This window comes from Microcaecilia unicolor, chromosome 7, assembly GCF_901765095.1.
Source record: "Microcaecilia unicolor chromosome 7, aMicUni1.1, whole genome shotgun sequence".
Lineage (NCBI taxonomy): Eukaryota > Metazoa > Chordata > Amphibia > Gymnophiona > Siphonopidae > Microcaecilia > Microcaecilia unicolor.
In genome coordinates, this window is record NC_044037.1 from 101,187,393 (window position 1) to 101,422,331 (window position 234,939).

A 234,939-nucleotide genomic window follows, 5' to 3' on the forward strand; every position below is an offset into this window, starting at 1 on the left:
CATAAGGTGGCCCTTTGAACTAGCCCTATCCTTTATCCCTTTAAGGTATATACGTTAATTGATATTTTATGTTTTGAGCAATGTTTGTACCATAAATGTTCCTTTCATTTTTTAGAGTTAGTACATGGAGGAAACGTGATTTGAATTTCATAGAGTTCTCCTTTGTTTATAATTCTGTTTTACGTGTGTACTCTGTGGTAAGTTTCATTTCCTTCACATGAGATAACTATAAAAATGTTCCACTGGTTAAACCAGCTTATTGATATGGTTTCCCATAATCCACTGATATTTGATTTCTTATATTTTATTTTGTTTGTTTTAAAAGTATGATATATAATTTCAATATGTCTGCTGATGAATACAAAAATAATACGTGGTCTGATTCCGTGTTGTTTTTTAAAATTTGGTCTTATTTGAAATATATATGTTTAAATTGGGTTTTTTAAAATTTGTTTTTAGAATTCTCTATTTTAAATGTATAATATTCATGTATATATTTTTAGAACATCCTTTGTGACCCCTGAGGCAGACACCTTTGTGCATCGAAACACAGACCGTGTCGGGTCCTTTGAATATTCAATAAAGTGTTTTTATCAACATCATCTCCTGAGTTGGTTTAGTCTATGGTCAGCCTCTACTCCCTTTGCACTGTGCGGATTCGTCATAGAGGTTTTTCCTGTTTTGCTGTTCCTGAGGAAAAATGGGCAGGTCATGGGCATTGCCAAAAGACGCTAGCTGTATTATAGAATTTGGCAGAAGCATGCCTAAATTAGATGCAACAAGTTACACTTGCTGAAACCTGGTGTAAATTGTGTCTAACAATAGAACACGAATCTCGGCACTAGGCGCTGTTCTGTATGTGGCGCCTATGACTTCATGTCCACTGTTGAACAAGATACCTTACTTGTTGTTGCAGGTTCTGATATATTTCCTCTTGTGCAAGACATGCCTTTCACTTGGTCATAACAATCAAACTCAGACATTTGTCTTCTAGAAGTTTTGTTTTATGCAAACAGTCTTTCTGTGCTCTGTGGACTTTATTTCAGAATCTAGCCAGTGGAACCAACTCTTTTTCCTGATTATAGTCAGGCTCAATGAGATTTCTCTCTCCTAACCTTTTAAACACAATCAGCAACTAGCCACATATAACAAAAGAGCCCCAGAGGTCTCACAAGCACATTTGCAGAGCATGTTATATATAGTAAAAATGTACCATCCACGTTACTTCACATTTTGTAAAGAAATACTCTTGCTCTTTATTTCTCTTTTACCAGGAGAGACTACAATTCCCTCTCTCCTTCCCCACTCATTAGACACATTATCAATGTGTGTGTGTGTGGGGGGGGGGGGGGGGGGGGGGGTTATCCATTTTTTCTTCTCCCACCAGGTTTGAACAGGACACCCAGATAACTTCAATGGTAGCAGCCTGTTCAAAACACATTCTTATTCCACTCCCAGCATGAGTCAGGACACCCAGGTACTGTAAGGGTGGCAGCCTGCTCAGCCTTGAATGATTACACCACCTTCCATAACATGTCAGTATATTCAAACATTTTTCCCATATCCCCAACATTTTCCTAACCAATTGAGAACACTTTATTTCAACAATCAATAAACTTATTTAACACACTATGTTCCTGAACATATTACCTCTTATGTCCTCCCATTCATAATAACTAACCTGTAGCAATCGATTCGATTAGCAATCTCATCTGCTTCAGTGCCTGCGCCTCAGCCTTCCCTACCAGGGCTCCCATCATTTGATGCATCATGCAACTTCCTGTTCCGCAAAAGCGGGAACGCAAGGGTGTGACCCATCACGTCACCGTCAGTAGGGAAGGCTGGCTAAGAGTGGCTGTAATACTTTCCCAGACCTACTAAATTCAGAAGGAAATTGTGGCACGCCGCACATACGTTGGATTTCAGGAGGAGAGGTGCTGACTCTGAGGCAGGTTTAGTTTTATATTATAAGTCAAAATAAAAAATAAATATTTTGTTTCATGCAGATCTCCTTTGTTTAAACATAACTAAATGGACTATAAGCTCCTAATGCAGTCAATTGGTTTTCTTATATTTTGTTTCTGATGACTTATACTGGATTGGAAATGAAACTTCTTAGCTTCCCTTATTTCAGAATTATCGCCTTATGATATTTCCTGTAAATAATCCTGTCAACCACAAGGAATAATTCATGCCATTTTCTTTCTAATCATCTTCCTGATTGCTTCATCTCATAAAAATATTGAGAGGAAATTTTTATCTTCTCCAAAGCATTTTATTTGAAAGGGATATATAAAGTCTAAAATTAGGGATAATTCCTTATCCCAGTTATCTACCTGCTGGCCCACACTGCCCTCCAACTTGGGGATAGGGTAAACTAGCAATGCCTGTGAAATTTCAGAAGACGTTCAAATCTTTTATTTTTGTCTACAGAACCTTATTTTGACCAACAAATATTTGAATTCTGCTTAAGGGAAAAGATGATGGCATGATGAAATCAGTGCAATTGATTTAGCCCTGGCTTGTGCAACCTACGACCCATGGGCCAGAACCCAGCCCATCAAGTGCTTTTCTCTGGTCCTCAGAAGCTTCTTGTGCTACAACTCAGCTCTTTGTAAGCATATACATATATGGTAACTAGAGTTCCGCATGCAAATCAGGATGCATAGCCAGTTTGTGCATGGAACCTAATTGGGTAACAAGCCAATCAGTGCCGATAATTGGATGCTAACAAGCAATCATCAGTACTAGTTAGCACTAATTAGGATTTACGCGCATAACTTGTTAAGCGCATTCTATAAAGCAATGCACATAAATCAGAGTGCATGGATATGAAAAGGAGGTGTGGCTATGGAAAAGGCATGGGCAGGTCATGAGTGTTCCTAAAATTTACGTGCAGTGTTATAGAATATGCCCGATCTGCGCCTAAATTAGTTGTGCGCTTTTACAACAGGTTTTAGTTGGCGTAAATGGCCATACATTTTAATGGAGTGTGCGAACATGTCTTCTGCATGAATTAACTTTCACGTGCTCAACCCTGTTCTGCATTCAAGACTAGATTCTATATATGGCACCTAAAAAATCGGTGCAGAAAAAAATTGCATATGCATAGCACCCGTTCCTGTACTAAATTTAGTCTTGAATGCAGAACAGGGTTGAGCACGTGAAAGTTAATTCGTGCAGAAGACATGTTTGCACACTCCATTAAAATGTATGGTAATGAATGCACTAAGTATTCCATGCAATGCTGAAAAGGAAATAGTGGCATCTGAGGCATACAATGCAAGAAACTTATCGCTAAGTTCAGGGTAGTGTAGAAGGGTTAGTGTAGAGGATTTAATGCCAGTTTTTGAGAATTAACTGAGAATTAATGAGAAGAAAGCATCTGCAAGTTTCAAAGGCAGACAGGAAGAAACAGACATGTGCGCATATTCGTGCAAAGCTGAAAGTGAAAGCACAAATCAGTGCCTGCATTTCTGCACCTAAATATGCGCCTCACAAAAATTTCCTGCCCATAAATTTTTTCGAGGCTCATATTTATACTCAGAAAACAGACACAGATTCTACTGCTCACATTTTGTTTTGTTCGCATATGTCCACGAAAGCTGCACTTAGTGTGAAACCTTTGTGCAAATGCAGAGCCGCAGAGAACGGAGGTGTGTGTGTGTGTGTGTGTGTGTGTGTGGGGGGGGGGGGTAAATTCTCCAGGCCTGGCCTCCAAGGTGGGACCGGCACCAGAAAGTTCTGCTCCCTTGGTCTGTCACTCTCCTACTCCTGTGTGCCGGGACCTGGGTTTTTGCTTTAATGTGATAACCAGGGTGTCAGCACACAGGAGGAAGAGAGTGACAGACTGAGGAAGGAGCAGATGCAGAAAGGTAAGGGGATGGGGGGCGACAGTGGCCTCAAGTGGCGGGGCGGTAGTGATGGGCCAAGTAGGGGGGGAACTGCGGCAGCCTTGCCCAGGGCCTGGCTCTGACACTCGGGGGCCCTGTGCAAATGTGTCTGGCGCACGCCCCCTACCACTAGCTGCAAGTTTTTCATGCATAAAATCTGCATATTTTTAGCCTTCTGCCTGCAACAACATTTCACTTGCAGTAGAAGCCACATGCTCAGACATTCACACATGATTCTATTGTGAGCCTTTCTGCATTGGCTTCTGGGTGTTATCGCATTTAGATACCAATTTATAGAATAGTGTGTAGCTGGAATATTAGGATTTTTACCTGTTTGTCCACACATATATGTTTATATGCCAGTATTCTGGCTACTTGTATTCTTGGCACTTAAATGCTGACATCCTGTTTACTGTCATGACCCTGGGCTAGTCTGGTGCGATGGCGTGGGTGGGTTCCAGCATAGTGGCATGGGCAGCCGCCGCAGCGCTAGGATAGCTCCTTCCCAGCTGTCTTCTGGGGTTGGCTTGGTGGCACAGGCAGCCGCTCCGGCGCTTGTGCGACTTTCCTGGCTTCTCCCCTTTTTGAAGCCTCTCAGGTGGAGGCATTGCCTCACTGACGTTAGACACCTTCACCTTCTTAGGAGAGAGCCAGATGGTGTTCCTGGGCCTCAGCTACTTTTTTCTAAGTGACACTGGCACATTTTTTCTCAACCTTCTGACCGCTGCCTGCCTGCCCTGTAAGCCAGGACCTGACAAGCCTTCAGACCACTGCCTGCTTGACCTGTAAACCTGAACCTGCCAAACCTTTGGACCGCTGCCTGCTTGACCTGTAAGCCTGAATCTGAGAAAGCCTTTGGACCGCTGCCTGCTTGACCTGTAAGCCTGAATCTGAGAAAGCCTTTGGACCTCTGCCTGTCTGACCTGTAAGCCTATACTTGACTCTGCTTGCCAGTTGCCTGAACTCGTGAATCTGAATCTAACTCTGTTTTCTGCTAGCCATCTGCCTGGACCTGTTAGCGTGGACCTGACTCCGCTTGCTGTCTGCCTTTACCGGTTTCTGCCTTCTGGCCGAGATCTCTGCCCTACTTCACTCATCTGCTGTGGAGTTCCTGTTATCCTTTCGGGTAGTCGGTCCTGCCCTGACTGTCCTCAAGTCTCGGCCTCCAGCACCCAGGGGCTCAACCGCTCGGGAACGGCGGTCATCACAGGTGAAGCACTGGGCTTTCCAACTGCTGGAACAGAATTCATGTCTTCTGGACAGAAACCTCTGGTCTGGGAACAGCACAAAGGCTCACAGACCAGTGACTGTCACCATGACAGACCTTGACACACCATGACAGACCATGACATTTACAGAATTATCCCATTAGGGGGGTAGTTACTTAGGGTCAGATTCAATAAATGGTTCCCAAATTTGGGTGCCAAAAAATGCACACAGTGCTATTCTATAAATGGTGCTCTGAATTGGGTGCCCCCAACTTATGGGCACAAGGATTTATTTTTTTGTTACATTTGTTCCCTGCGCTTTCCCACTCATGGCAGGCTCAATGCGGCTTACATAGTATATACAGGTACTTATTTGTACCTGGGGCAATGGAGGGTTAAGTGACTTGCCCAGAGTCACAAGGAGCTGCCTGTGCCTGAAGTGGGAATTGAACTCAGTTCCTCAGGACCAAAGTCCACCACCGTAACCACTAGGCCACTCCTCCACTCCAACTGAAACCTGGTGTAAATCCTCATGTGTAAATTAGGCACAGATCCCACAAATTCTATATTACTGAGTGCATCTTTAGTGAACCCCCTTGACCCACCCCTTTTTCAGTTATACGCTAAAAGATTTGTGTGTGCATCTTTATAGAATAGTGGTTAGCAAGATCAAAGTGGAAACACAAATTGTTGCAAATTATCATCAAGCAGTTAAGAAAACTAGCGGCCATAAGGAAGAAATGATGGGTAACATTTAGCAATGGCTACTGAAGAAGCAATAAGTGAAATGGAAACGCTCTATTGGGCACAGGCCAAATTTAAGCTAAGTTACCTTTTAGGCATAAGATATATTGGGAATAATAGTAAAAATTAGAAAATTGCATAAAATAAATATATATCGAGGAGTTTTTTTTCTGACTGAGGAAGCAGCTTGGCAGTTGGACAAAAAAATCTACCACAAGGTTGGATTGCTGAGTTTCTGAAGTCTTTTCCTCCCACTATTAACTCAATATGAATTTAATATTAATTTAATGTGACGTTGACACTTGAATAATTTCATGGTCAGATTGAAGCTTGAATTTATTATTGTGATATAAAAAACAAACATGAAACTGTACATTGAGTGAGTAAAAATATGACCACGGGGGACTCAAATGTAAGAAGCAGGTAGATGAAGGATTAAGTAGACTCTCACAGGGGACATTCTTAACACATGTGAATAAGCTTCTTTTGCAGAATATTAAAGGAAAAGTCTGTAGTCAATCTCTAGATTTAGCCTGCTTGGAGTGACAGTTTGTAAATTAAATATAAATTTTTGTTCATAGGTTAAGAGCATATCCAGGTCACCCCTCCTCCTGTTTTTCCGAAAGGCCCTGAATACAAAGAATTTTAAATCATCTATTGAGTGCCCCAGTGTATTCCAATGTTCAACTAAAGGTGCAAATTCAATATTTCTGCTGATACAACTGTAATGCTCAATGATACAGGCTTTTACCATTCTTTTTGTTTTGCCAATGTAGAGGAGAGAGCATGGGCACATAATGTAAATGACCTGTGTGGTGTTGCAGTCAGATGTGTGACGTGGTGGCAGGATTTTGTTGGTCCTGAGGTGTGTAAATATCTAATTCCTATGCATGTCTACACATACCACATCAACCACATTTCTTAGGTCCTGAAGGGGGAGTTTGATCAGAGCAGTGAGACAATTCGGGCAAAGCTGAGGGAACCAAACTTTCCCTGAGGTTCTTTTCTCTGGATTAGGCCCTGACTAAACACTTGTTCTTGATGGATTTGTGTGTTTCTAAGATGGTGACTTATTGTATGTGGATTGCCAAATGAGAAAATTCAAAGTGCAGAGGTTGTCTAGAGTACTTTTGTTTTTCTGTGCTGTAGGTAATTATTCTCTTTCTCACTGTCTAGCTTCATTTTAACCCAACATGACATGTTTAGCTGGGTATCCACTGTTGAAGAATCTGCGGGCCATACAAGATGCTTGTTTCTTAAACTCATCAAAATTTGAACAGCCTCCTTAGGTGTAGAAACTGACACATGGGCAGATTTTTCTTCAGGTTCTAGTGTAATGTAAAAAAAGCATTTTGTCAATAGATTTTTTGTATATTGTGGTGATGAATTGGTATTCTTCTTTGATAATCAAAAGAGCTACAAAACTTAATACCTGGGTACTGTACTGTATTTTAAAATATAAATTTGAGTTTCTAGTGTTCAACCACAGGAAACAAACCTGGAGGGTGTCCAAATCCCCTTTCCACAACGAAAGATATCATCTATATATCTTTTGTAAAAGCATATATGTTCTTTAAAGGGGTGGTCCACTAGGAAATTCTTCTCAACACAGGCTACATATAAGTTTGCTAGATCTGGAGCCATGGATGCCCCCATGGCTGTCCCTTTGACTTGCTGATAGAAACATTTTTGAAGCAGAAATATTTCTTTGTGACAGCGATGGATGCCAGTGTTGTGATCAGGTGATTTAGGACAGATTTGTGATGGTTCCAGCCCTTGAGTGTTTCTTCAACAATAAGGAGAGCCTCTAGTTTTTGGATGTTAGTGTAAAGAACATCTATATCCAGAGTGACCAAGATGATATCAGTAAGGTTACCATCAAATTCTTGTATCAGATTGATCATGTGTGTAGAATCTCTGATGTATGAGGGAATTAGTGGCTCCAAAAAAAGGGAAAAAAAATCTTCCACAAGGAGAACAGCAACACCACAAGAGTGGAAGATGCCACAAACCCAATGCAAACTGGAGCAAGACAGGAAGAAGGCAGTACGGAAAAGCTGCGGAGCCTGACCACCGGACGGAAAGCTTCAAAGTTGCAAAATATTTCCACAGAATTTGAAGTTTTAGTGCTGATTGTTCAGGATCCCCAATGAAGGCAGGATAGCCAAAACACAGCCTGTGTTGGTCAAGCTATCAGCTTCTGTGTATTCATTTGTGGAATAAACTTTTAATTTGTTTAAGTCAAGTTGCCAACAGTCTTGCTGTCTGAAGAATTTTTTTGTCTTGCTCCAGTTTGCATTGAGTTTGTGACATCTTCCACTCTTGTGGTGTTGGTGAGGGAATCAGTGGGACATAGGGTTGAAGGAAAAAGTCAACAAAAATGGAAAGGGGTTCCAGTATGAAAAAATTGCCTGATACAGTAGGTCTACCTGGTGGGTTGGTGACTGATTTGTGGATGACTCTGGGCAAGTCACTTAACCCTCCATTGCCCCATGTAAGCCGCATTGAGCCTGCCATGAGTGGGAAAGCGCGGGGTACAAATGTAACAAAAATAAAATAAAAATAAAATTTTCAGTGGGAATGACCTTTGGGGTTAAGTAACCAGCTTTAGAGGCAAATTTAACTACCTCTGAGATTTCTTGCTGGAGTTCTGCAATAGGGTTCGACTGAAGGGGAATATAGTAGTGTCAATCGATAAGTTGCCTGTTAGTTTCACCTATATAATTGGGTCTGTTGAGAATGACAATGATCCCCTTGTCTACTGGTTTGGTGACAATTTGATGGTTATGTGCAAGGGAATTGACCGTAGATATCTCACTTTTACTGAGATTGTAAAAGTGTCCTATTTTTCTGTTCAATTTCTTTAATGTTTCTTTCAACACATTGTTTGAATGCTTGTATTAATGGATCTACTGGTTCAGGAGGCATTCACAAGGAGGGTTTTTTTTTTAAACAACAGATGTATTGACATAGTTGGTAATGTTTTTGGCAAAACACTGAATAAACTGTATTTTCCAGATTAATTTGAAAAGGTCAGCTCAAGTTTGAATGTCATTATATTTAGCAGTAGGGAGAAAAGAAAGGCCCTTCTGTAACACTTGTGTTTCTCTGTGTGTGAGAGTGACGTCTGACAGACCGAACAGAGGAATATTTATTTCCAGCTCTCTTGTCAGTGGTGTTTCCTGCCTATGTACTGGTTGGATCTCATCATGTATCTGCCTCTGCCCCTGCCTCAGGGAAAGAAATCTACCTCTCATGAGATATTGGAAGAGTGATTGTGTTTCTGGGGCGTCTCTCTGCCATATTTTGTCTAAACAAGCATATGATGGGCCTGCAGGAGGGGGACTCATCCGAGTCACTTTCTACTCTGTTCTACAGATGCTGTGCATTCTTTGTTTTTGGATATAACCTACTCAGACCTAAAGGGCATACTCTGCTTTCTCTCTTTCTATTAGGATAAGGTATGGATTTGGCAAAAGGGTAGATAGATCCCCTTTTATAATTTACTTCATCTCTTTTGAATTTACTCATCTTAATCTCTTTTATTTTGCTTCTAAACTTATCAAGTCTTTTACTAATATCAGAAAAAATCACATCAAATGCTGATCTTCATTCTTTAGTGAATGTAATTTTTCTTCACACATAGGTTGCAACAGTTCACTATTATGTTTGGATGTTTCTGCTAGTAATATCATGAGGTCCAGGGAACATTTGTTAAGGATAGAGCACCACTTATCTACAAAACATTGATTGTCTAAAAACATCATTGGTGCCTTATTGATTCAAAGACCCCTAGGAATCCTTTTACAGTAGTTAATTATATCAGTAAAATGTGATTCATTGTGGATGATACTTTTTTTAAGGTCTATAACATCTGACCATTTATCTGTGAAAGATTCTGGTCCGATGTCTTCATTTCCTTCTTCCATATTTGATGTTTCTTGAAGTAGTCAATGTAACCGATCTTCAGGGTTGGAAGGTCATGGTGATATTCCAGAGAAATCAGCAAAAGAGAAACCACCAAGGTGGAGGAGCAAACACACCACTACGGTGCCACGATAGCAAAGAAAAGGAGTAAGGTTGTAGAAGATCTTCCAACACAAGATGTTCACGCAGGAACGTAGATTCAAATGTTTATTAGAGCAACAACTAGAAGCCAAACAGCTAGGACATGACATAGGACTGTGTTTCAGCATAGTTGTCTGCCTCAGGGGTTGTTAGGGTTCTGGTGTGAGTGTCCCAATAGTAAGCCCTTGGGCAATCATTAGCTCCAAACCCTGGAGGTAGGTGAACTCCAAGGATGGCAGACAGTCAACCTCAGACCAGATTGGATACTGGGTATCCGACAGAAGAACCACAGAGATGAAGGCTGGAAATCAGGAGACAAGAACTCAGGAACAGCCAAGACTGAAACTCAGGAACAAAGCTGCGGACTGGAACTCAGAAACAGAGCTGTGCACTGGAACTCAGGAACAGAGCTGCAGACTGGAGCTCAGGAACAGTGCTGCGGACTGGATCTCGGAAATCAAGCCGTGTACTGGAGCTCAGGAACAGGGTTGCAGACTGGAGCTCAGGAACAGGGGTGCGAACTGGAGCTCAGGAACAGGGCTGCGGACTGGAGCTCAGGAGCAGAGCAATAGACTGGAATTCAGGAACAGAGCTGCGCACTGGAACTCAGGAACAGCGTTGGGGCCAAGTAACACAGCAGAAGAGCAAACCCATTGTACCCACATCTAGGTTTTGGGGGGCTCAGCACACAAGGTAAGGGAACTATGTTCTTGGGAGCACTTTATGAAGTCCACTGCAGTGCCCCATAGGGTGCCCAGTTGGTGTCCTGGCATGTCAGGGGGAACAGTGCACTACAAATGCTGGCTCCTCCCATGACCAAATGGCTTGCATTTGGTCGTTTCTGACATGGACGTCTTTGGTTTCGAAAATTGCTTAAAATCAGAAATGTCCATGTCTAGGGACGTCCATCTCTAAGGATGACCAAATTTAAGGATTTGGACGTCCCTGGCGGTATTTTCAAAACGAAAGATGGACGTCCATCTTGTTTCAAAAATACAGGGTTCCCCGCCCCTGGATCAAGACGTTTTGCAAGGACATCCAAATCAAAACTTGGACGTCCCTTTCGAAAATGCCCCTTTTTGTATACTGCTAACACAACAAGGTTGGTTAAAGCAGTTTACCTCAGTGGCGTAGCCAGACCTGACATTTTGGGTGGGTCCAGAGCTAATTTGAGTGGGCACTATGTATATAGGTTTGAGTAGTATTTCTTGGGTTAATATTAAATAATAACCTCCCTCTAGCCCAGCATCAGCCCTGCCCTTCCTTCCACCCTCCATCTCTCCCTCTAGACCAGCAACAGCCCTTCCTTACCTCCACATCCTTCCCTCTAGCCCGGGATCAGCTCTGCCCATTCCTAACCGCCACATTCCTCCTTTTAGCTTGGCATCAGCCTTGCCCTTCACAATCCCCCATCCCTACCCAGGTGCCCAACAAAAAGGGGGGGGGGGTTGTCTGAGCACTGCAAAGCCCACCCCCACCCAGAAGCCCATTACCATTTTATAATACATATAGTTTTACCTGGGCACTGCAGAGAAAGTTTTGCAAATACATTCTAAAAACGAATGGCATTACTCAGGGTTCTGTAAGTGTAAATTTCAGCATTTAGACGTATAAGCAGGGCTTTTTTTGAGGGGGTACTTGGGGGTACTGAGTACCGGCACCTTTTCCATTGTCTGCTAAAATTGACTCATGGACCCTAAGTTTTAATGAAAGAGCTCAGGCTCTACACACCAATTCTGCCTTGTCATAGATTCTGTGACTGGTTGCAAGGGGCCTGGTTATTATGGGGGTGGGTCCCTCAGTGATCACCTCACCCTTGAAGGGTGGCCTGGCATTTGAGTACCGGCACCTTTTTAGCTAGAAAAAACACACTGCGTGTAAGTAACAGATTTTTACAAAGCTGCACTTCCAAGCAGAGCCACATAAGGAGCCAAACTCCAAAACTCCATTTTTTTGATTTCTGAGGTGGTTTTAAATGCAAAAGAAGCACCCCCCCCCCCCAAGTCCTTCCTCCAAATCCAAAGTCTAAAAAAGCAGTGCTCAGTAGCAGATACAAGTGCTGATGGGGAATTTTTTTTTTAGATATACACAAATGTCTGTTGAAAAGTATTTCCTTTTTTACAGAGAGTGGTGGATACGTGGAATGGCCTCCCGGTAAAGGTGGTGGAGACATAGATTGCATCTGAATTCAAAAAGATATGGGACAGGCACCTGGGATCTCTTAAGGAGAGGAGGAGATAGCGGATGGGATGACTGGATGGGTCATTTGGCCTTTGTCTGCCATCATGTTTCTCTGTTTCTATGAAAAATAGGAAATAGATAACTGTGCATGTTGTGGGTAAACATGTAAGTAGCAGAGATGCCAGGTCTCATTCATCAGGAGTGTGTCACCTTCATTTGAAGACTCACCCTAATACTTTTGAGTCTCTTTTCTCACTCGTTACAGCTTCAGTATCTGATCACTGCTATCATGAGAGTCAAAACCTGAGAAGAAAAAACCAACTGGCCCAACTAGAAGAGAGAAATCTGAGTGCACTTCTTCAATACTTTGCCTCCACCACCTCATCTCTTAACCCCGCGTCTTTAAGAACACCTGCAGTGAAACCTATATACATAAGTGAGGGGTCCTTTTACCAAACTGCAATAAAAAGGGCCCTGCACTAGCAGCGGGGGCTATTTTTGCCGCACACTGTGGCCCTTTTTACTGCAGTGGGTAAAAAAGGCTGAAAATAGCCATGTGGTAAGATTGCTCTTATTGCATGGCCTTGCGAGGGAGAGTACCTACCACCACTGGTAAGGACTCCCACACTAACCCGGCAGTAACCAGATAGCATGCTGCCCAATTACCACTGGGTTAGCGCCGCACTAAAATACAGCTTTATTTTCCTCAGTGCAGGAAATGGTGCATGCTAGGGGTGGAACTACCGCTGGCGCCCACGTTGGGCTGGTGGTGGCTCCAGATTAGCATGTGGTAAGCCTGCGTTGGGCTTGCCACCTTGTAAGAAGGCCCCTGAATGAGGAGCAATTTTCAGGCCAGAAAATTTACCCATGTTCCCCTATATTCTATATAGGTCGTCCAAATTTGGGTGTGGATCCCAGATCTGCGAGCAAACTAATTAGTTAATGTGCTGTTAATCAATAATTTGTGTTAATTGGCACACATTTGGGTTTACGTGTGGATCTGCCCTTTGTCCTATTTTGTAACTTTATAGCACGCAACTCAAAAGGGGTGTGGTCATGGGAAGCGCATGGACCTCCAATATAGGATTTATGCTGATGCTATGCTGTTCCTCTTTAAATAAGAATCTGCCATGTCAGAGACTATTGGCTGTTTGTGTCTATATTTGAAGTCAATCAACCAATGGTTGAAAGTGAATCGGCTGAAGTTAAACACGGCAAAAACTCAAGTTTTGTTTCTCTTTAGTTATCCAGTATTGGGAGTTCCAAAAAGTTTTGAAGTTGATGGTCAAAAAATTGGAATTCGAGAAACGATATGAACTTTAGGTGTGTTTTCAGACTCCTCCCTTACAATGAAAGGTCAGGTATGAAAGATGGTAGGCACTATCTTTTACAAATTAAGTAGTTACACATCTAAGAGATTTCTTATGAGTCGACAATTTTAAAATGGTAGTGTAAATTACTATAATACCTCATTTTGATTATTGTAATAGTTTGTTACCTTTGGGGCTTTACAGTTAGCACAGAATGCAACTGCCAGGCTTTTGTGAAGTCCATCTAAATATGACCACTGACTGGCTGGAGAGTTCCCAGCTAAAAAACTACCTAACACGGACGTGTTTTGGCACAAAAGGCCTGCCTCAGGGGTCTAGGTGAATCTCTGATGACAGGAGTGCTAAACTGCAAGATTGTCGTGAAGGTTCTGAATGTAAAATCCTTGTAGTATCCTCAATAGGATAGAAGCGATTTCAGAACCTTCACAACAATCTTGCAGTTTAGCACTCCTGTCATCAGAAATTCACCTAGACCCCTGAGGCAGGCCTTTTGTGTCGAAACATGGCCATGTCGGGTCATTTTTTAGCTGTTTTCGAATAAAAACCTTTTGATATCCTCCTTGGATTTACCTCACTGTTTTGTTTTGTTGCTCACGTTTACGTGAGGTCTGCTCCTCCTTTTTCGCTTGTCTTGGAGAGTTCCCAGGACAGGTTTGGGAATCACTGGCCTAGTGACTTTTTATGTAAGGAGAGTTGTAAGTTAAACAAATTAAATTGAACTGATTAACTATTGGTACACACTTGGAAGGTTAAAATATTCATATAGTTTGCACCACCACAGGTGCATTCATTATTTCTAAATAGGCATCTTGAAGAATTGCGTTCATGTGCGAGGACTGCAGCAGTAGGTTTGCAGGGACAGATAAGCAGCCAATGAAATGCATGTATACTAAATGTGCTTGCCACAGAAGATTGTAGGAGAAGAGTTGCAGGAGAGGATAAGCAGTTTGGGAACACTATAAACCTAAGTGACAATGCAAAATGAACAGGATGCTGCAGAGTTAAACTAGCAGAACATGTACTGTCAACAAAAGACTGGAAATAACTTTGTTACAATGCTAATGCAAAAGGAAGAAGACTGGGCAGATTACATGGACTTCAGGGTCGTTTTTTGACCATCATATCTGTTTCTACATCTCTGTCCTCAGCAGTTACAAGATCACCTACACACAAATTTCTTACATAGTTTTGCTGTTTATTGACAGTCCAAATAATTTCTTGACAAAATGGTTTTCATGGAAATAACAGGTATTTTAAATACTATCGATACAAATTTAAAAGGTATGTTGCATACCATAAATACTTAAATACATACAATAAAATAAATAGTTTGTTCTTTTAAATAAAAGAAATACCTGTAACATTACACTAGTGCTGCATCCTACTGACAACTTCAAAACTGGACAATCAAGAGACAGTCCAATAACGGAACATATACCCAATACATCTAGTAACAGTATAAAAATAATTGTAATAACAGTTAGATCCATGAGGGATAATGGGAAATTTATGGCAGTAGGAGCAAGGCACTAAAGGGTTCTTTTACTAAGGTGCGGAAAGTGCTAGTGCTCACTTACCGCAGCTTAAAAGCACTTACCACTGGATGCGCTCAATTCCCAATCAGCGTGTGCTACTTGTGCACTAAAAAATATGTATTTTTTGTGCTGAAGGGGCATGTCTGAGGCTGGAGAGTGGGTGTTCCTGTGCTAATCAGTGTGTCCACGTTACTCAATGTTACTGCTAACTGATTAGCACTGGATTATCATGTGAGCCGTTGGTAAGTCATCCCATGGTAATTATTTTTAATGGCTGCATGCTAATGGCAACATTAGCACATGGTCATTAATTTCAAAAATAGAAAATAGGCCATTTTACTGCTGTGGTATAAATGGCCTTAGCGTGTGTAAAAAACCCACGTAAGGGCACGCTATGACTAACTTTTACTGCAGCTTAATAAAAGGACCCCTAACAACACTGATCATGGCAGAGCTGCTGTTAGATATTGCTGGGGCCCAATGGGAGGGGACCCAAAAGCCCACTAGCAAGCTCTGCCTTCTTTAGCTTCAGTCAGGCTTGGGACCTGGGACCCTCTCTGGCCTGGAGGCCCAGAGCAATTGAACTAGTTGCAAATCTGTAACTCCAACTTTGAATGGGGGGGGGGGGGGAGGCGCTGGGGAGGGTCACTAAACATGTGCCTGGACTCTAAGCATCTCTTGTGTTCACAAGGAGGGACTGAGAGCTCTAAACCCCTTCCCCCAACTATTTCAAGGATGGGATATTCAGGAGTTGGTTCAGGCTACTGCTGATTATTGTTTGTGAGTGTTAATTAAAAAAAAATAGCGTCAGTTTCTTGTAAAATATTCAACAGTTTAGGAGAGAGAAGAGGAAAAACATCACGGGAGAGAAAAAGATAGAAAGAGACTAGGAAGCAGAGACAGACTATAAAAGTGGCAGAAACTATAAGAGACAAAGAATGAGAAAGACAAATAAGTAGTGATGGGGAAATTGAGAATGACAGGGAGAGTGGAACTGGAAACAATACTGCTGGAGGACAGGAGAACCAGAGGAGGAAAGAGAGCAAAATACATGGGACCAGGAGAGGGACAAATAGATGAGTGAGGGAGAGAGAGGGTGGATGAACAATGGGTGAAGGAGAGAAGGGAAAGGCTATAGAGGGGATGAGTAGAGAGGATGGGTTTTCTATGTGCAGTCTTAACCAATAAAAGCCTTTTAGTGCTTTTGTGTGGTCAATATCATGTTTTGTGCAAATGGTGTTATTTTTAGTATTCTTTATTCAATGCTGCTATCCTTCTAGGCCTCAGTGTAATCCCGCATTCCTCTTTGCTGAACTATGCAGGATGGTGTAATCACGCACCACACGCTGTACGAACTGCTCAAGGCCCTTCAGGATCACAAACACCTTCTCGTGGTTCCTCCAGGTACTTTGTTGCTTCAAGATATTTCCAAGGACCCTTGACTGCCCAACTCTGTGGGCATTCACACCAAGTGCTGACATCTGCAGGAATACAAGGGCAAAGTGCAATAAATGTTCACAGGTAAACCATATCTTAAGCCCAAAATAAAGCTGGGGAGGCCTACCCATAGCCTTAAAGGAGTCACCAATGCCAAAAATCCACCTACAGCCCCAAAGAGTTCAGCAATGCCAGGAATCCCATCCTTAGACCTGGAAGAGTCACTAAGAGGTCCTTTTACTAAGCTGCGGTAAGCACTAACACATGCTTACAGCAGAAAAAGTGGCCTTACCATGGGGTGCTCAAGTGTCACGCAGTAATTTTGTGATTGCTGTAAACTTCCCACACTCTAAAAAATAGATTTTGTGGTCAATATTTAGCTGTGAGGCAGTGAGCATTTTTGCTTGCTGCCAATGGCATTATTTTCAGATATTCAAAGCCAAGACCTGTGTGGGCTTTGGTTTTAAATATCTGGTTATTTTTAAGCTGGTTAAGACATAGCCACTTAAGTCAATATTCATCACTTAAGCAGCCATGGGTTACCCCATAAAAATAGGACAGACTTTTATATAGTGTTTAGTATAGAGATGTCTGGTTTTGCAGAGATCAGCCAGTTTTGTTTATGTAACTTATTCCCTTATCTATGATCTAGCAGGTCAAACAGCTAGCCTGTGTCTTCTTGGCCTTTTCAGGGACAAGTTAACAGGCAGGCTTAGCCCAAGTAATGAGCTATAAAATTTAACAAGTGTCTGCTTGTATTCAAACAGGATCTGGATGTAATGCAGAGAAACTCTTTCAGTAAGGACAAATATGAGTGGTAAATATTCAGGGAGATTTGAGGTTACAAAGGGCAAATGATGAATAATGGAAAAAATACCAAAGAAGCAGAGGTATGTTATGGTGACCTTAGAGGTCAGGGTTGAAGAATACCAGATAAGAAAGAGAAAAAATATAAAAGGCATTAAGAGATTAGACAAAGAGAAGTTTCAGAATCTGACCAAGCACGTCTTGTAGCAGTCAGATCTGTTAGCTTTCAGGGAAACACAGAGAGACCAGAGAGACATTTTATTTTGCCTTTGCTAAAATTTAGATTTATATAAATAAGGATTCAATTTTCTGTAACACTGGGAAAAATGAATTTTATTGCAATCATTTATTTACTCTAATAAATTTCAGCATTATTATAAAAGAGAAAAGATATACTCTGGAGTGTGTTTCCTTTGCCGGAAGGGCTTTCTGACCTCTCCGAAGTGTTTAGCTCCCCTCAGAGGCAAGGGGGTGATTTACAATAGTAAACCTGGCTGCTTAAGGGCTGAATATGAGCACTAAAGCGGACAAGTTGACTCCACCCCCAGAACACCCTCAACATAGCCAGCTTTGAGTTTAGCACTAAGCATAAGTGCACTGCCATACTGGGAAAAGATCAAGGGTCCATCAAGCCCAGCATCCTGTCTCCGACAGCGGCCAATCCAGGCTCCAAGAACCCATCAACCCCCCCCCCCCCAAAAAAAAAAAAAATTATAATGTTCAATGGACTTTTCCCTCAGGAATCTGTCCAAACCCCCTTTAAATTCCGTAAGGCCAGCTGCTGTCACTACATTCTCTGGCAACGAGTTCCAGAGTCTAACTACAGTTAAATGCCACTGATTATTTGCGGCTAGCCACGACCAAGTGATTTAAGCGGTCAGCGGCCAGCTCAATCACTTTGAATATTGGGTCCTTTACTTTTTAGGCAGGTTGGGGTGGAGAGTAGGTGTGTTCTATGCTAATCTGTTAGTGCAGCTACATTGTTGCATGCAAACTGATTAGCGTGTGAGCCCTTAATAGGAAAATAAGTGTGTGGCCCTTAATTGAAAAAATAGAAAAAAACAGAGGAAGTGACATCAAGGTGCTGAATAGCTGCCTAACTCCTTAGCTCTCTCACTGACTCCATAGCAAAAGCATTTATCCCCTTCCTTTCTTCCGTTGCTAATTCTCATCAGGATTAGTTGCTGAAGTGCCCAACATTTCAAAGATCATGAGCCAAGCACATTCTTCGGCTAAGAAGCATGGTGAAAGACATTCGAGTTGCCAGACTGGTAAGGGAGCATCTCACCATGCTTTCTCTTTCTGACCTTGACTCTGCTTTGTCACTGCCAGATGTACTCTCTGCATCGCTTAAGCGGGGAGTTCCTAAACAGTTTAAGCAATACTTATCTCAAATTCGAGAGAAATAAAAGCTTCTAAAGACGTCATATTAGAGCACATTGATATTGTGTGTACAGATCTTTGAAAACTGGGTGGCCGCATGGACGAACTTAAGACCAGGATGGACGAGCATACAGAGAAATTTACTTCATCTGACACACAGCTCAGCCAACTGTCTACTCAATATTATGACTTGCTTTATAAACTAGTTGATTTGGAAAACCGAGGCAGCAGGAAAAATCTTAATTTTCAGGGTGTCCCAGAAGGAGGAGCAGCGAAGGATGTGACTGATATTGTTCGTTCCCTATGTGCTAAACTCTTAGACATGGACACTGACTTTCCACAGGCAGACTTGGAACGTGTACATAAGTATTGCTATACTGGGACAGACCAAAGGTCCATCAAGCCCAGCATCCAGTTTCTAACAGTGGCCAATCCAGGTCACTAGTATCAAAAAGTACAATACATTTTATGCTGCTTATCCTAGAAATAAGCAGTGGATTTTCCCCAAGTCCATTTTAATAATGGTCTATGGACTTTTCCTTTAGGAAGCCATCCATTAAGCTAACTGCTTTTACTACATTCTCTGGCAACAAATTCTAGAGTTTAATTACATGTTGAGTGAAGAAATTTTTCTCTGATTTGTTTTAAATTTACTACTTTGTAGCTTCACCGTGTGCCCCCTAGTCCTAGTAAAAAGAGTAAACAAGCAATTCACGTCTACCCATTATTCCACTTCACTTATTGTTTTATAGACCTCTATCATATCTCCTCTCAGCCATCTTTTCTCCAAGCTGAAGAACCCTAGCAATTTTAGCCTTTCCTCATAGGGAAATCTTCCCATGCCCTTTATCATTTTTGTTGCCCTTCTCTGTACCTTTTCTAATTCCACTATATCTTTATTGAGATGCGGCGACCAGAATTGAACACAGTATTCGAGGTGTGGTTGCACCATGGAGTGATACAAAGGCATTATAATGTCCTCATTTTTGTTTTCCATTCCTTTTCTAATAATACCTAACATTCTATTTGCTTTCTTAGCTGCCGTGCACACTAAGCAGAGGGTTTCAACGTATCATCAACGATGACGCCTAGATTCCTTTCCTGGTCGATGACTCCTAACGTGGAACCTTGCATTACGTAGCTATAAATCAGGTTCCTCTTTCCCACATGCATCACTTTGCACGTGCTCACATTAAACACCATCTGCCATTTAGATGCCCAGTCTCCCAGTCTCGTAAGGTCCTCTTATAATTTTTCACAATCCTCTCGCGATTTAACAACTTTGAATAACTTTGTGTCGTCAGCAAATTGAATTACCTCACTAGTTACTCCCATCTCTAGATCATTTATAAATATGTTAAAAAGCAGTGATCCTAGCACAGACCCCTGGGGAACCACAGTATTTTCCATTGTGAATACTGACCATTTAACCCTACTCTAGTCACTGATCTCAGAAACACCACCCTCATCCCTAGAGTTGGAACCTGTGCCAGGAATTCACTCACCGTCCCAGAGGCTGGGAATCACAGCCGTAACTTTGGAGAAATCACCAATGCTAGGATCTGCGCCCACAATTACTGAGAGTCTTGTCCATAGCATAAGGGAGATAACCAGCCCTGGGAATCCCATCCACAGGCCTGTAAGAGTCATCCAGAGATTCCAAACGTGGTCTATCCCAAAAAGTGGAATGTATCGCTCCAATGAGTAAGATTGAAGGTCTGTGAAATTTTTCTCATGATGTGTTTGGAGAATAAATTTGGAAAGATCTGCCTGTTATATTGTTTTGCAAGCATCTCTCTTTCTTCTTTCTACCCAGCACCTACCTGTCCTCACCAGTGATCCAACACCTCCTTGTCTCTCATCTCCTTCCCCCATGGAGACTACTACTACTAATAGCATTTATATAGCGCTACCAGACGCACGCAGCGCTGAACATTTGACATAGAGAGACAGTCCCTGCTCAAAGAGCTTACAATCTAGGTAAAACAGACAGACAAGACATTACGGGCAAGGGAATTACAGGGTAAAGAGGAATAGGGGAGGAGGAGGGCAAATGAGTAGCGGCTAGGAGCCAAAGGCAGCAGTGAAAAGGTGAGCCTTCAGCATAGATTTAAAAACAGGTAGATATGGAGCTAGACATATGGGATTGGGAAGACGGTTCCAGGCATAAGGTGCAGCAAGATAAAAGGAACGAAGTCTGGAGTTAGCGGTGGAGGAGAAGGGGGACGACAAGAGAGACTTGCTCAGAGAGCGGAGTTCACAGGGAGGAATGTAGGGAGAAATGAGAGAGGAGAGGTAACGAAGGGTCATAGAGTGGATGCATTTAAAGGTCAGTAAGAGAAGTTTGAACTGTATACTGTATACGGAAATGGACAGGGAGACCAACCTTTCCGCCCCTCTCTCCCACTATATTCCAGAAATCCCCTATACCCTCAGTAGTCCTGCATCTCCCTTCTCCTCTCTTTTTCTTCTTCCCTCCCCCTCCCTTATTACTGCCATAGTCTAACATTTCCCTGCCCCCTTCTTCCCCATACCATTATCCAGCACCTTCTCTTTTTCCTTCCCCTACCTTGCAACTGCATTTGGAGAGTCAGAAATTATCGCAGATGGAGTTAAGATGGCAAGAAAGTGCAGGACCTTTAAGCCTAGGTTGTGTTAGAGGCCTGCCTTGTCTCTCTCCACTCTGATGCAGACTTCCTGTTAGGGAGTGGCTGGGACCTGACAAGCCTCCAGCGTGATCTAGGCTGAAAGGTCCTATGCTTCCTTTCTGACTTAGCTACCCCTGCTGCTGCCGAGCTTTCATATATGCAGTTTCTGCAGGAGACAGGGACCACCTGCAAGAGGTGATGGGGAGAGAAGGGACCCCCTCTCGGCCTAATCGGCACTGACGAGTAGCAAGTGATCTCATTCTCTCCCTGAGGCCCTAGTCACCTGACTGCTGCAGTGCTACAGTGGCAACTCAGAATGTGTGAGATGGGGGCCCTTCGGTGTTTGAATGTGAGAACTGGGCCAAATGCATGTGTCACACACCTAATGCACGTGACTTGGTTATCAGTACTGGAAATCTCACTAGTAGTATCTGATCACAAAATATACCTGCAGATGGATGTGATGGAGAAGATCTCGTAGGTCAAGACTTGCAATATCGATACTCTCACTGAGTGCAGAGTCACCATTATCACGTTCATATGCATAAACCTGATCCAAGAGATTTTTATAATCCTTGCAGCTCTCAGCCAGAAATCTTAACCGCTGTGCATCCTGGGGAGAAACAAGCACATAAATATTAGCTGTCATGCACCTTCTGAAACCTTTTTCTTACTACTTCAGCCCTATCTAAAGCACAAACCTACATCATGTTCTTTCTGTGCACCATGCACTTCTATCCCCTGAACCCAACCCAGCTCCAAGCATAACACACGCCTAATCCCAGACCCCACACCCCATGTATCACGTAATCTTTCTAACCCTTATATTTATTTATTTATTTATTTATGTCTTCCTATTTATAGCCTGCATTATCTAAAAACCTATTCAAAATCTGGTAGAAGAGAAGCTTACAATACACAACTACACAAAATCTCTTCAAGCATACAATACATGTACATCCCCTTAAAATTGAGGTTCAACTGTGTTCAGTAAAGATTGTACATCGATATAAAATATAATGTAAGAGGAAATGAAGTCCTCAGTGACAGACACGGTCAGCACCCTAAGACCGGTGCTTGGCATATAAGCAATAGGGGTCCAGATGTCAGCCCACCTGCTGTAAAGCCTACGAAACCGCTGTTACGCTATTGTGCTGTAACATCCCCGGACTTCAAAGCCTCAAAAATAACCCATATAGTGTAGGAAGTATCAAAACTGTAAAAACTCGAAAGCCCATTCTAATCCTTATCAGGTTCATTATCAAATACACAACTTGAACATATCACAGTTCATAAAATAGCACTAAAGAGCACTTATCTGATATATCTAGGCAATTCAAATCTCCTCAGCTCAACAAGGTGTCCTATTTCACATCTTCTTCAGGAGCCAATTCTTGATAATGTCTGCCACAAATCGTATATCCTCTGGGCTCCTGGTCGGTTAAATGGCATTTAACTGGCTATCCGGCAATATTCAGTAGGAGATAGCCAGTTAGCGCTTAGCAGATAACCAGTTATATCGATATAACTGTTATCCGCTAATATTCAGCACATGACCAGCTAAGTTTGGAAGCCAAATTAGGCTGCCAAAATGGCAGGAATATCTGTGGGTGGGTAAATTTAAACTTGCCAAAAAACACCCAGATATTCAATGTCGGTCACCAGAAATGGCCCGGCATTGAATATCCTGGCTGACCGCCAACTGCAGGAGTTACTAGGCTCCCTACTGTGGTCTGAATATTGGGCTCTTATCCCCTGGATTCTATATAGCACACAAATTCAGGTGTATTCTATAACAATGTGCGTAACTTAACAGGCTTAACAAACTAATCAGCACTAATAACAGCACTTAACAAGCAATAATTAGCACTAATTTGAAATAATTAGAATTTACTTGCACAACTCGCTAAGTGTATTCTGTAATGCACTGTGCCTATATTCTAATGTGCACAGGTAAAAAGGGGCGTGATTATAGGTGGGAAAATATAGGTCTTTCATGGGCTTTCCAAAATTTACGTGCATTGTTATAGAATAAGGCCCTCTGTGCATAAATCTATGTGCTGGGATTTATGCCACATTTTCATTGGTGTAAATGGAAGTGTGTAATTTTAGGCGCTGGGATATCAACTAAGCGTATTCTATATACCGTGGCTAAATCTAGGTGCTGCTTATAGAATACACTTAGGTGGAAATGTTCACTGTGTGGATCTTTTAGGTGCCTTATATAGAATCTGGCCGTATATGAATAAGAGGGGCATAATCGAACGCGAATGCCCATCTCCATGGGCGTCTATCTCCGAGAACGGGTACGTGAAGGGGCGGGACAGACCGTATTTTCAAAAAAAATGGGTGTCCATCTTTTTTTTCGATAATACGGTTTGTACCGGGCAAATACATTGGATTTGTGCGGATTTGAGCTGGGCGGTTTCGTTTTTCAGCGATAATGGAAACCAAAGGCGCCCAGCTCAAAAACGAACAAATCCAAGGCATTTGGTTGTGGGAGGGGCCAGGATTCATAGTGCACTGGTCCCCCTTACATGCCAGGACACCAACCGGGCACCCTAGGGGGCACTTGTAACAAGTAAGAAAAAAAGTTAAATACCTCCCAAGTCCATAGCTCCCTTCCCTTGGGTGCTGAGCCCCCCAAAACCCACTGCCCACAACTCTACACCATTACCATAGCACTTATGGCTGAAGGGGGCACCTAGATGTGGGTACAGTGGGTTTTGGGGGCGGTTTGGAGCACTCCCATTTACCACCACAAGTGTAACAGGTGGGGGGGGGATGGGCCTGGGTCCATCTGGGAGAAGTCCACTGCACCCACTAACAACTGCTCCAGGGACCTGCATACTGCTGTGATGGAGCTGGGTATGACATTTGAGGCTGGCATACAGGCTGGAAAAAAAGTTGTTAAAGGTGGGGGTTTTTTGGTGGGAGGGGGTTAGTGACCACTGGGGGAGTCAGGGGTGGTGATCCCCGATTCCCTCCGGTGGTCATCTGGTCAATTAGGGCACTTTGTGGGACTTGTTCGTGAAAAAAAAAGGTCCAAAAAAAGTGACCCAAATTTGCGGTAAAAACGTCTTTCTTTTTTCGATTATCGGCCAAGGGCGCCCATCTCTCCTCGGCCGATAAACACGCCCCAGTCCCGCCTTCACCACGCCTCCGACACGCCCCCATCAACTTTGTTCATTCCCACGATGGAGTGCAGTTGTAGATGCCCAAAATCGGCTTTCGATTATACCGATTTGGGCGCCTTTGCGAGATGGGCACCCATCTCCCGATTTGGGTCGAAATATGGGCCCCATCACTTTTGAAAATAAGGCCGTAAGTGTCCTTATAAATTACTAGCATAAGCTAGCATCAGTGCGCCTAAATGTAGGCGTGCACATTTACACCAGGTCTAAGGCTAGCATAAATGGAGGGATCTAAATGTGACTTTTGTGCCCTCAAATTATAGTATTCTGTAAGTTGCACATATAAATGTCAGCCCTGACTATGCCCTGCCCGTGCTTCTCCCACGTGAACACCCCTCAAGCAATTACGCATTAAGCCATTCTAGCACAAAGCGCTATATTATAGAGCCTAACATCAGTGCACTAGAAAAATCAAGATGCAAAATCACTAATGTTTGCTCCACAGTGCAAAAATGTTCTTCATTCAAAGAAGGCTTAAGTCGACATGGCAGATGCAGTTTAATATATGTCTTTTTTAAAACCATAAGAAAACGCTAATTTTGCTGCAGACAGTAACGGAGGAGGAAATACACTCTATTAATCAAGTTAATTAACAAATGAAACCTCAACTGCCTAGGAATGCCTACAGAGATGGCCTTCCAACATAGGCTCTTTAGGTTTCTCATAGTGTCCTGCAAAAAGCTACAACAGAAAACAGTTCCCATCCCGGAAGACAAAACTGTTGTAACAAAAAAAACAAAAACAAAAACGGGGCATCCAGCAATAAAATATAATAGTTGCAGCAAAATTCCTCTCAATTAATGTCTATCAAGAAGCTGAAATAACTTGAATAAGACTGTGTACAGTAATAAAGTCACTTAGCTGTTGTTGTAGACATCCAGGAACTTCAAATATAGATTTCATTCATTCAATTGAGCCATGAAACTCCAAAATTGTGCTATAGTATTTTGGAGTTTCATGGTTGGATTGAATGAATGAATGGAATCTATATGTGAAGTTACTGGATGTATACAGCGACAGCTAAGTGACTATTGGGCTCATTTTCGAAAGAGAAGGGCGCCCATCTTTCGACACAAATCGGTACATGGGTATCCTTCTCCCAGGGTCGCCCAAATCAGCATAATTGAAAGCTGATTTGGGGCACCCTCAACTGCTTTCTGTTGCGGGGACAACCAAAGTTCCCGGGGCGTGTCAGAAGCATAGCGAAGGCGGGACTGGGGCGTGTTTAACACATGGGTGTCCACGACCGATAATGGAAAAAAGGGCGTCCCTGACAAACACTTGGTCGACTTTACTTGGTCCATTTTTTTCTTGCGACCAAGCTTCAAAAAGGTGCCCGAAATGACCAGATGACCACCGGAGGAAATCGGGGATGACCTTCCCTTACTCCCCCAGTGGTCATTAACCCCCTCTCATCCTAAAAAATAAACTTTAAAAATATTTTTTGCCAGCCTCTATGCCAGCCTCAAATGTCATACCCAGCTCCATGACAGCAGTATGCAGGTCCCTGGAGCAGTTTTAGTGGGTGCAGTGCACTTCAGGCAGGTGGACCCATGCCCATCCTCCCCCCTACCTGTTACACTTGTGGTGGTAAATGTGAGCCCTTCAAAACCCACCACAAACCCACTGTACCCACATGTAGGTGCCCCCCTTCACCTCTTAGGGCTATGGTAGTGTTGTACAGTTGTGGGGAGTGGGTTTTGGGGGGGCTTTGGGGGGCTCAGCACCAAAGGTAAGGGAGCTATGCACCTGGGAGCAATTTGTGAAGTCCACTGCAGTGCCCCCTAGGGTGCCCGGTTGGTTTCCTGGCAGTGCACTACGAATGCTGGCTCCTCCCACAACCAAATGGCTTGGATTTGGTCGTTTCTGAGATGGGCGTCCTCGGTTTCCATTATCGCTGAAAACTGGGGATGACCATCTCTAAGGACGACCATCTCTAAGGTCGACCTAAATGTTGAGATTTGGGCGTCTCCGACCGTATTATTGAAACGAAAGATGGTGGCCCATCTTGTTTCGATAATACGGGTTTCCCCGCCCCTTCGCCGGGACGTCCTGCGAGGACGTCCTCAGGAAAATTTGGGCGCCCCGTTCGATTATGCCCCTCTTTATTACTGTACACAGTCTTATTCACGTTTTTCGGCTTCTTGATAGACATTAATTGAGAGGAGATTTGCTGCTAATATTATATTTTATGGTTGGATGCCCCGTTTGTTTGTTATAGCAGTTTTTTCTTCCTGGATGGGAGGTTGTTTTCTGTTGTAGCTTTTTTCAGGGCACTATGAGAAACCTATGATAAGAGCCTATGATGGAAGGCCATCTCTGTAGGCATTCCTAGGCAGTTGAGGTTTCATTTGTTAATTAACTTGATTAATAGAGCGCATTTCCTCCTCCATTACCGTCTGGCACAAAATTAGCATTTTCTTATATCTGTTCATTTTGCTTTCCAAATTTTTGGGTTTCTTATTTTTTTATAACCACCTGTGATTGCAGGTTCAGTGGTAATGAGGGGTCAATCAAAACACCAATGTAGGCTCTCATCAATTTTAGGATTGGCTATTAAACAAAGATTTAATACACTAAAGTATCCTGTCTTATTCCAATCCCATGTCACCTGCTGAACTACTTATCTTAACTGAAGAAAAACTATGAATAAAGGCTTTTACTTTTTTTTTTTTTTTTAAATCATCATGTCCACAAATTTCTGAAGATTTAATAAACATGTACTGGTGGAAGAGGGATTCACATTAGCTATTTTCTTTTCACAGTAACTATTTTCTTTACAATGTAGAACAAGGCTTTGGTATTTCCAATATTCTATCTAGGCTCACCTAGAACACTTGCCTATGGTTGAAATCCAGCCCAGTCATGCCCATAGCACCTTCTTAAACCCACCAGGAGAAGGGAGAACCATGTTAACAGGAGAGCTGCAAATGCAAGAATGAAGACAGATGCTCCTCTTACCGAGATATGTACCCACTCCTGAAACTTAAGCTCCACTTTGGGTAACATCCTTCTGTCATGGAATAAAGGTATGTATGCTCCTGGTAACCTCTCCTGCTTCTGTATCAGACAGAAAAACATATAACGTTATTGTGGATCTAAGAGAAAAGGTTCCTTTCTCCCCTGCCTTTGGCCTTCCCTCTCCAGCTTGTGACCTGCTCTGTTCTCAACACTGCCATGTCTTTAATATTAAGCAAGTGCTTCAAATGATGCTATTTCCAGCATCACTAAAAGAGGGTTAGTGAAATACAGGATCATCTGAGTAAGTCTGATTTGTGAGCCAGAAGAACACAGAATCTGAATATAAGAACATAAAAATTGCCATACAGGGTCTGACCAAAGGTCCATTATCCTTTTTCCAACAGTAGCCAGTCCAGGTCACAAGTACCTGGCAGGATCCCAAAAAGTAGCTCAGTTCCATGCTGCTTATCCCCAGGGATTTTCCTAAGTCTGCCTTAATAACGGTTTATGGACTTTTCCTCCAGGAACGTGTCCAAATGTTTTCTAAACCCATCTATGCTAACTGCTTTTACCACATCCACTGGCAATGAATTCCAGAGCTTAATTATGCATTGAGTGAAAAAAATTGTTGCTCCAATTTGTTTTAGATATATTACTTATTAACTTCAATGCCATTTGCCCCTGTGGTGCTGCTCTCCACTCAAGTGTCCTTACTAATTTTGTAGTCCTTAATGCATTCCCTGTTCACTGCTCCTGCTGATACCCTCATGTGAATGTTGCTGTTAATGCATCCACCCTGCCCTGTGATACTGCCTGTGGCTTTTGTGGTTAATATATTCCGGGCATTCATCAATAAACTCTGTGGATCTTGCTATTTCATTTCATTGAACTTATTTGATTTTTTTTCTCACTTCTACGGACAAGTGATCAGAGCAAGAAACTTGAAAACATACACACAAAAACATAAATCATGTGAAATCATACAAAATTAACATAAACAAAATACAGCACATAATAATAATACCTTACAAAACGTAACTAATAGACTTATAACACACAACAGCAACTCAACAAAACTACTCATTACAATAGAGGTCAAACCAATTCCTGCCAAATCTAACATCTTCATATACATCACAGCTGTCAACTTCGCTGACCAAAACGAACTAAAGACCTCTCAAAATAAGGAGGTCTTTACTAATTTCCTAAAAAAATAAAATAATAATAATAATAATCAGAGTTGATAATGGAAGTTCATTCCAAAAGACAGGATTGGCTGTTCTCAACATCCATCTAGTACATATTAGGTGAACCTCCTTCAAGGATAGTTCTATCAGGAGAATTGCTCAGGAAGCCTATGATTGCTGACATAGACAGTACCGATTAAGGAATGACCTAACATAATAAAGTCTACTGAGCTTCAAAGACTTAAAGGTTAGGCAAAAACCTCAAAATAGGTCTGATATTCCAATGGAAATTTGGCCAAGATGAGTATCATTCAATCCCAGTCAACACAATTGGTCTTTTAAAAGGGGAAGTTACCAATGTGGGCTACCATTAAGATGAGTTATTTTACCACAAGTCGAGCTATTTTACTGCAGGGACCCATTTTATACAATGACACCTTGTGATAAAATAACCCATCTAAAGGGTAACCAATGTTGATAACTTCCCCCCTAAATGTGAGTCAATTGTAGTCCATGAATATATTATTTTCGAAAAGCCAATCAGCAGTCCTTTACAGTAGTGAGCTCTGCTCACCACATAATTCACCAACAACTTCCAGGTTCCTAACCTGTTCCTTACCCTGTACTTGGGTCCCATCATACAAATCGTAATAATTCCTTAGGTCAATCACCAAAAAAGCCCACATGCAGGGGTTTGGTCTTGGTCTCATTCAGTTTCAGGCAATTCCTACCCATTCAAACTTTCACAGCCTCACATAGCTGCTCTTAACCAAAGGGATTACAAGCCTCGTTCCCATCAGTGCTCTCAGCAGATACTGCTTTTAGTTTTAGTTCATCCTCTATCCTGATTGATACCCTCTATGGATTTTTTTGTCAATGCATGTACTCAATGAAGTCTTTTCTACTGCCGGCAGCTATAATGCATCCCATTAACACCTATTGCAGATTTCTCTGCACCCATCAATTTCAATTGCTAGCAGGGACTCATCTCAGCAGTTCATGAACTCTTTAATACTTCCAAATATTAAAGACTTTCTGCATCTACCCTCAGGTCTAAACCTAACTTCTGATTATCAGGGACAAATTAAGTTAGACCTGGCATTACTCCCACTGTATCCATGAATTTTTAATTCTAATTACCCCCCAAAAAAGGAACATCAATGGAGGCAAGAGCCAGAATGGCTCAGCCTGTCTCTGATTATCTTGATTGGTAACGTGATATAAAAAATTGTATAAACAGATTAATAAATAAATGACCCAGAGTTGGAGTAACTTAAAGAGCTCACGGAAGCTCCCTAGGCTTTAAGTGGCACAGGCTTTTTAACTTTCTTAGTCCTCTATCCAATCACTATGTGGCCCTTTTACAAAGGGGCGGGAGGGCTAGTGCTTGGGTAGCATACACCAAATCAGCACTACCACTGGGCTAGTGTATGCGTCTGGTGGCTATTCTGAGTTTGGCGCGCAGGGGCGTAGCCAGACTTCAACGGTAGGGGGGTCCAGAGCCGAGGTGAGGGGGCACATTTAACCCCCCCGGCGCTGCCGACCCCCCCATTGCCGACACCTCCAACAACTTTGACCCCCCCCCACCGATGACCCTCTTGACCCAACGCCTGCCGTCACCTACCTTTGCTGGCGGGGGACCCCAATCCCCGCCAGCCGAAGTCTTCTTCCTTCGTTTGGTTTCTTCTGACTGAGTCTGACGTCCTGCACGCAGTCAGAAGAAACCAAACGAAGGAAGAAGACTTCGGCTGGCAGGGGTTGGGTCCCCCACCAGCAAAGGTAGCAGGCGGCTAGTTGGCGGTGGGGGGGGGGGGGTTGAGAGGGTCGCCGGCAGGGGGGTCTAGGCCCCCGTGGCCCCATAGCAGCTACGCCCCTGTTGGCGCGTGCCAAATCCTGCGGTAGAAAATAATTTTCTACTGGGGGGGGGGGGGGGGGTGTTCCCAGCAGTAACCAGCAGTTGGCGTGCACTGCACAGTTACCATACGGGTAGCGCATGAACCTTACCGCTAGGTTAATGGGTGGCAGTAAGGGCTCAGGCCGTAAATAGGCGCATGCTAGTTTTAATTTTGCCACATGCCCATTTCTCGGTCCATTAAAAAAAACAAACTTTTTCCAGATGAGGTAAAGAAATGGCCCAGTGCACACCAAAACACACACCCACACTACCACAGACCACTTTTTACCGTGCCTTTGTAAAAGGGTCCCCACGTATGCTAACATGATCCTATCATTAACTTTTGTTATTATTAATCCTATCATACTGGGAACACTTATTCTATCCTCTTGCAGGGATATTTTTTTCTTACAGGAGATGTTACGTACAAAAGTGTGGCTCAGTGACTGCATCCGAGTCAGAAGTTTCCGTGCCAGTTTTAAGCTAGACTTGAATTCTCTTTGAAGGTCAATTGTCTCTTCTGCTGCTGCTTCAGAGCTTGCGCTGATGTCCATCCCAGGATGTGTTGTAGGAATGTGAGGAAAGCCACAAGCACTCAAAAGCCAGGTACTCAGGCAGAGGAGACTCAGCAGAGAGAATCCTGGAGGGAAAAAATGCATGAAAGAGAGATAGACAGAGAGATAAAGAGAGAGGGAGAATGATAGAAAAAATATATATATATTTATGATTGCTTTCAGGGGTAAATCTCTAGTTAGTTTTAGGTGGCAGGAATGCACACATATGGAGAAACTCTAGTCATTTATAATGCAAGTGACCACTTAACAGGGGTAAATGACCTCATATAGAATACTGACTAGGAAAGATACATGTCATGTTTTGATGGCATTTACACACCCAACAGCTGATTTTAGGTGTCAGCAGAAAACACAGAGAGGGTCAAAGTATTGCACTTTAGATTGACCCCTGACGCAGATACAGTGATGCCGAAACATGGAGCAAGATTTTGAATTGAATACAATATTCGATGGGTAACCTCCTCTCTGCTACATCCTGCTCTTGCGGAAGCAGGAAGTGATATCAAAAGGGGGCAGGACACAGCAGTGAGAAGGTTCTGGGCTCGGCAGCTGACGGGATATGAAAATTGTCTGACGCTCTCTACTGAAATGTGGATGCATATTAAGGTACGGAGCAAAGAGGTGTTCCAAGACAGAAGGACAGACGTGCCAGAGATGCGGGGCCCTAGAAGCGTGGGGCCCTGTGTGACCGCCCCTGTTGCCCCTGCCTAAGACCGCCCCTGCCCAGCATGCAACAGTGCAAAAATTAAAGGTTTATAGTAGTCAACATGAAATGAGGGAAAAGAATTACATTTTAAAATGATATTGTATTCTTTTACGTTTGTTCATGGGATGCTGCCTTGGCATTGGAGGAATTGTCTTTATCAGAATCTCTGTGTTTTGCATACCATCTTCAAAGGGACTAGTAGGAGAATCTTTCCCAATGTGGTCTCTGTCTCCTCACAAAGGATATTCAGGAAAGACTGGATTCTGTATATGGCGACTAAAGTGTGTGCAAATCAGCGTGCTTAGCCAGTTTGCATGTACAATTTAATTGCTTAACAAGCCAATCAATGCCAATAACTGGCTGCTAACAAACAATTATTAGCCTTAATTGGCCTTAATTAGGATTTACATGCAGATCGTATTCTAAAACGATCTGTGCATAAATCTTAACACGTGTAAATTTAAGAGACGTGGCTATGGGTTCTAGGATGTTCCAAACTTTTATGCGCATTAATACAGAATTCATCCAAACTGGGCCAGGTTCTATATATGGCGCCTAAAAAATCCATGTGGAAGACATTTTTGACTGTGTATTCTATACGATTTAGGCGCGGTTTATAGAATATGCTTAGTTGATATTGTAGCGTCTAGATCTAGGTGTGCCCATTTATGCCAACAAAAACCTAGCCCGTATTCTATAACTACGCGCAGAAATTTTAGAACGCCCATGAAACGCCCACAAACACACCCCTTTTGCACTGTGCACTTTTATTTTGAACTGCATGCTTCACAATTTAGGTGCGGTTCTTTATAGAATACGCTTAGCAATTTATGCATGTAAATTGTGATAATTGCCAATTAACATATAGTAACATAGAGGGGAATAATCGAACGGTGGAGCCAAGCGTATTTTTGCCAGGTTAGAATAGGATCGCTGAAGGATTGCTGGGTTTAGATGAGATGGCCGGGTCCAATTTTCAGACATAATGGACATGGACCCGGCCATCTCAAACCCGGCGAAATGCACGGCATTTGGCATTGAGAGGAGCCAGCATTTGTAGTGCACTGGCCCCCCTGACATGCCAGGACACCAATCGGGCACCCTAGGGGGCACTTAAAAAATCTTAAAAAACAAAACAAAATTAGCTTCCAGGTGCATAGCACCCTTCCCTTGTGTGCTGAGCCCCCCAAATCCCCCCCACCTGCCTGAAGTGCACTGCACCCACTAAAAACTGCTCCAGGGACCTGCATACTGCTGTCAGGGAGCTGGGGATAACATTTGAGGCTGGCATACAGGCTGGCAAAAAATGTTTTAATTTTTTTTTTTTGTGTGTGGGAGGGGGTTGGTGACCACTTGGGGAGTAAGGGGAGGTGATCCCCGCTTCCCTCCGGTGGTCATCTGGTCAGTTGGGGCTCTTTTTTGGGACTTGGTCCTAAAAATACATGGACCATGTCCGCCCGGCGAAATACTTGTTCGAGCCGGCGGGTTTTTTTTCATAATAAGGTGAAGCCGGCCATCTCGTAACCCCGCCTCGCTCCGCCCCCTTCTCGCCTTTGCTACCCTACCAACATGCCCCCGTGAAGGTTGGCCGGCGCCGCAACGAAAAAGCAATTGGGGCCGGCCAAAATCGGCTTTCGATAATACTGATTTGGCCGGAATTGAGAGATTGCTGGCGATCTCCCGATTTGTGTCGGAAGATCGCCGGCGATCCCTTTTGAAAATAAGCCTGATAGTAACATAGTAAATGATGACAGATAAAGACCTGTATGGTCCATCCAATCTGCCCAACATTGCTTTTTAAGGGCAATTAAAAACACTGATTGGCTTGTTACGCCAATTAATATATGCGCATTCTTATAGAGTGCATGCGGATATCCGTGCGGAAATCTAGGTGCCATATATACAATCCGGCAGTCTGCGCCTAATTTAGGTGCCGGCATTTAGATCTGCTTTTAGCAGGAGTAATTGCTGGCGCCTAAAGTTAGGTGCAGTTTATGCCCTAAGAGGCAGATTCTATATATGGTGCCTGAAAAATCTACGTGGTATACATATACACCTAGGCATATTCTATAAAGTACATCTAAATTTTATAGAATAGGCTTAACTTTCCACACGGTATGTAGAATACGTCGAACACCTTTCCATCTGACCAAATTGAATCACGTCCATCTAGGCCACGTTTTATGTGGTGTAAATGCCGCCATGTAGATTTAGGAGCAGAGGGGCATATTCTATAACAATGCGTGTAAATTTTGGAATTCCCATGAAATGCCCATTTCCCCACCCATAACCACGCCCCCTTTTGGCTCCATGCTTTACAATATATGCGCTCTGCGTTACAGAATGCGCATAGCGAGTTATTCATGCAAATTCTAATTATTGCCAATTAGTGCTCATTATTGCTTGTTAAATGCTGTTAAAAAAGATGATTGGCGTGTTAAGCCGATTAAGTTACGGGCTTTTTTTTATAGAATACGCTTGGATTTCATCACGGAATGCTAGGCACAATATATAGAATCCAGGGGTAAGCACACTTCTATAAAGGATGCATATCCTTTATAGAATAGTGCTCAGTGTATAAAATTTTTGGTGCTCATTTTTAAGTGCCACTTGTAGAATTTACCCTGAAGTGGATAATCATTTCTATTTTAGGCAGCTTATGACAATTTTTATTTTTATTTCTGCCTTCTGGTAGATTTTGTTTATTTAAAAGTGTTTTAGTACGTACTGCCTTTTGCAATTGCATCACAGAAATTTATAGAAGTGAGAGAAAGTAACAGAACAGTCACAGCTAGTCATTCTGTTACAAATGTACCAAGGATAACGTCAAACAAAACTTATAGTTAAACAAACATTGCAGGGGTGTAGCCAGGCAGTCAAATTTGGGTGGGACTGAGGCCAAGATGGGTGGACAAGTAATTTGTGCCTCTGTCCCTAGCCCCTTTCTATGCTGCTCTACTTCGCTTTCTGTCCCTCCCTCCACCTGTGAACCCAAAATATTAAATATCTGAGCTGGTGGGGATCCCCAAACCCAGCCAGCTGAAGATTTCCTCCTCCTCAGGCAGCCAGTACTGTTCCAAACTGCAACCCTTTCTTCAAGCTAATGCCGCAGTTGGCAGGCCATGCATGCTAAGGTCCCTGCGCATGCGTGGAAACTGAGCATGTGCAGAGAGGCCATTGTTGGTGTCAGCTCAAGGCAAGTGCTACAGTGCCACAATATGGGGTGGACCTGAGTCCAAATTGGGTGGGCCTCAGCCCACCCAGGCCCACCCGTGGCTATGCCACTGAAACATAGGGGAGGTAGGGAAGGGAAAGGAGGGGATGAATATCCAGAGGATTATCCCTCAGATTTGATAAATGGCACCTAAAGATAGACATACAAATGTGTGTCCAGTAATAGAACAGAGTCAGTTACACGTGTAGCATAATTAGCTAATTGGCACTTAATTGGAGATAAGTAGCAATAGTTGGTGTTAACAAACACTAATTTGCACTAAGTAGCAGTTGTGTACATAACTGACTTATTCTGTAAAATCTGGACCAAATTCTATATATGGTGCCAAAAAATGAGCATTAAGTACTATTCTATAAACAGCACTCCGAGCTGGGATCCATGCCTAACTTTTAGGCGTGAGGATTTATACCAACTGAAATCTGGGGATCTGCCATATTTGATAACACTGCAAGCATATTCTTGGAATGCCCATGGCTCACCCACGGCTACACCCCTTTTTCAGATCCACACACAAGAATTTACACGCACATCTTTATAGAATGGCGCCTTTCAAGATGCATGCGTAAATTCTAATTATTTCCAATTAGCACTGATAATTGATTATTAGAGCCTAATTATTGACACCTATTGGTTCATTATTCAATTAAACTGTGCATGCGATTTGAGTGCATGCCCAAATTTGCATGCACAATTTTGTGCACCATATATAGAATCTGGGGTTATGTGTTTAACTTCTAGCATGTGAAACTGCAAAGAGTGCATTAATGTGTGTGTGTGGGGGGGGGGGGGGGGGGGGGCATGGGCATGCCATGGGTGTTCCAACTATTTCAGTGCACTCTTTAGAGAATATAGAATAGTTGATTTACACACCAAACTGCTGTGTTTTGGCATCAGCATTTATGCCAGCCATAGACATGGAGTAAGTGGTCATGCCTAAAGTTTAGAAAATGCTTAGTGGTTGAAATTCTCTCCATCCCTCTGAATCAGACCCATCATAGCCTTACCGTAAGAGGCATGAGCTGACTAAGACTTGTAAAATGTAAAAAGGGAGCTTGAAAGTGAATCCAAAAGGAGAGGAAAAAGAAACTAGTCAGTCATTGTTACTATTTTTAAAGAATTTACATAAGTTTACTCAGGGGTTTCCACAGCCTAAACTTTTTTTGCTGATCAAATGAGAATTTCTCGTCAAGTTTGGAACTTTGTGTAAATAAGTGAACACGTTGTCTCTGAGACTTTCCCTAGATATGTGTCACATTAACCCTCACCCACGCACTCCCCCCCCCGGGCCTGGGTGGGCCAGGGCCCACCCACTTAGGGTTCAGGCTCACCCAACAGTAGCACATGTTTAGTGGTAGCTGGTAGGGATCCCAAGCTCTGCCAGCTGAAGACTTCTCCCTGATGGTAATGAAAATGCTACTCTCCAAGATACCGGCACCTGCGCACGCTCAGTTTTCAGCCCATGCCTGCTGCAGACTACCAAGGTGGAGAGAAGCATTTTCCCACCAGCTGAGATATTTTTTTGGCATGGGGGGGGGAAAAGAGAACATTTGGTGTCCACCCACTTCTTGCCTAGGCCCACCCAAAATCTGCTGTCTGGCACGCCCTTGCCCCCCACACATATATCTAACACACATCCACAAACACAACCACAATTCTCTGTCAATGCACCTCAATCTTGCCTTCTGTTCCAGACAGTGCTAAAACCTTCACAGGAGCACACACAAACATAGCTCTGCCAACACACCTCAGTCCTGCCACGCAACAGCCCTTTGTTATGGCTTTGTCCTATCCATCTTGTCTGTCTATATATCTGAATTCACTGCCCCCTCCGCTGCCTGTTAAGATGTTTCATTGTTATTTGAATGTTCTAATGTGTTGCCTGTTAAGGTGTTTCATTATATTTTCCTGGCATGTTTTATGAAAGTTATACCATGCCACGTATTATGGTGTATTATTTCTAATCTGATGACATTTATCATATTTCTGTTATATGAATATTTTACTGTGCTGTTTTAATCTATGTATTTCTGAAATTGTATCATGCCATTGTTATTATTAGGATTTGATTTGCCTATCTCCAGGTTTACCTTATTGATTGTATTTTATGCTTATTACTATTGTTATGCAATTAACAAAATTGTAAGTTTTATGTCAACCTGTACACCACCTTAGGCAAATCTCTTCATAAAGATGGTTAGTAAATCCTAATAAATAAATAAATATTCTAGTGTGGAAACGGACTCAAGTCTAGACAGTTTTGTCAATATTCATCTTGCCTTGAATTATCCTCTGCCCTTGTAGCGTGGAAACGCTTCAGACCTGCCATGAAATCCCCGCTGCTATTCCAGTACTGAGAGCCGCACACAGATCACACCCCTCCTTATAGCAAAAGAAAAACTGAAACTCTGTCAGCGTATTGCAACATTAAGTTTAAAAAAAGCATAGCAGAAAGACCCATAAAGGATTTCATTTCCTTCCTAAGCACATCCTTTGCTGCAAGAAAACTATAGACATACTATTTCTGAGCAGTGAAGGAAGATGAGTAGTTTCCACATTTCTTGGTTTATTGATTGATTGATATACTGCCAATTGGAATTACCATCTTAATGGTTTACAATAAAATCAAATAGATAGCCATAATAAGTACTGATCACTCAAGATACCTATCATTACTGTCCTATTGTATTCCTACATAAGGTAGGGTGACCATATTTTTAAGGAAAACAGGGACACCCCCATAGATCTCCTTAACTTCTGTTATTTACACCATTCCTTGTGGCCTCTATCCCATCTCCCCTCCCCCACCTTCATGCTCTCTCCCCTCAACTGTGATTCTAAGCTTCCACTTGCTTTCCACCTTTCTCCTTCATGAACCTTTGTTCTTACTCTCTCTCCTCTCCCTTCCCTCTGAACCTGCAAGCACTTTCATTCCTATTCCTATATCTTCCACTCCCGCTCCCCTCCCAGAGTTCTTTTCTTTCTCCCCCCCCCCCACCACCATAAGAACCTGCAGTTCCAATCTCCTCCCTCTCTCCCTCCTAGAATCTCCACTCCAACTTCTCCCCCTTCCTACCCCACCATCTTCACTCCCAATCTCCTCTTTCTGAGTACTACTTGCCTCTCATCCTCCCCCCAAATCTCCACTGCTGCTCTCCTCCTAACAATAGCCCTGTCCCTACCACATACATTTCCTTTCTAATAAGAAGCCCATAAATAATGAGGGGGCGGAAGACACTGATTCTTGGTGCTCACTGAATTGTTACTCTTCTGGCTAGTGCCTTCACTAACCTCTGTTGAGTGGGAAGGGGGTTTACAAAGAGTAGAAGGATTGGAGTTCTAGTCAAGGAGAAGAGGAAGAACTTGTGAAGGAAATGGAGCTCTACAATTATTTGTTACTGCCATTGTGCATAGGTGCTGACTCTGTGGGTGCTTGAGCACCCCCAATATTGAGAAAATTCCTTGTATGTGTCCAGGGAGAGGTTATTTCCACTGGGCTTAGCACCCCCAATAATTTTGAAAAGTTGGCTCCTATGCCATTGTGTAGTAATAGATAATGTTACCAGCTGATTCTGCTTGTCTCCAGGGGCAGTTTATTTCTAACATGCCCTGTTTTTTTTTCTTTTGTTTTCTTCCTTCTAATCTGTGTAGAGTTCCCCTTCATTTCATTTGATTGTGGTCTAGATTGTATATGGAATTCTGACTTTCTTCACTTTAAATTACATACCTTTCATGTTACCAAACCAAGTCACTTTCTCTATGGGTGTGGATTGGTTGGTTTATGAAACATAATTTTATACATTAAAAAGTAACAATCGGCTCTGTTGCTAGTAATGTACATTATAGGCCTCACTACAGCTATTAATGCACACTATTATTGTTTATTATGCACATAGATGGTGTGTTATTGTTATTATTGCTCACTCGACGATCCATGTACTAAATATTTTTCCCATAGACATAACATTAAAAACCCCTTTAGTACATCTGGTCCAGAGTCTGTGGTATATGATTATTGTGTGCTGTGTGGTGTGCTGCTGCTGCTATTACTACTTGCTCTAGGCCCTGTTTGCTAAAATGTGTTGTGGTTTAGGTGGGAATTAGTATGCACTAATGGCATGGAGGTTTGACAGTCGTGTGCTAATTCCTATGTATACTCTTTCCTGCAGAATGGGGCGCAGAATGGGCTGGGACTGTGCTTTACATTAGCACATTCTATCATTTATTGTGCATTGTTAATGTGGCAGAGGATGTGGAGCAGTTATGATACCTCATTAAGTGAGGTTAACTGTGTAATATTATCTGCAATACAGTTAAAGCACAGAGAGTGTGTGTGTGTGTGTGGGGGGGGGGGGGGGAATGGCACTCAGAAATCAGCACTAAGTATGATTCTATTATTATTTATTAGGATTTTGCTCACACCTTTTTCAGTAGCAGCTCAAGGTGAGTTACATTCAGGTACACGGGGTATTTCCCTATCCCTGGAGGACTGATAATCTAAGTTTGTACCTGAGGCAATGGAGAGTTAAGTGACTGTGCCCAAGATCACAAGGAGCAGCAGTGGGATTTGGACTGGCAACCTCTGGATGTCAAGAGTGCTCTAACCACTAGGCTACTCCTCCTTCTATAAAGGGTAGTTTCCACCCCCAGTGTGCACTATTTCTAGTGCTACAAAAAAATCTTTTATTTTTGTAGTGCCGGTGTACGCTGCTTGGTTACCACTGGGTTAGCATGGGAGCTCTTACTGCCACCTCAATGGGTGGTGGTAAGTGCTCCCTCCTGAAATGGCCGCGTGGCAAGTGCTTCACTTGCCACATGACCATTTCTTTAAAAAACAAACAGCCTTTTACCCACTGCGGTAAAAGGGGGCCTCAGTGTGCATCAAAATACACGCTGACGCCAGCGTAGGCCCCCTTTTGCCGCAGATCAATAAAAGGACCCCTAAGTTTATTTTCAAGTTTTAAGTTTACTTAGTATTTGCTATTCTGCCCATTAAATATATGTCTAGGCAGCTTACAGACTAGACAGATACATTAGAAGAAGAGATAGAGGGAAATAATACAACATAAGTATGAAATAACAGGACATGGCTAGAAGGGGAGAGGGGTGGAACTACAATATTGATAGGATAGGAGGAAGGGGAGAAGGGGAGGGGAGTGCTTTAAAAAAAAACATCCTATCTATGTTAGTTAATGTTCTACTGCATGTTTATTAGGTGTATTATTAGTATTATGCTAACATTGTATTATATCTCTGGTATTTGAATTCCAGTGCTGTTAAATGTGTATATTTTTATACTGTTTCATGATAATTCTATTATTAGGTTTCAATTTACTGTTTTCAAGTTTACCTCATTTATTGTTTTTATGTTTATTCTTGGTTATTTTACTACTGTTATGCTGTTAACAAAATTGTAAGTTTTATGTTAAACTGTACCTGCTGTACATCGCCTTGGGCGAACCTCTTCATAAAGGCAGTTAATAAATCCCAATAAATAAATAAATAAATAAATAAATAAATAAATACAGTTAATGCATATTGCATTATTGGGAATTACTGCATTTAGAGTTTGATTTTATAAGCCTATTTTATAAAGGCAACAGAGCTGCTTATCTGCCTTTATAATAAAGACTTCTAGATCCCACCCAATACTGTACAAATGCTGATGCACAAATTTACACCTGCTCTGAAGTAGAGGAGTGTGGTCCACACCCATCCTGTTAGAATATCAATGATATGCTTTGATGTCCCCATGCATACCTCCTACCCACCCCCATCCTCCCACCCTGTCAGACTGTCATAGTAATGATTGAATGTTTTCACTTATATACACTGTCAGCTAGCACATTTGCTTATTTCCGATCTGACGAAGAAGGGTAACCTTCGAAAGCTAATCAAGAAATGTATTAAGTTATGTCCAATAAAAAAGGTATCATCTTATTTTCTTTTCCATGTTTTATTTTGTTTGATTTCTATTGATCACCTGCTCTGAAAAAGGCATAAAATATGCATGTACTCTATCTGTATACATGCCTATTTAGTAAAATATGCACGCATATTGAAACTCACAACTACACCCCCAGCAATGTCTACATGCAGTCTGTGCACACTTTTCCTGTGTGCAGTTATGTCATTTCATTAAATGCCTTTTCTATGTACAAAGCAGGCTTTATAAAAACCTTTATAAAATAACCCTCTCAATGTGTACTATCGGTTGCACTATCTCTATCAGTGTGTACACTACAGTGTGCTATTGCTATCCATACACACATTCATAAGGTCCAATCACTATGATACATTTTATTGTATGGCAGTGCAGTCTTTAGTGTATTGTGCAGTCTTTCTGAATGTGCAGTCTCTAGTGTGTTATCACTAATAATGCACGCTCTAAAGTGCACATGCTATTAATAAGCAGTCTCTGGTGTGTTATTGCTAGTAGCAGTGCGTTTTCTCTAGCAAAAAAGGTGCCGGTACTCAAATGCCAAGCCACTCTTCAGGGGTGAGGTGATCACTGAGGGACCCACCCCACAATAGCCAGGCCCCCCTGCAACCAGTCACAGAATCTATGACAAGGTAGAATTGGTGTGTGGAGCCTGAGCTCTTTCATTAAAACATGGGGACAATGGGTCAATTTTAGCAGACAATAGAAAAGGTGCCAGTACTCAGTACCCCCAAGTACCCCCTCAAAAAAAGCCCTGACTAGTAGTGTACCTTATATGCTGTCATTATTGTTACTTGCTCTGTAGTCTGATGCTACTACTTCTACTTATTGCATGGTGCACTATCACTGTTAATGCACTTTCCATGGTGTTGCAGTGGTATTAATGCAAATACTATTGCTATTATTACAGACCCTGGAGTGTGCTGTTTTGTTACTGAACAGTTTACTATATTCTAGTGCTACTAATACTCAATTTATGGGTCCCTATCATTATTAATGTATTATTATTATAGTCTTATTGCATTATTACACACTGTAGGAAACTATCATACTCACAATGTGAGAGTTTATGTTTTTTATTTTAATTGTTATTGTGTATTTTTTTTTCTGAAATTCACCTCCAGCCTATTTGGTGGATGGAGAAGTGTCTGAAAAACAAAAACAAAAACAAAAAACAACCCCCCTCCCCTAAACTACTCCATAGATCACAATTGCTGTTAATGTGTATTCTAGGATAGTTCTATGGTTACTGAAGCATAATCTATAGTTTATTAGTTGTTATTAATGTTGCTAGGGTATGCTATCACCATTAATGCACACTCTAAATTCTATATACAGGACTAGATTCTACATATGACACCTGGAAATTCCGTGCAGAAAAAATATACCTAGGCTTATTCTGTAAAGTATGCCTATAATTTATAGAATAGGCTTAAATTTCCACGCAGTATATAGAATAATGCTGAGCGCCTTTCCATGCAACCAAATGTAGTCGTAGCATTTATGCCATGTTTTACTTGGCATAAATCCCGGTGCCTAAATTAGATGCAGAGCGGGTGTATTCTATACCAACATGCAAAGGTTTTAGAAACACCCGTGCCCCGCCCATTGCCACACCCCCTTTTCAACTATGAAACTTTAGAATTTAGACACACCATGTTACAGAATATGCTTAGTGAGTTATGCGCATAAATCTTAATTAATGCCAATTAGTGCTGATAATTGCTTACTAACATCCAATTAACAGTGCTGATTAGCTAGTTAACCAATTAAGTTCCGCACATTGTTATAGAGTATGCTTCGATTTCCATGTGGAAATTAAGGCACCTTATATAGAATCCCAGGGATAGTGCCTTAAAAATCAGCACCATGAAAAATTCTATTCTATAAACAGCACTTAAAGGGAGTCATTTTACTAAGCAGCGGTAAAAACTGGCCTGCAGTAGTTTGGACATGTGAAATTGGCATGTTCTGGGCCATTTTTTACCACAGCTGGGTAAAAGGGCTTTTTTAAAAATAGGGACAATAAATGGCCATGCGCTACAATTAAAAGTAGAACATGGCTATTTACTGCCTGAGCCCTTACCACCACCCACTGACCTAGCAGTAAGGGCTCAAGCTCTACTCATGTGGTAATCAGGCAGTGAGCACCAATGTGACCCCCACCCTGTGGTAGAAAATAGACAAATGTTTTCTACCATGGGAAACAGTGCATGCCAACTTCGAAACTATTGCAGGGCACCCATGCTACCCTTGAGGTAGGGTCACTTTGGCATGTGCTACCCACACGTTAGCCCTACCGCTGCTTAGTAAAAGGGCCCCAAATGTAGGCATGGTTTATAGAATAGCACTTAAGCCCAGGGATCGTACTGTACATAAGTACATAAGTGTTGCCATACTGGGACAGACTGAAGGTCCATCAAGCCCAGTATCCTGTTTCCAACAGTGGCCAATCCAGGTCACAAGTACCTGGCAAGATCCCAAAACAGTATTTTATGCTGCTTATCCCAGAAATAAGCAGTGGATTTTCCCAATTCCATTTTAATAATGGCTTATGGACTTTTCTTTGACAACGAATTCCAGAGTTTCATTACACATTGATTGAAGAAATATTTTCGCCAATTTGTTTTAAATTTACTACTTTCTAGCTTCATTGCGTGCCCCCTAGTCTTAGTATTTTTGGAAAGAGTAAACAAGCGATTCACATCTACCCATTCCACTCCACTCAGTATTTTATAGACCTCTATCATATCTCCCCTCAGCCGTCTTTTCTCTAAACTGAAGAGCCCAAGCCATTTCAGTCTTTCCTCATAGGGAAGTCGTCCCATACCCTTTATCATTTTCATCGCCCTTCTTAGTACCTTTTCTAATTCCACTATATCTTTTTTGAGATGCGGTAACCAGAATTGCACACAGTATTCAAGGTGCGGTTGCACCATGGAGCGAAACAAAGACATTATAACATTCTATTTGCTTTCTTTCCTGCCGCAGCTCACTGAGCAGATGGTTTCAAAGTATCGTCAACTTACATTTAGGTATTGCCATTTGCACTAACAAAAACATGGTGCAAATGCTCACACCTATATGTAGGCACGGATCCCCCTTATTTTATAACTAAAAGTTCACGCCCCTGATCTGCCCCGATCTGTCCATGACCCTCCCATTTCCTTGCCCCTTTTTCTGTCTCGCACGTTAAATTTAGGCAAGGACCCCGCACCTAAATGTATGCACATACATGTTAATTGAATCTAATTAGTGCCAGAGAATTTGTTCCAAATGTTCCTTTTTTTTTTTCAAGCTGAAACCTGTGATAATACTGGGACTCCATTAAGATTAGTAAATGTGCTGTATATTTGCATCCTGGAGCTTTGAGGTTTGCTTTTTTTAAATGCTGTTAAATATTGTGATGCAGGAGTCATTAGCAATCAGCTGTAAGAAAATATTAGATCTATATTTTTTTGATTGGTTTAGTCAGTATTTACTATCAAGTTGACATTGTTTTTTTTTATTAAAATTAGCGATTTTACTTCATCTTCTGTGATCCACTCTTTTTTTCTACTGACTGTGGAATCCACTTGCCTCACTTGTTCTACTATTTTGTTCCCTTGTAGGTGCATAAGCTACAAAATCAGCTGTCACTAGAGACTAGAATCGGATACTTTTGAAATCGCATGAGTTCTTAAAAACATGTTCTAGGGAAGCCTTTCGCTGATTGTAGATGACTCAGAGTCTGAATAATGATTTCAATATTTTTACAGGGAGTATATGGTACATAAAGCTGTATGGGTTTTACGTGGAATATATTTATAATTGTTCATCTCTTTTGACTATGAATTGCCTACTAGAATCTGCTTAGAATACTAATAAGACAGGCATAATATACAGTAAATACAATAAATAAAAATATTTATGAGCACAAAAGAAACATCTTAGCAGCTAGTCATCATCTGGACAGCAGAGCAACAACTAAACAAGACAGAGTGACAAGAAGGGAAAGAGTCTTCTTACCTTTGATCTCAAGTCTCATGTTTCTAGCTGTCTTAGAGGTTCCTGGAAACGTTCTCACAGATGCGCAGCAAGCTGACAAATGTGTTGCTTCTTTTTCTGTAGGCCGGTTTTATAACCAGCGCCAGTTTCATTTTTTGGTTTGCTAGCAAGTTATGCAATACAGTTACCTATTCTCTTCCTCTTTTAAATGAGAGTGTCATATAGGGTTTCGAAGAAACTTGGGCTTCCCTTTAGAATGAAATAAACTAAACTATACTAAAATCCATTATCACACCTTAGTAAAAGGACCCTTAAAGACTTATCTGTTCAAAAAAATGTTTATGTTAGTGCTTTTTGGCTGTGTGTATTTTATTGTATGTTCAGCCATGTATAGCTTCTATAAATTCTAGAAAAGGCACCTTAAGTTGTGCATGCCAATTTGGCCACTTGGCCAAATAACGCACACAACTGAATTGATTAACAAACCAATCAGTGCTGATAATTGGTACTTAACCAATTAGCAGCACTAATTGGATTTAATTAGAATTTACACACACAACTTTCTAGGTGTATTCTATAATGTGGTGTGAGTAAATTCTAAAGCATGCAGTCGAAAAGGAGGCATGGATATGGGTTGGAATGGGTAGGTTGTGGGTGTTTCAAAAAACTATGGGGTCCTTTTACCAAGCTGTGAGAGAAAGGGTCCTATGCTAGCGGTAGGGGCCATTTTTCCCACTCATCAGGGCCCTTTTTACTGCAATGGGTAAAAAGCCCCCAGACACACATGGCCATGCGGTAAGAAAACTCTTACCGCATGGCCATGTGACGGGAAGCCCTTACCGCCACCCATTGAGGTGGCGATAAGGGCTCCCACACTAATCTGGCGGTAACCAGGCAATGCATGGTGATGCCCAATTACCACTGGGTTACCACCACACAAACCATTTCTGGGGGGGATTTCTTTTTCCGATACACACTCCAAACAATTATGCAGTAACCAGTGTCAGTAACAGAGTAAACTAATACAAGACAAAAAGTGACACTGTAAAAAATGGCTCAACGGCTATGAAATTTTTTTTTTATAAATGAAGAGAATCCCTCAGAAACCTGTTGGACTTCTCGTCCCAGGTTATCAACAACGGAAGTATAGTCTAACCGTTGACCTGTTTCTATCATCGGGATTTTTACACTCTTCTTTTTAATTTTATTAGTGCTTTTCAGTGCTTAACGTGAAGTTTTAAATCTAGCAATTCTGACTGCTATCATTTTAAATGTGGGAAAGCGCCAAAACTATAGAATGCATGAAGAAAGCAGAACTCTTGAAAGTGGAACCATAAGCAGGTGCAGCACCAGTCCCTGAAGAAGCCACGAAACGGTGAAACGGTGGCACCGTAGGACTTAAGCTAAGTGTTGCATTCTATAGTTTTGGCGCTTTCCCACATTTAAAATTGATAGCAGTCAGAATTGCTAGATTTAAAACTTCACGTTAAGCACTGAAAAGCACTAATAAAATTAAAAAGAAGAGTGTAAAAATCCCGATGATAGAGACAGGTCAACGGTTAGACTATACTTCCGTTGTTGATAACCTGGGACGAGAAGTCCGACAGGTTTCTGAGGGATTCTCTTCATTTATAAAATATTTTTTTCATAGCCGTTGAGCCATTTTTTACAGTGTCACTTTTTGTCTGGGATTTCTTTTTCCCCCAGAAATGGCACATGCTCAGGTGGGACTACCGCTGGTGGACGCGTTGGGCCGGTGGTAGTCCCGGAAGAACCAGCGGGTGTTGGGCTTGCCTATGTGCACTATTATGGAATATACTCAATCTGTGTCTAATTTAGGTGCAGGTATTTAGGCCTGGTTTTAAGTGGGTGCGCCTAAATCTCAAGAACGTTGCGTGTGTATATTCTATAAACTGCGCCTAACTTTCGGTTTATTTTATAGAATCATGCTAAGTGGTTTCTCGGCACCAATTCTTAAGGCAACATTTATAGAATTTGGCCCTAAGTGCCATCCACCGGGCTGCACTTAGGGACCCTTTTACAAAGGTGCACAAGGGCCTATGCACACCCAGTGCACACCAAATCAGCATTACCGCCTGGCTAGCGTATGAGCTGGGTGGTAATTCTGAATTCGGTGCACACCAAATCCCGCAGTAGAAAATAATTTTTTATTTTCTACCATACGGCACTTACTCAGCATGCTTACTGTACAGCTAGCATGTGAGACCTTACCACCAGGTCAATGGGTGGCGGTAAGGTCTCAGGCCAAAAATGGATGTGCACTGGTTTCAATTTTAACGCACGTACATTTTCCATCCCCTTAAAAAAGGCCCTTTTTCCTAGATGCAGTAAAAAATGACCTGGTGCATGCCCAAATTACTTGCTCGCACTACCACAGGCCACCTTTTACTGCGGTTTAGTAAAAGGGCCCCTTAGCCCTTAATTCTAGAAAAGTCACCAAAAATTACATGTACAAATTTGGGCACATGCTCAATTGGTGTATGCAATTTAATTAAAAAAACAAGCTAATTAGTGCCAATAATTGGCTTTTTAACAAGCAATTTTTGGCACTAATTAAATTGAGTAGAACTTTATGCACATAAATTTAGGCACGGGATCCGCGCCTAAATTTTACGTACAGTTTGAAAAGGGGGGCATGAAAATGGGAGGGTCATAGACGGAATGGGGGGTGTTCCTAAAATTAATGTGCGTTATTATAGAATTACGGGGCTATGCGCCTAATATCGGTGTGTACATTTGCACCATGTTTCAGTTGGTGCAGCCTTGCCTAAATTTAGGCACGATTCCCAGGCATAAGAGATATTCTATAAACAACATCTAACTTGAAGTGCGGCTTATAGAATCGCGCTTTTTTGGCACCGATTTATTTGGCGCCATATACAGAATCTAGCCAAAAGGGTCCTCATTGCTGCTTCAATTGCTTGGAAATGAAGCCTCTACACGGAGAGAAAGTGGCAGTCCATTTCACAGTGTCTGTGCCATAGCTTGATTACAAGAATGTTGAGTAGCTTCCAGGTGAATCTGTCTATAGGAGAGAACCTATAAACCGAAAATTTTGTATATCTCTTATCTTAAACCATATTCAATATAAAGTTCAAATTACTCTGAATATCATCACTAATGGAGGAAGAAGACCTCAAATGTCCCATCTTGGCAGCAGATAGAATATCTTAGTGCCAGCTATTACTGGACTCCAGTCTTCTCATCAGTCTAAAAAACCTCCAAATAATATTTTTTTATTTTATATAATTGAATCGCAACGTTGGAAGACACTTGGAGATGTTAGAGTGCCCTATATCTATATCTATCTATCTATAAAATAAAAAGGAGTTATTTGGAGGTTTTTAATTCCAAACCACCAAGGCATTGGAAATCTTGTCAACAGCAGGAGGATCTGGTGCCCTGTTGAGAGAAGATGGCCTGGAAAGCCCCATTTTGGAGACTGCAAACCCAGGAGTGGTAGGCACTACTGATATAAGACAATCTATCTCAAATCTCTCAGGAGTATTCATAACTAGACCAGCTGAGGTTTCTCTAGACGTTATTTGGCTCACAATTGTTGATGTAGGAAAGACTCTGCGACCAGCTGTGAATGATGTAAGACATCAAATCATTGGATTGGAAACTAGAGTAAAGAAACTTCTTTACTTTACTTTTCAGTTCTTATAGCCCACAGCTACCTTTACAGCTCAAAGCAGGTAATACACAAGAAACTGGGGACAACCCAGGAAATACAGAATTCTGATATTGTATCACATTTACTATTAAAATAATTAGCAGACCTTGCAGTATCCCCTAAGTGAAAAAGTTTTGACTGCTCATCTAAATGAAAAATAGTCAGTTAAAACTGTAGGAAGAGAATTTCAGATTGAAACCATATAGTACAACGGTGAGGAAGACCTTAGGAAACTGAAAGACTGAGCATCCAAACTGCAGATGAAATTTAATGTGGACAAATGCAAGGTAATTGACATTGAGAATAATAATCCGAATCATAGTTACCTGATGCTGGGGTCCCCCTTAGGAGTCAACACTCAAGAAAAAGTTCTAGGTGTCATTGTAGGCAATACGCAGAAATCTTTTGCCCAGTGTGTGGCGGCAGCTAAAAACCAAACAAACAGGATGCTAACAGATCATCTCGTAATTATCTTCATTATCCCAGTTGCATTGGTCTTAAATACAAAACCACCTACGCGTCTAATTTTTCCTACTTAGGAACGCAGATGTGGAATGCATTACCAAACTGTGTGAAAACGCTGCATGATCATCAAGACTTTAGGCACTCTTTAAAGACCTATCTGTTTTGTAAGGCCTACCCTACTAATGCTACTCAATAGACTCTGCATTATATTGACTCAAAGGACCATTTTATTCTTTATTATTTTGTACCTTATTTCACACATGTACCCCTCATTTACCTGACCCTATTTCTTATTGACTTGTATGCCACATTGAGCCTGCTTGTGTGTGGGAAAATGTGGGATACAAATACTGCAAATAAATAAATAAACAATTATTAGGAAAGGGATGCAAAACAAGACCAAGAATATTATAATGCCTCTGTATTACTCCATGGTGCAACCTCACCTTGAGTATTGCATTCAATTCTGGTTGCCATATCTTAAAAAAGATATAGTGAAATTAGAAAAGGTTCAAAGACGAGTGATCAAAATGAAAGGGGATGGAACTCCTCCCATATGATAAAAGGCTAAAGAGGTTAGGCCTCTTCAGCTTGGAAAAGAGGTAGCTGAGGGGGGATATGATTGAGGTCTACAAAATCCTGAGTGGAGTAGAATGGGTAAAAGTGAATCGATTTTTCACACTTTCAAAAAGTACAAATTCCAGGGGACACTCAATAAAATTACATGGAAATACTTTTAAAACAAATAGGAGGAAATATTTTTTCACTCAAGGAATAGTTAAGCTCTGGAACTAGTTGCCAGAGGATGTGGTAACAGCAGTTAGTGTATCTGGGTTTAAAAAAGGTTTGGACAAGTTCCTGGAGGAAAAGACCATAGTCTGTTATTGAGATGGACATGGGGGAAGCCACTGCTTGCTCCGGGATTGAAGTGGTAGCATGGAATGTTGCTACTATTTGAGTTTCTGCCAGGTACTTGTGACCTGGATTGACCACTGCTGGAAGCAGGATACTGGGTTAGATGGATCATTGGTCTGATCCAGTATGGATATACTTATCTTCGCGGATTTAATACCATTTACAGTAGGAAAATTTAGTTGCATCCAATTTCCAAAACAATAATGCAAATTACTATGTGATAGTGAAATAAAAGCAACCAAATTTGAGGGCCATGACATAAAGTATTTTAAAAAGAATCTTATAAACTTTGAATTTTACTTGGGCCTTAATCAGAAGCCAGTACAGGAAAAAAGAGACACCCTATCAAATTTTTTGGCAGCAAAGATGAGCCTGACTGCCATGTTTTGAATAGTTTGTAACTTCTTATACATTGTCTTAGAACAGTCCACATAAACACTATTTCTATAATCTAATTGAGATAGCAACAGGGCCTGCACTATTAAAACAAACCTGGATAAATCAAAGTACTTCCTAATGGAGCATAATTTCTTCATTAGAAGAAAGGATCTTTTTGCTAGTATATTAATCTAATGTTCCATAAGACTATCAACTTGAAACCCCAAATACAGGTTGTTGATTCTAATCGATAATAATCTTTGTCTAACTGGAAAGTTTGATATGTCTAAGGGGGGGGGGGGGGGTAATAGGAGCAACTGACAGGCATTTCATCTTTTCCCTATTTAATTTAAGTTTATGATCAATAATCCACTCATCAATGGTGTCAATACATTTCATTTGTTTCAGGGTCTCATCTCAACCTCATGTAATCATCTGCATATATTAAGGATCTAAAACCTAATTTATCCAGTTGAAAGCCAAGCAAGTACAATAAAACATTAAAGACAATGGCAGAAAGGGGGGAGACCCCTGTGGAACCCCACAATCAGGTGCTCGTCTATTGGATAATACGGTCCTCTCAGTTTCATTTTCTCTGCTTGAAGACAGGCTGCGCCTTTTTCAGTGTTTCTTCAAACGTTTATTTTTTTTAGTGCCTTCAGCCTTTTTTCTTACCTCTTTAACCTTGTTTCTTTCAAAAACAAAACAAAAGAAGTCCCTTTATTTTTATTAGGTTTTTTTTTGCCTGCATTTAAGTTTTCTTTATTTTTCAACATGGGCTGCCTTTAGGCCCTGATTCTGGTCGGGAACTCCCTTTTTTTGTGCCTTTGCCCCTTTTTCAGGCACCATCGAGCTGTTTGATTTAGCTGGCGAAGTCTTCCCATCCATGTCCGTGAAGACTCCCATTGGCTTCAAGCATTGTACCCGGTGCAACCTGACCATCTCGGGGAAAAAAAACACGCATTCTTGGTGTCTGCAGTCACAGTGTCTTGGGCCCGACCACAGCCCTGCTAACTGTGTTCTTTGTCTTTGTATGAAGGAGAGGATCTAGGTTTCCTGGAAGTCTCAACATGAAAAGATTTTTGGAGCCAGGTTCGGTTCTTTGGCATCGGCATTGAGGTCTAGTGTCACACCTGGGAGTATCGGTAAGCTTGGCGCTTTGAGACCTCAAGACACTGGAAGCAGTGAGGCATCGAGTGGGTCTCCACCTGTCTCGAGGCCTCCTGTGTGCAGGCCCATCAGGACCAAGTTGGTCCCTACCCTGAAGCGATGTGAGGATTCCACGTCATCCTTGTTGTCACCGAGGAGCATGGGTGACATGCTTCGGGAGAAGGCCAAGAAGCACATCACCGGTCACCCACGATACACGGTGCCGGGAGCTCCGGGGCGCTCAGGAACATGGCACCTGAGAAGCGTTGGCACCAGGAGGACTGCTCTCCCTTCATTCAGGAGATGCCGATGCGATTGTTTCCAAGCAGCCGAGATCCTGCTCCTGTTTTGGCCCCTGCGGTTCTGCAACCTGTGCCTCAGCCAACACCCCAGTTTTTCACGATATTGGCCCTCGATGAGCACATCCAGCCTCGCTCCCTGAGTTGCTGGATGGTGTCATGCAGTGATGTACTCAATGTGTAATTAAACTCTGGAATTCGTTGCCAGAGAATGTGGTAAAGGTGGTTAGCTTAGCGGAGTTTTAAAAAGGTTTGGACGGCTTCTTAAAGAAAAAGTCCATAGACCATTTTTAAATGGACTTGGGGAAAAATCCACTATTTTTGGGATAAGCAGTATAGAATGTTTTGTACTTTTTTGGGATCTTGCCAGATATTTGTGACCTGGATTGGCCACTGTTGGCAACAGGATGCTGGGCTTGATGGACCTTTGGTCTTTCCCAGTATGGCAATACTTATGTACTTATGTCCTTCATTTTAACTTGATAAGATCTTCTTATTCAAAACCCATGAAACCAGGATAAAGCAGTACCTGTCACACCAATTTCGCTAAGGATGTCTAATAATACATTGTGATCCACCAGATTGAAGGCACTTGAGAGATCAAATTGAAGAATTATCAGTTATTTCCCAAAGGCCACAAGAAATCAGAGAACTGTTTTTGTGCTATGTTCTTTGCGAAAACCCAACTGAGCTGTATGCAAAATGTTAAATTTATTCAAATGTTAATCTGTGGGCCTTTTACAAAGGCTTGCTAGCGTTTTTAGCGTGCGCTAAAATAAGCATGTACTAAATGCTAAAGATAACTATATATTCCTATGGGCATCTCTAGCATTTAGCGTGCGCTAAAAATGCTACTTTGTTTTTGTAAAAGACCCCCTGAATTGCTACCCAACTCTCTAGAATCTTAACTAGAGAGATTTACAGTAATGGGGGGATTAAGGAGGAGATTCTATATATTGCACCTAGAAATTCAGCGCTGAAATCAGTGCTGACTAAGCATATTCTATAATCGGTGCCTAGATTTAGGTGCTGATTATAGAATACGCTTAGTTCATATTTCAGCGTCTATATCTACATTCCTCCCCGGGAACTCCGTTCACTGGGTAAATCTCTCTTATCTGCTCCCTTCTCCTCCACTGCTAACTCCAGACTCCGTTCCTTTTATCTTGCTGCACCATATGCCTGGAATAGACTTCCTGAGCCGGTACGTCAAGCTCCATCTCTGGCCGTCTTCAAATCTAAGCTAAAAGCTCACCTTTTTGATGCTGCTTTTAACTCCTAACCCTTATTCACTTGTTCAGAACCCTTATTTTATCATCCTCAGTTTAATATTCCCTTATCTTTTGTTTGTCCTGTTTGTCTGTCCTAATTAGATTGTAAGCTCTGTCAAGCAGGGACTGTCTCTTCATGTTCAAGTGTACAGCGCTGCGTACGTCTAGTAGCGCTTTAGAAATGATAAGTAGTAGTAGTAGTAGTAGTATATCTACGTGCATCTATTTACACCAACAATTGCCTGTGGGCATGTGCACATGGACATAAGAACATAAGAATAGCCATACTGGGTCAGACCAATGGTCCATAAAGCCCAGTATCCCGCTTCCAACAGTGGCCAATCCAGGTCACAAGTACCTGGTAGAAACTCAATTAGTAGCAACTTTTCATGCTACCAATCCCAGGGCAAGCAATGACTTCTCTCATGTCCATTTCAATAACAGACTATGGACTTTTCCTCTAGGAACTTGTCCAAACCTTTTAAAAACTCAGATATGGTAACTGCCATTTATATTTCGTCGAGTCTGTTTTAATAAACCCAGTGTTTTGAAATAACATTGGTCGTTCCCCTTCTTTTTCTTTTTTGATAGCAAGGATATACATGTATGTGAACTGCTGTATATGAGTACTCGGGGGCATAGTTTGGTCAAAGCTAGGGCAAAGTTGGATGTACCCTTGTATGTTATAAAATAGGCATGCACACAGATAGAATACCAGCAGACATTTACATCATCTTTAGAGTAGGTGTAAATTTATGCATGAAGATTTGTATGCTATTAGTGTTCGATCTAGATGCCTATTTTCTAAAGATAGTTCTGGTTCTGCCGTAATTTTACAAAATAGGCTTAAAATAGGTACTTTTCTCCAACTTTGTCATAGGCATCATGAGGGCAGTTTTCAAAACTGGGGGCAAATGCAAAGTCCGCAGGTACAGTTCCATATGGATTCTGTACCACTTCTTAAAGGGAAAGCATCCATGTGTATTCTCTTTAAAATCTGCCCAGGAAACAGTACTCATAGAAATGTGCAGCTGCTTTTCCTCAAGACACATTTTCCTCAAAAATAATGCATACAATTTTGAAAATGCAAAGCTAGGTTTGCTCCTTTTTTCCTGTGGCTGTTAATAGGCATGTTGCTGATCCTCATGTACACTTTTACCTGTGGAAATGGCGATAAGTTGTCAGGCAGTCTATTTACCATTGGAACAGAGTCCCAGACCCCTGTTCTTCCTGAAGCTACAGAGAAATGTATTATTTGATTGGGTCTTGAAGGGTGGGGAAAATAGTTACTCTTCAAGGCCCTATATGAAATATTAGTTCACCACTGTAATGTTTTCCCTCCAGATACTTGTTAACTACACCTGATGAGTTAATTAAAAAAAATCTTTTTTGGGTAATCAAATCATTCATACATTTCATCTATTACTCAACAGTTTCTACAGAAAACATTAGCTGAAAACAGAAAAAAGGAAGCATTTGTGATGCATGAGGTTTTGATGATATTCTTAGGAGGTGATCTCCCAAAGAATTCTTCTCTATTTCATTGGTTTCTCCTTGGCCTGAGCCTGGATCTCTCCTCCTCCTCCTCTCTGAAGCTCGTAGAATGGCTATAGTACTTCTCCGTCACACTCTCTTATATACTCATGAGTATGCTAGGGTCCTTCCCCCCCCCCCCCCCCCCACCTCTCTCTGATAGTGATTTATTCACTTCACGGTATGCAAACACCCATTTGGAGAATATTGTCCCACCCTTAGAATTTATTTAATAGCATTTATTTACTGCCTTTTTGAAGGAATTTACTCAAGGCAGTGTACCGTAACAATAAATCAAACATAAGCAATAGATAATTACAGCAGTAAAAATATTCAGATAACAATACAAGGTATGGCATAGTAAAATACTTACAGTGTCAACACAATACATAATAAAACATTTTAAAAGACAGTGTAGGGTATAAGCAAAGATGGAGCATATAGATAGGTAAGAGAATAAGTATATAAGTTCATAAGTAATGCCACACTGGGAAAAGACCAAGGGTCCATCGAGCCCAGCATCCTGTCCACGACAGCGGCCAATCCAGGCCAAGGGCACCTGGCGAGCTTCCAAAATGTACAAACATTCTATACTTGTTATTCCTGGAATTGTGGATTTTTCCCAAGTCCATTTAGTAGTGGTTTATGGACTTGTCCTTTAGGAAACCGTCTAATCCCTTTTTAAACTCTGCTAAGCTAACCGCCTTCACCACGTTCTCCAGCAACGAATTCTAGAGTTTAATTTTGCGTTGGGTGAAGAAATATTTTCTCCTATTTGTTTTAAACGTACTACACTGTAGTTTCATCGCATGCCCCCTAGTCCTAGTATTTTTGGAAAGCGTGAACAGACGCTTCACATCCACCTGTTCCACTCCACTCATTATTTTATATACCTCTATCATGTCTCCCCTCAGCCGTCTCTTCTCCAAGCTGAAAAGCCCTACCCTCCTTAGTCTTTCTTCATAGGGAAGTTGTCCCATCCCCGCTATCATTTTAGTCGCCCTTCGCTGCACCTTTTCCAATTCTACTATATCTTTCTTGAGATGCGGCGACCAGAATTGAACACAATACTCAAGGTGCGGTCGCACCATGGAGCGATACAACGGCATTATAACATCCTCACACCTGTTTTCCATACCTTTCCTAATAATACCCAACATTCTATTCGCTTTCCTAGCCGCAGCAGCACACTGAGTAGAAGGTTTCAGTGTATTATCGACGACGACACCCAGATCCCTTTCTTGGTCCGTAACTCCTAACGTGGAGCCTTGCATGACATAGCTATAATTCGGGTTCTTTTTTCCCACATGCATCACCTTGCACTTGCTCACATTAAACGTCATCTGCCATTTAGCCGCCCAGTCTCCCAGTCTCGTAAGGTCCTTCTGTAATTAGACGAGATAGAAAATAAGGGGAATAATTTAAAGAAAGTTGCACATGAGGTCAGAGAGGTGATTAAATACCTCAGCTAGGGTAGGTGTGGATAAAAATGTCCTGTTGCAGTATGTGCAGCCTGAGTCACTCCTTGTGTGTTTGAGTGAGACTAACAAGTTAGTTACTTCTTCCATTAAAGGCATGGTTGAAGAGCCAAGCTATCACCTGCTTCCTGAAGTAGAGATAGTCTTGTGTTAGGCGGAGCTTTTCAGGGAGTGCATTCCAGAGTGTGGGGGCAACTCAGGAGAAGGCTTGCTTGCGGATATCACATCATGTAATGTCTTTTGGAGGGGGTGTGGTTAGGATACTACTTGGGAAGACTTTAGTGTCCTTGAAGGTGTGTAGAGGGTGATCCTGTTCTTCATGTACTCGGGCCTTGAAGATCAGACATAGAATTTTAAATCTAGCCCTGTATTGTACTGGTAGCCAGTGAATGCAACTTGCAACTCTTGCAGGCTTTCACTTATAGTTTCATTTACAACCCAGTTTCAGGACAGTATCTTCTCTGGCAGGGTCTCCTAACAGATGGTGTAGGGTATCCTCAGTCTCCTCCTTGAAGGATTTTTTTTTCTTTATCAACACTTTTCTCCTTTCTCCTTAGGTCTCTAGGCTCTTTACTCCACTGCAACCTCTCTACTTGCGTCAGGGGCTACCACCTTTCCTTGGCCATTTGTACCAAGAACAATACCTGTCTCACAGGTTACCAGGTCTCTTGATAGTTTGCACCTTTCTCACAATGATGAAAACATGGGGATTTCAACAGACCTCTTATGTGTGATATTTCATTGCAGACAGTGGACTTTGGATGACAGTATGGTTTTATCAGTGAATGTGCTTTCTTTGGAGGGATTCAAAAAGCAGTGATAGGGCCTTAACGTGTGCTATTTATTTATTTATTTAATACATTTATATCCCACATTTTCCCAACAATTGCAGGCTCAATGTGGCTTACACATATCTGTAGAAAAGGCTACAGTGCATGAAGTACAATTATACAGTTTAAAAGTAAGATAGTAAACAACATTTGCAATGACAATATGTAAAAGGTAAAAAGATAATTAGTGTCCTTGAATCTTTGTTAGACTAGAAATTAATTTGAATTATGTTGAGCCTGGAGAATAAGCCTTTTTGAACAGTACAGTCTTCAATAATTTTCTGAATTTTAAGTAGATCCAGGTACATTTGACTAATTTGGGTAAAGCATTCTACAATTGTGTGCCTATAAATGTGAAGTTGGAGGCATAAATAGATTTGTACTTAAGGTCATGATCTAAAGGGCCCTAACGCTGCGGGTTAGGCAATAATGAGATGCAAAATACACAAATGCATTACTATGCAAACACTCTAACATGATTTGCGGTAGCAAGCTGTGTTAGTGCCCAAAAACCACAGTAAAATGATCCCTAGCTTTTTGCCAGGGTTATTTTACTGTTCGGGAGCATTGGGTCACAAAGCTGTGGCCCAGTGTTTCCAGGCCGCCATTGCAGAGTCTGCTCAGGTATCTGGCCCCCAAACTTAAACCCCCAACTTAACCCCACCACCTCTGGACCATCAGTGAGATAAAGATAGCCCTTTGGAGTGTGTGTGTGTGTGGGAGGCTTGTTCTGGTGGGGGTGGGCGGGCCTTGTGACATGGGGTGGGGTTAAGTTGGGGGTTTAAGTTTAGGAACCCCACCTAGATTATAGAATTTCCTTTAAGGGCCAGATTCTATAAATGGTGCTCAAAATTAGGCACTGGAAAAAATCAGCACCAAGCGCTATTCCATAAATGGTGCTTACAATGTATAGAATCATACTTAGTGCTGATTTTCACACCCATCTCTGGGCACAGACTTACGCCTGATGAAACCTGGTGTAAATCCTGGTGCCCGAGTTGGGTTGCAATGACTCATTATTCTATAACACTGCGTGCAAATGTTAGATATATCCCTGACTCACCCATGCTCCTCCAATGGCCATGCCCATTTTTGGTTTTAGACAACCACCATTATAAAGTTGTGTGCAGCCAGGTGCGCACACAAATCCAAATTAATGCCAATTAACATCAATAATTGGTTGCTAGCAGGGGCGGCCCAACGCAATCTGTTACCTGAGATGAGGGCTGAGATGGCGTGCCCCTCCCGGGATCATTGTCTAGCATCTCCCCCTTCTTTTTTCAACCCCTTTCCCCAAGCCTACCTTTGTTTTCCAAAAGACGATGGCGGCAGAAATTCTCACAGGCTGCCCTGCCACTGGAACCGGCCTCTTCTCTCTACTGTGACCCACATCTGAGGAAACAGGAAGTTATGTCAGAGGTGGGTTGCACTAGACAGAAGAGGCCAGTGTTGGCAGCAGGGCAGCCAATGGGAATCCTTGCCGCTACCATCGTTTAATAAACAAAGGTAGGCTCAGGGAAAGAGATTGAAGAAGGAAGAGGGGTGAAGCCAGACCGCTGCCGGTGTGGGGGGATATGCTGCTCCCAGAAGACTGTCATCTGAAGCCCCTGCCTCTGGTGGCCTAATAGTAGGGCTGCCACTGGTTGTTAACATCCAGTTATTGATGTTAATTGGCTTGTTGACCAGTTAAGCTGCACACACATCTCAGGACTTTGGTGGTTACCTTTGCTGTTGAACCAGATCGCAATGCTGTATTGAAACTTTCCTTTAGATACTTTGATAAGTTGTTTATGGGATCTAAAATTCACGTTTTCCCTGATTTAGCTAGAGTTACACAGATGAGACGCAAGGTTTTCCAGGCTTATAGGCCTAGGGTTCAAGCCTTGAGTGCCAACTTCGTATTGTGTTTTCCTTGTGTATGCTTAATTGTATTTCAAGGTAATCAGTTTCATTTTTTTGATCCTAAACAACTAGGTGATTTTCTAAAATCTAAAGAGGAGGTTAATGTAACTGTGTAACTCATATGCTCACTGCTTAGGGAGGGCTGAGAAGCAATTTTGGTTAGTACTTCTTTTGGATGGGTTTTCTTTAGTTTCTTTAGTTATTTTCCATTAATCTTGGATCATATTTCCTAGGTTGTGCACGGAAAATGGTGTAATCATTTCTAGTATTTAATATATTTTTTTCCTTTTTCCTTTTCTGATTTTATTTGTATCACAATATTTTGGTGTTACTCGTATTTTAAATATGTAAAGTTATAAATAAATTTAAAAAAGGAAATTTACAGTAACCTTGATGCAATCCAGTAACAGAGAAACCCTTTCAACTAGCTTTTCCAAACTTGAAGCTGATATAGTGGTTAAATGAAAAGTAATACCTCCACCTCCATAATTCATCAATAGATGACAACACTGATGCACTACATGTGTTCATTTGTTCTTTGAAATCTCTGCCTTCACCTCAGTTGGGGAGACATGTCTTGTGAAGAGACTGTTTAGCTATTTCTTGGGAAATGGAAACATGCAGTGAGCACTTGTCAGTGAGATTTAATCAACATTTTGTGATGGAATTTCTGACTCTTGAAGGAGTCCCTCCAATTGAAATTCACCGCCGCATGCAGGTTGCTTATGGTGATGACTGTGTTGATGTGAGTACTGTGTTGTTGGACCAAAAAATTCAAAGATTGTGGACTGGGAAGGGCTAATTTGTGTGATCAAAAATGAAGTGGATAAACTGTGACAGCAATGGACGAGTCTCACATGAGAAAGGTTGATGAAATGTTGATGAGAAAGGACAGTCAGAGGATCACGAAAAGTGTTACATCGCAATCCTGAAAACTTTGGAAAAATGAGAAGAGTTTGGAAGCACAAGAAGGAAATTGTGTTGCAACATGACAAAACTAGGCCTCACATAGCATGAAATACCTCAGAGGCAATTGCGAAGATGAGTCTTACAGTCTTACCCCATCTGCCATAAAGCCCAGATTTAGCACCATCTTTTTCCAAAATTGAAGGAATACATTTAGGGGGAAATGGTTGACTTGAATGAAGGGATGGAAAGAACTGTGAGGAACTGGTTGAAGAGAAAAGACATGCAGTTCTTTTGCGGTGGCTTTCAAAAACTTGTCCATCGATAGCTGAAATATGTGGTGAATAGTGGTGACTATGTAGAAAAGTAAACACATGCAATAAAAGTTTCAAGCATTATTTTCATTTTTTATTTATTACAATATCTTAATTTAAACAAAAGTTATGAAGGTGGAGGCATTACTTTTCATTTAACCTTTCTAATATCTCTCTGTCTAACGGTTCCTGTGAACAGTTAAAAACATGCTTCATTGACCCACTTTGAATGTATAATGCTAGTCAGCTAAGTCTGCAAACGGATGTAATGTTAAAAGAGGAAGAGAGCTCTAAGAGACAGAGCTTATTCTCTGTTACTAAGGAGGTAATCCTGCTTATTTTCGAAGGAGAAGGGCGCCCATCTTCCGACACAAATTGGGAGATGGGCGCCCTTCTCCTAAGGGCGGCCAAATCAGCATAATCGAAAGCCGATTTTGGCCGCCCTCAACTGCAGTCCGTCGCAGGAGTGGCGAAAGTTTAAGGGGGCTGTTGGAGGCGTAGCGAAGGCGGGACGGGGGTGTGGTTAACACATGGGCACCCTCGGCCGATAATGGAAAAAAGAAGGGCGGCCCTGATGAGCATTTGGCCAACTTTACTTGGTCCATTTATTTTCAGGACCAAGCATCAAAAAGGTGCCCAAACTGACCAGATGACCACTGGAGGGAATCAGGGATGGCCTCCCCGTACTCCCCCATTGGTCACCAACTCCCTCCCACCCTAAAAAAAAAAAAAATTAAAAACATTTTTTTGCCACCCTCTATGCCAGCCTGAAATGTCATACCCAGCTCCATGACAGCAGTATGCAGGTCCCTGGAGCAGTTTTAGTGGGTGCAGTGCACTTCAGGTAGGTGGACCCAGGCCCATCCCCCCCCACACCTGTTACACTTGTGTTGGTAAATGTGAACCCTCCAAAGCCCAACCGAAACCCACTGTACCCACATGTAGGTGCCCCCCTTCACCCATAAGGGCTATGGTAGTGGTGTACAGTTGTGAGGAGTGAGATTTGGGGGGGGGGGGGGAATTTGGGGGACTCAGCACCCAAGGGACGGGAGCTATGTACCTGGGAGCAATTAATGAAGTCCACTGCAGTGCCCCCTTTTGTGCCCGGTTGGTGTCCTGACATGTCAGGGGGACCAGTGCACTACAAATGCTGGCTCCTCCCATGACCAAATGGCTTGGATTTGGCTGGTTTTGAGATGGCTGGCCTCGGTTTCCATTATCGGCGAAAACCGAGGTCGGCGATCTCAACATTTAGGTTGACCATCTCTAAGGTTGACCTAAATGTTGAGATTTGGCCGGCTCCGACCATATTATCGAAACGAAAGATGGACGCCCACCTTGTTCGATAATACAGTTGGCTCCGCCCCTTCCTGGGGCTGGCCCCAGAGATGGGCGCCCTTATAGATGGGTGCCCCCATTCGATTATGCCTCTGCACGTGAACTTCCTCAAACATGCAGCAAGATTGATAAATAAAGCATAGTTGTCTCTTTGTGTCATATGTTCAGTGCTGCGTGCGTCTGGTAGCGCTATACAAATGCTAATAATAATAATAATAGTTGGAAATTCATCAAAAAGGTGCAAAACTTTCACATTCTGGTTGCTACAGTGGTGAGCAACATACAATGGACAGGGTCAATGAACACAGCACAAGCAGTACAGAAAAAACACACAAAGGGCTCTCAAGAATAGAACAAGTGTACTTTATTAGTGACCCAATACGAAGGCTTAGTGAAGTATTCTCTCATCCACGCCAGGGGCGTAGCCAGACTTCGGTGGGAGGGGGCTCCAGAGCCCGAGGTGAGGGGGCACATTTTAGCCCCCATGGCTCTGCTGACCCCCCGCCACTTTTGACCCTCCCTAGCGCTGCCGCCCCTCCCCCGTCCCTTTCAACCTCCCCTGTCCCTTTCAACTCCCCTTCCACTGCCGCCACCAACCCTTCCATGCCACCACCAGGTACCTTTTCTGGTGGGGGTTGGAGACCCCTGCCAGCTGAAGTCCCCTTCAGCGCCAGTCTCCGAGTCTGGTGCGTTCGCTGATCTGGATTCTGTTTCCATGAGTCCTCCTGACATCCTGCAACGCGCCGGACTTGGAGACCAGTGCTGAAGAGGACTTCAGCTGGCAGGGGTTGGGGACCCCATGCCAGCAAAGGTACCTGATGGTGACGAGGGAGGGTTGGCGGCGGGGGGAGGAGGGGTCGAATGTGGCGGGGGAGGGGCGGCGGTGGTGGCAGGGGGTTAAAATCAGGGAGGCCAGGGCTAAATCTGAAGGGGCCCATGCCCCCATGGCCCCACCTAGCTATGCCCCTGATCCACGCCTGTTGCCTCTTTTTGTCTCTCTGTTTGAGGATCACTGTTTTCCCACAAGAGCGGACTACTATTATTGTGTTGTGCTACCACATATATATTCTGAGCTACAACTTATGCACTCTGAGGCAGGTGTATGTTATGCCAAAACACAGGGCTGCCGAGAGGGGGGGGCAAGATTCCCCCAGGCCCGGCCTCTGAGGAGGGCCCGACACCAGGGTCTGTCTCTCTCTTGCTCCTGACAGGACCCGGATGATCGCGTCCTAACGGGAGCAGGAGAGAGAAAGGTCTGGTGCTCTGGAGGAGCAGTTACAAGGCTTCGGGGCCTCTGGTTTGGCTGGCGGGGGTCCCCAAGCCCCGCCAGCAGAAGTTTCCTCCAGCACTGTTCTCCATCGCATTGCATGCCCTGCGACTGCTTTTCCCCTTCACATCATGCATGATGTGAGGGGAAAAGCAACCGCAGGGCAGGCAATGCGGTGGAGAACAAAGCTGGAGGAAGGCTTCTGTTGGCGGAACTTGGGGAGCTCCGCCAGTCAAGGTATGTCGAGTTGTGGTGGGTTCAGAGGGGGGGGGGGCAAAATATGCCCCCCCCCACACTTTGGGCCCCACCCCCCCAATTTTTGTAGTCTGGCTATGTGGCAGTCTTGGGGGGGGGGCAGCAGCGGTGGTCCTGGGGGGGCCCCAGCTCAGTCTCTTGGTGGTCCTGCGTGTCGAGTCACTAATAAAGCACACTTGTTTCATTCTTGAGAGCCCTTTGTGCTTTTTTTTTCTGGAATGCTACAGTGGTGACCCACAGGGGCCTGTGGGATACAGGAACTCCCTTAATAATGGCTTTACACTGGATCTCGAGGGACTTTAGGATTAGAAAGTAAGATCTCAAAATTTCTGCGGCAGAACAAACCCCCTAGAATTGCTCTCCAGAAACTTAAAATGCAGAAAACTCAGGGTGGTATTAACTTCCCAGACTTTAAATCATATCACCTTGTACTTAGATTGTCACAGGCAATTTATTGGTTTCACACCGGTAGTTCTCAAAACTCTCCCAGACGGTTCCAATTTGAGCACTGTTTACTATCCTCTTTCCCCTCTCCATCTACTCCCCTCCATGGACAAGTTCCCATACTCTCCTGGTCAACGATTACTTAATTCCACTGCTGCCACAATCATCACTTTTAAATAAAACTTCTTCAAATAAATGTTCTCTCTCCATCTGAAATTAGTCTCTGGTTTAACTTCTTACTTGGTCTTGCTCTGCACCAAATGGATCCTTAAAGCATCTTTTACTTGAATGCACATTTGTTCATGAATATTGGTCTCAGGTCTGGAAAAAGATGAACGTCATCTTCTCCATCTGTCCTCCTCATCACCTCTCATATGACTTAATAATTCTCAGATCATCCATTCCTAATCTCCTGATTAAAGATCAGTATCACAGACTCTTCGAGATCATGATGGCTCTGGCCACCCATATTATTGTCCTCCATTGGAAAAACAGTTTATTTATTATTACATTTATATCCCACATTTTCCCACTGATCACAGGCTCAAAGTAGCTTACAAGGTCTGTAGTGCAAGCTACAGAACAAGAAAAACAATTATACAAATTGAGAATAAGATATAAAATAACAATTAAACATCAAAAGGCAGGTGATAATGACAGGTAATTATTGTCCTTGGATCTGAATTTATAGTAATAGTTAATTCAAGTTAAGTTAAACCTGGGGAATAAGCCTTCTTAAACAAAACTGATTTCAATAATTTTCGGAAATTTAGGTAGTTCTGGGTAGATTTTACTTGTTTGAGTAGAGCATTCCATAATTGAGTGCCTATATATGTAAAGTTGGTGGCGTAAATTGATTTGTACTTAAGGCCGCTACAGTTCACAACTTAGCATTCATGAATGGTGGAGCCACCTATGTACCATCAAAAAGTATGAAGAAACTGCTGCCTTTAAATCCCATCAACTATCTAGCTTCAAAAAAATGTGGACACCATTTGAAGAATACAGAACAGCTGACCTATCTTCTCTTATAAATGCATCTGCTTTGTAACACTTATTTTTACGTAATGTGATACATTTGGTACTATCTTTGTACATACGTTTTGGTTTACTTTCATATGATGCTGTTGATTTCTATTTGAAAAAAATCAGTAAACATGATTTGGAAAAAAAATACGTTGGCATGTTGGGCCTATCATAACAAGACAAAATTTAGAAATATGAGCTACATGGCATTCTTCCCTCTAGTCTGCTACATAATATGATAATTTGTGGAGATAGTGGAAACTTTTTCAGATACAAACCCTGGATACTGGAACAACTTTCTACATGAGTTAAAAAAACACAGTAATTAAGGAATGAGAGGCAGGGTGTGAAGAATAAAAGATGGGTCAGGAAGTTGAAGACTGTTTCTTTTCTTACTTACGTCTTGTTGTCAGTGCATTTTTTCTAGCAAAAAAGGTGCTGGTACTCAAATGCCATCCTTCAGGGGTGGGGTAATCACTGAGGAACCCACCCCACAATAGCTAGGTCCCCTGCAACCAGTCACAGAATCTATGACAAGGTAGAATTGGTGGGTAGAGCCATTTCCGTATTCTATTCAAACTTCTCCTATTGACCTATAAGTGCATTCACTCTGCCGTTCCCCAGTACCTCTCCACTCTCGTCTCCCCCTACATTCCCCCTCGAGTACTCCATTCTGTAGATAAATCTACATAGTAACATAGTAAATGATGGCAGAAAAAGACCTGCATGGTCCATCCAGTCTGCCCAACAAGACAAACTCATATGTGCTACTTTTTGTGTATACCCTACTTTGATTTGTACCTGTCCTCTTCAGGGCACAGACCGTATAAGTCTGCCCAGCACTATCCTCGCCTCCCACCACCGGCTGGCTCTGCCACCCAATCTCGGCTAAGCTCCTTAGGATCCATCTCTCTTATCCATCCCTTTCTCCTCTACTGCTAATTCAAGACTCTGTTCCTTTTGTCTCGCTGCACCTCATGCCTGGAAAAGACTTCCCGAGTCTGTACGTCTAGCCCCGTCTTTAGACGTTTTCAAGTCCAAACTCAAATCCCACCTCTTTACCACTGCTTTTGACTCCTAACTCACTTACCCTGTCCTTTTTCCTCACCTCTTTATTCCCTTACCCTTAATTGTTCTGTCCGTTTACCTGTCTTATCTAGATTGTAAGCTCTTTGAGCAGGGACTGTCTTTTGTGTATGGTGTACAGCGCTGCGTATGCCTTGTAGCACTATAGAAATTATAAGTAGTAGTAGTAGCTCTTTCATTAAAACTTTGGGTCAATTTTAGCAGACAATGGAAAAGGTGCTGGTACTCAGTACCCCCCCCTCAAAAAAAAGCCCTGTATCTAATGACTTCCTTATAAAAATCAGAAGAGAAAAAGTCAGCAGAGAGGCTTCATGATGGCCTTCTGATGAGAACCAGCTGCAAAGGCATGAGGAGGGAGGCTTCTCTGATGCCAAAGTAATATAAAGGGTGGATAAAAATAGGCTAGGATCCTGAAGAGACCCAGACAGACAATAAGGCTTATGGCTACTTCTGCAGACTTCAGCATTTGAGGCAGAGATGCCAAGTTGCCCAGTTCCAAGCTGGAGACTTTGTGGCCAGTCCTGGTTTTGAACTTACATCCCAAAGCAATGTGGGATTTGTACTGCCTGATCCTGCCTGTTGAAGTCACGGCTGCAAGTCCCATAATGCATTAGGATGGGGTGGTCAGAAATCTAGGAACTGGAACTGGGTAATTTGGTATCTCTGTATCGAGCAACGTCACCTAACTGCTGAGTGTGTGGTGCCAGTGAAACCATGGGGGAAATGCTCTCTTCTGCTGCATCAGAAAACCATGACTTAGAGAAAACTGAGGAAATCCCTTAGTGACTCCAATCCTTTCCACCCCCTCTCTACCCCAAAAACAGCAACGAGAGTTAGACTCTCTTCCTTGCACTCTATTCTCCATCTCTCTCAAAGCCAGTCCCAGGAAAAATAGAAACTGAGATAAACCAGGAGAAAGACTGACAGCTATGATTGAGATCATACCCAAAATACCCTGAAGTTGGTTCCAGTCATAGCATGTGCTTTGTAAACACATGTAGAAACAGAGTGGGACAAGGACATCACCACATAAAGGAGCTCCATTCCCTGGTGTAAAACCTCCCCTATTTCTCCACTCAGCCACTTCCTCTTTTGGGCTTATTTTTAGATCTTTTTCTTTCCTGTCTTAAAATGTTTTATTTCCTACGTTTCATCCCTCCTTCTCCTAATGAACAATTGATGCACACTTTTATTATGATCTATATATTTTAAAAATCTATCTCAAAATCCCACTTGTAGTTAAATTATCTGTGCTGTATTTATTGTCAGGCCAAGCGTAACCATTAGGCAACACTAGGCAGTCATCTAGGGCTACAGTTTCTTGGGGACAACAAAAAGCAACTGAAGTCAAAGCAAAACTATAGAACAAACTATATACATAATACTAAAAAAAAATACTGACCATCATTAATGAAGCTACCACAAAATGGACACCCTTTAATCTGTTTTGGTGGGGTAGGCTAGATACAATCATAATGGTACTAACACCACAGATTAATTATATTAAAACGGTTTTTATTGATGATCAAATATTAATAAACAATGTTGTAGAAAACAAACAGAGTAAAGTCATAACAGTATATCATATATATTTAAACATCTCGTACTTGTTTCATCAGTGACCATCAATTTTATATAACGATAACTCCCCTTCCACCATGTCCCTCTCCCTCCCTCCCCCCTCCCCCCCCTTCATAGCCTCTGCTCTGAGTACCTTACTTCATGGAGTCCTCTTTCAACATCCAGCGTCAATCTGCGCCTAATCATGCAAGGAGTACATTTCGACCAAGTGTTCTCAAATTAGGGTTTACCTAAATTATTTAGCACTGCACTTCTTGCTTTATGAGAAATATTTTGTAAATATGGGTTCCATATAGTTATAAAATGCTTCCTTCTCTTTGGGCTGTTTAATGCCGATCTGGCCTCCCAAAGCATTAGCTCATGTAATCTATTCCTCCAGAGCCACACTGAGGGTGGCTCCGCCTGAGTCCAGTGCCTGAGTATACATTTCTTTCCCACTGCGTATGCCTTACAGAAGAGTAACTCCAAATTTTTATTTGAAATTCCATATGCATTATTTTTATTCAAAAGTACCCCTCTCCAGGAGGGGAACATCCTTTGCCCCAATATTTTTTCAAGATAATTTTGTATTGCTTTCCAATAGGATTTAATTTTATTACATCTCCAAAATGTGTGTATAAAAGTGCTCTTCTCTTTACTACACTTCGGACATTGGGCATCGGATATCCATCCGGCCTTTGCTGCTTGTGATTGCGTTATGTAACCTCGAAGTATAATCCTATATTGACTCTCCTGCAGCTCCGCCCCACTCACATGCTTGGGTATGTCCTTAATCAGTTTATCAAAATGTATGCCTTTCAGCTCATATCCCAGATCTTTGCTCCATAAGTCTTTAAGCTTGTCATATACTCGAGGTGGATTGAGCCTCATTAAAGCTCTATGCATACTTGATATTGAAACCTGTCCATTTGTGTCTCCCCTCATAAACTCACGCAGTCTTTGTCCCACCCTCATATCCAAGGCTGCTGGGTCCAAACTAAACCAATAATGGTGTAATTGTCTATATGTATAGTAATCTTTATTAGTAAGTGAAAACCTCTGCTGCATGTCCTGGAATCCATACAATCCCCCTTCCTCATTCCTCAAATGCTCAAGCAATGTGATTCCTGATGCCTGCCATCTTTCAAATGACCCTTTCTCTAATCCCGGGGGGAAATCCCTGTTCCCTTTTAACGGAAGTTGATCACTTATATTGGGGTCTTGTTTCCAGGATCGCATGAGATGTTGCCAAATACGTCGCAATGGTTGCAGTAATACACTTTTCCTGCACTCAGGTGGCAAACTCTTTGTCTTCGCCTGAAGAAGGAAATTCAAGTGCCAAGGCTTAAATAGTGTGCATTCCCAACTAAGTGGCGTATGTTGATTCATATTAAGTACCCAATCCCTGAAGTGTCTTAAAAGACACGCCTGGTTATATCTTCTTATACAAGGGAATCCTAATCCTCCCTGCTCCCATCCATCATACAGATGTTCAAATCGTAATTTAGACTTCCTTCCCCCCCACAGAAATTTCCGACACATCCTGTTTAGCTTGTTTAAATCTTTCCCAAGGATATATATTGGCAGCACCTGTAAAATATAAAGCCATCTCGGGAATATAACCATTTTAAATAAATTTATTCTTCCCATTAACGAGATGGGCAGATGGTTCCATTTCTCAAGAGAACCTCTGGTATCCTGTAATAATTTGTCTATATTAAGTTTATAAAGCGTATCAGTGTCCATCGCTAGTTGTATTCCTAGATATCTGAAGGATTCCTCCGCCCATTTCAGTGGCGTTTGTTCAAGCCATTCTCCTAGTTGGACTCCCTCCCTCTGTAACACTTCAGACTTCTCCAAATTAAGCTTAAAGCCAGAGAAATCCCCATATTCTGTCATACATTCTAAGAGAGCCTTCATTGATGTTTCAGGGTGGATGACGTGTGCCAGTAAGTCATCCGCAAAAGCTGCTATTTTAAACGTTTCTGTTCCAATCCGTACCCCCTGTACGTCCGGTGTCTGTTGGATATCTCTAATCAGTGGGTCTAATGTTAATACAAACAGTAGAGGTGACAAAGGACATCCCTGCCTCGTTCCCCTGTGTATAGCAAAGGGAGGTGACAGGATTCCATTTACCCATACTTGGGCTTGTGGGAGATAGTACAATGCCCCAATCGCTTCCTGAAAGAACCCCCGTATACCGTAAGCATCTAGAGTTTTGAATAAAAAATCCCAAACCACTCTGTCGAATGCCTTTTCGGCGTCAAAACTAACTAATATCGATGGAGTGGCCTGCTTAGACACCGCCTCCAAGGTGACCAATATCTTCCTCATGTTTTTAGTGATCGTCCTACCCTGTACAAATCCCACCTGTGATTCCTCAATGATATCTGGAAGTATTAGAGAAAGGCGGTTTGCTAACACTTTAGCGAATAGTTTGGCTTCATAATTTAATAGTGATATCGGTCTATAAGATTCAGGCTTCTGTGTATCCCGTCCTGGCTTGGGGAGTACTATTATCTGCGCTGTTCGTAGTGAGAGAGGCAATTGCCTCTCCTGCCCTATGACATTAAACATTGAAGTCAGGGGAAGTACGACTTCATCTTTCAATATTTTGTAAAATTCCCCTCTATAGCCATCCGGCCCTGGGGCCTTCCCCAATGGTCCTTGCTGTATAGCCCATGATACCTCATCTGTCGTTATGGGTGCGTTCAACATTTCCAGATTGTTTGTACCTATCTGCGGAAGCTCTTGCCCCGCCAAATAGATCTCACTATCCATCGGGGGTGGGTCTGGAGGAGCGTACAACTTCTGATAATATTCCTGCATGATTTTATTAATAAGAACATCTTTATTTTCTAAAGTTCCTTTTGAGGAATACAAGGTGTTTATTTTATAATTGCCTTGTCTAGGATTTGCTAACCTGGCCAACATCCTTCCGCTTCTATTTGCATATTTGTATAAATGATATCTAAAGTACATTTGGTTTCGTTGGGCCTGATTGTGGAGCCTTTCATTTAATGTTTGCTGCAATTCTAGAAGTTTAGCTTTTAGTGTAATGTCATGTTGGCGTCCGTACTCCCGTCTTGTCCTTGTTATTTCCTTTTCTAACCTAAACAGTTCCTTCTCCCGTGTCCGCTTCTGATAACTTGTATACGCAATGATCTCACCTCTCAGTACAGCCTTAGCTGTATCCCAGTATAGTATTGGGTTTACCATGTGTTCCTGATTAGTGTCTTGAAACTGCTTGTATTTAGTTAATATAAATTCCCGAAATCCCTGATCTTTATAAAGCCTAATAGGGAATTTCCATTGAAACTGACCCGGGCTTCCATCTAATATATCCCATTTGACTTTTACCATTGCATGATCTGAAATTGTTATGGGTCCTATTTCTGCTTCCCTGATTTTTGTGAATAATGTGCGAGAAATAAAAATATAATCAATCCGTGACATAGTGGCATGTGCACGAGATAAATGAGTGTAGTCTCGCTCTAAGGGATGCAGAGTGCGCCACACATCCACCAATTCTAGGACTTCACTCAACATACTTATTCCTCTAGATTCCGCGCTTAATCTTTTTTTACCCCCTTGAGATCTATCCAGTGTCGGGTCTCCGACTTCATTGAAATCCCCTCCTATCAGCATGGGAATTCCCTCAAAACTCGTTAAGTGATGTAAAAGTTTTTTGTAAAATGCCTTATTGTATGTATTGGGAGCATATACATTGCATATAACTACTGGTTGTCTCTCTATTGTTAAGTGTGCCAATACATATCTGCCTTCCTTGTCCGCTATAGTCTTATGTGTAATGACTTGGACCCCCCTTCTTAATTAATATTATGACCCCTGCTTTTTTCCCTTGCGCTGGGGATCCATAGTATGAGCCCACCCACCAGCGACAAAGTTTTTCATGCTCCTTGGCTGTTAAGTGTGTTTCCTGAAGCAATGCAATTGATGTCTGTTGCTTATGAAGTGCTTGAAGCACTTTCTGCCTTTTAATCGGCGAGGAGATACCCCCCACATTCCACGTTACTACTTTAAAACCCATTACGTATTATCAAACATCACAAAAGCTTTGATAATGATATCTTCTCTGAGCAGGTTTGGGGGGCATCCCAGCCTATACCCCCCCACCTATGATTAAACCTAATTCCCTTGCCATACATTCCTCGTGTGACTCCTATTATCTTGCCTATGTTGTCGTGCTCCTTTTTAACCATGAAGTTCCTGTTTCCCCCTATTCCCTTCTCTCCCTCTCCCCCCCCTCCCCCTCCCTTCCCCCTTCTACCCATTCTCCCCATCTCTTAACGGCACCTAGAGTGCCTCACTTCAGTGTCTCTGACCAGGGATCCCACACTCTCTAACAGTTATTAGTTCTCTTTTCCAACATACAATCAACATTGACAGTAAACAACATTTCAAAACTATCAAACATATCCACTTATATTCACAAGTCTTCCGGTTCCTTCCTGTTTCTGCTTCAGTCGCGCTGTTGTCACTCTTGGATCTGTTTCATGTTTTCCTTGATGCTCTTGGGTTGTCCCTCTCTAGTCCCTCCATCCAGGCCTGCGCAGCTTCTACAGTGTCATAAAATCTTGTCGTTCCATTATGCTGGATTCTGAGTTTTGCTGGATACAACAAACTAAATCTTATCTGCATTTTATGAAGTCGCCCACATGTTTGCGAAAATTGCTTACGCTGGAGGGATACTTTAGTGGAATAGTCTTGAAAACATAGTATCTTGTGCCCATCTACCTCCAGTGTTCCTCCTTTTCGGAGCGCTGCTAATATATCCATCTTATGTTGGTAGTTGAGCAATCGCAAAATAACCACCCTAGGGCGGGTGTTTGTCTCCTTTCTCGGTCCCAAGCGATGCGCTCTTTCTATCTTCAGCGGTTCTGCCGCGCTCTGATTAGGTAAAATCTTAGCAAGCCAAGGCTCCAAGAAGCCTCTCAGTTCCGCTTCCTGAATGGATTCTGGTATTCCTACCAATCGAAGATTATTTCTACGAGAGCGATTCTCCAAATCATCTACTTTATCTTCTAGTGTTGATACCGTTTTTTGGAGGTGCTCTATAGATTTTGAAGCTTCTTGTGAAGAGTTTTCCACATCTCCTATTCGTTGCTGGACTTCCTGGAGCTCTGTAGTAAAAGTGGTGAACCTTTGATCCATGTCATCTAGCTTATCAATGATTTGCTGTAACTTGTGGTTCATAGTGTCTTCCACTGCCATTTTCACCTCTGCCACAATTTCTGAGGCCCAGGCTGAGCTCACTGATGGTGACGGTGGCGAGTTTTTCCCCGCCATTTTTGTTCCCCCGCTCTTGTTTTTATCTAGCTCTTTTTTGGAGCTTCTGGTCGCCATACAAAAGTTCTGGGGGCAGTTATTTTTTTGTCTGCCTGTTAGGATTAGTGGTCTGCTCCTGCTATACACACTGCTTACTGTTTGAATACTATTCCACTCCGCTTCTGGGCGATTTCCAAGTCTCAATTCACTCTCCACATATTTCCTCAAGCTCTTGTTTTTGATAAATCCCTGCACGGTTTCATAGTACTCTTCTTTATATTAAAGGATTCTTCTTCCTTGTTAAGCAGTTTGATAGTTTGCTAAAAGCAGATAAATGCGGTTCAGCTCCTCCTCTGGGAGGCTACCGGGTTTCACACTGCTCTCCTATTTCCAATGGTTCTTCAGTTTGATAATCCCCTGCTCAGCTTCATAATGCTCTTTCTATGTGGCAGGATGCTTTTTCCTGTTTAATCGTTTTAATGTGAAACCAAAACCAAAAGCACAACAAACCAAGAGCAGCAACTGAAGGTGTTGTTTGTCTGCCCTTTTTCAGTAACCTCGTGGCCTTCTTCAGGCCTTTGGGTCGGACTTAATCAGTTCTTTGCCCCCTGCCCCGCGCCTCCCGTTCTCATTCTTCCGCTTTCCCACACCCTTCGTCTTTTTAGATCGCCGATCTAGTCACCCGCCATTTCCACTGCCAGCCTATGTCTTTTCCCCGGCTTACTTTGGATCTGCTGTTGGTTCCAGCCTTGTGACTCTCTTCTTCTTGTTCTGATCGCGGTTTTTCCATGAGGGCGGTTACTCGCGGGTACGCTTAATTGCTCCGTACCACCTGCTCGTTTTAGGCTTCGCGGTGCATTTTCGGAGTCAGGAGCCTTTCCGCGACAGGGGGCATTTGCAGTTTTGTTTTTTGAAGGAAAAAGTTGCATTTTCTAGCGAGATCCCTGATCGTCGACTGCAGGAGCTTACTGTGCAGCGGCCATCTTGGCCGGCAGCTCCACCGGAAGTCCACACCACAGATTAATTATATATTGATAATGCTACCTGAACACTGCTCTAAAGAATTTTACAAACAAATTAATTCAAAATTGTCTAAATTCCTTTCGAAAAACAAACCTCCAAGGATAACCACTTAAAGCTACTAAGGGTAAGGGTGGTATTAATTTTCCTGACTTCTATTCTTATCACATTGCTTCTCTGCTTCGATATGGTATCTATTGGTTAACATCGGATGCATCACAAGAACAAGAATTTCTGTGGTTGCAACTTGAATGGGAAATGATGTTTCCACTTACTTTACATTTACTCCCAACTTAATTAATACTTCCCAAGGTCATAGATTGTAAACTATTAGTAGACACTCATAAAGCCTTACTATTATTACACAAATGTCTAATAATTGGCTGTTGGAACTCCCTTAATATGTCACTTTGGTATAATCCGAAATTTAAAACTGATCACTCAGTCATGTTTTGGCCCCTTTGGCATTCTCATCATTTTTAGTCTTTGAAACAACTTTGCTTTAACTATATTTTTTACTCTTTCGAAGAACTTTCGCAAAAATATATCTTACTTAAAAATCAATACTTTGACTACACCTTGTACAAACAATAAAACAGAGCTCTATAAATTTTGAAAACTTACAAGTAACTTCTATTTATGATCTAAGTAAAAAATTATTAGTGGAAGGCAAGTTTGTCTCACCCATCTACAAAATTTTTAATAATTTCTCTTTTCATGCACATCTTGGACTTACAAAAGTCTGGGAACAAGATCTGGAAATTACTGATTAAATTGTAAACTGGGAATACTTTTGGTATAAGGTCAACAGACCTTACACAATCAGATAGCCTATCCCAATTTCAATATTTTCTAGCTCATATGGCAATATAGACTCTGGTTAGAAAATGGAGGGTGAACATTGCCAATACCAAATTTTGCTGGCATTGAAACAAAATGATGGCACCTTAGCACATATGATCTTTGACTGCTCATGTATTAGTACTTTCTGTTAAATTTTTTAAGATCTTGCGAGCCGGTTGTTCTGCACGGTGAGCCGGCTCCAGTAAACGAGGTAAGCATGGCAGGAGGGTGCCACAAGAAATGCTTACCCCGCTTACTTCACCTCCCACAGCCCTCGTATCCACCTGCCCGCGCTCTTCTCCCCCCAACATCCCCCTTTTTCTTCCTGCCACATTGCCACCCTGCGTGTTTTAAATCTTTTTTATTACTTCCATTGAAGCGGCCGTGTCATTGAAAGCCCTGCCCGTCTCTAGCCTTTCCTTTGTGAGTTCGTTCCCTCAGAGTTCCGCCTTCTGATGTCATATCCTTTTTCTACAAGGGCGGGACTCTGAGGGAATGAACTCATGAAGGGAAGGCTAGAGATGGGCAGGGCTTTCAATGACGCGGCCGCTTCAATGGAAGTAATAAAAAAAGATTTAAAACACGCAGGGTGGCACTGTGGCAGGAAGAAAAAGGGGGATGTTGGGGGGAGAAGAGGGCGGGCAGGTGGATATGAATGGGAGGGGAGGATGGGGGTGAAGGAGAATCACTGGACATGGATGGGAGCGGGAGGGGAGGGCAGGGGAGAGAGGAGAATCGCTGGGTATGGATGGATGGAGGGGGGCAGGGGAGAGAAGAGAATTGCTGGGTATGGATGGATGGATGGAGGGGGGCAGGGGAGAGAAGAGAATTGCTGGGTATGGTTGGATGGATGGGGCAGGGGAGAGAAGAGAATTACTGGACATGGATGGATGGATGGAGGGAGGGCAGGGGAGAGGAGAGTTGCTGGACATGGGTGGATGGAGGGGAGGGCAGGAGGGGGAGAGTTGCTGGACATAGGTGGATGGAGGGGAGGGGAGAGGAGAGTTGCTGGACATGGGTGGATGGAGGAGAGGGCAGGGGAGAGAGGAGAATTGTTGGACATGGATGGAGGGGAGGGAAGGGAAGACAGGAAGGAGATGCACATGAATGGAGGGGATAGAGAAGAAATTCTGGACAAGGATGGAGGGGAGGGAAGACAGAGGAAGGAGATGCACATGGATGGAGGGGAAGGGAGAGAGAAGAAATGCTGGACATGGATGGAGGAGAGGGAAGAGAGAGGAAGTGAGATGAACCTGAATGGAGGGGAGGGAGGAGAAATGCTGGACATGGATGGAGGGGGGAGAGGAAAAATGCTGGACATGGATGGAGGAGAGGGAAGGGAGAGAGAAGAAATGCTGGACATGGATGGAGAATGTGGGCAGCTGCTGCAGAGCATGCAGCAGGAGAGCTGGGAGGCAGCCCAGAATATCTGGCAGCAGCTTCTGAGGATCCAGAGGGATCTCCAAGAAATACACTGCAGCCTTGTCAGGCACACTACTGACACTGCAAGCACCTGAGCCTCTCCACCTGAAACCAGTGAGGTCACCAGTCCTGCACCAACACCTTTTTCAGACACTTCACTCCGTCCACTTCTGTGGCCGCTAAAAGTATATCCTGCAATTTGAACCAGAAAACAATGACATTTGCTTTCTCTTTGTGGAAATGTCATTCCATTACATGATAAGATTCCTGAGGCAGGTGCTTAGGTGGAGTCATTTGGTGCTTTACAATAAAGACCTTAATTGTACACACATCTCCTTTGTTGTTTGGAAAGAGCCAGCCTACCCTACTCCTCTTTTGCTTTTCCAACACCTTCCACATCAGCTGCAAGTACCATCAGTGGCCACACAGCTCAGCCAAGTTTCACTGTACCTGCCTCAGCTGCCAAATTGCAACCAAACTCGAAAAATCTATGGATGTCACCCACAGCACCCCAGACCAGTGAGACAACCGAGATGCTGGGTCCCTCGGGGGCAGCACACACTCCCTTGGTGGATGCTGGGCCTGGCACCAGATCTGACACCTGACCAATCAGGTGGCCTGATTTTCAGGGTTCAGCAGAGGCAGCAGGATGATGACTGTGAGGATAATGGGAGCACCAGAGGGGAGGACTCTGACAGCTTTCTGCTCCTGTAATGCCCGGGTCATCGCTAGCAGCTTGGGGACAGGGTGGGAGAGGTGGACCCCACAGGGAGAAGGGAAGGGGGGAGCAAGGCTGTAAGCCACTAATTGTCATGTTGTGGTGGTATGTGTATGCAGGGGAGGGGGTGGATATGTGTGTGTATGTGCAAGGGGAGGGGGTTGTGTTCTGGGAGAGGTTGGGGTGTGTGTGTGCAGGGGGCGGGGTGATGAGGGGAATGTTAGAGGTGTTGCAAACAAATAAATTGTACACTTACCGTTACTGAACATTTGTCTGAATAAGTCTTTGTCTGGTGTGGAGGGGGAGGGGGTTTCCTCTGGGTCTGGTGGCTGCTGCTGTAATTGATGTTCCTCCTCTGACAAGGCCTATCTTTTTCAGAGAGCCAGGTTGTACAGCATGCAGCAGGCCATGAATATTTTGGCCACCTTTTTGAGGGCTGTAGAGGAGCTCTCCTTTGGAATGGTCCAGACATATGATACGATTCTTGAGGTGGTCAAAGGTGTGTTCTATGATGATGTGGGTGCTCTAATGCCTCTTGTTGTACTTCTCCTTTGCCTCATTTTGGGGGTGGCCTATGGGAGTCATAAGCCAGGTTCGCTGGGGGTAGCCTCTGTCACCTGTGGGGGGAAGCAGAATCACAGACATGGGTGTGTATTGACTGATATGGTGACCCTGTGGAGATGGGTTAATGCTTGCGGGTTGCATGGGCATCTAGAGTGAGGAAGTGTGTTGAAGGTTATGCAGGGGCGTAGCCAGACAAGAGGTTTTGGGTGGGCCTAGGCAAGAAGTGGGTGGGCACCAAGTGTTCTCCACACCACCACCACCAAAAAAATATCTAAGCAGGCAGGAAAACACTGCTTTCCACCTTGGCAGTCTGCAGAAGGCATGCGCTGAAAACTGAGCATGCGCAGGTTCCGGTATCGTTGAGAGTAGCGTTTTTGTTACCATTAGGTGGAAGTCTTCAGCTGACGGAGCTTTGGATCCCCACCAGCTACCGCTAAATGTGTGCTACTGTTGGGTGGGCCTGAGTTATGTAGTTTGGGAATCCCTGTAGTGTAGTGATTGAGCCTGCCATGAGTGGGAAAGCGCGGGGTACAAATGTAACAAAATAAAAAAGGAGCCAGTTGCCAGTGATCTCCACTTGGTTAATCCTGTAGTAGATTCCTGAATGCTGAAGGATGTAGGCATCATAGGTGGAGCCTTGGTAACGGGCACACATATCCATAATCTCCCCCTGGGCATTACACACGACCTGCATGTTCAAGGAGTGAAATGATTTTCTATTTCTATAGGTCTCCTCATGTGCCTCGGGGTGGGGGGTTGTGTCTGAGTGCGATGTGTGTGTAGTCAATGATGCCTATAACTGAGGGGAAAGTGTTATGAAGTGCCTGCGTGGTAGTGGGGAACGTAATATAGTGTGAGGTGTGGGTGAGGAAGACATTGAGGAACTTGGCAAGGCAGTTGAAGATGGTGGGCTGAGTGAGGCTGCATTGACTGCTAGCACTGACTGAAAGGTGCCTGTGGCCAGAAAGATGAGGGAGGTAGTGACCTTCAGGTGGACTGGCATAAGATTATTCCTGCATGTTCTGAGCTGAAGGAGGGGTTGTAGCTGGTCACAGTGGTGCCGTATGGCAGCCCTGTTGAAATGGAACTTAGTCTGGCATTCCTAATCGGTGAGGTCCAGGAAGTAGGTGCAGGGCCTGAAGACTCTCTGATAGGGATATCTCATCTGGGGCCTTCCCTTCAAACTCTCATCCACCTCCAGCAAGGCGTGAACCACAAAAGCATGCAGAGCATCCATGATTGGCGTGTAGGTGTCCCACCACCACAGGTGCAACCCACTGAACCCAGAAACACAACTGTGCACACCTCCACCTACTGCACCTTGTGAGACCCATCACCAGCACACAGTCATGAGACACACACCAGTTGCCCAAAAGACTCATTCTCCCACCACCAGCAAACATTCCATATACACACAGCTGCAGCACAAAGACTCACTCTTCCACTACCAGCAAACAGTGGTCACACACACAGCTGCAGCACAGTGACGTAGCCACAGGTGGGCCTGGGTGGGCCAGGGCCCACCCACTTAGGGTGTAGCATTTAGCGGTAGCTGGTGGGGATCCCAAGCTCTGCCAGCTGAAGACATCCCCCTGATAGTAATTAAAACGCTGCTCTCCACGATACTGGCACTTGTGCATGCTCAGTTTTCAGCGCATGCCTACTGCAGACTGCCAAGGTGGAAAGAAGCATTTTCCCACCAGCTCAGATATTTTTCTGGCGGCGGTTGGGAAGAACACTTGGTGCCCACCCATTTCTTGCCTATGCCCACCCAAAATCTGTTGGCTGGCTACGCATCTGGCACAGAGCACAGTGACAAATTGGGAGTGGACAAAGAGAGGAACAATGAGAGACAGAAGACAAACAGGTAGGGAGGTAGAATGTGAAGTATGGGGGTTGGGGACAGAAAGGGTTTGGATGAGGGAAGGATTTGAGGAGGTGAGACACAGAGGAGGCAGTCAGGAAATAAAGCACTCAGTAACTCTCCACCATTTCTCACAAAGGACCACTTCCGCTTCTCCAATCTCTAACTCAGCAAAATCACAAATGGGTCTAAAGACAGGTCGGGCCTTAGCCTAGATGCTTTTAAAGCAGGTCTAATTCCTGACATTTTTCTTTCCGCTATCCTTTTTGCTATACTTTACGGGTAGAAAACGTTCATCACGTCACTCCCCAGCTGGGAATGTTTTCTTTTAAGCATCTAGCAGACTTGAACAAATTTTTTTGTTTGATTATACGCTTTAGATGTTTTTCTTTGAGAAGAACGTATATCTGCCTGTTATGCCATTTTTGGACGTTTTTCTGTTTAAAAAATAAGCCCCTAAATATACTATCTCATCAATGGGTATAATGATTGTTTTTCTGCTAATTATAAAATGATTATAATTGTAGTATTTTTCCTTTCTGACAATGACACTGACATAATTATGTTTTATTTATATTATATGTTTTATACAATTCTCCTTAGTTGTATTTTGTTTGTTATAAAAATTCAATAAAATGTTTGAACTCACTCTAACCCCCCCCCCCCCCAAAACAAACAAACAAAAAACTATAGGCCCTGACAGCCATACAGTGCTTACTTTTGCCTGCTGGAAGGATAAGGAGCCCATTTACCCAGGTAAATGACTTTTGGAAATCGCCTTCATTGTGTATCTATTTATATACATGTATACACACAAAACGAAACTTGTCTAATTATGTGTTGTTGTTTTTACAGGATTGTTCTGGGACAATCATGATTGTGCTGTTTAATTACCAAATTCTTCCTGAGGTGGGCTAGAAGCCTGGAATGTTAATTGAGGAAGGTGTAAGGCTGCAGGATACCCTAGGGCACCCAAGACCCTTGCACTGGTCCTGTCCATCCTTGCCTTGTATCTATGAAATGCCTATATGGGAGTCTAATGAAGATCCTCTTTTTAGCTGCTTGGTCTTGTTGGGATTCTCCCAGGTACTTGGCACCTGGATTGGCCATTCTTGGAAGCAGGATCCTGGACTAGATGGTCCTTTGGTCTGACCCAATATGGCAATGCTTCTGTTCTTATGTCTATAATATTCATGAATTCCATGTATTCCTACAGTGTCTGAATGGGGGAGGAGGAGTGTTAGGGTGATGACACAGTCAACAAACACAGTGGCATTTTTAAATTTCTCAGAATCACAGTAGTGTAGCTGGCAGGAGTTTTTAGCAATCTATCCTCAGGTACAAGATAAAAATCAAAATGAAATGGGGATGTCTTTAGTAAGAGTGCCAACACAGATTCACAGGACAGGGTTGATCCAGCCCTGGGTTTACCACAGTGCATGCTGGGGCTTGTAATTTTGCTTTCTTATGGACTGTAGTGGGAAATCAGACCTACAAGTCCCTGTATGAAATGGGGTAAACCCAAGACTGGATCAACCCTGTCCTGCAAATCTGGATCCAGTTGGCAGCCTTAATCTTTAGTATCAGATCCATTTGAAGTAAGGACCTGTGTGGATTTTAAAACTTAACATTCTCTTCAGGATGTTTTCAATATAAGGTATGAACTGTGAGTCAAGCAGCAGCTGCTCATTGACAGTACTCAAAAGAGAAATGAGTCTTTCTAGTTTTTTACCATCTCTCAGCTCCAAATGTGGTGAATAGATAGTGACTATGCTCCAGATCAGAAGAACACATTCAGAGCTTCTAAATACAGAAACAAGCGTGTGTGAGCTGTAAACTGAACAGACTGGGCTAGGTAGTTACAGAACAGGACAGAGCTTGTTCAGGTGAGATTTTCCTCACCTGTCTCTTCCTAATCCCAGCTGCTGTTTAATGTTCAAACAAAACCTTGTTTTCCATCTGCTGACAGGGATGAGGAAGAGGAAGACATCCAGGTCACAGCCAGGCAGGGGACTTCTAAAGAAGGAACCAGTGGGGAGAGATTCTGAGGCCACTAAGGGCAACGAAACCTCAACAGCTGGGAAAGGAAGGTAGGAACAATATCCTTTCTCCTACACCCATTCTCTATGAATCCAGTGAGGTTCAGACCCTGCTTCAGAGCAACATAGACCCAATGGTACTAAGAAGATTCAGCAAAAGTGTAGGGGATCATAAATGACTGAGTTTTAGGCAGTGAATAATTTCAGTCACGCAAATAAATGGTGGTATTATAGGAGAGCTCTAGCCTTCTTATAGTGAAGTGAACTGAGACCTCTGGGATGCCTGTGTTACTTGAGTTCTGGTTTAGAGAGAGTTTCCTTAGGTTCTGATTGTCCCACATACACAAGTATCACCCAAAAGTTATCATTTGGAGCTTTGTAAAATGATTATTATGTTGTACACAACACATCCAGTGCTTTGCATGCCACTGTCACTTTGCAGCATCTAAGGGCTTGATATAAGAAAGCATGGATAACTTTATGAGGAGCTTAGCACCAGCTTCTGCACATATTTATCTGCTTAGAGCATACTGACGGATACAGGAAGGAGTTTAGTGCAGAAAACGTTTGCATGTAAAAAGCTGTACAGACATTAGCTCATAATTCTTTAAAATGCTATGGTAATGAAAGCATTAGTTATTACCCCAAAGAGAAGAAAAGACTTAATGCATGGTTTTATAAAGCTGAGAATTTAACTCTGCTCTGAGGTGAAGTAAAGTGCAACCATTAGTGTTGGTTGCTGTGTCAGCATGATTTACCTGTGATTCTTCTTGCTCACCTACTGCTCCCAGATGACGTAGGTAGGTAAGAAGCAGACCTTTTTCTTGACCCCCAATATATTAGACAAATATAGTGACTGTGTGGATCCCCCACCAAACCCCAATGTGTTAATATATACAGAGTGATCTAATGTCCTTCTCCGATCATAGTTATTGAAATCAGAACAGTGAAGAAATGCCCATGGGAAGCCCCACGTCCATTTTTTATCTCAAAAACTCTCTTGCAATTATGGTGTACCTCTAATCAAGACAACTGAACTTCCAAGCAATAAATCCGCTGCAAATCCTGAAGACTCTGAAGAAGAACCACTGATCGTTGGAAGAAGTATAGGATATCAAACATCAACTCCATCAACCTATACTTTAAAAATTCTCTGGTCCCATGTATCTTTTTTGGTCCCAACACTGACTTCATCAGGAGACCTTATTTGATAAGTAATGAACAGTATTACAATTTTCCCCTTATTTCCATATTAAAACCATATAAACAGTTAAATACAATTCACATACCTTATACAACCTCTAATCTCTGCAAGAGAGTTTTTGAGATAAATAATGGACGTGGGACTTCCCATGGACATTTCGTCACTGTTATGATTTCAATAACTATGATCGGAGAAGGACATTAGAGCACTGTGTATCTTAAAATGTGGAGAGGGTAGGCTGTTATGAGAACATCAAATAGAGTGTTTTACTAACTGTTAGAATATGAGTTTGTAATAAAGATTGTAATTTTAAATATATGTAGGGATGGGTTTGGAATGTTTGTTTTGTGTTGAATTTGGTAAAGAAACATTGTATTAGCCAAGTGATGTTGGAATTATGCATATTCATTGTGGATATCTTGAAAACCCGACTGGCTAGGTGTATCCCGCGGACTAGGTTGAGAACCCTTGAGTTACAGTCAGCAGTTAACATTTGCAGAGAAGTCAAGTTACCCAGTTCCAGGCTGGAGATTTTGGGATAGTCCTGGATTTTTGACCACTGCATCCTCTCACCTTATAGGACTTGCAGCATTGATTTCAATGGTCAGGATCAGGCATGACAAATCCCACACTGCTTTGGCATAAGTTCAAAATCAGGACTGGCCACGAAGTCTCCAGCTTGTAACTGGGTAACTTAGAATCTCTGTGTTTGTCTGTTCACTGCACCTCAGCGATGATTGGTCCCTTGTCACTGAAGGAACCACCCCAGTCAGTTTTCAGTACTGAATGGTGATTGTTCTTTTGTCAGTGGAAGGACCAGGGCTTTTTTGAGGGTGTACTTGGGGGTACTGAGTACAGGCACCTTTTCTATTGTCTGCTAAAATTGACCCATGGACCCCAAGTTTTAATGAAAGCGCTCAGGCTCTACACATCCATTCTGCCAACTGGATCCCGATTTGCAGGATAGGGTTGATCCAGTCCTGGGTTTACCCCAGTGTATACCCGGACTTGTAGTCTTGATTTTTTTAGGGAAATCAGAACTACAAGTCTCAGCATGCAATGAGGTAAACCCAGGACTTGATCAACCCTGACCTGCGAATCGGGACCCAGTTGGCAGCCTTTGGGTAAGGAGAGATGAGATGCAGGGTATTTTTTTTTTTTGGGGGGGGGGGGAGAAAGGATGGATGACAGGCAAGATGTGTATGTGTGTGTGTGTGTGTGGGGGGGGGGGGGGGGTTGGAGGGATGGGATGCAGGATTATGGGGGGGGGGGGGGGGAGGAGGGAGTAAGGACATGGATGATTTGCTGAAGATAGAGCTGCCAAGTTACCCAGTTCCAGGAGGGAGACTTTTTGGCCAGTCCTACTTTTTTATTTATATCCCATATGAGTATGGTATTTGTAGTCCCTTTGAAATCAGTACTATGAGTCCCATAATGCATCAGGAAAGGGTTGTGTGAAATCCAGGGCTGACCTAAAATCTTCCTCTTGGAACTGGGTAACAGCATGGGGGATGGAGATATTAAATGCTGGGGGGGGGGGGGGGGAGGAGTAGGGTCTTGACCCATAATCAAAAAAAAACAAGGACGTCCCTGACAAACACTTGGACGTTTTCACCCGGGCCTGTTTTTCTTACGACTAAGGCACAAAAAGGTGCCTGAAATGACCAGATGACCACTGGAGGGAATCAGGGATGACCTCTCCTTACTCCCCCTGTGGTCACCAACCCCCTCTCACCCTCAAAAAACATCTTTAAAAATATTTTGTGCCGGCCTCAGATGTCATGCTCAGGTCCATGACAGCAGTATGCAGGTCCCTGGAGCAGGTTTAGTGGGTGCAGTGCACTTCAGGCAGGTGGACCCAGCCCCACCCCCCTACCTGTTAGGTTTGTGGAGGAAACAGCAAACCCTCCAAAACCCACCACAAACCCACTGTACCCACATCTAGGTGCCCCCTTCACCCATAAGGGCTATGGTAGTGGTGTACTGTTGGGGGTAGTGGGTTTTTTTTTGGGGGGGGGGGGTTCTGGGGAGCTCAGCCCACAAGGTAAGGGAGCTGTGTTCCTTGGAGCAATTTATGAAGTCCACTGCAGTGCCCCCCTAGGGTGCCTGGTTGGTGTCCTGGCATGCCAGGGGAACCAGGGCACTACAAATGCTAGCTTCTACCATGACCAAATGGCTTGCATTTGGTCATTTTTGACATGGACATCTTTGGTTTCGAAAATCGCCGAAAATCAGAAATGTCCATTTCTAGGGATGTCCAAATCTAGGGATGGCGAAATTTAAGGATTTGGACATGTCTGATGGTATTTTCGAAATGAAAGGTTTCCCCACCCCTGGATTTGGACGTTTTGCAAGGACGTCCAAATCGCAACTAGGACGTCCCTTTCGAAAATGCCCCTCCACATGTGTAAAAGCACTAAAGTGAACACATGTGAGCAAGGATTCACAAAGCAGTGGCAAGCAAACAATACCATAAGCAAAGCTATCTATATACAGGAACTAATCATAAGCAGAGGTCAGAACGATGGATACAAAAGTTGCCATGACTGGAAACAGAGTTTCATTTTCTACTGAGTGTCATTTCCAATAAAGATGATCAGAAAAAGTTTGCAAGCCACTGTAAGGAGGGAGAAACTGCTAGTACAGAAACTCAGGGATACAATATGCTGTAGAGCAGTTCCTAATTTTTTTTGTCCACACACTAATTCTAGATTTCAATCACAAGATGTCCACAAAGGGGCAGCCCCTAACCACAAACACAACCACTGCTCCCTGCAGGCATCCAGCCACGAGACCAATTGCAAACAGCTCTGTTCCCTTACCCCAAATTATATCTAACAGAAGGTACTGGGGTTTTCGCCCACTGCCAGTATGTCTGCACCATTCCTGCTGGGAAAGTCAGGGATTGCAGGAGTTACAAACTCCCTCTCAACCAGCACTCCAGCAATAGCCCCTCGGGCACCTTCTGCTGTCACCATTTTTTGCTGCCAACATGAATTTCTTTTTTCTGTCAGGTGGCAACTATGGCATCCAGCAACGTCTGTCAGCCTGGTCTCGCTCCCTGCCGCCGATGGTGGCTTATCAGCACTGCTCTCACAGAGACCCTTCTCTTCTCTGGGGTGTTGTTGGGTTGGAATTCCCTTCTGCCGATACTCAAGTCCCAGGGGATCTACTCACACTTATGTGACATCTCAGGTGAGTGAGATTCTCTGTCTTTCTCTTTTCTCCACTGTTTCTTCCTTTTCCCAGATTTCACGTTTTCCTGCTTCTTTTCTTACCTTTCTCCTTTCAGACCTGCCCTCAGCAAACCATTATTTTACTACTACTACTACTTAACATTTCTAGAGCGCTACTAGGGTTACGCAGCGCTGTACAAATTAACAATTAAGGACGGTCCCTGCTCGGAAGAGCTTAAAATCTAAAGGACGAAATGTCAAGTTGGGGTAGTTAAGTTTTCCTGAGAAGAGGTGTAGTGATTAGGTGCCGAAGGCGACATTGAAGAGGTGGGCTTTGAGCATTGATTTGAAGATGGGTAGGGAGGGGGCACGGCGTATGGGCTCAGGGAGTTTGTTCCAGGCATGGGGTGAGGCGAGACAGAAGGGGCGGAGCCTGGAGTTGGAGGTGGTGGAGAAGGGTACTGAAAGGAGGGATTGGTCTTGAGAGCGGAGGTTACGGGTAGGGACGTAATGGGAGATGAGGGTAGAGAGGCACGGAGGGGCCGCAGATCGAGTGCATTTCTAGGTGAGTAAGAGAAGCTTGAACTGTATGCAGTATCTGATTGGGAGCCAGTGGAGTGACTTGAGGAGAGGGGTGATATGAGTATATCGGTTAAGGCGGAAGATAAGACGTGCGGCAGAGTTCTGGATGGACTGAAGGGGGGATAGATGGCTACGTGGGAGGCTGGTCAGGAGTAGGTTGCAGTAGTCAAGGCGAGAGGTAATGAGAGAGTGGATGAGAGTTCGGGTGGTGTGCTCGGAGAGGAAGGGGCGAATTTTGCTAATGTTATAGAGGAAGAAGCGACAGGTCTTGGCTATCTGCTGGATATGCGCAGAAAAGGAGAGGGAGGAGTCGAAGATGACACCGAGGTTGCGGGCAGATGAGACGGGGACGATGAGGGTGTTATTAACTGAGATAGAGAGTGAAGGGAGAGGGGAAGTGGGTTTGGGTGGGAAAACAATAAGTTCAGTCTTACACACAGGACAGGGTGGGAGCTGCAGACCCAGGCCTGGTTTAGGTAAACTGTGCCTTAGAAGTGTGTTCTGTGCATCACTTGGCAATGTTTTTAAACACGTGTTCCAACAAAACTAATGGCATGCAGTTTACAGTGGTGCTAATAAATGTACACTGATGGAAAAAATAGCGCAAGTCACAAATCAGCTGTTTGCTGCATGAGGAGTAAAATGTCTACCTTCATGTCAACGCATGAGTGGGGGTTGGATCACAGACTGACTCCCACCCACAGTAACTCCTTTACCCCCCCCCCCCCCCCCCATGATCCCTCCAGAAATATCACAGCACCCGTGGTCTGGGCACTTCTGAGTGGGAGTAGCAACTGGGCCTATTTAGGCCTCAAGTCCTCTGAGGTGAAGGAATGCTCTGCACCTCAGACGACCCTGCTGCTCCTACATAGGATATGGAATTAAGAATTATTTATTTATTTGGATTTTGCTCACACCTTCTTCAGTAGTAGCTCAAGAAGGTGAGTTACATTCAGGTACACTAGGTATTTCCCTGTCCCCAGAGGGTTCACAATCAAAGCTTGGAAGGTTACGCGATTTGCCCAAATTTACAAGGAACAGCAGCACTGAGCTGACGTAAAAAGCTGGCACCAATGGAAAAGTAGAAATCTGTGCAAAAATTCGGTGTGTTTTTTTAACACCAGGAGTACAGGTCTGCAGGCAATTTGCATACCAATTGTGCTACCCAAGACCTATCCGCCGCTTTTGACACTGTCAATCACAACTTACTTCTTGCCACACTGTCCTCACTTGGGTTCCAGGGCTCTGTCCTCTCCTGGTTCTCCTCTTATCTCTCCCACCGTACCTTCAGAGTACATTCTCAGGATTCCTCCTCCACCCCCGTCCCGCACTCTGTTGGAGTTCCTCAGGGATCTGTTCTTGGACCCCTTCTTTTCTTAATCTACACCTCCTCCCTGGGTTCCCTAATCTCCTCCCATGGGTTCCAATATCATCTTTATGCTGACGACACCCAGCTTTATCTCTCCACACCAGACATCACTGCAGAAACCCAGGCTAAAGTTTCGGCCTGCTTAGCCGACATTGCGACCTGGATGTCCAACCGCCACTTGAAACTGAACATGGCCAAGACCGAGCTCATTGTCTTCCCTCCCAAACCCACTTCTCCTCTCCCTCCACTCTCTAGCTCTGTTGATAACACCCTCATCGTCCCCGTTTCATCTGCCCGCAACCTCGGGGTCATCTTTGACTCCTCCCTCTCCTTCTCTGCGCATATCCAGCAGATAGCCAAGACCTGTCGCTTCTTCCTCTATAACATCAGCAAAATTCGCCCCTTCCTGTCTGAGCACACCACCCGAACTCTCATCCACTCTCTCATTACCTCTCGCCTTGACTACTGCAACCTACTCCTCCCTGGCCTCCCACTTTGCCATCTATCCCCCCTTCAGTCCGTTCAAAACTCTGCTGCATGTCTTATCTTCCGCCTGAACCGGTACACTCATATCACCTCTCTCCTCAAGTCACTTCACTGGCTTCCGATCAGGTACCGCATGCAGTTTAAGCTTCTCCTTTTAACCTACAAATGCACTCGATCTACAGCCCCTCCCTACCTCTCTACCCTCATCTCCCCTTACAATCCTACCCGTAACCTCCGTTCTCAAGACAAATCCCTCCTGTCAGTACCCTTCTCCACCACCGCCAACTCCAGGCTCCGCCCTTTCTGCCTTGCCTCACCCCATGCCTGGAATAAACTCCCTGAGCCCATACACCAGGCCCCCTCCCTACCCATCTTCAAAGCTTTGCTCAAAGCCCACCTCTTCAATGTCGCCTTCGGCACCTAACCATCAGGAAATCTTGACTGCCCCTACTTGACATTTCGCCCATTAGATTGTAAGTTCCTTGGAGCAGGGACTGTCCTTTATGTTAATCTGTTTAGCACTGCGTAACCCTAGTAGAGCTCTAGAAATGTTAAGTAGTAGTAGTAGTAGTAGTAGTGAAGGTTTTATTGAAGGTTTCTCTGTGCTTAAACCCTTACTGCTCCTTACTGCATTAGTAGGAAAGTTAGTATGGAAAAATCAAAAGGTAAAGGGTAACCTGAAGTGTTAAAATGCTCTCTCTCAAAGTTTATACTGGAGAGGGCCCAAACCTCACACTCCATCTTTATTTCTCCTCTATGATTTTAGGGGCGCTTGAAGGAGATTGTCAATTGATGTGTGCTTTTTAATTTTTTTTTTCTTTTTGGCTCAGGAGTTCTATTTTGCTCCTTTGGTCTTCCAGTTCACTGGCAAGCCAGTATTCTGTTCTGGTGGCCAGTGAGCTTTTAAAAAATGTCAGCCACGATATTAAGAAAAATCCAAACCTATATCCAATGCTACTATCCATATAGTCAGTGGTATATATCATAGACTGCAGTCAATTCTATGAACAATAATGACATTCAGCCACTATCTGCATAGCTGAGCAGTTTAATTTCGGACAGCCTTTTTGTGGGCCTAATTAAAACTGAGTGAATATTATCGCTATCCATACTGTTAGGATAAACACCTTGTCTCCCATAACACTACCCTGACACTATCCCCTGGATTCTATAAAAGTTGCCTAGATCTACATGCAAACTAATTAGTGAGCCATTAACAATTATTGATGTTAATTGGCATTAATTAAGACTCACATAGAACATAGAAACATGATGGCAGATAAGAGCCAAATGGCCTATCCAGTCTGCCCATCCTCAGTAACCACTATCTCCTCCTTTCCCTTCGAGGTCCCACGTGCTTGTCCCACGCTTTCTTAAATTCAGACACAGTCCTTGTCTCCACCACCTCCATTGGGAGGCGATTCCAAGCGTCCACCACCCTGTCTGTGAAAAAGTATTTTCTTAGATTACTCCTGAGTTTATAATCTTTTAACTTCATCCCATGCCCTCTCATTCCAGAGTTTTCCTTCATTTGAAAGAGGCTCACCTTCTGTACATTAATGCCACAGAGTATACATATTGAGAGCCTTAAGTCTATCCTCACACATTTTATGAAAGAGACCACACTGACCAATTTAGTAGCAGCCCTCTGGATCGACTCCATCCTGTTTGTATCTTTCTGTTGGTGCGGTCTCCAGAATTACATGCAGTAGTCTAAATGGGGCCTCACCAGAGACTTATACAAGGGCACTATCACCTCTTTTTTTCCAGGTCGCCATTCCTCTCTCTATGCTCCCGAGCATCCTTCTGGCTTTGACCATCATCTGTTTGGCCACCTTAAGATCATCAGACACAATCACCCCCAAGTTTTGCTCTTTTTTTCTACACAGTACTTCATCCCCTATACTATACCTTTCTCATGGATTTTTGCAACCTAAGTGTATGACCCTGCATTTTTTAGCAAGCTTCACCAGATCCCTTTGCATGCTATCCACACCCATGCAGATCTATCTATGCGCTATTCTGTAACACTGGACATTTAAATTGTGCATAGCTCAAAATGGCATGGCCAGAGGAGAGGCATAGGTGAGTCAGGGACCCTGTTCCCTCTAAGCTGAGCAGGAGTCCTCCAACTGCATTGTTCCCAGTGGGGGGCACTGCTTCAATATTGTGTTTTTAATCTGTAGCGATAGGAAGATTCCCTGGAGTCCTGCACAGCTTACCTGTCCATTGCTATTGAAAATGTGATTGTGAAACAGCACCACCCACTGGTAGGATTGTAGGTGGAGGACTCCAACTCAGCTTGGAGGAAACAGTGGTCAGAGGCATTCCCCAAATTTAGACACAGTGATATAGAATGGAGTCATCTATGCGCCCAACTGCCATTAGTTGCTTGTCGGCATTTACAACAGGTTTCAGCATGTGTAAGTCCTTGTGCCCAGAGTTGGGCATGGGAATCTGCATGAAGCGCTATTCTATAAAGGTTGCCTAACGCTAACTGACCTTTATAGAATTGGTGCTTAGCTCAGGTTGTAACGATTGGTGGCCATTTACTGAATTTGGCCTTATATGGATAGTACTGGAATGTTCAGAGGGATTTTTGGTTGCATTCCCTACATAGAGCCAGTGAAAATCCACAAATAGGAAATTAATATGTTTAATGACTGCTGCTAAACATATAAATCACTTCAAATATTGAGCCCTTGGAACTTAGCCTTTGTTGGCAGGGCTGTACCAATCATTAGGTATGACTAGGCAGTTGCCTAGGGCAGGAGTTTTGATGGGGGACACCAACATGCAAATGCAGTCAAAGCAAAAGAACAGTGCTGCCAGACACACAAATTCAAAAGAGCCATCAGTCTTTTAAGCAAAGGGAGAATGGGAATTTCAAAATAGCCCATTTGCTTGGAAATTGTCCTCATTAGGTGTACACCAACCCCCTGATTCTATAAAGGTTGCTGAACATTACATGTGCAAATTTAGGCATGGTCCCAAGTTGCATATTCAATTTAATAAGATAATGAGCCAATTAGTGCCAATAATTGGCTTCTTAACAAGCAATTATTGACACTAATTAGATTTAATTGGGTGTTATGAGCATAAAGTTAGGTACGGGATCTGCACCTAAACTTTATGTGCAGCCTGAAAAAGAGGGTGCAGAAAGGGGATGGTCATGAGCATTTTGGGGTGGAACAGGAGGTGTGGGTTTGAGTTACGCATGTAATTACAGAATAACAGTGTTCCATGTGTAAATTTGGATGCAGGCATTTGTACCACATTTCCATTGGTGAAAATGGTCATGCCTAAATCTGGATGCAACCATTGTGCTTAAGTATCTACTATAATAAAACGCACCCTCAACGTTCTGAGGACACTGACGTCACTGCAGGCACTCACACACCAGTTCGTAAGTTCATGGTGGTGAAGCCACAACACTCACCATGTCTTCATGCCCCGCCCTCGCGTCACATGTGATGACGTCGAGGGCGGAACAAGAAAACAAGGCAAATGAACGCACGGGGAGCAGTAGGGAAACACGCTCCACATGTTTCCCTACTCCTCCCCTTCCAAGAAATCCCAGCCGCCGACGACTTGCCCATCACCCCGGCCTCTTTCGCCTCATTGCCCCGCCCCTTTCAAGGTACCGCCCCGCACCGGTAGCACACTCTTCCCCTCATCACCTTCCCTCCCCCCTGTCACTTCCCCTACCCTTACGCCACTATCCCTGGTGGTCTAGCGGTACCTGTTCGATCGGGCAGGAATGAAGGAACCCCCGCTTTCCTGCCCGAAGTGGTGCTGCTAGCTGCCCGGCTGCATTGTGTCTGAGTCCGGCTCTCGGCGATTCAAAATGGCCACCGAGAGTTGAAGCTGCCTCGTGAGACTTCAACTCTCGGCAGCCATTTTGAAACGCCGAGAGCCGGACTCCCACACGATGCAGCAAGGCAGCTAGCAGCACCGCTACGGGCAGGAAAGAGGGGGCTCTTTCATTCCTGCCCCGACCGAACAGGTACCTCTAGACCACCAGGGAGACTAGCGAAAGGGGAGGGGAAGGGACTCCCGTGCCCAATAGTGCCCGTTTCATCACAGGCAGAAACGGACCTTTTTTACTAGTTATTCTATAAACTGCGCTGAACTTTAGGCACACCTTATAGAATAACACACAGGTTTTTTCAGCACTAATTTTTTAAGGCTCCATTTACTGAATCTACCCTTAAATAAAATTTAATATTTAAATGTAGGATGACTAATGATGCCCTTTTTAGGACTGGTCTGGGAGGCTTAGCATTGAGGTGATCATGATTGTTGAGTTTATCAAAATCTCAGGTGGGGTCTAGGGGTCCTGAAATTAATTGAGGGAGACACAAGGCTGAGCATTCACCTAGGGCACCTAATACCCTTGCACCAGCCCTGTCTAGTTTTCTTCTTTTTAAATTTCATTTCTTACATATTGCTTGCAAGCTACCCAATTGTGTATATTCAGGGACAGTAGGTATTTTCCTGTCCCTGGAGGGCTCACAATCTGAGATTGTACCTGAAGCAATGAAGGATTAAGTGACTTGTTCAAAATCACAAAGAGCTGCAGTGGGATCTAAACTCCAGATTCCATGATTCTCAGTATGTTGCTCTAGCCATTAGGTTACTCCTTGGGCTATAGCACTATGAACCTTCAATCCATAACTACCTGAGGTTTTTCAGCTCCCCCCCCCCCCCTCAAATCCACCCATAGTCCTCCACAGCATCCTCAGCACACAGAATGTTGAGTAGTATTAGGAAAGGGATGGAAAACAAACACGAGGATGTTATAATGCCGTTGTATCGCTCCATGGTGCGACCACACCTCGAGTATTGTGTCCAATTCTGGTCGCCGCATCTCAAAAAAGATATAAAGGAATTAGAAAAGGTGCAGAGAAGGGCGACAAAAATAATAAAGGGAATGGAACGACTTCCCTATGAGGAAAGGCTGAGAAGGTTAGGGGTCTTCAGCTTGGAGAAAAGGCGTCTGAGGGGTGATATGATAGAAGTCTACAAGATAATGAGCTGAGTAGAGTGGACAGATGTGAAGCGATTGTTTACACTTTCAAACAACAACAAAACCAGGGGACACAAGATGAAGCTAGAATATGGTAGATTTAAAACAAATAGGAGAAAGTTTTTCTTTACTCAGCGTGTAGTTAGACTCTGGAACTCATTGCCGGAGAATGTAGTGACAGCAGCTGGCCTTACGGAATTTAAAGGGGGCTTGGACAAATTCCTGAGGGAAAAGTCCATTGAACATTATTCATTTTTTTTTTTTTGGGGGGGGGGGGGGGGGTTACCGGGTTCTTGAAGCCTGGATTGGCTGCTGTCGGAGACAGGATGCTGGGCTTGATGGGCCCTTGGTCTTTTCCCAGAATGGCAGTGCTTATGTACTTATGCTTATGTACTTATGTCCTGCAATCAATTTGTATCTTCCTCATGGCAATGCACAGCATTGCCTCTGGGTTGGCATCATTCAAGGCACTATCTTAAGAACTACTATACTCAAATTAGGCTGTTGTATGCCATTAGACAAACCCATACTTTAGCTTTCTGTTGGCATGTAGGACATATGCAAAGGGCTATTGTTTCCAATAGAACATTGATTATGTTAGAGTCAGAACATTGGAGGTTACTAGGGCCTGAGCTCCTAGATCCACAGTGGGAAGAGCTGCATTTTTGAAGAATCGTTATCCTTTGTATTCAGCAGATGTCCTAAATGGAGTAGAGAGAAGGACAGACTGACTCCCCCCTAGCCTTGAGGAGGACATGAGGCCCTCAAAGGCAGACAGGTAATCCAGACACATACTCAAATGAACCTAGTCATTAATATTTTTTTCTGTCTGTCTCTCACAGCTTCCAATTTCAGCATGGTAGAGCGAGGACTGGACCTCTCGCCACATCTGCAGGCACTTAACTCGGGCATGTGGGAAGAAGATGAAGATGGTATGTGACTGAAGTACAGGACGTGGGGTCAATGTTAGACATGGGGCCCAGGGCAGAAATTGGGGGGGGGGGGGTGCTCTAAAGCCCACTGGCAGGCTGTGGCTCCTTCAGCTTCACATAGGCTTGGGGCCCCCTATGGCATGAGGCCTAGAGCAGCCATAAGTGGTGGTGCCAGGGCTGAATCTTTTCCAGACAGTAGAATAATGCAATTCTGGGTCATCATCTTGTCTCTCCCGAGATCTGACCTCAGGTCTTCTCCTGGTTTCTCTACATCTCCAGCCTTTCTTGTAAGGTATTAAACCATCTGAAGTCTGTGAGTGTGGGAGCGGAAGACTGTGCCACCTTTCTGCCACAGTAGTCATTCATTCTACTGTCTCTGTGTGTGTTCTCTGATTTTCCCAGTTGTTCACATCCAGCTCATGCTGAGTATTCCCACCACTGCAGCTCATACACCAGAGCCAAAGGGAAAGAGAGTCCAGGAGCACCATGGAGCTGCATGCAAGCAGCAGGAAGACATCCTGAATCTGGCCTTCACCCTTGGTTCCTTCTTCCTGGGCTTCACCTTGCTTCCACTGCAGGTGCTCCTGGAGACCATCCATTTGAGGCAACTTCGGCAGATCGGCAGGTGAGACATTGAGGGTCGTTCCCACCCTGAGAGGCAGTGAACAAGTAGCAGAGGAGATGTGGATGTCCTGCACCAGCTAAAAGGAACTTCAACAGGGACTGCAAATCACGTTACAGGGTTTTGTGGTAGTTTTCTTGTTTCTACATATTATATCGTGTGTTACCACATTTTTTCAGATTTTTCCCTTTGGGGGCAAGGCATGGACGGAGAGGGTTGTGGAAGTGTTAGCCAGCTAGTTACACTTACAGCATGCTAACTGGATAATACAGAGTTAATGAAGGATCACTTACTGGAGGCAGTAAGTAGTCCTGTGTGAACTTTCAGCAGATAGCGTGCATTAATGGGACACATGACCTGCAATAACAGTAGTGGGAATGCTCCCAAAAGGTCCTTTGTGAAATTTGCAGCTACCGTGCAGTAAAATCCTACATTAAGACACAATCCCCCCCAATATTCAAAAATATTTAACCGACATGGAAAGACTGTTGGCTGGTTAAATAGGCTTTAACTGCTGAGATTCTATATATCATGCCTAGCGTTCTGCGCTTAAATGTAAGCGTATTCCATAACAATGCGTGTAACTTAATTGGCTGAACAAGCCAATCAGTTTTGTTAACAGCACTTAAGCAATAATGTGCACTAATTGGCAATAATTAGAATTTACGTGCACAACTCGCTAAGCATATGCTGTAATGAACTGCGCCTAAATTCTAAAGTGCACAGTTCAAAAGGGGTGTGGTTATGGGCATAGAAATGGGCGTGGAAATGGACGTTCACAATTTTAGGTGCATTGTTATAGAATATGGTCCAGTCCGCGTAAATCTACACGCAGGGATTTACACCACATTTTCATTGGTGTAAATGGATGCGCATAGTTTTAGGCGCTGGGATATCAACTAAGCGTATTATATATACCGCACCTAAATCTTATAGAATACGCCTAGATGAAAATGATTTCCTCGTGGATTTTCCAGGTGCCATAAATAGAATCTCCCCTTAAGTGCCTAATCGTGGATATTCAGTAGGAGATAACCGGTTGTCTCTTGAATATCCCAGTTAGTGGCTAGCTGCTAGCTGGCTATATCGCATGACACAGCCTGTTAGGTGTGGATATTCAGCACCTAACTGGCTATGTTGAGCGGTCAAAATAGGCCACTTAAATAGCAGGCCTATCTTTGACTGCTGAAAAGTTAATTAGTTAGCACTGAATATCAGTATAGCCTGTTAACTTTTTAGCGGCCAAACACCCCCCCCCCCCCCCCGGATATTCATTGCTGGTCACCGGAAATGATCCAGTATTTAATAACCAGGGGTCAGCAGTGATCATGGCACTTGTGTGAGCTATCTCCTGTGCAGTGGTGTACCGAGGGCGGGATAGTGGGGGCGGTCCGCCCCGGATGCACGCTGCAGGAGGGGTGCAGGGAGTAGCCACGTGGCTCCGCCAGTTCCCTGCTCCCTCTGATGTTACTTCCTGTTCCGGGGCAGAGGACACAGGGAACTGGCAGAGCCGAAAGCCGTGCGGCTGCTCCCAGCACCCCAGGAAGTAGCAACAATGCACCTGGGGTGGGGGGGGGGGGGGGTGGGGGTGGCAGCTGACCCTACTGCTCCTGTGGACTGAATATCGGGCCCAATAACTACAAATTTTAGCTCATTTTAGTATAGCAGCTCCTGTATGGAGTGGAGGAGTGGCCTAGTGGTTAGAGCACCAGTTTTGCAATCCAGAGGTAGCTGGTTCAAATCCCACTGCTGCTCCTTGTGATCTTGGCCAAGTCACTTAACCCTCCATTGCCTCAGGTACAAACTTAGATTGTGAGCCCTCCTGGGACAGAGAAATATCCAGTGTACATGAATGTAACTCACCTTGAGCTACTACTGAAAAAGGTGTGAGCAAAAATCTAAATAAATAAATATATTAATAATGTTTCTCTCTTTCTCTTCTATAGTGCCTCCTTCTCCCTCTCTTGTCTGCTCCTCGCCTATGTCTGCAGTAACTCTACACGTAAGTAAGTCAGCCAGAACAACCTCCTTTCCTGCTAGGACAGAGTGGCAGGCCTGGTGGATATTATTGAAACTCATTCATGTGATGTTATTATAAACAAAGAAAGCAGGTTAGACGAATGCATAAGAGGTTGAAAAAACACACATACAACAGAATAGTTACCTGTGTCTCAGAGCTACTGACGAAGGTGCATTAAAGGTAGGGGAAGTGGGAGAGTGGGATAGGGAAGGAGTTAACAGAATTTGCTCCTGGATCTGGTACTATTCTGGATTTTACTTTATTCTGGATTTTACTTATCAATTTGGATAGGAAATGGGCAGGCTACCCTATCACAGTCACACTGAAGGAAAGTCTCAGGAGGTTCAGGATTTACAATTGAAAGTAAAATCCACATTTTGTAGAACAGGTAGTATTGTAAATAAGCACTAGGTCTTACAATTTGTTGTTCTTATTATTTCTTCTGTATCTAGAAGGTACTACAGACCCAGGAAGAAAAACATACTTCTTTGTGTTATAGCCAGCTCTATCTTTTTATCATTCTAGATGACATCTTGAGATTCCAGCCAATCCTTTTTCTCTGGTTCTAGATCAGTTCTTAAAATCCTAGTCAATCTTCTCTCTTTGTGGTTCTAGATCACCTCTTGAGATCCTTGCCAATCCTCTCTCTAGTTCTAGATGACCTATCAAGATCCCTTTCTAGATGCTGTCTTGATGCCCCTGCAAGCCCCATTGTTCTTTCTATGCATTCTCCTTGTCCACATAATAACTTTGCTGTGTTTTCAGGCCTTTCATTTTTCCTGATGTTTGCAATGATGCTGAGTGGTATAGGTGGAGCCTGCATTCTGTTTACCACGCTAACAGTAAGTACACTGTTTGGAGCTCTGCTTTTTCCTCTACTCACTCCAACACACACCTCCACCTGCAAACATACCCTCCCACTGCTGCATGCCGGATAAGTAAGACAAAAGACAATTTGCAACTACTGACAGCAGGTATATATGAGAAGATGCTCACACTAAACGGAGTAAGACAGATCTCCTCTTCCCTTTGAAGACCCACCTTCACACTGATCTCCACAAATTTCTCTCAAATTCTGTAAATTCTCAATGATATGTTAGGCAAGATAAGACTCCTCTCTTCCATTCCTTAAGCCAAAAGCTTCATGCAGGACAGTTACCCTCTCTGGAGTGATGCAATATAGTGTGCTCAGGCTTTGTGCAGGGTTAGATCAGCTTTAACATACAATTTTAAGCTTAGCACCAGCTCAAAATCTGCTTAGATCATACTGACCGATGAAGGAAGAAATTTTGGGCACAAGCCAACCCTGTGCAAAGCTTTGCCTTAGTGGTTGTGGATATCCTGAAAACTTGACTGGCTGGGTGTGCCCTGAGGACTGGATTGAGAAACATTCCTTTGCTGCATTTTGAAAACCATGGTAATGCGGACAATTAACTATTTCACACTGAGGCAGAGAAGTGTGCAGGAAATTTAAGGCTCAGCATAATGCAAAGTCTGAGGAGGCATAGGAGGGTTAGCTCATACTTCTGCAATACTGTCTGTGAGAATTTAATGACTGCTCTTTTTCCTGTGAGCATACGGGTCCCACCAATCTTTTTCATGGCCTCCATTTATAGAAAAAAAAACAGAATGGGAGAGATGATGGTTCTGTGCAAAGGATAGCTACAGCTACGCACAGGTTTGAGCAGAAAAAATTGTATTGGCACCACACATTTTTTTCGCATGCACAAATTACGTTGTATTCATAAATATTTTCAGGACCATCAATTTCGGCTGCTGGTCCAGGCTCTGTTGCTGAGTTCATTAGGAGCCCCTTTTACAAAGCTGTGGTAAGCCCAACACGGGCTTACCACTCACTAAAAAGGAAGTACCACCAGGCTACTGCAGCAGCCCAGCAGTACTTCCCACCCCCAGTGCGCCATCATATCCGGCGCTACAAAAATTTATTTATTTTTGTAGTTCTGGCGTGTACCCGGTGGTAACCGGGCAGTGCCGTGTGCTGCCCTGGTTACCGCTGGGTTAACGTGGGAGCCCTTAACGCCACCTCAATTGGTGGCGGTAAGGGCTCCCTACCAAAATGGCCACGCGGCAAGTGCTTCACTTGCCTCATGACCACTTCTTTAAAAAAAGAAAGGTCTACCTTTTACTCACTGCAGTAAAAGGGGGCCTTGGCACACATCAAAAACACACACTGATACCTGCGCAGGCCCCCTTTTGCCACAGTTTGGTAAAAGGGGCTCTAGATTATTGTGATATCATCTATTTAGGTTGCTCTCAAGTACTCCTGTGAAAGCTACAGACAATTCACAATACTGCGCTGAGATTGATTTTGTTCTTTAAAACGTTCTGATCATCTGTCAGTCTACTATTCCAAAGTTCATTGGTTGCCAGTAGCGTCAAGGGTCGTATTTAATGGACAAGGTTTGTTATGGTTTAGCCCCTTTTTAACTTAAGATGTTTCGCTTTGTCAAATATAGTGCGAGTTTCTCAGTCATTAAACTTGTTTTCTTTTCCATCGATGAAGGGTAAAATAAGAAACAAACGTAAGATTCTTTACTTTGCCAAATTAGGCAAAGACGTTTCCTCTCTGATAGTCCAGGCACCGAGTTGTGCACATTTTAGATGTTCGCTTAAGACATATCTGTTTCAGAATTATGGAAGGAAGTGAATGTATTACTTATTAATTAATTATCATGTTTATTACTATATTTCCTGGTTTGCCCAGCTTCTTTGTATGTAACCCGCATTGAACTGCAAAGTATTGCAGGCTATGAAAACAAGGGGCCCTGTTTACTAAGGTGCACTAGTGTTTTTAGTGCACACTAAAAATGAGGAAGCGCTAACTCTAGAGACACCCATATATTTCTCTCTGGGTGTCTCTAGCATTAGCGTATGCTAAAAATGCTAGCGTACCTATAATGCGGCTTAGAAATATTCATGACCTTATCAACTTTCGGAAATCACTAAAGACCTTCCTTTTTAATAAGACGTACCACACTAATCAACAATAGGAACTCTAACATATCAATACTTACCTGACAATCTGTTTATTTTCTTATTTATTGAACTGATTATATCCATTATGTTATACCTGTTCTTTTTGTAACTAATTATCTATCTACTCTTGAATGGCACTTGACATGATGAAATATTGTAAGCCACATTGAGTCTGCAAATAGGTGGAAAAATGTGGGATACAAATACAACAAATAAATAAACAAATAAACAGGGCCCTTAGTGTTACGTTACCCATCTGTGCATATGTTGAACTGCTATTCTCACATAAATATCAGCATTGCAAAAATGTTCTGCACAGAATACCATTTCGGCACAGGTGTAGATGTGGGCCACTATGTTGTTTCTGCTCAGATATGCGCACAGCACTAGCTTCTCTTACCACAGAACTTTGTGGACATACATCCAGTGCACTGTCCCCGGTCAGAGCACAAATCCTATTGACATATTATTTGTTTACTGCATCGGTGAGCAAAAACCAGGGCTTGCGTTATGCTTGCTTTAAGAAACTGTGCGCTAAGCCCTCAGTGCACGTCTCTAATGCATTGCTCTCTGGGACAGATATCTTCTAAGCTTATCAGGGCATACCAGAGTAACAGCTTTACAAAATTCACAACTTGTGCTCCACAACTTCTTCTATTTCTTCCTACAGTTGCCAGTGCTCCTGGGAAGTCCAGGGCCCCTTTATACTGCCTTGGTATTGGGCTGTTTCTGTGCCTCAGCCACCGTATTTACCCTTATGAGGGTAAGTATAATGGAGGCGGGAGGCGGGGGGGGGGGGGGCATTCCTGAGGGCAGATAAGCAGAAGAATCATGTGTGGACACTAATGGTCACAGTCTTCTCAGTGCAGTCCATGATCCCCAGTTGTGTTCAAATACACAACATCCAGCACCCTTAAAACGCACCTTCAGACTCCCCTGCTTTCTTACCTCTCTCCTCCTAAATAATCTTTGTTGTCACTCCTTCTTTCCTATGTCTTATGTCTCAGTTTTGTACTTTTCTAAATCTTTCAGTTAGTAGAGGGAGGGGGATGACATTTTGCTCCCATCTTCCTGGACACCAAACTCACTAGAGGGTTTCTCAGAAAAGTCGTGGGGAAAATTTGCCAGCTACTACACTGCCAGGAACTGAGTGCTGGGTGGAGGGGAGTTTTCTCCTGAGACGTGTCCCAAAACTCAGGGAGATTCCTGCTGACCAACAACTTCGATTTCTGAGTCTGGATGGTGGGGGTGGAGAACGGGGAAGCAAGGAAAAGGTGGGGAGGGCAGTGAAATCTATTTAAAGTCTTTCTTTGTGTCTCTCTGTGTTCCATGCACCTGTTAGGCCTAAAGTCCCAAGGTGCCCAGTTTAAATTTTTCATGCTGTTGGATACTGTACTATACCCTGATGCACTAAGGTAATATGCAGGCGACAATAGGGTTTAAAGACCCAGTGTGACAATGCATAGATGTGTAGATTGTCATCATCAGATGATTTTACGGTATCCAGCAGTCAGCAAAATTAGATCTAGAAAATTATTAATGTAATCCTTTCCATACCAAGCGGCAATGGTGTGGGATGGTTTGTCATCTTCAATTAGAATGCAGAGAAATTATTGTATTTTTAAGAAGGCAGTGAAAACTTTTCAGTTTCAAAAATATGTGTTGTTGTAGGAATTTTAGCCAATTTAACAGGGGGATGATCAGAAGCAAACGCCGGCACTAGAGGCTGTTAGCGCCATACTAGCGCCGGCGTTTGCTACCGCCCCCATGATCAGAGCCCTCGAGCGTGTGATACAACACGCTTGAGGGCTCTGAACGCAACTAGCATGCAAATTCTAGCATGCTAAACATATTCATCCCCAGTGATCAGCGGCCAGTGCGCCAAAGATTGGGTCACTGGCCGCAGCAAACCCTACGCCAGCTCCGAGCTCCAGCCCCCCTGTTGCTGGGGGGGGGGGGGGGGGTTGGTTGGTCGCCCACTAGGCCACCAGGGACTGTTTGTTGAGGGGAATTAGGGGGGGCTGGAGACCAACTGGATCTCCAGCCCCTGTTGCTCTGGGCAGGGGTAGTTGGGGCCTGGTGGTCCCATGGACCTCCAGCCCCTGTGTTTGACAGGTTTGGGCTTTTGATAGGCCAGACCTGTCAAACAAGTGTGGGAGGATTGTGCTGAGCACATGCTTAGGCACAATTCTCCCGCACTTCTACCCCATGATCAAATTTAAGCACGCAATTATCTCTGATCATCGGTGCGGTAAAGCCCCGCGCTCTTCCAGTGCTATTTTAGAGCGCTGTTTGGAACACCGCAGGGCTTTTGATCATCTGCTTGTAAGGGCAGTGTAACTAAATCATTATTGATTTATCTATTGTAATTGAATGGGACTGTCCAAGTTTTCTTGTCTGTTACCTGCATAGAACCTGTATAGGAATTGTGGTTTACAAGTAAGTTAATATAATATGTCCCCATTTTATATGTAGCGTTGATTCCATTCACTACCCCTACCCTTATTCAATTGTTCAGAACCCTTTTTTATCATCCTCACTTTAATATTCCCTTATCTCTTGTTTGTCCTGTTTGTCTGTCCTAATTAGATTGTAAGCTCTGTTGAGCAGGGATTGTCTCTTCATGTTCAAGTGTACAGCGCTGCGTACGTCTAGTAGCGCTTTAGAAATGATAAGTAGTAGTAGTAGTACCCAGACGTGCTCCCATTCTTTACACAGGTGCATACACCATGAGGTGTGAACTCTAGATATTTGCACATACAGATAAGGAGGGGGGGGGGTGCTGTCTTTGTTGGTAAATTATTTATTATTGCTTCTTTGACTTTGTATTTCCTTCTTTATGCTGTACGCTGCTGAGGGTTTCTATGAAAATTAAATATAAATGTAACTCCTGTACATACGTGAACCTTGGTGGCTTTGATGGAACGAGGTTCATCATTGTTCGCATTTGTTCACTGACCTGTTTCTCTGTTCAGGTGATGTACTCTGCAGGGGTCTCGTTTCTTAGCATCATCTTGGCTTATGGGGGTCTTTCCTGCCTAATGTTCATCAACTGCTTTTTTTGCTGGTCCATACAGCCATGTAATGCAGGCACAGAGGGAAGCTACAGGTAAGGAGATGCTTCTGTATTATACAGCCTACCCTATCCCCCTCCCCTCAAAATAAGGGCCTGATATTTAATGCTCTTAACTTTAAGAGTTATGCTTTTAAAGTTATAACTTGAAAGAGCATAACTTAGAGTTATGCCTGTAAAATTTCACTAGAGCTGAATTGCCTAAATTTAGACTCAAAATTTTACTAAACTCCTAAATTTAGCAGCATAAAAAGTAGGTGGCAACAGGGACAGATTTAGGGTAGGAAAAAAATTGAGCTTAACACTGATTTTCAGTACTAGGCTCAATTCTAGGCAAATGAATGACAGGCCTAAATTTATAAACATAACTTTTAAGCTCCTAGCTTAAGATGAATTCTCAGATGAAAATTTAGGCTCCTGGAAATAGGACACAAAATTAGATGCTTATATTTAGGATCTCATTTTTTTTGAATATCAGGCCCACAGGGTTTACCCATAAAACCACAGATCTCATCTGTATGCAAGCACAGAGGGAAACTGGGGGTGAGAAGGTATATGCACCCCCAACCTGTAGATCCCGGCCCTCATCAAACATTGTAATCCAAGCTCCATTAACTCACTCCATATACACTTTTGCTTATATGCTTATTTAATTTGATTAACTGCCTTTCATTAAAAACACAACAAAGTGGTTTACAGCATAATTAAGATGGCAAAATAAAAAAAGGCAGCAACAAAAGAAGGGAAATGGGAAAAGGAAAAAGAAACACAATACAACATGTAAAAACTGACAAAAGAAGTAGAAATAAATAAAAATCACATCACTTGAACCCCACCTTCCCATCGTGATTCTGCCAGTCACTTTGTTTGCACCTCTTCTGTTATTGGCAGCAGGTAAGAGCGATATCTTTCCAACATCTCTCACATCCATTTGTGTTCAGACTAACCCTACAGCTGGAATCTGTCCTCCATCAGAGCTGTACTTATAAATTAGAGCATCTGTGGTTACCCTTTGGGAGGACAGAGAAAATGTGATCCTACAGCACCACCACATGGTAGGAAGAGAAAACATACAGAAAGAAAGCGACAAATAGAGACTATCCTGCTTATAATCGAAAGAGAAAAACGCCTATATTGCGACCCAAATCGGGAGATAGACGTTTATCTCCCCCAAACGAATAAATCGGTATAATCGAAAGCCGATTTTGGACGTTTTCAACTGCACTCCGTCGCGGATGCGGACAAAGTTGATGGGGGTGTGTCAGAGGTGTGGCGAAGGTGGAACTGGGGCGTGGTTATCGGCCGAACAGAGATGGGCGCATTTCACCGATAATGGAAAAAAAGTATGTGTTTTTAGCTAGAATTTAGGACACTTTTCCTGGACCCTGTTTTTTCACGAATAAGGCCCCAAAAAGTGCCCTAAATGACCAGATGACCACCGGAAGGAATCGGGGATGACCTCCCCGGACTCCCCCAGTGGTCACTAACCCCCTCCCACCACAAAAAATGAAGTTTCACAACTTTTTATTTTCATCCTCAAATGTCATACCCAGCTCCCTGACAGCAGTATGCAGGTCACTGGAGCAGTTGTTAGGGGGTGCAGTGGACTTCAGGCAGGTAGACCCAGGCCCATCCCCCCTACCTGTTACACTTGTGCTGCTTAATGCTGAGTCCTCCAACCCCCCCCCCCAAAACCCACTGTACCCACATGTAGGTGACCCCCTTCACCCCTTAGGGCTATGGTAATAGTGTAGACTTGTGGGCAGTGGGTTTTGGGGGGATTTGGGGGGCTCAACACACAAGGGAAGGGTGCTATGCACCTGGGAGCTCTTTTACTTTTTTTTTTTTTTTTTGTAAAAGTGCCCCCTAGGGTGCCCGGTTGGTGTCCTGGCATGTGAGGGGGACCAGTGCACTACGAATCCTGGCCTCTCCCACAAGCAAATGCCTTGGATTTGGTCATTTTTGATCTGGGCCGCTTCGGTTTCGATTATCGCTAAAAAACGAAAATGTCCAGCTCAAAAAAACGACCAAATCCAATGCATTTGCCTGGCACAATCCGTATTTTCGCAAAAAAAGATAGACGTCCTTTTTTTTTGAAAATACGGTTCGGCCCGCCCCTTCACGGACCCGTTCTCGGAGATGGAAGTTCTTACACATAGGCGTTCGCATTCGATTATGCCCCTCCACGTTTTTACACCCACGGTGTGTCCCCTATCTTTTTTTTTCTGTTACTAAAACACAAGGGGAAAGGGGGATTCCAGTACAGTGCATTAAAACTTTATATAGTTTCAACCTGCAAAACAGTTCTGATGGAATGTATATAAAATTGTTCTCCCCTGCACCTTTTCCTTTCTTTCCCCTTACTGTTCCCACCTCCCATGTATTCTAATCCCTCTCTTCTCTATTTTAACCCTCCTCACCTTTACATTTCTTTCCCTCACCCCTACATCCTTCAGATCACCCAGCTCTCGGTTACTTCATATGCAAATACTTATTGCAGGTTTCTCAGTCCTTCACTGGATTTGTTATATGTGTTCACATTGTTAAAGGCTTGCATTTAGCAGGGCTAGGTTATCTCTTGGACATAGATCTTACTTCTTGTCAGACTACCCACTAGTCTGTTGCCTTGAGAAATTGTGACACATCCATCCTGTTGTTGCTTTGTATTTATTTCATGACATTGTCAATAAAATGACTCTTCTCAAGTCATTTGCTCCAAATCTCTTCTGCTTGTGTGAAAAGCATTTCACAGTCTGGAGTGTCAGCTATGAGCTGCCTTTGATGTAGTACTGGACGGAACAGGAAATAAACTATACCTTTGAGCCTTTCTTGTATGTGACATGCAAAGTACACTTCTGTGGTCTTATCATGCATCACAATATTAGGGGCACTAAAGAGGGTGTTTTCTTTTTTTAATATAGTCTAATAACTTGTGATCAGATTCAACATGGATTCTATTTTTGCTGTTTAAGTATGGGTCGAACCTCTCTCACACACTATCTCTTGACAGATTTTGAGACACAAAAGAAACTCATTGGCCTTTTGTAAATAAAGTTTCTCCTAGAGCCTTTTCACTTACATTAGATCGCACAGTGACCTCTTCACCGCTTCAAAACTGGATGTCTTTTTAGTGTTTTGATCCAGTCAATAGCATGACTGTGGTATGCTTGCTGTACCCAGGACATAGGTGACCAACATAGGGAACTGCCAAAAGTCTCAGTCTCGGTTTTCTCTTATTTAGTTTTCAGTTGAGCTCCTTTGCGCTCTACAAAAATCTAGTCAGATTGTCATCATGGTCTTCTATGGATTCTGCCTTTGTCTCTCTGCATCCATGCACAAGAATACCACCTGTGCTAACTTCCACTTCAGGCGCTGTCCACTGCTTCATGTTGTCTGTGCTGCTACTTCCCTGGGGCTATGGTGATCTCAGATGCTATCCAAAGCCACTGGCACCATCCACATGGTGTGGATCCTGGAAGAAAAATCCTCTGTGATAATGCTGTGAAATAGAGACCTGTACAGGAATGGGGTTTACGGGAATCCCCTCTGGGGCTGCGGGGTTCCCACTGGGATGGAAGCAGCTCTTCGGGGTTCCTGCGGGGACAGATGTAGTTCCTGTGGGATTCCCATGGGAATGGAAGCAGCTCCTGCGGGGTTCCCATGGAAGTGTAAGTTGCACCTGTGCCAGCCTCTCGCCTACCAAGTGCCAAGTTCTTTGAGTGCCACCTCCTTCTCTTTGCTTTAACAGCACAGATGAGAAAGTCTTCCATTAACCCTCTGTGCTCCTGGGCTGATGAACAGGCCTCAGCTCTAACACAGGCATGAGCATTGGAGGTCACCTGACCTATTGATGTGTGCATGTGGTGACCTCTTAGCAAACAGTGCCAGTGAATCAGAGATGAGCCTTACATGTGCTCACCAGAGTGTTCCATCTTCCAAATTCGATTTCTTCCTTGCCTGCAGTGCTGTGGCTCGAACCCAGAGATAGAGAGAGATGACTGGATATTTTTTTTTTTTAGGTACCATTAAATTCTTGTGGGGATGGGTAAGATTCCAGTGGGGACAGATAGGGATGGGTTAGATTTCTGTCCCCATGCAACTCTCTTCTGTGAAACAAGGAATGAGTCTAGCAAGTCAGCTATGCAATTTTATTCGCTCTTTAGTACAGTGATATTGTCTAGAAAATGAACAAATCTCAGACATAGAGAATCTTTCTCTAACTCCAATTCCATTCAAAATACAATTAGCAAAGGTCCTCTTTTTATACACACAATATTGGCTGGCTAACTGGCTTATTAAGATGATAAATGGCTTTAAGAAAAAGACAAAACTAGGAAAAACAGGATACAGATATTCTGCTCATACCAAGATGTTGAACCTTTAAAGATATGTGATTGGCATTATAACCTTAAAGATATATAATTGGCATCACAAAGCACAAAGAAAATACACAGTCAGCAAATTCTCCACATACAGTGAATGTTCAAAAATCTACTCTAAATAAAATAGCATCTGGCTATTGCTAATCATCATATGTAGAACTATAGGCCCTTTGAAAATACTGTCAAGTTACAATGATGGAGAACCTTCAGAAATAGCAACTTAAAAAAAGGGACAGGATATAGATGTCCCTATAATGAGATATTAGGGACATCACAACAGGCGGGGATTATTTGATTGTTTCTGGGAAGGAAGCTTCATTTCAAAGAATACTATTTTCCTAACAATGCATATGATTTTTAACTCTGTTATCTCCACAGATTCCTCTTTTACTTTCCCAAACCTTCTTTTACTTCCACAATAGAATCTAGAAAGTTCTAAGAGAACTGCTTTCCATACGTAGTTTTGCTTGCCCAAAAGTCTTTGGCATGTAAGAATGGGAATGGGCTTGGCAGGATCTTTTCTGAGGTGGGCACTTTAGTGCTCTATCCCACCGGTTCTATAAACTAGCATGGACAATTTCTTCGCATCCAAAGTTATGCACCTAAGTTAAGGAATAGTGCCAGTTACACATATAACTTAATTTAATAATTAGCTGCTAACTGGCATTAACAAGCAACTATTGGCTATAATTGGTGTTATTTGGCTCTAACTGGTATCTCCCTTGCTGTCCAAGTTGCATTGGTTGCCTGTTCAGTCAAGGATCTTTTTTTGAAGTGATTTACTGGGTTTTTAAAGGCTTTGAAGACTCACCTGTTTTATTGAAGATGTTTGTTGAAGCTGTTATGTTGTTTTTATCTTTTAAATTAAGTTGTTTTTGTTAATTCCTGAAGATTGTTGAGTGCTTTTTTCAAATTCATTACCTCGCCTTGAATCCCTTGTTAGCAGGTTGTAAACACTTGATAGCATAACATAATTTGATAACAAGAGACTAAATCGGTAAAACTAGAGGACATGAATTGAAGTTTCAAGGTAGTAGACTTAGGAGTACTGTCAGGAAATACTTTTTCACAGAGGGTGGTTGATGCCTAGAATGCCCTCCTGGGGGAGGTGGAGGAGACAAAAACAGTGATGGAAATCAAAAAGGCATGGGATGAAGACAAAGGATTCCTAGTTAGAAAGAGGCTGTAATAAAAACAAAAAAATGACTACATGTATGTTGATGGGTTGAGTGGTGCTTAGACGGTGACTCTGGCTGTGAGGAACTAAGGCCAATGATGGGAATACTTCTATGGTCTGTGTCCCGTGTATGGCAAGACAGCTTAGGATGTGCTGGAGAGAGCTTTGACGGCAACTCCAGTAGTTACTTGTAACGTAAGAATAATGCCGGGCGGACTTCTACATTCTATGTCCTGTAGATGGCAAGGCAGATCAGGATCAGCTGGAGTGGACTTTGATGGCAAATCCATTAGTTGGGAGATAAGTGTTGGGCAGACTTCTACAGTCTCTATTCTGAAAATGGCAAAGAAAGATCATGGTTTTAATCATATATTGATAATGAGTGTGACTATTGGGTAGACTGGATGGACCATGTAGGTCTTTATCTGCCATCATCTACTATGTTACTCTGTTCTATTTTTTTATTATTTATAAGATTTTTTAAATAGTTTTGTATGATTTATGATTTATTAAATTGTATTTTAGTTATTTTTCTGATCTCCTGGTTCGAGCTGTATATAAATGAAATATTCCTCTTCTTAAAACTCCTTACTCCCTTTTGGTGCCTCTGTCCTCTTTTATGCTGGCCGGAAGTCTCCATCTCATTTAACAGTACAGTAATCTCTCTGGGCAGGGCTTAAGCTTAATATTTCCCTTCATTTTCTCGTAGTGGCTAATGCAGAAAGCCGTACGTTAAAGCTGTGCACTGATGGCTGAGTGCATGGCTTCTCTTTATTTTTCAAATTTATATCCTGCTCAAACAATGAAACATCCATAATTATAAAACAAACATAAATGCATTCACAAAAAGAAACAAAATTTAAAAATGATCTATAATAAAATTAGTAACCACATTTCCCTCTATATTCAGCAGCACTATTTATCCAGCCAGAAATGACTCCTGGCCAGTTATAAGGTGCTTAACTGGCTAAGTGCAAATATTCAACAGGAGATAGCTGGTTATCTCCTGCTGAATGTTCACAGTCAGCGCTGCAGCTAACCAGTTAATTCCTGCAATGTAACTGGCTATCCATTAACATTTAGCACATCGCTGGCTAAGTTTGGCAGCCAAATTGGGCCACTGAAAAAGCAGGCCTATTTTTGGCCGGTTTAAATTTAACCAGCCAAGTTCTTGTTAGATAAGGAAGGGGTATTTAGAGGTCGACCAAGGGGTAATGTCATGCTACTTCTTAAGATGTATTTGGTGGTGCTAAAATGCATTTTACAAAATTGGACATCCTCTGAACCCCTAAATTTCTGGCATTGGAGGAATCAACTCCATTTATTAGTTACTTGGGAGGCTAGAGATGCAAGGGGCTCTTCCAAGTGAAAAAAACAAAACACTTTTTGATGATTTGGGAGCCTTATTTGCAGACTCTCTACCTGAAGGGTCATGGCTTTATTGTTAATAGCCTATAATTCTATGCCCTGTCCTGCACTGGATGGCACACGTAGTTTCCAATTTTCTTTGTATCATTACGAGGGGGGGAAGAGTCGGGAGCTCTTATCTTTTTTTTCAGTTTCCGTCTTGGAGAATTATAAGAGTACAGACCCTCTGAGGATGTTGGATGGTAAATACAGTAGACTGTAAGGACTTGAAGGATAGGTGGTGGGTAGGGAGGAGGGATGGATGTGGGAGTTGATGGGGTTATATATGAAAAATGATCAGATTCTGTTGTTTCGTTCTGTGATATACAATTGAATTTTTTTCCACTGCTATGTTGCTATTGTTCATTCAATAAAATTGTTTAAACATAAACTTAACCAGCCAGCTCTGAATATTGGCTTGGCCAGTTAAGTTAAAACAGTCAAAGATAAACCAGATATTCAATGCCAGTCCCGCCGATCGTGGGAGTTAACCGGGCTGTCTCCAGTGGTCTGAATATTGGCCCCATTAAAAATTATCACACGCAAAACTGTTCTCCTTTCACAACCAACAGTTACTTCATCGAGCTGAGCATCATTCCACCATACCAACCTTCAGTAACAGGAGCTAGACTCCACCCAGGGTCTTATCAACCTTCCTGTCCTAAAAGGAAGATCAGCACAAGGGAACATAGAGCCAGAAGGAACTGATAACTCAAACATAATGCTGAAGTTTGGCTCGTTGATGCAGTAAGCTAATCATATACAAATTTGAAACATGTGTGCTAATCAGGATGCATGTGAACTAGGTTCTACGTGTGGCCAGCTAGTACTGTGCCCAAGTCTAAGCAAAACCAAAGTGTCAGCACACTTCTACGCATGGGCTGGAATGCTATTCTGCAGATAAGATATTAGCATCACAAAAATTTATTGTTCATAAAATGTTTGCAGTGCTAATATTTATGCACAAAACAATATTTAATTTAATTCTGGCATTCATAATCCACTTAACCATCAAGTTCAAAGCACATTCCAGCACATGTACAAATTTTTTTTCTGCTCAGATATGAGCACAGACCTGCCACGTCCTGTCTGTCTTAGAAGTTGCACGTATTATTATGCTTGCAGTAAAAAGAAGAAACTGGTGCTCTCCTTTTTGGAGCTAAATTTGATAATGTCACGAAATGCCTAGCACCCGCCTGGGGTTAACCCTGCGGCCATGGAGCACTGCTCAGGTCCGCCTGCACCTGAGCACGTGCTCTATACTAGCACCCTTCTCCCACTGATTGGGTCCCACTTGCCTCTGGGCTAGTGTCCCAGTCTTAGGTTATTTCCCAGTAATTTCTAGGACACTGGGGCCACACTCCAAGGGGTCCCACAGTTCCTAGAAAGCACCCTCAGACCCCCAAAAAACACAAATCAGGATTCTTAGTCAGTCCAGGACATCAGAACTAATAAACTATAGGTTTATTATCACAGAACTTGAACAGGGAACAGAAAAAGGTGAAATCAGCAAACAATAACAGGCAACTGAATATCAAATATAAAACTATCTAAACATTTGTTGCTACCTGGGTAGCACCCGGGGAGTTCAGGAACTTAACTGTTCACAAGCCTTGAACAGGATCTCAGGACAGAAGTGTTTCTCCTCTGTACCCCCACACTGAGATTAAAGAAAGATCCAGTATCTCCAGGCTAGACTTGAAGTCCAGAACAAATCAAAGCCCAGAGAACCAACCTATGAAAGTATCTGACCCTTTTCTCAAGGCTAAATTGGAAAACAGAAAGTGTTTCCTGCAACAGTTTTAAAACTGAAAACAAGTGCCATCTGCTGGTCAATTAGAAGAAATACATTTTCATGAAGTTACTTATTTACAGTTTACAGGCCTGAAAACTCACTGTTTTGTCACACAGATAGCTGTTACTTCTTTTTGAAATAAGTGAACATTATAGAAACATAGAAACATGACAGCAGGTAAGGGCTGTATGACCCATCTAGTCTGCCCATCCTCAGTAACCACTAACTTCTTTTCCTAAGAGATCCCACGTGTCTGTCCCATGCCTTCTTAAACTCTGACACAGTCTTTGTCTCCACGACCTCCACCAGGAGGCCATTCCATGCATCCACCACCCTTTCCGTGAAAGAGTATTTCCTCAGATTCGTCCTAAGCCTATTTTCTATTAACTTCATCTTATGTCCTCTTGTTACAGAGGTTTCCATCATTTGAAAAATGATACCACTGAGGTATTTACACATCTCTATCATATCCCCTCTCTCCTGCCTCTCTTCCAGCATATACATGTTGAGGTTCATGTGCCTGCCACTATATGTTTTAAGACCAAGACCGCAATTTTATAGCTGCCCCCTGGACTGACTCTATCCTGTTTATATCTTTCCGTAAGTGCGGTCTCCAGCATTGTACACAGCAGTGGCGTAGCCAGAAGTCAATTTTTGGGTGGGCCAACAGGTTGGATGGGTGGGCACTAGACAGTGGTGTGCTGGTAAATGTCTCTCTGGTACCCTCCCCCCCCCCCCCCCCCCCCCCCCGTCCACCTGTGCATCCCAGATTCCAATCTAATTCATGTTTAATGTGGGATAAAATGCCATAAATAAGTAAATAAAACTAAACTTTTAATATTGAGCACCTGATTCTCAAAGTGGACATATTCCAAACACTATAATGAAAATAAAATGATTTTTTCTACCCTTGTTGTCTGGTGACTTTGTTTTTCTGATCATGCTGGTCCAGTATCTGATTCTGCTGCTATCTGTCCTCTTAACTCCGTTTCCAGGGCTTCCTTTCCATTTATTTCTTTACTTTCTTCTTCATTTCTTGTCCTACATCCGTAAGTAAAAGCTGGGTCCTCCGCAGATTTGACTGTCCAGTGGATCCAGCTTCTGCCTATTTTCTTCATCCATGTGCAGGTTTTCTCCTCTCTTCCTTTTCCCTCATCTCCTTCCTCACTCTTCCATCCCCTCCATCCATGTACAGCATTTCTTCTCGCTCCCTTCCCTCTCCTCCAAACATCATGTCCAGCAATCCTCCACTCCCCGGCTCCCTATGCCCAAAGGAGTAGCGCTGTAAGCACCCCGCTTCATCCTTTCAGCTCACGCCGCTCCAGCCACCATGCAGCGAAGTGGAGGAAGAACAGCTACCACGTGGCTGCGCGGCGCCCCACAGCCTACTACTACTATAAATCACTTCTAACAACCTCCGGTTGCTGGTCCCGCTGTGAAGGAAGAACACGCAGCCTCCATTCGGCTGCCCTTGCTGCACGTTGCCTCACAACCTCGCTTTTCACCTCTCATCCCTCGCTACTCCGCTTAACATGCAGCGGAGTGAAGGAAGAACACGCGGCCTCCGAGGTGTACAGCCTCATGGTCCCGCACCATCGTTGCTTCGCCACCCGCCTCGCCTAACTCCCCACGCCGTATCGCCTCCGTTCAGTTGCCCTTGCTACACGTTGCCTCACAACCTCTCCATGTCTCCTCTGCCGCGTCCTGCCCCGCCCCAGCAGAAACAGGAAGTTCTGATAATGGGGGCGGGACGCGGCAAAGGAGACACTTCCGGGTTAGAAGGAGGCAGCGTAAATCGCTACCGCTGCTACTGAGACGGAGGGAGGTAGGTCGTGCGATGTGGCGGCGGTAGGCAGCGTCTGGGAAGCGTGTGAGAGAGAGGGAGGGAGGCAAATGCCTGCTCCCTCCGCTCCGCTGCCTCCACTGCTGGGTGGGCCTGAATCCAAACTGGGTGGGCCTAGGCCCACCCAGGCCCACCCGTGGCTACGCCCCTGATACACAGTATTCTAAATGGGGCTTCACCAGAGACATGTACAAGGGCACTAACACCTCTTTTTTCCTGCTGGTTATTCCTCTCCTTATGCTTCTGAGCATCCTTCTGGCTTTGAGCATCACCTTTTCTCCCTGTTTGGCCACCTTAAGGTCATCACCCCCAAGTCCCACTCTTCTTTCATACACAGAAGCTCTTCACCCCCTATACTGTACCATTCCTCGGGTTTTTGTGACCCAAGTGCATGACCCTACATTTCTTAGCATTAATCTTAGTTGCCAATTTTCGGACCATTCTTCAAGCTTCACCAGATCTTTCCTCATGCTATCTACACCCTCCAGGGTGTCCAGCCTATTACAGAGTTTGGTATCATCCACAAAGAGACAAGCTTTACCAGACCGCCCTTCTGTAATATCACTCACAAAGATATTAAAAAGAGCTGGCCCCAGAGTCGACCCCTACGGTACACCACTTGTAACATCCTTTTCCTCAGAGCAAACTCCATTTACTACTACCCTTTGTCTCCTTCCATTTAACCAGTGTTTAACCCAGTCAGTCACTTTAGGTCCCATACCAGTCTTCTATGTGGAACCATGTCAAAGGCTTTGCTAAAATCTAAGTACACCACATCTAGCGCCCCTCCTACGTCCAACTGTTTGGTCACCCAGTCAAAGAAGTCAATCAGATTCATCTGACAAGATCTGCCTCTAGTGAAACTATGCTGCCTCAGGTCCTGCAGCCTGTTTGATTCGAGAAACCTAACAATCCTCCGCTTTAGAAGTGTTTCTATTAGTTTACTCACCATTGAGGTCAGACTGACCAGTTTATAATTCACAACCTCCTCTTTGCTTCCATTCTTGTGCAGAGGGATCACATCTGCCCTTCTCCAGTCCTCTGAGACCACTCCAGATTATAGGGAAGCATTGAACAGGACAGACAGCAGAGCTGCCACAACTTCTCCAAGTTTCTTGAGTACTCTCGGATGTATCCCATCAGGCCTCATTGCTTTGTCTACTTTTAGTTTAGCCAGCTCCTCACAAACACAGTCTTTCGAGAATCATACCTGGTCTACCATACATCCATCCTCATTAGTATTTGTCTTCTGCAGTCCCACTCCGGCCTTTCATCCCTGAACACTGAACAGAAATATTTGTTTATTTATCTTTATCAGTTTCTACATATTCCTCCCCCTTAGCTTTGAGCATCATAATGATATTATGGCACTTCCTCCTGTCGCTTACATATCTAAAAAGTGGCTTGTCCTCTAATTTTACCATATCGGCTATCTTTTCCTCCATTTGCCTCTTCACTTTCCTGACAGCTTTTCTAGCTTCTCTGAGATTTTCGAGGTATTTTTGCCTGTCTTCCTCTTTCTGAATCATCTTGTAATGTATAAAGGCTAACCTTTTTTCCTTTACCTTTTCAGCTACTACGTTCGAGAACAAGAGCGGCCTTCTTTTCCTCTTATTATTATGTAGTTTTCTAACATAAAAGTTTGTCGCCTTTAAAATGTCTCCTTTCAGTTTCACCCATTGCTGTTCTATTTCCTTCAGCTGTTCCCATCCAGCTAACTCTTTACTGAGAAATTCCCCCATCTCAGCAAAGTTAATTCTTTTGAAAAATAGGACTTTCAATCTCGAATAAGCTCTCTCCTCCTCTATCTTAATATTGAACCACACCATCCAATGATCATTAGATGCCAAATGATCTCCCACTGTAACATCAGAAACATTCTCCCCGTTTATAAGCACCAGGTCTAGAATCGCTCCATCCCGGGTCAGTTCCATCACCCACTGCTGAACAATTCTTCCTGTAAAGAATCTAAGATTCCTTTGCTTCTAGATGACCACGTAGCAGGGAGACCCCAATCAATGCCCAGCATATTAAAGTCACCTATTAGTAGTACTTCCCCTTTCTTAGCTATCTTGTGAATGTCTTCAATTAAGTCTCTGTCAATTTCTTCTGACTGTGAGGGTGACCTGTATATTACACTAATGTAAATACATTTTCTTCTCCCTCTTACCAGTTTAACCCACAGTGCTTCTTCTTTACTCCGTATGTCCTACAATTCTGTCACTTTATTATTCTTAACATACAATGCCACTCCTCCACCCTGTCCTTCCTGAGTAGATTATAGCCAGGTATAACTATGTCCCAGTCATGGTTCTCCATGAACCATGTCCCCATGACCTCCACTAAATCCAAGTCAGCTTCTATCATGCAGCCTCTAGGTCTAGAAATTTGTTCCCCATTCTTCGGGCATTGGTATACAAAACTTTCTAGATGTTACCTTTTTTCCCCTTTTCTATAATGGTATTTGATGTCTTACTTCCCTGGGGGTTATTAATTATTTGGGGGCTTTTCTCACCCATACCCAACAGATTTAGTTTAAAGCTCTCTTTAGTACTTTAGTGTCATGTCCCCTACCTCAATGCAAGCGGTGTCCTCAGGCTGCGCGGGGTCCCATCGACACGCACACTTGACTGGCACTGCCTGAGCCATGTTTGTAGTCCTCTCTAGGTTTGTTCAGAGAGCGGTGGTTGCCGGCTCCTTGATTGCTTTGCTTCCATCCACCTGGGTCTGCTCTTCCTCTGCCTGGCTTCCCTTGCTTCTCTCCTATTGGTCTTCCGATTCCTCCTTCCCCTGCTTTTGTCCTATGGCTGTGTCCCTTCTCCCTGCTGATGTCAGACACCAGTACTTTATCAGCTGAGCTCTCCCTGGACTCCATGCTTCTGCTTCTACTTTGGTAGGTGTTTCTAACTCTGTAGTCTGCTTCTTATCTACTGGTCCCTCGTTGCTGACTTTGCTTGTACCTGGAATACCCTTCTGCCTGCCGCCTGCCTACTGACTTTCACCTGTACTTGTATTACTCAGTTGCTTGCCGCCTGCCTACTGACTTTCGCCTGTACTTGGATTACTCTCTTACCTACTGACTTGCCTGTACCTGGATTACTCTCTTGCCTGCCGCCTGCCTACTGACTTTTGTCTGTACCTGGATTACTCTCTTGCCTGCCATCTGCCTACTGACTTGTCTGTACCTGGATTACTCTCTTGCCTGCTGCCTGCCTACTGACTTTTGCCTGCATCTGGATTACTCTCTTGCCTGACACCTGCCTACTGACTTGCCTGTACCTGGATTACTCTCTTGCCTGATGCCTGCCTACTGACTGCTGCTTGTACCTGGATTACTCTCTTGACCTGCTGCCTGCCTGGCTGATACATTTATCACCCCGCTTCCAGCTCCGTCCCATAAGTCCTGCAGGCCGCCTGCACCTAGGGGCTCAACCTCTGGGGAACGGCAGTCAGCGCAGGTGAAACCCGGGGTTGTCCAGCTGCCAAGCAGAACCTGGTCTGAGTACCGGGCTCAGCAGCGCTCTACTTGATACAAGAACTCACAAGTCTGACATTTAGCCAGTCTGTTACCGAAGACACTTCATCCCTTCCTTGATAGATGGGCATCATCACTGCTCAGTAGCTCTTGGAAAATCATCCCATGGTCAAGGAAGCTGAAGCGCTCATGTTGGCACCATCCACACAGCCACACATTCAGCTCCAGGATGTGAGCTTTCCTCATTCAGCCTTTACCTTCAACAGGAAGGATTGATAAGAACACCACCTCTGTGCCTAGGTGCTTCACCCTCTGATCTAGAGCCAGGAAATCCCACAGTAGGATACCTAGCAGTATCATTTATGCCAACATGGATAAGCAGCGTAAGATAGTGGTCAGTAGGCTTGATGAGTCTCAGTAAACTTTCTGTTACATCTCGAATCTTGGCACCAGGCAGATAACACACCTCCCTAGACATCATGTCTGGTTGGCAGATGGGCGCTTCTGTACCCCTCAGAAGAGAATCACTAACCACCACTACCTTTCATTTCTTATTGGCCACCGATCCAGTGGCTTTGGGATTTTTGATTGTTGTTTCTACCTGTTCTTCAGATGTTTTCATCTCTTCTACATTCAGGGATGTGACCCAGTTCTTCAACAGAAGATGGAGTTGGGGGGTTGATTTTGCAGGATCTGGTAACATGTGTCCAGCCGTCCTCGTTCTCCATTAGCTCGCCTCTCCTTTTGCTGAAGATCACCAATGTTTATAGAGCAGCAAAGAGAGGGAGCAAAGTACATGCACAAGTCCAAACAGCAAAAGAAAGCACCAAGAGCCTTCAAAATAGGGACAAAGTTTCTTTAATCATACTCCATTGTATGATATATATGTATGTCTATATACGAACCAGACAGAATTGGCATTATTCATTCAATTCATACCGATATATTAGGCGAGCTGCATCGCATTTCGCATAGCATACTCTTTGTTTGACATGAATCTAATTGTGGTAATACATATTTTAAACGTATTTAAAAAATCATATATGAACACACAAATATGTATTATTATTTATGTAGTTTATTGTCATTTTATTTTAACAGTTGTATTATATAACATCATTTTTTTCACACAATTTTACATTTTTTATGCTTATATATAACTTTCAACTTTTCAAGGTTTGAGGGAGTTTTGTGAGTGATATACATCATTATACATCAGTGGAGGAGTGGCCTAGTGGTTAGGGTGGTGGACTTTGGAACTGAGGAACTGAGTTCAATTCCCACTTCAGGCACAGGCAGCTCCTTGTGACTGTGGGCAAGTCACTTAACCCTCCATTGCCCCATGTAAGCCGCATTGAGCCTGCCATGAGTGGGAAAGTGCGGGGTACAAATGTAAACAACAACAACAAAAAAATGATATGTAGGATGTTCCTACCTCATCCCTTCTTGAACTCATACATATTTAATAGGATACGTCACCATTCACGTTTCAATCACTATAGTTGCTTACTTATTCATAGTCATTTAGTACATATTTTATTTTTCATTATAATATCAACATGATACATTTATTAATATAAAATATATATATCTTCATGATAATATTTTATATAGTCTTTGATTTTATGAATATATTTTATGTGCTATATATTGTCTATATATTTTTATATATTTTTAAATTTTTTTTTATTCATTGCTGGTTCCTACAATAATACATTTTGATTGTTAAGATATTATTTTTATTGTTGTGTATGTTTGATGCAGACCCCTGATGCAGGTGCTGTGTGTCGAAACACAGTCATGTTGGGTCATCTTTGAAGATTGCTCTCCAAAGGAGTATGATTAAAGAAACCTTGTCCCTATTTTGAAGGCTGTTGCTGCTTTCTTTTGCTGTTTGATCACCAATGTTTAAACATGCATCTCTGGAATGAATTTCTGGTTGACACAGGTGCTTCTAAGTCTTGCCATCTCCTCTCTTAGTTCGTGTACTTCTTTGAAGAGGGTTTCAATGTGCATACATTTATCACAGGAAATCAAATCCTTGCCTTGGACTAAGCATTCAGTCTGGACAGAGGCAGAAGCTGGGCACCCCAACATAATAGCCTGGTAACAAAATAGCCCTTGACAAATCAGCCTCTAACAAAATAGTCCCTGACAAAATGGCCCCTCCCACAAAATAACCCTTGACAAAATAGCCCCTAGACAAAATATCCCCCTAGAAAAAAATGCAGTGCCATATTCTGGGCAGCCTGATCAGGCCCTTTTGTTAGGGGGCTAATTTGTCAAGGGCTATATTGTGGGCAGGCCATTTTGACAGTGGCTGTTATGTCATGGGCTGTTATGTTGGGAATTTCTTTTTGTTTGGAACCCTTTTGTCGGGGCTATTTTGACCGGGTTCCCAGAAGCTGTAATGAGAACAGTAGCTTTAGGGGTGTGAAGTTTCTTTGCCATACTTCAAGTATAGGAGGTTTTTGTATCAGTAGATAAAGAACAAAGAAAAAAAAGAGGCCTACTAAAGCCCCAACCCTATATTTGCCTTCACCTGTTCTGTAAGTTACAGGAAGCAGGTGGTTTTACTGTGAGATCTAAAAGCCTGTTCAGATTTACTTTGTGGGTGTAGTTCATTGTACTTCCTTGCCTGTTACTGGGATATACAGTGATTTGGTGTTTTCTTTTAGGCTTTAGAAATCCCCCCCCCCCCTTATTTATTTATTTTTACTATATGATGTGTATTTTATTGTGTTTGGTTGTAGGCATAATTCAAGGGATCAGTCTTGCAAAGCAGAGACCCAGAACTAAAACTGGTCTTACTTAATAGGTAATAGCTATGTAACAATAATTCCTTTGGTTAACCTTCCAACAATACTGCTACTACCAACAGTGCTAGCAGGATCAGATCTCTACAGAGAGTAACTTCTTTTCCCCCTTTTGAAAATGGGGAAAATGAAAAGCTTATAGTAAGTTGATGAATAACACATATTAAAGGACATCAATTGGACTTAATAGCCTCTTCTAAATCTGACGTTGATTCAGACATATCTTTTCCAGAGAGTGACTGGTTGGAAGTTTCATGTTCTAACCAGTTTTTATATCAATTTAGTATAGATTGGAGACATTCAATAAAATAGCTCAAAAAGTGTCATATTTTTTAGAGAAGTGCAATAGATCAGGTAGCATTTTGATCCCATTTTGATGAGAGAAGTGTACCATCAGAGCCTTTAAATTTTGTTAAAGACTGATATCAATTGAGTAAAGAGATTCTAGATGATCTAGCTACATATCAACTTAGAACAAAAATAACCAGGCCATCGGATAAACAGTTTGATTCTGAGCTGGTTGAGTTAAAACGGAAATGTAGAATTTTAGAAAGATTATGGCATAAACATCCATCTACTGAGAATAAAATAAATTGGAGGACAGTGAACAAGGAATATAAGATCTCATTGAAAGCAAAGAAGAAGGCTTATTCAAAATAGTTAATGGTAACTCATTAAACACAAACCCTGGATTCTATATAGGGCGCCTAGAGATCGGCGCCAAAATCAGCATGGATTCTATAACAATGCGTTTAACTTAGAAGGTTAACAAGCTAATGAGCGCTGATAACAGCACTTAACAAGCAATAATGAACACTAATTGGCACTGATTAGAATTTATATGCACAACTCGCTAAGTGTATTCTGTAACAAACTGCGCCAAACTTATAGTGCGTGCAGGCAAAAAGGGGCATGGATATAGGTTGGGAAATGGGCATTTTGTAGGCATTCTGAAATTTGCCTGAATCTACCTTCTGGGATTTACACCACATTCTTGTTGGTATAAATGGATATGCATAGTTTTAGGCACTGAGATATCAACTAAGCTTATTGAATAATCAGCACCTAGATTATAGAATATGCTTAGTCAGTACTGTTTTCAGCACCAATTTTTTAGACGCCATATATAGAATCTCCCCCAAAGTGGCTTTTTAAAATACTGACCTTACCAATACAGAGTCGTGTATTAATTTAGCAAATAGCAAAAAAACCTTCTGCTTCTCAATTGGCTGAATATTTTAGTTCTAAAATTTGTATCCATTAGGGAATCATTCAAGAATGACAACTTAGACTGGGAACCCCTACTGCTATTTCTGTCTCAATCCCAACTGATAAAATATGGAGGGAATTTTCCTCTATTTCCTGGACATCGGTGGATGCTTTATATTGAAAGTATACTGCCTCTTATTGTATTTTGGACACCTGCCCTCCATATATTATGAAATCAGCTTCTAGTAATTTTAAAATTATACTATTAAATTGGTTACAGTCTCTCTTGGATTTAAGGAACTTTCCTTCCTACTTGGGAGAAATTCTTGTTATCCCAGTATGAAGAATAATAAGAAGCCTTGAGGGGCATTTTCGATATGATGTCTAAGTCCGATCACTGAGGCTGTTACTGTGTCATCTATTGATAACATTCGTATATTTCTTTGTGAAGGTAAGAAGACCTTGGTGCTACAGTTTGACATCTCTAGTGCTTTCAATTTAGTAGATCATGAGATTCTTCTTCAAATACTGGGAGATCTTGAAGGGTCTATATTTGGTTTTCTGGATTCTTGAAAAGTCGAGCTTACAGAGTAAAATTTGATGGTAAATTATCAGAGAGGTGGAGTAACTCTACTGGTGTCCCTCAGGGTCTTGTTCACTTCTACATATATTGGAGGATATTCAGGTAGGAGGAAAAGGTCTCATAAATCACAGGGATATGTCACTGTATAGTGAATTCGGTATCAGCAAATCCCTCTTGTAACTGAATTAATCATAGACCAAAAAAACCCTCCTTCCTCAATGTGAAAAACAACTCTATGTGAAAAAAGGTTTTTTGTTTATATATGACAATAATGAAACCAAAATGACCAACAGTTTAGCAAGAACAAGTATCATCCCACTTATCTGAAAGCTCAATTGGTCACGACAGGCACCCGTTTCGCTGCCACTTTATCAAGGGACTTGAGCTGGGGAACGCTACTGGTTGTCTTGCTGCTTTCTTCTGTTGGCACTGCAGCAAAGCAGCAAGACAACCAGTAACATTCCCCAACTCCTACCTGAATATCCTCCAATATATGTAGAAGTGAACATTGAAATCTACTTTTTTTGATGTATTGTATGCACTATTAGGCCATGCATTAGAGAAGTTAGGAATCTATTTTTATAATTATGTTGATGACGTAACGGTGTTGGTTCCAATTATCTCTCAAGTTTCATCTTACTCAGCCCTACTTCAAAACATCCTTAACACCTTGGAGATATGGATGAAAATGCATAAGCTTAAGTTGAATTCAGAAAAAAACAACATTCTTACTGATCAGTCACTCTGCAGGTGAAGAGGAAGACAGTGTGAGAATTAATCAGGGTCCTCTATAAGAGTGCTGGGTGTCATCTTGAATGCCAGGTTATCTTTAGAATCACAGGTTAATTTGCTTACTCAAATGTCATTCTTTATTATGCACAATCTTAAGGGTACGTAAATATTTTGATCAGGACCACTTTCATCTTATAGTCCAATCATTGATCGTAAATTTGTTGGACTATTGTAACTTTTATTTGAGATCTTCAAATCCATTCAAAACACTGTGCATCATTTAATATACTCCCTGAAGAGGTATGACAGGGTATCACTATACTTGAGAAAAAGTCACTTGCTTCCAGTGTACGCCAGAGTTTGTTCAAATTTTTCTGCCTTATTTATAAGGTTTTTTTATAGACTAGTTCCACAGTATTTGATAGGTCAATTTGTTTTCTTACAAAAATCCAGGACTACCAGAACAATGGTTCTGTTTACTTTTCCCTCTTTAAAGACTCTGAAAAGACTGAGGTTATTAGATAATCTGTTTTCATTTCAAGCTGCCCGCCTTGATAAAGATATTCAAACTTCTCAAATCTTTGCTACAAGCTATACTTTATTTTGAAAAACAAGTCAAAACCTATTTATGTAGGAAATATGTTTTGAATTTTAATGATTAATTTACCCCCCCCCCCCCCCCCCCGTTAGTGGCTATTGTGCGCTAATGCTGCAAGGCAGCCGCTACCATGGCTTAGTAAACAGGGGTTTAGTGTCTAATATAGTCTTCAGTTTAATAATATAACTGTATATGAATGTGTGGATTGAATACTGTATTTCTGGATATGTTCAATTTCTTTACAATGTGATCCACATTGAACTGCAAGGTATATGGTGGAATACAAGTAGTGCTGTTAATGGTAATAGTTAATGCTCAGAAAATATATATCAATTAATTAAAGGAAGGAAAAAGCCTCAAAGAGCTCAAAAATCATAACGATTTACAGAGCTAAATAGATCAAAAGATCTTCTCTTCATCATCTGCAAAAAACCTTCTGTAAATCGCTATAATTTTTTAGCTCTGAGGCTTTTTCCTTCCTTTAATTAATTACATAGTAACATAGTAAATGATGGCAGATAAAGACCTGTACGGTCCATCCAGTCTGCCCAACAAGATAAACTCATTTTACATGGTATGTGATATACTTTATATGTATACCCGAGTTTGATTTGTCCTTGCCTTTCTCAGGGCACAGACTATAGAAGTCTGCCCAGTACTGTTCTTGTACTAAGTTCTGAAGCTAACATCGAAGCCCCTTAAATTTACACTCCAGCCCATCCCTTATCTATTCAGTCACGATCAGGGTGTAGACTGTAGAAGTCTGCCCAGCTCCTGTTTTGCTTCCAATTATCGGCGTCGCCACCCAATCTCCGCTAAGTATCCACAGAACCATTTCTTCTAAACAGGATTCCTTTATGTTTATCCCACGCATGTTTGAATTCCATTACCGTTTTCATCTCCACCACCTCCCGCGGAAGGGCATTCCACATATCCACCACCCTCTCCGTAAAAAAAATACTTCCTTACATTAGTCCTGAGTCTGTCCCCCTTCAACCTCAATTCATGTCCTCTAGTTCTACAGCCTTCCCGTCTCCAGAAAAGGTTTGTTTGCGATTAATACCTTTCAAATATTTGAACATCTATATCATATCACCCCTGTTTCTCCTTTCCTCCAAGGTACACATGTTCAGGTCAGCAAGTCTCTTCTCGTACGGTTTGCAACACAAATCCCATACCATTTTCGTAGCTTTGCTTTGCACCGCTTCCAGTCTTTTTACATCTTTAGCAAGATATGGCCTCCAAAACTGAACACAATACTCTAAGGGGGGCCTCACCAACGACTTGTAGAGGGGCATCAACACCTCCTTTCTTCAGCTGGTTATGCTCCTCTCCATGCAGCCTAGCATCCTTCTGGCCACAGCTGTCACCTTATCACATTGTTTCTTCACCTTGAGATCCTCCGACACCAACACCCTAAGGTGGCAGTTCAGAGTTTGGTTATGAGTGACCTGGATTGCTGCAGAATGCCTTATATCTCGGTTTATCTAGGGCATTGTAGATTGTTCAGAATACAGTGGAATGACTTATTTCTGGCCACTTGCATTTTCAGCATATTACTCCGATGTTGAAGGATTTTTGTTGGCTGACTGTGAAGGAAAGAATCCATTTTAAAAATTTGCTTTTAGTTCATAAAGCTTTGAAACAAAATTCTGATTTTTTACTTGGGGACAGTTCTTAAGATCTAACAGCTTAATAAGACCCTGAGGTCTGCAGGCACCTGTCAGTTAAGTATTCCAGCTTTGAGAAAGATTCATTTTGAAGATACCAGGCAAAGGACTTTTTCTATAGCAGGCCCAATTTGGTGGAATAATTTACCTGTGCAAAGTAGGACAATGAATGATATAACTCAATTAAAAAAACTGCTGAAGACACATTAATTTTGCCAATCATTTTACATTTGATCTTTGTAAAGTCTTTTCAGGTTATTGAACAGATGAGCGCCAAATGACAGATCTGTTAAGAAATGGTGCATATTATGTGTAGGATGAATGGTTTTTCTTTTATTGTTTTTAGCTGTATAGTATGTGATTTATGTATCTGATTTTTGTCATCCGCATAGTAATTTATACAGAATATAAATTCATAAGCTAAACTCTCTCTCACCCACAACTGGAGGAACTAGATAGGGATCTGATCGCGGATATTCAAAAGTTAGGAAAGAAGAGAGAGGTGCTGTTGCTGGGAGATTTCAATCTGCCGGATGTAGATTGGAAGGTTCCGTCGGCGGAATCTGAGAGAAGTAGAGAGATCGTGGATGCTTTCCAAAGTGTTTTGCTCAGACAAATGGTGATGGAAGGAACCCACAAGGGAGGGAGCGATGCTGGATCTGGTGCTCACAAATGGGGATAGCCTGTCAAATGTCTGAGTGGGTGCCCACCTGGGCAACAGTGACCATCAAACGGTTTGGTTTGATATGACGGCTGTAGTGGAGGGCGGCCACTCAAAACTCAAAGTCCTGGATTTCAAGTGTGCTGACTTTACTAAAATGGGGGAATACCTGAGGAAGGAGATGATGGGCTGGGAGGAAGTACAAGAAGTGGAAGGACAGTGGTCAAGGCTGAAAGAAGCTATAAATAAGGCCACGAACCTTTATGTAAGGAAAGTAAATAAAAGCAAGAGAAAAAGGAAACCGATATGATTCTCCAAACAAGTGGCTGAGAAAATAAAGGCTAAAGAGTTGACGTTCCAGAAATACACAAAAACTCAAGAACAGGAACACGGGGAGGAATACCGGATGAAACTGAAAGAAGCCAAGAGAGAGATACGTCTGGCAAAAGCGCAAGCGGAAGAACAAATGGCTAGAAATGTAAGGAGGGGTGACAAAAATTTCTTCAGGTATATTAATGAAAGGAGAATGACTAAAAAGGGAATTGTGAGAATAAAAGATACTGCGAACCGCTATGTAGATAGTGATGAAGAAAAAGCAAATTTGCTAAATAGATACTTTTGTTGTGTTTTCACAGAAGAAAATCCTGGAGCAGGACCGCAATGGACTGGAAAAAGTACAAATGAAAATGGAGTGGATACAGCATCATTTACAGAAGAGAGTGTGTATGAACAACTTGTAAAGCTAAAGGTAGACAAAGCCATGGGACCGGACGGGATCCACCCCAGGATATTGAGGGAGCTCAGAGAGGTTCTAGCGGGTCCTCTTAAAGATTTGTTTAATAAATCCTTGGAGACGGGAGAGGTTTTGAGGGATTGGAGAACGGTGGAGGTGGTCCCTCTTCACAAAAGTGGTGATAGGGAAGAAGCTGGAAACTACAGGCCGGTAAGCCTCACTTCGGTTATTGGAAAAGTAATGGAAGCGATGCTGAAAGAAAGGATAGTGAATTTCCTGGAAGCCAATAAGTTGCAAGATCCGAGACAACATGGTTTTACGAAAGGGAAATCGTGCCAAATGAATCTCATTGAGTTCTTTGATTGGGTGACAGGAGAATTGAATCAGGGACGAGCTATAGACGTAATCTACTTAGATTTCAGCAAAGCTTTTGACACGGTTCCACACAGAAGGCTTTTCAATAAAGTGGATGAGCTGCAGATAGGACCCAAAGTGGTGAACTGGATTAGGAACTGGTTGACAGACAGACGCCAGAGGGTGGTGGTAAATGGAGTTCGCTCAGAGGAGGGAAAGGTGAGTAGTGGAGTGCCTCAAGGATTGGTGCTGGGGCCAATTCTGTTCAATATATTTGTGACTGACCTTGCCGAAGGGTTAGAAGGTAAAGTTTGCCTATTTGCAGATGATACTAAGATCTGTAACAAAGTGGACACCCCGGAGGGAGTGGAAAACATGAAAAAGGATCTGAAGAAGCTAGAAGAATGGTCTAAGGTTTGGCAATTAAAATTCAATGCCAAGAAATGCAAAGTGATGCACTTAGGGAATAGAAATCCACGGGAGACGTGTGTGTTAGGCGGCGAGAGTCTGATAGGTACGAACGGGGAGAGGGATCTTGAGGTGATAGTATCTCAGGATTTGAAGGCGACGAAACAGTGTGACAAGGCGGTGGCTGTATCTAGAAGGTTGTTGGGCTGTATAGAGAGAGGTGTGACCAGCAGAAGAAAGGGAGTGTTGATGCCCCTGTATAAGTCGTTGGTGAGGCCCCATCTGGAGTATTGTGTTCAGTTTTGGAGGCCGTATCTTGCTAAGGATGTAAAAGGAATCGAAGCGGTGCAAAGAAAAGCTACAAGAATGGTATGGGATTTGCGTTACAAGATGTTTGAGGAGAGACTTGCTGACCTGAACATGTATACCCTGGAGGAAAGGAGAAACAGGGGTGATATGATACAGACGTTCAAATATTTGAAAGGTATTAATCCTCAAACGAACCTTTTCCGGAGATACGAAGGCAGTAGAACGAGAGGACATGAAATGAGATTGAAGGGGGGCAGACTCAAGAAAAATGTCAGGAAGTATTTTTTCACGGAGAGAGTGGTGGATGCTTGGAATGCCCTCCCGCGGGAGGTGGTGGAGATGAAAACGGTAACGGAATTCAAACATGCGTGGGATAAACATAAAGGAATCCTGTTCAGAAGAAATGGATCCTCAGGAGCTTAGCCGAGATTGGATAACAGAGCCGGTAGTGCGAGGCGGGGATGGTGGTTGGGAGGCGGGGATAGTGCTGGGCAGACTTATACGGTCTGTGCCAGAGCCGATGGTGGGAGGCGGTGATAGTGCTGGGCAGACTTGTACTGTCTGTGCCCTGAAAAAGACAGGTACAAATCAAGGTAAGGTATACAAAAAAAGTGGCACATTTCTTGGGCAGACTGGATGGACCGTGCAGGTCTTTTTCTGCCGTCATCTACTATGTTACTATCCAGCTTATAATCGAAAGTGATTGCTGGCTATCTTCCAACACAAATCGGGAGATGGCCGGCGATTTCTTAAAAGTGGCGAAATCGGTATAATCGAAAGCGACATTTTAGACAGCATCACCGCTTTCCCGTCGCTTCGCCGGCGAAAGTTCAAGGGGGCATGTCAGTAGATTAGCGAAGGCGGGACATGGGCGGGCATGGGTGTGGCTACCAGATGGCCGGCTTTCGCCGATAATGGAAAAAATAAAGCGGCGTTAAGCAGTATTTCGCCGGGTTTACTTGGTCCTTTTATTTTCATGACCAAGCCTCAAAAAGGTGCCCCAACTGACCATATGACCACTGGAGGGAATGGGGGATGACCTCCCCATACTCCCCCAGTGGTCACCAACTCCCTTCCATATTAAAAAAATAAAACTAAAAACCTTTTTTGCTAGCCTGTATGCCAGCCTCAAATGCCGTACCCACCTCCATGACAGCAGAATGTGTGCTATCCTCCGACAGCCTTTCCATGGTTGCGATGTGGCTCTCGAGTGAGTGTGACACCTTTTCTGTTAAGAAGGGTTCCAGAGGAGATCCGGGAAATTATAGACTGGTGAGTCTGACGTCGGTGCCGGGCAAGATGGTGGAGGCTATTATTAAGAATAAAATTGCAGAGCATATACAAAAACATGGACTGATGAGACAAAGTCAGCACGGATTTAGTGAAGGGAAGTCTTGCCTCACCAATCTAATGCATTTTTTTGAGGGGGTAAGCAAACATGTGGACAATGGGGAGCCGGTTGATATTGTATATCTGGATTTTCAGAAGGCGTTTGACAAAGTGCCGCACGAAAGACTCCTGAAGAAATTGCAGAGTCATGGAATCGGAGGTAGGGTATTATTATGGATTAAGAACTGGTTGAAAGATAGGAAGCAGAGAGTAGGATTGCGTGGCCAGTATTCTCAGTGGAGGAGGGTAGTTAGTGGGGTCCCGCAGGGGTCTGTGCTGGGTCCATTGCTTTTTAATGTATTTATAAATGACCTAGAGATGGGAATAACTAGTGAGGTAATTAAATTCGCCGATGACACAAAATTATTCAGGGTCGTCAAGTCGCAGGAGGAATGTGAACGATTACAGGAGGACCTTGCGAGACTGGGAGAATGGGCGTGCAAGTGGCAGATGAAGTTCAATGTTGACAAGTGCAAAGTGATGCATGTGGGTAAGAGGAACCCGAATTATAGCTACGTCTTGCAAGGTTCCGCGTTAGGAGTTACGGATCAAGAAAGGGATCTGGGTGTCGTCGTCGATGATACGCTGAAACCTTCTGCTCAGTGTGCTGCTGCGGCTAGGAAAGCAAATAGAATGTTGGGTGTTATTAGGAAGGGTATGGAGTCCAGGTGTGCGGATGTTATAATGCCGTTGTATCGCTCCATGGTGCGACCGCACCTGGAGTATTGTGTTCAGTACTGGTCTCCGTATCTCAAAAAAGATATAGTAGAATTGGAAAAGGTACAGCGAAGGGCGACGAAAATGATAGTGGGGATGGGACGACTTTCCTATGAAGAGAGGCTGAGAAGGCTAGGGCTTTTCAGCTTGGAGAAGAGACGGCTGAGGGGAGATATGATAGAAGTGTATAAAATAATGAGTGGAATGGATCGGGTGGATGTGAAGCGACTGTTCACGCTATCCAAAAATACTAGGACTAGAGGGCATGAGTTGAAGCTACAGTGTGGTAAATTTAAAACGAATCGGAGAAAACTTTCTTCACCCAACGTGTAATTAGACTCTGGAATTCGTTGCCGGAGAACGTGGTACGGGCGGTTAGCTTGACGGAGTTTAAAAAGGGGTTAGATAGATTCCTAAAGGACAAGTCCATAGACCGCTATTAAATGGACTTGGAAAAATTCCGCATTTTTAGGTATAACTTGTCTGGAATGTTTTTACGTTTGGGGAGCATGCCAGGTGCCCTTGACCTGGATTGGCCACTGTCGGTGACAGGATGCTGGGCTAGATGGACCTTTGGTCTTTCCCAGTATGGCACTACTTATGTACTTATGTACTTATGTGTCCTGCAGAGTCACATTACCAATGCATTGTGGTGGGTGTAGGGTACTGGGCTCTACTCCCATGGTGCTTTTCCCCCCTACTAACTGGGTCAGAGTGTGCCCTGTTTTGTTTCCTGTTGTAGTCCATGCGGTAGAGGCCATTTTTGTAAGCCAGTTTTAGTTCCTTTTCCTGTGTTACCCACATTAGAGAACGTAGTTCTTACCTTGAATGGTGCTGTAAGAGGGCATTGTACACCACTGTGCCAGCTCTGACCTACTGCTAATCTTAGTACCAGGGGACTCTGATCTGCAGTTAACTGTGAGTAAACGTGGTTATTTCAAGAAAGGACTTTTTCAGAGAGATTAGTCTTCAGGTGTGAACTGGTGTGCCAAAGTTATACAGCAGCAATAAGTCCTAGAGGCTGTATGCAGGTCCCTGGAGCAATTTTAGTGGGTGCAGTACATTTGTGGGTAGTGGGTTTGGGGGGCTCAGCTCCCAAAGTAAGGGAGCTATGCACATGGGAGCTTTTCTGAAGTCCACCGCAGTGACCCCTAGGGTGGCTGGTTGGTGTCCTGGCATGTCAGGGGGGCCAGTGCACTAAAAATGCTGGCTCCACCCACGGCCAAATGCCTTGAATTTTGCCGGGGTTTGAGATGGCCGACATAACTTTCCATTATCGCTGAAAAACAAACCCGGCCATCTCAACCCCGGCGAACTCCAAGGCATTTGGCCAGGCTAAACCGTATTATCGAAAAAAAAGATGGCCAGCCATCTTTTTCGATAATACGGTTCCAGCCAGCTGTAGCGCCGCCGCCAACATAGATTGCTGGCGATCTACTTGGCCGGCGACGTTCGATTATGCCCCTCCATATTGGCTGACTGTGAAGGAAAGAATCCATTTTAAAAATTTGCTTTTAGTTCATAAAGCTTTGAAACAAAATTCTGATTTTTTACTTGGGGACAGTTCTTAAGATCTAACAGCTTAATAGGACCCTGAGGTCTGCAGGCACCTGTCAGTTAAGTATTCCAGCTTTGAGAAAGATTCATTTTGAAGATACCAGGCAAAGGACTTTTTCTATAGCAGGCCCAATTTGGTGGAATAATTTACCTGTGCAAAGTAGGACAATGAATGATATAACTCAATTTAAAAAACTGCCTGAAATATTGCATGCCTTACTGCTGTCCTGTAGCACAGGTCCCTCTTCCTTTCCTTCTCAATATCAGAGATGTAGCCAGCCCTCTGATTTTGGAGGGACCCAGAGGTGGAATGAGGGGGCAACGTATTCCGTCCCCCATTTTTAAATTAGTACCTTTGTTGGAGGGGATGGTGAAGCCCTACCAGCCAAAGAAATTCCATGCCGAGCCACTCCCCTCTTTCTCATGCTGCTTCAGTAACCCAGAAGTCGGCAGGGTGCCTCCACCCTCCAATTCTGGGACTCCCTGAGCAAGCTCAGTTCTTCTGCAAACTGAGAATATGTGAGAAGTCTCAGCACCGACAGCTTCCAGGTTACTACAGCAGTGTGAGGAGGAAGGGAGTGGCTTGGCAGGAAATGTTTTGGATGGCGGGGCCTTGGCAACCCTGCCAGCCATTTAATTGGTACAGTGCAGGTTTGGAGGGGGACTGAGCCCAAAGATGGGGGTCCAGGCCACCAATGCACCTCCCCCTCGTGGTTATGCCACCGTTCAATACTGCAGTCCAGCACTGTGGAGCCAGACTGGAATTCTTGTGCTGCCAGTACTGTAGTCCTCCAGTACACAGCTGCCTCCTGAGTTACTGTGCTGTCAATGCTGTCATCCTTCTCTTTCTTACTGCTAGTACAGAAGGGGCTTGGCTGTTATTGTCAAGCCAGTGGCGTAGCAAGGGTGGGGCGGTGGGGGCGGTCTGCCCCGGGTGCACGCCGCTGGGGAGGTGTCGGCTCCACTGGTTCCCTGCTCCCTCTGCCCCGGAACAGGTTACTTCCTGTTCCGGGGCAGAGGGAGCAGGGAACCAGCGGAACCGACACCCTCCAGCGGTGTGCACACGGCAGGCAAGAATGCACTCGGGGGGGGGGGGGCTTGGGTGATGCGCCGAGGGGGGGTTGATGCGCCGAGGGCAGGGGCTTGGGTGATGCGCCGAGGGGGGTGTCATGCTGCACCTGGGGGAGGGGGGTTTGCGCAGCGGTGAACCGCCCCGGGTGGCAGCCGCCCTCGCTACGCCACTGTGTCAAGCTATGTCATCCTGGGGACTGTGCAGGTGGTGTGGCTGCTCAGGATGCAAGGGAGACAGAAATACAAAAGTCACTCCCCATCCATTGTCTCCCTTGTAGTGGCCATAGCGCAGAGCGTGGGGAAGGACGCTAGAGGGCATGTCGCACAGAGTGCAATTCTGGCTCAGGATGCTTCTGCTATGCATTCGCCTTACTTCATGCTTTTATTTTATTGAAGAGCACAGGATAGGTAAGCCTTCTTAGCCTGGGGTCAGAGCCAGGCCAGAACCTGTGAGTGCTATGGCTAGGGTTACCATATGTTCGGATTTCCCCAGACATGTCCTCCTTTTCAGGGGACTGTTGGGGGTCCGGTCGGGTTCTTTTCAAGCCCACCTGCTTGTCTGGGTTTTCTGGGCTGGGCAGGCAGACAGGCTGGATGGCTCACCTTCCCCCAAACCGCAGGGTGCTCTCTCTTTCCAAACCTACCTTAACATGCCCCCTGGTAGTCTAGTAGCCTCTTCGGGACAGAAAAGAACCCCATTCTTTCCTGCCCGCTGCTGCCGCTTCTTCAAAATGGCTGCTGAGACTTCAAATGGTGGCCTCTCGAGATTTCAGCGGAGCACTGTTTATGGAATTGTGTTCAGCATTCTTTTTTTTTTTTGGCTTCCATGTAACAAATTTTGTCCTAAGGCTGTCTCTCCACTCCTGCATAGCAATAGATATTTCTTTTATGCTGCACAGTACAGTCTCTTACAGGAAGAATACAGTAGATTTCATCTGTGTTTCCTCAGGCACTGTATTTGATAATTCACTTGTCTTAATACTGCTAGCATTCTAAGTAGCAATGGTAAGGGTGTCAACTTCCCTTTCTGTGGTACTCTACTGTAGCAGTGGTAATTCAGTTCTTCCTGTTCTTTCTTTTGCTTATAACCTCATCCTGTAATAAGTATTGGAACCTCTTGAAGGCTACAGAGGATGTGGCCATGTTCATGCTCTCAGGTTTAGGGGTTACTAATATCAACAGTGGGACGTAGGCCATGAACTCAAGAGACAAGGAACGCAGTATAGAGCTTCTCTGAACAAGTTTATTGGTTGAAAACTTGACACAGTACTGTGGAGACTGGTTTGGAGTACAAAGACTTCAATATACAGCATGCTTGAGTGACAATAGAGTAAGCTGATCTTGAAAAAGACCTTTTCTGAAGTGCTAACAGAGATCTATGATGTCTGTGTCGTGCGTGAAAGTTTTAACTGTCTGTTCTGGCTGGAATGAAGGCTGGTTCACAGCAGCTTTATTTGTTAGGATTCATTTACTGTCTTTTTGAAATGTACATAAAAAAAATTAGGTTGATTCTGAGCACCCTCTTGCTCCATTTGCAGATCTGCCAAGGGGGCCCAATTTTTGAGAGAGAAATTTCAAGACATGCCCCCAGTCCTGCTTCAGCCCCACCCCCACCTCCTGGCTCCACACTCCACACCAACATTCCCCCTCTGGCAGCAGAAGATACTTTAATAAAACGTCATATTCTGCTGTGGGAGCACACTCGTCATAAGAGCTGTGAGATTTTGCAGCTCTTATCATGAGACTGGTCCCTTGACAGTAGGAGATGATGATTTATTAAGGCATCTCCTGCTGCTGATGGAAGGGGATGCTGCTGAGCTGGTCACTCCCCAGTGGGAGGCTTGCAAAGGGGTCCTACTGTGGCTGAGGACCTTGCTGGCTCTCTTGGGCTCCTGTGGGTTATCCTTCATAGGACAGTGATCATGATATGTCTGGCCCTCTTCCCTTTGCAGGTTGCACTTCATTTGCTCAGTATACTCAGCACTAGTGTATCCTACAAGCTAGAATGCTCTGTGAAGCATTTCTTTATCTGCTCCTGATAGAAGCAGGGGCTTCTCTCCTTTCCAATCAAAGCTGTTTGGTAAGTGCTGGATGCAGCCATTGGCCTACAGGGGACACACCATCACTTTCCAGCCTACTGTCCAGAACCCCTCTGAGTCCAGCAGAGGTTGTGACTCTTCCAGAACTGTGCAGTGTTTCTGCAGCCAGATGCTCATTTCACAGGCCTTGATATCCTCAGTGTTAAATTGCACGCTCATTGGAGTTAATGCAGAATGCTACTTTGGGCAGCAGTGTGTGGTTAGTAAGCAGTTTACCTGCTTGTTAATAGCCAGTGTATTCAAAAAATGTTTTTGCACTGAAGTTTATTCCTCTGGAAGACATCAACACACAGCATATTAAAATGTATGTTAAAGAACCTTTTTAGTTAACCCGCAGCAATGCAGGGCTGTGTGCTGATGTCTACTGCAGGGCAAAAAAACTACCTCCAGGTCTGAGATGGTGTGGAATGCCCCCATGGTCTGCATTAGCCCCATCTCCCTCCAAGGAAGCGTCTTTAAGTAGGGTGAGGATCTGGTTCATCTGGTTGGGTTGGGTCAGGTCGGGCTAGGAGGGAGGCAGAGATCAACGCTGATGTAGACCACCGGAAAGTTGGGTTGTTTTTTTTTTTAAATAATGTCATTCTCTTGTCAGTGCCTGAGCCAATTACCCCCTCAGGAACTGACAGGAAGAGTGACATTTTGCAATGAGCTGCGGATTACTGCTGCATTTTTTAACGCGGCAGTAATCTGCATACTTATTGCTTATAGCATGTTGCAGTATTTCTGGGTGGGTAATTTTGCGGTAGAACCAGCACACTGAACCAGCTCTATCACGAGTTTTTCTGCATCGCTCCCATTGTTCTCAGAGTGCAGTAACGTCTTTCTACTCTGAGCTGTCCTTTACCTTTTCATACTGGTTCCAAACGATAGTAAGTGATTCACAGTTCTACATGCAATATCATACTGAAAGTGTCCTTCAATGAAATTTTCCCTAACATATTCTCTGCCAGAATATCTCTGCCAGGAGGGGCTGCAGATAATGGAGTTTCACTATCTATTTTGTTCTGCTTTGCTATTTTCTAGGCTGATTCTTTTGCTTAAACAATTCAGAAAATGAAGGTTTACTTGCAGTTTTGTGCCCTTGGTTTTCCCCTTCAAGGTGTTTCTCTATTTGTAAGCACAACTTCTTGCCTTTAGCTTGCTTTTCTCGGTTCTCTAAAGGTTTTTTCTTTTCTTTCCTTTTTTTGTAACTTAGTTGTTATTTTTCCACATAGCTATAATTCCATTTAGCAAATACTGTACAGGTTCATAAACAGGGGCGTAGCCAGACACCCAATTTTGGGTGGGCCTGGGCCCAAGATGGGTGGGCAGAAGAACCTCGCCCTATCCCACAGGTGATTTGGTCTCTCCTTCTCTCGCCTGCATGCCATATGGTCTCTCAAACATCCCCCCTCTCCTGTATACCTTTTAAATAGCAGATTTTCACCAGCAGCGAGCAGCAACTAATACACACTCATGTTGGCCCCACACCCTTCCCTCTGATGCAACTTCCTGTTTCCGCCTAGGCAGAAATACATCAGAGGGAAGGCTGTGGGGCCGGTGCGAGCAGTATGTATGTCACTGCTCACTACAGGCGAAGATCTGCTACTTACAAGGTATGTAGGAGGGACACTTGTTGGGAGTTTTCGGCTGGTGGGGCTTGGGGATCCCTGCCAGCCACATCATAGGCATGCTGCTACTGGGTGGGCCTGAACCCAAAGTGGGTGGGCCTGGGCCCACCCAAGCCCACCCTTGGCTACGCCACTGGTTCATAATACATGTCACATTTCCCATAAAATACTTTCCTATTCAAGAGAAACAGTATTGACTTTTAGCATTTCCAATATTTAACTAAGCAACATATTAACTTTTGAACTTTACAATTTTACTGCTGCACACACAAAACCCAGCTTCTGAAAAATATTAAGCAGTCCTCTTATAGGTCCAAGACAAGAGGGCAGGACTGGCTCAAGTCATGTGCCAACTTTTCTATTGGTGCCGCCCCATCCACCATCACCTATAATCTGGTATGTCTCCTTCCACTCTCCCCCTCCCCCTCTTGGTGATCCAGTAGCTCCTCAAGTTGCCCTTCCTCCCCACACTGTTGATAAAGTGTGTCAAAATCCCAGTTCAGCATTTCTCATTCTCTTTTCCCGTCCTTCTTTCCTATGGATACCAAACTGCAGGCAGAGGGACAGATGGAAGGGACGAAGGAGGGAGAGATTATATACCGGAATTTTGGCACCCTGGGCCAATGCTCCACCTGGCCCAAAGGTTGAGCCGGCCCTGTGAGACGGAGTGATAATATGTAGGCCATCTTATTCAAATTCTTCTTTCATGGTCTTCTAGGCATCCTTCACAGCCGTCTCCTCACATTACTTTTAATAAGGCCTACATACTATCTCAAATGTTTATCTTTTACCAGTGTGGCCATCCCTTTCCATAAATATTTCTTACGTAGTGCCCCCTTGAGGGCATCCATAGATTCAGGGCTGAGCTGAATTGAGTCCTTCTCAGGCAGGCTGCATCGGTGCTGAAATTTAAAGACAGTGGAAAGAAACCTGTCATTTTGGAATTTTAAATCCTGTCTTTTGGGGTTAGACTCAAATTTAGCTGAGTTCTTCTATCACCTTTTTTATTTTTACTTTGGTTGCATCATTTTTGGGCTCATTTTCGAAAGAGAAGGATGCCCATCTTTCGACATAAATCGGAAGATGTCCTTCTCCCAGGGTTGTCCAAATCGGTATAATCGAAAGCCGATTTTGGACGTCCCCAACAGCTTTCTGTCGCAGGGATGGCCAAAGTTCAAGGGGGTGTATCAGAGGCATAGAGAAGGCGGAACTTGGGCGTGCCTAACACTTGGATGTCCTTGGCCCATAAGCGAAAGAAACAAGGAGGTCCCTGACGAACACTTGGACGACTTTACCTGGTCGTGTTTTTCTTACGACCAAGGCAAAAAAATATGCCCGAAACGACCAGTTGACCACCGGAGAGAATCGGGGATGAACTCCCCTTACTCCCCGAGTGGTCACTAACCCCCTCCCACCCTCAAAAAACATCTTTAAAAATATTGATTGCCAGCCTCTATGCCAGCCTCAGATGTCATACTCAGGTCCATCACAGCAGTATGCAGGTCCCTGGAGCAGTTTTAGTGGGTGCAGTGCACTTCAGGCAGGCGGACCCAGGCCTATCCCCTCCCTACCTGTTACGTTTGTGGAGGAAACAGCGAGCCCTCCAAAACCCACTGTACCCACATCTAGATGCCCCCCTTCACCCATAAGGGCTATGGTAATGGTGTACAGTTGGGGGTAGTGGGTTTTGGGGGGCTCAGCACACAAGGCAACGGAGCTATGTACCTGGGATCAATTTATTAAGTCCACTGCAGTGCTCCCTAGGGTGCCCTATTGCTGTCCTGGCATGTCAGGGGGACCAGTGCACTACAAATGCTGGCTCCTCTCATGACCAGATGGCTTGCATTTGGTTGTTTCTGAGATGGACGTCCTTGGTTTCCATTATCGCTGAAAATCAGAAACAACCAAGTCTAGGGACAACCATCTCTAAGGACAACCAAATTTCAGGATTTGGGAGTCCCTGACTGTATTATCAAACGAAAGATGGACGTCCATCTTGTTTTGAAAATACGGGTACGTTTTGCAAGGACGTCCAAATCAAAACAAGGATGTCCCTTTCGATTATGCCCCTCTTTGTCACAGAGTAACTAGGAGGGACTCCTGAAGCTTGAATATTAGACTAGAATAAGACAGGAAGTAGGATTGCTCAAAGTAAGTCTTAATGTTATTGTATCTTCAAGAAGTGAATCCTGAAAGTGACAAGTTCAAGGCTGATACCCATTGACACAGGGGAAAAATAGTGAAATGTAATAACACTGGAAGGAAACCTGCCATTTGAGGGGTTATTCCTGTTGTTTCAGATTACAAATGATATGAAGCAACATCCCTATATGTAGGTGGTCAGTGACTCAGCTGTTTTGGAAGGCAAAAGCAAAGCAGGACCAGGATCAGGGCATGGGGTAGAGTGGAATGGAATGGAGTGTTAAAATCCTTGGAGTGGGGGGCGGGCAACACCTATGACAGCAGTAAAAGGACAGTGGGAAATTTTTCAATACAGCAAGGAAGGAGTCCTTCACTTTGTAGCTCTAGTGTAGTTGTATCAGCTGTCTTCTCGGTACCCCTGTTACGGGTGCTAATATGCACACTGAATACACTCCAGGAATTATGTGCCAAAAAAATCAAGATAAGGCACCAAAATAATACACTATATTAAACAAAACAGTATTTGCAGTATTCTGAAAATATATGCAAGTACTTTAACACTTCACTTCCAGACAGCCCTAGCCCCCTATTCCAGCATCTTCCTGTTGGAAGAAAACTTGTGGAGTGAAAAAAGAAGTAAATCGCCAAGAGCTTACAGAAAAGAACTCAATTTATTCACCACTAAAAGCTTGAATGAGTAATATGAAGCCCAACAGGGCCACGTTTTACCCTCTTCAAGAGCTGCATCAGGGGCTTGAAATCACAACTGTTAAAAGCAAATAGGTTTAAATATAAATTAGCATAACTATTTTAAAAAAGCACATAAACCACATAATAAGAACACATATAAACAGAAACCATCCATACATGAATAGTGGCAATAATAATTAAATAAATAATTAAAAATACATTTCCCAGTGGTGCAGTCTAAACAATTCCACCTACTGAACAAAAACTGCTGAAATTAAAAAACACATTTGCTGAATATTTGTCGGACCTTATAACATTGCTAAATCTGAAATGTCAAAGAATGCTCCACTAACACAGACATCAGAAAAAACAATTCTTATAGTGTTGCAGGAATGGATGCATGAATTTGTGATGCTTCAGGAGTCAGACAGCACACACCAGTATGAGAGAAAAATCTTCTTTATTTGCCAGCAAACAAAGCAGGACATCAGCATTAAGTCTCTTCTTCTCTTTGTGTCTTTCTCTCAGCTCTCTGTGTCTTTGTCTCAGCTGCTTCTCTTCTTATGCTGTCTTCTCCTTCTTCTGTCTGTTCCTTCTGTCCTTCTCTTTCTTCTGAGCTCCTTCTGACGTAAACTGCTTCTGCTCCTACTTAAATACTGTTCTATCCAGCCTAGCCTAGCCCAGCCCCCTTACTCTCCAATTGGTTAAGGAATAGATTGGTCACTTTGCCTCAACCAATCATTACTTTTGAAATATCAGTTACATAGGTTTGATATTTCTCAAACTGACCTCTGACCTGGGGCCCCTTAAGCCAGACATTTGGTCTCCAGAACTCCTGCATGTTATTATGATTGATTTCTCATATTCCTGGTACTAACTACTAACTAAACTCTGGCATTCATTAAAGAGGTCAAAAGCCAATCTTACTTAATAGCATACAGATATACTTTCAGGAGGCCAGTCCTACCCTTAGCTATAATTAATCAAGGAGAAGAGAGCTGACTAGTCCTGACCTCTTCACCTATCAGCTTATACATTGAACCAGCCAGAACTGCAAATAAGTCAAAACACATGTTTGACCTCTTCACTGCAGTCCTTGCTTGACCTCTTAAACAGCAGACAAAGAGTAATACAGAATTTAACAGATATTCTACACAGACACAAACCTTATTAATTTACACAGAATACAACATATTCTAAAGTAAGCATCCTTATAACACACATTCTAAATATCAAAAACTTGTAAATACTAATCTATTGCCTCTCTCTCTCTAAATAGTATTTTCTATCTAAGCATTTTTCTATTTAATCCTAAACAAACTGCCTGCTTACAAAACTATTCAGTATGCCTAATAATGTACAGATGTTGAGCCAGCTTTCATCATTCACCAGGGTGAAAGAAATTCCTGTCTCTGACCTTTTTAACCCAGCCCGGCAAACGCTAGAGTTCAATATAATCTGAACCATCTGGCATACCTTCACTTCACTTACAAAGTAAAAGTTGAAATTTGAAATAAGAATTCAATTCAAATACCAAGCTTTTAACAGAATTAACCCTTCATATGATTTCTTATATATATATAATTATGCCATGGCTGCCTCAATAGATCTACTAAGAACACATTTGCTGAATGTTTGCCAAACCTTATGGCCTTGAGATATCTAACATAGATATCCAATATAGAAAGACTTCTTAAGGATTTCTTCCTAACTTATAAGTAGAAAAAAATCTCATAAAAGAAACTATTATGTCAAGCATAGATGGTTTCTATTTATATATGTTCTTATTATGTGGTCTATGTGGTTTTTATAAAACAGTTATGTTAATTTATAATTTAAACTTACTTGCTTTTATATGTTCTCCTAACAGATGTGATTCGAAGCTCCTGACACAGCCCTTTAAGAGGGAAAAACAAGGCTGTGTTGGGCTTCGTATTACTCATTAAGCTTTTAGCAGTGAATAAGTTGTAAGCTCTTGGTGATTTGCTTCTTTTTTTCACTCCATGCTGGATCTTGTAAGTCACCTGCCTATTTGTTTTCTTGGAAGAAAACTTGTGTACAGTAGGCCACATGATAGGAGCCTATTGAATATGGAACCTAGTGCCTTCCTGTATTGTTATGGAATACTAGTGTAACCCAGTATTAATACGCCTAACATCTAGGTTCTCACAGTTACACCAACCCTACAGCTGGTTTAAGTACAGGTACCCAAATGCGACAGGGGCACGCAAAACATACAGTATGCCGTAAGTTATATGCGTAAGTGGGAGCCCAACCTATGCTTTATCCCTGTGCATAGGTGCCAGCTCTGTGGGCGTTAGTCAAGGAGTTTACTCAATATTGGAGGTGCTCTTTGTCCAGGGAGGGGTAATTGCCCTGGAGTTTAGCACCCTCAGTCATTTTGAAAAGTTAGTTCCTATGTCCCTGTGCATGGCCCAGGGCCGGTTTTAGACATGTTGGGGCCCAGGGCAGAAATTAAGGAGAGGACCCCTGATCCCTTCCCCTCCCAATCTCCCCACCTGCATCGATGCTGCCTGGTCTGGGCATCTCTTACCCTTCTCCCCATCACAATCTGTCTCCTCCTCCTTTCCCTTCACCTTGTGATCTTCTTTAAAAACGTTATTTGCTTTCTCAGAGGGGCCCCAGCGTAGCAGCATACTCACAAGCTGCCTCCGGCTGCCCCGAAGCTTTCCCTCTCTGCCCCGAAGCTTTCCCTCTCTGCCCCGATTCACCCAGGTGGAAGTAGGAAATTGTGCCACAGGGAGGCAGATCACAGCAAAGAGGGAAAGCCTCAGGAGAGAGGGGAAGGGAGGAGAAGATGGACGGGTGCTGGGGAGAAGGGGAAGAGATGCCTGGATGGAGGGGACCTCTGGTGCTGTGGGGCCCAGGGCAGATACCATTTGTGCCCCCCCCCCCCCAGTCAGCCCTGGTATGCTCCCCTTGAAAATACCTGTTCTGTAAGTTAAGTTGGTATTCATAGAATTAGCTCTTAGATGCCTTGCTGGCATTTATGTGGGCATGTGCAGACTCTCATGTGTAAGCGCAAACATTTGCATGTGCAATGAGCACGTAAATATTAGTGCCCAGTTTATAGAATTGTCTTGTAGGTGACAGCTGTGATAGAACCATGGTTTCCTATCCAGACAGGCCAGATGGATCCTTATCTGCTATCATCCATTGCTCTGCTAGCTTATTTTAGGTCTTCCATGATTAACTCTCATTTAACCATGATTCCACCTACCTCCTTAACAATTTTGTCTCTGTCCCCCCAGTATTCATCTGAAGTGGAAGTTTTGTGAACACCAGCAAAAACCTGAAAGTGTGGAGATGAGTGATATCTCCCTGCAGCAGCATTTCTTGAAGTCTTTGGGGCAGAAAGAGAGAATACTGCCTTCCAGCCAGAGGAAGACCGTCAGCTTCCACAGACCCCACCTGCAGAAAGGTGCAAGACTTAGATTTAAGTTCTTAATCTGCAAGAGGGTACAGTTAACAGGGGTTGTGGAACAAAGACACGAAGCCTCTCAATCCAGGGTTTGGGATTGTTGCACCTTTAGCAAGCAAGTACCCCTTCCCCCACTCTGATGCTTACTTTCTCTCCCTCCAGCCCCTTCACTTTTATCCTTGGTCCTTTTTCATTCTCTCCCCTTTTTCTCCCTCAATCTGGTTGATAAGAGGACAGTAGCACACTTACTGTCTTCTCTCTGCTGCCATTCCAAACTTGTGTTTCAATAATTTTTTCCACCCCCCCAAAGGGTTTGGCATCTTGAATGGTTGCCCTTCTTACCCACCCTAGTTACAGTTGGCTCAGGGATCAGTCCTAGGTCTACAGCATTTTTCATCTCTAGACCAGGATGATATAAATCATAAGGTTACCATATTTGCGGAGACAAAAAAAAGGACACAAAAAAATAAAAATGATTGTTACCTTTGCTGAAGACATATTTAATCGTAGCAAATGTGTAAATGGTTTTTAGTTAATGAATACACATCAAACAGTGACTGGCTTATAGTACAGCAGCAGACAATCTACTTTTCAAAAACTTCCAGAGTTGAGTTTGACTGAATCTGAGCCCAAGCGTATGGTTTATAGTTTATTATAAACGTTCTCTCATTAAAGAATAATGAGACAGTTTACAATAAAATCTGTTAAAAATAGGAAAAGGACTCCATTGTGTAAAAAGGTGGGGTGGGGTGGGGTGGGGGGAGAGTTATAACAGAGGTATAGAGCAGGGGCGTAGCCAGACCTCACGGTGGGAGGGGGCCAGAGCCCGAGGTTGGGGGCACATATTGAGTGCAGCCCTGCCGCCCCCCACCAGACGAACCTTTCTTCAGTGCGGTCTACGGCGCAGCCGCGTTTGCTGCCTGCCCATGTTCTTCTTTCTTCTTGCTCCTCCTGTGCATGCTGACGCTGAAATTTGTGGGGGCCCAGGCCCCCATGGCCCCCCATAGCTACGCCCCTGGTATGGAGTAGAGTACAGGCAACATCAAAGTGACTACAACCCATGGTCGCCCAACACGCAACTATGCTTCTATAGCATCCGCAAATGCCTTTTTTTTTTTTTTTAAAAGTGCATACTTATCAGAAGAGTGGATATACCTCAGAAACTTTGGCTGGCTTCTGAGATATGTGTGACAGTCTTTGCATGACATATGCAGAGAAGTGAAGTTACCCAGTTCTAGGCTGGAGATTTTGGGACAGTCCTGGATTTCTGACCACCCCATCCTAATGTACTATGGGACTTGCAGTACCGATTTCAATGGGCAGGATCAGGCACTACAAATCTCCACTGCTCTGAGGTGTAAGTTCAAAACCAGGACTGTCCCAAAATCTCCAGCCTAAAACTCAGTAACTTGGCATCTCTGCATACACTTAAAATTGTGCTGCACAGACAAAATTGCTTTGACAGATTTAACCAGCAGTGAAACAGAGAGGAGATCATCAATATTTTTCTCTCTCTTTAGTGTGTCCAGACTGACTAATAGGCTAGAGATGGCTTTTCTTATTATGTGGGTAGGTGTGTCGGTCATAGTCACATAAAGGAAAAGAAGATATTTTCCTAAAAATTAAGTAGAGAGGTGTGGTAGCCGTGTTAGTCCACTCTTAAAGGTTATCAATAGAAATCAAACAAAATAAAACAAGGAAAAGAAAAAAAGATGATACCTTTTTTATTTGACATAACTTAATACATTTCTTGATTAGCTTTCAAAGGTTGCCCTTCTTCGTCAGATCGGAAATACCTACCCACACCCATCCTGTTAGACTATCAATGAAATGACATGCTTTGATGTACCCATGCATACCTCCTACCCACCCCCACCTTGCTAGACTGTCATTGAAATGCTTTGAAGTTTCACTTATATACAGTGCTTTTTTTGTAGAAAAAAAGGTGCCGGTACTCATTATGGGCGGAGTCACCACACATGGCTCCACCCCTATGATAGCCACACCCACATTAACCACACCCCCTATACCAGCCATGGCGCATATAAACAGACATCATTGAAAATATTATAGTACTATAGGAGAAAAAAATAAAGTGATTTTTTTCATTATAAATAATCTCTGTAAGCTCTTACAGCTCCAGTATACCCAGTGCAAAATAAGACAGCCAATGTAAATTCTCAAATTGGACATAATTACAAACACTAAAATGAAAATAAAATTATTTTTTTCTACCTTTGTTGTCTGGTGACTGTTTTTCTTTCCATATTGGTCCCAGTCTGTGATTCTGCTTTCTTTTCTTTTCGCTTAACTCTTCTGTGCCATTTGTCATTTTTGTCTCCTTTTTCTTTGCTTTCTTCAATATTTTTCAGGCTCTCTCTCTGTCCAGATTTAATTCATTCTTACTATCCATTCTTTAATTTCCTTCATCTACCTGTGGCTTTTCATCTTTTCCTCACCCTTGTTCTCCCCATGCCCCTTCCTCTTATTCTCCAGTCTTTCTCTATTCCCCTTTTCCATCCAGCAGCTCTGCTTTCTCTCCCCATCCTTCCAGTGTCTCCCCTATTTCTTTCTGCATTCTTCCATCCAGCATCTTCCCTCTCTCTCTCCCCATCCTTCCATCTGTTTTCCCCCTCTCTCTCCCCATCCTTCCATCTGTTTTCCCTCTCTCTTTCCCCAATCCTTCCATCTGTTTTTCCCTCTCTCCCCAATCCTTCCATCTGTTTTTCCCTCTCTCTCCCCATCCTTCCATCTGTTTTTCCCTCTCTCCCCATCCTTCCATCTGTTGTTTTCCCTCTCTCCCCAATCCTTCCCTCTGTTGGTTTCCCTCTTTCTCTCTCTCCCCAATCCTTCCCTCTGTTGTTTTCCCTCTCTCTCCCAAATCCTTCCCTCTGTTGTTTTCCCTCTTTCCCCAATCCTTCCCTCTGTTGGTTTCCCTCTTTCTCTCTCTCCCCAATCCTTCCCTCTGTTGTTTTCCCTCTTTCTCTCTCTCCCCAATCCTTCCCTCTATTGTTTTCCCTCTCTCTCCCCAATCCTTCCCTCTGTTGTTTTCCCTCTCTCTCCCCAATCCTTCCCTCTGTTGTTTTCCCTCTTTCCCTCTCTCCCCAATCCTTCCCTCTGTTGGATTCCCTCTTTCTCTCTCTCCCCAATCCTTCCCTCTGTTGTTTTCCCTCTTTCTCTCTCTCCCCAATCCTTCCCTCTGTTGGTTTCCCTCTTTCTCTCTCTCCCCCCAATCCTTCCCTCTTTCTCTCTCTCCCCAATCCTTCCCTCTGTTGTTTTCCCTCTTTCTCTCTCTCCCCAATCCTTCCCTCTGTTGGTTTCCCTCTTTCCCTCTCTCCCCAATCCTTCCCTCTGTTGTTTTCCCTCTTTCTCTCTCTCCCCAATCCTTCCCTCTGTTGGATTCCCTCTCCCTGCCAAGTTTGGCGCGAACGGCGCGAAGACGCGACGCACGCGGCACCAGCCCCTATTTCCGGCCGCTGCTGCTTCTCCTGTTGTTGAGCAGCAGCGGCCGCTACACAAAGAAAAAGAAGATGAAAAAAAAATTGAAACCTGGCTGAAACGCGGCACCCCGGCACTGTAGACAGCCATTAGGCATTGGCTGTTGCCCCGCAACCGCTCCTCCTCTTGCCTTACGTCACTGCCCCTGGAGGAAGACCCCGGAGGAGCGCAGTGACGTAAGGCAAGAGGAGGAGCGGCTGCGGGGCAACAGCCAATGCCTAATGGCTGTCTACAGTGCCAGGGTGCCGCGTTTCAGCCAGGTTTGAATTTTTTTAAAAATCTTTTTCTTTGTGTAGCGGCCGCTGCTGCTCAACAGGAGAAGCAGCAGCGGCCGGAAATGGGGGCTGGCACTGCGTGCGGGACATGGACTCACGGGGCGGGGGGGAGCAAAAAAAAAAAGGTGCCGGTACGCCGTACCGTTGCGTACCGGCACAAAAAAAGCACTGCTTATATATACTATCAATTAACACATTTGCTTATTTCCGATCTGACGAAGAAGGGCAACCTTCGAAAGCTAATCAAGAAAAGTATTAAGTTAAATCCAATAAAAAAGGTATCATCTTTTTTCTTTTCCTTGTTTTATTTTGTTTGATTTCTATTGATAACCTTTAAGAGCGGACTAACACGGCTACCACACCTCTCTACTTAATTTTTAGGAAAATATCTTCTTTTCCTTTATGTGACTATGACCGACACACCTACCCACATAATAAGAAATGTATTAAGTTATGTCCAATAAAAAAGGTATTATCTGTTTTTCTTTTCCATGTTTTATTTTGTTTGATTTCTATTGATAACCTAAAAATTAAAAAACTTGAAGGACATATCTGAAGAAATCCAAAAGGAGGATATGACTCTAATAAAGCACTGTTCTTCAGAGCAAGGCCTGGGGGCTAATGGTGGCCCCTGGAGACCTCTGGGGCAGCCCTTATTGTCATTCTGGCTATTTTTCTGCTACTTTCTGCCTCTCTACCCAAGCTCATGAGAAAAAAGAGGGAAGTGGACAGAAGGAAAAGCCACAATTTTTAAGGTAATTTCCCAATAGGCAATGTATTTGGAAATGCCCACTTCTTTGAGGATACACCCATCTGCTGGTTTATGCTACTTTTTGGACATTTTTCTCTTTCAAAAATGAGCCTCTTAGTGAGTGACAATACAAGACAAAGCATTTACCTTATAAGTTGTTACATTTCTTGATATCTGACATTACAAGTTCAAAATACAATAAGTACATAAGTATTGCCACACTGGGACAGACCGAAGGTCCATCAAGCCCAGCATCCTGCTTCCAACAGTGGCCAATCCAGGTCACAAATACCTGGCAAGATCTCAAAAAAAAGGTCAATACATTTTATGCTGCTTATCCCAGAAATAAGCAGTGGATTTTCCCCAAGTCATTTTAATAATGGTCTATGGTCTTTTCCTTTAGGAAGCCGGCCAAACCTTTTTTTAAGCCAAGCTAAGCTAACCTCCTTTACCACTTTCTCTGGCAACGAATTCCAGAGTTTAATTACATGTTGAGTGAAGAAACATTTTCTCCAATTTGTTTTAAATTTACTACTTTGTAGCATCATTGCATATCCCCTAGTCCTAGTATTTTTGGAAAGAGTAAACAAATGATTCACATCTACCCGTTCCACTCCACTCATTATTTTATAGACCTCTATCATATCTCCCCTCAGCCGTCTTTTCTCCAAGCTGAAGAGCCTTAGCCGCTTCAGCCTTTCCTCATAGGGAAGTTGTCCCATCCCCTTTATTATTTTTGTTGCCCTTCTCTGAATCTTTTCTAATGCCACTATCCAGCTTATTTTCGAAAGAGAAGGGCGCCCATCTTCCGACACAAATTGGGAGATGGGCGTCCTTCTCTCAGGGCTGGCCAAATTGGCATAATCAAAAGCCGATTTTGGCCGCCTTCAACTGCTTTCCGACGTGGAGACAGCCAAAGTTCAAGGGGGTGTGTTGCCAGTGTACCGAAGGCGGTACGGGGGCGTGGTTAAGAGATGGCCGTCCTCGGCTGATAATGGAAAAAAGAAGGGCGTCCCTGATGAGCATTTGGCTGACTTGGTCCCTTTTGTTTCACAACCAAGCCTCGAAAAGGTGCCCAAACTGACCAGATGACCACCGGAGGAAATTGGGGACGACCTCCCCTTACTTCCCCAGTGGTCACCAACCCCCTCCCACCCAAAAAAAAAAACAATTTAAAAAACATTTTTTGCTAGCCTCTATGCCAGCCTCAAATGTTATACCTAGCTCTATGACAGCAGTATGCAGGTCCCTGGAGCAGTTTTTAGTGGGTGCAGTGCACTTCAGACAGGCGGACACAGGCCCATCCCTCCCTACCTGTTACTCTTGTGGTGGTAAATGTGAGCCCTCCAAAACCCACCCGAAACCCAGTGTACCCACATGTAGGTGCCCCCCTTCATCCCTAAGGCTATGGTAGTGGTGTAGAGTTGTGGGTAGTGGGTTTTGGGGGGGGGGGGGTTGGGGGGCTCAGCACACAAGGTAAGGTAGCTATGCAGCTGGGAGCAATTTGTGATGTCCACTACAGTGCCCCCTAGGGTGCCCGGTTGGTGACCTGGCACCCTACAAATGCACCCGGTCTGCTGCTCCTCACTACCTCTCTACCCTCATCTCCCCCTATGTTCCCGCCCGTAACCTTCCGCTCACAGGACAAATCCCTCCTTTCAGTACCTTTCTCCACCACTGCCAACTCCAGGCTCCGCTCATTCTGCCTTGCCTCACCCTATGCCTGGAACAATCTTCCTCAACCCCTACGCCAAGCCCCCTCCCTACCCATCTTCAAATCTCTGCTTAAAACTCACCTCTTCAATGCTGCTTTCGGCACCTAACCTTTCGAGAAATATAGTATGCCTTATCAGATTGACTCTACACTTGTCTTTTAGATTGTACACTTGTCTTTAGATTGTACACCTGTCTTTTAGATTGTAAGCTCCTTGAGCAGGGACTGTCCTTCCATGTTAAATTGTACAGCGCTGCGTAACCCTAGTAGCGCTTTAGAAATGTTAAGTAGTAGTAGTAGTAGTAGTAGTAATATGAGGGGGACCAGTGCCCTACGAATACTGGCTCCTCCCATGACCAAAAGCCTTGAATTGGGTTGTTTTTGAGATGGGCATCCTCGGTTTGCATTATAGGCGAAAACCGAGGCCGCCCATCTCTAAGGTCGGCGATCTCAACATTTCGGTTGACCTAAATGTTGAGATTTGGCCGGCCCCGACCATATTATCGAAACGAAAGATGGACACCCGTCTTGTTTCGATAATACGGGATGCCCCGCCCCTTCGCTGGGGCGCCCATAAAGATGGGCGCCCAGTTCAATTATGCCCCTCCACATCTTTTTTGAGATGCATCGACCAGAATTGCTTATAATATTCGAGTTGCGGTTGCACCATGGAGCGATACAAAGGCATTATAATGTCCTCATTTTTGTTTTCCATTCCTTTCTTAATAATACCTAACATTCTATTTGCTTTCTTAGCCGTAGCAGCACACTGAGCAGACAGTTTCAACATGTCATCAACGATGATGCCTAGATCCCTTTCTTGGGTGACTTCTTGGGTGGAACCTTGCATTATGTAGCTATAATTAGGGTTCTTCTTTCCCATATGAATCACTTTGCACTTCCTCAAATTAAACGTCATCTGCCATTTGGACACCCAGCCTTCCAGTCTCATAAGATCCTCTTGTAATTTCTCACTATCCTCTCGCGATTTAACAACCTTGAATAACTTTGTGTCATCTGCAAATTTAATTACCTCACTAGTTACTCCCATCTCTAGGTCATTTATAAGTATGTTAAAAAGCAGTGGTCCCAGCACAGACCCCATGGGGAACTCCACTATCTACCCTTCCCTAATTAGAATACTGACCACTTAACCCTACTTTCTGTTTTCTATCTTTTAACCAGTTTTTAATCCACAATAGGACACTACCTCCTATCCTATGACTCTCCAATTTCTTCTGGAGTCTTTCATGAGGTCCTTTGTCAAATGCCTTTTGAAAATCCAGATACACAATATCAACCGGCTCACCTTTATCCACATGTTTGTTCACCCCTTCAAAGAAATGTAATAGATTGGTGAGGCAAGATTTCCCTTCACTAAATCCATGTTGGCTTTGTCTCATTAATCCATGGTTTTCAATATGCTCTGTAATTTTGTTCTTTATAATTGTCTCTACCATTTTGCCCGGCACCGACATCAGACTCACCGATCTATAATTTCCCGAATCCCCTCTGCAACCTTTTTAAAATATCAGCATTACATTGGCCACCCTCCAGTCTTCCAGTACCACGCTCGATCTTAAAGATAAATTACATATTGAAGTATACCAAACCCCATCTCATCACAGTCATTTCAAAAGCTGACCTTACCTCCAATGGGTTAATTCAGCCTGCTCAATATCCATGAATAAATGTATACAGATAACTAATCTGTTTACCTATTTATAAAGATATATGCAGAGCGGCTGAATTTTGTTGTGCTCTGAATAACTCTTCAGGCCCCACTTCTAGAACGCTTCTAATGCCTCCTTCAAGTATATAGATTTTAGCTTTATACCAAGTTATTCGGCTAAAATTTCTCTGTTTTCTATACCAGCATATTGTGAAAGATCCTTCCCTCCGCCCGAGGGTCTTCGGGATCTTGCCTCCACCCTGGCCACTCAGCCTCCTGGCTCACTGCAGTTCACAGGGCAGGGCTCAAAGGAATCAAACTAAAAAAAAAAAAAAGGTAAAAATCACCACTACTTTTTTATTGTCAGGGATTCACAGTCCAATACGTCCAACAGAAATCCTGCAACCCTCCAAACAGTCTGCTCCTGTTTTACTCACAGGGGCCAGGCGTAGTAGGAGAAAAAAAACAGTGCAGCTCTATGCTGCTGCAAGAAAAAAAACCAGTTGGAGCCAATTTAACAGTCCCCAAAGATAGATTCCCCTGTAGTCCAACTTCACAACCAAAAGGAATCCAGGTAGCTGGGTCCCCTGCTTGGGTTTCTGCAACAGTTCAAAAACCTCAAAGTTCTTTGGGCCTCAGCCCACAAAAGGGAAGCACAGACTGTAGCTTACTTTCCCCTCCCCCCACACAAAAGAAGGTTTTGTTTTCCCAGCAGTTCAAAAATCCACAGTGCTTAGTGCCTTAGCACTCAGTTTAGACACACAGTCTCTTCAAGGAACACAGCCTGAACTCTTTTGGGAAAGAGCAAAAGATCCCCCCCTTTCTGGGTCACTCTATTACTCCACTGACCCTTCTCCCGCATGACCTTTTCTCTTTCCCCCTTTCAGCCCAGCTGTTATACCAAGAGTTCACCTGGTTCTTCACTTTGTTTCCCACGGAGTGAGCCCAGGCAGAAAGGTCCATGGGTTCCTCAAGGCCGCCTTCCTTTTCCTTCTCCCCAGCTTCTTGCCAGTCCATGGGCTCATTCTCCTCCTCCCTGGGCAGCTGTTCCTCTTTTACTTGATTACCCTCCAGGTGACCCTCCCCTGCCTTGTTAGAGCTCTCCCCTCTGGCCTGCTGGGGAAGATAATCTCTGTACCAGGGTTTGCCCCGGGGTTGCTGGGAAATGTAGTCATTGCCTCTCTTCCATTTTACAGGGGTCACTAACCTTTCTCTGGTCTCTCTCGGGGGATGATGGGTAATGTAGTCCTTCTCCCTCCACCCTTTCCTAGGGGGCATTACTACTTCTCCTCTCGCTCTCTGTGGCTGGAATGGAGGCAAGGCTCTGTTCGACCTTCTTCTGCTCTTGAGCCTCCTCACTTCTTCCCCCTCCACTTCCATCTCATCTACCCCCAGGTCTTCTCCTTCACAATATATATATATATATATATTTTATTTGTAAAAGGTTTTTAAACTCAAACATGTCAGTAACTCACAGTTCAACAAAATACTGGCAACAAATCAATTTCCCTGACACAGAACATATAAGAGAATACATGGTTGTCATGTTGGTAACCTTTGTTTTACAAATCTTTTATACAGGTATTATAAAACAGTAAAGAGAAAGATCCCCACAGCCCATATGAAACAGAAACATAAGCTATAACAATACTCTTCAACCCTGTCCACCCAGGCATCAAACTCCTATCATAGACAATATTCCATACAAAGGAGTCCCAAACCTTCTCCCATTTAGTTAAAGTACCCTCTCTTTCAGCCTTAAAATACTCCATTTCACAAATAAACCAGTTTCCCCAGCCATTTCAGTATGGATGGTATTTGCTCAGATTTCCAGTAAGAGTACATAAGTACATAAGTACATAAGTAGTGCCATACTGGGAAAGACCAAAGGTCCATCTAGCCCAGCATCCTGTCACCGACAGTGGCCAATCCAGGTCAAGGGCACCTGGCACGCTCCCCAAACGTAAAAACATTCCAGACAAGTTATACCTAAAAATGCGGAATTTTTCCAAGTCCATTTAATAGCGGTCTATGGACTTGTCCTTTAGGAATCTATCTAACCCCTTTTTAAACTCCGTCAAGCTAACCGCCCGTACCACGTTCTCCGGCAACGAATTCCAGAGTCTAATTACACGTTGGGTGAAGAAAAATTTTCTCCGATTCGTTTTAAATTTACCACACTGTAGCTTCAACTCATGCCCTCTAGTCCTAGTATTTTTGGATAGCGTGAACAGTCGCTTCACATCCACCCGATCCATTCCACTCATTATTTTATACACTTCTATCATATCTCCCCTCAGCCGTCTCTTCTCCAAGCTAAAAAGCCCTAGCCTTCTCAGCCTCTCTTCATAGGAAAGTCGTCCCATCCCCACTATCATTTTCGTCGCCCTTCGCTGTACCTTTTCCAATTCTACTATATCTTTTTTGAGATACGGAGACCAGTACTGAACACAATACTCCAGGTGCGGTCGCACCATGGAGCGATACAACGGCATTATAACATCCGCACACCTGGACTCCATACCCTTCCTAATAACACCCAACATTCTATTCGCTTTCCTAGCCGCAGCAGCACACTGAGCAGAAGGTTTCAGCGTATCATCGACGACGACACCCAGATCCCTTTCTTGATCCGTAACTCCTAACGCGGAACCTTGCAAGACGTAGCTATAATTCGGGTTCCTCTTACCCACATGCATCACTTTGCACTTGTCAACATTGAACTTCATCTGCCACTTGCACGCCCAATCTCCCAGTCTCGCAAGGTCCTCCTGTAATCGTTCACATTCCTCCTGCGACTTGACGACCCTGAATAATTTTGTGTCATCGGCGAATTTAATTACCTCACTAGTTATTCCCATCTCTAGGTGTTAAGTGAGCTGCTTCTAAGGCCAAAACCAACATCTTTTATTGATATACCCTCAAGGTATATGGAAGCTGATTAAACAAGAATATAGCTGAATCCCAGGATATGCTAATCCCAAGCCAGCTCTGCAACCTCATGTGTACTGTTTTCCAAAAGGGAAGAAGCAGAAGGACCTCTGCAGTAACACACATGCAGCACAAATAGCAAAGGTGATCCAGGGGAATGAAAAGCAAACTAGAGTTCAACAAAACATTTTTTATTGAACAGGGACCCAACTTGGCCACATTTCTTCTTTGCCTTTGTCAGGGGTCACCAAATTTGTCCAAAAAGAAACCATGAATGGTTCAGTAGAAATATTCAGTATCAGCAGAGTCCGGGATCAACACTTCTCATGCGTTCGTCCAAAGGCCATTTCTTTTCTACAATCCACCAAATATGGACCGTATATGCCTATTCCACTACAACCAATCCAGCACCGGTCTGACCAAGGGGAACATCTGGTGCAGCCGAGCAGGCATTAGGTACCATCGATACAGAATTTTTATACTAGCCTCCAAAAAGTTAACAGCTGTAGAAATTGCGGCTGTAGTGGCTTCCATAACCCCCAATCCTGGTCCTCAAAGTGTATCCCTAACTCCAATTTCCAAAGTGTCCTATTTATAAGGAAGAATTTACTGGTGTCCCTCAGGTGTTGATAAATAGCGGCAACAAGCTATCTGGTGCCCCCCAAATCCTCACACAAACCCTTGAAAAAGTATCCTCCCTTCCAAAAATCTTCTTGAATCTAGGGGCAGAGAAAAAAATGAATCAACTGGTGTTCCGCAAGGTTCCCCACTTTCTCCTCTGTTATTCAACTATTTCTTTGCCAGCGAATACCTCTTTGCTCTCGTATGCTGATGACATTTTTATATTAGCACCAGTATATTCAGATCAATCATTGACCTTTTCAGTAATTGATCAATGTATTACTAAGATAAATGACTGGGCTCAGGAACATCTGTTAAAACAAAACTCAGATAAGACCAATACTTTATGGTTTAGTAATTCTTTATCTGATATTCCAAATCAGTTTCCTTAGAAAATGGTGTTTTACTGCCAGTAGTTCAGCAATTTAAAGTACTAGGAATTATTTTGGATTCTGCCTTGTCTTTTGATGCTCAAGTAAATAGTGGTTAAAAAGGTATTTTTTAAACTAAAGCAGTTGAGATCTACATGCTCTCATTTCCTTTAGGAACATTTTGCTTCAGTAGTTCAAGCAATAATTTTGTCCATTATGGATTACTGCAACTCTCTATATTTTGCTATTCCTCAGAAGTTAACATCTAAGTTGCAGCTATTGCAAAATACAGCTGCTAAGATGATGTACCATTGTTCTAAATACGATAGAGCTACTCCAGTGTTCTTGTCCTTCGGCTGGCTTCGTGTGTTGGCCAGAGTGCATTTTAAAATGTTATGTTTTATTCATAAAGTCATTTATGGCTCTGCTCCTGGCCCCTTGGTTAGTCAAGTGAATTTTACTTCTTTTTCTGTTACTAATATATGTCATTCTAAGAATAGCTTCATGCTGTTTTCTCCCTCGCCTTTAGGTGTAAAATATAGTCCTCACCGGGATGCTTATTTTCCTGCATTTTCTATTTTAATCTGGAATGATCTCCCATTGGAGTTTAGATTGGATTTTTCTTATTTTTCCTTTAGGAAGAGATTGAACACCTATCTTTTTGAAAAATGTATGTCTGTAATTGAAAGAATTTGTTTATAATTATTTTTTGTTATTTGTCATACTTTGTAATGTTGATATATAAATTCTGGATTAGATTAGAATATAAGCATAGTGATCCCAGGGTGGAAGGTGATAATCCTGAGAAAGGGTGGGAAAAGACAAAAATGAGTCTCATCCCAGAGATGCCCCCAAGTAACCAATCCAAGCGTCGCCCAACTTTGAAACAGCCCTGGGGTGAACGCAAGCACAAATAATAGATTGGAGGTGATGGGCGTAAAATGAGACAGATAGTGATCAGGGTCCCCATATATATAGTAACATAGTAGATGATATAGACTGACCCAGTGATGAAAGGGTTCACAAGATAGTGGGGCAGAGTCTGGAGGGCAACCTCCATACCCTAGAGGACAGACACAAAAGATGGGCCAGACTCTGAGGGCCCAACATATGCTGCTCAAGAGCCACCTATCTCTTGTAAGAATAACCCTGAAACCATTCTATTGCAGCCCACATTTGTACCAACCTATAGTATTAGAACAGGTTGGGAACTCTAAAGCCATCCTTCTTCTTATCACTATAGACAGCACCCCGAGCCAGACGAGGTCACTTATTATGCCATATAAATTTCAAAACCTTACTCTGGAGAGAGTCTAGACATTTTTTGGAAATCATAACAGGCAGCACCTGAAACATCAACCTAGGGAGGATATTCATTTTGACAGTGGTAATTCTACATAGCCAAGAAAGATCCATCAGGTCCCACCTACTCAAATCTGAAATGATTGCTTTAGTATGCAGTGTAATTTACTTTAAACAAGTCAGAATAATTAGGTGTCACAAGAACTCCCAGGTATCTAATACTATTAGTCATCCATTTAAAGGAAAAAGCTTGATGTAAGGTCTCCATTGTCTTTTATGAAACACCCAAAGTCATCGTCTCCATTTTGGTGACATTAATTTGAAAACCAGAGACCAAAGCGTATTTCTGTATCTCCGATAACAAGTTAGGCTTAGTTAGAAAACAAAACGTCATCTGCAAATAGTGATAGCTTGTAGTCTTTCTGTCCCATTCACAAGCCTTGAATGTCAATGTTCTGATGCACTGCCTCCACAAAAGGCTCCATTAATAGTGTGAAAAGCAAGAGGAACAGCTGGCAACTTTGTCAAGTGCTTTGCCCCAAAGAAAACACTGGTGAGTTGCCCCCATTGACATAGATACAGGCTGTCAGAGAGGAGTATAAAGCTTGAACCTACCCCAAATTTTTCAAGAACCCAATCCATAAAGCACCAGTGCAACCTGTCAAAGGCCTTTTCGGCATCAATACTAAACAATCAAGCTGCCAACTTGTCCTGCATAGCTAGATAGAGCAAATCAATCATTGTCTGGCTGTTATCTGAAGCTTGCCTCTTAGAAATAAAGCCTACTTGATCAGGGGGTACCAGCAGTCCCACGGGACCCATTAAATGGTTAGCCAGCACCTTTGCTATGATTTTTTACATCCACGTTAAGAATGGAAGTAGGAAAATAGGATGGGCACTCAGATGGATCCTTCTGCGGCTTGGGGATAACAGCAATCCAAGCGTTCCTCATAGAAGACAGCAAAGGCTCACCTCTTCGAACTGAATTAGCCACTAACGCTAACAGAAGTGCCAAGTCTTTAGCAAAGTCCCTATAAAATTTCCCCATTAGCCCATCCAACCTGGGAGTCTTACCGGAGGGTAAACCTCTGCTAGCAGTCAAAATATTATTGGGGGTAATCTCCGCATCCAAAGCAGTCTGTTGCTTATGGGATGGGGAGGGCATGCATGTTTTATTTAAGTATTGTACAATAGCCTCCTCTCAGATAAGCAGGTTGGCTTGATACAGCTCAGGATAATAAGATTGAAAACACTCCCTTATTCGAACAGAGCAAGGATGTAAGTTACTGCTTTTATACTTGATCATGAATATACTTCTCTCCAAATGGAGAGTTCTTAGCTGATTGGCCAATTGAGAGCTAACCCTTATTCTTTTTTTCATACTGCATTAATTTCAATCTTTTGCTAATAAAATCCAGCTGCTCAGTATGAGCAATATCCAGGTGCAATCTGGCCCCTTGCAAATCTTGCAACACATGAGGAGATCCCATGGTCTTATGCTGTGTCTCCAGTTCCTGGATCCTTGCTTTCCACTTCAGTATCTATGCCTCCCTTTCTTTCTTCTGGCTGGCTTCTCTCTTTTAAAAAAAACAACCCCAAAACCACGTGTTCCAGCTTTTCAAGTGTCCCACACTGTCCCAAGAGCAACACCCTTAGCCATAGTGTTCCAAATAGTCACTTAATAGCTGCCCATACGCCTGACTCACTTCCAGCCCCTGTAGCAATCTATTATTTAACGACCAATATGTAGTCCTGTGGTCCTCTTGGGGTACAAGGAGTTCAACCCAACAAGGTACGTGGTCTGACACTGTCAGGGTCCCTATCCTGCTTATAATCGAAAGAGAAAAATGCCTATATTGCGACCCAAATCGGGAGATGGGCGTCTTTCTCCCGTGGGCACCCAAATCGGTATAATCGAAAGTCGATTTTGGGCGTTTCCAACTGCAATCCGTTGCGGAAACGGGTAAAGTTGAAGGGGGCGTGTCAGGGGCATGGTGAAGGCAGAACTGGGGCGTGGTTATCGGCCGAGGAGAGATGGGCGTCTTTAGCTGATAATTGAAAAAAAGGCGTTTTTACCGCGATTTTGGGTCACTTTTTTTGGACCCTTTTTTTCACGAACAAGTCCCAAAAAAGTGCCCCAACTGACCAGATGACCACCAGAGGGAATCGGGGATGACCTCCCCGGACTTCCCCAGTGGTCACTAACCCCCTCCCACCAACCCCCCCCCCCCCCCCACTTTAATAACTTTTTTTCCAGCCTCTATGCCAGCCTCAAATGCTGTACCCACCTCTATGACAGCAGAATGTGTTCTATCCTCTGACAGCCTTTCCGTGGTTCTGATGTGGCTCTCAGGTGAGTGTGACACCTTTTCTGTTATGCGCACTGCAGAGTCACATCAGCAATGCATTGTGGTGGGTGTAGGGTATTGGGCTCCGTGATTCCACTAGCTTGTGGCAAATGCTCACAATGTTGGTAGTTGGTAGGCTCTACTCCCATGGTGCTTTCCCCCTGCTTACTAGGTTAGAGTGTGCCCTGTTTTGTTTCTGGTAGTCCATTAGGTAGTGGCCATTTTTGTAAGCCAGTTTTAGATCCCTTTCACGTGTTAGCCACGTTAGAGAACTTAGTTCTTCCCTTGAATGTGGCTGAAAGAGGGCATTGTACAGCATTCTGCCAGCTCTGACCTACTGCTAATCTCAGTACCAGCGAGACTCGTTGCCAGTGGGGCACAACCTCTGATCTGCAGTTAACTGTGAGTAAGCGTGCTTATTCCAATAAAGGACGTTTTCGGAGAGATTAGTCTTCAGGTGTCAACTGCTGTGCCAATGTTATATAGCAGCAACAAGTCCTAGAGGCCTGCATGTATGCAGGTCCCTGGAGCACTTTTAGTGGGTACCGCAGTGCACTTCAGCCAGGTGGACCCAGGCCCATCCCACCCCTACCTGTAACACTTGTGCTGGTAAATGGGAGGTCTCCAAAATCCACTGTACCCACATGTAGGTGCCCCCTTCACCCCTAAGAGCTATGGTAGTGTTGTACATTTGTGGGTAGTGGGTTTTGGGGGAGGGGGTTGGGTGCTCAGCACCCGTGGTAAGGGAGCTATGCATGTGGGAGCTGTTTCTGAAGTCCACCGCACTGACCTCTAGGGTGCCCAGTTTGGTGTCCTGGCATATCAGGGGGGCCAGTGTACTACGAATCCTGGCCCCTCCCAAGACCAAATGGCTCGGATTAGGACGTTTTTGAGCTGGGCATTTTTAGTTTCCATTATTGCTAAAAAAAAAAAAAAAACAAACACCCAGCTGAAAAACGTCCATTTTTTCGAAAATACGGTCTGTCCCGCCTCTTCACGTACCCGTTTTCGGACATAGACGCCCATGGAGATAGGCGTTCGCGTTCGATTATGCCCCTCCACGCAGGCAATCGTCACTTGAGTGCAAGGTGTAGTCTCTTGCTCTAGGTTGGCACCTCCTCCATGGATCAATAACTCCTAACTCGAACACCAGAGCTCTCATGGCCTTAGCTATAATGTGATCATCACCAAAGGGCTGGCCTGATTTATCTAAGTTGGAGCACATGGTGGCATTGAACTCCCCTCCCAGAACCAGCACTCCGTCGGTGAAAGCAAGTAAATCATGCAGTAATTTCCTATAAAAAGCTATCTGATCTGAATTGGGAGCATAAATATTTGTGAATGTATAAGTCCTTTCATGTATACTCACTGAAACAAAAAGATACCATCTCATCCCTCTTTACATGAAATATCTGGCAACTGAGGGACCTATGAAACAATAATGCTACTCCTCTTTTCTTTGTGCCCTTCTTATGTGATGCAAAAATAATTTTTGGGTGTTAGACATGATGTAACAAATGTTCATGCTTCCTATGCAAATGCATCTCCTGTACAAGAACTACATGGGGTGTCTGGAATGCAAGATCTTTATAAAACAATTGACACTTCCTGGGGGAGTTTAAACCCTTAATGTTCAGAGTTAATACCTTAAAACTAACCATCATGGAGGTCATAGAAGCCACAGAAGAAAAAACGTAAGTCACAAAACATGGCAACATAATGCAGAGTGTCCAATAAAGCAAACCTACCCACCCCCAACTCCCTCCCTTCTCCATCCATCCCCCAAGGACTCCTCAAAACATTCTCACCCCAAATAGTTAACTCATTCCTCTGTAACAGAAAAGGAATTTAGAGTTGGCGGTCCTGATTCGAACCTCCTGAATAGCAAAGCTTCATCCAACACCCTCACCCATTCCCGTCCCACGACGCATACACCATAACAGCAAATCCCTCACCCCCAATCAAACGCACTCTCAACAGCCTGCCATATTGAACTCACAATCAGTAAAGCAAAACAGCAAGTGATAATATAGCAAACAGTCAAATTCCAGAGAAAACCCATAGAGAGCCACAACCAGAGCTTGGCCAGTCAATAGGAATCTGAACAGAGAAAAGAAAGAACCAGGGACTACCCAGCAAAGTTCAGAGCCATCCAAGTATGGGCACCTAGAGGACCGTCAAACCGAGTCTTTACTAGGTGCAAGCCGAGGCGCCTTCCCTCTGCGGAACACTCATTTTCACTGCTGAACTTTAGCTTTATTGTCATCCGACTCCACAGGGGGGGGGGGGGGGGGGGTCGCGGTGGAGTTGCAAGGCCTTCCAAGCTTCATCAAGTGTGCAATCTCTCTGGCACTTCCCTGCAGCAGGAAAGCACAGGGCAAAGGGGAAAGACCAACTCTTTAGTAAGTGCTTCCAACCCGAGCTTCATTTGCTTGCGCTTTTGTAAAGTCAAAGAAGAAATGTTCTGGTGTACATAAACCCATGTATCATTATACATGAAAGATTCAGCCTTCCTGGCCTGTTGTAGAAGATGCTCTTTATCAGCATACTTAACAAACTTAATGATGTCATGGTGCCTGTTAACAGAGAGCTGACCCAAAATGAGCCCTTTCCACTTCTCTGATCCTCTCCTCCCATCAATAGCTGGGTACAAAGTTTGCACTATCGTCAGCACATCTTGACCTGTTGGCTCACCGCTGTTCTCTGCCGCATTGCCTTCCCTGCGGCTGCTTTTCCCCTCACTTCGTGCATACAGGGCAGGCAAAGCGACGGAGAACAGCACTGGAGGAAGGCTTCTGCTGGCGGGGCAGGGAGATGGGGCAAAATGTGCCACCCACATTGGGCTCTGCCCCCCCCCCCCCAATTTTTGGAGTTTGGCTACACGGTGGTCCAGGAGGGCAGCCCCGGTCCTGAGAACTGTATGAGCAGTGTGTCTGCACAGGGGACAAGGCAGATGGGGGTGCAAAAATCATTCCTTGTTCATAGTGTCTCCTGGGTGGCTGAGCAGGACGGGGACACTAGGGTGCCTGTCGCACAGAGTGTGATTCTGGTCCGAGACGCAACTGAGAAATAGGTAGCAGTCCAGTACACAGGCTCTGGAGGGGAGGGGGTGGGAACACAGATCTGAGCCTGTGCCATGACCTTGATATGTCCTAGTAGCAGTGAATGGTTTTGTCTAGTACTAAACTCATGTTCTCTCTCTGTTGCAGCAAGCCCTCCGCTGAGTGATAGCCTCTGCAGCCCGGTTTTCATCTTCCACCTTTTCATGGTTTCCATTGTCCAGCTCTGGCTCCATTTTTATTTTGGCTCCATTAATCACATGCTCCAGCACCTGTCCCAGGATGATAAGAACACAGGTATGGGATCCCCAACATTTTCCACTCAGCTCAGGTATTACCCTAGCCAAGCACCTGACTCTTCTCCAAACACATTTTGCCCCACACCCTTCCTAATGTTTCTCATCCATTGCTTTCTGCCCTTGCCCTTCCTGCCTGGAACTCCCCTTGGGCCACTCGTGTCATATAATTCCTACAGGGTAGTTATATGTAGCATTCACTCCTAGCTCTCTGACAAGGCCTTTTGTGCCCAGAAACCCCCTCAGTGACTACTGTATCTAGCACTCAAGGCTGATCCAAGAGTATTAGGAGCTCTAGACAAACCTTCATCTTTACATCCCCCCCCCCAATTAATTTTCCATTCCAAGAGGTCATGGCAGCCATTTGAGGAAGGTAGCACAATGAGCAGGAATGAGTGAGCATTGCTCCTGCCCATTTCCCCACTGGACCACCAGGGAAGAAGGGCAGGTAAATCCACATACATAGGGGGATTCAGTTGTGGGGGGTCCTGCTTTTTTCAGGGGTGGGGGAGCTGCAGGCATCAGGAGGGGGACTTTCTGAGTATTCAGGGATGGGCGGGAGGGAAGGGGTCCTGCTATGCTTTCAGGGAATGGGAGTTTATGAGGAAGGAGTGAACTGGGGATCGGAAGGGGTGGTTCAGGATGTGCTGGTGGTGGGGGGGGGGGGGGGGGGTTGTGAGGGAGGGAAGAAGATAGCAGCACTTCATGCCATGACCCGGAAGTTAACTGAGCACCAACTGATATTCAGACAAGTGCCTAGTTGAATTTGCCACATACTTAGGACAGCCTTTTTTCTGTCCTAACTTTATTCTGTTGCTCAGCTGGTTAGCAGACTGAAAATGTCTGCTAACTGGCTAGGTTCTGCACTGCCCTAACTCTGCCCCTCTGCACCATTCACAAACTAGATGGTTTCGGCATTTGCGGTTAGAGGGGATATTCAGCGATACTGCCTGATTAAAAGCCGCTGAATATCCCCAGTTAGCTCAGGACAAGTGATTTAAACAGCCAGAAGCTTCTCCTAGCCATTTAAATCACTTTGAATATCAACCCCCATCTATCTATCTTAATCTATCTATCTATCTATCCAGTGGCATAGCCAAGGGTGGTCCCGAGTGGGCCTAGGCCCACCCACTTTGGGCTCAGGCCTACCCAGTAGCGGCACACCTATGATGTGGCTGGCAGGGATCCCCAAGCCCCACCAGCTGAAAACTCCCAACAACTGTCCCTCCTGCATACCTTGAAAATATCAGATCTTCACCTGCAGCGAGCAGTGACTGATACATACTGTTCGCACCAGCCTGTCCTCTGATGTATTTCCGCCTATGCAGAAACAGGAAGTTGCATCAGAGGGAAGGCTGTGGGGCCATCACAAGCAGTGTGTATTAGCTGCTGCTTGCTGCCGGTGAAAATCTGCTGTTTAAAAGGTATGCAGGGGAGGGGGAATGTTTGAGAGACCATTGTAACCAGTTGTAGAAATTGGTTTAAGTTGTTTACCTTACTGCTGGGAGAGCAGGGGGGTTGGCTGGAGGTGTCCTGGGTTGTCAGGGAGATATTTAGCTAGGATGAATTCCTGCACATGAGCAATTCATGCCAAGGATACCTGCACTGACACCTGAAATTTTAAAAATGCTAAAAATAAGTTTTAAAAGTATTTGCATTAAATCTAATTGCAGAATTTAGGTGCTAGGAAATGGGATTGGTATGCTATGTACTCAAATTTGTTTAAATCATATGCAAATGAGTCCGTTTTTGGGAGGTTCTCATTTGCATATTTATGGGTAAACATTGATAGAGATGTTTACAGCCTTAATGTTAGGGCATGGTTCTGATCCAAAATGTGAAGTTTGATCCCAAAACGAAGGGTTTATCTAGTGTTTTTGACTAAAAATTCCCATTAGAGTGTATGTTAATCTGCATTCAACTACAGCTCTCTGATTGGATGATCAGCTCCTGTTAGAAAATCTGCCGGGTAACAGAGAGAGGAGAGCAACTGAAGATTTGGCTAAGACAGGACCTGCATCTGGTAGCTCCGTGTGTAAAAGAGTTGAAAGAAAGAATTGTTGTTTGATCTAAGTTGACTGAAGTTATAAAAGAGTGCCTGATTATGTGGTAAATGAGAAAATATGAGTGAAAAGTACAAGTTTGAGGTTTCTCTACTGAGAAAAGGATCTGAATATTTCAGGATTACTTGAAGCTTATGAAAAATAGAAAAGGGAGAATTTCAGTTTAAGAGTGCTTAAATCCTATAAGCTATATAAAGGCTAAGTAGATTTAAGTGCCTGTAAGCAAGGAAACCTTAAGATTTGATCTGAAATTAATATTTGATCTGAGATAAATAGTTGATCTGAGATAAATGTTTGATCTGAATTATATTCTTTGGTGAAAAGGAGATAAGTTAGAAAAAGAATCTTTGGGAACTAAGAGGACTTTGCTCACATTTTGAATTAGCCAGATCAGTGGACTTACTGAGTAGAGAGGGGAGTGGATCTATGAATGTGTGTGTGTGGATGACATCCAGCAGTGGGCTTCAAGATCTCAGCAGCTTGGAAGAAAAAAAAAAGAGTTGTTCTTTATATAGTCAGGGTAAAGTTATAACAAAGCTACTTAGGAAATTAGAACTGAGGAAATTCAATTTATTTTATTTTTTCATAGTTTAGCACTCAGTCCAGGTTCCAGTTTCAGGCAGGCTGATCTAAAGATTCACACACTGCAGGGAGGCAGTATTTCTCCTTTTATTTTATGTTAGATTAAGTTTAGGGAGAAGAATCCATGGAAGGCAACTTCTAAAGGAGAGATCTCTTGAAGACTGCACTGGAAGTTTTCCTTCAGCTAAGTACTGTGAGAGAAAAGTAAACCAACTGAATACAGGAAATTGAGGAAGAGAGAGAGAGAGAGAGAGAGAGAGAGAGAATTCCCACACTTTTTCTGGAACTCCTGTTTATCACATAAGTGAACTGAGATTTAATTTTGAAAATAAAGGAAGCAGGAGAAATCCAATTAGAATAATTATACCACTATAAGACTAAGATTTGAAAGATTTTGGATACCCTCATTTCCCCTTACGTTCTCGCCCGTAAACTCCACTCACAGGACAAATCCCTCCTCTCAGTACCCTTCTCCACCACCGTCAACTCCAGGCACCGCTCATTCTGCCTCGCCTCACCCTATGCTTGGAATAAACTTCCTGAGCCCTTACGCCAAGTCCCCTCCCTACCCATCTTCAAATCTTTGCTCAAAGCCCGCCTCTTCAATGTTGCTTTCGGCACCTAACCTTTATACCTTTCAGGAAATCTAGACTGCCCCAATTTGTCTGACTGTACATTTGTCCTTTAGATTGTAAGCTCCTTTGAGCAGGGGCTGTCCTATGTTAAATTGTACAGCACTGCGTAACCCTAGTAGCGCTTTAGAAATGTCAAGTAGTAGTAGTAGTTTTGGATAGTTACCTTATAAGTAAGCCCTGTAGGAAAGTTGTTTATAAAAATGTTTAAATGAGATACACCTAAGAAACATTCCTTTTTTGAGTTGGAAATCTTTGAAGTGTTATACTTACCTGTAACTTGGTCAGGAAACTAAATGTTTGGTTAGTAAAGAAATTAGAGTGTATACTGGATCCAGTAGGGAGTCAGCAGTTCTACTAGTCTAATCCTGTACAGTCTAACTGAAGAGTATTTCTTTCTGTTTACCAGTACAGTCAAAGAATTCCATTCCACTTAAATAAATAATTCATTGTTATATATATATAGGGGATAGTATCTGGATTTATTATAAATCAAATTGATTCCATTCACAGGAATTCATATTCACCTTTATGAATTAATCTGGTATTATCTTTTAAGGATGATGTTTTATTTTATGTTCACTCTGTTTATGTTGTGAGCTGAACACAGTTAGTTTCCTCGGCTGGCACGACTACAATCCAGAGGCATTTTGATGTGAAGTCTTACAACAGACAGGGTGACATAGAATTGGCGTAGTCAGCAGGATTCTGAATATTTTATTTAAATTTTTTTTTCAGAATTCTTGAACCAAATAAAAAAAAAATTTGTGTGCACTGCATTTAACAAGTTCATTCACAGGTGAATTAGCTAAGTTTCTTCTCTGTTTTGGTGAAGACGGATCCTTGCCTTTAAACCAGAACCCACTCACAGAAGAAAAATGGCAGAAGCAGGAGTAGTAGAAATGGAAAGACAATTAGAAGAAATGAGAACCAGAATGGAACAGTTAACTAGAAGAGAGATGCAGCAATTACAACCTCAGCCTATTGTGAACACAGTGGTAATATCAAGTAACAAAACCATACCAGATTTTTTTGGTTTTCCCACCAAATCAGAGGATCTCACAGTGGAAGACTGGATAGACAGTACTAGATCTGCTTTGAAAATTTTAAGGATTCCACCTGAAGATCAATTGGAAACAGTACGTGACCATGTCAGGGACAAGCAAAAGAAACAATTAAATATTCTCTACCCAGGAGAGGTGCTGATCTGGAGATGTTATTTGGAAAACTAATTGATGTTTACTGAGATAAAGGTTCTTTGGGAATTAGAGTCAACGAATTTTATGCTAGAAAGCAAAAAGATGGAGAAACTATAAGGGATTACGCATATCAGCTACAAGAAAAATTGGCTGTGATTACAAATAGAAGTCCAGGAAAAATTGGAGATCCGGTTGTAACTTTAACAGAACAATTTATACTTGGATTAAAAGATAACCTTGTCAGAAAAATAGTTGAAAGAAAATTTGAACAAAATCCACAGTTCTTGTTTGAGGAGCTGATGCAAATCGCAATAAAATGGGCTGAAGAAGAAAAATCTCCTAACCTAGACCGAGATACAACTGGTCATAGAATTCTCCAACATGAAAGGAGAGAGATGGGGAGAAGAAATGTTGCATCTTCTGAAATACTTGTGAGTGGTGACAGAGAAGATAGAGCATTCAATGAGATAACCAAGAGGCTTGGTCAGCTTGAGAAAAGACAAGAAGAAATGAGGTGTCAAAGATTTGAGTATGAGAGACCCAGACAAAATAGATGGGAGTCTGAATGGAGCGATGTGAGAGGAGATTCTCGAGAGTTTTCTTCTCAATACAGAAGACCTATGTATCCCAATGATAGGCGACCGAATGAATATAGAGGAATGGGATCATACAGGGATGGAATACCAAGAAGAACACCTGATAGAAATGCTGGGGGTGATGTAGTTTGTTTCAGATGTCAAGAACCAGGTCACATAGTGAGAAATTGTTTAAGGAAAAGAGGATTCACTCATCAGGAATATAGGAAAGAAATGGATCACGAAAAGCCTAGTCCTGGCTTCCAAGAAAAACCCAGTCCTATATCAAAGTCTCCAGTAGATGTTGGAAAGCCTACCGAAGGTACTGCTAAAAACCCAGTGCTTCAGATCCGAAATCATACCGTGGAAGGACAAGAATCGGAAGCAGACTGGGAGACCTACAAGGAGAGAACAATTGGAAATTATCTTATCCTGCCTGTTATCATTGGTGGTATTAAGGCAAGATGCTTAATCGATACGGGTTCAGAAGTTTCTACGATGACTGCCAGTTTCTTTGAAAATCCTGAACAACTAAAGAGTTCTGGTGGAATTAAAATACTAGCACAACAGATGTGCCAATTTTGGGGAGTTTGATAGTAGAAGTGCAATGTTTGGGTCAAACCATCCCTGATAGATGCGTGTTTGTGGTAAGAGATAATCTACAAGAGGAAACCAAAGTGAATTTTGGTGGTGAAAAAATTCAAGGGATAATTGGAATGAATGTTCTAAAATACCTGGAGAAGTTATTCGCTGATCTCGCTGGGACGAAAACAGATACTAAAAAGAATGCGGTTTCCAGTACATTGAAGGCCATCCAAGAGAAGAGGAAGTATGATAATCACGTGATCGCTGAGAAGTTGGGTGATGTGAAAACAATCGGAAACACAAACCAAGTAATACCTTCTTGGACGGAGAAAATAATTGAAGGAAGTTGTCAAATCGTGAAAAGTATGTCATCTTGTAGTATGATGATAACAGCCATGAAGAAGACACACCTTCCAGAGAAGTTATTGATTGCTAATGTGTTCGGCTACAGAATGTATTCGGCTACAGAATGCTGGTTTCAATGATATTACTATACCACCTAGAACTTAGATGGCAGAGGTATATAAACCACTGGAATTAAAGAAAACTAGAAAGAACTGATTGAGTGATTCTGAAAGAAAACCCATAAAGACATTGAATAACGAAAAACAAATAAAATGTATGCAGGGTAGTCTTTACTCTGATCTCACCATCATTGAAAAGCAAAGAAAGGATGATGACATGAAAGGTGTGATACTGGCTCTAGAAACAAACAACAACTTAGATCCTAGGAATTTGAGCTGGGAAGCTAAGAAATTGTGGAGTCATCAAGCAAGATTGGTCATCAAAAATAAAATATTATATCGGGAAATAACAGATTTCAGAGATGGTGGATTGCTATTACAATTGGTGGTACCCAAGAAATTGAGATATGAAATCTTGAAAATATACCATGATCAAAGAGGTCACTATGGGTCTGAAATCACTGCCAAGAATATCAGAAGGAGATACTTCTGGATAAAGATGTACTCTGATATAGTGAACTGGATACAATCTTGTAAAAATTACATCTGTTCCAGAGTCTGTCCAAAAGAGATTGCTCCTATGCAAAATTTGAACCAGAAATAAAACTAATAGAAGACTGGATAATACATCACAGAAATAAACTCCGAGAAGCAGTGGAGATTGCTCGTTTGGCATCTGAAAAGGCTGGAGTGAAAACTAAAAAGTGTTAGGATTCCAAAGCTTGTCCTGTGACCTTGGAGATTGGAAATTGGGTTTTGGTAAAGAGGCATGGATTCCGTGGACGCCATAAGTTAGAAGAAATCTGGGGTCGTGATCCTTATTGCATTGTGAACATTTTTGGCTCTGAAAAAATGTTTTTAAACTGGAAAACAAGAATGGAAAAATTAGAGTAGTCCACCGAAATTTAGTTAAGTTAATTCACTTAACGGAGTTTGAGTGCAGTGAATGTCCAGATGACAATGGGTCAAATGATAGTAATTCTAGTTCACCCACTAAAGAAAATGAGTTGGTTACAGAGAAACAAACTGGTCCCAATTGGTATGTTGTGACTACTGAAATCAGGTATCCCGATGTTGCAGAAGTAGAAGCAGCTTTATCTGAAATATCAGAACCACCAAATGTTCCCGAATTAGAAGCAGCTTTATCTGAAATGTCGGAACAGCCAAATGTTCCCAAATTAAAAGCAGCTTTATCTGAAATATCGGAACAGTCAGATGTTCCCAAATTAAGATCTTCTGATAGAAGAAATAAAGGAAAATTACCAGAACATTTACAGAGAGATTATATTCTTAACTGAAAAGGGTTATTGACTGGAAAGTGAAGAATATAAACTATTCTGATAGCTCTATAGAGTGAACAAATGAAAAAAAATTTGAAAGAATCAATTTGATGAGAAAAGGAAAAATTGTGATGTGACACCATCTAGAATGCAGGCGAGAGAGGGAGAGACCAAATCACTTGTGGGACAGGGCGGCGTTCTGACCATCCATCTTGGGCCCACGCCCACCCAATATTGGGTGTCTGGCTACGTCCCTGTATCTATCTATATACAAATAGATAGATATTACACACAGAGACACAGACTGACACACACTCACTCAAAGAATGGGAGTCTGTTTCAACAGCAATTTATCCAGCTAAATGAGTAGAGAAGGAACCTAACAGCAGCAGGATGAGATCCAGGGAAGTCAGGTTCATATCCCACTGCTGCTCATTGTGATCTTGGACAAGTCATTTCACCCGACATTGCCTCAGTTACAAACTAAGGGGTTGTTTTACTAAGTTGCAGTAAAAAGTGACCTTAGCACGCCCTTAAGCAGGTTTTTCCCACATGCTAAGGCCATTTTTACTGCAGCAGTAAAATGGCTGATTTTCCATTTTTAAAAAATTAATGGCAATGCACTAATGTCATTAGCGCATAGTCTTTATAAAAAGTCAACACGTGAGCACTTACTGACACCTAGATGGTAGGCAGTAAGGGCTCAGTGCTAATCAGCGCATGAGAATGATTAGTGCAGACACGTCCACCCCAAGAAAAATGAAAAACTATTTTTTAGCAAGCAGTTACCAAGCACATGGTTGGAAATTACTGCAGGATGCCTGAGTTCTTTTCGTAGTAAGCCATTTTAAGCTGCAGTATGCATGTGCTAGTGTGGGTGAACTCTGTTTTAGGGTGATTTGGGGGTTCCAATTAGTATAAGTTATAACAAAAATGGGTCCCAAACCCACTGGCATTGGTTAGGGAAGTGTCAGAAGTAAATGTATCACCCTTTATCCTTAGATCTAAGCCCACTCACCAAAATAATAAAAGAAACTAACTCCACAGCCAAATAAGATAAAAATAAGGTCTTATTTTATTTACAGTAGCAGCAAATGACATAGAGTAAACAGGAATAAAGACAAAGACAATCCTATTGTAGAAATAGCTTGGAGTAAAGGTATGTAAATCCCTATCTAGTATAAAGAGTCACCCTAACCCCATGTGTTGATGCATGGCACACATACAACCTGATGGAGTCCTTCAGATGTCAGTCTGGTCCAACGTAGATCTTGCCCCTCGGATGTGATGTTGGCACACGGCAGCTAACCCTGGCAAGAGCTGCCTTTTATGGAGCCTTATCTTTATTACTGATGTATGTACAATCCTTGAAGAGCATAAACAAGTTGCTTCAAGTGTCTTTCATTGACTTCAATTCTGATACCAGCTTGCTGCATTGACATCCATTCCGGTAACAACCTGCATCCATGCTGATAACAGCTTGATCATCCTGGAACATCGTGACCTTATCAGCAGCTCCCAAGAACAGTAAACAAATGATATTGTGCCTCTATTAGACTTGATGTCTCCACAATGTCTTAGAGTATTTATAGAGGAAATGTCTGAGTTTGCATACTATAATCATGTTCTGAATGCTGGATGGTGCCGTTGAGCCTGCAAATAGGTGGGAAAATGTGGGATACAAATGTAACAAATAAATAAATAAATAAATAAATAAATAAATATGTAGGACATGTATGACATGTAGGTCCATATAGTCACATGGATGGCTGGGCATTGTGCTCATAGTGTTACAGTAGTGCTTCAGTAACTTTGCGCCTATACTAGCACTTTCACAGCTTAGTAAAAGGGTCACTTAGACTGTGAGCCCTAGAGGGAAATACCTCTTATACCTGAATGTTGCTTGCCTTCAGCTAACTGGAAAAATGTATCATGCTTATGATTTGGTGTCTTTGGTTTCAAATACCAGCTATCTATGGTATGAGAGTTTATTGACCCTTGATGCAAGCATCACTGCTGCTATAACATGGCCGTGTCGGGTCATCTTGCTCAAACTGTTTTATACTGGTTGGAATAAAGATTACTTGATTCTGGAAGTTGACTGCATCTGCTGCTCACTGTGCTTGTTTGTCTTGCCTTCTTCGTGAGGTGTTTGGTCCTTCTTTTTATCTCCTTGTAATGCTTTAAATACCAAACATAAGATTTTAAACCTGATTCTCCAAATCACAGAAAGCCAATGTAGGTCATAAAAAATAGGAGTAATATAGTAATAGTAAACCTTGTTTTCTCTTACGTTCTTCTCTCTGCCAGGTCTGTATTCCTCCATCTTTGGGGCCCTTCAAGTTTTGAGTTTGTTGAGTGCTCCTATGACATCACTTCTACTGGGGTCAAGGCAGCAGAAACCAACTAATCGGAAGGAAGAGGAATGTGCTGCCATTGCAGGGTAAGTTGCATTTTTACTCTAAGAAGGGGTGTATGTTTGAGGGGTGGGGGCTGGGCTGTCTCAGAATATCTGGGGTGACTGCTAACAAGTGTGGCATATTAATACAATGGAAATATGTTGCTTTCAGTGTGCAGTTCCCCCAGAGACAAATCAGCAGTGTCCGGCGACTGACTGTGGTTTTCACCCTGAGAATCATCTTCCTCTGTGCATTTGGTGTTGTGTGTCTCATTCCCAGTCTGGAGCTTCAGGTGAGAGACAGCAAAACAAGAGGGACAAAGAGGAGAGAGAAGCAGTGGCAACAAGAAGGAAAAGAAAAGAACAGACAGGAAGAGGGGAGGAGAGGAAAAGAAGGAAGAGAAAAGTAGGAGAACAGAGGGAAGGAAAAGCAGAAAAATGAGGGGAAAAAGCAGGAAACTCTCAAAAGTGTGTAGAGCAGGGGCGGGCAGCCTTTATATACAGAGGGCCTCATGAATGTCAGTATTATTCCCAGTGGACCACAATAAATCAGATAAGTTACACTTTTTCTTCTACTATGAGAATTTGGGGAGTTTTTCTTGATTCTAGATTAACATTGCATATACAGATTATACCTTAACTCAGAGGGTCTTTTTCATTATGCAAAATCTCTGACGTGTGCGGAAATATTTTGAACAGGAACACTACCATCTATTATTTATTTTATTGTATTTATTTATTGGGATTTATTTACCACCTTTTTGAAATAATTCACTCAAGGCAGTGTACAGTAAGAATAAATCAAACATAAACAATAAACAATTACAGCAGTAAAAATATTCAAATAACAATACAAAGTATGACTGTAGTATACTACTTACAATGTCAACACAGTACATAACAGAACATTTTAATAGACAGTGTAGGGTATAAGAAAAGTTAGAAAATAAAGTGACTAATTTAAAGGCAGTTTAGCTAGGGTAGAAGTGGATAAACACTTAGTGCAATCTCTTGTTCTAAACCTTTTAGAGTACTGCAACACAATTTATTTGGGTTGCTCTAAGCAAATATTCAAAAAGCTCCAAACTATACAAAACACCGCTTTACAGCTAATCTATTCTTTGAATAAATATGATAGTTTATCATCTAATTATGTAAAAACCCATTGGCTTCCAATATATGCTGGAGTTATTTTCAAATTTCTATGTCTAATTTTTAAGATTATCTTTGGCACTATGCCATCATATTTATTAAATCATTATTTCCTTCAGATGTCTACTAAATCTATTAAGAATCCTAAGTTATTTGCCTATCCTCCTTTGAAAAACCAAGACAGACTTAATCTTATTGATAATCTCTCATTTCAAGCAGCATGACTAGCTCAGGAGGTTTTAGGTCTCTTATTATCTGCAGTAGATTACATGCAATTCAGAAGCAGCCTCAAGACACAATCATTTAGGAAATTTGTCCTGCATGCTAGAGAATGACAATTTAAAGTATTGTACTATATTGTTTTAAGTACTGTTGTTATATTAGTTTTTGTTTTTAGTTATGCTCAATAGGATAGTTATTTTATTATTACCATTGTATGTTCCTGGTGATTGCCCAGCTTCTTTAAATTATAATCTGCGTAGAACCGAGAGGTTGACGGTGGAATATAAGTCACCCTGTAATGTAATATGGCATTACATAATGTTGGAACCAGAAATGCACAGAGCTCCATACCCATTCTGTGACACATAAATAAGTAAAAACGTAGTTAAAAACAATGGGAACAACTGCTAGAGTGGCTATTCTGAAAATATTTATGAAAAACAATATTTAAAATTGTCCATACTCTGGTTAATGAAGTTTTCTGGTATACTTCGAATATTGATGTTATTATTCACCTGGGGACAAATTACCTGGCCAACAATAGCATAGAAAGCATTCCAGAAGCTTGGGGAGGGACTGAAATCTTTGGTTCGGACTGTGGCTTTTTCTGAAGTAATTCCCACGTGGGGGAAGGGAGAAGAAAGACTACTCAATACAGTGGAGTTCAATAAGTGGCTTGAGTCTTGGTGTAAAGAAGAAGGTTTTAGTCACATAGAGGCGTGGGGTAATACATGGAAAAATAACAGGCTGTACTCTAATGATGGGCTACATCTTTCGGTGACGGGAAAATGGATCTTTGGGGAGAAATTCAGACACTATGTTTCTAGACATTTAAACTAGAAGGCGGGGGTGACAAAAGGAAACAAGGGAATTCGGAAAGTCACCCCCAGAATAAACTTGATGGCAGAGGGAAAGGTCATCTAAATACAGAAAACCACCTAAACTCTCTACTCAGATGGAAAGCAATGAGCACAAATGCTCGTAGTCTAGGTAAAAAGGTTCAAGACTTGCAAGCCCTGATGTTTGAAGAAAACTTGGATATTGTTGCTATTACAGAGACGTGGTTCAATGATTCCCATGAATGGGATGTGACTATACCGGGCTATAATCTGTTTAGAAAGGATAGAGAGGGCCGAAGGGGTGGAGGAGTGGCCCTGTATGTGAGAGACAATATCAGAGCGGCTGAAATGTGGGGCACCTGGGGAAAGGAAGAAGCTTTATGGATTGTCCTGGAAAGAGAAGACGGAACCTGTATCTACATGGGGGTTATCTACAGACCTCCGGCACAAATAGAGAAGCTAGACAAGGATCTGATAGAGGATATTCAAGAGATTGTTATGAAAGGGGAGGTGCTACTGTTGGGAGATTTCAATTTGTCTGATGTGGATTGGAATGTCCCGTCTGCGGAATCGGAAAGAAGGAGGGAGATTGTGGACGCCTGCCAAAGTGCCTTGCTCAGACAAATGGTGACGGAACCCACAAGGGAGGGCGTTGATGCTGGATCTAGTGCTCATGAATGGAGGAAGTGTTTCTAATATCTGGGTGAGTGCCCACCTATGTAATAGTGATCATCACACAATATGGTTTGATATAAGGGTGAAGGCGGAGTGTGGACGCACAAAACTAAAAGTACTGGATTTCAGACATACTGATTTTGATAAAATGGGGGAATACCTGAAAAAGGAGCTGTTGAAGTGGGAAGGCATAGGAGAAGTGGAACATCAGTGGTCAAAGCTGAAAACTGCTATAAATATGGCAACTGATCTTTACGCGAGGAAATAAACAAAACCAAGAGAAACAGGAAGCCTATATGGTTCTCCAACCAAGTAGCTGATAAAATAAGAGCAAAGAGGCTTTGTTCAAGAAATACAAAAGAACGCAACAAGAGGATCACAGAAAAGATTATCGGATTAAACTCAAAGAAGCGAAGAGGGAAATACGGCTAGCGAAAGCATGAGCGGAAGAAAAAATGGCTAAAGATGTAAAGAGAGGTGACAAGACCTTTTTCAGATATAATGGAGAAAGGAGAAATGATAGAAATGGAATTGCGAGACTGAAAGATAATGAGAATAGTTATGTGGAAAGTGAGGAGGATAAAGCAAATGTGCTGAACATTTACTTCTCTTCAGTGTTCGTGGAGGAAAATTCTGGTGTAGGACTGTGGTTGGCTGCTGAAGGAATATTTGGGAATGGAGTGGATACTGCGCCATTTACAGAAGAAAGAGTTTATAAACAGCTTGAGAATCTGAAGTTGGACAAAGCTATGGGGCTGAATGGGATACATCCCAGGATACTGAGGGAGCTCCTGGCGGGACTTCTTAAAGATTTATTTAATAGATCTTTAGAGACGGGAGAGGTTCCACGAGATTGGAAATGAACGGATATGGTCTCTCCACAAAAGTGGAGACAGGGAAGAAGTGAGAACCTGCAGACCGGTAAGTCTCACGTTGGTGGTAGGAAAAATAATGGAGTCGCTGCTGAAAGAAAGGATAGTTAACTTTCTAGAAGACAACAGGTTACAGGACCTGAGGCAACATGGTTTTACCAAAGGAAAATCCTGCCAAACGAATCTCATTGACTTCTTTGACTGGGTGACAAAAGAAATGGATGAAGGCCGTGCGCTAGATGTAATCTACTTGGATTTCAGCATAGCCTTTGATACGGTTCCCCACAGAAGACTCGTGAATAAGCTGAAAGGGCTGAACTTAGGACCGAAAGTGGTGAACTGGATAGAAAACTTGTTGACCGACAGGTGGCAGAGGGTGGTGGTAAATGGAATCCGCTCGAGGAACGGATGGTGAGCAGTGGGGTTCCTCAGGGGTCGGTGCTGGGGCCCATTTTGTTTAATATATTTGTGAGAGATATTGCTGAAGGGTTAGAAGGAAAGATTTGCCTTTTTGCGGATGACACGAAGATAGCCAATAGAGTGGATACCCTGGAGGGAGTAGAAATGATGAGAAGGGATCTCCAAAATTTAGAAGAATGGTCGAGGGTCTGGCAATTAAAATTTAATTCTTTAGCATTTTTCTTTCTCTGGGGTAGCTAATCATTCTGGTTTCTTATTTACTTTTGTATTAATGCTGAAAGAAACACACTAGAGTGAAGTTCACTATAAGCGCATAATAAAAAAAAGCTAAAAAAAAAGGAAGCATACGGTTTCTTTCAGCATTAATACGAAAGTTAAAATTTAATGCCGAGTGCAGAGTGATGCATTTGTGGTGCAGAAACCCAAAAGAGAGATAGCGAATAGGAGGGGAGAGATTAGTAAGCTCGACTCAGGAGAGAGACCTTGGGGTGTTGGTGTCGGAGGATATGAAGGTGAAGAAACAATGTGACAAGGTGACGGCCGTGGCTAGAAGGATGCTAGGCTGCATGGAGAGGAGCATAACCAGCAGAAGAAAGGAGGTATTGACGCCCCTTTACAAGTCGTTGGTGAGGCCCCACTTGGACTATTGTGTTCAGTTTTGGAGGCCGTATCTGGCTAAAGATGTAAAAAGACTGGAAGCGGTGCAAAGAAAAGCTACAAAAATGGTATGGGATATGTGTTACAAACCATACGAGGAGAGACTTGCTGACCTGAACATGTATACCTTGAAGGAAAGGAGAAACAGGGGTGACATGATACAGACATTCAAATATTTGAAAGGTATTAATCCGCATACTAACCTTTTCCGGAGACGGGAAGGTGGTAGGACTAGAGGACATGAATTGAGGTTGAAGGGGGGCAGACTCAGGACTAATGTCAGGAAGTATTTTTTCACGGAGAGGGTGGTGGATACGTGGAATGCCCTCCTGCGGGAGGTGATGGAGATGAAAATGGTAATGGAATTCAAACATGCGTGGGATAAACACAAAGTAATCCTGTTTAGAAGGAATGGATCTTATGGAATCTTAGTGGACATTGGGTGGCGACGCCGGTATTTGGAGAATAAAACCGGTGCAGGGAGGACTTCTATGGTCTGTGCCCTTAGAAAGGCAGGGACAAATCAAACTTGGATATACATATAAAGTATTACATACCATGTAAAATGAGTTTATTTTGTTGGGCAGACTGGATGGACCGTTCAGGTCTTTATCTGCCGTCATTTACTATGTTACTTCCCGTGGGTTTGTAGGTCGTACCAAATTAAATGGTGTGCCACAGGTTGCCTGCCCTGGTATAGAGGATTAACTTATTCATTAGGTACTCCGGCACATTTTTTCTAAGTGCCTTGAAAAGTGAAATGAAGCTCAACAAATAGGTAGGTGATTACTTTTTATTGCACTAACTTGATACATTTGTGACTGGTTTTCAAGAGCTCTGCTCCCTTCATTGGCATTAGACTGGCTTGATGAAGAGATCTTAGCTCTTAGACCAAGTGTATCATTTCAGCGTACTGTATTACCAAAAAGGCTTGTGATAAGTAGTAAGGCAAAGCTTAGCAAGGGTCTGATAAAACCCCCAGACTGTGTCACAAGCTTCTTTGTTTTAAGAGATATCCTTTTTGTCCCTGAAACTCTTTATTGCACGCCTTTTTCTTTTCAGGACGCTAATCTGGTGCTGTGATGATGGTATATTACCTTTTAGAGTGTTTAGGGCTATCTCCGCTTGTCACAGAGCCAGGAGTAGTGAGCCCTTGGGCCACTTCCGATGACCAGCAGTAGCAGGCGAACCATCCAAACAAGGATTGAGGCTGGAAACAGACAGGGCTTGTACAAGCTGGACTGGAACTGAAGCTGAAGACAGGCAGGCCTGGAACAAGCAGGACTGGAATTGAAGCTGAAGACAGGCAGGACTGGAACAAGCAGGACAGAATACAAGCAGGTCAGAAATGAAAGTTAAAGACGGAGCAGGGCTGTAGCAGGCAGGACAGAATACAAGCAGGGAAAGGACTGGAGTAAAGACAAGCAGAGCAGAAGCAAGATTAGAGACCGGAGACAAAGCAGAAGCAGGATGGAAGTGCAGCATACACACACAAACAAACGAGAACTCATCTGAAGACCTATGTTGCAAAGGCAAGGCATAAAATTTCCAAGTTGTTTATAAAGGAGTTTACTGATGATATCACAACCAAGAATGAGGCTTGGCAGCAGGAACACAAGGGCGAGGCTTGGCTGCAAGAACACCAAAGCGAGGCTTAGCTACAGGAACATCAAAGTGAGGCTTGACCACAGGAACACCAGATCAAGGCTGGAATGCTGGAACATCGGAATAGGACTGGAATGATCTCTGGACATGATTGGGAAACAGGGAAAAAGCAGTCCACAGCAGCCATAGGGCCTGGTCACTGGGAGGAGAGGTGAGTATAGGCATGGGGCACGGCCACAACTGTCTATTGTGCTCAGAGGCGGCAGCAATGGTGGCAGAACTAGCCTCAGCAGTGGCAACATCAGCAGCATTAGCCTTGGCAGTGGCAGCAACATCAGCAGCTTCTTTCTCTCTTCTTCTAGTTTAAGTTTTTCCATTTTTATAGATGCTTCTTGCTTACCGTAGAGAACTCTTGATTTGGCAGCCACGGCATCCAATTGCAATTTAAGAGCACGAGAGCTTGTAGCAGATCTGCTGGAATGTCTTGTTCTGTGTGATTTTAAGTATCTGGAACCTCTAGAATTTCTAGAACTGTGTCTGGAGTTGCCTGAATGTTGAGATTGATTTTCTCCTGCAGGGGCTGCATGTGCCTTTCATTGCTTCTGCCACCATGGTCTGATATGTGAGACCTGTGGTCTGTTGTCTCTCTCTTTGGGCCAGACTATTTGATGTTTTTTGCCTGCTCAAAAAGTCACACTATTCCTGTGATTTCTGTTGATATTGCTATTAAGTAGCTTGTAGCAGGCCAGTATTTAGCCCTTCAGCATGGCTCCCCTTTGGTACTCAATGCATTCCTTGGTGTGCTTTGAGCCAGAGTTTATTCAAAAGGAAGATATTTTTAAAAAAAATTTTATTTATAACCATTTAAATTTTTACAAGCGATAAAACAACTTGCTGGAAATACAGAGAAAGTAATATGTAGGAATTATTTCAGTCAGGTAATTCTATTCTCTTCCTTAGACCAGTAAATAGGGAGAGTGAAACAAGATAAGGAGATCAATTAAACTGTAAACAGAAAAAAAACGTGGTATTAACCTGATTATCCCCAGATATTACTTGTCTAATTCATTATTCCACATTGATAATCTGGTTGGCTTCTTCAAGGCCAATATGGTGTATAGTCAAATCATTTCATTGAAAACATACTTATTGTCCAATATTAGTTAGAAATAATACATCTGATTACATTCTCTCTCTTTTAAAAACCAGAAGTTATTTAACAATACATATACTTAAGTCTCTAATTCAAATCCCACTGATTAAAGTAATCCCAGTTTTCACAGGCTTCACTCCTTTTAAAGTAATAATTTGAGGAAATATTTCTGAGGAAAACTTTAGGAGTCATACCCAGAACTCTGGGAAAAACAATAATCTCAATATTAATCATCTATAAAAATATTCATTTTATTATTCAAAATTTCTGGTCTATTATCATTTTCAAAATCATATCCACTTCTTGCTCAGGTAGAATCATTTGTTATATCAATTTTTTACTCTCAAAGGGGTTCAGTTGAATTGTCCATGTAACTCTCTAATAAAATTATATCTGAAACAAAATTATTTACTGCCACCGTTAGGTCCCAAAGCGCCTTCCAGATGGTATTCAATGTAACCTCCACGGGAGCCAAAAACTCCAAGTTGATTTCTCATGGGTGTTTAGGAGTGGTTCCGCCGATTCGGGTTCTGCTGTAAATGTCCTCCGTTTCAGCATATACCTCTAACTCACTCCTCCACTCCTTTGGGCATGGTGGTTGAATAATTCGGTAGCGATGGAGTTGTTTTTTCCAAGTCCAAGAGCATCGACGCTCCTTCACCGGCGCTAATCAAAGGACTCGCCAACCCTTTCATCTGTGGGCAGTTCGTTGCGCAGCAGTCCCGCACTTGCTGCTCAGGGGATAAAACGCTGGCCATCAGTGGCTGACCGCCGGTTGTCCCCTTCCTCTCAGTTAAGGTAACTGCAATTGCAGAGAGGAAATTTACATAAAGACGACGAAACTTCAGAGGGCAGTTGGGCCGTTGGGCATATGAACTTCAGGTCACCATCTTACCACTCTCCCAGTTTGGGACACTCTTTGTCTGGTTTCTCCTCAGAGGCCTGTCTGATATGGGTAACCCTTCAGCATAGCCCTCTAAGTCATTGAAACACACAAGCCCCTCCACCCCTACAAGGTGGTGTCCCTTCGGAGGGGAAGGAAGACATATTTTTCTACTTCAGTTTCATACAACTCTCTGGCTTTCTCTGTTGGTTTACGCAGTCTTTAGGACCTTGAACCGCTCTCACTGCCATTGCTGACTTGTACTGTGTTCTGTGTGCCAGCCTCGTCAATTACTGCTTTGTCTGATTCAATTACTTCAGAATATGCCATAGTTTCAGTAGCAAAAATAAATCCTTTTTTTCCTGTGGCTTTTTCTTTAGAAGACCTGTGCAAAGTGACCTAGGCTTTGTGCCAAATATTGTTTAATAGGAACAGCAAAGGGGGGGGGGGGGGGGGGTGAGCTCAAATGATACTTTTCCTTAAGACTTCAGGAAGCTGGAAGTCCCTATATGGCAACCCTCTTGCTTCTAAATAGCTTGCAAGTACAGATTGTATATAATTGTAACTTTTTGCAGAGCTGAGCTGGGGGAGCTGCACAGCTTCTACACTTTGCAAAATACCTGCTTTAGATAATTGATTATACAGGTTGCATGGTCCTTGCAGAAAAGCACACTTTCTGCTATAGCTTATGAATCTGTACAATTCTTTTCTTATAGATTTGAATGCAAACTCCACAATTCTGAGTCTATTCAAGCAGACCAGTCTCTCACTGAAATTCACACAGTAAATTCCAAGCCATGGAATTTACTTAGCTTTAATAAACTTTTTCTGAGAAAGAGTTTCCTTGAATCCAGCAAATGTTATCAGGCCTTATTACTTTAACAAACTTTATTTGCTCTGCAAATTCTCCTGCACAATTTATTTAATTTTCAGTTGAGGTCACACACCAGAAGCTTCCAAGCAATGCACTTGTAACTCTGCTTTTTCTTTCACAATGAGGAGTACTTATAATTACTCTGAATGCAGACATGCATTTGAACTGAAACATGCCCTGCCGCTGACACGAGACATTTTGAGAAAGTCCACTAAAATAGTGTCACTCCATTGAGTCACTCCAAGATTCCTCACTCCCCCTGAAATTTTTACTGTAGTGTCCAAGATTTTTCACTAAAAACCAGTGCTATTCCAAGATTTTCCACTAAAATCTTACATAAGTACATAAGTATTGCCATACTGGGAAAGACCAAAGGTCCATCAAGCCCAGCATTCTGTTTCCAACAGTGGCCAATCGAAGTCACATATACCTGGGAAGATCCCAAAAAAGTACAAAACATTTTATACTGCTTATCCCAGAAATAGTGGATTTTCCCCAAGTCCATTTAATAATGGGCTATGGACTTTTCCTTTAGGAAGCCATCCAAACCTTTTTTAAACTCCGCTAAGCTAACCACCTTTACCACATTCTCTGGCTATGAATTCCAGAGTTTAATTACACGTTGAGTGAAGAAAAAAATTCTCTGATTTGTTTTAAATTTACTACATTGTAGCTTCATTGCATGCCCCCTAGTCCCAGTATTTTTGGAAAGCGTAAACAGACGCTTCACATCTACCCGTTCAACTCCACTCATTATTTTATAGACCTCTATCATATCTCCTCTCAGTCGCCTTTTCTCCAAGCTGAAGAGCCCTAGCCGCTTTAGCCTTTCCTCATAGGGAAGTCGTCCCATCCCCTTTATCATTTTCATCGCCCTTCTCTGCACCTTTTCTAATTCCACTATATCTTTTTTGAGATGCGGTGACCAGAATTGAACGCAATATTCGAGGTGTGGTCGTAGAATCCACTGAGCTATTCTAAGATTTTTCACTATACTGTTCTAGGCAAAGTATAGTATAGCTTAAACAGCCAGCATAAACCATCCCCAAGTAGCTTTACCAGTAGACTCTAAATTCGTAAGCAAATCTTCTTTATTGTAAGTGTCAGAATAAACAAAGAAAATCCAACTTACAGTTCAGTTCCTAGTAAAAGAATTGTGGCCTTCTGTATCTAGCTATCTCAGAGGCAAGGAGATGGCCAGAACCTCAGCTCGAGAGGAAAAGCTGAAATATTGAAGGAATATAAGGGGGAGAACGCCGAGAAAATAAATAGGGAATGACTAGGGAAGATGACTGGGAGATGGTGAAAAATATTGATGGAATTACAGTAGATTAAGGAGGGATCAGCCCCTAGAACAGCTACTGATCACAAAGGCATGCTAGGAAGACTGGACCAGTGGGCCCTCTTACATAGAGGGAGGGCTGGCCCTAGCTCAGAGCTAATAGGGAAAGCTCACAAGGAGTCAATCACAGGAACTGCAAACTATAAGAACAGCAGTCCTAATACATTGTGCTATTTATTACACAAACAATTCAATTAAATATATATAATACTCATATTAAATATACATCACATTATACCCTGCCTTCAAGAATATGGAGACAGAACATTGTAAGTGACTAGTTAAGTCAGCTGCCACAGTAATTAAAGGCTTGGGAGAACAGCCAAATTTTCACCTGCTTTTTGAAGTTAGGCTTAGCACCTCTGGGAGCATGGGGGCTACTCCTGAGAAACTTCACTTTGGCGAGGGCTTAGTTAGGGGTATATCTAGGGAGGACCTTAGAGGTCTCAAAACCATATAGAGGGTTCATTTATTCTTTAGGTACTTTGGTCTAGTTCTTCTGCGGGACTCGAAGATCAGAGTTGTTAATTTAGCCCTGTACAGCATTGGTAGTCAGTGCAGTTTTTGAAGAAGTGTGATGTGGTGACACTGTTTACAAACCTCTATCAGTCATGCTGCAGCATTCTGAATTAAAGGTGATGCAAATTAGGGCTGTGGATTAATTGAGGTAACTAACGCAAGATTGAAGGGGGCAGACTCAAGAAAAATGTCAGGAATTATTTTTTCACTGAGAGAGTCGTGGATACTTGGAATGCCCTCCCGTGGGAGGTGGTGGAGATGAAAACGGTTACGGAATTCAAACATGTGTGGGATAAACATAAAGGAATCTACATAAAGGAATCCTGTTCACATTGCTGGGTGTGTACAACCCACATTCAACTTGTTGCAACCCCATGGCTAAGTCTGCGGTTGCTTTCACCATCAGCTTTTTCGAACACTATGTCCAGGATATCAATCAAGAAAGATTTAAGTACAATATTGCAGGTTTTCTCCTCCAGCTTCGCTCAACCTACAAACAAACAGTGTCTTTCCCAGGGCTGGTCCAACCCGGTAAGCGGGGTAAGCACCGTAGGGGGGCGCCTGCCTTCAAGGGCGCCTCCCTCCCGGCGGCCCGCCCAGCTGTTCGACAACGGGTCGGGACAGGTGCAAACCAATGGGGGGGTGGTCCGGTGGTGTCCTTTATGCACCCTCCAACAGGGGTGGGTTTGGAGACTTTCCCTCTTTATCCTGTTCCCTTTCAGAATCACAGGTAGGTCAGGGTCCTTTCCCTTTCACAAGTTCTCTTTATTCTGGGCAAATCCCCCCCCCCCCCCTTTTTGTCCAGTCAGAAGGATTTCACTCCCAGCTTTCTTGATCCTTGCTTCCAGGTTCCTCTTGACTAGTCTTGATTAAACTCCGAAATGTGGCTCTAGGAGCCACACTAGCTCAAATAATATCACAATCCAAAAAGGAAAATACAGTCCTGGCACTTTCCTACCTCCATCAGAACTGGGCAGCCACCTCCCTCTCAGTGTTTACTTTCTCACACTGGCCTGCCCACTGCTGCCATAAACAAACATAAAAAGGGTTCTACAAAAATCTTTAAGTCAAAGCAAGAAATAGGATCAAAAACTTAACTCCATGCTTTCCTCTGCTGTGTGGGAATCAACTCCTCCCAATTCTCTCGGGTTGGTTCCTTCTACCTTCGTCTCTGCTGGGCCCTCCTTAGCCTGAAGGTTTGTAGGTTCTGCTTCTATCTCCATGGGCTCTGTCTCTTCCTCCTTCTGATATTTATCCTGCCCCTCTACTTCCTCCTCTTTAGTTAGCCTAGGGACAGTTCCTAGCTCCAAGGGCCCCTCCTTCCTATGATGGACAGCTCTATGCCTAGGGAAGCGTGATCTCTCCACTTTAGGACTTTTCTTGTGGGAAATAGGGCCCTTATCTGGGGCCTCCTTACAAATGATATTTGCTTTTCTTTGGAGCTTCTGAAATTATACAGAGTAGAAACAGTATGATTAAATTCTCTGTGCTGAAAAGTGCACTCCACTTAGTGGCTAACTGTATGCACATAGGATCAGAGCACATGTAGGTGCAAGGAAAAGAGATGGGGGAGGGGGAACCAGTATGTACAAAGGCATTCCTAGTTTCTTCTGACAGGTTATTTTTCACGCAATCTGTCACATTTTAAATATGCACTGGTGGCAGTCCACTCTCTGCTTCCCCCGCGCCCTCAACCTGGCTATGCTTCTGGTGCAGAAGGCAACAATTCTCTTCTAAGCAACTAAACTGTAAATTGGATTTTCTTTGTTTATTATGAGTATTACAATAAAGAAGATTTGCTTAAGAACTGAGAGTCTACTAGTAAAGCTTCTACTTGAGGATAGTTATGCTGGCTGTTTAAGCTATACTATATTTTGCCTAGAACATTATACTTTGCCTAGAACAGTACAATAGGCATGTTCTTGTTGCCTAAAAATATGCATCTTCACAGAACTAACCAGCTTTGTGGTGCAATCGGTAGGTTGTGTGCCCATTGTGCCCACAGCCTGAGTTCAAATTCCACATTGGGATTTCTGCCAGGTAGGTGGCCTCTGGCCAACTCAGACATCCATCCACTTTTGGTTGATGAAGGAGTAGCTGACCTTAGTCAAGTGGCAAAGACGACAGGAAAACCATCCTGATAATAGTCTACTAAGTAACCATCATGCAAGTGGCAGACCCCATAAGTCATCTGTAACTTGGTTACTTTACAGAATTCTTTTATGTCTTCTCCCTAGTTCCCCCAACCTCCAAGGGAGGCCAAGAGTATTACACATTGGAGTGGAGGGAGTAGCCTAATGGTTAGTGCAATGGGCTGAGAACTGATGGAAATGGGTTCAATTCTCACTACTGCTCCCTGTGGCTCTGGACAAGTCATTTAACCCTCCATTGCCCCAGGTACAGAAAGCCTATTAGGGACAAGGAAATTATCTGCACATAGTAAAATGTGACTACAGGAAGGCAGTATATCAAGTCCATGACCCTTTATGCATTATGGAAGTATGTTGCTGAAATGGTGTGAGGTGTATTAACTCTGACCAGCTGTATTTTTTCTCCAGGTCCTGGGGTTCCTTCTGCACACAGTGCTCAGAAGTTCTCTCTTTGTCTCCTGCACTGCGTTGTATGTAGTGCTGTGAGTATACAGACAAGAGCCTAACAATTCCTCTCTGCCACATCACCTGAGGACAACTCAACTTCTGTTTACCACTACAGTTCTAATAGGGGTATTTCTATAAAATAGATGCTAACATTTATGTACCAGTTACACACATATGTGTTTAGACTAATGGCACATATTTGTGAAAATACCAAAATTTTGGCCAAGTGCTATTCTGTAAATACATGCATAACTTACATATTGCATATTTGACAGGTGAATATGCACATGGGTGGGAATCACACTTATACACATACTGTTTTTTTTTATTACTAGTCTTTTTACCACCTCTTCAAATTAATACTCACCAGCCATCCGCAATTTAGAGAGATAAAAAGACTAGGAAGGCCACGTGTATGAGAAAAGCAATTCTTTAATTTCTTACCAAGAGAAAGTTACAATTACAAATGCTAGTTTCTCATGTGGAGAGCAGGTGACACAAACATGCGGTCTGCCACTGCCTCTCCAACGTAATGCTCTTGTACAGCTGTTTATATACCTTTTGTGTTAAGCAAGGCTTCACATTACTTCAGCACTTATCTTCTTATCTCTTCTCTCTTCTTATCTCTTCAGCACTTATCTCTTCTCACCCTATGTTTTCCCTTAAGTTGCTAAATCACAATCTTCTGTCCATCTATAATTGCACCTTTCCCACGCCAGCCAGCTTGCCCGTAAGGGTATCATAATAGATCATAAATTCCTGAGTTTACACAGGCTCATGTTCTTTAATAAATTACAGGCTTCTCAATCTCTGATAGATTCCAGAGTCGCACCGACTTGTCAGCCTCTGCCCTTTTTGACCTGTGCTAGGGTGCTGACCTGTGCTTGTGATTCTACAATACTGCCCGATTTTCAGACCACGGGAGTTAGCCGGGCTGTCTCCCGTGATCCGTGCTGAACCTAGATATTCATTGCTGGGCAGTTTCTGGTGATCGGCATTGAATATCTGGTTTAACTTTGGCCAGTCTGAGTTTAACTGGCCAAGCTGATATTCAGCGCTGGCTGGTTAAAGTCAGACCGGCCAAAGTTATTCCACCTATTTGGCCGCCAAACTTGGCTGGTTTGACTTAAAATTGGCGGATAGCTGGTTATACTGCATGATGAAACCGGCTATCTTTAAGCTGCTGACAGGCGATATTCAGCGTCGGATAGCCAACTATATGGCGCTGAATATAGCCGTATAGCCAGTTAAGTGCAGTTTTAGCGGACATATCCTTCTGAATATCGGCATTCTAACTTATAGAATACTATGTTATGCATGTATCTCCTGTATTTAGGTATAAGTAGTTACACTAACTGTATGCCTAGTGTAACTGCTTGGGCCTAACTTTTACAAATATATATCTGTTTTTGCACTAATATTCTATAAAGGGAAGTAGGTGCCTACATTCTTCTACAGAATAGGCTTCTACAGGAGCTGAGTTATAAAACTGCCCTCTACATGCTACTCCTACAGCTATCAGTCCCTGCTTGTCTCTTGCTCCTTTTACCCCAGCTACACTTCAGATCCTGCTTCTCCTCTTTTAACCTCTGCTGCCACTAACTCCTTCCCTCAGCAATGAGTCTTAGCTCAGTTCCAGATCCTCAACTCTGATCAGTGGTGTGCTAGAACCGGCTTGCGAGAGCCATATGTTAGCTTTTTAAGAAATTTGGGAAATTTGGTTGTTAAAGTATATACATCAACAACCGTCTCCCAAAATTTGGGTTCAGGTGACTCGACTCTCCTCCTGGCAACGTTGTCCTCTTCCCCTGTGGCTCACTCAGGCTTCTTCTCTCCCCCTCATTGCCCCTCCCCCATGAAGCATCTCATCTCTTCTCTCTCCTTCGTTGTCCTCTCCCGCGCCTCCTTGTCTTCTTCTAAGTTCTGCTGCCACCACGATTCATTTTTTTAAGCAGTGCTGACACACATCAGCAAGAGCAGGCCGCTTCAGCTAATACCAGGGGCCGTTCTTCAACCCTCGGGGGGGGGGGGGGGGGGGGGAGGGACAAACTGAAGGAAGGCCCCTGGGATTGATTGAAGCAGCCTGCTCTTGCTGATGTGTGCCAGCACTGCTTTAAAAAATGAATCACGGCAGTGGCAAAACTTAGAAGAAGAGGCAAGGAGGTGCGGGGGAGGACAGAGAGAGAGAGCAAAGAGGAGTGCTTCATGGGGGGGCAATAAAGAAGGCAGATACTGCATTGTGGTGGGGGGCAACAAGGGAGACAGACAGACAGTCAGGTACTGAATAGGGGGAGGGAGGAAGAGAGGTTGTACTGCTATGGATTTACAGCCTGTCTCACTGACACAGACTACTCAATAATTACCATGGATTCTTTTGGATTCGTATTAGATAAATGAAATCTTTATTAGAGGTGCTAAAATCTACAGTGATTAAGATATATACAATGGTTAGCTATATACACACAATGATTAGCTATATAAACAATCATTACATCACTAGTCTCTACATCTGTCTTGTCCGCAAGGAAGGTGAGCCCTTAGGTCCCGCAAGGCCCCGAAGGACCTCAAAGGACAGCCGTGCAACCCCAAGTCTTCACCCGCGGCGACCGCCGTTCACCAAGGGTTGAGCCCCCAGCTGCAGGCGGTCAACGGGACTTCTGTAACCGTGGGGTTGACGAACTGACCCAGACTGGAACCAGGAGAGAAGAGGGCAGATGGAAATGGAGACGTCCAAGAACAGGCAACAGTTCAGGGCAGGCAGCTAACAGCGTAGTCAGAATCAGGCAAAAGGTCAAGGCAGGTGGCTAGCAGAGTAAACCAGGAACAGTCCAAAAGTCAAAACCAGAAGCACAAGGAAACCAACTGAGCACAGAAACAAGCGGAGACTGGCCTCAGGAAACAGAACCTGAAGCAAAGTCCTATCTCAGGCCCGCTCCTTAAATACTGTCAGCATTCAACCGCCCAGCCCCCGTAGACATAGCCGGCCAATCAGAACCTGGTTATCGACAGAACCCTTCTGATTGGCTGTCTGACCTCCCAGGCGGGATTACAGTACTGGCCTCCCAATCTAACTCCTCTGAGGCGGAGCTTCGGGTTCCCACACCCGAGAGTGAAGGAGACGCCGACCATCGCGCCTCGGCGCCATTTCCCCTACTGGCGCAAGCACAGCCCCCATAGCCGGCAATCGAGAGTCTGGCAGCCGCGTTCGCTGGCCTCCGGCCTCGGCCCCGAACTGGGCGGCCATCACCGCGGCGAGCCCCAGCTCCCCGCCGCGGCCTCAAGAAAGCCGGCCTTCGCCAATGGCGGACGCCAGCTCCTGCTTCCCGTGGAGGAGCAGCCGGAGGGAGCGACGGATGTGACAGTATCCCCCCCAGATGCCCCCCTCCTCTAGGGTCCTGGTTTTTGAGGATAACGATCATGGAAGGCCCGTACCAACTCCGGGGCATGTACATTGGTAGCCGGCTCCCAGGAATTGTCCTTGGGACCAAAATGCTTCCATGATAACAGGTAGAGCAGCTTTCCCCGACGCCTCTTGGAGTCTATGATTTCTTCAACCACATACTCGGGATCGGGGTCAGCCTCTGGAACAACTGACTCTTTATTCTGTGGATGCCATTTAGACCCCCGAAAGACCTTCAACAGAGAAACATGGAAGGCATTATGGATCCGCATAGGTAGCCGCAGGCGGTATGTCACAGCTCCGATCCGAGACTGGATAACAAACGGCCCAATGTACCGTGGCCCCAGCCTCCGAGAGGGCACCCGGAGCCTCAGGTATTTGGTGCTCAGCCACACCTTTTGCCCCGGCTGCAAAACCGGGGCGGGGCGCCGGTGTCGGTCAGCAAACGACTTATACCTGGTGGCTGCTTTCTGTAGTTGCTCTCAGGCCATATTCCTGACTTCCCGCAGGTCAGCCAGGGTTTGAGTAACCATGGGCGTAGAGGAGTCAGAGGGGATGGGCGGAGGAAGCCGCGGATGTTGTCCATATACCTTGAAAAATGGAGATTGCCCAGAGGCAGAGTGTTCACTGTGGTTATAGGCGAACTCGGCCCACGGAAGAAGAGATGCCCAGTTGTCTTGCCGCCTGTTGACAAAAGCCCGCAAGAACCCCTTCAACGTTTGGTTAATCCTTTCAACCATCCCGTTGGTCTGCGGATGGTAGGCAGAGGAGAAATGGGTAACAACCCCCAGAGCAGAACACAGGGCTCTCCAGAATCGTGAAGTGAACTGGGCTCTGCGGTCACTGATGATCCTGACTGGTAGCCCATGGAGCCGGAAAATATGCTGGATGAACTGTTGTGCTAAAAGTGCTGCCGACGGAAGCCCTGGCAGGGGAACGAAGTGTGCCATACGGGAGAACCGGTCTATCATTACCCAAATCATAGTGTGCCCCTGGGAGCGGGGAAGATCCGTAATGAAATCCATAGACAATTCCTCCCAGGGGGCTGCAGGAATGGGCAAGGGCTGCAGATTTCCCCAGGGGCGCCCCACCACCAACTTGGTCCGGGCACAGGTAGGGCAGGTCGTGACAAACTGAAGGATATCTTGCTTCATACGAGGCCATCGGTACTGTCGAGAAATCAGACGGAGGGTTTTTTGGAACCCAAAGTGTCCGGCCCATACAGATGAATGTCCCCAACGCATTACTTTTTCCAGGTCCTGCGGAGGCACGAGTTCCCGCATCGGGGTGACCCTCCCCGGGGCCGCACAGAGGCAGGCCGGATCCAACATAGGATGAGGCTCCTCAATGTCCTCTGGAGCTTCGAAGGCTCAGGAGAGGGAGTCCGCAGGGGTATTCTGTGCAGCTGACCGGAACACAAGTTGAAACCGGAACCTGGCGAAGAACAACGACCAGCGGGCTTGCCGTGGATTCAGCCTTTGGGCCTCCTGCAGATACAAAAGATTCTTGTGGTCTGTAATCACTGTAAATCGATGCTCTGCCCCTTCCAGCAGATGTCTCCACTCTTGCAGGGCTGACTTCAAAGCTAGCAATTCTCTGTCTCCTACAGTATAATTGCGTTCCGCTGGGGAGAACTTTCGGGAGAAAAAGAAGCAAGGTTGACGCCGGCCCTTGGCGTTAACTTGAGAGAGGACTGCCCCGGCACCCAAAGCAGAAGCGTCCACCTCTACCACAAAAGGCTTGTCTGGATCTGGGGCCTGAAGGATGGGAGTGGATTCAAAGGCTTTCTTCAACTGACTGAATGCCGTTTGCGCCTCGGCCTGCCAGTTCCGAACATCCGCATGCTTCTTAGTGAGCGCTGTCAGCGGAGCTGTCAATTGCGAATAATGAGGAATAAATTGACGGTAGTAATTCGCAAACCCCAGGAACCGTTGCAGCGCCTTCAGGCCTTGGGGTTGGGGCCACTCCCGGATAGCGCGGAGTTTGTCTGGATCCATTCGCAGACCCCCAGGTAAAAGAATATGTCCCAGAAAAGGCAGTCTGCTGATGAAATGAGAATTTGCTGAGTTTGGCAAACAAGCGATACTGCCGTAAGCGCTGAAGAACAGTCCGAACGTGGGCCACATGCTCCTGGGGATCTTTGGAAAAGATCAGGATGTCATCTAGGTATACAATTACCGTAGCGTAAAGCAGGTCTTCAAGAGCGAAGTTTATGAACCTCTGGAACACTGCTGGAGCGTTGCACAGGCCGAAGGGCATCACCCGGTATTCGAAGTGCCCCTCATGCGTATTAAATGCAGTTTTCCATTCGTCCCCCTGCCGGATATGGACCAAGTTGTAGGCTCTACGGAGGTCCAATTTAGTGAAGATCTGGGCCCCCTGCAGCTGATCAAACAACTCCGGAATAAGGGGCAGAGGGTATCGGTCCTTAACGGTGATGGCATTTAGGCCCCGGTAGTCAATGCAGGGCCTCAAGGAGCCATCTTTCTTGGTCACGAAAAAGAATCCTGCCCCGGCAGGGGACGTGGAGGGACGAATGAACCCTTTCTGGAGATTCTCCCGGATGTAAGCTTGCATGACCTTCGATTCCTCTCGGGACAGTGTATAGAGTCGGCCCCGCGGTGGCATCTTGCCAGCCAGATTAATAGCGCAATCAAAGGACCGATGTGGGGGTAGCACATCCGCTTCCACGGGACTAAACACATCAGCGAACTCCCGGTACTCCTCTAGCAGAGCAGCTTGACAGACTGACACAGTTCTAGGAGTGGCTATTATCGCGGGGCAGCTGGATTCCCGGCCCTTCAAACAGGTCTCTGTGCAGGCGCCACCCCAGGCTTGAATCCTCCCTAAAGTCCAATCTATTACAGGGGTGTGAGCCGTAACCAGGGCAGGCCCAGTACCACGGGATGAATGGTACGGGGTAAAATCAGAAATTGAGCCTCCTCACGGTGGTCTTCCCCCACCTAGAGCCCCAAAAATGGAGTCACCTCCGTGATAGGCTGGGGTAACGCTGTCCCCTGGATGGATGTCACTTGCAAAGCGGGTCGATAGGGCAGTATAGGCCATCCCATCTGCCGCAAGACTTCCTAACAAATGAAATTTCCCCCGGCCCCGGAATCCAAGAGAGCTCGGGTGTGAACCACTGTCTCCTGCCACCGCAGGGTCACCGGGAGAGTAATCAGATGGTCTGGTAGGGGATTAGAGTGCCCCAAGACCCCTCCCCTCAGGGCGCCTTGGGAGTGGCGTTTCCCGGCCGTGCGGGGCAAGTGTGGATGAAATGACCGGCCTCGCCGCAATACAGGCAAAGGCCGCCCCGAAGGCGTTGAGTCCTTTCAGACGGAGTTAACCGTTGATGGCCGATGACCATAGGTTCCTCAGAGGTCTCCTTGGAGCCCCGTCGGGGGGAAGGTACCCGACTAGACTGGGACCTGCCTCCAGGCCCCCTCCGCCGGTCCGCACGGGCTCTAGCCCTTTCCTGGAAACGGGTATCCACCCGGACACAGAGCGAGATCAAGGCGTCCAACTGCCCCGGGACCTCCCGGCCAGCCAGCTCGTCCTTGATTCGATCCTGAAGCCCCTCCAGGAAGATCGCGGATAGGGACTCCTGATTCCAGCGCAATTCAGTCGCCAGAGTCCGGAACCAGATTGCATAGTCTGCCACGGTCCCTTCGCCCTTTTGGATCCGCAGCAGCTCGGAAGCGGCGGAAGACGGCCTTCCTGGAAGATCAAACACCATGCGAAATCGGCGCTGGAACTCCGCATAGTTGTCCAAAAGCGGATCTTGTTCACATAGCGGGGACACCCAAGCTAGGGCCCATCCCGTAAGCAAGGAAATAACGTAGGCCACTTTTATCTGGTCTGAGGCAAAAGCTTCTGGTTGCATCTTGAAGTTGCACTGGTTGAGGAACCCCCGGCAGCTTCCGGGGATGCCATCAAACCGAGTAGGCTCAGGGAACCGAGGTCCCGGGAAGGACCCTCCCGGACGGGGTGCCGCTGCAGTGGCCTGGTGTGCCGCAGCGGCCTGGTTCTGCATCTGGACCGTGGTTAGCTGAGAGCAGACATTCTGCAGGGCCCCCGACAGGGCGTTCAACTGCTCCTGCTGGAGAATTTTAGCCAGGTCCCGTAAATCGGGTTGCGTAGGCGAGCTCATGGCTTCAGGTTCCTGTCTTGTTTGCAAGGAAGGTGAGCCCTTAGGTCCTGCAAGGCCCCGAAGGACCTCAAAGGACAACCGTGCAACCCCAAGTCTTCACCCGCGGCGACCGCCGTTCACCAAGGGTTGAGCCCCCAGCTGCAGGCGGTCAACGGGACTTCTGGAACCACGGGGTTGATGAACTGACCCAGACTGGAACCAGGAGAGAAGAGGGCAGATGGAAATGGAGACGTCCAAGAACAGGCAACAGTTCAGGGCAAGCAGCTAACAGCATAGTCAGAATCAGGCAAAAGGTCAAGGCAGGCGGCTAGCAGAGTAAACCAGGAACAGTCCAAAAGTCAAAACCAGAAGCACAAGGAAACCAACTGAGCACAGAAACAAGCGGAGACTGGCCTCAGGAAACAGAACCTGAAGCAAAGTCCTATCTCAGGCCCGCTCCTTAAATACTGTCAGCATTCAACCGCCCAGCCCCCGTAGACATAGCCGGCCAATCAGAACCTGGTTATCGACAGAACCCTTCTGATTGGCTCTGTCCGACCTCCCAGGCAGGACTACAGTACTGGCCTCCCAATCTAACTCCTCTGAGGCGGAGCTTCGGGTTCCCGCGCCCGAGAGTGAAGGAGACGCCGGCCATTGCACCTCAGTGCCATTTCCCCTACTGGCGCAAGCACAGCCCCCATAGCCGGCGATCGAGAGTCCGGCAGCCGCGATCGCCGGCACCCGGCCCCGGACTGGGCGGCCATCACCGCGGCAAGCCCCGGCTCCCCGCCGCGGCCTCAAGAAAGCCGGCCTTCGCCGTGGCGGACGCCGGCTCCTGCTTCCCACGGAGGAGCAGCCGGAGGGAGCGACGGATGTGACAACATCTAAGCAATGCTAAGAGTTCTTAGACCAGGAAAAGAAGCAATAATACACTATACATATACATGTTATACATACAACATCACTGGTCCTTACATCATCCAGGCTCTTATCATCAGCTGGGGGGGGGGGGGCCCGTTACAGCGAAAGCCAGGAGCTTTTTAGACCAGGAACAAGTCCTCTGCACAGTACATACGTTACTCACAGATGAGCTCTCGATTTCACTGAAAGAATCTCCCCTTTTTATTAGGCTCAGAACTCATGTTCAGAGCTAAGGAAAATTACAGAATGCTTCTCTGTCTAGGTAAACAAGCCATACTGTGGGACCGTGGTCACATGTTTTCCAAGTCCAGGTGGCCAGGCTGAACTTCCGAAAACAAGCACCATCCTCCCCTTTGCATACCAAATTAATTAGAGCTGTGTCTTATTTTACAAGAAAAGTTACTTTCAGCAAAGACAGAAGATTTCAGAGTTCATTATCGATCAAAGCAGGGTTGAAAAGCAATCCTTTAAATCTTCCATTACAGAGGTGCTACATCAGGAAGGGCAGGGAGGGACAGAGGTGCTGCATCAGGGATGGGGGCAAGGATGGACAGAGAAGCTGCATCAGGAAGGGCAGGGAGGGAGGGAGATACTGAATCAGGGGGTGAACCAAGGAGGGAAAGGGGTGTTAGGGAGGTTAGGTAGGAAAGAAAGAGATTAGGAGAATGAGGAAGAGAGAGGGCAGGGAGAGGGAAAGAGGTGCTGGACTTGGGGGGGGGGGGGGAGATTGGAAGGAAAAGAAAGGAGAGAGGTGCCAGGACCTGTGGGGAAAGAAGGAAGAGGAAGAGATGCTGGCCCTGTAAAGGGTAGAAAGAACAGGAGCAAGGGAAGAGAGAGAAACACTTGCTGGGTGGACCCCAGGGTGGGGGGGGGGGGGGTAGAGGGAGAAATGCTGGCATGTGGTGGGGGGAGGGCATAGGGACACAAAAGAGGAATGTTGGACAGGGCAAGAACAGAGACACAGACATCGGAGAAGCTCAACATGGTGGTAAGACGGGTGATGCTGGGTCAGATAGACAGGGATGTAGAGATAAGATGGATGGTAGATATGAAGAGAAAGGAAGTGACAAATGGATAAGGAGGCTCTGGCAAAACAGTTAAGAGAAGAAAGAGGAAAGCAGAAACCTGAGACTGGGACCAACACAATAATTAAAATAAAAGGACCAGACAACAAACGTAGAAAAAAAAGAATACAACTGGTTTTAGACATGGCTGTCTGGAGCTCATGAGAAAAACCTCATTCATTGGCCTTAATTCTTCAGCAAAGTGGTGGTAAATCTTCAGTTTTGAGAAGGGCCTCCCTTGGCATCTTTGAACTCCTTTAACTTTGCTGGCAGGGATACTGAGCCCCGCCAGCCAAATAAATGGACTGCCACTGCTCTCCACTGCTTGTTTCTGGCTCTGAGCAGCATGCCAGGACTTCTCACGCAAGCATGTGTAAGAATTCCTGGCATGCTGCTCAGAGCCAGAAACAAGCTGCAGGGAGTGTCAGTCCATTTATTTGGCTTGTGGGGCTCGGCATCCCTACCAGCAAAGGTATGCCTAGTGTGCCCACACAGGGGGGAGGGGGAGAGAAGAATGTGTTGCCTCCCAGTCCACCCCAAATGGCTATACCTGGAGAGTCCATTTTAAAAAATTTCCAAGCACACCACTGCCTCCTATCCATAGCTCCCTTACCCCAATAAGGCATGCATGACTCAGCTCCAGCTCCCCCTCCTCATTTGCTTTCCTCATGACTGGCCATGAATTACAGCTCAGTCCCTCCTTCTCTCTCCTCCTGTTTTCTATTCCCCTGGATACGGTGCATGGTTGAACCCCTGCTTCTCCCTCATTCTCCCTGCCACAGGATACTACTCATTTCAAACTCCCTCTCCTCTGCCAAGGTGCCACCCATCCTCCCTGTCTGACACCTTCTCCTCTGTTCACAGATACCCAGCCAATCATTTTGGAGGACTGATAGGGGTTCACATCCTCTTTTCTATGCTTCTGACGCTGGGACAGCATCTACTTTCCTGGCTCTTACAAACCACCTCCCAGGGGAATCCCTTTTGGGTAAATGAAAGCTCAAAATCTCAGTCATCTGTGAAAAGACCTGTACTGTAGAATAAGAATGTGTCTTACAGAAATTTCCATTCTGTGTTCTGTTAAAAGCAGAAAGGCATTTCCAATCTCTGTGTTCAGTTCTGGAGGCACATTTCTCACTGCATTCACTGGCTGCAGTCATTAGGAATTTCACCGTGCTGTTTGTGGTTTTGCAGATTCATGCCAGCTTCCTGACCCTGTCTCTACTGGGATTCATAGTGCCTTTCTACCTTCACGGGCTACGATCTGATATGGCCAAACGAGCGAAGAGTTCCACTGCCACGCCACGCCTCTGTGCAGTTCTGCTGCAGTCCATTTGCTGAAGGCACCAAGGAGAACAAAGAGCCCAGAACAGCCTCCTGAGGAACAGCACTGGCATGTGCACATATCCCACTTCATATCCCTCTGATGTCACCCTTTCCACTGTATGTGACATAACTGAGGCTATGAGTGTCTATGCATTTCCAAAATCAGTCATGTGGGTGAAATGCTTGATAAGGTTCATAGCATCATTTTCCCCCTCTCACACTCTGCTGTATGACAATGTACTTCTGTTTGTGAATATGGTAGAAAGAGAACATTAAAGGTCTGCTTCACATACATTATAGTTTTTTCCAAAGCTTTACAGAAAGAAGAAAAAGATGTAAATGTTCCCTCTTACTGCTCACCACTGGGCTCCCTGCTAGAATCCTACCGGCCTTTCAGGAGAGGTCACCATCATCAGAACCTCTCCACACAGTGCACTGGAGAAAACAAGATCTAGAGCCAGATACAAATAGCAGCAAAGTAGATACTGGTAGTTAAAGAGCATTTGGCCCATCCAATTTGGTAAACTGGCCTTGCCTACCCTACTCTAACTCAACCACTTAACTATGGACATCCTCCTTTCTTACCTTTAGATCCACCCCCCTCCTATTAGTTAATCTCCCCCTTCTCCTTTCTGCCTCTCCTTCCTCTACAGTTTCCATCCTTCTGGAAGATATTCCATGTCTCCTTTCCCTTTAGCTTTTTGCTTCTTCCCTCTAGCAGTGATCATACCATGGCTGTTACCCTGGCAGTAGTGGGCAGTCATGGTCCACTTTGACCCCATCAATCCCTACCTGGGTTGTCAGCAGAGGCTATTTCTTTCCTTGGGTCTAAGCTTGCTCTGATGATCACAATTGTTCCTGAGTCTACCTGGTGTCAGATACCCTGAAATTTTGATGATGTCATTCAGCTTTGCCAGGAATCAAAGGGAGCTCTTATTATGGTGAGACCCTGAGTATCTGCCCTATCTGTTCCTTCTCCAACAGTTACGGCAACAGAACCATGCAATTATAGGTATGAAAGTCCATGCCTCACAGCACTTCATTCTCTGTCTCCTGGTGTTTTCTTAAAGCATATGAAATCATGTTAAGAAATCAAATTTTGGAATGCAGGGGTATAAGACTTTTAGGTATCATGACTGAACTCCAGCCATACTTTGTTTCAGCAGAAATTGCATGAGATCCAAGTTCATGTGAAGAATCATGTAAGTGACACCACATCTGACTGGTGTCTAACAGAAATCACTGCATCCTGTAGCTTAACAAAAAGACAGTGGTAGATGTCTGGAATAGCCATCAGCAGGGGCAAAGTTATCAAAATTGAGAGATAATTTAAGTATGTTTGAGAAAGGCACAGAAAGCAGTGTTCAGAGTAGATAAGGGACCTATAACAGTAAAAGAAAAGGGGAGGAAAGTTATGGAAGCCACTATGTTTTGGTGGGGTTTCCATTGCCAGCCATGGTGGTCAGACATGTCTGATGGAGCTTCACAGGTTTGGCACCCATAAGTGAACAGAACTCCCTCTACTTTATGTAGATTGTGGCCCCCAGAACTTTCACCAGTCAAGGGCGGAAGGGGTAATATAGATGGAACTGCCAGTATGCCAAAGCAATATAACACCAAGTCAGTGCCACTGATTAAAAATCTTAATGCAGCCAAGACACAAGAACAGAAAGCTTGAATCAGCAGAGTCACCACGTGACTGCCAGGCTGTAAGCCCAAAAGGGGTCTGGGGAGAAATTGGAAGACGTGGGCTAAAGTTCTGCAAGAGTTTTGAGGGGCTAAGCTCGAAATAGCTGACTTAGTGAGCACAAGTTTGGAACAGAAATTAGAGAACTTTACCTCCAGGCTAGAATCAGCTGAAGCTCACCTTCTGGGGCTAGAGGAGGATTGGACAGGAGACAGACCAGAAAGTGAAACAAGTAGAAGTACTACAAAAAAAGGTAGATGACAGAAAATATGAGTCAGAGTTCTAACCTGAGAATATTGGGGATACTGGAGGGCGAGGGCAGCTCACCATTGGACTAGTGTGAAAACTGCTGACTACTTTCCATCTACCAAGGCTACTCTGTCCTTTGAGATAGAACACACCTATAGTGAGCTGCTGCCTAAGCTTGATTCCAAGATGCTGCCATGTGCTATGGTAAAGTTATTGTGCTTTTGAGAAACAGAGTCGGTATTGAAACAATCCAGATGGAATTAAATATGCAAATATGAGAAGCTGGAGCTTAAAACGTTCCCAGATCTCAATCTGGATGTGGTGCATAGAAGAAGAGAAACTGTAGACTTATAAGAAAGAGTTGTTCCGTTGTAATGCAATGTAGCATTTTATTGAGTTGGTTGATGTTTATGTAGGCTGCAGTTCTCCAATAAATAAGATTTCAACATAAGAAGGGATGCAAGAGAAGGGGCTGCAGGTGGGATATGGTTCCTAGAGAAATCAATCATTTCTATCTGTGATAAGTGGCAATTCTCTCTTTACCGAAAGAAATCAAAGACTTTCTAAAATCACTGTCTTCTAATGCGCCTGGAGTGAAGCTTGATCGTGTCCCTGGCTAGTTTGAAATTGGGAAACATACATCAGTGCTCTCCAGGGGGCAACTGGAATCAAGTTGCCACGCCTTGGGGTTGAAGGGGCATCAGGTTGATGTGGAATCCAGAACCTTTGGAATCCCAATGAAGGAAGAGCAGGCAGGCCTGCAATTGTGGGTGGAACCAGAGGAGTTCGCAAGAAGAGTACTTTGGGACTGGAGAATAATGTGCAAGTTGTGGTGCAGGAGGAATCAAAAGAGAGTCCTGACATGGAATAGCGCTGAAGATCGTTGGGACATGAAATTAAAAGATGATGATTCTCTCTAGATTTTTATTATTATTTACACAATTGACCATAGATATTTCAAGGAAAAACATTTAAAATATGGGAGAGAATGTGGAGGAAATTTATTTGTAAGGGGAAGTGAGATAAAATTAGTTTAAAGTGGCTGACATTGTCCAAGAAGGGGGAGGGGCGAGCCTACCCAATCTTAGGCATATTATAAGGCATCTGTGCTACAAGATTTGAAAGATCACCATGACAGAGATGTGGAGAATTACTGGGTGCACATTGAAAGAGACTTCTTGACTGCCTCTTCTATCTTTGAATTACATGATGGAGGTGGGTGGGTGGAGATGGGAGAGAGAGAGAGGGATGGAGTGGACCTTGTTAGCCACCCTTTGTTGGGGTCCTTTTGAGAGAATTTAGGAGGATGGAGCATGGGGAGAATGGGAAGGTAACTAGAAAACCTTAATCCCTTTCTCTACAGGATATCTCAACCCCCTTCAAAATAAATTAGAGAGCCTGGGCCTGAGGAGTTGCACTCATTTAATCAAGGCAGTTTGATGTCACTGCAGCAACTTTAGGATATTACAGCAGGGATAATCCATTTTTTTTCAATACTTCTAAATTCAGGATCTTCTCATGAGGAGAGATGCCAAACAGAAATTGCATAGAGAAACTACCTGGCTAGAAAAAATGTTATATAAAAGGCTTGTGTGTAAGAAACTTCAGTTCATATCCCTATATATGTGTGACACAATGCATATACTAAACCTTTTCGGAGCATTTAGCAGTAAAAACACGTAATGACAATTTCCTTTGAGGATTATTTAACCCCCAAACTACAGATGTATTTAGAAATTTTCAGATTATTGTGACTCCTGAGGCAGGCGGTTGCACCAAAACATGGCACCATGTTGAGTCTTTCCTCTGAATTCTGACTGTCTTTGGGGATTTGTTTTATGCAGACCTGTTGGCCTAAATTTTACTATTTTTCACAATAAATTTGGCATTTGTCATTCTTTGACTCTAAGGTTTCCTTTCGTTTCCTTGTCTGTGTTCACCTCGCCCTCTGGTGACCAGAACCGGTGGCTGCTATGAACTGTCACACGTTCCAGACTTCAGCTCAGTCCAGTCCGGATCTTCCAGGCTGTCAGACTTGCTTTTCTTGTTTGTGCCTGAACAGCACCCGTAGCTGCCTTGTGATTCCTGCAGCTGAACTTCAGCTGCTTATGGGCTTTATTAGCCACCTGGAAACTTCTGTGTTTGCCTTTGCATCGTCTAAGGTCCCTGGTATGTGGGTGTGCTCTGTGCACTTCTGCCTAGTCCTCTTCTAGTCTGAGTCTCTTGCCTGGTTCTAAGTTTGTTTGTGTGTACTTAGCTTTGGTTTTATTTCTTAGTTCCTAGTCTTGTTTCTGGTCTGCTTTTCCTTGTCTTGTGTCTGTGCTCCTTTTTAGTGGCTGCTTGGCAGCTTTCAGTTCTGACTTTCACCTGTCTGTATTTCTGTCTTAGTTGCTGCCTGGAAGCTTTTAGTCCTGACTCTTTTGTGTGTTTCCTGATGGTATCCAGTTCCTGCCCTGCCCTGTCCTGTAAGTCCTGCCGGCCACCCAGGGGCTCAACTCCTGTGGAACGGCGGTCAAGTGCAGGTGAAGTCTAGCTGTTCCTGCTCTGCCTGTTCCAGCTTGTTTGCCTCTGTTGCAACTCCAGTCTGGGGTTCCAGTCCTGTTCTGCCTTGTCTCTGGTTTGGGGGTGGTTTTGCCTGCCATTGCCGCTCCTCGGCAGTGGTCCAAGGGCTCACAAACCCAGTGTTTCCATGAGAAGCCTGACATTTCACTTTTTGGTTGGTCCTCCCCTACTTCTGTTTTCCTTTTCTATTTTTTCATAGGGGACTTTTCTCCTTTTTAGTGTTTGCTCTTACATGATGCTTATGCCAGAGGTTAATCCCCACAAAAAAGACTTGAGAACGATAGATATATACTGTGGACAATTAGAATGAAAATTTTGACAAAAAGTCTATTGTTCAGCTTTGACTAATTATAAGCAGCTGCAATGCATAGTAATATTGCAACTTTATTGTTCTCCACAAGGGATGCTTTAGCAGTAAGCAAAGAGCAACAGGAAGGGGTGTGTTGGAGGGAATGTGGGGATATTGGCAACTTTGATGTGGTGGAAACGCCCAAAGGGGCAGAAATTCTGGCATTTAATCTGAGATATAGTTGAAGGATGGACTGGAAAAATTGGAGATTGCTGCTAGTAAATTGTCTTTTAGGGATACGTGGAGGGGCAAAATTGAACGCGGACACCCATCTCCATGGGCAACTATCTCTAAGGATGGGTACGCGAAGGGGCGGGACAGACCGTATTTTCGAAAAAGATGGGCGTCCATCTTTTGTTTCGATAATACGGTTGGTGCCGGGCAAATGCATCGGATTTGGGTGGATTTGAAATGGGCATTATCGGTTTTCAGCAATAATTGGAAACCGAGCCGCCCCGCTACAAAAACAACACATCCAAGGGCATTTGGTCGTGGGGAGGGGCCAGGATTCGTAGTGCACTGTCCCCCTCACATGCCAGGACACCAACCGGGCACCCAGGGGGGCGCTTGTAAAAAGTAAAAAAAAAAAAAAAAAAAAAAAACAACCATTAAAATACCTCCCAAGTTCATAGCTCCCTTCCCTTGGGTGCTAAGCCCCCAAAATCCCCCCAAAACCCACTCCCCACAAATCTACACCATTACCATAGCACTTATGGGTGAAGGGGGGGCACCTACATGTGGGTACAGTGGGTTTGGGGGGGGGGGGGTGAGGGCTCCCATTTACCACCACAAGTGTAACTGGTAGGTGGGCCTGGGTCCACCTGCCTGAAGTGCACTGCACCCACTAACAACTGCTCCAGGGAGCTGCATACTGCTGTGATGGAGCTGGGTATGACATTTGAGGCTGGCATACAGGCTGGCAAAAAAAAAGTTTTTAAAGTTCTTTTTTTTTTGGTGGGAGGGGGTTAGTGACCACTGGGGGAGTCAGGGAAGGTCATCCCCGATTCCCTCCAGTGGTCATCTGAGCAGTTGGGGCACTTTTTGGGGACTTGTTCATGAAAAAAAAGGGTCAAAAAAAAAAAGCGGCCCAAATTCTCGCTACTGCCGCCCTTCTTTTTTCCATTATCGGCCAAGGGCGCCCATCTCTCCTCGGCCGATAAACACGCTCCAGTCCCGCCTTCACTATGCCTCCAACACGCCCCCCGTCAACTTTGTTCATTCCTGCAACAGACTGCAGTTGGAGGCGCCCAAAATCGGCTTTCAATTATACCGATTTGGGCACCCACGGGAGAAGGGCGCCCATCTCCCGATTTGGGTCGGAATATGGGTGCCCTTCTCTTTCGAAAATGAGCTGGCTAATAATACTATTATGGATAGAGGGGATACACTGGTGCTAACATTGCTTTTAGCAACAAAAATGTTGCTTGATAAAATGTAGAACGAAGCTACGGAACTATTGGTAACCTCCAGGAAGGGTTAAGAAGATAGGAACAAAATATTGGTGTGCTTGAAAGGGAAAAAAGAAGTATGTGAAAAGAAATGGGCATGTTAAATATAGCTCTGAATTCATATGTGAAACCACGTTGTGTACAAAGATGGATGGGGGGAGTCATGGAGGGAATTTAGAGCTGCAAAAATCACAATCTAGTTGTTGTATGTCTCATGACTTAAATTTCATGTTTTCTTTATGTTGGATGTTGATGGGTGATATTGTTGTTATCATTATGGAGTGTTTAATAGAAAGTTGAATTTAAAAAAAAAAAAAAAAAAAAGAGGAAATGGTTTGGTTGACATTCAGATACATTTTTTCATGTGCTACATTCCTATACATATTTTGTCTTCTTTGCTCATGTCTGAGTTTTTGTTTTACTGTTCTATCCTATGGATATCCTACGGCTTTTCTTTTGGGACTTTTCAGTTGTGACAACCTGGCCTTCAACTAGCTAAATACTAAGGGCCCTGTTTACTAAGCAGCGTTATAGGCGCATTTACATTTTTAACACACGTTAACCCTATACGTGCCTACAATATCCCTATAGGCGCCTACATGGTTAGCGCACGTGCTAAGTGTAGGCACGCTAAAAACACTAACGCACCTTAGTAAACAGGGCTCTAAATCATGCCAAAAATGAGGGGAGGAAAGGGACAGGATGGATAAAAATAGCGATGAGTTTGTTACATTTCAAAAGTACTTAATTAAAAGTACTGGCTTCAAAAGTAGTGAAGTAAAAGTATAAAGTCTTATCAAAAAAAAAAAAATCCTCAAGTAAAAGTAATAAAGTACAGCTCTTAAAACTACTTTTTTACTACAAAGTAAAAAGTATTCTTAACAAGTTGGACCACTGAAACTAGCATGTTAACAAGCAAATTTCCAAGGGATCACACGAGGTCCTTCCTAGAAAAAAAACCAACACCCTGAGCATTGCAGTGGGCAGAAGAACGTTACCACCCCCCTTTTTGTACAAAGTCGTGTTAATGGGCTGTGTCGGCAATGCTGCACAGCTTTGTAAATGGGGACCTAATACACCTATTGGAAAACAAAACAAGCTGGATTAGTACAGATTAGTCCTACACAGACATTTGATACTAAAAGAATACCCAGCCTTTTCACACATGAACAGAGGTAGCCCCTCATGAAGTATAGAATAAGTAACCACAAACTAAAAATAGAAATATGTAGACAAAAATTAAACTGAACCCCCGAGAAGCCATATTCTGCACACAGTGTAAAACCAAAGAAAAACAGTGATATGCCCCTTGTATCATGCAACCTGTAAAGAAAGCAGATGTAAATTTCAAAAATTTACATATTCCAATTACTACATTAAAAATTAACAAATAAAACAAAATAGAAAATAAGGTGACACATTTTTATTGGACTAACATTTCATTTTTTGACTAGTTTCGAGGCAAAAACCTCCTTTCTGAAGTCAGGACAAGCATACTATTACAGTTAGTATACTGTTTCTGACTGAAGTAGGTGGCTTTGGTATACGAAAGTTAGTCAAAAAATGTTTATAGTCCGATATAAAGGTGTCATCTTATTTTTTAATTTTAATTTTATGTTTATTAACTTTTAAAGTGGTCTAACACGGCTACCGCACGGCTACCGCATTACTTCATGCTAAATTAAAAATAAAATTCTTTTTTCTACCTTTGCTGTCTGGCGATTTAATTTTCAAATTGTGTTGTTCCTAGTCTCTGGTTACTGCTTTCCTGTCTTCTTTTAATTCTCTTCCCAAGGGTCTGCTGTCCATGTGTCATTTTTTTCTCTTCTTCTGTCTTCTTTACCTCTTCCACTATAACCAGCTCCAACACTGATCTGTTCCAGCTCTGTAGGTGCTGTGGGTGCTTGAGCACCCCCAATATTGAGCAAACCCTTTGACTGTGTCCAAGGAGTCATTTCTATTGGGTTTAGAATCCCCAATCATTTTGAAAAGTTGACTCCTTTATTTTTTTATTTACTTATTACATTTTCAATAATTTGAGTTCTTTGATTGGGTGACAGGAGAATTGAATCAGGGACGAGCTATGGACGTAATCTACTTAGATTTCAGCAAAGCTTTTGACACGGTTCCCCACAGAAGGCTTTTAAATAAACTGGATGGGCTGAAGATAGGACCGAAGTGGTGAACTGGATTAGGAACTGGTTAACGGACAGATGCCAGAGGGTGGTGGTGAATGGAGTTTGCTCAGAGGAGAGAAAGGTGAGTAGTGGAGTGCCTCAAGGATCGGTGCTGGGGTCGATTCTGTTCAATATATTGTGAGTGACCTTGCCGAAGGTAAAGTTTGCCTATTTGCGGATGATACTAAGATCTGTATCAGAGTGGACACCCCAGAGGGAGTGGAAAACATGAAAAAGGATCTGAAGAAGCTAGAAGAATGGTCTAAGGTTTGGCAATTAAAATTCAATGCCAAGAAATGCAAAGTGATGCACTTAGGGAATAGAAATCCACGGGAGACATATGTGTTAGGCGGCGAGAGTACAATAGGTACGGATGGGGAGAGGGATCTTGGGGTGATAGTATCTGAGGATTTGAAGGCGACGAAACAGTGTGACAAGGCAGTGGCTGTATCGTGAGAGGTGTGACCAGCAGAAGAAAGGGAGTGTTTGATGCTCCTGTATAAGTCGTTGGTGAGGCCCCATCTGGAGTATTGTGTTCAGTTTTGGAGGCCATATCTTGCTAAGGATGTAAAAAGAATCGAAGCGGTGCAAAGAAAAGCTACGAGAATGGTATGGGATTTGCGTTACAAGACGTATGAGGAGAGACTTGCTGACCTGAACATGTATACCCTGGAGGGAAAGGAGAAACAGGGGCAGTGGCGTACCAGGGGGGGGGAGGGGGGGTCCGCCCCGGGTGTCAGTGGGTGGGGGGTGCTCGGTTGCAGACTGCAGTCAGCTCTCATTTCTCCATCCGGGGCTTTAAAAAAAAAAATCTGAAAAGCAACATGGCAGGCAGTGCTTCGCGTCTGCCCTGCCTGCTTGTAAAAGAAAGCGCCGGCAAACCTCCTCGTCAACGTCATGATGTTGCGTCGGGTCTTCCCTCACTAGGTCCCGCCCTCGCGGAGGGCAGGACCCAGTGAGGGAAGACCCGACGCGACATCGCGACGTCAACGAGGAGATTTGCCGCTTTCTTTTACAAGCAGGCAGGGCAGACGCGAAGCGCTGCCTGCCATGCTGCTTTTCAGATTTTTTTTTTAAAGCCCCGGATGGAGGCAGGAGACGAGGGCTGTCGTCGAAGGTGGTAGGTGGGTCGAGTTGGGAGGGGGCTTAGATGGGCGAGGAGGACTGGGGAGGGGGGTTTCAGATGGGAGAAGGGGACTGGAGAGGGGGGCCTCAGATGGGAGAAGAGGTGAGAAGGGGACTGGGGTGGGGAGGGGATCTCAGATGGGAGAAGAGGGGAGAAGGGGGTGGGGGTCTCAGATGGGGAGAAGGGGACGTGGGGAGGGAGGTCTCAGATGGGACAAGGGGACATGGGGAGGGGGGGTCTCGATGGAAGAAGGGGACTGGGGTGGGGAGGGGGTCTCAGATGGGAGAAGAGGGGAGAAGGGGACGGGTGGGGAGAAGGGGGGGGGGTGGGGAAGGGGCCATGCGAGAAAATGGGAGCCATGCCTGGGGCTGGTGGGAAAATGGGTCTGGGGCTGAAAATGGGTCCCTAATACAAGGCATGTGGATGAAGGGGGCTGGAACTGGGGGCTGAAAAGGAGGGTAGGTGGGATAAGGGGGCTAGTACTGGAACTGGGGGCTGAAAAGGGGACAGGGAGAAGTGGCTGGGGCAGAAGCTCGGGACTGGTGAGAGAAAAGGGCTGGGGTGAAACTGCGGACTGGTGGGATAGTGGGGCTGAAAAGGGGGAGCAAGTGGGAGATGTGGGCTGGGGCTAGAACTAGGGGCAGGTGGGATAAGAGGGCTGGAACTAGGGGCTGAAAAAAGGGGCAGAGAGAGAGGGGACAGACGATGGATGGATGGATGGGGGGGAGAGGGAGGGCAGACAGTGAATGGAAGGGGCAGGGAGAGAGGGCAGACATTGGATGGAGGGGACAGCAGAGAGGGCAGACACTGGATGGCAGAGAAAGAACGAAGACAGATGCTGGATGGAAGGAAGACAGTGAAAAGAAGATGAGGAAAGCAGAAACCAGAGACAACAAACTGTAAATAAAATATATATTTTTGTTTTTTTTTGCTTTAGGATAAAGTAGTATTGTAGCTGTGTTAATAAATGTTTATAATAGAACATGTAAATAAGGTAATCTTTTTATTGGACTAATTTTAATACATTTTGGCTAACTTTCGGAGAACAAAACCCCCCTCCTCAGGTCAGGACACTGTAACACACTATACTGTATTGACCTGAGGAAGAAGTTTTGGCCTCTGACAGCTAAATGTATTAGTCCAATAAAATGGTATTTTATTTTCTATATTTGTTTTATTTCTATTTGTTAATTTGTAAAGTGGTGATTGGTAATTGTTAGGTTTTTTTTCAAATTTACATCAGCTGTCTTTATATTTTGCACAGTACTAGGGGACATTTTCTGTTTCTGTGGTGTTGCATTGTATGAAGAGTCTGGCATCTTGGGGGTTCAGTTTAATTTTTGCCTAAATAGAAAGCTTATGATTACTTGTTCTATAGTGGATTAGGGTGTATCTGTGTTTGTGAAAAAGACATGACTTTCAGTTGGCATTGACTGTGCAGGATTGACGATCTGTACTATCTGTCTGGTTTCGTTTTACAATAGGTGAATTAATGTTCTAGTGCTCACTGTAGTGTTTAAGATGATTTCTTTTTCCATGTGTGACTCGTAGAAATGACTGCTTATAGTATGGTAGAATTGCTCTATAGGTCCTGAGTGTTTTGTATTCTCGGTATGCCTAGTACTGGATTTTGGAGGGGAGTGTTTAAAAATGACCGGCCCCGGGTGTCAACTACCCTAGGTACGCCACTGAACAGGGGTGATATGATACAGACGTTCAAATATTTGAAAGGTATTAATCCGCCAACGAACCTTTTCCAGAGATACGAAGGCGGTAGAACGAGAGGTCATGAAATGAGATTGAAGGGGGGCAGACTCAAGAAAAATGTCAGGAAGTAGTTTTTCACGGAGAGAGTGGTGGATGCTTGGAATGCCCTCCCGCAGGAGGTGGTGGAGATGAAAACGGTAACGGAATTCAAACATGCGTGGGATAAACATAAAGGAATCCTGTTCAGAGGAAATGGATTCTCAGGAGCTTAGACGAGATTGGATAACAGAGCTGGTAGTGGGAGGCGGGGCTGGTGGTTGGGAGGCGAGGATAGTGCTGGGCAGACTCATACGGTCTGTGCCAGAGCCGATGGTGGGAGGCGGGGATAGTGCGGGGCAGACTTGTACGGTCTGTGCCCTGAAAAAGACAGGTACAAATCAAGGTAAAGTATACACAAAAAAGTGACACATTTCTTGGACAGACTGGATGGACCGTGCAGGTCTTTTTCTGCCGTCATTTACTATGTTACTATGTATGTCATCTACTATGTTACTACCAGCTTATAATCGAAAAGTGATCGTGGGACATTTCCCGACATAAATCGGGAGATGGCCGGCAATCTCGGAAAAGCGGCGAAATCGATATAATCGAAAGCTGCTTTTTTGACAGCATCGCCGCTTTCCTGTCGCCTCGCCGGCGAAAGTTCAAAGGGGCGTGTCACCGGCTAGGCGAAGGCGGGACATCGGCGGGGCAACCAGATGGCCGGCTTTCGCGGATAATGGAAAAACAAACCCCGGCGATAAGCAGTATTTCGCCGGGTTTACTTGGTCCTTTTATTTTCACGACCAAGCCTCAAAAAGGTGCCCCAACTGACCAGATGACCACTGGAGGGAATGGGGGATGACCTCCCCATACTCCCCCAGTGGTCACCAACCCCCTCCCACACTAAAAAAATAAAATTAAAAACCTTTTTTGCCAGCCTGTATGCCAGCCTCAAATGCCGTACCCACCTCCGTGACAGCAGAATGTGTTCTATCCTCCGACAGCCTTTCCCTGGTTCTGATGTGGCTCTCGGGTGAGTGTGACACCTTTTCTGTTAGGTGCACTGCAGAGTCACATCAGCAATGCATTGTGGTGGGTGTAGGGTACTGGGCTGTACTCCCATGGTGCTTCTCCCCCTGCTAACTGGGTCAGAGTGTGCCCTGTTTTACTTCCGTTAGTCCATGAGGTAGTGGCCATGTTTGTAAGCCACTTTTAGATCCCTTTCATGTGTTAGCCACATTAGAGAATGTAGTTCTTACCTTGACTGTGGCTGAAAGAGGGCATTGTACAGCATTCTGCCAGCTCTGACCTACTGCTAATCTCAGTACCAGGAAGACTCTTTGCCAGTGGGGCACAACCTCTGATCTGCAGCTGTGAGAAAACGTGCTTATTCAATTAAAGGACTTTTTCAAAGAGATTAGTCTTCAGGTGTCAACTGGTGTGCCAAGCTTATACAGCAGCAACAAGTCCTGTCCCTGGAGCACTTTTAGTGGGTACCGCAGTGCACTTAAGGCAGGCGGACCCAGACCCATACCCCCCTACCTGTAACACTTGTGCTGGTAATGGGAGACCTCCAAAACCCACTGTACCCACATGTCTAGGGTGCCCACTTGGGGTCCTGGCATGTCAGGGGAACCAGTGCGCTACAAATGCTGGCTCCTCCCACGACCAAATGGCTTGGATTTCGCCGGGTTGGAGATTGCCGGTATATTATTCCATTATCGCTGAAAAACAAACCCGGCCATCTAAAACCCGGCGAAATCCAAGCCATTTGGCCGGGCTAAACCGTATTATCGAAAAAAAAAATGGCCGGCCATCTTTTTCGATAATATGGTTCCGGCCAGCTGTAGCGCCGCCGCCACAATACATCGCCAGCGACCTATTTGGCCGGCGACGTTCGATTATTCCTCTCTATGTTACTATGAACAGTTTACATCTGTCAAATGAAATACAGCCAGTAATATAAAATAAGGAATATCATCTCTTTAAGCAAACTAAACAGCTTTCTTAGACCACCATCTAAGGAGGGGAGGCAGGAATAAGGGAAGATTATAAAGGTATACAGCAAATAAATTTAAGGCGTCATTATTCCCAAATCCTTCTACTTGTTAAATTATTTTGAATCGAGAAAAGATTTCAGCTGCTCAGGTAAATAAAAAGCATATTTTGTCTGTCTGAACCTCACTATGCATTTGCAAGGACATGCAAGCAAAAAAGATCCTCCTAGTTCTAATGTTCTCATCTTCAGTGAAAGAAAAGCTTTCCTCTTCTGTTGCGTTGTTTTGGTGACATCCGGGTAAATCCAGATTTTTTTCCACCTCCAAACTGGAGGTTAGCAAACTTAAAGTATAGTCTCATAATCGAATTAAAGTCTTGCTCAAAAACGAGAGAAACTAACATTGTTGCTCTTTCGGTAACATTTTCCAGGGATTGTTCTAAAATTGCTGAGATGTTGTCTACATCAATATCCACGTTTGCCATATCTTTTCTATCTTCTTCAACTCCTTTGGGTTTGTTAGGTATATAATAAATTTTATTAACTGGAGGAATGGCTTCTTGAGGAATTTGTAAGTTTTCTTTTAGAAATTATGAAACAATTCAAGCAGTTTTATCCCAGGGAGTTTAGGAAAATTTAAGAAGCGCAAATTTAATCTTCTATTATAATTTTCTATATTCTCAATCTTCCTTCGGATCTCTGTATTATCCTTTGCCACTGACGCTTTAAATTCTTTTACTTGTTCTATTTCATTTTGTAAAGTTGAGACTTTCAAAGTCAGTTCTTGTTTAACTAGTTCAACAGTATCTTTCAGTCCTTCAATCTTAAGATTTAAAGCTTTTACCTCTCTCGAAGAGCTCTGCAAGGTTGAGTTCATTTCAAGAAGCTTCTGCCATATCTTTTCCAGATTCACCTCCGGGTTCCTTCTCAGGGACTCAGGAAACCCCTGGTCCTTGAGTCTCAGTGAATCTTTTAGCGGTCTGAGTTCCCCGCTGGGCTTTCCTCTGGTCACACTTTCGGTGTCCATTTGGATTGCCTCTCGGTTTGCTAATGTTGCTGGGCACGGAGGTTTCATTGATGTCAATGGAGGGGAGAGAGATGTTTCATTCTCCAATGGTTGGTCCGCTTCCCAGGATACAACTGCAGCAGATTCCACTACCCTTTCTATTTGGGAAGTACTGGGGAAGAAACACTCCAGGTTTGTTTGAATCAGGGAGGAGGTTGAGGCAGGCGGGGGCACTAGCTTCAGCGTCCCTTTTCTCTTTGAATGTGGCATTTTATTAATAGCGGAATTCTTTTTCTTTTGTTATTCCTGAGCAAGCCAAATGGAGCAGCTTACACTTCACCCGTTCTCGGCGCCATCTTGACACACCCCCGACTCCTATCCAGTCTTGCCAATTTCTCTTAGTCTCCCCAGCCCATTGTCTCCCCCCTCTTTATCCAGTATCACTCCATCTCCCTCTGTCACGCTCCCTTTCTCCCTCCCCTCTCATCCAATCTTGCCTAGTTTCTCTCTCCCCCCAGCCCATAGCCTTTCTCTCCTCCCCCTTTTATTCAGTATAGCCCATCTCTCTCTGTCTCTTTCCACCCATTCATTCTTGCCTAATTTCTCTCTCTCTCCTATCCACTACAGCCCTGAAGCACAGTCTTGCTCAGCCCCACCTTGCACCTCCACTGGGCCCGTGCAAATGAACTACCATGGGAGACATGTGGGACCCGGCTGTCTGCAACACCACTAGCACTTCCTGTGGCAGTCCTGGAAGTTTACATCAGAACAGGCAGGCTTGGCATAGGAAGCACTAGCAGCACCGCAGCTGGGCCCAACGTAAGTTTCCAACGACCTGTTACTGGCCAAATCTAAAGGTCTCTATTCTATCCTTATCCTTCTCGATGTATCCACTGTTGATCACAGCTTACTCCTTGATACGTTGTCTTCATTTGGAGTCCAGGGCTCTGTTCTTTCCTGGTTCTCCTCCTACCTCTCGCTTCACACCTTTAGTGAACACTCTGGTGGATGCTCTTCCACTTCTATCCCACTACTAATCGGTGTACCTCAGGGTTCTGTTCTTGGTCTTCTCCTGTTCTCCATCTACACTTCTTCCCTTGGCTCTCTAATATCATCCCATGGCTTTCAATACCATCTCTACGCTGACGACTCCCAGATCTACCTCTCTACCCCTGAAATCACAACCAGCATCCAGACCAATGTATCAGCCTGCCTATCTGATATCACTGCCTGGATGTCTCAGCGCCATCTGAAACTTAGCATGGCCAAAATTGAGCTTCTCTTCTTCCCCCTAAATGCACCTCTCCTTTCCCCCCTTTCTCTATTTCTATAGATGGCACTCTCATTCTCCCTGTCTCATCAGCTTGTAACCTTGGGGAAATCTTAGACTCCTCTCTGCTCACATTCAACAGATTGCCAAAACCTGTTGTTTCTTTCTCTATAACATCAGCAAAATCCATCCCTTCCTCTCTGAGCATGCTGACAGAACCCTTATCACCTCTCGCCTAGATTACTGCAACCTGCTTCTCACCGTCCTCCCACTTTGCCATCTCTTTCCTCTTCTATCAGTCCAAAACTCTGCTGCGCGACTCATTTTCACCAGAGTCGCTTTGCTCACATTAGCCCTCTCCTCAAGTCACTTCACTGGCTCCCTATCCGTTTCCATATTCAGTTCAAACTTCTCTTACTGACCTATAAGTGCATTCACTCTACCGCTCCCTGGTACCTGTCCACTCTTGTCTCTTCCTACGCACCCCCTCGGGTGGATAAATCTCTCTCGTCTGTCCCCTTCTCCTCTACTGCTAATTCCAAACTCCATTACTTTTATCTCGCTGCACCTCATGCCAGGAATAGACTTCCTGAATCTGTACGTCTAGCCCCGTCTTTGGCCATTTTCAAATCCAGGCTAAAAGCCCACCTCTTTGATGCTGCTTTTGACTCCTAACCACTACTCACTTGCCCTTACCTTCTATCCCCACCTTTTTAATTCCCTTACCTCTTACTTGTTCTGTTTGTCCTATTTAGATTGTGAGCTCTTTGAGCAGGGACTGTGTTTTCGTGTATGGTATACAGCATATGCCTTGTAGAGCTATAGAAGTGATAAGTAGTAGTAGTAGTATCTCTTATGGTAGTTAATTTGCATGGGCCCGGCAGAGGTGCATTGGGGGGCCACTGAGAACCAGGTTTCCATCAAACCTATTGCTCTTGTTTGATCTATTCTTACTGTACACTGCCTTGAGTGAATTTCTTCAAAAAGGTGGTAAATAAATCCTAATAAATAAACTTAAACCAGGTTTTGCCTTTTGTAAGATGTCTTGAATGTTCTTTTTGAAGGTTATGTATATGGTAATATCGTCAACATATATGAACTAGTGAAAAAGGCCCGTTTCTGACAGAAATGAAACGGGCGCTAGCAATGTTTTCCTCGGAGTGTGTATGTTTGAGAGAGTGTGTGTGAGATTGACTGTGTGAGAGAGAGTGAATGTGCGAGTGTGTGTGACAGAGAATGAGAGAGACTGGGTGTGTGTCTGTGAGAGAGAGTGTGTGTGAGAATCAGAGTGTGTTCCAGGGGCCCCTCCCTCTTCCCTCCCAGTTCCAGGGTCCTCCCTCCATCCCTCCCTCCCAGTTTCCAGGTCCATCCCCCCTCCCTCCGAGTTGCAGGGTCCCTTCCAGTTTCAGTGTCCCCCCCACCCTCCCTCAGAGTTTCAGAGTCCCCCTACCAGTTCAAGGGTCCCTCCCCCTCCCACCCAGTTGTTTGGTCCTGTCCACTCCCTTCCTCTGAGGTGCTTGGGGGGGGGGGGGGTTGCTATTTGCTGTCAACCTAAAGAGACACTGCTTCTGGCGTCCACCAGCTAAGTCCTGTCCTGACCCAGAGGCAGCTGGAGCTCCCTCATACTCTTTCAGTGGCACACATTGACAGGCAATGGCAGGGCTGACGCAGCCACGGGCACTTACCTGGATAAACTTTGTATTGTTGACAAATGATCTGAAAATACAGAGTTTAAAATTGCTGTTTCTACCACGTAGAATAATTTTTAAAGCTGTTTTAGTGATTTTTAATTTAGATTTCATGATATTCATATGTACAGATGGGAAGCTTTCAAATAAATTAAAAGGTGTGCAGTAAGAATCCAAAAACAAAAACCTTTTGTCCTTTATCTGTTAAGGCGCAGTTTATCCAGTAGAAACAGCTTTAGACGTGTTTCAGATGGAAGAAGGGGAAAAAAACGACAATGTGGATCAGCAGCTCCTAGGTGTGCTTGGTTTTGAGTGTATGGAAATGACGGCTGTGTTGGTGAGTGGAAACAGAGATTAACCAATGGGCTTCCTTGCTTACAGTGTAGTTGATTGGGTCACTTCCACTCGTGTGTAGTAATCGTCCTTCAGCATGGCCGGAGTCAGGGAGGAGAGGGAGGGTGGAGGAACGGTGAGCAAGCAGTTGCGGGAGGGTTGGTTGAGGGGGACTGTGGGGTGCGTTCCAGCGGTGATTTTGCTTGGTTTTGAGTGTATGGGAATGACGGCTGCGTTGGGGAGTGGAAACAGAGATTAACCAATGGGCTTCCTTGCTTACAGTGTACTTGTCGTCACTATGACCCGCCCTCGACGTCATCACGTTTGACGCGTGGGCGGGGCAGACACTCATGGAGGAAAAGCGATCTCAGCCACTTCACTTTTAGAATGTTGGGAAAGTGAGGCTTCATTAGAACGTTGGAGGTGCGTTTTATATAGAGAGATGTTTGGAATCCTGCTGTTTCTAGTGTGTTACCTAGTTGTGACATCATTACATTAAACAGAATGGGTGATAGTGGAGAGCTCTGAGGGACGCCACAATCCGGTGACTAAGGAGAGGATAATAACATTTCTACATCTGTCTGTTCATCCTGACCAGGTAGACGGTAGTACACTCCTATCACTATTCTTTTCCCCTTTACACATGGAGTTTCAATCAATATGGATTCTAAGATGTGTTTTGTTTCCTGCAGAATTTTCAATCTATTTTGATTCAAGGCCCTCCTTAATATACAATGCTACCCCTCCACCAATTCAATCCACCCTATCACTATGATATAATTTGTACTCTGGTACGACAGTGTCCATCCTCCTTCCACCAGGTCTCAATGCCTATTATATCTAATTTTTCATTTAGTGTAATATATTCTAACTCTCCCATCTTATTTCTTAGGTTTCTGCCATTCCCATATTGACATTTCAAATTATGTTTGTTGTTCCTATTTGCTCAGTACTCGGCAGTGTTAATTTGCAATATTTTGTTTGCTTTTTCTTTAAAGACACCTGGAGGCATATTTTCAAAGCACCTAGCCTTCCAATGTTCCATAGAAACCTATGGAACTTTGGAAGGCTAAGTGCTTTGAAAATGAGCCCACTGGTCTACCATGGTCTCTATTGCAACCTCACTATTAAGATACTCTATCTTCCCTGTTTTGGTGATATCTTTTAAAGTCAAATATAACCACTAAGATTTTAACTGTATCACAGAAGAAAAAAAGATGATCCTCAATAGATTGGGGGGGGGGGGGGGGGTTTGGAGGGTGACCCCAGGATTAGAAAGATTATAGATTTGCATTTGGTGGAGTTCAGAAATAATCAATTACCTTTAAGCCAAGAGGAGACATGACGAAGACAGTTAATCGTGGAGAGAGAAGAAGTGGAATCAGTAATCCGTATAACAAAATGGTTCACAGCCTTGTTCCTGGACAAGTGTAAGGAGAGTAGAGAGAAAAATGTTAAACAAAGAGGGTGCCAGGATGGAGCCCTGAGGTACACCCAGGGTGGCAGAATAAGATGAGGAAAAAAAATAAGAGGAGGAAAAAGGGCTGTGAGATCCAGAGCTTTGCTGCCTTGGGCCTGTGGGAGATTTATCAGAACTGTTTTGGTAGGCTGTTCTTTCTTTCACTGGCTGTACTTCAAAGCCTCTCTCTTTCTATTAACTCCTTTCTAAGCCTCTCTCTCCTATAAACTAATCTAAATAGCTAGTTTGATTCTGTGCTGGTAGATCCTTCTTCAACTGTGTTACATTTCTGTGCTGGTGATTCTTAAGTTGTCTTAAAAGTGTTTCCTACAACTGTTTTTCTATGGAGGGAAGTAATCCAATTAACTGCATTACCAGATAGGCTCTAACAGACACTGAGAGGGGAGGAGGGGCAAAGCTGTGTACATCCGGGTATTTGAGGAAAAAAATAGAAGAGAAAAGGGTGTGAGATTCAGAGCTTTGCTGCCTTGGACCTGTGGTAGGAACCTATTCCGAAAGGATGGGCTCCACCTTAACCGGGATGGGACCGGGCTGCTGGCATCATCCATTTAAAAAAGAGATAGAGCAGCTTTTAAACTAGGAATGGTGGCGGGGGGGGGGGGGGGGGGGGGGGTCGATAGTCGCACAAAAGCGTATGGTTCGGAAAAAGGTATCTTGCAAAGAAATCACCCAAACAGGGAAGACAGGGTTTCTTGATAGTGAGGTTGCTAAAGATACTGTAGTAGATTCAATGTCCTTAAATAAAAATAATAAAAGCCAGACAAAAGATAGTAAAATAGTACTGTCAATTAATCAACATGATATGATAAGGAATAACAAGTCTAGCTTGAAGTGTCTATATGCAAATGCTAGGAGCCTAAGACATAAGATGGGAGAATTGGAATATATTGCACTGAATGAAGAAATAGACATAATAGGCATCTCTGAGACCTGGTAGAAAGAGAATAACCAGTCATACCAGGGTACAAATTATATCATAGTGATAGGGTGGACCTGTAACGTTCTCCGCAAGGAGAGGTGAGCCCTTGTACTCGATGAGGGAAACCCCTCACCGGGCTGTCGGTCAAAAACTCGAGTTCCCCCTGTGTCTCCAACCGCTCCCCAGGAGTTGAGCCCCTGAGTGCGGGTAGCCAACAGCAGACAGAACAAAGTCCAGCACTAAGTCCACAGGGTTAGACCAGGCAGCAGAGAACAGAAGATCCAGGGACAGGAAGTGGTCAGTACCAGGCAGCAGACAGTAGCAGATCCAGGAACAAGCAGAGGTCAGTGCCAGGCAGCGGTCGGTAGCAGATCCAGGGACAGGCAGAGGTCAATACCAGGCAGCGGTCGGTAGCAGATCCAGGGACAGGCAGAGGTCAATACCAGGCAGCGGTCGGTAGCAGATCCAGGGACAGGCAGAGGTCAATACCAGGCAGCGGTCGGTAGCAGATCCATGGACAGGCAGAGGTCAATACCAGGCAGTGGTCAGTAGCAGATCCAGGGACAGACAGAGGTCAATACCAGGCAGCAGACAACTGAAGATCCAAAAGCACTGCAACTAATCAGTGAACTGAGTAGAAGCCAAAGCTTGGAAGGACTGAGGGCAGAGCCTTAAATAGTGTAGAAATTAGGCCCAAACTAGTACAGCTGAAATCAAGATGGCTGCCCCCATCGGTGACACCCTACGCCCAAATATGGGCTTTCTTCCTGAAGCTGCCCTACTCCAAGATGGCTGCTATCACCTAAGCTGCCCCCTACTAAGATGGCCGCCCAAACCTGGAACAAGCCCAAAACCAAGATAGCCGTCCGATCCTCCAGTGCCCATACTCTGCATAGACAGGGAATGTGACAGGACCGGAATGGGGGAGGAGTAGCATTGTACGTTAACTAGAGGCTTGAATCAAATAAGTACATAAGTACATAAGTAATGCCATACTGGGAAAAGACCAAGGGTCCATCGAGCCCAGCATCTTGTCCACGACAGCGGCCAATCCAGGCCAAGGGCACCTGGCAAGCTTCCCAAACGTACAAACATTCTATACATGTTATTCCTGGGATTTTGGATTTTTCCAAGTCCGTTTAGTAGCGGTTTATGGACTTGTCCTTTAGGAAACCGTCCAACCCCTTTTTAAACTCTGCTAAGCTAACTGCCGTCACCACATTTAGATTGAAAATTCTGTAGGAAACAAAAGACCTCTTGGAATCATTGTGGATCGAAATTCCATGTGTAAAGGGGAAAAGGACGGTGATAGGGGTGTACTAACGTCCGCCCAACCAGGATGCGCATACGGACGCAGTCATGTTAAAGGAAATTAGGGAAGCAAATAAATTAGGCAATGCAATAATAATGGGTGATTTTAATTACCCCCATATAGACTGGGTTAATGTAACATCAGGGCATGCTAGGGAGGTAAACTTCCTCAATGAAATAAAGGACAGCTTTATGGAGCAGCTGGTACAGGAGCCGACGAGAGAAGGAAAAATTCTAGACAGTCATTTGTGGAGCGCCTGATCTGGTACGGGAGGTAGCGGTCCGGGGCTGCTTGACAACAGGTAAGCATAGGAAGTCAAATATGTTAGCGTTTAACTTTAAAAAAGGAAGATATGATAAAATGAGATTGGTAAAAAAACACTTAGAGGAGCGACTGAGAGGGTAAGAAACCTATAACAGACATGGATGCTGTTCAAAAACACCGTCCTGGAGGCCCAGGCCAAACATATTCCACGCATCAGAAAAGGAGGACGGAAAACCAAATGACAGCCGGCGTGGTTAAAAAGTGAGGTAAAGGAGGCTATTGAAGCTAAAAAGGAATCCTTCAGAAATTGGAAGAAGGAACCGAATGAGGAAAATAAGAAGTGGCATAAGGAATGTCAAGTCAGATGCAAAGCACTGATAAGAAAGGCAAAGAGGGATTTTGAAAGAAAGATAGTGATAGAGGCGACAACTGATAGTAAAATTTTTTTTAGATACGTTAAAAGCAGGAAACCGGCAAAACAATCGGTTGGCCTGCTGGATGACAGGGGTGTAAAAGGGGCGATCAAGGAAGACAAAGAAATAGCAGAAAAACTAAATGAGTTCTTTGCTTCGGACTTCACCGAGGAAGATTTGGGTGGGATACCGGTGTCGGACAGGGTATTCGAAGCAGAAGAGTTGGAAAAACTTATTGAAATATCTGTAAATCTGGAAGACATAATGGAGCAATTCTGCAAACTGAAGAGTAGCAAATCTCCTGGCCGGATGGTATTCACCCTAGGGCACTGATAGAACTAAAAAATGAGCTGGCAGAGCTACTGTTATTGATTTGTAATTTATCCTTAAAATCGAGAGTGGTACCGGAAGATTGGAGGGTGGCCAATGTAACGCCGATATTTAAAAAAGGTTCCAGAGGAGACCCAGGAAATTATAGACCGGTGAGTCTGACATCAGTGCCAGGCAAAATGGTAGAGACTATAATCAAGAACAAAATTACAGAGCACATTCAAAAGCATGGACTAATGGGACAAAGTCAACATGGATTCAGTGAAGGGAAGTCTTGCCTCACCAATCTGCTGCATTTCTTTGAAGGGGTAAACAAACATGTGGACAAAGGTGAGCCAGTTGATATTGTGTATCTAGATTTTCAGAAGGTGTTTGATAAGGTCCCTCATGAAAGACTACAGAGGAAATTAGAGGGACATGGGATCGGAGGTAGTGTCTATTGTGGATTAAAAACTGGTTGAAAGATAGGAAACAGAGAGCAGGATTAAAAGGTTAATATTCGCAATGGAGAAGGGTAGTTAGCAGGGTCCCTCAGGGATCGGTGTTGGGACCTCTGCTTTTTAACATATTCATAAATGACATAGAGATGGGGGTAACTAGTGAGGTAATCAAATTTGCTGATGACACAAAATTATTCAAAGTCGTCAAATTGCAGGAAGATTGTGACAAACTACAAGAGGACCTTATGAGACTGGGAGACTGGGCGTCTAAATGGCAGATGACGTTTAATGTGGACAAGTGCAAAGTGATGCATGTGGGAAAGAGGAACCCAAACTATAACTACGTCTTGCAGGGTTCAGCGTTGGGAGTTATGGACCAAGAAAGGGATCTAGGTGTCATCGTTGATGATACATTGAAAACTTCTGCTCAATGTGCTGCTGCGGCTAGGAAAGCAAATAGAATGTTGGGTATCTTTAGGAAAGGGATTGAAAACAAAAATAAGGATATTATTCTGCCATTGTATTGCTCCATGGTGCGACCGCACCTCGAGTATTGTGTTCAATTCTAGTCGCCGCACTTCAAAAAAGACATAGTGGAATTGGAAAAGGTGCAGAGAAGGGCGACAAAGATGATACAGGGGATGGGACAACTTCCCTATCAGGATAGGCTGAAGAGGCTGGGGCTCTTCAGCTTGGAGAAAAGGCGGCTGAGGGGAGATATGATAGAGGTCTGATGTAGAGCGTCTGTTTACACTTTCCAAAAATACTAGGACAAGGGGGCATGCGATGAAGCTGCAGTGTGATAAATTTAAAACGAATCGGAGGAAGGTTTTCTTCACTCAACGCGTACTTAAATGTAGCTTCCTCGTCCCAGAAGACCCTGCAAGCTCTACTATTAACCGTGACCGAATACCTGAAGCCTGCAGTTCACCTCTGAGCTAGGAGACAATTAATCTAACCTCGCCTCCAAAGTCCTAGACCATGGAAGGGAAAGAAAACTAAAAGGATTTTAAGGCCCAGTAACCAGACAGATGGTAAGTACAAGTTACTAGTTGTTTATTTAAACCCAATTTGGGGTATGAAAAAAATGATGTTCTTAACATATTAGGTTCTTTTGTAACATAAAAATACATCTCTCTATATAAAACGCACCTCCAACGTTCTATGAAGCCTCTTTTAGCCAAAAGTGAAGGGGGTGAGATCGCATTGTGTCTGCCCCGCCCACGCGTCAAACGTGATGACGTCGAGGGCGGAGCAATGACACTCAACCAATCGCATCGCTCGGCAGCGAAGCGTCAGGAAAGGAGGCGGCGCTCTCGACGTCTAGCCTTCCCTTCGCTGTGTTCTGCCTTCTTAAGGATGACGTCAAAAGAAGGCGGAACACAGCGAAGGGAAACCTAGACGTCGGGAGCGCCGCCTCCTTCCCTGACGCTTCGCTGCCGGAACCGCCACGGAGGTAAATTTGAAAAGAAGAAAAAAAAAAAAAAACGAATGCATGGATGCGAAGGGGGGGGGCATGGATGCGAAGGGGGGGAGGAGAAGAGGGCGGGCCAGGCTGGGACATCGGAGAGAGAGGAGCATGGATGCGAGGGGGGGTCATGGAAGGGAGAGAGGGGACTTGCTGGAAAAGGATGAATGGAGGCGGCAGGGGACAGAGGAGCATAGATTGCAGGGCAGGCCTCAGGCAGAGAGGGGAAATGCTGCATAGGGATGAATGGAGGGGGCAGGTGACAGAGTAACATGGATGGCCATGGATTTGGGACGGCAGGGCTCAGGGAAAGGGGAATTGCTGGATAGGGATGAAAAGAGGGGACAGATGGGCATGGATGGATATGGATTGCAGGGCAGGCCTCAGGCAGAGAGGGGAAATGCTGGAAAGGGATGAATAGAGGGGGCAGGGGACAGAGTAACATGGATGGCCATGGATTGGGAGGGCAGGGCTCAGGTAAAAGGGGAATTGCTGGATAGGGATGAATGAAGGGGACAGATGGGCATGGATGGATATGGATTGCAGGGCAGGCCTCAGGCAGAGAGGGGAAATGCTGGAAAGGGATGAATGGAGGGGGCAGGGGACAGAGGAGCATGGATTGCAGGGCAGGCCTCAGGCAGAGAGGGGAAATGCTGGATAGGGATGAATGGAGGGGGCAGGTGACAGAGTAACATGGATGGCCATGGATTGGGACGGCAGGGCTCAGGGAAAGGGAAATTGCTGGATACGGATGAATGGAGGGGACATATGGGCATGGATGGATATGGATTGCAGGGCAGGCCTCAGGCACAGAGGGGAAATGCTGGAAAGGGATGAATGGAGGGGGCAGGGGACAGAGGAGCATGGATGGCCACACACACACACTCTCTATCACACTGTGTCTCACATACACACTTGCACACACTCTCATTCTCACACACACACTCTCTCACAAACACACTCACACCCAGACTCACTCTCTCTCTCACACACTCACACTTTCACTCTGACTCTCAAACAGTCACTCTCACATACACTCTCCCAAACATACACACTCCGAGGAAAACCTTGCTAGCGCCCGTTTCATTTGTCTCAGAAACGGGCCTTTTTTACTAGTTTATACATAAACTAATAGCATAATTTTCTTCTTACAGGTGCAGCAGTAGAACAACAGTGAAACCAACAGACAAGTATTAACCAAAGTATCTTATTTGTTCTCTCTCAATCTATAAATTTCCTTTATATTGTGTGTCTCAAAAATCAATTATTTTGAATTACTTTGTCTTTTAGGTGTGAACACCCAGATTCAGTCTCTACAACAGGTAAATCAGATTAAACTGTGACCTTTCAGTGTCCTTTTGCATAGGAGTGAAGACTTATCTTTGGCCCTTCTGGAGCTTCTTCGTTCTTCCCCTTGCTTGTATGTTGGAGCTCAGGATCTTCTCTTTCAGTACAGGAACCTACTGCCTCACCCTTTAAATGAAATCAAGAAAAAAAACCTTCCTTCCTGATTAACAACAGGAACAGCACTAGCTGGGATTCAGGGATAACTGTGGCTTGCTAACAAAATAAAGAATAATTGTATAACCTTAAATAGTTTCTCTGTTCTTGTACTGAGTTCCCTAACTAAGGAAGGGCACTCTTCATTGGATCTTGCAGTCACACAGCTCTCAGCATCTTTGTCTCTCCAAATTCATGCAATCTTCCACTCTAGTGCACCAGCATGTGAACACACATACTGCAAGCCCAACCTTAAGCTTGGAGACCAGTTTTCCTAGTGGCTTAACTGGGATACTTGCACAAATTTGTTTTACACAATCGTGGTCTCTCTACCAGTCTTAACATGCAAAACTTTTAAACAGCACACAAACAAACAAAAATCAGTTTTAGTTCTTTTTTTCACTGTTCAAATCCAACACTTTTCTCCTCCAGCTCACTTCAACTGCACTCAGAGCTCAAACACTTGCAGAGAAATTCCCTTTCATATACTGAAACAGCACACAGAAAAATCAGTTTTAGAACTTTCTTTCTCTGCTCAAATCCAACACTTTCCACTCTTCACCTGTATTCAGGAATTTAAAGCTCACAGAAAAACTTACTTTCACATACTTTTCTGCCTAGAGATCCTGTCCTGCACTCAGAGCTCTCCCAAACACACCTTTCCTCTCCAGTGCAGGGTTGCCAGGTAGAAATTTTTTTTCCAGCCCAATCCAGGCCAGAAACCAGCCCAAAACCCGCCCAAACACAAACCCCGCCCCTGACACCCCCACCCCCGCGTCACCGGCCCCGCCCCCGCCGTCACCGGCCCCGCCCCCGCCGTCACCGGCCCCGCCTCCCACGTCATCGGGCCCGCCTCCCCGTCATCAGCCCCGCCTCCCCATCATCGGCCCCGCCTCCCACGTCATCGGCCCCGCCTCCCACGTCATCGGCCCCGCCCAAAACGTCACTAACCCCGCCCAAAAACGTCACTAACCCCGCCCCCCGCGGCCGAAAAAAATCAAAAAGCCGCCCAAAAAGCCGCCCGGAAGCCCTAAAAACCGCCCAAAAAACCGCCCAATTGGGCGGTAAAACCGCCCACCTGGCAACACTGCTCCAGTGTCTTCAGCCCCTCCTCCACTTCCTGGCAAGCTGTTGCTAAGGGACACTGGGTCTCTGAATCACCAGCTGACCTCTGCTGGCCAATAAGGTGTCAGAACACAGGGTGTTTGCCTCATGGACACTAATTAACATTTTTTCACAATCTCCATCAGTGTTGCCAGGTGGGCGGTTTTACCGCCCAATTGGGCGGTTTTCCGCGACCCGCCGTGGGAAATTTTTGCCCGCGGCGGGTTGCGGTTTTTTGGGCTTCTTTTTTGGTTCTTGGGCGGTTTTTTTGGCGGTTTTTTCGGCCGCGGGGGGCGGGGTTAGTGACGTTTTGGGCGGGGCCGATGACGTTCTGGGCGGGGCCGATGACGGGGGAGGCGGGGCCGATGACGTGGGAGACAGGGCCGATGACGTTCTGGGCGGGGCCGATGACAGGAGAGGCGGGGCCGATGACGGGGGAGGCGGGGCCGATGACGGCAGGGGCGGGGTTGATGACGGCGGGGCGGGGTTGATGACGGCGGGGGCGGGGGTGATGACGCGGGGGTGGGGGTGTCGGGGGCGGGGTTTGAGTTTGGGCGGGTTTTGGGCTGGATTTAGGCTGTTTTGGGTGGGAAAAAAATTTTCCACCTGGCAACCTTGATCTCCATTTTTGAAAATAACTTTCCATAGGAAATAATAGAAAAGCTATACTTTCAGACAAAACCCCATAAAATGTCTATACAATCAGATCAAAACATCCTACAATCATTGGTGCCATCAAACCACACATACAGTACACATTTCACATGTTTAAACACACATCTAAATACATTTACAGACTTTTATCCAACAGAGCATTGGGGCAAGCCGCAAACAGTGCAGCTCCATGCAGGAAGTCCAGAAATGCTTCTGGAGTCACAGCTCTGACCACCAACAATCTCTGGGAGCCCAGGTAAAAAAAAAACAACCAATATATATATAACCCACCGGGTTACATAAACTCTGGAATTCGCTGCCGGAGAAGGTGGTTAAGGCCGTTAACTTAGCAGACTTCAAAAAAGGGTTGGACGGCTTCCTGGAAGAAAAAGCCATAGAATGTTATTGAATGGACGAGGGAATAATACAATATTTCTAGGATGGGTGGGACAAATTGCTTGCTCTTTTGGCCGCTGTCGGTGACAGGGTGCTTGGCTCGATGGACCCTTGGTCTGTCCCAGCATGGTGATGCTTATGTACTTAGTAGAGCCGTGAAAAATTTGGAAAGAACACCCTGTGAGATAGCTAGTAAACCAAACAAGAACAGTGTCACGTACAACTAGGGAATGAAGTTGAGACAGAAGAAGAGACTGATCTACCATATTGAAAGCAGAAGAAAGGTAAAGGGAGATAACTATAGCAGACCTCTAGGGTGTCTTAATGTAACCCATATAGGGTTAAATTATTTTACCTGGGATGCCTCTGAGGGTGAGCTCCGGGGTGGGGAACCCAGTGTGGAACAGAGTAAGAAGGGGGAAGTGCTCTGGTGCACTTCTCCGGTGTTTTTTATTTTCTAAATGTGTTGGCGGGCGTGCTGTTGGGTGGCACGCGCTGAGGGGAAGCCACAAGGAGGGAGAGAAGCAGCTGATGGCACGAGCCAGATGCTGGCTTGTGCCAGGGAGTGCAGCAGGCGCGTGCAGAAGAAAACTTAAAAATAAACACAGTTAAATGCTAAATGAGGTAAGGAAAATGTATTCAAATATGTGTAAAGTGCTGTATATTGCTGAAAATGTCATAATTTAATGTAAAGTGTATGTTTATAGGGGATTGCAAAGTGTTAGGTTAGTGCAGGGGCTCATGCTGGGCTTGTGCCATATATGACATACTTAAGTTCTAAACGGCTTGTGTGGCAGTTGGGAGGTAAGTTAAAGGCTGTGCAGACCCGTAAAAGTGGTCTCTGCGCAATTCAGCCAAGAAATACATTTAAATTGAGTTTTGAAAGGTTTGGGTAATCAATTAAAAATATTGGTGTGTGTCTGCAGTGGGAAAACTTAATTTTAAAAGCCGCTCGCGTGTTGTCAGGAGGCTTTAGGCAAGTGATTTTGGTTTGGATGGGAAAGCTGTTGCCTGAATCTTAATATAACTTTGTATGTTAGAAGTGTCTTTGATAAATAAAATATTTGGGTGCAGTACCAGTCTGGCTCACTAATAGAAGTGAACTTGTAAGGAACTGGTGTGAGTTTCAAAATACTTCTGTGAGGGGTTATTTGCCTTGTGACAAGGTTTAACTAAATAATCACCCCAGTAATTGTGAGCTTCATCAATTTAAGGAAGAGGGGAACAAATCTCATGATTATAATACCCCTGTCTCTGAAAGAGCGGTGACCTGCTGCAGAGAAAGAAAAAAAAATCAACACATAGGATTTAATAATCCTAGTGCTTATATTAAATTGTGATACATTTTTGGGGATTTATTGGTTTGGGAGGGTTTAGATAGGGATGTTCAATCATATTTTATTTTACCTGGGAATAGCTAGATAGGGAAAGGAATAATTATAATGAGCCACTGCATATTAATATGAGTGGACTGGATAGAAAAGGTTTAAGGTTTTTCTTATTAAGTTGGTTACAGCTTAGAGTAGTAGGTCCTTCGGAGGAGTTCCAGTTCCTGCCTGCAGTATACCCGCTATCATCTTGAAAAGAAAAACAGCATGGTACCGGTACCCAACAATAAAAGAGAGAGAGATTCATACAAAAGTGCTGGAGAGGAGTATCCTTTAATATATCAGCCAGAATCAACCGGGCCCTGTTTAAAAACATTGACTTATAATTCTTACCGTATTTTTCCTTGAAGAAGTTCCTGCAAAAGAAAACATAAAACAAAGAATCAGCTCTTACAGTTGTTGAGAATTTAAGAAATACTGTACTGTTGTGTTATATATATTAGAGAAGAAAATTTTGTTAGATTAGTAAAATATACTTATCTAATTTGTCTTTGCGATTTGGTGATGTGAGCCATGATATACCTATAAGAAGAAAAGGGAGAAAAAAACGCAAACTATACTTACCTGCTTGATGGATGAGGGACCTGAAAAAGAAATAAGAACAAAGAATCAATTCTTATAGAAGAGGGGAATGTTTAGATAAAATTTTAAGATTAAATGCATATTTAGTTAATGAATTTTGCTAAAGTCAAATTATACTTATCTGATAAAAAGTTGAAGAAGTTGATCTGTTGAGTTGTTGATGTACTAAAAAAAATATTGAATTTGTTAAACGGATTTGAACCTTACACATACCCATAACCTAAATAAAAAGAAAAATTTATTGAATTATCAATGTAAATGACATTTGTTTTCCTGAGTTACATTAAATTATACAGTGGTGGAAATAAGTATTTGATCCCTTGCTGATTTTGTAAGTGTGCCCACTGACAAAGACATGAGCAGCCCATAATTGAAGGGTAGGTTATTGGTAACAGTGAGAGATAGCACATCACAAATTAAATCCGGAAAATCACATTGTGGAAAGTATATGAATTTATTTGCATTCTGCAGAGGGAAATAAGTATTTGATCCCCCACCAACCAGTAAGAGATCTGGCCCCTACAGACCAGGTAGATGCTCCAAATCAACTCGTTACCTGCATGACAGACAGCTGTCGGCAATGGTCACCTGTATGAAAGACACCTGTCCACAGACTCAGTGAATCAGTCAGACTCTAACCTCTACAAAATGGCCAAGAGCAAGGAGCTGTCTAAGGATGTCAGGGACAAGATCATACACCTGCACAAGGCTGGAATGGGCTACAAAACCATCAGTAAGACGCTGGGCGAGAAGGAGACAACTGTTGGTGCCATAGTAAGAAAATGGAAGAAGTACAAAATGACTGTCAATCGACAAAGATCTGGGGCTCCACGCAAAATCTCACCTCGTGGGGTATCCTTGATCATGAGGAAGGTTAGAAATCAGCCTACAACTACAAGGGGGGAACTTGTCAATGATCTCAAGGCAGCTGGGACCACTGTCACCACGAAAACCATTGGTAACACATTACGACATAACGGATTGCAATCCTGCAGTGCCCGCAAGGTCCCCCTGCTCCGGAAGGCACATGTGACGGCCCGTCTGAAGTTTGCCAGTGAACACCTGGATGATGCCGAGAGTGATTGGGAGAAGGTGCTGTGGTCAGATGAGACAAAAATTGAGCTCTTTGGCATGAACTCAACTCGCCGTGTTTGGAGGAAGAGAAATGCTGCCTATGACCCAAAGAACACCGTCCCCACTGTCAAGCATGGAGGTGGAAATGTTATGTTTTGGGGGTGTTTCTCTGCTAAGGGCACAGGACTACTTCACCGCATCAATGGGAGAATGGATGGGGCCATGTACCGTACAATTCTGAGTGACAACCTCCTTCCCTCCGCCAGGGCCTTAAAAATGGGTCGTGGCTGGGTCTTCCAGCACGACAATGACCCAAAACATACAGCCAAGGCAACAAAGGAGTGGCTCAGGAAGAAGCACATTAGGGTCATGGAGTGGCCTAGCCAGTCACCAGACCTTAATCCCATTGAAAACTTATGGAGGGAGCTGAAGCTGCGAGTTGCCAAGCGACAGCCCAGAACTCTTAATGATTTAGAGATGATCTGCAAAGAGGAGTGGACCAAAATTCCTCCTGACATGTGTGCAAACCTCATCATCAACTACAGAAGACGTCTGACCGCTGTGCTTGCCAACAAGGGTTTTGCCACCAAGTATTAGGTCTTGTTTGCCAGAGGGATTAAATACTTATTTCCCTCTGCAGAATGCAAATAAATTCATATACTTTCCACAATGTGATTTTCCGGATTTAATTTGTGATGTGCTATCTCTCACTGTTACCAATAACCTACCCTTCAATTATGGGCTGCTCATGTCTTTGTCAGTGGGCAAACTTACAAAATCAGCAAGGGATCAAATACTTATTTCCACCACTGTATAACCAATTTAGTTTCATTCCTCTCCCCGTTTTAGAAACAGGGAGACGTGGCTAGTGTTAATGTCTGTACCTTAACCCTGTCCGATACACGATATTTTGCCCGAGGTATTCTAAGGGTATTGTAGGGTGAAGTATCGTGCCTAGGGTGAGGTCACAGTTACATTAATATGGAATTAGATTAGCTCTTATTATTGTGAAATTAAGCAACTGGTCTGGCTGAGTCATCTGACCTTTATAAATGTCATGATTTTGCCTGTGCCACCATCTTTGATGAATATGAAGGAATGAGGAGTGAATGGTTCAGGTGCGTAGTGTATGGAAGGATGCTACTGCTAGCTCTGCTGTTCCTGCCCCTCTAAAACAGGAATTTACTTTAGAGGGGACAGAAGTAGCAGAGCTAGCTGCAGCACCTGAAAGCAATGGTCCTGAACATCTTTACTGTTTTTTTTGCCATCACTGACCTGGGAATGTAGCGGGACCAGTGGAGGAGGCAACCAGTGAGTGAGTGAGTAGGCAGGGAAGGTCAAGGTTAGGGATAGGGAGGCTTACAGGCTTATTTTCGAAAGTGATCGCCGGCCATTTCCCAACATAAATCGGGAGATGGCCGGCAATCTCTCAAAAGCGGCGAAATCGGTATAATCGAAAGCGGCTTTTTTGACAGCATCACTGCTTTCCCGTCGCCTCGCCGGCAAAAGTTCAAGGGGGCGTGTTGGCGGTTGTAGCGAAGGCGGGACACGGGTGGGCATGGGCGTGGCTACCAGATGGCTGGCTTTCGTGGATAATGGAAAAAAAAAGCGTCATTAAGCAGTATTTCGCCGGGTTTACTTGGTCCTTTTATTTTCACGACCAAGCCTCAAAAAGGTGCCCCAACTGACCAGATAACCACCGGAGGGAATTGAGGATGACCTCCCCGTACTCCCCCAGTGGTCACCAACCCCCTCCCACACTAAAAAAATAAAAATAAAAACCTTTTTTTACCAGCCTGTATGCCAGCCTCAAATGTCATACCCAGCTCCCCGACAGCAGTATGCAGGTCCCTGGAGTAGTTTTTAATGGGTGCAGTGCAGTTCAGGGAGGCAGACCCAGGTCCATCCCCCCTACTTGTGGTGGTAAATGTTAAGCCTTCCAAACCCCCCCAAAATCCACTGTACCCCTTCACCCATAAGGGCTATGGTAATGGTGTACAGTTGTGGGGAGTGGGTTTGGGGGGCTCAGCACCCAAGGTAAGGGAGCTATGCACCTGGGAGCTTTTGGGGTATTTTTTTAAAAAATTATTAGAAATGCCCCCTAGGGTGCCCGGTTGGTGTCCTGGCATGTGAGGGGGACCAATGCACTACAAATGTTGGCTCCTCCCATGACCAAATGCCTTGGATTTCGCCGGGTTTGAGATGGCCAGCATTTTTTTTTCCATTATCCCTGAAAAACAAAACCGGCGATCTCAAACCCGGCGAACTCTGGCATTTGGCCGGGCTAAACTGTATTATCGAAAAAAAAGATGGCTGGCCATCTTTTTCAATAATACGGTTCCGGCCAGCTGTTGCGCTGCCGCCAAAATACATCGCCGGCGATCTATTTCGATTATGCCCCTCTTAGCCTCCCCAAGCCTTTTTATATGAGGCACCTATGTGGACAGCTCTTAATTTGCAGAGAAAAGGGAAGTGGAACTGTTGAGCCAGGGAAGGTTGCAGGCAAGGGCAGGAGCAGCAGAAGATTAAGGAACATAGTGCTGGTACCTCTCAGATGCTCCCTCATTAGTGCACTTCAATAGTTGGGACCCTTTTATGGACCTCTGTCATCTCCCCTTCCCAATGCAAGTCAAGACACAATCATTGGAATGATCCCCCCCCCCCCTCTCTCTGTTAATACAAATTTGGAAAAGGAATCTCTTCTCTCTTTTCCCTTCTGCTTTCTGTGTCTTTGCAAAGTGCTTCTCAACCCAACTACTTAATTCCTACCCCTCAGACTGACTCTCTTTGCTCCTGAGAACCTATCAGCCACTGGAGGCAGGTAGGGGTGCTAAGATGTTTCCTACAGTGATCAGGATCAGTGCACTAACATTGAGGCTCTGATGAGCAAAAGGGCTCAAAGAGTGTGAGAGTGAGAGAATCTTCAAATGAGTGTGACACACTCCTAATGAGTGTGACTTGGTATCTCTGAGTATGTCTGCTAAGGGTGGAGGTTGACTCACCATTAAGCTTTGAAGATCAGGACTTTTATTGCCTAGAATATGAGCTTGAAAAGTTGGTATCTCAGTAGTGCTACGGTTAAGAACATAAAAATAGCCATAATGGGTCAGACCAATGGTCCATCTAGACCAGTATTGTTTCCAACAGTGGCAAATCTAGGTCACAAGTACCTGGCAGAAATCCAAATAGTAGCAACATTCCATGCTACCAATCCCAAGGACAACAGTGGCTTCCCCCATGTCTATCTGAATAGCAGACTGTGGCCTTTTCCTCCAGGAACTTGTCCAAATCTTTTTAAAACCAGAAAACATGTAATTACTGTAACCACATCCTCTGGCAATGAGTTCCAGAGCTTAACTAGTCGTTCAGTGGAAAAATATTTCTTCCCATTTGTTTTAAAAGTATTTCCATGTAATTTCATTGAGTGTCCCCTGGCTCTTGTACTTTTTGATAGAGTGAAAAATTGATTCACTTTTACCCATTCTACAACACTCAGGATTTTGTAGACCTCAATTACATCTCCCCTCAGCCATCTTTTTTCCAAGCTGAAGAGCCCTAACTTCTTTAGGCTTTCCTCATATGAGGAGTTCCATCCCCTTTATCATTTTGGTCGCTCTTCTTTGAACCTTTTCTAATTCCGCCATATCTTTTTTGAGATACAGCGACCAACACAATACTCAAGGTGAGGATTCACCATGGAGTGATACAGAGGCATTATAAAATGGTGGACTTTGGTCCTGGAGAACTGAGGAACTGAGTTCGATTCCCACTTCAAGCACAGGCAGCTCCTTGTGACTCTGGGCAAGTCACTTAACCCTCCATTGCTCCATGTAAGCCGCATTGAGCCTGCCATGAGTGGGAAAGAGCGGGGTACAAATGTAACAAAAATAAAATAAAAATAATATTCTTGGTCTTATTTACCATCCCTTTCCTAATAATTCCTAGCATCCTGTTTGCTGTTTCAGTGCTGTGCAATACAAAGTCTGGATATACTCCAGCATATGATCTGCCATAGGTTTTGGCTGTTGTCCAGGGAACCTCCTTTGCCACTTTTCCTCAGTGTTTATTTATCATCAGTCATGAAGAAGTCGTCCCTGTAAATGCTTCTCACTTCTTTTCTGCCTCCCTTCTCTTTCCAATGCCTTATCTGCTCATGCAATTTCCATTACACAAGTTTATTGGTGGTGTAGACAATTTTAGGACACTTCCTGCTTGACTGAGGAAAGAGAAGCCACCTCTAGTCTTTCCTGCTTGCTTTTGACTAGAAGCCGTGACAAACACAGACCTGCTTCCCAAGAGATTCAGGAAGGCTGAGGGACATCCCAGGACGGACTGTGTGGTAAGTTGGTTTCCACAGGAACTCACTCTATTCCACTTATCCAACAGTTTTCTGCTTCTCTCTGCTGTCTTGGCTTTGGCAATGTCTGGGGAAGGTTAGGATCCTGACAGTCAGCTGGACTGAGATACACTGATATGGTTTTTCATATGTAGGTGTCAATACAAGAATAGCAAAGAGTGCTGCAAGGCAGGAATTATGTACACTACAAGTTGTGTGTGTATGTGTTGGTGCATCTGAGTGCACAAGAAAAGCAGAGTAGAGAAAGAATGAGCTGCTTTGATAAAGCTGAATCTATGGTTCTCCAGATTGGAACACAGGTGTCTGGAACTGAGTTGCATAATCATACTTTTTTCTTCCCCCTTTCTCCGCCTTGAAGTCCTGATTCCATACCCTCTTCCCCTCCAGTTCCCACGGTCTGTCCTCTTCTGCTCCTGACTGTGACGGGAGTCAGGATCCGGATGATTGCATTAATGCAACATCATGCTAATGCAATCATCCAGGTTTTGGGTGGCACGCAGGAGAAGGAGAAGTCAGACCCAGAAGCAGGCAGGCAGGAAGAAGCTAACCAGTGCCAGACCCACGTCCCCCCTTGGAGGCCAAGCCCATGGAATTTTCCCCTCCCCTACCCCCCTCTTGGTGGCCCTGGTGGAGGTGACAGCCGGTGAGTGAGTGAGCAGGCGGGGAAGATCATGGTTAGGAATGGGAAGGTTTAGCCTCCTCATATGAGGCACTTAATGTTTTCAGGGCTTGATTTGCAGAGAAAAGGTATACTGCTATGGATTTACAGCCTGTCTCACTAACGCAGACTACGCAATAATTACCGTAAATTCTTTTGGATTCGTATTAGGTAAATGAGACCTTTATTAGAGGTGCTAAAATCTACAATGATTAAGATATATACAATGGTTAGCTATATACACACAATGATTAGCTACAGTGGTGGAAATAAGTATTTGATCCCTTGCTGATTTTGTAAGTTTGCCCACTGACAAAGACATGAGCAGCCCATAATTGAAGGGTAGGTTATTGGTAACAGTGAGAGATAGCACATCACAAATTAAATCCGGAAAATCACATTGTGGAAAGTATATGAATTTATTTGCATTCTGCAGAGGGAAATAAGTATTTGATCCCCCACCAACCAGTAAGAGATCTGGCCCCTACAGACCAGGTAGATGCTCCAAATCAACTCGTTACCTGCATGACAGACAGCTGTCGGCAATGGTCACCTGTATGAAAGACACCTGTCCACAGACTCAGTGAATCAGTCAGACTCTAACCTCTACAAAATGGCCAAGAGCAAGGAGCTGTCTAAGGATGTCAGGGACAAGATCATACACCTGCACAAGGCTGGAATGGGCTACAAAACCATCAGTAAGACGCTGGGCGAGAAGGAGACAACTGTTGGTGCCATAGTAAGAAAATGGAAGAAGTACAAAATGACTGTCAATCGACAAAGATCTGGGGCTCCACGCAAAATCTCACCTCGTGGGGTATCCTTGATCATGAGGAAGGTTAGAAATCAGCCTACAACTACAAGGGGGGAACTTGTCAATGATCTCAAGGCAGCTGGGACCACTGTCACCACGAAAACCATTGGTAACACATTACGACATAACGGATTGCAATCCTGCAGTGCCCGCAAGGTCCCCCTGCTCCGGAAGGCACATGTGACGGCCCGTCTGAAGTTTGCCAGTGAACACCTGGATGATGCCGAGAGTGATTGGGAGAAGGTGCTGTGGTCAGATGAGACAAAAATTGAGCTCTTTGGCATGAATTCAACTCGCCGTGTTTGGAGGAAGAGAAATGCTGCCTATGACCCAAAGAACACCGTCCCCACTGTCAAGCATGGAGGTGGAAATGTTATGTTTTGGGGGTGTTTCTCTGCTAAGGGCACAGGACTACTTCACCGCATCAATGGGAGAATGGATGGGGCCATGTACCGTACAATTCTGAGTGACAACCTCCTTCCCTCCGCCAGGGCCTTAAAAATGGGTCGTGGCTGGGTCTTCCAGCACGACAATGACCCAAAACATACAGCCAAGGCAACAAAGGAGTGGCTCAGGAAGAAGCACATTAGGGTCATGGAGTGGCCTAGCCAGTCACCAGACCTTAATCCCATTGAAAACTTATGGAGGGAGCTGAAGCTGCGAGTTGCCAAGCGACAGCCCAGAACTCTTAATGATTTAGAGATGATCTGCAAAGAGGAGTGGACCAAAATTCCTCCTGACATGTGTGCAAACCTCATCATCAACTACAGAAGACGTCTGACCGCTGTGCTTGCCAACAAGGGTTTTGCCACCAAGTATTAGGTCTTGTTTGCCAGAGGGATTAAATACTTATTTCCCTCTGCAGAATGCAAATAAATTCATATACTTTCCACAATGTGATTTTCCGGATTTAATTTGTGATGTGCTATCTCTCACTGTTACCAATAACCTACCCTTCAATTATGGGCTGCTCATGTCTTTGTCAGTGGGCAAACTTACAAAATCAGCAAGGGATCAAATACTTATTTCCACCACTGTATAACCAATTTAGTTTCATTCCTCTCCCCGTTTTAGAAACAGGGAGACGTGGCTAGTGTTAATGTCTGTACCTTAACCCTGTCCGATACACGATATTTTGCCCGAGGTATTCTAAGGGTATTGTAGGGTGAAGTATCGTGCCTAGGGTGAGGTCACAGTTACATTAATATGGAATTAGATTAGCTCTTATTATTGTGAAATTAAGCAACTGGTCTGGCTGAGTCATCTGACCTTTATAAATGTCATGATTTTGCCTGTGCCACCATCTTTGATGAATATGAAGGAATGAGGAGTGAATGGTTCAGGTGCGTAGTGTATGGAAGGATGCTACTGCTAGCTCTGCTGTTCCTGCCCCTCTAAAACAGGAATTTACTTTAGAGGGGACAGAAGTAGCAGAGCTAGCTGCAGCACCTGAAAGCAATGGTCCTGAACATCTTTACTGTTTTTTTTGCCATCACTGACCTGGGAATGTAGCGGGACCAGTGGAGGAGGCAACCAGTGAGTGAGTGAGTAGGCAGGGAAGGTCAAGGTTAGGGATAGGGAGGCTTACAGGCTTATTTTCGAAAGTGATCGCCGGCCATTTCCCAACATAAATCGGGAGATGGCCGGCAATCTCTCAAAAGCGGCGAAATCGGTATAATCGAAAGCGGCTTTTTTGACAGCATCACTGCTTTCCCGTCGCCTCGCCGGCAAAAGTTCAAGGGGGCGTGTTGGCGGTGTAGCGAAGGCGGGACACGGGTGGGCATGGGCGTGGCTACCAGATGGCTGGCTTTCGTGGATAATGGAAAAAAAAAGCGTCATTAAGCAGTATTTCGCCGGGTTTACTTGGTCCTTTTATTTTCACGACCAAGCCTCAAAAAGATGCCCCAACTGACCAGATAACCACCGGAGGGAATTGAGGATGACCTCCCCGTACTCCCCCAGTGGTCACCAACCCCCTCCCACACTAAAAAAATAAAAATAAAACCTTTTTTTACCAGCCTGTATGCCAGCCTCAAATGTCATACCCAGCTCCCCGACAGCAGTATGCAGGTCCCTGGAGTAGTTTTTAATGGGTGCAGTGCAGTTCAGGGAGGCAGACCCAGGTCCATCCCCCCTACTTGTGGTGGTAAATGTTAAGCCTTCCAAACCCCCCCAAAATCCACTGTACCCCTTCACCCATAAGGGCTATGGTAATGGTGTACAGTTGTGGGGAGTGGGTTTGGGGGGCTCAGCACCCAAGGTAAGGGAGCTATGCACCTGGGAGCTTTTGGGGTATTTTTTAAAAAATTATTAGAAATGCCCCCTAGGGTGCCCGGTTGGTGTCCTGGCATGTGAGGGGGACCAATGCACTACAAATGTTGGCTCCTCCCATGACCAAATGCCTTGGATTTCGCCGGGTTTGAGATGGCCAGCATTTTTTTTCCATTATCCCTGAAAAACAAAACCGGCGATCTCAAACCCGGCGAACTCTGGCATTTGGCCGGGCTAAACTGTATTATCGAAAAAAAAGATGGCTGGCCATCTTTTTCAATAATACGGTTCCGGCCAGCTGTTGCGCTGCCGCCAAAATACATCGCCGGCGATCTATTTCGATTATGCCCCTCTTAGCCTCCCCAAGCCTTTTTATATGAGGCACCTATGTGGACAGCTCTTAATTTGCAGAGAAAAGGGAAGTGGAACTGTTGAGCCAGGGAAGGTTGCAGGCAAGGGCAGGAGCAGCAGAAGATTAAGGAACATAGTGCTGGTACCTCTCAGATGCTCCCTCATTAGTGCACTTCAATAGTTGGGACCCTTTTATGGACCTCTGTCATCTCCCCTTCCCAATGCAAGTCAAGACACAATCATTGGAATGATCCCCCCCCCCCTCTCTCTGTTAATACAAATTTGGAAAAGGAATCTCTTCTCTCTTTTCCCTTCTGCTTTCTGTGTCTTTGCAAAGTGCTTCTCAACCCAACTACTTAATTCCTACCCCTCAGACTGACTCTCTTTGCTCCTGAGAACCTATCAGCCACTGGAGGCAGGTAGGGGGTGCTAAGATGTTTCCTACAGTGATCAGGATCAGTGCACTAACATTGAGGCTCTGATGAGCAAAAGGGCTCAAAGAGTGTGAGAGTGAGAGAATCTTCAAATGAGTGTGACACACTCCTAATGAGTGTGACTTGGTATCTCTGAGTATGTCTGCTAAGGGTGGAGGTTGACTCACCATTAAGCTTTGAAGATCAGGACTTTTATTGCCTAGAATATGAGCTTGAAAAGTTGGTATCTCAGTAGTGCTACGGTTAAGAACATAAAAATAGCCATAATGGGTCAGACCAATGGTCCATCTAGACCAGTATTGTTTCCAACAGTGGCAAATCTAGGTCACAAGTACCTGGCAGAAATCCAAATAGTAGCAACATTCCATGCTACCAATCCCAAGGACAACAGTGGCTTCCCCCATGTCTATCTGAATAGCAGACTGTGGCCTTTTCCTCCAGGAACTTGTCCAAATCTTTTTTAAAACCAGAAAACATGTAATTACTGTAACCACATCCTCTGGCAATGAGTTCCAGAGCTTAACTAGTCGTTCAGTGGAAAAATATTTCTTCCCATTTGTTTTAAAAGTATTTCCATGTAATTTCATTGAGTGTCCCCTGGCTCTTGTACTTTTTGATAGAGTGAAAAATTGATTCACTTTTACCCATTCTACAACACTCAGGATTTTGTAGACCTCAATT

The 234,939-nt window shown here is 43.9% G+C and overlaps 1 protein-coding gene across 1 annotated transcript; it reads left to right on the forward strand.

The window, feature by feature from the left end:
* The first annotated feature begins 80,314 nt into the window (after positions 1-80,314).
* Positions 80,315-195,545, forward strand: LOC115474643 (large neutral amino acids transporter small subunit 4-like). Its single transcript, XM_030210227.1, has 16 exons — positions 80,315-80,402; positions 80,715-80,835; positions 85,003-85,183; positions 93,473-93,562; positions 93,965-94,187; positions 96,131-96,186; positions 96,970-97,046; positions 99,872-99,964; positions 102,177-102,310; positions 140,974-141,143; positions 159,836-159,982; positions 169,672-169,804; positions 169,932-170,052; positions 183,531-183,604; positions 193,948-194,071; positions 194,278-195,545. Exons 3-16 carry the CDS (start codon positions 85,012-85,014, stop codon positions 194,422-194,424), a joined length of 1,761 nt encoding a protein of 586 aa, XP_030066087.1. The 5' UTR covers positions 80,315-80,402; positions 80,715-80,835; positions 85,003-85,011; the 3' UTR covers positions 194,425-195,545.
* The last annotated feature ends 39,394 nt before the right edge of the window (positions 195,546-234,939 follow it).

Coding starts and splice junctions, on each gene's coding strand:
- LOC115474643 (XM_030210227.1), top strand. CDS start 85,012: ATGGCATCCAGCAACGTCTGTCAGCCTGGTCTCGCTCCCTGCCGCCGA. Junction 141,144..159,835: donor CAGACCCCACCTGCAGAAAG/GTGCAAGACTTA, acceptor TCTCTGTTGCAG/CAAGCCCTCCGCTGAGTGAT. Junction 194,072..194,277: donor CCCAGGGGAATCCCTTTTGG/GTAAATGAAAGC, acceptor GTGGTTTTGCAG/ATTCATGCCAGCTTCCTGAC.